The following is a 288,358-nucleotide window of genomic DNA, read 5'->3' on the forward strand; positions in this document are numbered from 1 at the left end:
CATCTGCATTTGACCATTGAAGTGGATATTGATACAGGTTCATGTAGCTGTGGAAAATGAATTGGTTATTGGGTGTGTGATTGTGTTGACAAGTCTGGCCTCAGATGGGGAATAAGGCAATTGATTGGGAAGTCCCAGGTTGCATCCTCCTCCGCTAATATAATCATGTGGTGTAATCATGTAATATCATGCTAATCCTATCTTGGATGAGAAAGTGGACTCCTGCGCAGCCAGCAGCCAACCCAGGAAGTGAACCCATTTCCTGTGGGGGCTGTGTGTGTGTGTCTCTGGCAGTGCATTTTAAACAGCAGTGACTGCAGAAGGAGGAGGAGGAGGGAGCCTGATGGATACAGCACACAGTGATGCTGCTGCAGCACTGAGATTGTCTTCTTCAGCTCGCCATCCTCACCCACCCCTCCTCTGCCTCTCTTCACCAGAATTATCACTGTCTGAAACCCATTCTCCTCGACATACACATGCACGCCAACTTGCACGCAGGCACACACTCACTCATGCAGATGACACGCGTGCAGGCACACACACATGCACATACGCAGGCACACGCACACATGCACACACTATACTCCCCTCATCAAGGCCACTGTGCCCCCCCCCCCACCTCACTCACACATACAATCCCGGCTGCCACAAGTAGAAGAACGAGATCATTTAAAGCAAGGGAAGCATGCACATAGTCCAAGGTGCTGTGAGAACAAAGAACAAACACAAAACATCAAGAGTCCATGAATGTATGTGTTTTATACAGTAAGCTGCCATCCATACAACTTGAGAGGATAATATGATTCCTGAGTTGAGGGGGTTGAACTGCACATTGTCATCGTAACCTACCTTTACAGCTTACATTGTACACATATCCTGTTTCGAGAGCACAGAGGCAGGAAGTACTTTCTCATTCTTCGCCATGCATGGTTTCGCTTTCAATGATAGCCTCATCATATGTAACTGAGGAGAAAGGAAGGATACACTCTCCCCTTTCATCAGTGTATTTTAAGTACAGGGCTGGGCTTTTTATTTTACCTTTATTTAACTAGGCAAGTCAGTTAAGAACAAATTCTTATTTTCAATGACGGCCTAGGAACAGTGGGTCAACTGCCTGTTCAGAGGCAGAACGACAGATTTGTACCTTGTCAGCTCGGGGGTTTGAACTTCCAACCTTCCAGTTGCTAGCCCCAGGCTTGGCTCTAGCAGGGTCATTTTTAGCTGTTTAAATGCATTACAACAACTTTTATTTGTTGACAAATAGTTGAATAGACCATAGACAGCTTGTCGAACATCTCGTTCCAATATCACAGGCATTAATATGGAGTTGGTCACCCCTCTTCTGGGAAGACTCTCCACTTGATGTTGGAATATTGCTGCGGGGACTTGCTTCCATTCAGCCGCAAGAGCATTAGTGAGGTCGGGCACTGATGTTGGGCGATTAGGCCTGGCTCGCAGTCAGTGTTCCAATTCATCTCAAAGGTGTCCGATGGGGTTGAGGTCAGGCCTCTGTGCAGGCCAGTCAAGTTCTTCCAAACTTCTTCTGTATGGACCTCACTTTGTGCACGGGGGCATTGTCATGCTGAAACAGGCAAGGGCCTTCCTCAGCAACAGGTGTGGCTGAAATAGCCGAATCCACTCATTTGAAGGGGTGTCCACATACTTTTGTATATACAGTGTATTTGTGCTATTCATTGTGACTAAATAATGCATAATATGCACTTATGCATTTAGGTGTATAGTAACTTTAAGATGATTGGGATATGAAGCTCAAAGAATGCTAACGTGGGGGATATTGAGTTGTATTGGTTTTGGAATGCTAAGAAGTTAGTTAGCTTTTAAGGATAGTGGCCAGGTAAACAAAGCCAAAGCATGGATTAATGTCTTACCTTGTCCATAGACCTCTTACAGGGCAAGGAAGCCAATGTTTTGTAAATTGGGTGAACTATCCCTTGAATCATGTTGAATACACTGTGTGTATGGGTGTGCCTCTGTGCCTGTGTGAGTGACAGCTCAGCTCGTGAAAATTTCTGATTATCAAGCTCATTTTGCATGGACACACTCCAATAGAAGACGTCTACTATTGTATTATAATGTCACTGAAGCTAGTTGGTTGCACTTGCCGCTGCTTAGGGTGATCAATGACACCAACACCATCCTCATCCCAGACACCCTGGACCCACTCTAATTCGCATTCCACCCAACAGATCCACAGATGACGAAATCTCTATTGTACTTCACACTGCCCTCTCTCACCTGGACAAGAGGAGCAGCCATGTGAGAATGCTGTTCTTTGACTATAGCTCAGCATTCAACACCATACTGCCCTCCAAACTCATCACTAAGCTAAGGACACTGGGACCTAACATCTCCCTCTGCAATTGGAACCTGGACTTCCTGACTAGGCAAGTCAGTCAAGAACAAATTCTTATTTACAATGACGGCCTACACCGGCCAAACCCGGACGACGCTGGGCCAATTGTGCACCGCCTTATGGGGCTCCCAACCTCGTCCGGTTGTGATACAGCCTGGATTCGAAACAGGGTGTCTGTAGTGACACCTCTAGCACTGAGACGCAGTGCCTTAGACCACTGCGCCATGCTGACCCTCAACATGGGGTCCCCTCAGGGGTGCGTGCTTAGTCCCTTCCTGTACTGCGTGGCCACGCCACCCACAACTGCGTGGCACGCAAGACTCCAACACCATCATTAAGTTTTCTGACGACACTACGGTGGTAGACATGATCAGAGCTGATCGGCCTAAAGTATAGGGAGGTCAGAAACCTGGCAGTGTGGTGCCAGGACAACAACCTCTCCCTCAACGTCAGCAAGACAAAAGAGCTGATCGTGGACTACAGGAAACTGAGGGCAGAGTACACCCTCATTCACATCGACAGGGCTGTAGTGGAGCGGGTCGAGAGTTTGAAGTTCCTCTGTGTCCACATCACTAAGGACCTATCATGGTCCACACACACCAACACAGTCATGAAGTAAAGGCAGAACAATGCCTCTTCGCCCTCAGGATGCTGAAAATATTTGGCATGCACCTGTAGACAAAGTTCTACAGGTGCACCGTTGAGAGCATCCTGACTGGCTGCATCACTACTTGGCATCCGACCACAAAGTGCTACAAAGGGTAGTGCGTATGGCACAGTGCATCACTGGGGCTAAGCTCCCCGCCATCCAGTACCTCTATACCAGGCAGTGTCTGAGGAATGCCCTAAAAATTGTCAAAGACTCCAGTCACCCAAGTCATAGACTGTTCTCTCTGTTACCGCACGGCAAGCGGTACCGTTTCACCAAGTCTGTAACCAACAGGACCTTGAACAGCTTCTACCCCCAAGCCATAACTGTTAAATAGTTAGTCCACGTAAATAGCTAGTCACTCTATTCCTAGTTATATGTATTGTACATAACAACCTCAATTACCTCGGACCCCTGCACATCGACTCGGTACTGGTACCCCGTGTATATAGCCAAGTCATCGTTACTCATTGTATTTATTATTGTATGTTATTACTTTTCTATTATTTCTCTATTTTCTTTCTCTCTGCATCGTTGGGAATAAGTAAGCATTTCACTGTAAGTCTACACCTGCTGTTTAAGAAGCGTGTGACAAATAACGTTTGATTTGATTTTTGATTTGATTTGATCACCTTTTCACTCAACCATCTCGGCAGCTCCTTGCCCTGAAGGTCTTGATGCACACCACCGTCTGGCATTAGGTTTCTATTAGCCCTATTGACTGGGCTCAACCAGCCAGCACGTCGCTGGCTGAGATATCCTCAGTAGACACATAACGCAACCTAAGCACTCATTCTTTAACACAAATGTGTCCCAAAATAATGTAAATCCAATGCCTTGCTTGTCGGTGACTATAGAATTGAAGTTTCAAAGTACAATTATATTGCAAGACCAGTATAACACATACTAGGAAATTCATAGGCTCAATGTAGATCTATTGCTTATCTCTTTGTCTCTTCACTCATCTTGATCACACTAATTACGTCTAAGTAAGTACTGTGTGTGTGTGTGTGTGTGTGTGCTTGTGTGCGTGTGTGTGTCAGAGACAGCTGGTGTTTGTGTAGGGATGAGTGCTCAACCCGTCTTGTAATTAGACAAACGCTTCAGTTTAGTGAGTTTGACAAAAAAAAAAAAATAGAGGAACTGGAATCCCCAATCTCCTATTCCTCAACACACTACCCCTCCCCCAAACGGACACATGCACACACAAAAGAACTCACTCACTCCAGACAATAATGGCTAAAGCCAACAGAAGCCCAGCTGACTTTGAGATATATAGTATCATCCGACAGGTGAATGAGAAAATGTTTCTAGCTTTAGGAGTGCGATACGAGCACATTTCAGAATTTAGCGACTTCATCTACAATGTTGTGTGATATGTATTAACGAACAAAATACTATTTTTTTTCACATATTTTTGGGGAACCTGTCGCATTCTTCACATGACTGAGTTTCTTTCACGTTTCAACTCAATTTGTTTGTAGTTGAAGCAGAAATAGCCCAAAGTGCGAGAGGCTCAGACGGAAGTATTTCAGAAAAAGAAAGAGAGAAAGAAAGAAGAAGAAAAAGAAAAGCGCCAACATCAGAAGGTAAAGGAGGAAATCATGGAGCTACTGCTTTTTGTGAGAAGGGGGGGGGGGGGGATGGGTGGTTTTAGATTCTCCCTCCTCCCTCTTCCTCTGTTTTCTCCGCTCATCTTTGTTCGAGTGCTTGATGAAAAACAGTCTCCACACCCTGAAACACAATAAGCAAGTGAAGGACGACACATCTCAGACTTCAACAGGAGAGAAAACAAAGTGAACGCGCTCTGTCAAAAGTACTTGTGGTTATTTGGGCATGGAGTCAATATGCACCTTTGGTTACATTTAGAGGACATTTCAACGCATGGGACGGTGGAATCGATTTATACTCATTTTAAATGAAAGGAAATGCATGTTAACAATAGGATGCAACACAGTTGACAAGTAATGGATATTGGAAATGACACCTTGTTTTAAAAACCTTTGAGGCTTTTACAGTTCACGTCGATCGCCATCGTCATCACCCCCGCCGCCTCCCGTCACCCGGGGTCAGTCCTATGCTTTGAGACGGTCCTTTACAAAGGAACGATCACATCCTCTGGTTTATAATAAGTCCTTATCTAATGAGGAGGGATTGGTCACAGCAGGGTGTCTCATATCCTCCTTCTCTCTGGGCTGGGGACACACAACAATAGCCTTGATCTGGGTCTTGTCTGCTCTGTCTCAAAACCTCCCTCCCGTCTTCCAAGAACTGCCCCGCATTGCCTGTCATCTGTAAATCCCTTTTTAGAATTATGACACGGGCCTCTTCATAGATTCTCAGTGGTTTTCCCAAAGTTTGTGGCAAACGGCATTCATAATAGGAGTCGTATTAAATATTGACGGTAGTCAATCTTTTATTTTATTTAACGAGGCAAGTCAGTTAAGAACCCATTCTTATTTACAATGATGGCTTAACTGCCTTGTTCAGGGGACAGAACGACAGATCTTTACCTTGTCAGCTCGGGGATTCGATCTAGTAACCTTTCGGTTAGGGGCCCAACGCTCTAACCACTTGGCTACCTGTCGATCTAGCCTAATTCAGCGAGAGCGTATTCAAAGTAGATAACATGTGTGCGTGTAGCCTAAACATGTTGTCAATGGTAACCAAACCGATTTTGATCTTAGCTTAGCTAAGTAATTGTGTCTTTTAGGGGGTTACACTTACATTACTATGGCTACCAAAGCTGTGAAATAATTAGAGACCAGAGAGTTTAGTGGATTAAAATCCAAAACAAAGGCGTCTTGTCAACAGAATAATCCCACAGGAATATTTCTGTTGTAGAATTGGAGTTGCTGGAGGCTTTCAGTCATGTGACGGTGTTATCAAACTGGGTTTAAGGCCATGCTTTCACTTAGTGTGTTGAACCATGACATGTTTGGGCTCTGAATACAACCAAGGCCATTGCCAATTGGAGAACAGAGATTTGCAATGTGTCACATTATCATCACAATGATAATATTAATCAATATTCAACATGTTTTACAATTTTGTGTTTGAATTGTAAGAATTCCGACATTTTGTTGTATAACTCCTTATTTGAGTTTTAATGTCTTTGGATACATTGATTTCATCTTCCATCAACACAAACAACAGTCATAAATCAGTCAGAATTGTGCTTTTCCATTGCATACAGGAAGCTGTTTAGCACTTAGTTTATGATAGGAGAGAGAGAGAGAGAGAGAGAGAGAGAGAGAGAGAGAGAGAGAGAGAGAGAGAGAGAGAGAGAGAGAGAGAGAGAGAGAGAGAGAGAGAGAGAGAGAGAGAGAGAGAGAGAGAGAGAGAGAGAGAGAGAGAGAGAGAGAGAGAGAGAGAGAGAGAGAGAGGCAAAAAGACCCCTATATGTATTTACTCGATACCCACACTGCGTCTTGACACTGTTCACACTCCAAGGCACAAACTGAACTGAATCTTCTGTGTAGGAAGAGTGCTGCATCTGCTGCTCCAGATTTGACATTTGAAACTGATACAACTGTCATGCAACAGCCCTGTGCTTTCGTGATTTACCTTAAAATACGGTCTCATGCAATTTTAACGAGGTATACTTTGTCGAAGGATAGATAATTTACTCCCTCCCTACTGCCTGCTTCCGACATCCCCATTAAGCCAGCGCTCACGCTCAAATCCCTTATAGAAAACAGGGCTGCGAGAACCTATGTGAGGAGGGAGTGTTCTCTCTCACTCCACACTACCACCACTCCACTACCGTTCTATTGAAATGATGTATTTCTGTTTCCCCCTTGGCTTCAAAGTTTATTCACTGCTGGTCTCTCACGGCGCAGGCTAGTTTGCTTTTCCCTCTCTTTTTTCTCTCCCCCACCTCTGCTCTCCTGTGTCTTTTGTATGAGGCCATTGCATCATCCCCATTGTCATGTTAATGCCCTGTTTGTTCTCTTTGCAGAGGCCTTTACCATCCATCAAAGCGTCTTCCAGCTTTTCATCTCGCCCAGACTATCTATACCTGTAATTAGGTTTGGGTGAGGGAGAAGATGGATTTGGTTTGCAGCACCATGCAGAGAAAAACAAGACATCAGGAAGTCCTTACCGCTGTTCTGGGACCAGCCCTTAATGGGTGTCTAATTGACCTGGTCTGTCATGTGGCCATGGCTTCATGCAGTTGGGGGGCAGTTATCTATATGTGTCATCCTGAGAGGATTAGCATTAGTAGTGCGTCTGTCTGTCTGTCTGTCTGTCTGTCTGTCTGTCTGTCTGTCTGTCTGTCTGTCTGTCTGTCTGTCTGTCTGTCTGTCTGTCTGTCTGTCTGTCTGTCTGTCTGTCTGTCTGTCTGTCTGTCTGTCTGTCTGTCTGTCTGTCTGTCTGTCTGTCTGTCTGTCTGTCTGTGATGGGTGGCATCATGGGGTTGCTATAATTGCCTTCCAGATGAGATGTGAGTGAATCAGGAAAACATGAATGAATTAACATAGTAGCCTTCTACCTAAAAGTCTGGCATACAACACATTATCTGAAAGAGGACTGATAAAATCTATTATCGAAATGCTCTATAAAATAGGAGTGAATCCAGCATCTCTATTTACTTCCTGTCTCTGGTGCAGCTGTACTGCAGACACGCACATCGCTTCAGTGACCTTCAGGATGATATGAAAACCAAGAATAATGCCTCCGGTGTGTTACTGGTGTGTCTCCTTTCCCAAGATGGACAGCCGAGCATTATTGATCACAAAACACTTCAACAGTGCTATATGCTGTGTTGCCTATGGAAGCACATTTGAGAGAACATGTCGTAGCAATTCACGTTTTTTCTGCTATAAAGCGCGTGATGAAATGGTGTTAATTGGTTGCGTTGGTTTGTTTGTTTGTTCGTTGTTATCTCTCTTCCCCACGGTCTCTCTCCCGACCCCTTCTCGTTTGAAAACCCACAGGGAGGCTGGATGGTAGAACTGCAAGGATAACTCCCTTACCTCTCCTCTCTGTTCTGTTGTTCACAAGGCGACGGTCCCTTCCATAACAACTCCACCTCATCTACATTAAAAAAGAGGGCCATTTCCTTTCTGCTAGCTTGTTTTCCTCTACTGGCCATGTTCGACACTCATTGCAAGCATTTGGAAACATGTTGAAAGTGCCCAAGTAGTTTGTAATACCAGTCTATTTGTCAAATAAATCCACATCCTTCTACAGGGGAGAGCAATGCAATGCCCTTTTCGCATAGTATGAAACCTATTTGCCTATTGACAGATGTGTCTTTTCTTCAAGGCAGGTAGAGCAGACCTTTAATGGCACATACAAATGGACTCTATACACCCTGCTATGCAAGCTGGCAGACACTATTTGATATCAGCCAAATAAGTGTGTGTGTGTGTGTGTGTGTGTGTGTGTGTGTGTGTGTGTGTGTGTGTGTGTGTGTGTGTGTGTGTGTGTGTGTGTGTGTGTGTGTGTGTGAGAGAGATGGAGAGAGAGGGAGAGAGAGAAAGAAAGAAAGAAAGACAGAAAGAGAGAGAGAGAGAAAGTGAGGTCTCTGTTGTCAGACACAGGAAAGGGCTCCCAAGTGTCACGTAGAATAGATATCTCGTGCATTGATACACAAGTTGCTGCATACTAAGTGGAATAACCTAACTTAATATGAATGAAAAAATACAAGACAATGTAGAAATATGAAGATACAATATATATATTTTTAAACAAGCAACATTGATTCTAACAGTGAACACATTGAGTCATTTTGTTTAGTTGACATAATTATCTAATATTTGACCTAATACCCACATTTATCAGCCTACATATATCAATTCAATTTAAATTCAAAATAAATAACTATTTATTGATTGCAATAATATTGGTAATCATACATGCCCTGTGGGACAATGTGATGCGTATTTGGAATGTCCAGTTCACAGTAATGCACTCAAGAATCCCTGAGTTTAATTACTTTATTGTACCATTTCACAGGGGAGGTAGATAGAGACGCTGAGAGGCGCTGAGAGCGCATGGCTGTGCTTCCTTTGTCCCCTGTTGAGGGGCCACAGGGGAGGAATGCCCATAGCGAGAACTGAGCCACCCTGTCAGATGTTATTTCCATGATGCCTAAGAATGATTGAGTTCATAGATCCAATTGCCCCTCTCTGACAGCAGAGATGACACATCACCGTGGTTACCACACCTGGGACATGATGTATGGGCAGGATGGTAAACGTAGTCAGTACAAGGTCATACCAGATGTCGTCGACTCATCCCTATACCTGTCACACATCACTATAATCCATATAATTATGCCAAGTCTCACTAATGGACAAAACGCAAAGTAGGTTTGATAATATATATATATTTTTAAAACTTGTATTACCCCGTTTTCTCCACAATTTTGTGGTATCCAATTGGTAGTTGCAGTCTTGTCTCCTCGCTTCAACTCCCATACGGACTCGGGAGAGGCTAAGGTCGAGAGCCATGCGTCCTCCGAAACACAACCCAACCAAGCCGCACTGCTTCTTGACACAATGCCCCCACAAAACCCGGAAGCAGGCCGCACCAATGTGTCGGCGGACACACCGTGTACCTGGCGACCGTGTCAGCGTGCACTGCGCCCGACCCGCCACAGGAGTCGCTAGTGCGCGATGGGACAAGGACATCCCTGCCGGCCAAACCCTCCCCTAACCTGGACGATGCTGGGCAAATAGTACAAACAATACCCCCTTAGCAAACAAGATTCATTTTGACCAAACTCATCTTTTTGTTTTCTTATTATTAACAAAATTCATGGATATTCAGGTCATCACAACATTATGTCGGCCGAACCACTACTGCTCTTTCTGGTGTGATTTCTGGTGAAATCCACAAAGCATTTTTACATATAACAAACAAGACCTACAGCAAGGTCGAGCAAGGTAATGTTTCTGACATTTTCAGACTTCTAAACAACTCTTGATTGAGAACCACAGAGAGTTACTGCAAGTCACAAAGAAAACAGGAGCTGCCTCCACTATTCCAGCAACACTTACACTTCAACATTTCAACATCATCAAAATCACCTACGCTTAAGTTTAAGACACGGACAAAACTAAAAGATACCAAAAACAATTTAGTCCAATCAACGTAAGCTAAATATGAACTTGCTGTGTGTTTTTTATGTTATTACCTTTATTTAACTAAGCGAGTGTGTGTGTGTCTACTCAAATTTGTCTGTCCAGCCCTCCACCCACCATACCTGTCTTCACCATTGAACACAAAACACTGGCAATTGTCCCGTCTTTCAAATACCTGGGCAGCAGAAATTCTTGCTAAGACCTGCAAGAGTATGAAGGCCATGGTATGAAGGCCATGGTCACCCAACACCAACTGTAAGAGTATGGAGGCCATAGTCACCCAACACCAACTGTAAGAGTATGGAAGCCATAGTCACCCAACACCAACTGTAAGAGTATGGAGGCCATGGTCACCCAACACCAACTGTAAGAGTATGGAGGCCATAGTCACCCAACACCAACTGTAAGAGTATGGAAGCCATAGTCACCCAACACCAACTGTAAGAGTATGGAGGCCATGGTCACCCAACACCAACTGTAAGAGTATGGAAGCCATGGTCACCCAACACCAACTATAAGAGTATGGAAGCCATGGTCACCCAACACCAACTATAAGAGTATGGAAGCCATGGTCACCCAACACCAACTGTAAGAGTATGGAGGCCATAGTCACCCAACACCAACTGTAAGAGTATGAAAGACATGGTCACCCAACAACAACTGTAAGAGTATGGAGGTCATGGTCACCCAACAACAACTGTAAGAGTATGAAAGACATGGTCACCCAACAACAACTGTAAGAGTATGGAGGTCATGGTCACCCAACAACAACTGTAAGAGTATGAAAGACATGGTCACCCAACAACAACTGTAAGAGTATGGAGGTCATGGTCACCCAACAACAATTGTAAGAGTATGGAGGCCATGGTCACCCAACAACAACTGTAAGAGTATGGAGGTCATGGTCACCCAACAACAACTGTAAGAGTATGGAGGCCATGGTCACTTACAGTTATGGAGGCCATGGTCACCCAACACCAACTGTAAGAGTATGGAGGTCATGGTCACCCAACATCAACTGTAAGAGTATGGAGGCCATGGTCACCCAACACCAACTATAAGAGTATGGAAGCCATGGTCACCCAACACCAACTATAAGAGTATGGAAGCCATGGTCACCCAACACCAGCTATAAGAGTATGGAAGCCATGGTCACCCAACACCAACTGTAAGAGTATGAAAGACATGGTCACCCAACACCAACTGTAAGAGTATGGAGGCCATGGTCACCCAACACCAACTATAAGAGTATGGAGGCCATGGTCACCCAACACCAACTATAAGAGTATGGAAGCCATGGTCCCCCAACACCAACTGTAAGAGTATGAAGGTCATGGCCCCCAACACCAACTGCGCTGGCTTGGGCATGTCATTAGAATGTCTCAGGAACCCTTGCAGCAGAAGATCCTGTATGGCCAGCTACATCTTGGCCGGCGGTCTGCAAAGGGGTCCAGCTACATCTTGGCAGGCGGTCTGCAGGGGGGCAGATGAAGCACTACAAGGAACAGCTGAAAACATTGCTGAAGAAGTGCAACATCAAACCCACAGACCTGCAGGATTCTGCTGCTGACCGTTCCACCTGGCGGCAGCTCTGCCAGAGCGATGTTCAGAGGTGGGAAGAGAGGAGCACAAAGAAACAGCAAAAACAGTTCAGGAGACATACAACCACGCCTGCCCCCACCAACACAGACTGCATATGCCTCACCTCACGTGTGTGCTTGCGTGTACTTGCAAGCAGGGGAAAAAACATGTTGACTCACCCTACTTGCAGTGAAATGCCAATTACATCCTCCTCTCTTCCATGTTGCCGAAATGGTCTATGACTCTGTTATACAGTACACGCTTTTAGTTTTTGTTGTCCTACAATACCTGGCTAAAATGCTTGCTCACTAGAACTTACTTTCATGGGCAACGATGAGCCAGGCCAGCCAGTTAACATTGGCCTAATACATCTAGCTGCATATTGAACCTCCATCCTTTCAGGCCAGGGACACAATGTTTGAATTTATGGTTGGATCAGAAACGTTGTTATAATCATTGGCCAGTAGAGAGAATTAAGTAAAACCACAAGTCCAAATCCCTAGTCCATTCATGGTTAATTTAAGAAAGGGACATTTTAGTCAGCTAGCTAGCCACTGGAGGACAACAACTCAACGAGAAGCAACAGTTTTTTTCTGTAAATTACATTCTGCTTTTGATGTGATGTGATTGGTGTGAAGCCAAATCCAAACTGGCTTCCGTTGACAATTTCTTTGGTGTGTCAGGACTATTCACAGTTGAGCTCACTCAGTTTAGCTCAACGCTGATTGGCTATTATTCTATTAAAACATTTTCATCAAGGGAAGCCAAAGGCTCGCTGGCCTCCCTTGCATTCAATGCTATGGGCGGTAACAATGTCATACTCTTTTTGACCAGACAGCATTAGATAGATGGGCTTGGGCTTCACATACTGAGAAAGAGGGGCACTGTTTTGCTCGCTCATATGCTTTCTCCGGTGGAATTCATTCAACCTCTTGCGAATTGAAGTAAAATTTTGAAACACAAAGAGACGAAAGATAAGTTATTTTAAATGTTTAGATTTTTTTAATTATCGGTCAATTTTGGGGGGGGGGAAGCTTGGCTTCCCTTGGCATCCATGAGTACATGCAACTGAGCCTAAATATAGACAATCCAAACTCCAATACATCACACACCACAAGCACATGTCCAGTACAGACAGGACAATGAAGAGTATTAGCTCTCTATTTGCCCTCAGTATCTCTGATGTCAGTGTAAGAGGTGAAACTTGTTAGTGGGGAAGCTTTGGGGTAGGGATGAGGTTATCACAACGTTCTCATCACGTGTCCTCAACGTTCTTGCAGTTTCCCTCTCTAACAGAGAGTTGGGCTTTACAATCGCCCTGCCTTTGGCAATGACAATCTTCATGATTGATCACTCTCCCGTTCACCGTGGAGAGAGAAACAGACTGCTGGATAAGAAAGGAGAGAAAAACAGGGGCGTTGAGGATCCCTCAAGGTCAGTGTGATGTCCCGGCTTTTGTTTTCACCACTCAGATTAGTGGTCCCGGCGAACCACGAGGGGGACAGGCAGAATGAACTCTTAGAAACAAAGGTGCTATCTAGAACCTAAAAGAGTTATCCGGCTGTCCCCATAGAAAAACCCATTTGAGGAACCCTTTCTGGTTCCAAGTAGAACCATTTTGGGTTCCATGACGAACCCTTTCCACAGAGGGTTCTACATGGAACCCAAAAGGGTTCTACCAGGAAACAAAAATATTTTTTTACCTGGAACCAAAAAGGGTTCTATGGGGACAGCCAAATATACATGTGGTTACATTGATAATGTAAGATTATTGCCATGCAAACCCACAGCATCATGTTATCAACAAGCACTCAAAGGCTATGGCATACAAGCAGCGTTTCCTTTTCACTCTCGCTCCCGTGCTTCCTCCTCTCCTTTGTGTTCACATGTCTGTGAGGCTCCTCTAGCTCTCCCTCTGCCAGCTCGGCTATAATGGGCTTGATTCCACAGACAGAGACATTATGCTTGTCACGCTGAATCACAAACATCAATTCTCTCAACTTCCTGTCATTGTCAGTGTATGAAAGCTTCGTTATTAATACCTGTCATGGGTCATTCACTGCCAAGGACAAACATTTAACATTCAGGTGACTCTCCCTTTTGAGCAGGAGTGACAAAGCAGAGGATCTCAATTGGCCTTTTCTAAATTAGATTTGCTCACCTCCTGTGTTAGCAGTCCTTCCTCTCTGGCCTCCTTTAGAAAAAGGTCAAAGGTTATCGGGGAGAGGCGACAAGGAGTGGACGAACATGCGCTTGTATGAAATGAGACTCTCGTCCAACTGCGCGTTATCAGGCACATTTAGTGTACAGGGTGGAATCCCAATGTAAATATGTGAAGTGAAAAAAACAAATGTAGCTAGTCGTGCAAGTATAGATAAAAGGATAAGTAACATTGTTTTTAAATGTTTGCATATTTTCCTCTTTCCAGAGAACAACAGCTGATTCTAAGGGGCTGTGGCAAATTTCAAAAGTCTTCTGCGAAGTACTCAGGTAGGATATACTTGTCCTTCCTCGCCAAAAGGAGGTTATCGAGGAGGTGAGGACGGACAACTCTTCATTTTTGCAAGTTGAGATTGCCTCTCAGGCTGAACAACTGATCTCAATGGACCGTATCTTATTTGAGCAGCAATGGCAGCCTATTGACAATTTGCAGAATATCGCTTCTGTAGCAACTATGGCAAAAATTCACAAGTCACTGCTGTCCTCTACTGGTCGATTTATTTACCTTTTTCACACACCAAAACCAACCCGAGATACTGTGTGTGTGTGTGTGTGTGTGTGTGTGTGTGTGTGTGTGTGTGTGTGTGTGTGTGTGTGTGTGTGTGTGTGTGTGTGTGTGTGTGTGTGTGTGTGTGTGTGTGTGTGTGTGTGTGTGTGTGTGTGTGTGTGTGTTGAGTTGCTGTATGACCTCGGGGTGAGGGAAAGGGTCACATCAAAACAAAGTTTTTTTTAGTGCTCCAGTACAAGCACAGCACGAAACATAGAGACTAATTACTCACAGTGAATTGTACCCCTATTGTAAGTTTAATTAAATAATACGTTACATTATATTTTGAAATGTAGGGTGGTAAATTCAAAATACATTGAAATATATTTGCAATATATTCATGAAATACTCTATATACAGTACCGGTCAAAGGTTTGGAAACACCTACTCATTCCAGGGCTTTTCTTTATTTTTACTAATTACCACATTGTAGAATAACAGTGAAGATATCAAAACTATTAAATAACACAATCATGTAGTAACCAAAAAAGATTCTTCAAAGTAGCCACCCTTTGCCTAGATTACATCTTTACACATTCTTGGCATTATCTCAACCAGCTTCATGAGAAATGCTTTTCCAACAGTCTTGAAGGATTTCCCACATATGCTGAGCAATTTTTGGCTGCTTTTCCTTCACTCTGCCGTCCAACTCTTCCCAAACTCCCTCAATAGGGTTGAGCTTGGGTGGTTGTGGAGGACAGGTCATCTGGTGCAGCACTCCATCACTTGTATTGGTCAAATATCCCTTACACATCCTGGTGGTGTGTTTTGTGTTATTGTTCTGTTGAAAAACAAATGATCGTCCCATTAAGTGCAAATCAGATGGGATGGTGTATTGCTGCAGAATGCTGTGGTAGCCATGCTGGTTAAGTGTGCCTTGAATTCAAAATACATTACAGACAGTGTCACCAGCAAAACACCCCCACACCATCACACCTCCTCATCCATGCTTCATGGTGGGAACCACACATGCAAAAAAAGTATCTGTTCCCCTACATTGAGGATAGAACCGCAAAATATCAAATTTGGACTCACCAGACCAAAGGATAGATTTACACAGGTCTAATGTCCATTGTTCGTGTTTCCAAGCAAGTCTCTTCTTATTATTGGTGTCCTTTAGTAGTGGTTTCTTTGCAGCAATTTGACCATGAAGGCCTGATTCACACAGTCTCTCCTGAACACTTGATATTGAGACTTGAACTCTGTGAAGCATTATTTGGGCTCAAATATCTGAGGCTGGTAACTCTCTAATGAACGTATCATTTACAGCAGAAGGTAACTCTGGGTTTTGCTTTCCTGTAGCAGTCCTCATGAGAGCCAGTTGTATCATAGCACTTGATGGTTTTTGCGACTCCATTTGAAGAAACGTTCAAAGTTTTTGACATTTTACAGATTGACTGACCTTCATATATTAAAGTAATGATGGACTGTCATTTCTCTTTGCTTATTTGAGATCTTCTTGCCGTACTATGGACTTGGTCTTTTACCAAATATGGCTATCTTCTATATACCACCCCTAACTTGTCACAACACAACTGATTGGCTCAAACACATTAAGAAGGAAAGAATTTCCACAAATGAACTTTAACAAGGCACACCTGTTAATTGAAATGCATTCCAGGTGACTACCTCAAGAAGCTGGTTCACAGAATGCCAAGAGTATGGAAAGCTGTCATCAGGGCAAAGGGTGGCTACTTTGAAGAATCTCAAATATAAAATATATTTGGATATGTTTAACACTTTTTTGATTACCACATGATTCCATATGTGTTATTACATAGATTTGATGTCTTCACTATTATTTTACAATGTAGAAAATAGTCAAAAATAAAGAAAAACCCTTGAATGAGTAGGTGTGTCCAAACTTTTGACTGGTACTGTCTGTATTCTAAGCAATGTTATTGACTTTGTCAAAGCTTTTGATACGGTAGACCATTCCATTCTTGTGGGTAAGCTATGGAGTATTGATATCTCTGAGGGGTCATTGGCCTTGTTTGCTAATTACCTCTCTCAAAGAGTGCAGTGTATAAAGTTAAAACATCTTCTGTCTCAGCCACGGCTTGTTACCAAGGGAGTACCCCATGGCTCGATCCTAAGCCCTACACGCTTCTCAATTTACATCAACAACATAGCTCAAGCAGTAGGACGCTTCCTCATCCTCACCCTCATGCAGACGATACAGTCTTATACTCAGCTGGCCTCTCCCCGGATTTTGTGTTAAACGCTCCACAACAAAGCTTTCTTAGTGTCCAACAAGCTTTCTCTGCCCTTTAACCTTCTTCTGAACACATCCAAAACAAAGGAGAAGAATGCCCCACTCCCCACCGGTGTTATTACTAACTCTGAGGGTTTAGAGCTTGAGGTAATCACCTCATACAAGTACTTTGGAGTATGGCGAGACGGAACGCTGTCCTTCGACTCAGCACATATCAAAGCTGCAGGCTAAGGTTAAATCTAGACTTGGTTTCCTCTATTGTAATCGCTCCTCTTTCACCACAGCTGCCAAACTAACCCTGATTCAGATGACCATCCTACCCATGCTAGATTATGGAGACCTAATTTATAAATCGTCAGGTAAGGGTGCTCTCGAGCGGCTAGATGTTCTTTACCATCCGACCATCAGATGTGCAAACAAAGCTCCTTATAGGACACATCACTGCACTCTATACTCCTCTGTAAACTGGTCATCTCTGTTTCCCTGTTGCAAGACCCACCGGTTGATGCTTATTTATAAAACCCTCATAGGCCTCACTCCCCCCTATCTGAGATACCTACTGCAGCACTCATCCTCCACATACAACACCCTTTCTGAGAGTCACATTCTGTTAAAGGTCCCCAAAGCACATACATCCCTAGGTCACTCCTCTTTTTAGTTCGCTGCAGCTAGCGACTGGAACGAACTGGAACAAACACTCGAACTGGACCGTTTCATCTCCGTCTCTACATTCAAGACTCAATCATGGACACTTTTACTGACAGTTGTGGCTGCTTCGCGTGATGTATTGTTGTCTCTACCTTTTTGCCTTTTGTGCTGTTGTCTGTGCCATTAATGTTTGTACCATGTTTTGTGCTGCTACCATGTTGTGCTGCTGCCATGTTGTGTTGATACCATGCTGTGTATTCATGTTTTGCTGTCATGCTATGTTGTTGTCTTAGGTCTCTCTTTGTGTATGTAGTGTTATGGTGTCTCTCTAGCCATGATGTGTGTTTTGTTCTATATTTTCTATTTTATTTTTTGTTTTGAATCCCACCCCCGTCTCCGCAGGAGGCATTTTTCCTTCTGGTAGGCCATCATTGTAAATAAGAATTTGTTCTTAACTGACTTACCTTACCTTAAAGGTTAAAAAATATATAAAAAATGTCAAATCAAATTTCATGGCATCCCAATCTTTAAATATTTATGTTCAAGAAATTTGAGCTCCTGGTTGTGTTCATAAACCAGAATACACACATTGATCTAAAAAGAAAATCCACTGGAGATATGCTTGATCCATTTTCGCTGCAGCTATTTGCCCCCCGATTGCTGAATCATTAACCCATATTTTTAATCTGACGATAATATCTGGTACTATCCTCAAGGTTTGGAAGGCGGCATATGTACTCCCCCTTCACAAATGTGGTGAACCTTGTGACATAAATATTTAAATCGGCCTATTTCTAAACGTTCTTGCCTAGCTAAAACATTACAATCCTTGATTAATTCTTAGCTGAGATCTTTCTTATCTTGAAATGTATTCTAAATGTACATCAGTCAGTTTTAGACCAGGTCATTGCACTACTCATAGCTGCATCCCTGATTATACATGTGGTTGAGTGTATGGATAAAAGGCAACATTGTGCTGCCCTCTTCATTGACCTGTCAAACGATTTTGAAACTGTTGATCATTCACTGCTAATTCAGAGGTTGACAGACAGAACAGCTACTGATGGCATTAAATCAGCTTTCCAGGATATTACAAAAGGTGTCCCTCAGGGGTTGATTCTCGGTCCTGTATTTTAACATTAATATAGACTTGTCTGTAAAAATTGTAATCTGGACTTGTACTGAGTGCAGGTAATACTAAGTATATGTTGTTCTCTAGTGCACCAAAAAACAAGTCTGATGATTTAAGCATATGCACTTTGGATGGTGTCCATATTGATTGTGTCTGTGATTACAAATATCTGGGTATGTGGATAGATGAAAAGCTGTCTTTTAAAAATCATATTGATAAATTAGTTAAACTGAGAATGAAAATGCGATTATTCTACAGAAATAAACCCTGCCTCTCGCTAAATATGAGAAAGTAGATTATTCAGTCGACGTTCCTATCGGTCCTAGACTACGGCGACACCATCTACATGAACGCAACTGCCACTTCATTAAAGCCGTTAGATGCAGTTTATCATAGCACACTGTGCTTTATTACGGGCAACAATTTTAGTACTCATCACTGAATTCTCTACCAGAAAGTTTGTTGGCCCTCTGATGTCACTTAGGTTGAAGCCATTTAACAACATCCCACTGTATCTAACATCATTACTAAACTTTGGACATAGAGTAGGAATTACCACACAAGGTCTCAGGGATGGCTAATTCTGGAAATTCCCTTGGTCTCTACTGAGTTAGGAAAATCAGCTTGTGGTTTTCTTGCACCTTCTTTACGGAACAATCTTGTCACAGGCCGGCTCATAGCCTGCGGCAAAAATGAGGGGATGTGAACAACAGGTATAGGCCAATTTAAAAAAATCTTTATTGTAATCAAAACTATTAACTTTAAACTAAGAAAAATGAATGAGATGTGGAAGTATCATAATGTAAAGTGTATGGATGCGTGAATCTGTGTGTGTGAATGACTGAGTGAAAACTATGCAACACTACAAAAGAACAAACAAAACAGGTTCATTCCTGGAGGAGCGGAGAGAGAGGTGATTAGTGACCGTTTAAATATTCTGATCCCAGGTGACTCCAATCACTAATGACCCTCCTCTGCCTGCAGGAGGAACCTCCCCTGCAATGCAGAGGAGCCAGTCCCGGCTCCTAGTAGAAGCCCCGTGTCCCCCAACTGACTGTCCACACCTCAAACTCGGCAGCCCTGGTACCTGGGGAGCAATTTAAGAGGAAAGAGGTGCAGACAGCCCATAGGAGTCAGCAGAGAGAAGATACAAACTAGGTTAAAGGAGCACGGGACAGAGCATCAGAAATGACATTATCCTTACCACTAACGTGTCTAATATCAAGGTTGAATGGTTGCAAGAACAAAGCCCAACCCATCAGGCGCTGGTTGGGATTTTGCAGGGACCTCAGAAAAATAAGTGGGTTGTGGTCAGTGAACACAGTTAAAGGGGTCAAACCAGAACCAACATAGACCTTGAAGTGCTGTAAAGCCCAAATGAGACCTAAAGCCTCCTTTTCAATTACAGAATAGTTTTTCTGATACTTATTACATTTCCGGGAGAGGAAACTAACTGGACACTCAACATTGTTATCATTCTCCTGGAGAAGCACAGCCCCAGCGCCGATTTGACTGGCGTCTACCTGCAATTTGAACGGTTTCCCAAAATTTGGTGCTGCCAACACAGGTGCCAAACACAAAAGAGCCTTAACTGCATCAAATGCCTCTTGACACTGGGTGGACCAGATAAATTCAGCCTTGGCCTTCAACAGATTGGTCAGGGGGACACTACTACTGAAAAGTTTACGAAGCACGGTAGTACCCCGCCATTCCCAGGAAGTGCATCAGTTCTTTCTTTGTGGACGGCTGTGGGAACTGCTTCACAGCCTGGACCTTGGCTTCCACGGGACAGACAAAACCCTGACCAACAACCTTGCCTAAGTATGTGACTGTAGCTTTGGAAAACTCACATTTTGCCAAATTAATAGTCAAACTGGCCCACACCAGTCTTTCGAACAGGGCTTGCACTCTCCAAATATGCTCCTCCCAGGAGTCTGAGTAGATGACCACGTCGTCCAAATACACGTCACACCCTTCCAGACCTGAGACCACCGGATTCATTAGCCTCTGGAAGGTGGCTGGAGCATTCCGAAAGCCGAGAGGCATCACTGTATAAGAGTACAAACCAGATGGAGTTATAAAGGCAGCAATCTCACAAGCTCTTTTGGTAAGGGGTACTTGACAATATCCCTTTAAAAGATCAAATTTGCTAACATACTTTGCTGACCCAACTTGATCAATACAGTCCTCCATCCTAGGAAGAGGGTAAAGGTCTTGTAACGGCGTTCGTCTGTTGAAGGAAGAGAGTCGGACCGAAATGCAGCGTGTTGGTTACTCATGACTTTAATGAATGAAATGCGGTACGTGAAATAACTGAAAGACGAAAACAACAAACAGAACGTGAAACTATTACAGCCTATCTGGTGAACACTACACAAAGACAGGACCAATCACCCACGAAATACAAAGCGAAACTAAGGCTGCCTAAATACGGTTCCCAATCCAAGACAACGAGAATCACCTGATTCTGATTAGGAATCGCCTCAGGCAGCCAAGCCTATACAACACCCCTAATCAGCCGCGATCCCAAATAATACAAACCCCAATACGAAAACAACATATAAACCCATGTCACACCCTGGCCTACCCAAACATATAACAAAAACACAACATACAATGACCAAGGCGTGACAGGTCTGCTTTAGTAACATTGTTAACTTTTCTATAATCAGTGCAAGGTCTGAAAGTGGAATCAGACTTTTTGACCAAAAGACAGGTTGAAGCCCAATTTGAACAACATGGGTCCTCAATACCATTGTCCAACATATACTGCACCTTTGCTTCCAGTTTCAATCTCTTCTCCTCAGATACACGATAAAATCTGTTTGATAGGCTTAGCATCTCCGATGTCTATATCGTGCTCAATTAAGTGGGTTTGCGATGGTGTCAGAAAACAAAACAGGGTAGTTTCTAATAAGAGCTACCAATTCATCACGTTTCTCAGAGTCTAAATGATCTACCAAAACCCCAAGGTTTTGCAAAGTCTGGGAGTTTTTCAACCGACCTTGTAAGACCTCATGCGAAACCCTAACGTCCTCCTCTTCTCCCCCCTCCACCAAATTAACAACTTTATCAAACAGATTAGCCAAGTTAGTATTGGCCTTTTGCTCAGCCATCAATGAATCTCCAGAACTAGAGACTGCTCTGTCTGGAGCAACTGTTCTGTCTGTTCTATCTGGAGTTTGACTGGCAACTCAATACTTTCTGGCTTACTCTCAATCTCCTTACGAGAGGCCGCACGGGTAACCGTACAAACTGGAAATACCTCAGGAGACATACAGTTTTGATCCGGCGATTCCCTTGCAGGTGACACTGAAGGTTGCTTCCTACAGATGTTTAGTTTGCCATCTGCCCACACCTTACTACCTGCCAAGTCATTCCCCAAAATCATGTGGACTCCCTCTACTGGCAACTGGGGTCTAACCCCAACATCCACATCACCCTCTACCAGACCACATTTTTGACAATCTTCAAAATGTTTTTAAATTTGAAGACCTTATTACTGATGAATGTGTTTTTTTTAATGACCATGTTCTTCTTTTTGCTTGCATTTTGCATTGATAATTTGATGTGTGTATTTTCTGTAATTGATTTAATTCAGGGCTCATCTGTAATAGAGACCTTGTGTCATGTTTGTCATTTATTATCATGTCTTGTCCCTGTGCTCCCCATTCTATTCGTTTCCCTCTGCTGGTCTTATTTGGTTCTTTCCCTCCTTCTATCCCTCTCTCTCCCCCTCCCTCTCTCACTCTCTCGCTCTCTCTTCTCTCTATCGTTCCGTTCCTGCTCCCAGCTGTTCCTATTCCCCTAATCATCATTTAGTCTTCCCACACCTGTTCCCGATCCTTTCCCCTGATTAGAGTCCCTATTTATTCCTTTGTGTTCCGTTCCTGTCCCGTCGGTTCCTTGTTTAGTATTCACCATGCTGTGATTGCGTTTCGCCCTGTCCTGTCGTGTTTTTGCTGTGATTGTGTATCGCCCTGTCCTGTCGTGTTTTTGCCTTCATCAGATGCTGCGTGTGAGCAGGTGTCTCTGTCTACTACGGCCTGCGCCTACCCGGCGACCTGCAGTCTGTGGCCGCTTCTCCAGTTATTCCCCTCTACAGACTAGAGGATTTCTGTTATTCCCTGTTTGGACTTAAATAAACTCTGTTTCTGTTAAGTCGCTTTTAGTCCTCTTTCACCTGCATGACAGAAGGAACCGACCAAGGAATGGACCCAGCGACTTCAGACGCTCGTTACACTGCCGTCGAGATCCAAGGAGCCATGCTCGGCAGACACGAGCAGGAATTGTCTGCTGCTCGCCATGCCGTGGAGAACCTGGCCGCTCAGGTTTCCGACCTCTCTGGACAGTTCCAGAGTCTACGTCTCGTGCCACCTGTTACTTCCTGGCCTGCCGAGCCTCCAGAACCTAGGGTTAATAACCCACCTTGCTACTCCGGGCAGCCCACTGAGTGCCGCTCCTTTCTCACGCAGTGTGAGATTGTGTTCTCTCTCCAACCCAACACATACTCTAGAGAGAGCTCGGGTTGCTTACGTCATTTCACTCCTTACTGGCCGGGCTCGAGAATGGGGCACAGCTATCTGGGAGGCAAGGGCTGATTGCTCTAACAAATTCCAGAACTTTAAAGAGGAGATGATTCGGGTTTTTGACCGTTCAGTTTTTGGTGGGGAGGCTTCTAGGGCCCTGGCTTCCTTATGCCAAGGTGAACGGTCCATAACGGATTATTCTATTGAGTTTCGCACTCTTGCTGCCTCTAGTGAGTGGAACGAGCCGGCGCTGCTCGCTCGTTTTCTGGAGGGACTCCACGCAGTGGTTAAGGATGAGATTCTCTCCCGGGAGGTTCCTTCAGATGTGGACTCTTTGATTGCTCTCGCCATCCGCATAGAACGACGGGTAGATCTTCGTCACCGGGCTCGTGGAAGAGAGCTCGCATCAACGGTGTTTCCCTGCTCCGCATCGCAACCATCTCCCTCCTCTGGCTTTGAGACTGAGCCCATGCAGCTGGGAGGGATTCGCATCTCGAATAAGGAGAGGGAACGGAGGATCACCAACCGCCTGTGCCTCTATTGCGGAGTTGCTGGACATTTTGTTAATTCATGTCCAGTAAAAGCCAGAGCTCATCTGTAAGCGGAGGGCTACAGGTGAGCGCAACTACTCAAGTCTCTCCATCAAAGTCCTGTACTACTTTGTCGGTCCACCTACGCTGGACCGGTTCGGGTGCTACATGTAGTGCCTTGATAGACTCTGGGGCTGAGGGTTGTTTCATGGACGAAGCATGGGTTCGGAAACATGACATTCCTTTCAGAGAGTTAGAGAAGCCTACGCCCATGTTCGCCTTAGATGGTAGTCATCTTCCCAGTATCAGATTTGAGACACTACCTTTAACCCTCACAGTATCTGGTAACCACAGTGAGACTATTTCTTTTTGATTTTCCGTTCACCGTTTACACCTGTTGTTTTGGGTCATCCCTGGCTAGTATGTCATAATCCTTCTATTAATTGGTCTAGTAATTCTATCCTATCCTGGAACGTTTCTTGTCATGTGAAGTGTTTAATGTCTGCCATCCCTCCCGTTTCTTCTGTCCCTACTTCTCAGGAGGAACCTGGCGATTTGACAGGAGTGCCGGAGGAATATCATGATCTGCGCACGGTCTTCAGTCGGTCCCGAGCCAACTCCCTTCCTCCTCACCGGTCGTATGATTGTAGTATTGATCTCCTTCCGGGGACCACTCCTCCTCGAGGTAGACTATACTCTCTGTCGGCTCCCGAACGTAAGGCTCTCGAGGATTATTTGTCTGTGTCTCTTGACGCCGGTACCATAGTGCCTTCTTCCTCTCCGGCCGGGGCGGGGTTCTTTTTGTTAAGAAGAAGGACGGTACTCTGCGCCCCTGCGTGGATTATCGAGGGCTGAATGACATAACGGTTAAGAATCGTTATCCGCTTCCCCTTATGTCATCAGCCTTCGAGATTCTGCAGGGAGCCAGGTGCTTTACTAAGTTGGACCTTCGTAACGCTTACCATCTCGTGCGCATCAGAGAGGGGACGAGTGGAAAACGGCGTTTAACACTCCGTTAGGGCATTTTGAGTACCGGGTTCTGCCGTTCGGTCTCGCCAATGCGCCAGCTGTTTTTCAGGCATTAGTTAATGATGTTCTGAGAGACATGCTGAACATTTTTGTTTTTGTCTATCTTGACGATATCCTGATTTTTTCTCCGTCACTCGAGATTCATGTTCAGCACGTTCGACGTGTTCTACAGCGCCTTTTAGAGAATTGTCTCTACGTAAAGGCTGAGAAGTGCTCTTTTCATGTCTCCTCCGTTACTTTTCTCGGTTCCGTTATTTCCGCTGAAGGCATTCAGATGGATTCCGCTAAGGTCCAAGCTGTCAGTGATTGGCCCGTTCCAAGGTCACGTGTCGAGTTGCAGCGCTTTTTAGGTTTCGCTAATTTCTATCGGCGTTTCATTCGTAATTTCGGTCAAGTTGCTGCCCCTCTCACAGCTCTTACTTCTGTCAAGACGTGTTTTAAGTGGTCCGGTTCCGCCCAGGGAGCTTTTGATCTTCTAAAAGAACGTTTTACGTCCGCTCCTATCCTCGTTACTCCTGACGTCACTAGACAATTCATTGTCGAGGTTGGCGCTTCAGAGGTAGGCGTGGGAGCCATTCTATCCCAGCGCTTCCAGTCTGACGATAAGGTTCATCCTTGCGCTTATTTTTCTCATCGCCTGTCGCCATCTGAGCGCAACTATGATGTGGGTAACCGTGAACTGCTCGCCATCCGCTTAGCCCTAGGCGAATGGCGGCAGTGGTTGGAGGGGGCGACCGTTCCTTTTGTCGTTTGGACAGACCATAAGAACCTTGAGTACATCCGTTCTGCCAAACGACTTAATGCCCGTCAAGCTCGTTGGGCGTTGTTTTTCGCTCGTTTCGAGTTTGTGATTTCTTACCGTCCGGGTAGCAAGAACACCAAGCCTGATGCCTTATCCCGTCTGTTTAGTTCTTCTGTGGCTTCTACTGATCCCGAGGGGATTCTTCCTTATGGGCGTGTTGTCGGGTTAACAGTCTGGGAATTGAAAGACAGGTTAAGCAAGCACTCACGCACACTGCGTCGCGCGCGCTTGTCCTAGTAACCTCCTTTTCGTTCCTGTTTCCACTCGTCTGGCTGTTCTTCAGTGGGCTCACTCTGCCAAGTTAGCTGGTCATCCCGGTGTTCGAGGCACTCTTGCGTCTATTCGCCAGCGCTTTTGGTGGCCGACTCAGGAGCGTGACACGCGCCGTTTCGTGGCTGCTTGTTCGGACTGCGCGCAGACTAAGTCGGGTAACTCTCCTCCTGCCGGTCGTCTCAGACCGCTCCCCATTCCTTCTCGACCATGGTCTCACATTGCCTTAGACTTCATTACCGGTCTGCCTTTATCTGCGGGGAAGACTGTGATTCTGACGGTTGTCGATAGGTTCTCTAAGGCGGCACATTTCATTCCCCTCGCTAAACTTCCTTCCGCTAAGGAGACGGCACAAATCATTATTGAGAATGTATTCAGAATTCATGGCCTCCCGTTAGACGCCGTTTCAGACAGAGGCCCGCAATTCACGTCACAGTTTTGGAGGGAGTTCTGTCGTTTGATTGGTGCGTCCGTCAGTCTCTCTTCCGGGTTTCATCCCCAGTCTAACGGTCAAGCAGAGAGGGCCAATCAGACGATTGGTCGCATACTACGCAGCCTTTCTTTCAGAAACCCTGCGTCTTGGGCAGAACAGCTTCCCTGGGCAGAATACGCTCACAATTCGCTTCCTTCGTCTGCTACCGGGTTATCTCCGTTTCAGAGTAGTCTGGGTTACCAGCCTCCTCTGTTCTCATCCCAGCTTGCCGAGTCCAGCGTTCCCTCCGCTCAAGCGTTTGTCCAACGTTGTGAGCGCACCTGGAGGAGGGTGAGGTCTGCACTTTGCCGTTACAGGGCACAGACGGTGAGAGCCGCCAATAAACGCAGGATTAAGAGTCCAAGGTATTGTTGCGGCCAGAGAGTGTGGCTTTCCACTCGCAACCTTCCTCTTACGACAGCTTCTCGTAAGTTGACTCCGCGGTTCATTGGTCCGTTCCGTGTCTCCCAGGTCGTCAATCCTGTCGCTGTGCGACTGCTTCTTCCGCGACATCTTCGTCGCGTCCATCCTGTCTTCCATGTCTCCTGTGTTAAGCCCTTTCTTCGCACCCCCGTTCGTCTTCCCTCCCCCTCCCGTCCTTGTCGAGAGCGCACCTATTTACAAGGTACATAAGATCATGGACATGCGTTCTCGGGGACGGGGTCACCAATACTTAGTGGATTGGGAGGGTTACGGTCCTGAGGAGAGGAGTTGGGTTCCGTCTCGGGACGTGCTGGACCGTTCACTCATCGATGATTTCCTCCGTTGCCGCCAGGATTCCTCCTCGAGTGCGCCAGGAGGCGCTCGGTGAGTGGGGGGGTACTGTCATGTTTGTCATTTATTATCATGTCTTGTCCCTGTGCTCCCCATTCTATTCGTTTCCCTCTGCTGGTCTTATTTGGTTCTTTCCCTCCTTCTATCCCTCTCTCTCCCCCTCCCTCTCTCACTCTCTCGCTCTCTCTTCTCTCTATCGTTCCGTTCCTGCTCCCAGCTGTTCCTATTCCCCTAATCATCATTTAGTCTTCCCACACCTGTTCCCGATCCTTTCCCCTGATTAGAGTCCCTATTTATTCCTTTGTGTTCCGTTCCTGTCCCGTCGGTTCCTTGTTTAGTATTCACCATGCTGTGATTGCGTTTCGCCCTGTCCTGTCGTGTTTTTGCTGTGATTGTGTATCGCCCTGTCCTGTCGTGTTTTTTGCCTTCATCAGATGCTGCGTGTGAGCAGGTGTCTCTGTCTACTACGGCCTGCGCCTACCCGAAGCGACCTGCAGTCTGTGGCCGCTTCTCCAGTTATTCCCCTCTACAGACTAGAGGATTTCTGTTATTCCCTGTTTGGACTTAAATAAACTCTGTTTCTGTTAAGTCGCTTTTGGGTCCTCTTTCACCTGCATGACACCTTGATCTCAGTATGACTCCCTGATAAAATGAAGGTTAAAAAAAAAATATATATATATATATTTCAATTATTTTTGTGTTTGGAATGCCGTAATTGCTTTGGGAGATAATGCTGTCATGATGAGAATGTTGTAAGCATTTGTAGGCCAATTTTGAATCTGTGGTATTAGTACATAGTCCATAATGCTCATTGACTGGATATTGCAAATTACCATGGCAACTATGCATCACAACAGTAAACCATGGCAGTTAGGCATCCCGATAGTAATTATACTATTGTGTAGGGCAGAGTTCGGCGTTCGACCAGCCACGTGCAACATGGGCATGCACATGGGCATGCACAAGCGGCAGGCGGACGAGCAATATCCACAGTTGTAGTACAGATGAAGCCTGAGCGGGAATGTGAAGCTACACAAAGCTGGCTAGCTTTATAAATGCCTGCGGAAATCTAGCTTCTTTTGTAGTATACCCCTATAGCCAGTTTCTTTTGAAACCTATTTTACTGTGCCAGGTCACATAGAGACCATATGGTCACACAAGGTGTCACCTGTGGATTCAAAATGGGAAGCCTAATATTTGGGGTAGATGTTCCGAAAACTGATCTATATATATATATATTATAAAGTATGAAATAGCTTGGTCTTTCACATGATGATTTTACAATCATATTATCATATCTGTATATGATTTATTATGCTTTCATTATGTACTAGATCATATGGTTGAAAAGTTTGTTTTTCTCAGACATAAATAAATAATTACAGGTGGAAGTCAAAGGCCTAGCTTTCTGGGGGGATACATTTTGCAGTTTCCCAAGGCTCTGACACTCTTATCCAGAGTGATTAGGGTGAAGTGCCTTGTTCTAGGGCACATTGACAGATCTAGTCGGTTCAGGGATTCAAACCAGTGACCTTTCGGTTACTGGCCCAACGCGCTTAACCGCTAGGCTACCTGCTACCACACTACTACACTATTCAAAATATTGCTTCAACATCATAGTACCCTCCAAGCTCATCATTAAGCTCGCGGCCCTGGGTCTCAACCCCGGCCTGTGCAATTGGGTCCTGGACTTCCTGACGGGCCGCCCCCAGGTGGTGAAGATAGGAAAAAACATCTCCACTTTGCTGATCCTCAACCCTCGGGCCCCACAACGGTGCGTGCTCAACCCCCTCCTGTGCTCCCTGTTCAACCATTACTGCATGGCCATGCAGCCCTCCAACTCAATCATTAAGTTTGTGGATGACACAACAGTAGTAGGCTTAAGTACCAAAAACGACAAGACAGCCTACAGGGAGGAGGTGAGGGCACTCGGAGTGTGGTGTAAGCAAAAAACCTCTCACTCAACATCAACAAAACAAAGGAGATGATCGTGGACTTCAGGAAACAGCAGAGGGAGCACCCCCTATCCACATCGATGGGACAGCACTGGAGAAGGTGGAAAGTTTTAAGTTCCTCGGCATACACATCACGGACAAACTGAAATGGTGCACACAGAAAGTGTGGTGAAGAAGGCGCAAAAGCGTCTCTTCAACCTCAGGAGGCTGAAGAAATTTGGCTTGTCACCTAAAACCCTCACAAACCTTTACTGATGCACAATTGAGAGCATCCTGTCGGACTGCATCACCGCCTAGTACGGCAACTGCACCGCCCACAACCGTAAGGCTCTCCAGAGGGTGGTGCAGTCCTCACAACACATCACCGGGGACAAACTACCTGCCCTCCAGGACACCTAAGGCACCCGATGTCACAGAAAGGCCAAAAAGATCAAGGCCAACAACCAGCCGAGCGACTGCCTGTTCATCCCGTTTACCATCCAGAAGGCGAGGTCAGTACAGGTGCATCAAAGCTCGGACCGAGAGACTGAAAAACAGCTTCTATCTCAAGGCCATCAGACTGTTAAACAGCTATCACTAACACAGAGAGGCTGCTGCCTACATACAGACTTAAAATCATTGGCCACTTCAATAAATGGATCACTAGTCACTTTAATAATGGCACTTTATTAATGTCTACGTATATTGCATTACTCATCTCATTTGTATATACTATATTTTATAACATCTTTTGCATCTTGCCTATGCCACTCTGTCATTGCTCATCCATATATTTATATGTATATATTCTTATTACATTCCTTTACTTAGATTTGCAGATATTTCTGCACTGTCGGAACTAGATGCAAAAGCATTTCGCTGCACTAGCAATAACATCTGCTAACCATATGTTTGTGACCAATACAATTTGATTTGAATGCAGCCATAGCAAAACAGTGCAAAATGCCTGTTAGCTCAAGATTAAACTACCTTTTCTCCTGGAATAGAAATCTCCATGTGGAGTATTCATTCCAGCATCACACGTTGGTCATACCATGGTGATGGTTTGGCAGATTTATGATGCCTGTTGAAGGGATCCCCTCCCTCTTCGCAGGGGACGCTGGCTGCTGGGAGGATCCCCTCCCTCTTCGCAGGGTTGATGCACGTTGGGAGGATTCCCTGCCTCTGCAGTGATGCTGTCTATTTGGAGGATCCCCTCCCTCTTCGCAGGGTTGATGCACGTTGAAGGGATCCCCTCCCTCTATGCAGGGGACGCTGGCTGCTGGGAGGATCCCCTCCCTCTTCGCAGGGTTGATGCACGTTGGGAGGATTCCCTGCCTCTGCAGTGATGCTGTCTATTTGGAGGATCCCCTCCCTCGGCACAGGAATACTGGCTGCTGGGAGGATCCTCTCTCTCTGATCAGGGACAATGCCTGTTGGGAGAATCCCCTCCTTAACAGGGAATATGCACAGTGATGCTTGTTGCCTGTCTCCCTCTGTGGAGTGATGCTGTCAGTTGGGATGATCTCCTCCCTCTGAACAGGGATGGTGGCTGTTGGTAGGATCCCAAACATCTGCGTAGTGATGCTGCCTGTTGGGATGATTCCCTCCCTCTGTTCAGTTATAGACTTGCCATACAGATTTTAGAGTAGACCTATGAGACCTATGCCAGGATAAGACAAATAGTTTACGTGCAGGACCATATGTTTATCTGAGACATGCTTGATAAAGTGAATCTGTCAATCTGTTATCAGAGCAGATCGAATTTATAGCCTTATATACATGAAAGGTCACAATTGTAACGGGATTCGTCCTCCTCTGACGAGGAGTATGAGAGATCGGACCAACATGCAGCGTGGTACATGTTCGCCATGTTTTAATGAACAAAATCACTGAACACGAAAATACAAAATAAGAAATTGAAAGACAAACGAAAACCGAAGCCGTTCCGTGTGGAACATACAGACACAGAAAATAATCACCCACAAAACACTGGTGGGAAAAGGCTACCTAAGTATGATTCTCAATCAGAGACAACTAACGACACCTGCCTCTGATTGAGAACCATACCAGGCCGAATGCAAAATACAACATAGACAAACAAACAGACTGCCCACCCCAACTCACGCCCTGACCATTCTAAAACAAAGACAAAACAAAGGAACTAAGGTCAGAATGTGACAACAATCATATTTGGTAAATCTTTGCATCACAAGTTAGAGTACAGTCAGTGATGCATATCAGTGTTTTATATACAGTATATGCAGTGAACAGGGTTTAGGGATATAGGCTATCCCTATAGGCAATGCATTTTAGTTTTAAAGCTCATCACATTCCACATAAAATTTTATTGAGTTTACATGTACTGCATCTATCAAACTATGTAGCCCACAATCCTATGAGGATAACATGTCCAATGCCATAATCATGGCACAGGAACAGGTAAGCCTAGACCACATTAACCTACAGGAAGATAATACATCTTAATACATGTATTAATGCTTGAATATTGCTTTCCCCCCAGCCTATCCTTGCTTTTTCTTGCATGATTTTGAACAGGAATTGTGCCTACTTTATGAAAGTGCCTTAATTATATGCGGTCATTGGACATGAAAAAAAAATAGACTATTCTTTTTTTTTCTTTTAAAAGTATACACCAGTTGAATGTGACAAATACAATTTGATTTGGATTTGAATGGTGTCACGTGATCGACGACTTTCCCCTTTCCTTTTACAGTGTTTAAAAAAAAAGAGTTCGTTCTTCCTCTTCTTCTTTTTTTTTAGAATAGTCTGTATACATGCAAGAAGTACACAAATATACAATGATAACATATGCTAGGGGGTACAACAAATGACAGATTATACAAAGACCTTAAAAGAAACAACCATATTGATTGTCTTTACAGCTTTCTTATTAGAAGAATGTTAAATGGTCTTAATGTACTGCTCGAATTACTTATAGAAAACACAGAAGTGTTTTTTTATTAGTGAATTTACATTTATGAATATGACATTTTTCCATTAGCACAATTAGATTGAGGTAAAATTGTTTTTCTTTATCTTTATTATAGTAAAGGAAACCGAGCAGCACATTCTCCCATAACAAAGCTCATCAAGCATATTAACAATTATAAAACTGTGAATATCTTTCCATAATTGTTTTACATGTAGACAATGCTAAAATAAATGCTAAACTGTTTCTGGATGCTCAACACAAAAAGTACAATCAATGTTAATGTCTTTTTCGGGTTTCTTCAGGTAAATGATTCGCAGGGTAATACTTATGGATCATTCTGAAAGAGACCTCTTTGACCTTGTTAACAAGCAAATATTTGTGTGGCAATAACCCATTTATTCCCCAACATATATTAGTGACCAATGTATTCCAGTAACTTGTGACATAAGGAATGGATACAATATCCCTTTGAAATAAAGCACATATAGATCTGTTCTTCTGAGGGAGCAAAGAGAAACATATGTTCCCTATTGGAGAGTCAACTGGATTAAGCGAGGGTAGGTCAAGAAGAAGAGGTCTGGCTACACCTCTAAACAACATGAGAGTTCCAGATTGAATAGCATCAAAGACTATGGCGAACTCTGTAGGTGTATCCGGGATATTGTAAGGAGATTTTTTAAAAATATACTCATAATTGAGTAACAATCCTTCTGCATTAAAAAGTTGACTCACACGCAGGATATGATTATTGAACCAGTTCTTAAAAAATAAAGAAAAAATAGACTTTATTCCCTATTCTTATTAAGAATTTGATGACACTCCTGCTTCTCCTTGAGACAATGCATATCCATATACGCTAGATGTCTCCCTCCTCCATGCATCGGAGCCTCACAACAAGTAGCCAAGCTAGACGTGCACTACTACCGCACTGAAGAGTTCATGTGTTCGCGAAGTGCTCGTGGTGAGGCAGTTGCCATTTTGAAACCCAAATCGTTCACAGTACACCCGCCCTGAAACCTGGAACTATGCCGCGGGGTCGGCCTCGCAAACTGAGGGATAAAACCAACGACGGAACAGGTAATCAGTCCAAAATATCACGAATAAAAAAAGGCAGCAACCATGCTGTTTACACAAGTTCGTAATGAATGGACAAGCTGCTGCGTAGCTGAGATAAACTCACTTGAGTATAGTGTATATAGTCCCCGGATATAGTATTCCGGGTGTCCATGGCTTTGTACTGTAAAGTAGTGATTGAGGCGGAATGATATTAATAACATTTCGGTGGCTCTACTTATCCAGATTCAGTCTAATTTACACTTCAGTGAGGCAGTAGTTCCCGTAGAGTCCTGTCAAATATAGAGAATTTGGCTAAGTAACGTTAGTTCGATGTGTTTTTCTGACTCGTGTGTTAGCATGTTGGTGCTAGGCAGTTGGGTAACAGGCTAGCCTTTGTTTTTATTTTTTTGTGTGCGAGGAGATGTCACTCGGCTAGCCAAACCATCAAGAAAGTGGAGTGTTTCACCATCCGGTCTCAGTTCGCTGCAGCTCGATAGCCACATCAGCGAGTTATAACTACTACTGTTGACCCTAGTTAACTAACATTAGTTTAGCTAGTTAGCATCCAACTCAGGTTGAGTGATCAGAAGAGAATGGGTTTTATGCATGTGGCTAAGTTAAAGTTAGTTGCCATCCTATTGCTAACTAGCGCGTTGCCAGCGAGATACAGCTGTAATACCAAAAGAAAACGAAGAATATCCCTATGCCAGAATTAAGTCAACTGGTAGTGAGCTAGCTGGTATCGTAAGAGTAGTAACGTTAGTTAGACGAGCTAGCTATAGTATCAGATAATTTTTCCACGTTTAGTTTTATGACAGCCTACTAACTCGTCCAAGGAACTAGCTAGCGTAAAGTATGTTCTAGCAGCTAGGCCATCAGGTGTGTAATCATTAATACTAGAAACTAACGTTTCTATTGGTCAGATTCAGGTAGGTCCATCCCTATTAGCTGATCCGGTCCAATAGAAACGCTAGTTTTGTTCAAATGTTGTGATGATTACACACTAGGAATATTCAGTGGATTTGTTTAGTGCATTTGGTCACCAATCTTTTCTGAGTCAAAATGCAAGGCGAGATCTACCACTGAACATGACTTAAAAAAGCAAGCCTATGCAACATTAGCCTATTAAAAACAGTACTGTAGCAATGAGGTTTGTGCACTAGCCTATAGGCCCAATACATTATCACCGCATTGCTTAAATTGCCCTGCCAATGCATTGTTGTTTGGACCATTAAAAAAATTATATAAGTTAAGCTATAGGATCACACTAGTAAGGGTCAGTTGTTGTATTACTTCTGAGGTACAGCTGAGTGAGCATATATTTAAATAATCTGCTTTCTATTGTACAGGGCTGATGGTGCCTGTATCTGGCCAGTGTCAGTGGAGAGGGCAGACTTAGGGTCTGCCTCTCAATGTCCCTCCACTCCCTTTCCACCCCTGACACTGACCAAAAAGTGACAGTCTTCCAGTTGATGGTGAAACTCGAGTCGCACCGCATTATTTCTGCTTCATGCACAAATTCATGTTACTCCTATGAACAGAGAAAGTGAAATATTACTCGATATAGAAAAATAATTAAAGACCTGAGCTGCTAATAATACTGCAGGCCTATTGATACAATTTCCTACTCATTACAACTCAGTGATGGTTGTAGCGTGAGTGGAAGTAGGAAGAACCTACATTTTATGGCTTATAAAAGTGTTGAATAAAAGTTTTTGACATTGCAGAGTAAAAACAAGGAATCACTCATAAAAACGGCAGCTCTTTGATGTATTCGTTGACAGTCTCTAGTAATGGCTTTAAACTTTTTTGAAATCTCATAGTATTGACTTTTCTGTAGCTTACTTTTATGCCTGCTATGTTACTGCAGACACTGTAATCTTAGCCATCCAATTGGTCAGCGTTGGACCTATAGTGCACTTGATTTGCTCTCCGGGCATGCCAGGAAGGCAGAGTTTGTACCTTCAGACACATGAAATGGTTCAAAAACAATTGTCGACCAAACAAAATATGTTAGACAAGGGAGGGATATTTCTGAGGTCAATTGCGGTGGAAACTCTTCTATGCGCAAACATGTCACAGTTAACTTGGAGTCACGTGATGTTGTAGCCTACTACCACCACGACATATGACCCGCCCATATGACCATTACACACAACCTCCCAATGGATAATTTCAGCGACATATTTCAAAAACAACTTGTGTACCTCTAATTTTCTATCAATGAGCTGGGCACATGTAGTACTTCCAGAAAATATATAGGCCTATACATATACAGTGCCTTGCGAAAGTATTCTGCCCCCTTGAAGTTTGCAAACTTTTGCCACATTTCAGGCTTCAAACATAAAGATATAAAACTGTATTTTTTTGTGAAGAATCAACAACAAGTGGGACACAATCATGAAGTGGAACGACATTTATTGGATATTTCAAACTTTTTTAACAAATCAAAAACTGAAAAATTGGGCGTGCAAAATTATTTAGCCCCTTTATTTTCAGTGCAGCAAACGCCAGAAGTTCAGTGAGGATCTCTGAATGATCCAATGTTGACCTAAATGACTAATGATGATAAATACAATCCACCTGTGTGTAATCAAGTCTCCGTATAAATGCACCTGCACTGTGATAGTCTCAGAGGTCCGTTAAAAGCGCAGAGAGCATCATGAAGAACAAGGAACACACCAGGCAGGTCCGAGAGCTTTAAACATCCCAAGGAGCACTGTGCAAGCGATAATATTGAAATGGAAGGAGTATCAGACCACTGCAAATCTACCAAGGCCGTCCCTCTAAACTTTCAGCTCATACAAGGAGAAGACTGATCAGAGATGCAGCCAAGAGGCCCATGATCACTCTGGATGAACTGCAGAGATCTACAGCTGAGGTGGGAGACTCTGTCCATAGGACAACAATCAGTCGTATATTGCACAAATCTGGCCTTAATGGAAGAGTGGCAAGAAGAAAGCCATTTCTTAAAGATCCATAAAAAGTGTAGTTTAAAGTTTGCCACAAGCCACCTGGGAGACACACCAAACATGTGGAAGAAGGTGCTCTGGTCAGATGAAACTAAAATTGAAATTTTTGGCAACAATGCAAAACGTTATGTTTGGTGTAAAAGCAACACAGCACATCACCCTGAACACACCATCCCCACTGTCAAACATGGTGGTGGCAGCATCATGGTTTGGGCCTGCTTTTCTTCAGCAGGGACAGGGAAGATGGTTAAAATTGATGGGAAGATGGATGGAGCCAAATACAGGACCATTCTGGAAGAAAACCTGATGGAGTCTGCAAAAGACCTGAGACTGGGACGGAGATTTGTATTCCAACAAGACAATGATCCAAAACATAAAGCAAAATCTACAATGGACTGGTTCAAGAATAAACATCCAGGTGTTAGAATGGCCAAGTCAAAGTCCATACCTGAATCCAATCGAGAATCTGTGGAAAGAACTGAACTGCTGTTCACAAATGCTCTCCATCCAACCTCACTGATCTCGAGCTGTTTTGCAAGGAGGAATGGGAAAAAATTTCAGTCTCTCGATGTGCAAAACTGATAGAGACATACCCCAAGCGACTTACAGCTGTAATCGCATCAAAAGGTGGTGCTACAAAGTATTAACTTAAGGGGGCTGAATAATTTTGCATGCCCAATTTTTCCGTTTTTGATTTGTTAAAGTTTAAAATATCAAATAAATGTCGTTCCACTTCATGATTGTGTCCCACTTGTTGTTGATTCTTCACAAAAAAAATACAGTTTTATATCTTTATGTTTGAAGCCTGAAATGTGGAAAAAGGTTGGAAAGTTCAAGGGGGCCGAATACTTTCGCAAGGCACTGTATACAAAATGACCAAGTGAAGTGCAATTATGAGATTGCAACAGTTGTCATAAAAAGTAGGCCCAATCCAGAAAGAACTCATAGTCCCCCTGATATTAAAATTCGGCCCCTGACATTTTATGTGGCCCCTGGTCACTAATTTCATAGACTTAAAGAACAAATCATATTGACCATTGTGCATACTGTTGAAACTGAACTCCTTGTTTGCTCCCTAGCCCATGCCCCTGGTGCTAATCCTTCAATGTTTGCAGATCTGTAAGATCAGCATGACCTGGTCAGGTGTATCAATATGGTGGTAGCATCACCACTGCACTGCGTAGGCTACCTATCCAGACCTTTCGGATTTGCAAACATTGAAAGATTAGGCTAGTACCAAGGGGAAGGGGTTTGTAGTGATTTGGGACAGGCTCGTATCTGTTACCCCATGTAGGCCTGCCCATTACCTGATTTGGATACCAGATAAAGGCTAGCATAATAGGCCAAAACATATTAGTGGATGATCTGTCTCTGTGTCTTAACCCTCTTTTTAGTTTAAATATGAAAATTACAATAAAATGTGATTTATTAGGGCTATTCCATTGCTTGGCTGCTTGCTATTTGGATTTGTTTAGTTCTAAATATCACACATCAATCAGACTGAAAAATGCATACAAACCCAGGGTTTTTCCCAACTAATGTAAGATGTGCTGTGCCACCTTGTGGACTGGCTGCACCACTATTTATATATATATTTTTAAACTGTGTTATCATATAAGGCCATTATTTTCTCTAGATCACATGAAATGGCAGTTGCAGATGTTCCCCCACCATTGCCAGACTTAGCAGCATCACACTGTTAAACAAATCCTGGGGAGAGCCCTGCAAACCCTAAACCTAATATTTTACGGTCTTGAATCTGCTGGGAAATAGGCTGGTGGACCAAAGCATTAGGGAAATTGCAGATACCGTTTAAGTAACCTAATTATGAGCACCATGGTAATATGATGGTAATTATAATGTTTTTGTCTCCCTCTCTCTTTCTGTCAACAGAGGGTATATCTGGAGCCAAGCAGGACTACAGCCATGGAGATTCCAAGGACAACAAGTGCACCGTCTGCTCCCAGAGCTTCACCACTGAGAGCCAGCTACAGAGGCACCAGCGCGACCATGAGGCCAACGACAAGGCAAGCATAGTGCAAAGGGCCAGACGAGGCCGTTTGACACGACATAGGCTGGACAGACCTAGCCTGGGTGCCGGTCTCTTTCTGCTCTTTTGCCAACGCCTTATGGAATTGTCAAGCCAATGTTTAGCTTGACAATGACAATGGAGTAAGCAAAAGCATAAACCCATCTGGGACCAGGCTAGTACAGACCTACCTTAATGATCTCATTTGATATGGATAGAAATGTACTTCATTCCCATGATTGATTTTGTGTATGTATGAATGGTGTGCCGGATGTGAAAACACTAGATATACGTTACATCCATTGTTGATGAAGGTGAAGAACCCCCCCCAAAAAAGTACCAGCATATAGGCCTAATCCTTTTACTGATGTTTCTGCCTGACACACGGATGAGTTGTCCTCAGACAACAGTTGTAGCTTGTCCACAGAGATACAGCACGAGTAGATTTAAGTTTGTGTTTACTATTCATTATTCAGCCATCAAGAGTGAGAGAGCCTCTTTGCAGGCCAGTGAGCAAACAGTCAGACAGACAGAGGTAACATCCTCTTAAGACAAATAACCCCATGTATGAGGGAAATGTAGTGCCACTAGAGAGCAAATGCAACTGACAAGAGTTATTGAATAAATAAATATATTAGAAAACATACCCAGGAAATAAGACCTTCAGCCACGCAGACCAACTGACATTTGCCTGAAAATTATAACAGGAGAGAAAATATACTGTCCGGACTATTTGTTATTGTAGGACTCAGTTACTCAGTCACATTTAAAAAATACTTTAAAGTAATTTAGCAGACAGTCCTATCCAGAGTGACATACAGGATCAATAAAGGTTAAGTGCCTTGCAAAGGCACATTTCCATATTTTTCACTTGCTCTGCTTGGTGATTTGAATCAGCGATCTTTCGGTTACTGGCCCAACACTCTTAACCACTAGGCTACCCGCAGCCCACACAGTCACTCCCTTGTGTACACTCACTCACTTACTCACTGTCTTTTCTCTCTTTCTCCCTTCCAGCCTCACCGGTGCGACCAGTGTGCCCAGACGTTTAACGTGGAGTTCAACCTCACGCTCCACCAGTCCACACACGCCACCTCCAACCCCACCTGCCCGGTGTGCCACAAGAAGTTCTCCCGCGTGGCCAGTCTCAAGTCCCATATCATGCTGCATGAGAAGGAGGAGGTCAGTCAATCAGTGGTGTGGGGCGGCAGGTAGCCTAGTGGTTAGAGCATTGGGCAACTGAAAGGTTGCTGGATCGAATCCCCGAGCTGACAAGGTAAAAATCTGTCGTTCTGCCCCTGAACAAGCTGTTCCTCGGCAGCCCGTCATTGTAAATAAGAATTTGTTCTTAACTGACTTGCCTAGTTAAATAAAGGTAAAATAAAAAAATATGATTGAACTCATTCAAACATGTAATTAAAAAAAATGTGAATGTCTTCTATCTGCTGTGAAATATGGTTTATCGAAGGTTAAAATGTAATTTGTAGCTGGTGGCTACTACTTTTAATTATCTTATTTATTCAATGAATTACTAAATATCTGTGGACTTTTTCACATCAGGTCACAACCATCCTCATAATAATAATAATAATGATAATACATATAATTTATATAGGTGACGGCTTTCTAAAGCACATGCATGTCTTCTGAATTGGGGTCCTTCTCCGTCCTCCTCCTCTTGTCTGTGACCTCATCTTCTCGTCTCTTTCTCCGCCTCTGTTCTTTCCCCCTCTCCTCCTCTAGAATCTGATCTGTACAGAGTGTGGCGACGAGTTCATTCTCCACAGTCAGCTCATGCTGCATCTGGAGGAGCACCGCAAAGAGCTGTCTGGGGCCAAGGTGTACACCTGCAAGACCTGCAGCAAGGAGTTCAAGATGGCGGGCCAGCTCAAGGAACACACCAAGACCCACATCAAGATGAGGTTAGAGAGCGAGGGGACAGTGGCACAGAGGGTCTCAGGTTTATTGATACTGTTGTCTAAAGTGCTTGTTTAGCAACACATTACTAAGTGTACTGGGTGCCTCTTATCTCCCTGTGTCTTTCTGATTCCTATTTTTCGTTTGGAGGACCAGCAGTTAAATTGTGTTTCAAAAGAACAACCTGACCCAAAGACTGTTTCCACATTGCGTTGATTTCTGTTTCTCTGCACTTGTTTTTTTCCGTCAGGCCACTCAGCTCGAATTCCAGAAACTACAAGAAGAATATTGATCGCAGTGGATTTACCAACAGCTGTCAGCATTGTGGCAAGACGTTTAAAAAGCCCAGCCAGCTCGTTCGACACACACGAATACACACAGGTAAGCGAAAGACAGCTGGGTCATGTTCATTATGGTACACATCAGAAAACATTGAAAAACATTTTGCAACTGAAAATGAGTCCTTCCATGTTTGTACGTTTTCTTCCATTTCATGCCTAATGAACACGACCGAAGACTCAGATTTGGAGTTGGTAACGTCAGAAAGCAAATTAATTGGAGAGCATGAGATGAAATAATGGCCTCTTCAGCCCTAGGCCCAGTCAGTATGCTGTATCACTGTTGGACACCAGGGGTCTCCACCATGATTGGGAATAATCCTTGTCTCTTATCAACAAGGACTCCCTTTTCACTGTTGCACCTACTAAGGATTCTGTCACAGGAGGCTGCTGAAGGGAGGACGGTTCATAATAATGGCCGGAACGGAGTGAATGGAATGGCATCAAACACCTGGAGACCCTGTGTTTGATGTATTTTATAGCAATCCGTTCCAGTTGTTATTACGAGCCCGTTCTCCCAAATTAAGGTGCCACCAACCTAGTTAATACACAGGAGGCAAAGGCCACATTTGCCCTGAGAAATACAACAGGGCCATACAGTTGTCCCATACATGTTTCTACATTTTCCCCTTGTAAAATGTGTTGAAATAGATATGGCATATAGCCTTTAAAAAAATATACCAAAACATCCACTAAAATATAATAGTCATACTGAAACAGGAAAGGGCCTTCCCCAAACTGTTGCCACAAAGTTGGAAGTACAGAATCATCTAGACTGTCATTGTATGCTGTAATGTTGAGATTCCCCTTCACTGGAACTAACGGGCTTAGCCTGAATTATGAAAAACAGCCCCAGACCGATATTCCTCCTCCACCAAACTTTACAGTTGGCACTATGCATTGGGGCAGGCAGCGTTCTCCTGGCATCCGCCAAACCCAGATTTGTCTGTCGGATGCCAGATGATGACGCGTGATTCATCACTCCAGAGAACGTGTTTCCACTGCTCCAGAGTCCAATGGCGGCGAGTTTTACACTACTCCAGCCGATGCTTGGCATTGCGCATGGTGATCTCAGGTTTGTGTGCGGCTGCTCGGCCATGGAAACCCATTTCATGAAGCTCCTGACGGACAGTTCTTGTGCTGACATTGCTTCCAGAGGCAGTTTGGAACCCGGTAGTGAGTGTTGTTGAGTTCCACTTCACAATAACAGCACTTCCAGTTGACCGAGGCAGCTGGAAGGTTGCATCCTATGACAGTGATACGTTGAAAGTCACTGAGCTCTTCAGTAAGGCCATGCTGAAACCAATGTTTGTCTTTGGAGATTGCATGGCTGTGTACTCAATTTTATACATCTGTCATCAACGGGTGTGGCTGAAATAGCCAAATCCAATCATTTGAAGGGGTGTCCACATACACTACTGAATATATACAAAAGTATATTGCCAGTGGTGAGGGAGTGACCCTGTTTAAACCCACAGAGTCATACACAGCTACTGACAGCTGTGTTGACACATACACACACATACACGTATGATGCTAAGAAGGTGCCGACAGAGATGGTCGCCTCGCTTCAAGTCCTTAGGAAACTGCAGTATTTTGTTTTTTTTAATGTATTATTCATAACATTGTTAGCCCAGAAAATCTTAAGTGATATTACATACAGCCGGGAAGAACTATTGGATATAAGAACGACATCATCTTACCAACATTACGACCAGGATTACGACTTTCCCGAAGCGGATCCTTAATTCGGACAACCACCCAGGACAGTGGATCTAATCCCAGAAGCTGTCCCAAAACAAGGTGCCACTGAAGAGGCAGACATAGGGGCCTCCTGGACAGACTCTCTAGACGGGCACACCGCCCACCGCTTCCGAGTATACTACTCGCCAATGTCCATTCTCTTGATAACATGTCAGACGAAATTTAAGCATGGGTTGCCTTCCAGACAAACATCAGAGATTGTAACATTCTCTGTTTTACGGAAACATGGTTCTCTCGGGATACGTTGTCGGACTCGGATCAGCCACCGGACTTCTTCATGCCTAGGGCAGACAGCGATAAACACCTCTCTGGGCAGAAGATGGGCGAGGCTGTATTATGGTTCATGATTAACGACTCATGGTGTAATCGTAACAATATACAGGAACTCAAGTCCTTCTGCTCACCCGACCTAGAATTCCTTACAATCAAATGCCGGCTATATTATCTCCCAAGAGAATTCTCGTTAGTTATCGTCACAGCTGTGTATATACCCCCTCAAGCAGACACTACGACAGCCCTCAAGGAACTTGACTCTATGTAAACTGGAAACCATATATCCTGAGGCTGCATTTATTGTAGCTGGGGATTTTAACAAAGCAAATTTGAGAACAAGGCTACCTAAATTCTATTCAGCATATTGATTTCAGCTCTCGCACGGCAGAAACTCAAACAGCTTGTAGCTGTGACTATAACCATTCAATGCTGGTCTGACCAATCGGAATCCACACTTCAAGATTGCTTTGATCACACGGACTGGGAAATGTTCCCGGCAGCCTCAGAGAATAACATTGATCTATACGCTGACTCGATGAGTGAGTTTATAAGGAAGTATATTGGAGATGTTGTACCCCGTGACTATTAAAACCTACCCTAAACAGAAACTGTGGATGGATGGGGGCATCCGCGCAAAACTGAAATCACAAACCACCACACTTAACCATGGAAAGATGACTGGGAATATGTCTGAATATATAACCAGTGTAGTTATTCCCTCCGCAAGTCGATCAAACAAGCGAAATGTCAGTATAGGGACAAAGTGGAGTAGCAGTTCAACGGCTCAGACACGAGATGTATGTGGCAGATTCTACAGGAAATCACGGACTATAAAAAGGAAACCAGCCACATTTCGGACACCAACGTCTCGCTTCCAGACAAACTAAACACCTTCTTTGCCCGCTTTCAGGATAATACAGCGCCACCGTCACAGCCCACTTACATGGACCACACCCCCCCTCTCCTTCTCTGTGGCCGACGTAATATATTTTAAACGTGTTAACCCTCACAGAGCTGTTGGCCCAGACGGCATCCCTAGCCGTGTCCTCAGAGCATGCACAGACCAGCTGGCTGGTGTGTTTACGGACATATTCAATCTCTTCCAATCCCAGTCTGCTGTCCTGCATGCTTCAAGATGGCCACCAATAAGAATGCTGTTCATTGACTAATGCTCAGCATTCAACACCATGGTACCCTCCAAGCTCATCATCAAGCTGGAGGCCCTGGGTCTCAACCATGCCCTGTGCAATTGGGTCCTGGATATTCTGACGGGCCGCCCCCCAGGTGGTGAAGGTAGTAAACAACATCTCCACTTCGCTGACCCTCAACACTGGGGCCCCACCCCACAATGGGGTGCGTGCTCAGCCCCCTCCTTTACTCCCAGTTCACCCATGACTGCGTGGCCATGCATGCCTCGAACTCAATCATTAAGTTTACAGATGACACAACAGTAGTGGGCTTGATTACCAACAACAACAAGACAGCCTGCAGGGAGGAGGTGAGGACACTCAGAGTGTGGTGTCTGGAAAACAACCTTTCACTCAACATCAACAAAACAAAGGAGATGATTGTGGACTTCAGGAAACAGCAGAGGGAGCACCCCCTATCCACATCGAAGGGACAGTAGTGGAGGTGGAAAGTTTTTTTAAGTTTCTCGGCTTACACATCAAACAAACTGAAATGGTCCACCCACGCAGTCAGTGTGACGAAGAAGGCGCAACAGCACCTCTTAAACCTCAGGAGGCTGAAGAAATTTGGCTTGTCATCTAAACCCTAACAAAGTTTTACAGATGCACAATTGATCATCCTGTCGGGCTGTATCACTGCCTGGTACGGAAACTGCACCGCCCTCAACCGCAAGGCTCTCCAGAGGGTGGTGCGGTCTGCACAATGCATCACCGGGGGCAAACTACCAGCCCTCCAAGACACTAACTCAGAGCCGCTGCTGCCTACATAGACTCATATCACTGGTCACTTTAATACATGGTTCACTAGTCACTTTAAACAATGCCACTTTAATAATGTTAACATACAGTGGGGCAAAAAAGTATTTAGTCAGCCACCAATTGTGCAAGTTCTCCCACTTAAAAAGATGAGAGGCCTGTAATTTTCATCATAGGTACACTTCAACTATGACAGACAAAATGAGAATTTAAAAAAATCCAGAAAATCACATTGTAGGATTTTTTATGAATTTATTTGCAAATTATGGTGGAAAATAAGTATTTGGTCAATAACAAAAGTTTCTCAATACTTTTATATACCCTTTGTTGGCAATAAGAGAGGTCAAATGTTTTCTGTAAGTCTTCACAAGGTTTTCACACACTGTTGCTGGTATTTTGTCCCATTCCTCCATGCAGATCTCCTCTATAGCAGTGATGTTCTGGGGCTGTTGCTGGGCAACACAGGCTTTCAACTCCCTCCAAAGATTTTCTATGGGGCTGAGATCTGGAGACTGGCTAGGCCACTCCAGGACCTTAATGCTTCTTACGAAGCCACTCCTTTGTTGCCCGGGCGGTGTGTTTGGGATCATTGTCATGCTGAAAGACCCAGCCACGTTTCATCTTCAATGCCCTTGCTGATGGAAGGAAGTTTTCACTCAAAATCTCACGATAATGGCCCCATTCATTCTTTCCTTTACACAGATCAGTCATCCTGGTCCCTTTGCAGAAAAACAGCCCCAAAGCATGATGTTTCCACCCCATACTTCACAGTAGATATGAAGTCAAAACTGTTCGCTGCTCTGGCTCCCCAATGGTGGAACAAACTCCCTCACGACGCCAGGACAGCGGAGTCAATCACCACCTTCCGGAGACACCTGAAACCCCACCTCTTTAAGGAATACCTAGGATAGGATAAAGTAATCCTCCCCCCCCCCCCCCTAAAATATTTAGATGCACTATTGTAAAGTGGCTGTTCCACTGGATGTCATAAGGTGAATGCACCAATTTGTAAGTCGCTCTGGATAAGAGCGTCTGCTAAATGACTTAAATGTTAAATGTAATGTTCTTTGTATGCAACTCAGCATTATTTGTCCTCCAAACACGACAAGTTGAGTTGATGGTAGGCTTTGTTACTTTGGTCCCAGCTCTCTGCAGGTCATTCACTATGTCCCCCAGTGTGGTTCTGGGATTTTTGCTCACCGTTCTTGTGATCATTTTGACCCCACAGGGTGAGATCTTGCGTGGAGCCCCAGATCGAGGGAGATTATCAGTGGTCTTGTATGTCTTCCATTTCCTAATAATTGCTCCCACAGTTGATTTCTTCAAACCAAGCTGCTTACCTATTGCAGATTCAGTCTTCCCAGCCTGGTGCAGGTCTACAATTGTGTTTCTGGTGTCCTTTGACAGCTCTTTGGTCTTGGCCATAGCAGAGTTTGGAGTGTGACTGTTTGAGGTTGTGGACAGGTGTCTTTTATACTGATAACAAGTTCAAACAGGTGCCATTAATATAGGTAACGAGTGGAGGACAGAGGAGCCTCTTAAAGAAGAAGTTACAGGTCTGTGAGAGCCATAAATCTGGCTTGTTTGTAGGTGACCAAATACTTATTTTCCACCATGATTTGCAAATAAATTCATTAAAAATCCTACAATGTGATTTTCTGGATTTGTTTTCACATTTTGTCTATCATAGTTGAAGTATACCTATGATGAAACTTACAGGCCTCTCATCTTTTTAAGTGGGAGAACTTGCACAATTGGTGGCTGACTAAATACTTTTTTGCTCCACTGTATCTTACATTACTCATCTCATATGTATAGACTGTACCTTATATATATATTGTACCATCCCTATGCCCCTCATCCATATATTTATATGTACATATCCTTATTCCTCCCTTTAGATTTGTGTGTATTAGGTCGTTGTTGGGGAATTGTTAGATTTGATTTGAAATAAATGTAACACTTTCAAAAGTTGCAATTCCTCCAAATACACCTACAGATTTCCTTTCAGACATATCACCTGAGATAAGTGCACATTAAGCCCAGACTCCTCTGAGTTCATTCAGAGTTTCAGCTATCCTTCCTCATAGAGCCCCTCCGTGCCACTTCATCTTAATGTTAATTTGTGGGCTGGATGGATGACTAATGTTGTGCTGGAGATGGTTGGTCTGTGCTCTGAATCTCAAACAGCACATTAAGGGGATGTGCTGAGGGGAGCTATGGTGCTTCAAGCTCAGTCTGCAGGCTTCAGTTAGCTAACTGAAACTAAATCCGGTATCCTCAGCTAAGTATCCACCTCTGCTCTGATTCTGTATCCTCATTGTCTAAAGCAAGACAGGTTAGTCCCTGTGGGCTTCTCAGTTTAGCTAAACTCAGATCTCCCTGAGCAGTCAGGCTTCAAGACGGGTTACTCAACCAAGACTGCTCTTCTATGTGTCACGGAGACTCCCCGCACTGCCAAAGCTGACTCTCTCTCCTCTGTTCTCATCCTCTTAGTTCACGGTGTCAAAGGCAGCAGATAGATCTATCAGATCCTCCTCTCCAACCTCTCAGGGCTGGGCGTCTCATGCTCTGTGCACTCGTGGTTTGCATCATGCCTTGCAGGCCGCTCTTACCAGATGGAGAGGATTTGTGGCTGCACCACGTACTCTCACTACTGGTGTCCTCCAGGGCTCGGTTCTAGGCCCTCTCCTCTTCTCTCTATATACCAAGTCACTCGGCTCCGTCATATCCTCACATGTTCTCTCCTATCATTGCTTTGCGAATGACACTCAACTACTTTTCTCCTTCACCACTTCTGACACCCAGTTGTCAACACACATCCCTGTGTGCCTGGCAGATATCTCAACTTGGATGTCGGTCCACCACCTCAAGCTCAACTTAGACAAGACGAAACTGCTCTTCACACAGGAAGCGGCGCAGGTCCTAATCCAGCCACTCTCCTCTCCCGTCTAGACTACTTCAACTCGCTATTGGTTGGCCTCCACTTGTGCCATTAAATCCCTACAACCTATCCAGAACGCTATAGACCACCTAGTTTTCAACCTTCCAAAGTTCTCTCATGTCTCCCCGCTCCTCCGCACACTCCACTGGCTTCCAGTTGAAGCTCGCATCCACTACTACCATGGTGCTTACCTACGGAACAGCAAGAGGAACTGCCCCTACCTTCAGGCTATGCTCAAGCCCTACACCCCAACCTGAGCACTCCTTTCTGCCACCTCAGATGTCTTGGCCCTCCCACTCTAAGCTGTTCTCTGTCCTGGCACCCCAATGGTGGAACCAGCTTCCCTCTGAAGCTAGGACAGCAGAGTCCCTGCCCATCCTCCGAAAACATCTGAAACCCTACCTCTTCAAACTGTATCTTAAATAATCCTCATCTCGGGACTAAAATGTAAATGTAAGCAATGGTTTTCCTATGGGATATAGACCCCTTTCTGCGTTTGCAAACATTGTCACATGAGGGTGACGCGTGCAAGTTGGTGGCAGAACAAGGGGACTTTCTAATAGAACGGCATCAACAAAAAGCTTACTTATGAGTGCATTTCACAGTACTTTTGGATTATGATTTGATTTTAAGGCTCGTATGAATGTCTTGCTTAACAGTAATGTTTGTGTCATCGCAAATCAACTGCATTATAAACTCATCAAAAGAAGAAATGTCCTCTCACTGTCAACTGCGTTTATTTTCAGCAAACTTAGCACGTGTAAATATTTGTATGAACATTACAAGATTCAACAACTGAGACATAAACTGAACAAGTTCCACGGACGTGAATGAATAGAAATGGAATAATGTGTCCATAAACAAAGGGGGGGTTCGAAATGAAAAGTAACAGTCAGTATCTGGTGTGGCCACCAACAACAAGTACTGCAGTGCATTGCCTCCTCATGGACTGCACCAGATTTGCCAGTTCTTGCTGTGAGATGTTACCCCACTCTTCCACCAAGGCACCTGCAAGTTCCCGGACATTTCTGGGGGGAATGACTCTAGTCCTCACCCTTCGATCCAATAGGTCCCAGACGTGCTCAATGGGATTGAGATCCGGGCTCTTTGCTGGCCATGGCAGAACACTGACATTCTTGTCTTGTGGGAAATCACACACAGAACGAGCAGAATGGCTGGTGGCATTGTCATGCTGGAGGGTCATGTCAGGATGAGTCTTCAGGAAGGGTACCACATGAGGGAGGAGAATGTCTTCCCACAGTGTTGAGATTTCCTGCAATGACAACAAGCTCAGTCCGATGATGCTGTGACACACTGCCCCAGACCATGACGGACCCTCCACCTCCAAATCGATCCCGCTCCAGAGTACAAGCCTCGGTATAACGGCCATTCCTTTGACGATAAACGCAAATTCGATCATCACCCCGGGTGAGACAAAACTGCGACTCATCAGTGAATGCCAGTCCTGTCTGGTCCAGCGATGGTGGGTTTGTGCCCATAGGCGACTTTGTTGCAGGTGATGTCTGGTGAGGACCTGCCTTACAACAGGCTTACAAGTCCTCAGGCCAGCCTCTTTGTCTATTGCGGACAGTCTGAGAGCTAATGGGGGGATTGTGTGTTCCTGGTGTAACTCAGGCAGTTGTTGTTGCCATCCCATTCCTGTCCTGCAGGTGTGATGTACGGATGTACTGATCCTGTCCGGGTGTTGTTACACGTAGTCTGCCACTGCGAGGACGATCAGCTCTCCATACTGTCTCCCTGTAGCGCTGTCTGAGGCATCTCACAGTACGGACATTGCAATTTATTGCCCTGGCCACATCTGTAGTTCTCATGCCTCCTTGCAGCATGCCTAAGGCATGTTCACGCAGATGAGCAGGAATCCTGGACATCTTTCTTTTGGTGTTTTTCCAGAGTCAGTAGAAAGGCCTCTTTAGTGTCCTAAGTTCAACTTCAACCAGTAAAATGTCTCTTTGCTAGCTTTTGCTACAGGCTATATCAATGAGCGTTAGCATTCTAGCTAACAACTGCTGCATCCTAAATAAAACAATTTCCAAAGATCACAACCAAATATAATCTTAGCGACTGTTCAAGCAAGAAGTATTTTGTTTAGAGGTAATAAAAACGTAAATCTAGGCTATGTTCAATGGGCACAGATGGCGATGGATTTTTTACTGCCGCGCGCATCTGTGCTTGAAGTCAGTGTGTCGTGTGCTGGGAATGGGTCTATTTAGTGGTGTGTTCTCCCTCTTCTTCTCTCTCCTTTCCCTTTGTACAACCCAGGTGTATTGAGTAGTGTGTGTTACACCTCACCAACGAGGTATACTTAAGCAATACGGCCCGATGAGGTGTCGTATGTTACAGCTAAGGGCTGTTCTTAAGCACGACTCAACGTGGAGTGCCTGGACACAGCCCTTAGCCGTGGTTTATTGGCCATATATCACAAACCCCTGAGGTGCCTATTGCTTTTATAAACCGGTTACCAATGTAATTAGAGCAGTAAAATGTAATGTTTTGTCATACCCGTGGTATATGGTCCATCAGAATTCAGGGCTCAAACCACCGAGTTTATAATGAGTTTTATACCATGGGATTGTTGAGTACTCGTTTCTGATTGGCTTGAATGGCATTCTAGAGCGTGCATTATTTCCCTATAATGCACAGTATAATTGCACAGTATAATTCAATGGCAATGTAGTTCATTCTTACATGTTCTATTTTTTCTAGCTGCTTTTGAAAGCCAAAGTCGAATTGAAAATATCAATGGCATTGTTGAGTTCGATTTTCATAATAGCAAGCTAGGATATCAGCTAGCAAGTCTATTTGTTTGGTTACCAAGGCAACTACTCTAGCTATCTAGCTATCTAGCTAGCTAGTAAACATGGTAGCTACTTCAGTGAATGTTGTCACATCTCTACGGGCAAATACGTTAAATTATAGCCATGGTATAAAATAGATGATCACCTCAGGACTCTATGCATTCTCAGGAGAATAATGCAACTCCGCGGAAGGTTCGTTTCACACATTCCAAGTCATGCGTTATTTTCCAGAGAACTCACAGCCCCTCATGAGTGACTCGAGCATTACAACAGAATCTATGGGCAAAAACACGTTAGCTGGCTAGTTGAGATTGAAATGTCTTATAAATAGCTCTCTGAAGTATGCAATGACTGACATGACAACAGGAAAACTGATGATGCAATACCCTATTTCGAAATTGCACCTTGTGCGTTCTACTATTACAACGTTCAAAAGTAAGTTGAACACCTGACTGAGTTCCTTTAATAATTCTGCCGACCCACAATTTGGGAACCACTGATCTATACCACCCAGGTGTATTGACTTGTGTCCTCTCTCCCTCCTATTCTCTCTCCTCTCCCACCCAGGCGAACGGCCGTACAAGTGCAGCCACTGTAGCAAGGCCTTCAACCAGAAAGTGGTGCTGCAGACCCATATGGTGAGGCACACGGGAGAGAAGCCCCACCTCTGCACCTTTTGCCCCGCTTCCTTCTCGCAGAAGGGCAACCTGCACTCACACGTCCAGAGAGTGCACTCTGAGGTAAACAACCAACTAACTACATCACCTGGCACATCTCTGTGGCCCTTGTCTTTAATCAGTAGGCTGGGTGGAATTATTATTGGCAAATAACTTTCACCTGTCTGATCCTCAAAGTTGTCTACAAGGTAACGTGTGTGTGTAACGTGTGTGGGTATGTACCATTCAAAACTTTGGACACACCGACTCATTTTAGGGTTTTACATTGTAGAATAATAATGAAGACATCAAAACTATGAAATAACACATATGAAATCATGTAGTAACCAAATTTGAGATTCTTCAAAATAGCCCCCCTTTTCCTCGATGATAGCTTTGCACACTCTTGGCATTCTCTCAACCAGCTTCATGAGGAATATTTTTCCAACAGTCTTGAAGGAGTTCCCACATATGCTGAGCACTTGTTGGCTCCTTTTCCATCACTCTGGTCCAACTCATCTCAATTGAGTTGAGGTTGGGTAATTGTGGAGACCAGGTCATCTGATGCAGCACTCCATCACTCGCATTGGTCAGATAGCCTTTACACAGTCTTGAGGTGTGTTTTGGGTCATTGTCCTGTTGAAAAACAAATGGTAGTCCCACTAAGTGTAAACCAAATGGGATGGCGTATCGCTGCAGAATGCTGTGGTAGCCATGCTGGTCAAGTGTGCCTTGAATTCAAAATAAATCACTGACATTGTCACCAGCAAAGCACCATCACACCTCCATACTTCATGGTGGGAACCACACATGCAGAGATCATCCGTTAACCTACTCTGCTTCACACAAAGACACGGTGGTTGGAACCAAAAATCTAAATTTTATACTCCTCAGACCAAAGGACAGATTTCCTTCGGTCTAATGTCCGTTGCTCGTGTTTCTTGGTCCAAGCAAGTCTCTTCTTATTGGTGTCCTTTCGTAGTGGTTTCTTCGCAGCAATTCAACCATGAACAACTGATTCACGCAGTCTCCTCTGAACAGTTGATGTTGAGATGTGTCTGTTACTTGAACTCTGTGAAGCATTTATTTGGGCTGCAATCTGAGGTGCAGTTAACTCTGCTGAACTTATCCTTTGCAGCAGACTCTGGATCTTCCTTTCCTGTGGCGGTCCTCATGAGAGCCAGTTTCATCATAGCACTTGATGGTTTTTGCGACCTCACTTTCAAAGTTCTTTACATTTTCCAGATTGACTGACCTTCATGTCTTAATGGAATGATGGACTGTCATTTATCTTTGCTTATTTGAGCTGTTCTTGCCATAAAATGGACTTGGTCTTTTATCAAATAGGGCTATCTTCTGTATACCACCCCTACCTTGGCTCAAATGCATTAAGAAGGAAAATTCCAGAAATGAACTTTTATCCTCTTAGAGCTCCCCCTCTATACTGCCCCTGTTGGAGAAAGTGCGTACCCATAGTAAACTGAAAATATTTTTTCCAAAAATTGCTAATATATGCATATAAAAATTATTATTGAATAGAAAACACTCTAAATTATGTCTGTATGTAAAGCAGAACTCTCAGGGCAGCCTTTCTCCCAAACTCTCTCTTGTGAAGAGAAAAGTTGGGTCAACTTTGACGTCATGGCCCCCACCCTTCCCAGAGGCAGCTACCGATCCAGGAACAGTTTCTATGTCTTCAGTGCGATGTCAGCTTTCAAGTGGCACGTTCATTGTGAGAATCCCACGAGCCCTGCACGTTTGGCGGGCGAAATTGCTCGTGTCCCTCTGAAAATCATGCACTCTATTGCGAGCGGCCGATTTGGAGTACGTCTTTTTCCATGATGCAGCATTTGAAGCCGGATTGTCTGTTAGCGTTGCTCTTTGTTCTACATGCTAAAAACATCATAAAGCTTGATTTTGCACATCGTTTGACCAGTTTAATCGACATATAATATGTAAATTGGAAGTTTTGATGCGCAAGAGTGCTGAACCAGAAGTCATTTTTGACGCATTTCAACTGAAGCTGTTAGCATATGCTAATACAGGGACACACAACGTGAAACCAAACGATGTATTGGGTAAGTATGACTCCTTCTACGTCTTCTGATGGAAGAACATCAAAGGTAAGGGAATATTTATGTGGTTATTTGGGGTTTCTGTGGACTCCAAACGTAGAGGAGACATACTGCTAATATCTGAGTGCTGACTCATAGTATAGCCCAGTGAACGATGTCTGTAACGTTAAAAATAAATGTAATACAGCGGTTGCATTAAGAAGAAGTGTATCTTTGTAAATATGTGTAGAACATGTATATTTAGTCATGTTTATTGCTTGTTATCTGACGTTATCTGTCGGAGCTATCATCATTTCTCCGGATATTTGAATAGCATTTTTTGAAATGTCGTCATTGTAAACTGAGATTTATGGATATAAATGGCATATTATTGAATTTTTTTTTTACTGTGTAACATGTATTATTACTGTCATCTGATGAAGATTTCCAAAAGGTTAGTGAATTATTTATTTTTTAATCCTACTTTTACATTTTATTTTTTTCTGGAACAAAATGGCCGCCGCTTGCCTTTTGTGCTATGTTTTCGCCGTAAAACATTTTAGAAATCTGACTTGCTGGGTAGATTAACAAGATGTTTATCTTTCATTTGAGCTATTGGACTTGTTAATGTGTGGAGGTTAAATATTTTTAGGAATATTTTTTCGCATTGTGCGTTATGGTAATGAGCTTGAGCCGTAGTCACGATCCCGGATCCGGGATGGGGAGTCGTAACAGGCACTCCTGTTAATTGAAATGCATTCCAGGTGAGTGTGTAAAGATGTCATCAAGGCAAATGTGGCTTCTTTGAAGAATCTGAAGTATATTTAGATTTGTTTAACACTTTTTTTCGGTTAATACATGATTCCATATGTGTTATTTCATAGTTGTGATGTCTTCGTTATCATTCTACAATGTAGAAAATAGTACAGATAAAGAAAAACCCTGGCATGAGTAGGTGTGTCCAAACTTTTGACTGGTGCTGTATATTTTAGCGATTTACATTTACTTTTGATACTTAAGTGCATTGAAAACCAAATACTTTTAGATTTCTACTCAAGTAGTATTTTACTGGGTGACTTTTACTTGAGTCGTTTTCTATTAAGTTACCTTTTTTACTTTTACTCAAGTATGACAATTGGGTACTTTTTCCACCACTGATCTTTATCAAGGGTGTGCATAATTTTGGACCCCACTGTATATACCGTCTAGGGTAGAGTCTAAAATGCTGAACACACCACTCGCTTTGCAAAATAAATGTACACAATAAATGTACACATACGTGTTATTCAATCATTGCACCCACACTACTCACGTGCACGAACGAGTGTCTGCTTTGCCAAGCGCTAAAATAGAAGTCAGTTCTATTTGTGACGCTGAACGCGGTGCAAGTCCCGCCTCTCCCATCTCAATGATTTATAGAAGCAAATACCCACGTGCCATCTACTCATTGATTATACCCACGTGGGTGATTGAAAGATTAACTGAGGTCGGTCGGTCGGTCGTTGTGGTAATACTAGGAAAGTTAGATGTCAATCGCAATATAGAGTCCAAAGAAGAAAAGGCCTGGAAGGTGGAGAGATGACTAGAAACAATTCGGTTGATTGTTTCACGTGTGGATTAATTGTCAGAATAGCGGACCTTGTGTATTTCAGGTAAAATAACAACTCAACATTTATATTTCAGGACAAATTAGCTAGCAACTGCAAGCTAGCTAAATATGACAAATTACCTAGCAACTGCAAGCTAGCTAGCTAAATTGCCATACATTTGTAATGCTTTTTGACCTGTCCCTAAATTAATATAATTGCTTCAGAGTTTGTTTTGATTTTTCAACCTGCGTGTTGTGATCGCGTTTGGTGTGGGGGGGACAAAATATATTTGTGCGTGTCCTGTCTGGGCATGGTGTAAGGGTCTCTGGACAGGCCCCCCTGTCTCGCTCTCTCTCTCTCTCACTTACTCCCACACACGGTCACCCTCCTCCCGGCTCAATTGCTTCAATAGAGCAAGACTCTGTTGCACGTAAAAAATGTTTCAGTCTCCTAGACAGAGATTGAGCTTAAATTACTGTTTATTGTCCTCGTCACCTATGTGCCTATGTCATTCGAAAATGTATCTTATGAGTCATCTAGCTGAACGCAAGACCTGGCTCTTTCTCTATTATATGCCAGCCAGGTCATTTTAGGCTCCCTCAATATCCTGTACTGTCCATAGAAGAGCATGACTCCTCCGTCGGTTGCAGGCCCATAAAAAATGAAGGCGACTAATGGAGAGGAAGAGAGAGCGAGGATAGCTCCCAGTTCCTGTAGCCTCGATGGAGAGGCAGCTCTGTGGGGTCATGAATAGGTAATGGCACATGAAGAGATGACTCCGTCAGGGATGCAGTGCAGGGCACACAGATCGATGGATGGATCCAGACTAATGCTGCAATAGTTCACGATCTGCTGTCGCATTTTACCACTCAGAAAATAAGGCTTACATTCTATTACACTGTCTGCAACGGAGCTTGTTCATTTAAAAAATGCCTTTTCATGCATTCTGATCACAGACAAAATCATACATTGTCAATGGTAGGAAATGGATCTTGTGGGTCTTGTGTCTTCTGACCTTTGACCCCCCTGCCCCTTTGTCTTCAATCAGTTAGATATACGGAAATAATATAGGACATTCTTATGAAACAGAAGCTTCTATTACTGATGTAGCAACATTGCACACATCTAATGTGATATTTTCACATGTTTGACGGTCCATAATGATCCTAAATGAAAAGCAGTCTCTGGATTATTCAATATGAGGAGTCGAGGAGTTGGTGTTTTATAGGCAGCCGTTTTTGAGTGACTGGCTGTATGCTCTTCTGGATCTGAGTGCTACTTTCATCGAATATGTGTCCAGTAGTCACCATTACTTACATCGATGCAAATGAGGACATGCAAATGTGAGGCTTCGTCCTTTTATATTGAGGGGCCAACTCAATCAGATAGCCTTTCAATTTTCCCCACCCCACCCTTCACAACAAATACATGTGATTGTTTTATCAACCGACCATTTTTAAACGAATGGGGAAGAGATTCTAAAGAGCGCCTGTAGCGTGTTGTTGTCCGTCAGTGCTAATTGGCAATGATGCGGTGAGTTGATTTGAATCTGCCCCGAAAGCCCCAAATCATATTTATTCAACTTATTTTTGAATAATGCATGTGATTCTCACGAGTGTCCTTCAGCCTACTCTGGTAGTCAGGCTTTGTGTACGGGCTTTATGAATATATTAAAGTCGGATGTGAGTGGGAATGCATTTCATGACAGCATCTGGAGTATGGACAAGGAAGTAGGATTGTTTTTAGATTATCTCAAGGTTTTTTGCATGAAATTGTTCTCTATCCTCCTAATTGCTGCCTTATATTAGTTTGCTTTTAAAATAATCAGAAGATAGATATTTGTAATATCTGTCTTGGCTGAAGATAACATATGTATAATGTATACACTAATTGTTCAAAACATTAGGAACACCTGCTCTTTCCATGGCATAGACTGACCAGGTGAAAGCTATGATCCCTTATGGGCAGTTAAATTCACTTCAGTCATTGTAGATGAAGGGGAGGAGACGGGTTAAAGAAGGATTTTTAAGTCTTGAGACATGGATTGTGTATGTTAGCCATTCAGAGGGTGAATGGGCAGGACAAAAGATTTCGGTGTCATTTTGAATGGGGTATGGTAATAGGTGCCAGGCGCATCGGTTTGAGTTTCAAACCCAGCAGCATTCCAGTTCGTTTCACGCTCAACAGTTTCCTGTGTGTATCAAGAACCCACCTAAAGGAAATCCAGCCAACTTGACACAACTGTGGGAAGCATTGGATTCAACATGGGCCAGCATCCCTGTGAAACGCTTTCGACACCTTGTAGAGTCCATGCCCCAACGAATTGTGGCTGTTCTGAAGGCAAAAGGGGTGCAACTCAATGTTAGGAAGGTGTTCCTAATGTTTTGTACACTCAGTGCATATTTGTACTGGTTCATTTACTACGACTTGGAATGAAGCAGATGTAACATAAAACATGGCATTAGGTAGTTTATTTTTACCTAATGTAAAATAATTTAGAGCGCTAAGAACCTTGGCGTGATCCTGGACAACAAACTGTCGTTCTCAACTAACATCAAGGCGGTGGCCCGTTCCTGTAGGTTCATGCTCTACAACATCCGCAGAGTACGACCCTGCCTCACACAGGAAGCGGCGCAGGTCCTAATCCAGGCACTTGTCATCTCCCGTCTGGATTACTGCAACTCGCTGTTGGCTGGGCTCCCTGCCTGTGCCATTAAACCCCTACAACTCATCCAGAACGCCGCAGCCCGTCTAGTGTTCAACCTTCCCAAGTTCTCTCACGTCACCCCGCTCCTCCGCTCTCTCCACTGGCTTCCAGTTGAAGCTCAGCATCCGCTACAAGACCATGGTGCTTGCCTACGGAGCTGTGAGTTGGGGGAACGGCACCTCAGTACCTCCAGGCTCTGATCAGGCCCTACACCCAAATAAGGGCACTGCGTTCATCCACCTCTGGCCTGCTCGCCTCCCTACCACTGAGGAAGTACAGTTCCCGCTCAGCTCAGTCAAAACTGTTCGCTGCTCTGGCTCCCCAATGGTGGAACAAACTCCCTCATGACGCCAGGACAGCGGAGTCAATCACCACCTTCCGGAGACACCTGAAACCCCACCTCTTTAAGGAATACCTAGGATAGGATAAAGTAATCCTTCTCACCCCCCCCCTTAAAATATTTAGATGCACTATTGTAAAGTGGTTGTTCCACTGGATGTCATAAGGTGAATGCACCAATTTGTAAGTCGCTCTGGATAAGAGCGTCTGCTAAATGACATAAATGTAAATGTAAATTATTTATTTTTAATATAAAAATGGACGAAGAATGTAGCTTTCTGCTAATTCCCAACGGCATCATATCCAATGAAAGCATTTAGGCCTTTAACAGCTCATTTAATATAAAGTAATAATCATAGTTGTGTGTGTATACTGACTTTGTTTCCTGTATATGTGTCTCTTCAGCTTACGGGAGTGCCACTGTTCCCATGCATGGACTGTAGCTGTGTGTTCAAAAAGCTGGGCAGTCTCAACGCCCACATCAGCAAGATGCACATCTTGCTCATTGAGGAATCGGCCAACACACAGGTGAGCGAGTGCATGCAGATGATGTGAACTTCTGGAAGTTTCTCCTGATTCAGTTTCTGACCTCTGCATTCAGTTTGTTGCCTCACACTGCAGCTATCCTGATGCTGAGGGATCAGACACACACACACCCACCCACACTGGAACCTCCCTGTAGCTCTACCACTACATGCAGATTCTTATGTGATTATTTCAGAGGGGGCTCAATATAAAAAAGCCTCTCGTTTTCATAATATGTCATTGTGTTTTTGTAAGTAAATGGAACCTTGAAAAGCGGGTGTTCAGGTTCACTAGTAATTAGCTGAACTAGGCTTCCATAAAAAAAATGTTCGCTTATCAATGATGCACTGCAAAAAACGAAAGATAGAAAATGATCTACGCTGCTCAGATACACTAACCTCTTCCATTCTCAGTATTCCCTTTTCTCCTCTCATTCTCTCCACCTTCACACCCTCCCTCGCTGTCCCGTAGGAGGTGGAGGAGTCGGGTCAGGGCGTTGCGGGGTCAGAAGGCAGCGAGGTGGTGACTGACGTGATCCAGCAGCTCCTAGAGCTGTCAGAGCAGGTGACAGGGGAGGGGAACCAGTCACAGCCCCAAGAACAGACCATCACCATGGAGACGGCCATCAACCAGGACATCCTACAGGTGGGAACCATAACACACTCAGGAATGTATGCATACATGTACATACACACGCATGTGCATAAGCGTACATGCACACACACACACACACACACACACACACACACACACACACACACACACACACACACACACACACACACACACACACACACACACACACACACACACACACACACACACACACACACACACACACACACACACACACACACACACACACACACACACACCTGCCCTGCTATACTTGAGAGGACGTTTTGGGGACCAATTCAAAGTCCTATTTTCCCTAAACCTTACCCTAACCTTAACCCCGAAACCTAAAATAGGAGGACCGGCAAACTTCTGGTACCGATTTCTAGAAAACAATAGGCTATATTGATTTAAACTTGTGTTGAGAACAACGTGGCAGAGGTGGGCGGCAGCGGAGTAAGGAGACGGGGAAACAGCCATTGGGCTTAGAAAAAGCTCAGAGAGAGGAACACTCACCTTAAAAACCTCTCTGGGATATGTGGGACGGTAGTGTCCCACCTCGCCAACAGCCAGTGAAAGTGTAGGGCGCCAAATTCAAAACAACAAAAATCTCAGAATTAAAATTCCTCAAGCATACAAGTATTTTACCCCATTTTAAAGATAGAATTCTCGTTAATCCAGCCACAGTGTCTGATTTCAAAAATGCTTTACAGCAAAAGCACCACAAACTATTATGTTAGGTCACCACCAACTCACAGAAAAACACAGCCATTTTTCCAGCCAAAGAGAGGAGTCACAAAAAGCGCAAATAGAGATAAAATTAATCACTAAACCTTTGAGCTTCATCAGATGACACTCATAGGACTTGTTAGGACTTCATAGGACATGTTACACAATACATGTATGTTTTGTTCGATAAAGTGCATATTTATATATAAAAAAATCAAATTTTACATTGGTGCGTTACGTTCAGTAGTTCTAAAACATGCGGTGATTGTGCAGAGAGCCACATGAATTCACAGAAATACTCATTATAAATGTTGATGAAAATTCAAGTGTTATTCATGGAACTTTAGATACACTTCTCCTTAATGCAAACGCTGTGTCAGATTTCAAAAAAACTTTACGGAAAAAGCATGAGCTGAGCACGGCGCTCAGAACCCAAACCAGCCAAAATAAATATCCGCCATGTTGCGCAGTCAACATTAGTCAAAAATAGCATTCTAAATATTCACTTACCTTTGATGATCTTCATCAGAATGCACTCCCAGGAATCGCAGTTCCACAATAAATGTTTGTTTTGTTCGATAATGTCCATCATTTATGTCCAAATAGCTTATTTTGTTAGGGCGTTTGGTAAACAAATCCAAAAGTTTGTTCAGGTCCAGCCGAACGTCGGAGTTCCGTTACAGCCAGTAGAAACTTGTCAAACTAAGTAAAGAATCAATCTTTAGGATGTTTTTGTCATTAATCTTCAATAATGTTCCAACCGGAGAATTCCTGTCTGTAGTAAAGCAATGGAACGAGAGCTAACTCTCTCGTGACCGCTCCTCAGAGCCTGTGGCAATCTGCCAGACACCTGACTCATTCCTCTCTCATTCAGTCCCACTTCAACGTAGAAGCCTGAAACAACGTTTTAAAGACGGTTGACATCTAGTGGAAGCCGTAGGAAGTGTAACATAACCAATAGCTGTATCTACAATAGGGGCCAAGTTAAAAAACTAAAAGCCTTCCTGGTTGGATTTTTCTCAGGTTTTCGCCTGCTATATGAGTTCTGTTATACTCACAGACATATTTCAAACAGGTTTAGAAACTTCAAAGTGTTTTCTATCCAATACTACTAATACTATGCATATATTAGCATCTGGGACAGAATAGCAGGCCGTTTACTCTGGGCACCTTATTCATCCAAGCTACTCAATACTGCCCCCCAAGAAGTTAATTATGATCAACTGAATTATGAAAATATTAGATTAAAGTAGGCTAATGCAATTGAAGGCATGTATCAAATTCTTGCTTGGACTGAAACTCCCAAAGTCATATCCAACCCTTTATGCTCATTTAAAGCAATAGTGTGTGTGTGTGTGTGTGTGTGTGTGTGTGTGTGTGTGTGTGTGTGTGTGTGTGTGTGTGTGTGTGTGTGTGTGTGTGTGTGTGTGTGTGTGTGTGTGTGTGTGTGTGTGTGTGTGTGTGTGTGTGTGTGTGTGTCACCTAGATGATAATTTCAGCACTGTTTTGATTGGGACAGCGCCATCACACTGCTTTGAGGCAAGCGTTGGGGATTTTCTTTCTTACTGGATCTCAATTGAGTTGTGTGCTAATGATCATCTTTATACTAGTTTGCTCATTATATTAGCTGATCAGAACGTTTTGAATGTTATGCAAGTGGATTTTTCTCTTCACTCGCGTAGTAGCCTGTCTTACTCCCTTCAAAAAGCCTGTGACTTGTCTCATAGTCAATCAATGTGATTTCCCCCCCCCCCACTGAATCTGTCTGTATATTTGGTTAATTGATCTCTGGCTGGTAGGTCGTTTATTCGTTCACTGACCAGAAACATGTAGCATGCAATAATGTAGCCTAAATCGACTAATATACTTATCTATTGCCTTTATATAGAGCCAAGGCTATTTTCTTATCGTCACAATCCCGCTGAAACCCAAAATCTTGACTCCTGTCTCGCATGAAAAATCCTACCTATATTCTGTAATCCAGGGATTGGATTATCCAAGCACATCTCATCTATTTTATTTTATTTTTTTACCTTTATTTAACAAGGCAAGTCAGTTAAGAACAAATTCTTATTTTCAATGACTGCCTAGGAACAGTGGGTTAACTGCCTTGTTCAGGGGCAGAATGACAGATTTGTACCGTGTCAGCTCGGGGATTCGAACTCGGTTACTAGTCCAATGCTCTAACCACTAGGCTACCCTGCCGCCCCAATGCATGCCAAAATACCGCTATAACATTTCACGCGCTTCTCTGCGCTGTCTTGTATTGCCGCCCATTATGAGAGCTTCCCTAGAGAATGTGTGATCAACAAATGGTGAGAGTACCCTAATTTCCGGACTATAAGCCGCTACTTTTTTCCCACGCGTTGAACCTCGCGGTTAAAACTGAGCACCGTCACATAATGTGACGTAAATCGAGCGCGCTCAAACTTCCCATCATTCTGATTATGGTAGTCATTTTGTCACCCTCATCATGGAAAAGACACGGAGAAATGCATATGATGCAGCTTTCAAGTTGAAGGCGATCGATCTGGCTGTTGGAAAAGGAAATAGAGCTGCTGACAGCGTGGAGCATTGTCAAAAAATCCACTATCATCAACGGGTTTTTTGTTACAAGCCGTGTTTCGTTAAAGCCTATTTATTTTTGTTACAATCCGTGTTTCGTTAAAGCCTATTTATTTTTGTTACAATCCGTGTTTCGTTATAGCCTATTTATTTTTGTTACAATCCGTGTTTCGTTAAAGCCTATTTATTTTTGTTACAATCCGTGTTTCGTTATAGCCTATTTATTTTTGTTACAATCCGTGTTTCGTTATAGCCTATTTATTTTTGTTACAATCCGTGTTTCGTTAAAGCCTATTTATTTTTGTTACAATCCGTGTTTCGTTAAAGCCTATTTATTTTTGTTACAAGCCGTGTTTCGTTTAAAGGCTGTGTAAAGTTAATTTGTTTCAATGTACCGGTAGGCACCTGCGGCTTATAGACATGTGTGGCTTATTTATGTACAAAATATATATTTTTTTTATAATTCAGTGGGTGCGGTTTATATTCCGGTGCACTTAATAGTCCAGCAATTACGGTAGATATGGATATTTACATTTTTAAACATAGATAAAATATAACACCTTGATATTTAAACAATTTCCTCTCTCCATCTCCCCGTTATTCCTGAGCTGTTCTGCGATCTGTATAATCATCAACTAGATTTAGCCAAATAGAATATCTCCTGTCATTCGTTGGAGGTTATCTAGGAAGCTTAGCAATTTTGCTCAATTTACTTTTGTTTGATGGCGATTACAAAGTTGGTGTTATTCGACAACGCTATAGACGGTTTCGGGGTGCACTCTGTGTGTGCTCTGTGTCCAGATAGCCTAGGCCTACTGCTGAAATGCGCTGAATTAATTGAGGAACATGATTTCGCAATTCACAACAATGTCATTGGCAATCAAAGTTACTGTGTCGTTACTAAATATCAGTTTCACTTGCTGTGAATTCTTTAAATAGTGACACAGCGACAATCTTGTTTTGTGAGAACCCTGGCATAGTGAACATATCTTGGTTTTAAACCTGGTTTTGAATGGGAATCTGTTTCTGGCACACTTTAAATGTCAGACAAGGCTTGGGTTGGACCGGGATCGAATTTTCAGTTTGCTTCTGATGAGAACTTCATTGGGGTCTTGTGTGCAGTCGGGCAGTGAAGTAAATACACTAGGCTTAAGGCTTCTTTGCATTGGATAATGCAAAGGATAATCACATTGGATAATGTGATATTTTATTTCTTGCAAATCTGCTGCGGCGCATGTTGTGTATTCTGTGGAATTGCATTAGTGCGACATTGGGGTAAAACGTTGTAATTTCCCTTTTTTGGAGAAATGTGAAGAGTGGGCCCAGGATAGTCCCGGGATCCTGGTTACCGGTGTTAATCCCTAGCGTCATGTAGCCTAGCTCAAATAATGTGATCGAGGCATACAGCACAGTATTATCCAATAATGTGGATGGGAAAAAAATGTACTAATTCATAGTATTAGTCACAGTTTTTTGTTAAACCCTGTCACCCCTGAACCCACACCCACACAGCAAGCCCTGGAGAACAGTGGGTTGAGCGTGGTTCAGTCCCAGATCAATGGAGCGGCCAGACAGACTCAGAGCCATGCCGCTGAGGGGGCTCTACCTGACAGTAAGAAGTTACCAGGCCAGGACAAAACCGCCAAGAAGGAGAAGAAAAGTATCTTCAAAAAACCTGTACAGATGCCAGGTAGGGCATACCCCAAATAATGTCCATGTGTGCTTGTGTATGTCACCGTCTCTCCGTTCCGTTTCAACTCCCATCATTTTACTAGTGCGTGAAATGTCCATTGACAATAAACAGGTATATTGCATATAGTGCATTCCCTTTTACCACATTTTGTGACGTTACAGCCTTATTCTAAAATGGGTTCAATAAATGTTTTTCCTTGTCAATCTACACACAATAATACCCCATAATGACAAAGCGAAAAAAGGTTTTTAAAAGTCTTTTTAAATGTATTCAGTCCCTTTGCTAGTGGACTCGAAATTGAGCTCGGGTGCATCCTGTTTCCATTGATCTTCCTTGAGATGTTTCTACAACTTGATTGGAGTCCACCTGTGGTAAATTCAATTGATTGGACATGATTTGGAAAGTGACACACCTGTCTATACAAGGTCCCAAGGTTCCACTGTTGACAGTGCAGGTCAGAGCAAAAAAAAAGCCATGAGGCAGAAGGAATTGTCCATAAAGACAGGATTGTGTCGAGGCACAGATCTGGGGAAGGTCTACCAAAAAATGTCTGCAGCATTGAAGGTCCCCAAGAACACAGTGGCCTCCATCATTCTTAAATGGAAGAAGTTTAGAACCACCAAAACTCTTCCTAGAGCTGGACACCTGGCCAAACTGAGCAATCGGTGGAAGAATGGCCTTGTTCAGGGAGGTGACCAAGAACCGTATGGTCACTCTGACAGAGTTCCTCTGTGGAGATGGGAGAACCTTCCAGAAGGACAACCATCTCTGCAGCACTCCACCAATCAGGCCTTTATGGTAGAGTGGCCAGACGGAAGCCATTCCTCATTAAAAGGCAAATGACAGGCCACTTAGTTTGCCAAAAGGCTCCTAAAGGACTCTCAGACCACGATAAACAAGATTCTCTGTTCTGATGAAACCAAGATTAAACTCTTTGGCCTGAATGCCAAGCATCAGGTCTGAAGGAAGCCTGAAACCATCCCTGCGGGATCGAAGGAAAGATGAAAGGTTCTAGTCAGGGCAGAGGGGAAAATGAACGGCGCAAAATACAGAGAGAAATCCTTGATAGAAACCTGCTCCAGAGCGCTCAGGACCTCAGACTGGGGTGAAGGTTCACCTTCCAACAGGACAACGGCCCTAAGCACACAGCCAAGACAAAGCAGGAGTGGCTTCAGGACAATAATCTGAATGTCCTTGAGTGGTCCAGCCGGACTTGAACCCGATCGAACATATCTGGAGAGACCTGAAAATAGATGTGCAGCAACTCTCCCCATCCAACCTGACAGAGCTTGAGAGGATCTGCAGAGAAGAATGGGAGAAGCTCCCCAAATACAGGTGTGCCAAACCTTTAGCGTCATACCCAGGAAGCCTCAAGGCTGTAATTGCTGCCAAAGGTACTTCTACAAAGTACTGGGTAAAGGGTCTGATTACTTAAGTAAATGTGATATTTCAGTTTAAATTTTTTAAATAAATTTGCAAAGAATATATATTTTTTAAAATCTGTTTTTGCTTTGGCATTATAGGGTTCCAACAATTTAAATAATATTTGAATAAGGTAGTAACATAACAAAATGTGGAAAAAGTCCAGGGGTCTGAATACTTTCCAAATGCACTATATATTGGGAGTTTCAATTGATACCCGGAATTGATGGAATTTAAGTGTATTTAGTCTCGGCTCTGTGCCTGCTCGCCTCATGTGGGACCGGTGTCTTATCCATTAGGGCACACTATAACAAAACTTTTTGAAACCTAACACAAAAATGAATGTTATTGGCCAGGTCCAAGGTAGTCTCTCCCTGTTTCAGTTTGTCTTTCTTCCATTTGGTGCTTAATGAACACAACCCATGTCACCTCTTTCCCTCTTCCCCATAGGCTCCATCAGGGAGGAGAATGGCGTGCGGTGGCACAGCTGCCCTTACTGCAGCAAGGAGTTCAAGAAGCCCAGCGACCTGGTGCGCCACGTCCGCATCCACACACACGAGAAGCCCTTCAAGTGCAAGCAGTGCTTCCGCGCCTTTGCCGTCAAGAGCACCCTCACTGCCCACATGAAGACACACACAGGCGTCAAGGCCTTCGAGTGCCAGTGCTGCATGAAGTGCTTCTCCACGTCGGGCAGCAGGAAGGTCCACATGCGCCTACATACAGGTGAGTGATTATTATGGCGTTGTCATTATGTTGTGATATTAGCACCAACTGAGATTTGAACTCAACCATTTTGATTGTATTCATAGATACACATTTGGTTCATTTTCATGCCAGCCAGGTAGGCTATACTCCTGTTGTAAAGATAAGCATTGTGCTTAATATTTGTTAATATTAGGAAAGTTGTGAAAGAAATATAGTAGGCCTAGTCTATATAAAGCTGATGGGATCCTCCTCTATTTAGTAGAGGCCATCACTCTGTTTTTTCACGCAATTGCATAGCCTATAGAAATGTTGATCAACATGGGCTCATGGGCTCTCATGAAGTGTTTGATTAGATTTTCGATTACATTTGCATTGATGTCAGAGTGATTTAGAGGGACAATAGAGTGCTGAGTACCAGTCAGTTAGCAAGTTTGGTAGGTTACTATCAGCAGCATCAGAGCTTGGAGGAGCCTAATTATCGTGACTAAGCGGTTATGTGGAATTTGACTGCCTTCATGACTCGTGACCACCGGTGTGGCGGTAATACGGTCACCGCAACAGCCCTCCTCGTATTCGAGCAGTGGATATCAAAGATTCAACCACAAAGACCAGGGACGTTTTTCAATGCCTTGCAAAGAAGGGCACATATTGGTCAATGGGTAAAAACAAAAAACATTGATTATATAAACCTTTGAGCATGGTGAAGTTATTAATTACATGTTGGATGGTGTATCAATACAACCATTCACTACAAACATTTAAAGATACATGGATCAAATCAAACTTTATTTGTCTCATGTTCCGAATACAACATTACCGTGAAATGCTTACTTACAAGCCCTTAACCAATAGTGCAGTTCAAGAAGTTAAGAAAATATTTACCAAATTAACTAAAGTAAAAAATTATACAAAGTAACACAATAAAATAACAATAACAGGGCTATATACAGGGGGCACCGGTACCGAGTCAGTGTGCGGGGGTACAGGTTAGTTGAGGTTATTTGTACATGTTGGTAGGGGTGAAGTGACTATACATAGATAATGAACAGCGAGTAGCAGAAGTGTACAAAACAAATGGATGGGAAGGAGGGAGGGTGTCAATGTAAATAGTCCGGGTGGCTATTTAATTAATTGTTCAGCAGGCTTATGGTTTGGGGGTAGAAGCTGTTAAGGAGCCTTTTGTTCCTAGACTTACTTAGCGCTCCGGTTCCATTTGCCGTGAAGTAGCAGAGAAAACTTTGACTTAGGTGACTGGAGTCTTTGACAATTTTTTGGGCCTTCCTCTGACACCGCCTAGTTTATAGGTCCTGGATGGCAGGAAGCTTGGCCCCAGTGATGTACTGGGCTGTACGCACTACCCTCTGTAGCGCCTTGCGGTCAGATGCCGAGCAGTTGCCATACCAGGAGGTGATGCAACCGGTCAGGATGCTCTCGATGGTGCAGATGTATAACTTTTTGAGGATCTGGGGACCCATGCCAAATCTGTTCAGTCTGCTGAGGGGGAATAGGTTTAGTCGTGCCCTCTTCACGACTGTCTTGGTGTGTTTGGACCATGATAGTTCGTTGGAGATGTGGACACCAAGGAACTTGAAACTCTCGACCCGCTCCACTACAACCCTGTCGATGTTAATGGGGGCCTGTTCGGCCCGCCTTTTCCTGTAATCCATGATCAGGTCCTTTGACTAGCTCACGTTGAGAGAGACGTTGTTGTCCTGGCACCACACTGCCAGTTCTCTGAACTCCCTATAGGCTGTCCGCAATGTTGTCATCAGCAAATGTAATGATGGTGGTGGAGAGCTTTCCAAGACGCGTGAAAGCTGTGATTGAAAATCAGGCTTATTCCACCAAATATTGATTTCTGAACTCTTCCTAAGTTAAAACGTTAGTATTGTGTTGTATAAAAATGGTTATGAACTTTATTTTCTTTGCATTATTCGAGGTCTGACAACACTGCATTTTTTTTGTTATTTTGACTAGTTGTCATTTTCTGCAAATAATGCTCTAAATGACAATATTTTTATTTGGAATTTGGAGAAATGTTGTCAGTAGTTTATAGAATAAAACAAACATTTCCATTTTACCCAAACACTTACCTACAGTTGAAGTTGGAAGTTTACATACACCTTAGTCAAATACATTTAAAATCAGTTTTTCACAATTCCTGACATTTAATCCTTGTAAAAATCAATCGCTTTATTTTAAGAATGTGAGATGTCAGAATAATAGCAGAGAGAATTATTTATTTCAGCTTTTATTTATTTCATCACATTCCCAGTGGGTCAGAAGTTTACATACACTCAAGTGGTATTTCGCAGCATTGCCTTTAAATTGTTTAACTTGGGTCAAATGTTTTGGGTAGTCTTCCACAAGCTTCCCACAATAAGTTGTGTGTAATTTGGCCCATTCCTCCTGACAGAGCTGGTGTAACTGAGTCAGGTTTGTAGACCTCCTTGCTTGCACACACTTTTTCAGTTCTGCCCACAAATATTCTATAGGATTGAGGTCAGGGCTTTGTGATGGCCACTGCAATACTTTGACTTTGTTGTCCTCAAGCCATTTTGCCACAACTTTGTAAGTATGCTTGGGGTCATTGTCCATTTGGAAGACCCATTTGTGACCAAGCTTTAACTTCCTGACTGATGTCTTGAGATGTTGCTTCAATATATCCACATAATTTTCCATCCTCATGATGCCATGTATTTTGTGAAGTGCACCAGTCCCTCCTGCAGCAAAGCACCCTCACAACATGATGCTGCCACCCCCGTGCTTCACGGTTGGGATGGTGTTCTTCGGCTTGCAACACTCCCCCTTTTTCTTCCAAACATAACGATGGTCATTATCGCCAAACAGTTCTCTTTTTGTTTCATCAGACCAGAGTACATTTCTCCAAAAATTACGATCTTTGTCCCAATGTGCAGTTGCAAACCGTAGTCTGTCTTTTTTTATGGCGGATTTGGAGCAGTGGCTTCTTCCTTGTTGAATGGCCTTTCAGGTTATGTCAATATAGGACTCGTTTTACTGTGGATATAGATACTTTTGTACCTGTTTCCTCCAGCATCTTCACCAGGTCCTTTGCTATTGTTCTGGGATTTGCACTTTTCGCACCAAAGTGTGTTCATCTCTTGGAGACAGAATGCTTCTCCTTCGTGAGCGGTATGACGGCTGCGTGGTCCCATGGTGTTTATTCTTGCGTACTATTGTTTGTACAGATGAACGTGGTACCTTCAGGCGTTTGGAAATTGCTCCCAAGGATGAACCAGACTTGTGGAGGTCTTGGCTGATTTCTTTTGATTTTCCCATGATGTCAAGCGAAGAGGCACTGAGTTTGAAGGTAGGCCTTGAAGTACATCCACAGGTACACCTCCAATTGACTCAAATTATGTTAATTAGCCTATCAGAAGCTTCTAAAGCTATACATCATTTTCTGGAATTTTCCCAGCTGTTTAAAGGCACAGTCAAGTCATTTAAACATTTCTGACCCACTGGAATTGTGATACAGTGAAATACTGTCTGTTAACAATTGTTTGAAAAATGACTTGTGTCATGCGCAAAGTAGATGTCCTAACCGACTTGCCAAAACTATAGTTTAACAAGAAATTTGTGGAGTGGTTGAAAAAACTACCTAAGTGTATGTAAACTTCTGACTTCAACTGTATAAATAATAAAACCAGAGAAACCGATAATTTTGCAGTGGTCTCTTAATTATTTCCAGAGTCGTATTATGACAACATTTTTGGACTTCGGTGAAGTTCTTTTCAGTTGTTCGGGCAGCTGGAGGCACGCGAGTCTACGCCCCTTTGTCTGTGATTGGTCAACAGGTGGGATTCTTCAATAAAGTCTTTGTTGTCATTCAAAGAGATGACTCGTTTTCATGCAACAAAAAAATATTGGAAAATACTGCACCAAACATTCTAGTTAGATGTAAAATTGAGCGATTTAAGATCTCTTCGGCAAAAACTTAAAAATGAAGGACAACTCTAGAAATCTATCTTAGATTAATTCTGACTATTCGGAGGAATCGTATACTGGCTATGGCGTCTCAAAATGGACAAACAGTACTATAGCCGCTTGAAAAAGAAAAGTGAAGGTCTTTAAAGCGAGTATGAGAGTACAGTAGTTCGGCTAGTTGCTGACAACTTTAGGCGTTGGCGTTCCACAGGATTCTTTTGATTTTATGTCATCTCTCAGGAGACATTGGTACGTTAAATCGATTTCGGCCTACTCAGCATGATACTGTGTAAGTATGTATTTTCTCTAGTGTGTCTCTTGATTAAACTGACATGAATACATTTCCATTTCAAAACTGATGCAGTTTGTTCTCGTTATTGTTATTTCATTCTACGTGCTAACTGAGGTTTATGTTCTTGTTGTCAGGTGTGCGTCCGTTCCCGTGCCCTCACTGTGACAAGATCTTCCGTACGTCGGGCCACAGAAAAACGCACATCGCCTCCCACTTCAAGAGCCTGCAGCAGAAGAAGCACAAGTTCCCACGCAAAATCCACAGAACCAAGGTGTCCAAGAGCAACCTACCTCTGCCTGATATCCCCCTGCAAGAGCCCATACTCATCACGGACCTCGGTAACGCATGCATGCTCGCTCGCTCCCTCACATTCACGCATGCACACACATACACACGCACTTTGTTCATATTGTCCCCTCGTCCCTAGGTCTCATCCAGTCCCAGAACCCTCGCCTGGTCTTTCAGACATACCTGGAGATGGTGGACAATGATCGGCCATACAAGTGTCCCTGCTGTAACAAGGCCTATAAGAAATCCAGCCACCTCAAGCAGCATGTTAGGTACAGCTATCCTCTATACACACACACACACACACACACACACACACACACACACACACACACACACACACACACACACACACACACACACACACACACACACACACACACACACACACACACACACACACACACACACACACACACACACAGTTTGAAAGATCATCCTCTCTGAAGCAGCCGACATATACCAGTGAATGTATTTCTGATACAGTGCATGGATATATAGTAGTGAGAGGAAGTTATATATTTCGCCTCAGTTTAGATCCTCTTGTACCTTGTCACTGGGATAAGCCTGCTGTAGCATGTCAGACAGCTGCTGAGCTGCCGTTATCAGTGGAGTTAGAGTCCACCCCTGTGGCTTAGGGGCATTAGCTCCTCATTTGATGCGAGAGGGATGAGCCGGGCTGAGCAGAGCCCGGGGATGGACAAGGAGGCAGGGGGAGGAGGGCTCAGCACATGGCAGAGGGTTTGAGCCACTGGCAGACACATGGGTTCAAGTAGTATTTGTTTTCTTTCAAATACTTTGAGGGTTTTATTGAGCCTGCCTAGAGTGCCAGGCAAACTTGATCAAACGCAGTTAAAGTACAGTATATACATTACCGTTCATAAGTTGCAAAATGAATAGGAAATTTAGTCAAGATGTTGACAAGGTTATAAATAATTATTTTTAATTGAAATAATAATTGTGTCCTTCAAACAGTCCTCCATTTGGAGCAATTACAGCCTTGTAGACCTTTGGCATTCTAGTTGTCAATTTGTTGAGATAATCTGAAGAGATTTCACCCCATGCTTCCTGAAGCACCTCCCACAAGTTGGGTTGGCTCGATGGGCACTTCTACGGTCCATCTGCTCCCACAACAGCTCCATAGGGTTGCGATCCGGTGACTGTGCTGGTCATTCCATTATAGACAGAATACCAGATGACTGCTTCTTCCATAAATAGTTCTTGCATAGTTTTGAGCTGTGCTTTGGTTCATTGCCCAGTTGTAGGAAGAATTTGACTCCAATTAAGCGCCGTCCACAGGGTATGCAAAATGGAGCGATAGCCTTCCTTCTTAAAGATCCATTTTACCCTGTACAAATCTCCCACTTTACCTCAACCAAAGCACCCCCAGACCATCACATTGCCTCCACCATGCTTGACAGATGACATCAAGCACTCCTCTAGCATCTTTTCATTTTTTTATGCGTCTCACTAATGTTGTTATTTGTAATCTGAACACCCCAAACTTAGATTAGTCTGTCCATAACACTTTTTCCCCCAGTCTTCCTCTGTCCGGTTTCTGTGTTCTTAATCTTTATTTTTATTGGCCAGTCTGAGAAATCGCTTTTTCTTTGCAACCCTGCCTAGAACATTTACATTTAAGTCATTTAGCAGACGCTCTTATCCAGAGCGACTTACAAATAGAACGCCAGCATCCTGGAGTCACATCTTCACTGTTGACGTTGTTTTGCGGGTACTATTTAATGAAGCTGCCAGTTGAGGACTTGTAAGGCATCTGTTTCTCAAACTGTGCACCAGGGCTTCCCACTCATTTACATTTACATTTAAGTCATTTAGCAGACGCTCTTATCCAGAGCGACTTACAAATTGGTGCGTTCACTTTATGTCCTCTTTCTATTCTGGTTAGGGCCAGTTTGCTCTTCTGTGAAGGGAGTAGTACACAGCGTTGTATGAGTTTCTTGGCAATTTCTCGCATGGAATAGCCTTCATTTCTCAAAACAAGTTTCAGAATAAAGTTATTTGTTTCTGGCCACAAATGCTGATGCTCCAGATACTCAACTAGTCTAAAGAAGGCCAGTTTTTATTGCTTCTTTAAATCAGCACAACAGTTTTCAGCTGTGCTAACATAATTGCAAAAGGGTTTTCTAATGATTAATGAGCCTTTTTTAAAATTATGAACTTGGATTAGCTAACACAACATGCCAATGGAACACAGGAGTGATGGTTGCTCATAATGGGCCTCTGTACGCGTGTGTAGATATTCCTTAAAGAATCTGCAGTTTCCAGCTACAATAGTCATTTACAAAATTAACAATATCTACACTGTTTTTCTGATCAATTTGACATTATTTGAATGGACAATTTTCTTTGCTTTTCTTTCAAAAACAAGGACATTTCTAAGTGACCCCAAACTTTTGAACGGTACTGTATACAAAAATACTTGGATTCCCCTTCAAATTTGTGTATTCAGCCACACCCATTGCCCATGACTTTCAACGTGGCACCGTCATAGAATGCCACCTTTACAACAAGTCAGTTCGTCAAATTTCTATCCTGCTAGAGCTGCCTCAGTCAACCGTGAGTGAGGTTATTGTGAAGTGGAAATGTATTAGGCGCCGCGAAGTGGTAGGCCATACAAGCTCACAGAACGCGAGTGCGGAGTGCTAAAGCGCATACCGCATCAAAAATGGTCTGTCCTCGGTTGCAACACTCACTACAAAGTTTCAAACTGACTCTAGAAGCAACGTCAGCACAATCATTGTTAGTCGGGAGCTTCATGAAATGGGTTTCCATGGCCGCGCAGTGGCACACAAGCCTAAGATTACTATGCTAAGGCCGAGCATCGACTGGAGTGGTGTAAAGCTTGCCGCCATTGGAGAAGTGAAAACGCGTTCTCTGGAGTGATGATTCACACTTCACACTCTGGCAGTCCGACGGACAAATCTGGGTTGGCGGATGCCAGGCGAACGCCACCTGCCCAATGCATAGTGCCAACTGTAAAGTTTGGTGGAGGAGGAATAATGGTCTGGGCTCCTTAGTTCCGTTGAAGGGAAATCTTAACGCTACAGCATACAATTACATTCTAGACGATTCTGCTCTTCCAACTTTGTGGCAACAGTTTGGGGAAGGCCCGTTCCTGTTTTTGCATGACGATACCCCTGTGCACAAAGCGAGGTCCATACAGATGGTTTGTCGAGATCAGTGTGGAATAACTTGACTGGCCTGCACGGAGCCCTAACCTCAACCCCATCGAACATCTTTGGGATGAATTGGATCACGGACTGCGAGCCAGGCCAACATCACTAATGCTCACTAATGCTCTGGTGGCTTAATGGAAGCAAGTCCCCGCAGCAATGTTCCAACATCTAGTGGAAAGCTTTCCCAGAAGAGTAGAGGCTGTTTTGGCAGCAATAATTTTGCAATTAGATGTTAAACTAGCAGGTGTACACATACTTTTGGTCATGTAGTGTATTTAAAGTATAGAAAACAAATACAATTTGAACCCAGGTCTGGCTAATGTCTACTGTCTATGCCCTGTTGGCCTGGGTTTATGATGGGACAGGCCAGTTAGAGAGGAAAACATGTACAAAGGGAAAAGATTTGAAGGGATTTAGGGACAGAGAGGGGGAGAGAAATATTCAGATGTGGGGTGGCAGGTAGCCTAGTGGATAAGAGCGTTGGGCCAGTAACCACAACAGTAATTGCTCCTGTAAGTCGCTCTGGATAAGAGCGTCTGCTAAATGACTAAAATGTGTGACAGGCCATTTTATTTTGTCTGGTTTAATCTCCAGGTTGTTGTCAGGAATAACGTGTAATGTCACAGTGATGGATAGGTCTTATTTTTGTTTTCAGTAGCCTAAGTCATTACAGGTCCATTAACTAGCAAATGTATCTGGAAAATGTCATCCCGCCATTTACCACAGGAACAAAATCCCTCTACAATGAGTATTGCATTCAGTTTCCGAGTTTTTTTCTTAGGATGAGAAAAATGGGAGATTGAAGTTTGGGGCTCCAAGGAGTAATTGGCGAGCGATATTCATTGATTCTCTCAAGATGTCGTTTTGCCCTTTGGGCTGACACATAGAATCTTCCCCTTTTACTAAAATGTTTCTTCTTTTCACTACTGTGGGGAAAAGAAAAAAGTAACAGCCTATTTAATAAAGGTCACAGTCTCGATAAACAAGGAAACAAAAGTTGACCTTAATGTTAATATAATATAATATAAAACCTTAATAACGACGTTGCCTTCGCTGCTCTGCTCAGCCTATCTGAGATTGATTGTTCTGTATTCCCTCCTGTCTGTTTACTTTAGACCTAGGACCGAGCCCAAGTCAAAACTCTGTCACATTATACTGATAAACGTGTTCCTCAGAGGGAATTTACTGCATACACCAATCATAACGTATAATGCTTACAGTTGTTTTTTTAGGATTTGCAAGTTCGAGTCCCTTGACATGTATCAAAATATTTATTCTCCCTAATTTGAGCCATTGACCATAACACACCCAGTCATAACATCACCTGTCATAACATTACATTCATAACATTCTACTATACCCAGGGTTGATATGCAAAGTGTTTGTGATATGACCAGAGGGAGATTCTTGCGGATCAAAACGTTGTCAGTAAAGGTGGTCTTTGGGAGCATATTCAGTGTGAGGGCCTTTCTGTTCTTGTGATGATGCACTGCATTTAGAAAGTATTCAGACCCCTTGACTTTCTCCACATTTTGTTACTGTCACGTTCTGTCCATCGTTCGTATGTGTTTTCCTTGTTTTAGTGTTGGTCAGGACGTGAGCTGGGTGGGCATTCTATGTTGTGTGTCTGGTTTGTCTATTTCTATTTTTGGCCTGATATGGTTCTCAATCAGAGGCAGGTGTTAGTCATTGTCTCTGATTGGGAACCATATTTAGGTAGCCTGTTTTGTGTTGGGTTTTGTGGGTGATTGTTCCTGTCTCTGTGTTTGCACCAGATAGGACTGTTTAGGTTTTCACTTTTCTTGTTTTGTATAGTCTGTTCATGTATAGTCATCTTTATTTAAAAAATGAATAACCACCACCCGGCATTTTGGTCCGCCTCTCTTTCATCAGAAGAAAACCGTTACAGTTACCTTACAGCCTTATTTTAAAATGGATTTAATTGTTTTTCCCCTCATCAATCTACACACAAAACTTCATAATGACAAAGCAAAATGTATAAAACATTGTCAGTAATTTTTGCAAATGTATTAATAAAAAAATAATATCACACTTTACTCAGTACTTTGTTGAATCCCCTTTGACAGCGATTACAGCCTCGAGTCTTTTTGGGTATGACGCCACAAGCTTGGCACACCTGTATTTGGGGAGTTTCTCCCATTCTTCTCTGCAGATCCTCTCAAGCTCTGTCAGGTTGGATGGAGAGCATCACTGCACAGCTATTTTCAGGTGTCTCCAGAGATGTTCAAGTCCGGGCTCTGGCTGGGCCACTCAAGTACATTGAGACTTGTCCCGAAGCCTCCTGCGTTGTCTTGGTTGTGTGCTTAGGGTCGTTGTCCTGTTGGAAGGCGAACCTTCGCCCCAGTCTGAGGTCCTGAGTGCTCTGGAGCAGGTTTTCATCTCTGTACTTTGCTCTGTTCATCTTTCCCTCGGTCCCGACTAGTCTCCCAGTCCCTGCCGTTGAAAAACATCCCCACAGCATGATGGTGCCACCACCATGCTTCACTGTAGGTATGGTGCCAGGTTTCCTCCAGACGTGATGCTTGGCATTCATTCCAATGAATATAATCTTGGTTTCATCAGACCAGAGAATCTTGTTTCTCGTGGTCTGAGAGTCCTTATTAAGGTGCCTTCTACTGAGGAGTGGCTTCTGTTGGGCCACTCTACTATACAAGTCTGATTGGTGGAGTGCTGCAGAGATGGTTGTCCTTCTGGAAGGTTCCCCCATCTCCACAGAGGAACTCTGGAGTTCTGTCAGAGTGACCATCAAGTTCTTGGTCACCTCCCTGACCAAGGCCCTTTTCAGTTTGGTTGGGCGGCCAGCTCTAGGAAGATCTTAGTGGTTCCAAACTTCTTCCATTTAAGGATGATGGAGGCCACTGTGTTCTTGGGGACCTTCAATGCTGCTGACATTTTTTGGTACCCTTCCCCAGATCTGTGCCACGACGCAATCCTGTCTCGGAGGTCTACTGACAATTCCTTTCGACCTCATGGCTTGGTTTTTGCTCTGACATGCACTGTCAACTGTGGGACCTTATATAGACAGGTGTGTTCCTTTTCAAATTATGTCCAATCATTTAAATGTACTGCAGGTGTACTCCCAGTTGTAGAAACTTCTGAGGATGATCAATGGAAACAGGATGCACCTGAGCTCAATTTCGAGTTTTTTATTTGTAATAACTATGCAAAAATATTTTTTACCTGTCATTATGAGGTATTGTATGTAGATTGAGGATATATACATATATTTTTTGTAATCAATTTTAGAATAAGGCTGTAGCATAATAAAATGTGTATAAAGTCTTGGTCTGAATAGTTTCTGAATGCACGGTCTGTCTCATGATATTAACATTGTTCGGTCTTCTTCCATCAGGTCTCACACGGGAGAGAGGCCGTACAAGTGTGTCCAGTGCAGTAAGGGCTTTGCCTCCTCGGGGGTGCTGAAGGCCCACATCCGGACCCACTCGGGCCTCAAGGCCTACAAGTGCCTGATTTGTGACACCACGTTCACCACCAGCGGCAGCCTGCGCCGCCATATGACCACCCACAGCGACATGCGGCCCTACATGTGCCCTTACTGCCAGAAGACCTTCAAGTCCTCACCCAACTGCAGGAAGCACATGAAGACCCACAGGTTAGTAATGCTCATGCGTTGTCGGGCACAGAGTTGTTTTAGGTCATGTGATCTGACCAGGTGGAAAAAGTAAAAACTGTGATCAATAATACTGGCTAGCTAAGTGGCTAGCACTGCGTCGCTCTCCCAATTTGGTTATTGTCACATTGCTGATATTTGTGTGAAATCTAATCTTTGTCAACTCTAAATCTCTAGATGTCAAATCTTTCCATAAGAAATGGCTGATTTCTGTTTGTTTTGTAGGTCAAAGTAGTAAGCAACCTGAATCTACCTCCTCATTCCCCCTCCCAGGTATGAGTTGGCCCAGCAGCTCCACCAACAGCAGAACCCGGAGCCCTTGCCGTTGGACGATCCCATGGATGGCACCACCGTGACCCACGACCTGCAGGTGGAGCTGGAGGACGGCACTCTACAGCAGGAGGCTCCTCCCACGGTGGGCTCGGAGCAGCAGGGCATGCTGGAACTGGGCCAGACGCAGGTGGTGGACGGCGGCCAACAGGTGTCACTGGAGACCCAGCTGAGTGACCAGCCCCTGGGACAGGAAGAGGGTAAGAGTGTCAGCATGTTAGAAGGCATCAGTTTAGACAAGGCACAGACTCACTGGTCTTGAACACGTAAAACATAGTTATTAGGGACGCATGGTGATTGCCAGATCAGTGATTCTGTGCAGTCTGAACATAGTCTTTTCATGTCGATGACAATCATGTCACAACTTTATAGGCCTGCTGCCACATCAATGGGGTCAATTTCACACCATGTGTATTGAATTCAAAATTAAATAAATCGTGAATATGAAAAATAAAGTTGACAATGTAAACATTATATTTTCGAGAACGGGTGAAGTAATGTATGTTGAAATCAAAAACCAAACAATTGAAAGCAAAATGTATATAATTGTAAACTAATATAAGACATCAAAATGCACAAACTTGTAAGCAAATAATTTATTTAAAAGCGAGAGCAAAACTATGACAAATGCTAAAAGAATATATATTTGAAAACATTTGCAAAAATCCTTTTCGGTGAAACTTTCCCAGCAACCAATCCTATTGAATACATTTTTCCTACACTCTTGCCAGCATGTACTACCTTTTGGTTACGCTACTCATATCTCTGCTTTTGATGTCTGTCCCTTTGCTTTCACTGCCAGTCTTTTTGATTGCGAGTTTTGGCATTATTAGAGGGAGGCGTAGACAATGAGTCTCTATTGGTCCGCTAGTTTTTCCTCATTTGTCATAGAGTCTTGCTCTTGCTTTGAAGTTAGTTGCTTACAAGTTTTTGGATTTTGCTTTTGATGTGTTTATTTTTGTTTACAATTCTATACATTTTGCTTTCAATTGTTTGGCTTTTTGATTTCAACATCAATTATTTCCCCACGTCCTCGAAAATATGTTTACATTCTCAACTTTATTTTTCATGTTCACGAATTTATTTGATTTTGAATTCAAATCATATGGTGTGAAATTGACCCCGTACACATCCCTCTAACTTTCATTGGGGGATCCACGTAGTTCTATGTTGGCTGTACAAAGGATGATGCGAACAAAGTGATCCACCCCTAGAAGGTGTCTGAACCCATCCCAACTTCAACAGACACTTCTACAGAGATACTCTTGCTCTCCACCCGTCTCTCTTGATCTTAGACTGTATTTTTCATTTGGCCAGTCTACACGGCAAGGTGTTTCATGTTCAGGGACAATGGTTCGCTACAACTGTGTTAGCAAATAAAGCAAGGAACTGTTGAATATGGAATCTTATTCATATTTTGAATATCAATATCTTTCTAAACAACACTCTTTTAAGAGGGCAAAGGGCACAAATCTGGGTTTCTGTCCGTCTGTGTAACTCCTCCATCTCTCTTCCTTCCTCCACTCCAAATAGTAAGTCCATTTATTTCACTTTTTATCTGTCCCTTACTCAAACGCTATTTCCATCCCAACGCTGGATCTTCAGAAACCTTCTCTTTTCTTATTGGTGCCTTTCTTGGAATTGTTATTCCAATGGGTTTTTCTATACAATGAGTTTTTGGATTGCGTCTCGTTAGGATTCATGGTATGTGACTGACGGAACCACGTCCTTGACCTTGTAGCTTTTAACATTTTAAAACCGTTCCAACATATGCTATATTTAACCTCAGCAGAGAGAGAGAAGAGCATAGCACAACAAATGAAACTGGGCCAGAGGTCAAGCTTCAATCCTCACGAGTTCACGGTGAGTAAAAGAAAAGAGACCTGAAAGAGGGGAAAAAATAAACTTATCCTAGCTTTACCATTGTACATGATTTAGATTAGTATTTGTCCTCTCAGCCTTCAATCAAGTCCTTTTTAGAGCTATCGCTTAAGACCGTAACATTTGTATAAAAAAAAGGCTTAAATGCATGAGCTAACCCCTGACCCATTCACAGAGAGAACAGATAACCTCTTGATTTGATCCACAAAAAATAATTTTAAAAATTGTGTGTGTGTGTGTGTGTGTGTGTGTGTGTGTGTGTGTGTGTGTGTGTGTGTGTGTGTGTGTGTGTGTGTGTGTGTGTGTGTGTGTGTGTGTGTGTGTGTGTGTGTGTGTGTGTGTGTGTGTGTGTGTGTGTGTGTGTATATATATATACATATACATATACACACACACACTAACGCTCAAAAGTTTGGGGTCACTTAGAAATTTCCTTGTTTTTTAAAGAAAAGCAACAAAAAAATGTCAATTTAAAATAACATCAAATTGATCCGAAATAAAGTGTAGACATTGTTAATGTTGTAAATGACTATTGTAGCTGGAAACGGCAGATTTTTTATGGAATATCTACATAGGCGTACAGAGGCCCATTATCAGCAACCATCACTCCTGTGTTCCAATGGCATGTTATGTTAGCTAATCCAAGTTTATCATTTTAAAAGGCTAATTGATCATTAGAAAACCCTTTTGCAATTATGTTAGCACAGATGAGAACTGTTGTCCTGATTAAAGAAGCAATAAAACTGGCTTTTAGACAAGTTGAGTATCTGGAGCATCAGCATTTGTGGGTTCGATTACAGGCTCACACTAGACAGAAACCAAGACTTTAAAAGATAAAAGATCCCATAATTTTTCAATACGCACGAAAATCTTATTTCTCTCAAATTTTGTCCAATAAAAAGGCTAATAAAAGGCTGCAATGTGCCGTGTTGTCACACGACGCCACAGATGTCTCAAAATGGTTGTGTTTATATTTTTGTTCAGTGTAATATATACAGGTAATTTCCAAAATAAAGGAAACACTTGAGTAAATGAGGTATACAAAGTATATTGAAAGCTTGTGCATCCACACAGATGTGGTTTCTGAGTTAATTAAGCAATTAACATCCCATCATGCTCAGGGTAATGTATAAAAATGCCCAGTTGCCCATTATTTTGGTTACCATGACCAGAAGATGAGATTTCAGTGACTTTGAAAGAGGGGTCTGAAAGGAGCATTGGGGGTTTAAAGGGTGTGTCAGTCTCCAGATCTCAACCCAATTGAACACTTATGGGAGATTCTGGAGTGGCGCCTGAGACTGCATCAACACAACACCAAATGATGGAATTTATTGTGGAAGAATGGTGTCGCATCCCTCCAATAGAGTTCCAGACACTTGTAGAATATAAGCCAAGGTACCCTGATGCTGTTTTTGCGGCTCGTGATTGCCGAACATCCTATTAAGACACTTTATGTTGGTCTTAACTTTTTTCTTTTTTTTGCAGTTACCTGTACAGGTCAACCTTCGAACTACAAAATTGCCTTGTCATATCATGTTTGCCTCAGTTAAACGCCAAACAACAGTCGACATAGAGAGGCTGTTTGAGTCAGGAAAGGAAAGTATTTTTTTCTCCATCTCAGATTGGGTAGGATAATATTCTTGGTCTCTGCAGTCCCACAAAGGGCTCTTGTCAAACGTAGTGCACTATATAGGGAATAGGGAGCCACTTGGAATGCAGTCTGAGTATCACAGTGTGACAGTGATTGGGCCTGGGGAGCTTTAGGCGGATCAAAGGTCAGCAAACTGGAATCAGGTTGGTACTCCAGAGGACAATTCGCCTGTCTGTCTTCAAGAAAGGTCACTATTGTCAGTGGCAGTCTTTTTGCCATTCAAAAAACTAGAGGGCAAACGAAAATGGAGACTTGATTTGTGACCTTTCTCTCTAGACTCTCAATCTCAACTTTCAAAAAATATGTTCATATGACTTTCATTTTGCCAGGATGGAAACCTCTGTTCCGAGGGTAATCCTGATTGCCATCTATAAGGTTTGAATTGAAACACCGTGCACGGTAGAACTGGCCGAATAAAAACCATCTAAGATACATAGTCTATAATTCCTCTCAGTACAAAGTACAAAGAAAAACTGGACTTGCTCTACGTGAAGCATCTCTAGTTCTCCAGTGCTTTGTGCTTGACATTTAGCCTGGGGTCCAAAGGCCGACAGTAAATTAAAGATGAACCCCAATTTGACAACTGAAACCTGAGTTGCTCTCTTGTAGCTGTCTGCGTGCTGTGTTGCTTTAACGGCCTAGAGCAGTCGAAAGCGGGATTTTTTTCCTGTGCTTTATATATATTTCCACATTATGAGGTTGGAATAATAGTGTGAAAATGATGATAATGACCTTCTAGTGTAAGAGCTGTTTGAGAAGAACGCCTGAACTTTCTACCTATTTTGGTGGGAGGGAGTTTTTGCCTTCCATGTTGACATCACCATGCGGTAAATTAGTTACTAGACCAATAAGAAAGAGTTCCATACTTCTCTGCTGATAAGTGCCCATTTTTTTGTTTCCCCCTCCCCACTCAAATCACTCCCCCACAGTCCTAGCAAAATGTTTTTTTTTTGTTTTCTTTCTTGCTGGAGAAATGTTTCTGTGCTAAGAAGCTACAGTATTTTGGGGTTTTGTTTCTTTCTGACCATTTTCATTGAAAAAAAAACCACAGTAATTATTTGATGTTGAGACAAAGGTCCAATGCAGCCGTTTTTAAGTGAATTGTAATACTTTGGTCTTTTATTTACACAGTCTACCCAGACTAACCTGCTTTGTTCCTCTGTCTTCTTATCTTTCCCCCTCTTGACTCCAGACACCTTTGTGACTACCCAGCATGCTCTGCCTCAGAATATTAGCCAGTTTGAGACACAGACACTCCCGCAGCCTGGCTTTGACCAGCAAACACTTACTCAAGGTAACTCATGCACGTACACACACAAACACACACTGCATGGTAGTGCCATACAAACCTTTCTCTCGGTACATTTAACAATGTCTGTGAGTTAACCCGGGGTAAATTATGCACTGGCACACACATACACGCGTTGGCAGCCCGCGGGCTGTCTCAATCCAGTGTAATGGACAAACGCCATGGTTGCCTCTGACCTCTGGCTGAGAAGAGCCCATTTACAGCGAGGACTGTCAGAAAGCATCTGCTTGGCACATCAGATGTAACATTTTCACAATGGGTAGCCTAACCTTTTGTCTCCGTAACGATTGCATCCAGCCTCTATTGCCCACAGCAATATGCTCTCCCCCTCCTACAGAGGTGCATCAAACACTAGAACACGTTCTCTTTCGACAGGTTTCCTGCCACATCCAAGGCCTCCCTATACTCTCTGTATAGTTTTGATAAAGTAAAAAGTTTGATGTCATAAATAAACCCGAGACCGACAGCAGGAAGGATATTGATGTGTGTGTGTGTGTGTGTGTGTGTGTGTGTGTGTGTGTGTGTGTGTGTGTGTGTGTGTGTGTTTCTCGTGAGCATGTGTGTGGCACTCCACCAGGTGGACTTCTACACATTTACTCTCCTCTCTTGTTCTTTTCAAGAAGGAAAGCAAGGAATTATTAGAGGAATCCGGGTACTTCTCTCTGCCGTCTGCCAGCATTTTAACGAACCGTGTCCGTTCATTAATATCAGTGAGTGGAGCTTTAATGAAGGACTGTGTGCTTCAGCGAGTCCCCTAATTTGCACCCGAAGACAATCCGACTGGTGGCACAGGAAGTTTCCTGCACAGTCTTTGTCCCCACGCGCGCACAGACTGGCGGCATGGGCTCTCTGGAAGCATCAGTTTGTTAATGGCGCGTTGTAGGAGGAAGAGCCGTTGCAATCCTTAATTAGCTTTTGAGGAACTTTTCCAATCACACCTTTAGCCATGTTTGCAGTAAGTCATTAATTAATGTCCTCCTCCTAATTTGGCAAAGGCCTCTAGCCAGATATCCAGATGTACAGGGTTAACTCATTTCGTGCTGTGGTGCATCTCCTGTTGGGAAGTGTGAGGCTTTTCAAATCCACTCCTATCTCTGTAATCAATTAATCTATTCTAAGGTTCAAGCTGTGTACCAGTGGAGACTTGTGGTGGGAGAAATCAGAGGACAGGTTCCTGGAATTAAAATGACTGGAACGGTATCAAACACATTCATTCCCTTACAGCCATGACAATGAGCTCGTCCTTCGAATTCAAGCTTCCACATGTGTATACGGTGCATGTGGAAAGTATTCAGACCCTTTGACCCTTTCCACATTTTGTTACATTACAGCCTTATTCGAAAATGGATTAAATATTTGTTTCCCCTCATCAATCTACACACAATACCCCATAATGACAAAGCAAAAACAGGTTTTTAGATATTTTTGCAAATGTATTAACAGTAAAAACTGAAATGTCACTATTACATAAGTATTCAAATCCTCTCTAGCTCTGTCAGGTTGGCTGGGAAGTGGCACCGCTGCACAGCTATTTTCAGTTTTTTTCAGAGATCGGGTTCAAGTCTGGGCTCTTGCTGGGTCACTCAAAGACATTCGGAGACTTGTCCCGAAGCCACTCTTGCGTTGTCTTGGCTGTGTGCTTAGGATTGTTGTCCTGTTCGAAGGTGAACCTTCACCCCAGTCTGAGGTCCTGAGCTCTCTGGAGCAGGATTCTATCAAGGATCTCTCTGTAATTTGCGGAGTTCATTTTTCCCTAGATCCTAACTAGTCTCCCAGTCTTTGCCACTGAAAAACCTCCCCACAGCATGATTCTGCCACCACCATGCTTCACCGTAGGGATGGTGCCAGGTTTCCTCCAGAGGTGATGCTTGGCATTCAGGCCAAAGAGTTCAATCTTGGTTTCATCAGACCAGAGCATCTTGTTTCTCATGGTCTGAGAGTCCTTTAGGAGCATTTTGGCAAACTCCAAGCGGGCTGTCATGTAACTTTTACTGAGGAGTGGCTATCGTGGCCTGATTGGTGGAGTACTGCAAAGATGGTTGTCCTTCTGGAAGGTTCTCCCATCTCCACAGTGGAGATCTGTCAGATTGACCATTGGGTTCTTGTAAGATGTGGATGTCGATTAAGGCAGCCCCACGCACCTCTCTGAGGTCTTGGGTTAATGTGTGGAAGGCACATTTCAGTTGAAGGCATTCAGTTGTACAACTGACTAGGTATCCCCTTTTCTCCTCCGATTGCTCAGTTTTGCCGGGTGGTCAGCTCTGATTTAAAAAATGTGATTTAACCTTTATTTAACTATGCAAGTCAGTTAAGAACAAATTCTTATTTACAATGACAGCCTACCCCGGCCAAACCCTCCCCTAACCCGGACAATGCTGGGGAAATTGTGTGGCACCCTATCCGACTCCTGATCACGGCCGGTTGTGATACGGGATCGAACCCGGGTCTGTTGTGACACCTCTAGCACTGCGATGCACTGCCTTAGACCGCTGCGCCACTCGGTCCCCAAAAGAAGAGTCTTGGTGGTTCTAAACTTCTTCCATTTAAGAATGATGGAGGCCACTGTGTTGCTGGGGACCTTCAATGCTGCAGAACATGTTTGGTACCGTTCCCCAGATCTATGTCTCGACACTGATGTCTGAGCTCTACGGACAATTCCTTCGACGTCATAGCTTGGTTTTTGCTCTGACGTGCACTGTCAACTGTGGGATCTTATATAGATAGGTCCAGTCAATTGAATTTCCCACAGACGGACTCCAATCAAGTTGTAGAAACATCTCAAGGATGATCAATGCAAACGGGAAGCACCTGAGCTCAATTTTAAGTCTCGTAGCAAAGGGTCTGAATAGTTAAGTAAATTAGCAAAAATGTCTAAAAAACAGATTTCGCTTTGTCATTATGAGGTCATTATGAGGTGTAGATTGATGATGGTGTGTAGATTGATGAGTATTTTTTAAATGTATTTTGTTTTTATTAATAGGGGCGGCAGGTAGCCTAGTGGTTAGAGCTAGAATCCCCAAGCTGACAAGGTAAAAATCTGTCGTTCTGCCCCATGAACAAGGCAGTTATCCCTCTGTTCCCCGGTAGGCCGTCATTGTAAATAAGAATTTGTTCTTAACCTTTATTTAACTAGGCAAGTCAGTTTAAGTCAAACATGAATAATAATAATAATAATACATTCGAATAAGGCGTAACAAAATGTGGAAAAAGTCAAGTGGTTTGAAAACTTTCTGAATGCACTGTACACCCTCCTTTAGAGTTGCTAGGGTCCCTTAAGTTCTCATACAGGGTTAACCCTTTGTATGCTGTAGTGCTGACTGTACCCCTTTTGTGTCCTCGTGCAGGTTTCACCATCACCGCGGACGGCTATGCCCAGGCCCAGTTCTCCACGGTGCAGCAGCTACAGGACTCCAGCACCCTGGAGTCTCAGGCCCTCTCCTCCAGCTACCACCCCCAGAACCTGCTCCATGTGCCCAGCCAAGAGGTGGTGAGTCCAGCACCGTCAGCCTCTGACCGCCACACCTTCCACGGGGGGCTTCCATCTCACCATCATAGCGTGGCATTGGCTCTATGTAGAGAGTAGGGTTGTAAAACTTCCCCAAAGTTCTCAGTAAACCCTCCCATAGGGATTTCTGAAAAACACAGGGACTTTGGGAAATGTCCAATTTAAATGTTATTTATCGCACGTGTCGAATACAACTGGCGCCGACTTGACAGTGGAATGGTTGCTTACAAACTTTCCCCAAAGATTTAGAGTTTTACAAAATTATAATACATCTAAAATTAACTAACACAAAATAAATAAAATACACAAGAGGGGAGCTATATACAGGGAGTACCAGATCAATGTGCAGGTGTACTTGAGGTAGATATATACATGAAGGCAGGGTAAAGTGACTAGGCATCAGGATAGATAATAATAAGGTACTTGAGGTAGATATGTACATGAAGGCAGGGTAAAGTGACTAGGCATCAGGATAGATAATAATAAGGTATTTGAGGTAGATATGTACATGAAGGCAGGGTAAAGTGACTAGGCATCAGGATAGATAATAATAAGGTATTTGAGGTAGATATGTACATGAAGGCAGGGTAAAGTGACTAGGCATCAGGATAGATAATAATAAGGTATTTGAGGTAGATATGTACATGAAGGCAGGGTAAAGTGACTAGGCATCAGGATAGATAATAATAAGGTATTTGAGGTAGATATATACATGAAGGCAGGGTAAAGTGACTAGGCATCAGGATAGATAATAATAAGGTATTTGAGGTAGATATGTACATGAAGGCAGGGTAAAGTGACTAGGCATCAGGATAGATAATAATAAGGTATTTGAGGTAGATATGTACATGAAGGCAGGGTAAAGTGACTAGGCATCAGGATAGATAATAATAAGGTATTTGAGGTAGATATGTACATGAAGGCAGGGTAAAGTGACTAGGCATCAGGATAGATAATAATAAGGTATTTGAGGTAGATATATACATGAAGGCAGGGTAAAGTGACTAGGCATCAGGATAGATAATAATAAGGTATTTGAGGTAGATATATACATGAAGGCAGGGTAAAGTGACTAGGCATCAGGATAGATAATAATAAGGTATTTGAGGTAGATATATACATGAAGGCAGGGTAAAGTGACTAGGCATCAGGATAGATAATAATAAGGTATTTGAGGTAGATATATACATGAAGGCAGGGTAAAGTGACTAGGCATCAGGATAGATAATAATAGACGTAAAATAAAGAGCAGAGTAGCAGCAGCAAATGATGTGTCTGAAAGTCTGTGTAATGTGTGTGCGTGTGTGGTGTTTGAGTGAGGGATTTGCGTGGGAGTGACAGTGCAGTGTGTTTGTATTGATTGTATGTATGTATATGGTGTTATTATACAAAGTCTAGTGTGTGTGCGTAGGGTTAGTGCAGACAGTTTGGGTACCATTTAGCAGTCTGGCTATTTAGCAGACATATGGCTTGGGGATAGAAGCTGTCTCAGAGCCTGTTTTGCCACCCTAATTTTAATTTAGCAGGTGTTCTATCAAGCCGTAAACGGCTGAATTGATTGTATCCTTAAGTAGTCCATTCAAATAGACTGTATAGCATATTGTCAAGAATATTTTGCATTCAGTGATTAATCACAATGCAGTTAATTAATGGTTGCTTATATTTCTGTTTAGACGAGTGGCCTGCTCCAGGAGACTAGCCAAGGAGACCTCCAGCTGTCCGACCAGACGCAAGACTACCAAGACCCGGAAGACAGCGAGGACAACAGCAAGAGGGCTTACAGGTGTGTGTGTGTGTGTGTGTGTGTCTGTATGTACACGTGTGTGTGTCTGCATGCGTATGTGTGCGGTGTGGCTCGGTTGGTAGCGCATGGTGATGGCAGTAGTTGTGGGTTCGATTCCCACGGGGACCAGTACTAAAATAAAAGGTTTGAAAAACGTATGCGCTCACTGCGGTGAGTCGTTTTGGATAAGAGCCTCTGATAAATGACTAAAATGTAAATGTGTGTGAGCAAGCGAGACCGAGCCCTATAACTTTCGGCAAGTAATAGATACATTTACTTTCTGTCATTGTTTGAGGTTCCCGGCTCGTCTGCAGATAACACTGTTTAGCACCTTTATCAACAGTTGTGCTCTAGGGCTGTAAACAGCATTAGCAGTCGACACCGAGGAATGCAAAGCTACGATAACACTATCAGAATTGCACCTCCGTTGCTGTCATTGTCCCCTGATACCGTGACCATTTTGAGAGCGACACATAAATCATATTCGGGTCTTTTTAGAATCAAGCTGTTTTTTAATCTACCACCGCACAACACTCCCGCTCATATAGTCAAGTCTTTGTCTCCTTCTTTCTAAAGCCGTTTGTTAAGTTCCTCGAAGCCCCACTACCGCTAGCTTTCAATTTGTTTATTTAGAATTTTGCGCAATGAAATAACTGTGTCCCAAATGGCACCCTATTCCCCATCTAGTGCACTACTGATGACCAGGCCCCATATGTTGCCAGTTGGGAAGCAGACAACGAATTTAACTCTGCTAGCTTCCGGTCTGTAAAGGTGACCGGCGGCAGCTTGTTGCTACACGCTTTTTTGTTTTGTGACGAACTTGTGCGTCAAGATGCCTGCGGAGGTGACGGTGGCGGCTTGTGTTGCTACAAAGCTCTTAGTTTTCCAGCTAACGTGTGCGTCATATGTAGGCCGGAGGACACCAGCCACTGATGTTGTTGCGTTGTGGAAGCAGAGAGTGGGACGGCAAGGGGACTGAGTAATGCGTCATGCTTTGATTCAGCTTTGCCTCTGTTGTTCCCCACGGCACTCAGAACGGATGCAACACAAATAAATAATAAATCACTACCACGTCAGCAGACCATGCATTATTAGTGCCGGTCTAGGCTGAAACTAGGAGCGGTATAGACAAAACAAGAGAAAGGACGACCTAGATAGATATGGGAAGGGAATGTGTATTTGAGATTGTGAACTACTGAACCTTCTCCTTCAGATACGACACGGCTGTAAATCGAGACTATGGTTTTTAGCAGTGAGAAAAGAGTGTAGTGTCTGGAATGGTGTGACTTCAGTTTGGGTGTAAATGCTCTGTATGGAGTCCTGTATATGTATCAAAATTAGACTCCACATTCTGTTTAGATAAGTATACACATACATTCACATATCTATCCAACGCAGACATAGTGGTGGAGCTTCAACACATAACTCACAATTAACTCACACCTTCCAAACAGAATGCGCAAACAGATGCCATCGGGCTGAGTTTAGTGACCTCTCCAAAGAAAAGTTTGGTTTTCAATTATTCCACTCTTCACAAAAAGTCTGATGTACTTTCATAAACCTCAACTTGCTTTGTGAATCGGTGGTGGAACTTTGAAATGATTCCTGTTGTCGGTATCGTTAACTGATGGTTTGTGACTTTTGATAGGAGCTTTATTGATACACATCTCATTGACAGAAACAGACCGTCTCTGTTACATCATGGTCGTGTTCATTAGGGCACGCAACGGAAAATGTTTTGCAACAGACCAAATGTAGTGTTTTCTTTTGGTGGTCAGTTAGTCCCTCCGTGTTTTAGCCTGTTTTCTTCAGTTTGAGTCCTAATGAACACGACCTGTGTGTTTTGATTCCCCCCACCCAGGTGCACCATGTGTAATAAACCTTTTAAGAAGTCCAGCCATCTGAAGCAACACGTGCGCTCCCACACCGGGGAGAAACCTTACTGCTGCAACATTTGTGGCCGATGCTTTGTCTCAGCAGGGGTCCTCAAGTCCCACCTCAACACACACACAGGTAAGAACAGTGTACCTCAACACTGCATGCATAGTTAAAATAGCACGCTATTGATCTCACCAACCCAGACTCACGCCTCTCGTGGGACAAGCATTGTGCTTCATTTGACGAATTCTGTTCGTTCACGTGCGACCGTCAAATATCGATTTCATAATTGTTTCTCTCTCGTGGCTGTGCAGCTGGGTTGTGGAGAGAAATGACATAATACTATAGCCACAAATGCTTTGGGATACCCAGTGGTGTAAAATACTACTTAATTCATTTTTTGGGGTATCTGTATTCTTTTGTTGTTGTATTTTACCCCCCGATCTTGTCTCATCGCTGCAACTCCCTATCAGGCCCAGGTAGCGAAGGTTGAGTCATGCGTCCTCTGAAACATGACCCGCTTTGGATCATACCCCCCTTAAAAAAAAAATTAGCCTAAAATGACGTACCCAAATCTAACTGCCTGCAGCTCAGGATCTGAAGCAAGGATATGCATATTATCGATATCATTTAAAAGGAAACACTTTGACGTTTGTGGAAATGTGAAATTAATGTAGGAGAATATAACACATTAGATCTGGTAAAAGATAATACAAAGAAAAAACATGTTCTTTTGTAAAAATAAAAATGGTTCCATCTTTGAAATGCAAGAGAAAGGACATTATCTGACTTAGGACTCTAGGTGAAATTTAGAGTTTGGCCACTAGATGGCTGCAGTGTGTGTAGACTGATCCAATAAACCATTGCATTTCTGTTCAAAATGTTGTATCAAGTCTGCTCAAATATGCCTAATTGGTCAAGTACATAACTGTGCACTCTCCTCAAACAATAGCATGGTATGTTTTTACTGTAATAGCTACTGTAAATTGGATAGTGCAGTTTGATTAACAAGAATTTAAGCTTTCTGCCCATGTCTTGGAAAATGTTCTTGTTACTTACCTCAACCGTCCCGATGGTTGGACACCGATCCTTTCAGAGGGTTTACTGTCCGCTTAACCCGGAAGATAGCCGCACCAATGTGTCGGAGGAAACACCGTTCAACTGACGACCAGAATCAGCCTGCAGATGCCTGGCCCGCCACAGGGAGTCGCTAATTCGTGATGAGCCAGGTAAAGCTCCCCCGGCCAAACCCTCCCCTAACCCGGACGCTGAGATGCAGTGCCTTAGACCGCTGCGCCACTCGGGAGGTGGGGCATCTGTACTTTACTTTACTATTTCAATTTTTGACTACTTTTACTCCAATACATTCCTAAAGAAAATAACTCCATACATTTTCCCTGACACCCAAAAGTACTCGTCTCATTTTGAATGCTTAGCAAGACAGGGAAATGGTCCAGTTCACACACCTATCAAGATATCATCCCTGGTCATCCCTACTGCCTTTAATCTGGCAGACTCACAAACACAAATGCTTTGTTTGTAAATTAGACCCTTAAATACGTAAAAAAAAAAATGAAATCCCGCCGTCTTGTTTGCTTATTAATATAAGCAATTTGAAATTATTTACGTTTGAAACTTAAGTATATTTAAAACCAAATACTTTTATACTTTTACTCAAGTAGTATTTTACTATGAAGGTATCTTTACTTTTACTCAAGTTTGACAATTGGGTACTTTTTCCACCTCTGTGGAAACCAAAACCTTTATTGGTCAACACTGATGAAACATATGGTTGTTTATATTTTCATCTCCTTTGCTCCCGCTCCTAGGAGTGAAGGCCTATAAGTGTAACATGTGTGACACTTCCTTCACCACCAACGGCAGTCTGAACCGCCACATGGTCGTCCACCTGAAGCCCTACAAGTGTCACATGTGTGAGGACAGCTTCCGCAACAGCGTGCTGTATAGGAAGCACTTGAAGAAGGACCACGCCGAAGTGGACAGAGGTACAGACATAGGGTGCGTCCCAATAATATCTCCTTTCTCCTAAAGTGTGCGTTCGCTCACTACTTCCCACAAATCTAAAAGCATTGGATTGGTGGTGGTATGGGCTAGTAGGAGTTTATATGATATTTCTTATACCAGTCATTTCCTTCCAAATCAGTGAAGGGAAGTGAACAAGTGCACACTTGGGGAGGAAGGAGAGGTATTTGGGACACTGCCATAGAGATATACACTAGACAAGCATTTCGTGACACCCGCAATAACATCTGCTAAATATGTGTATGTGACCATTACATTTGTATTTAGAGTGGCTAGTGTCATATATCTGTTTTAGCTCTAGATTGTCTGATAATGGCAGCCATATTGGTCAGTGTTCTATTTAATTATATGGGTACAGAGATGCAGTATATCCAGAAGTATTTGGACACCCCTTCAAGTTAGTGGATTCGTTGCTGACATGTGTGTAAAATCGAGCACACAGTCATGCAATCTCCATAGACAAACATTAGCAGTAGAATGTCCTTACTGAAGAGTTCAGTGACTTTCAACGTGGCACTGTCAAAGGATGCCACCTTTCCAACAAGCGAGTTTGTAAAATGTCTGCCCTGCTAGAGCTGACATGGTGAACTGGAAGTGCTGTTATTCTGAAGTGGAAACGTCTAGGAGCAACAATGGCTCAGCCGCGAAGTGGTAGGCCACACAAGCTCACCGAACGGAACCGCTGAGTGCTGAAGTCTGTAGGGCTAAAAATCGTCTGTCCTCGGTTGTAACACTCACTTCCGCGTTCCAAACTGCCTCTGGAAGCAACATCAGGACAAGTACTATTCGTCGGGAGCTTCATGAAATGGGTTTCCATGGCTGAGCAGCTGCACAAGACTAAGATTGTCATGTGCAATGCCAAGTGTCGGCTGGAGTGCTGTAAAGCTCGTCGCCATTGGGCTCTTCTGGAGCAGTGGAAATGCATTCTCTGGAGTGATGAATCACGCTTCACCATCTGGCAGTCTGACTGACAAATCTGGGTTTGGCAGATGCCAGGAGAATGCTACCTTCCCCAATGCATAGTGCTAACTGTAACCTTTTGTGGAGAAGGAATAATGGTCTGGGGCTGTTTTTCATGGTTCAGGCTAGGCCCCTTAGTTCCAGTGAAAGGAAATCTTAACGCTACAGCATACAATGACAGTCGAGATGATTCTGTACTTCCAAACTTCGTGGCAACAATTTCTGGAAGGCCCTTTCCTGTTTCAGTTTGACAACTTGACTGGCCTGCACAGAGCCCTGACCTCAACTCCATCGGACACCTTTGCGATGAATTGGAACGCGGACTGCGAGCCAGGCCTAATCGGCCAACATCAGTGCCAGACCTCACTAATGCTAGTGGCTGAATGGAAGCAAGTCCCTGCATCTAGTAGAAAGCCTTCCCAGAAGAGTGGAGGCTGTTATATCAGCAAAGGGGACCAACTCCATATTAATGCCCATGATTTTGGAATGAGATGTTCAACAAGCAGGTGTCCACATACTTTTGGTCATGTAGTGTATACTCTGTAGAGATGTGCTCTTTTTGAAGATGTTGTCTTGCACATTTTGTCAAAAAAGTGAGGATAAAATGAGTATCAGCTTTCGTGAGGTTTTATGCGGATTTTGACACCAAGGCAATATACACCATTTTTATTTTGGCCCTCCAGACCTCTGCCAAGAAAGAATTTGGGAAAGAAAATGAGTTTGACACCCCTGGAAAAAGGCAATCAGCCATGGTTACATAACAGTTCAATCAGATCTTGGTCACATACACTTTCCAAATATTTGAAATACTTGATTTAGCTGGTCTGCTTCCATATAGAGTGAGCACTTTTAGTAATATTATATTTTATTCTATTCTGCCAGACAAGCTTATATTGACAAGCAGCAATTATTTAGAAATGCATCTGAAATGGGACCAGGTCTGAGTTCGAGTCATGGTCCTGATGTTGAGTGACACTTAAGGAGCTGGTGTATCCTTTTCTCCTATAATGCATCTCCTCTCGCAGGGCTGGAGGATGAGGACAGCGAGGAGGAAGAGGAGGGTGAGCAGACCGTGATGAAGAGGAACCGGGCCAACATCATAACCTTCACGGAGGAGCAGGCGGAGGAGCTGGCCAAGAATGACCCTGGTGACGAGGCGTCGGTGTCGGAGAAGGTGCTGGCCCAGTCGGCGGCGGAGCGGGACCGCATCAGCGAGATCAAGGACAAAGCGGTGGAGCTGGAGACTGAGCCCAAGTTCGCCAACTGCTGTAACTTCTGCCCCAAGAGCTTCAAAAAGCCCAGCGACCTCGTCAGGTGAGCTGAGTGTCGGAGAACTGTCTCCCTCTGTCCTGTACTCTGTTATATGCTCTTTCTCACTCTCTCTCTTCAGCTACTTTCTGTCTCTCTTTCTCTTTCCTATTCAGGGCCTGAAACAAACGTTTTTTTCCACCAGCCACTCTGGCAGGTCACGTTAGATTTAAAAATTGACCAGCCACTCAAATTTTTTACTTGCCAAAATGTTTTTTCTCCATAATTACACCCAAACCTCCCCTCCAAAATCTAATGATCATGCTTCTAAAACAAGGAATGTATTACTAATAAGAAGTTATGTGGTATATTACCCAATGCTATTTCATTTTTTTTTGACCTGAGTTTTTAAAATCAAAATACCACAGATGAGACAAAAAATTCAGCTGCCCCTTTAAAGGAAAGAGTCGCCCATTTGGAGCGACGTTCTATCAATTCCCTGTTTCATTTCATGTTTTCATGTGTATCTGAGCTGTTGCTGTTTAAGCAGGCATACATTTGGGTGGTATGAAGCATCTCACTACACTGGAAGTTAATAGGAATATTTTCAGATCACAAAAACATCTACATTATCATACATGTTAGTTTTCAATACTGGCCGATGTCATAATGCGAGAGGTTGTCTTCAAATGAGCCACTGATCATATTTTTGCAATATTCCTACCTGGAGAAATGTGTCATTTAAGAGGTCTAGCACATTTCTCCTATTTGTCTGCCTCTTCACTCCAGGGTGCGTTGCATGGTGGCGTTGCACATGTCAAACCTAAATTGATAGTGCCGTTTGTTTAGGTGATTTTACAGCTAACTAGCTACTTCACATGCTGATGTTAACTTTGGTTTTATTGTGTGTAGCTACGTTTGCTAGCTAGCTAGCCAGCCCTTAGAGAGAGCATTGCATTGTGGGTTTTGTAGTTGACTTGAGCTGCAACAGGTTTCCACATTTCGACATCAATTTTCACATGTTGGTACCAACCGTATTATAAAGATCAAATAAAACATTTGTTCACAAAAATATTGTTATTTAACACTGCACTTTTTATGCCTGTGCACAGCACTTCTTCAGCACAGGCAGTGATGTTGCACGTGATGGGATATTATAGGATTTGTAATTCTTTGTGTGATTATCTACCAGCTATGAAACAAAACGACAGAAACACTTTGAAAACGGCTACTCAGCATTTATTTTGCTATATGTGATCATACTTGGCTTTTAACTCTTATTTTTATTGGCGAATGCGAGTGAAATGCTTGCACTGCGGAGCCCTGACCACACGCCAACGTGGCTGCTGAAATAGACGTGGCAGGTGTTCGTTTAGGCCCTGGTCCTATTCCCCCTCATGCTTTGATTCTGAGCGACTCAGACTCTCTCTGTGTCTCTGGATATCTTGCTCTTGGGGTTGAAGTGTCTCCCACCTCTCTGAGCTCTTTGACAGGGGGCTCTTCTCTGTAGTCATGTTCAGGTGCAGTCCAGCCTGTGTGCCCACCTCTTCTTCCATCTCCACCTCTCTCTGTCTTTTTCTCTCTCTTTTTTCTCTCTCTTTTTTCTCTCTCTTTTCTCTCTCTCTCTCTCTCTCTCTCTCTCTCTCTCTCTCTCTCTCTCTCTCTCTCTCTCTCTCTCTCTCTCTCTCTCTCTCTCTCTCTCTCTCTCTCTCTCTCTCTCTCTCTCTCTCTCTCTCTCTCCTTCTCATTATTCTGTCATGATTGTCTTTCCCAGCGGTTGAAGAGTTACCTTGTCGTTCCAGCCGCCCCCTCTTCCTGGACCTCTCAAAGAGCAATGCCCAGCTCATTGTGTCCCCACCCACGCCCATCCTATATCCCAGAAGAGCCCTCTACCACAGAGAGCCCAATTACAGGGCCCTGAACAGGCTCCAAACTGCGGCCCTGACCCAACCTCTCTCCCAGAATAAGAGCCCTCCTGCCAGTCACTACTACAGTTTCCACTGCAGACCTCTGCTCTGAGAGGGGCTCCACAATAGACCCTATCTGAAGTTATTAACACAGCCCACAGCACTCACAGTCTGGCTTGGCAGGGTTAGTGTTTAGTTGGGTGCTCATCACCTGCCAATACACACACACACATGTTTACTGGGGTGTTAATTTGTGAGATCACCGCCAAACAAGCTGTTAACCAGTCGATTAGATTTAAAAAAAATCTCCTATGTATATATGATTGTCATCATCAGGCGCTGGAGAAATTAGTTGTTTCCCCTCTTTATATTCCTCTTGTTTGACACTAGTGTTCCACCGGTGTGTGACAGGCAACATTTTTCTTAAAACGTCAATCTGCAGTAGCAATAACACAGCGGTCCCTGTTTGGGTAAACAGCTGAGTGATGGGGCTGGAGAAATGTAACCACTTTCAAATTCATAGAAATAGGTATGGATGAAATGAACTTCGGTTTTATTGAACCATAAAAGTTTGGTTGCAATTATTGGTAAGGAATATTATTTTGGGGTATTAAGATATTAAGTAATGATCATTATTGCGTCGTCGAACATCCCCCTTGCGACCAGCCGTGACACAAGACCATATTGAAGTATTTACGGGATAGGCTTAGCTTTTTAATTTCAGAAGTTCTTCAAAAGTAGCCTCATTGGATTATGGAGTCACTAAGCCTGCCAAAAACAAGGGGAAATGACAGCAACAACCCAGGAATGGCTGCAACAAAGATGTATTCATTTCATTTCATGGTGCTCTTTTATCAAAAACAATAAAGCTGACCTGTTTTTGGCAAAGACAAGTTACCCTGACAAGCTACCCATTCTCATAGAAAACTTTCTCCTTTGTCAGCAAAAATGTAATAATATAAAAATAAACGCCCCCCCCCGCTCAGGGAGACCTAATAAAGTTACCTAGTTCACATTACAAACAAAGGCCAAAGTTATGAGAGGGAGTAAACTAACAATTTTGCTGAGTCAGTGGCCTTGTGCCTGAAAACGTTCAGAAAGCGAAGACGTCCACGTGTTGTTATTTAATTTCATGGGAGCCTTGGTAAGCACAAAGCATGCAAAATGAAAATAGGAAAACATCAGAATGGCCACAGGTGATAAATGCATTGTGTGTTGTTATGAAAAGAATGTGAGCCTTCTTCTTCTTAACTTAAAGTGTCCCCTTGACACTCTCTGCATTCTAACAGGAAGGTTAATGAGTAACTTGTTCGCTCGCTCTCGCTCTCTCTCTCTCCCTCCTCTCGCTCACTCTCTCTCCTCTCGCTCGCTCTCTCTCGCTCTCTCTCTCTCTCTCTCTCTCTCCCTCCTCTCGCTCACTCTCTCTCCTCTCGCTCGCTCGCTCTCTCGCTCTCTCGCTCTCTCTCTCTCTCTCTCTCTCTCTCTCTCTCTCTCTCTCTCTCTCTCTCTCTCTCTCTCTCTCTCTCTCTCTCTCTCTCTCTAGACATATACGGATCCACACAGGAGAGCGTCCTTACAAGTGTGACAAGTGTGGGAAGAACTTCACCGTGAAGTCCACCCTGGACTGCCACATAAAGACCCACACAGGTCAGTGTGTACTTCCACTCCATCTGATCAGTAGGAGGGAACAGGAGTTCAAAATGCCGCTGATCTGTCCCTGTTAATTAGTTTTAATGACGTTAGGGTTGTTACTACATTAGCCACAGTATGTTCTCAAAATGGTCCAACTCTGTGGGGGTAGAGTGCACTTTAATGCCGCGATTTAAAAGTTATATTACGTAAATCAATCAGTAAATGCAGTGAAAGAGGGTCTGTACTCAAAAACAAGAGAGTTCATACGCTTCTAGGATGCATAATCCTAATGTATTATAAACAATATTTAAATCGGCCTCATTTGCATGTCTTATCATCTAACGGTGTGTCACGTTCTGACCATAGTTATTTTATTCTTTGTTTTAGTATGGTCAGGGCATGAGTTGGGGTGGGCAGTCTTTGTTTTTCTATGTTGGTTTTTGTGTTCGGCCTAGTATGGTTCTCAATCAGAGGCAGGTGTCGATAGTTGTCTCTGATTGAGAATCATACTTAAGTAGTCTGGGTTTCACTTTTGGTTTGTGGGTGTTTGTTTTCCGTGTGTGTGTTTGTTGCCACACGGTACTGTTTCGGTTTCGTTCATGTTCTCGTTTATTGTTTTGTATTTTCATAGTGTTCTGGTTATATCTTAAAATAAAACGTTATGGACACTTACCACGCTGCGCATTGGTCCTCCGTTCCTTCTCGCTTCTCCTCCTCCTCAGAAGAGGAGGAATGCCGTTACACGGTGCCATGGGGAGTAATTGTGCCCGATGATTTATGGGACGGAGCTGTAGGTTTGATCGCCCGGCGCATGATGGCAGCAGAAACGTTTTGTCAGTCGAGGGATATTAGGAGATGATATCTCCTCACACCTTGTTCTCTTTTGGTAATTACTGCGGTTTGACCCTGGAGCAGACACACTCATTCTCCCTGAATTTAATGAGAAGGCCCAGACATTAGCTAAGTAGGCCTCATACTCCCAAGTTACTGTTGAAGAGCTGTGGGTTAGTGGCCTCTTTAGCGACGTCTGAATTAACTTTTGGAACGGCAGTAATCAGAAAAGTGACTTGTTTTATTGGTACTCTAGGGGGGCGAAATCGAGGAAAAGGCGTCTTGTCAGAACGGAGGTGCGATACATTCGCCAATGGAACAATCACATTCAAACACTCAGTTTCAAGTTCTTTGAGAATCATCTTATCTGGACCAGTCCAGTGACTGCTGTGAAAGGACAGCTGACAACATAGGAAAGCCTGTGTGACAGCTTGGAGAGACAGCTGACCGGAGGGAATAGACCCCACTGGGGCTGTCATGGGTTAGCTACCCATGTTGGCAGTCTCCGACGCTGTTTCAGTATGTTGGAGACACCCGCTAAGTGCTACTGAAAGTCAACAAAGGAACATACCCCTAGAGCCTGCGAGAGCTGGGGCGCAAGATGGCTCAACGACTGATCACACGGTTACGGACCCAGGAACGGAAACGACTACGAGTAGGAACACAGCACATGAGACAACCATAACAGCAGCAGGACACACACTTCAGGTGTGCAGCTGTGGTTGGGAGAGAGTAACATCGGCAAGGGGGTTAAGGATCCATCAAGGGAGGAAAAGGTGCTTGTTAGAGAAGCAGAGACAGGGACCTCGCATTGACCAGTACTTCTTACGAAACAGCCAGTCAAATCAGTCGAATGAAGCACAGCGACGGGACGCAAACCAAAGTTCGCAGAGCATCAGCACCCCTGTAACTGAGGAGGATAACACAAGCACAGAAATGCCGGTGGATGAACTCACCCAACCACAGAGACCTCTAAAAGAGGAAAAGATCAAAGGGCACAGACCGAGTGTGAAGTGGCCCAAAGCCGTTGAAAAGAGAGAGTGGGAAACAATCAACAACGACCTGACAAAAATCTTGGAACAACAGGTAGGAACAGCAGAGAAAAAGCTTGAAAGGATGGGAGACATTATCTACCACTACGGAGAAGAGCGCTTTGGCGTAAACGAAAGGAGAAGTGGCAAGACACCTCCCGCGCCAGCCAAATCTAGGAGACTGCAGGAGATCGAGATACTTGTCAGAGAGAGAAGGCAGCTGAGGAAGCAGTGGAAGAAGGCCTCTGATGCAGAGAGAGAAGGTCTCATGCTACTCCAAGCAGACATTAAATGTCGGCTGGCAACCTTGCGAAGAGCGGAAAACTTAAGGAAAATTCGTAGGAAGAAGGAACACTCAAGAACACGGTTCTATAAAAACCCCTTTAAGTTTGTCAAAGATCTCTTCGCAAAGGAAAAGTGCGGAATCCTAAAAACTACAAAGCCTGAACTGGAAGAACATCTGGAAAAGGTCCACCAGGACATGAAAAGGCATGAGCAGATAATCATCCCACATGACATCCCACCTATTCAAACACCAGAATTCAATCTGGACACTGACCCTCCAAAATGGAGGGAAGTAGAGAACGTTGTCCGAAGAGCAAGAGCGGCCTCGGCTCCTGGGCCTAATGGAGTACCATACAAGCTCTACAAGAACGCCCCGGATGTTCTACGCTTTCTTTGGAGGCTCATGAGGATAGTGTGGCAGAAGGAAATAATACCAAAGGCATGGCGAAGGGCTGGTGGTGTGCTAATCCCGAAAGAGAAGGATGCGACAGACATCAGTCAATTCCAACCAATCTCCCTTCTCAACGTCGAAGGGAAGATCTTTTTCAGTATAATAGCACAGAGGCTGTCCACTTATCTGGAAAGGAACAAGTACATTGATACATCTGTACAGAAAGCAGGCATTCCTGGTTTCTCTGGTTGCCTGGAACATACTAGTATGATTTGGCACCAGATCCAAACAGCTAAGAAGGACAAGAGAGACCTCTATGTCATTTTCCTCGACTTGGCCAATGCCTTTGGCTCAGTTCCCCATGAACTCCTCTGGGAATCCTTCAACTTTTTCCACGTACCAGAACCCATCACTACACTGGTAAAGGCCTATTTCCAAGACCTGCAATTGTGTTTCACAACACCTGACTTCACAACAACATGGCAGCGCTTGGAAGTAGGCATAGTGGCAGGCTGTACAGTTTCTCCTCTGGCCTTCACTATGGCCATGGAAGTCATCATCAGGGCATCGAGATGGGTGGTCGGCGGTGAGAGAACTAAGGAAGGGCTCCGTCTCCCACCTATCCGAGCATACATGGATGACATGACTACACTGACCACCACTGCAGCATGCACCAGGCGGCTACTTGCAAAACTGCAGGATAACATCAAGTGGGCACGGATGAAAATCAAGCCAAGCAAATCTCGAAGCATCTCCATAGTCAAGGGACAGCTTAAAGATGTGAGGTTCTGCATTGGAGATGACCCGATACCAACGGTGTCTGAGCAACCCATCAAGAGCCTGGGTAGATGGTACAACGAAAGCCTCCGGGATAAAGATCAAGTGCAGCAAGTAAGGCAGGACATCGCCGACGGTCTTGAGAACATCAACAAGACCCTACTGCCTGGGAGGCTCAAGCTCTGGTGCCTACAGTTTGGACTTCTCCCCCGGGTAATGTGGCCACTCACCGTCTATGAGGTCCCAATAACAACAGTGGAGAAGATGGAGCGAACCATTACCTCATACGTGAAGAAATGGCTGGGTGTCCCACGATGCCTGAGTAACATCGGCCTCTATGGCAAAGGGGTCCTTGAACTACCTCTTACAAGTCTAACGGAGGAGTACAAGTGCTCTAAAGTAAGACTTTAGATGACATTGAAGGACTCCAAAGACCAGACCATTAGCAAGGCTGCACCTCCCCTACAAACTGGACGGAAATGGACATCATCCAAGGCTGTGCAGCAAGCAACATCAGCCCTGAGACACCAAGACATTGTGGGGAATATCCAGCATGGAAGAGGAGGCTTTGGCCTGGCAGCAAGCAAACCAACGTTCCATAAGGCAACAACATCTGAACGCAGGAAGCTAGTGGTCGAGGAGGTACGCAGACAGGAGGAGACTGCAAGAAGTGCAAAGGCTGTCTCTCTTGCTAAACAAGGGCAATGGACGCGGTGGGAAGGCCTGGAGAGGAGAAAGATCAACTGGAGTGAGCTTTGGCAAATGGAGGCAAGCAACATCAGCTTCATCATAAGAGCTGTTTATGATGTGCTTCCATCACCAAAAAATCTACATCAATGGTATGGCGAGGACTCGACCTGCCCCCTCTGCCCAGCTCCAGCGACTCTCAGGCATATAATGACAGGTTGCAAGACCAGCCTCTCACAAGGCCGCTACACCTGGAGGCACAATCAGGTCCTCATGAGCCTGGCTGCAGCACTTGAGACCAAGAGGAGTGCAACCAATTCATTACCTCCAAAAACAAGCAATCCCGTCAAAACAACAACATTCATCCGGGAGGGACAGAAAAGGCCCAAGTATCCTCCTACAAAGCCAGAAACTGGACACCTAGCCATGGCCCGGGACTGGAAGATGCTTGTCGATATTGGCCAGCAACTCATTTTTCCACCTGAGATTGCTTCTACCAACCTTAGGCCAGACATGGTACTCTGGTCCCCTTCACGAAAGGCTGTGTACATCATAGAGCTCACAGTCCCGTGGGAAAACTCTGTTGAAGAGGCCTACGAGCGTAAGAAACTGCGTTACACAGAGTTGGCAGCAGACGCAACTCAGCGTGGCTGGAATGCAAAAGTCTGGCCAGTTGAAGTGGGATGCAGAGGATTCGTGGCTTCTTCCATCATCAGGTTGCTGAAAGAACTTGGAATCCATGGACAGGCTCTGCGGCAGACCGTCAGAGCAGTTTCTCAAGCAGCTGAAAGAGGCAGCCAGTGGATCTGGATCAAACGGAAGGACCCTTGCTGGGCTATAACTTCATGACCCCTCACCCCCACCTGAGAACTCAATTCAGATCCCTCCAACTTGAGGAGGGCATATGAGGTATGCGGTCAGCTGTATGGCTGGCTCAGGGAAGAGGACGCCCCTGCCTTGCACAGTCCTGTGGGACATCTTAATTGGGCATGGGACACAAGCTAAGGCTTGATCACCCTTTAGCTGGCCACCTTTGATGAGGGTGTTTAGTGATTAAAGGCCGAAACACCCACTGATTCGAAGGCACACTACTGAGGATGTGTCCCAAAAATTGACATCTTACCCCAGTCTAAGAAATAAACCTCCCATGCCACTCTGTCAACATCACGGCAAATCTCATGCGAGTGCATTCCATCTATTGGCACAATGGACAGTTTCGTCCCGTGTTTTATGATTCTTCTTTGTATTGATTCACGTCAATCTAGGGTCACAATAAAACCTTGGCGGCCATCACCCGATCCCAGACCTCAGCCGCATTATTGCAAAACCTACCACTATGTCAAATAATGAGAATCAGTGGTACACTGTAGGGCTACATACTATGCTATCATGATAACAATGCTATCATTCTGTTCTCTCCCCTGCAGGTCAGAAGCTGTTCAGCTGTCACATGTGCAACACGTCCTTTTCCACCAAAGGGAGTCTGAAAGTCCACATGCGTCTCCACACGGGCTCCAAGCCCTTCAAATGCCCCTTCTGCGAGCTCCGCTTCCGCACCTCAGGCCACCGCAAGACCCACATCCAGTGTCACTACCGGCCCAGCTCAGAGGGTCGGAAGGCCAAGCGAGCGGCATTGTCCAGAAGTAACCAGAAGCAGCAGCAGCACCCGGGTAACCCAGAGACCCTGCACCCTGTGGGTCTGCTCCAGGCTACCACCACAGACCATAACATCTACCTCCCAGCCAACCAGGTCCTCGCAGGCCAGTTTGATCAGAACCTGCTGCAGCAAGGCCTGGTGGGCCAGGCTATTCTGCCTACCTCCATGTCAGGTAAGGACTCACTCACATCAGGGTTGGGGCTCCAATTAAATTAATATATTGAGTTGCACATAAAAATGTACACATGCAATTCAATTCCTGACTTGAGTTTAGGTGGAATTCACCCCAAACCTGGCACACCCTCACATTCCCACAACCGTCCATTGCCACAAGCACATCATTGTTTCATTCTTATTGCCAATACTTATTACCCTATGCAAGCCTAGCTCACCCCTTCCACTATTGACATGAAGCATGCACCCAAGTGCTGCTCAGCACAGCAACCATATTTCACCTGAACAGTCAACCCTAGCCGAGTCTACATTCAAACCATAGTTTGAGACGGAGAGGAGAGGTTTGAATCCTGAGTCTTAAGTACAGTCTGTTCTCAGTAGCCACGAGACGGAGGATGAGAGCTGGATATTGCATCCCTTGTGGGACATTACATCAAAATTGCATCATACTGTCATCATTTCAACCCGTTTCTGGTTGTAACAGCGTCATTTCAACTGTTTTGCCTGCTCTGTCTCATTTCCAGGCAGAATTGTCACCGTTGTCATATTCGGGGATTTCTGCGAATTGAGAGTGAGGTCAAATAGTTTAGTCCAGTAAAATATCAAAAGTATTCATATTCATTTTTAAAAATCAGAATACTTGGTAGTAAAGAAGGACATGCTTGTCTTTCACTAAATTATTCCACTGCTCTGTCATTCACTACATACTTTAGTCTGAGACTGAAATTGTTTGAGGTGAAGAGGGGCACGAGGGGTTTTGTACGAAACAAAGTCATCAGCGATTGGATCGTCTCTAACCAATCAGAGTGCAAACGTCCAAACTGCCGCTTTACCCAACTCGTGTGCTGTCCCTGGCCCAACCCATCGGTTTCTGGACCAATAAGTCGGCACCAAATGTGTTTGAATTCGGTGAGGGGTCGAGGAGGCACTCCGGTCATTGTGGAGAAGTAACTAACGTCCGTGGGCATTTGGCTGGAGCAAGGAGTCTGGGTAGCCAGGCATCGTCTTTCACGCCTGGTTCAAAAGCAAGACCGATGTTCTGCAAATATTGAAAAGCATTTTTCCTGTAGTTTGCCTCGTGTGAGCCTCCATGTCAAAGACAAGTTTCCATCTTATGTAGACTTTCGGGAAAATAAGTATTTGTTCCATCCAATTCATTAAGACATTCTAGGCTACAACTATAGTATGATGTATCTGTTAATTAGTTCTACAGACTGGGATGGAATAAGGAATCTGAAACAAGATTTGTGGAGTCTGAAACGCATCAACACTTAAGAGTCGAACTCTTTTGACTGAACTCTGGCTCACTTCACCTCTAATCTGTCGTTTGTTCAAACTGGCGGTGAGGAGGAAGCCATCCAAAAAAAAGCAGCCTGGAAATGAATTTCCCTCAGTGCTGTTTGAAAATCTACGTAGAAGCGCTTCGAAATGGCTTCCACGCACCGTGCTCATTGCTGGCACACAGCTCCGCTTGTAACGCCCCCTAGTTCCCTCTAAGATCCCCCCGTTTGATGATAACTCACTCCGAGCCACTCTCCTCTTATCTGTCCGAGCAGACAGAAGGCACATCGAGCAAACACAGAAAAATCGGACGCAAATCTGCATTAAATTAAGTTATTGGTGTTATTTTTCAAAGTCCCACACCTTAAATGTTGTTTTATGGTGGGTTTAGAGGCTAGACACTTGAACTGGGCACATAATACATTTATAAGTGACATTTCTCCAGAATATATGGGTGTTTGTGATTCATTTAAGTGATAGAAAATGGCTGTAAATATCACAGAATGGGAGTCTTCTTTTTATAACAGCCCGTTTTTGTGTTGTATATAAACTTGATGACATTTTGTGTCTTACTGATGTGATACTTCAAATAAAGATCCAGTTATCTAAGCTTGGGACAATATATGTCTTCTGATCTAATCGTGTGGTTTGTGATTGTATTGTAGCGGGTGGTGACCTGACAGTGTCTCTGTCGGAGGGTCTGGCTACTCTGGAGGGCATCCACCTCCAGCTTACCTCTGCCAACCTAGTGTGTCCCAACGTCCAGATCTCTGGCATCGACACCAGCAACATCAACAACATCACACTGCAGGTAATGCAGTGTGTCCCCGCCAGTGTCACCTACTTCTCGCCCTCTCTCTTTACTCTCTCTCCTTTGCTCCACCTCTCCTCCCTTGGTTCCCTCGTTTTCATCATTTGTCCTACTCTCCTCTGCTCCCCTATCGCTCTCCCTCTCTCTTTTCACCTCCCTCTCTCTCTACCCCTCCCCCCACCCGTGTCCTGTGTTGACTCATTGGGATTCTCCCATCCCCTCCAGATTGACCCAGCTATCCTCCAGCAGGGAGGTCTCCTCTCCCACGCCCTGACAGGAGACGGAGGCCTGACCAGCCACCCTGGTTCCCACCTCATGGCCACGGGAGACCCTTCGGCGCCCGGCTCCAATGTGGTCCTGCACCCGCTCACCAGCCTGTCCCTGCAGCCCTCCGCCATCGGCCCCCGGCCACGTCACCATGGGCAGCCTTGGCGAGCACGACAACACAGGTGCATGGTGGTCCCGTCTTCTCCCCGGAACTTTGCATTTCTGTTCCTATACGAACATGATCACTCAGGAGAATTGAAGGGATAGTTCACTCGGAAGGTTCACTTGTATTATGTTTATTAGTCAACTGTTACTACGATCCCAAAACATTGTGCATGTCAGCAGTCACGTTTTGAAGATGGAGCATTTTCTGTACAAAGCAAACACTGTGATGCCTTTTCGATTAAAAACGTTTTTTTCTCCTCAACTTACCTGTTCCTTCAACAGTTGCATACATTTTCTTTGACAAAACGGGTGCACGGTACCTCTCATATGCGTTCCGATACTACCATTGACCACGTTTACATGCGCACAGTATTCCTGATAGTAGTTCATATCCCGCTTAAGGTCTTATCCGCTCATAACCCGCTCATGAGTATCCCTGTATTCATGAATTTGGAGGCTGACTTTGGCCTATAACCTTTCACATGTAACGTAATAGAACTTTAACTCCTGCAGAATGATGCATTTCTGGCAGTGAAATTTTACAACAAATGTTAATTTTGTCCCGGGAACAAGAGTGGAGAAATATGATTTCTTTCTTTCGGCATCTCTTGAGAAAATGTGACTGCGCGTGTAATGTGTTGTCTTTGACACTGTTATGCAAGCAGACAGTATTTCAACCACATAAAATATGCAACCAAGACGAACAGAAGTCTTTCCAGAAAGTGTTTGGTAATTTTCTCAGCTTTTAATTTCCTCAAAACCACTCAAACTGACTGTTTTTTGGAGTTAATGCGTTTTCTCTCCGGTCCCTAAACGAACCAGACAACTTTACTGGTGTTTACTTGATTACTAATGCATTCATTCTATCGATGTAAGACATTCTGATGAGCCCTATTTTATTTAGTCTTCTAGGGCAACAAGTTATGACAGAAGTGAAGCTGCGTGTATCAAACTTTAGTTGACAAATGGACTACCAAATGTTGTAAATTATAATATGGCCAACCAAATGTCAGATAATTTTTTTTATTACAGTAAATTAATTATAGTAGGCAAAATTATTATGGGATTGTTCATGTGGATTTAACTGCACAGGTAGCCCACTTTTTGAAGTGATTTTTGTTTGACAATCAGGTGAAAACATCATCGCACAACACCCATGATAAGCAAAACTCCGCCTGCGCAGACCGCAAAAACAACAGTAAACCGGATAAGATTTTTACATGCCACATTACCCCGTCTTCGATCAGCATATCCCAGGCTTATCCGGGTTTCTCATAACTAATGTATGCAGCTGACCGTGTCTCTTCTCTTCTACTCCTATCCTTTCCTCTCTTTTGGGCCCCACAGCTTTCTGTTGTTTATGTGAGTGTCTGTGATGTGTGGCCCCACCGAGAGGAAACTGTCACAATGAGTTTGTTCCACAGCCATGCTTTCACACCAGCTGGACCTACTTTGACGGCATAGGGTGTCAGCTTAGGGCATGGGGGAGATAGAGGAGAGAATAGATAGAGGGAGTAAAGGAGGGATATGGAGAGGAGGGATGAAAAGGGGAGAGGATAGGAGAGACAAAAAGAGAGGAAGGAATGGAGGAAGGATAGAAGTGAGGAGAGTCAATTAGTTCATGATGACTTCTGTAACTCCCTGTTTTCTCTCCCTGCCCCCTTTAGGCTCTCATCAGGACCTGAGTCATGTGATGAGTGGTCCAGGCCTGGTGTCCAGTGGGGCTCAGGAGATCACTCTGACCATCAACAACTCCAGCCTCACCCAGGCTCTAGCTCAGGCCCAGGCCAACGCTGCTGCTGGGGGCAACACTGCTGCAGGCAACCACCCCCAGGAGATCACACTCACCATATCAGGTAGACACACACAAATGATCTGTCCCTGTTCTCCATACTTCTCCCAAAGTGTACTCTTGCACGCTCCCCGTCATGGATTTATCAATGAAGGAAACTCTCCTACTAATGCTTTCAATCAATCCAATATACTTTAAAATATGTACTATGCAGACATTTCTCTGCCATTTCCTGGTTGCTTTAAAATGTGAATAGTTCACCTAATTTCAGTTTGTGACAAAAACGAGCAAGTATATATAGTGTAGCAAATCATAGTATCATCTAAACCGCTGTGAAAAATATTTTCAGCTGTTTGAAGCTTGTGTGCAAAACCAAAAGTAAAAGACTCAAAAACGAACCTTAAGAAAGGGAAGCATAGAAAAGGCACACTTGCTTTCAATGAGATTGACAGATCTACAACACACATTTCTACGTGAATTTGGTCGGGTCGTCCAAAAAGTTCCGTATTGTAGCTTAAAATCTGACACAAGTGCACACTTTGGGAAAACACACACACAGCTACAGGCAAACACTCACCACAGGCACTCACTCGCTCATGCCCACACATACGTAGCAGCTAAACAAGCTGGCTCACAGGAGCACAATCAATCTATTTTTCTCTTCACCTTAATTCAACAAACCAAGTTCATTAAAATGTCCGAAAATCAAGAACTGTGTTTTCTACAGTTGCCCTTGAGAGTAACACATATTTTCATGAGACTATAATTGGTATGCTGTCCAGATGCGTCGACAGCGCTTCAAGGATACTTAATCGTGAGATACTCAAAATATGCATGAATAGTTCACAAAGAATTCTCTTCGCCTATTCTTATAAATATGTCGTTGCAGCACTCACATGCCACAAAAATGTCAATTGACATACTGGACACACACACACACACACACACACACACACACACACACACACACACACACACACACACACACACACACACACACACACACACACACACACACACACACACACACACACACACACACACACACACACACACACATACACACATACACACACACACGGAGCCTTCAATGCCCAAAACGTAATCCATCCACTCTGCCCGGAATTCAATTTCAGTCGTAAAATTTAAATTAAAGTGCATCCTCACGGAGGGGCAATTTCACAGTAGCCGAGTGATGCTGAGACTTTACTTTTTTTGAATGCCAAACAAAAGAACAATGTTTCAAAGTTAAACATACAACTCTATGCACAAGGACGACTCTTAAAAATGTCCATGGAAAATATTACAAAAACACATTTACTTGACGAACGGTGCAGATGCAAAGTTTGATAGCAGATTGCTGGTTTGTGCTTCTTGTGCCGTCGTTCTGTTACCAAACATTGCACGAATGTAAACAAAACAAAAACTCAACGGAGAGATGAAGACTGCAGACATAGAAAAAGAGCGAGAGGGGCCGGGAGGAAGATAATTGAATCACGTCACTGTGGGCTGGAGATGAAATGTATTTTCTCTCTTTCTGAAGGTCAAGACCTCCTCCAGCAGCACGGCGCCCCTGGTTGCGGAGAGATGATTGGCGGGATCAGGCTGGCATCCCACCAAACCACAGGTGCCACCCTCACCATGTGCAATGACCACCTCCTACCTCAGAGCAACGCGGGCCTGACTGGTAAGGATTGGCAGCAGCACGGCTGTGTGTGTGTGTATGTATGTTTGCGTCTACTCACCCATTGTGCAGCCCACTGGGAGCACACAGTGAAGAGCCTGTGATGTAAAGTGTGTTGAGTGATTCGTTCAGCGGGAGAGATGAAGAGCTGGGTCAATTAGCAGGCTGATTGCAGTACCTCTCAATGCTCATCACTTGTGCAGTTAAATCAACTTCTCCGAGCCGTCGTCATCACTCTCCTCTCAACTCAAGTGGACAATATTCTGTGACAAACAATGAATAGGCATTGAGAGGTGTTTGGTCATTTTACAAATGTATTCTTATTTAACAACAGTGAGTCATCTAATCAAGAGACGTTATGAAAGAATGAGACGATAGTAAAGCTTTCGGTTGGATGAATGGAGAATTGTGTATTTGTATGCCAAGGCAGAGGCCATTCTTCCAGGCGTCCAAACACATTAAGGCACTTGCATCACACATAAAACAAAAGACAAAACAGTACATCATATAACATTATTAATCCCCATGCGTATCTACAAATCAAAACGTACAATACAACAATATTACAATGTACGTGTGTGTAGAGTTTGTGTGCGCGTGTCTGTTCCCGTGTGTTTGTATCTCTTCACAGTCCCCGCTGTTCCATAAGGTGTATTTTTTGTTTGTTTAAAAAAAATCTGATTCTACTGCTGTCATCAGTTACCTGATGTGGGATAGAGTTCCATGTAGCCATGGCTCTATGCAGGACTGTGTGCCTCACATATTCTGTTCTGGACTTGAGGATTGTGAAGAGACCTCTGGTAGCATGTCTTGTGGGGTATGTACAGTGAGGGAAAAAAACTATTTGATCCCCTGCTGATTTTGTACGTTTGCCCACAAAAATCCAGAAAAATGCATGTCAAAAATGTATAAAATGTATAACATTTTTGACATGCGCTTTTCTGGATTTTTGTTGTTGTTATTCTGTCTCTCACAGTTCAAATAAACCTACCATTAAAATTATAGACTGATCCTTTCTTTGTCAGTGGGCAAACGTACAGAATCAGCAGGGGATCAAATACTTTTCCCCTCACTGTATGGGTGTCTGGGCTGTGTGCTAGTAGTTTAGACAGCTTGGTGCATTCACCATGTCAACATTTCTTATGAAAATAAGTAGTGATGAAGTCAATCTCGCCTCTACTTTGAGCCGTGAGAGATTGACATTCATGTCATTAATGTTAGCTCTCTGTTTACTTTTAAGGGCCAGCCGTGCTGCCCTGTTCTGAGCCAATTGGAGCGGCAGATAGCCTAGTGGTCAGAGTGATGGGCCAGTAACCAAAAGGTTTCGAGATCGAATCTCTGAACAAGGCAGTTAACCCACTGTTCCTAGGCCGTCATTGTAACTAAGAATTTGTTCTTAACTGACTTGCCTAGTTAAATAAAGGATAAAACATTTTTTTTTGTGTGTGTCATTTTCCGAGGTCCCTCTTTGTGGCACCTGACAACACGACTGAACAGTAGTCAAGGTGCGACAAAACTAGGGCCTGTAGGACCTGCATTCTTGATAGTGTTGTTGGACAGACTTCTCCACATCTTAGCTATTGTTGTATCAACAAGTTTTGACCATGATCGTTCAACTTCCTCAATTTAGGCCTTGGGGTTCTTGGTCATTCACATTTGTACGCTGCGGAACATAGTTGGCAAGATTCCTTGTGAGTGTGGGTAAGCTGCTAGGGCCTAATTTCCCTTCACACTGTCACATCTCAATTTTAAATGATGCTTGCAGAGAACAAGTCAACTATCTGGTGACCTCTTATAAAATGTGTTTTTTTCACGCATTTGCTGTTCATGTGGCGTTTTCAGGCATCTTCCCAATCCACTCCGTCAATTTCCACTGGCTTGCTCTCCTTCCGATTACCATATGCCACAGTGCATCATTCTACCCATTTGAAAATGCATTGCCAGTTCAGTTTCAATGGCATGACACCAGCATGGCTTATTAAAATCTTGCAAGTATTTCTGTCGAGCTAAATTCTCACCTACTTCCTGTCTCTCCTGTCAGTCACAAGCCTGCCGCCTAGCACCTCCCTGTCACAGACGGCTGGCTCCCAGAGTCTGGTGATGTCGTCATCGAGCATGGCCAGCGACGGCAGCGTGACTCTCACACTGGAGGACACACAGGGTATGCTGGACGCTCAACCTCAATTCACGCTCAACTTCAACGCACAGGTAACCACTCTGAAACACACACACACAATCATGCAGGTACACAACAGCACATACACAGGTAACCACTCTGAAAAATACACACATGGGCGTGCATACACCCACCCACACACAGATATGTCTTACTATACTTTTTGGGGACCAACAATTGATTCCCCATTCAAAATCATATTTCCCTAAACCTAACCACTGACCTTAATTCTAACCCTAAATCTAAACCTAACCACTAACCTTAATTCTAACCCTAAATCTAAGCCTTTTATTTGTATTTATTTATTTCACTTTTATTTAACCAGGTAGGCTAGTCGAGAACAAGTTCTCATTTGCAACTGCAACCTGGCCAAGATGAAGCATAGCAATTCGACACATACAACAACACAGAGTTACACATGGAATAAACAAAACATACAGTCAATAATACAGTAGAAAAAAGAAAACAAAACGTCTATATACAGTGAGTGCAAATGAAGTAAGATAAGGGAGTTAAGGCAATAAATAAGAACAATGGCTTTGGGGGTGACCAGTGAGATATACCTGCTGGAGCGCGTGCTACGAATGGGTGCTGCTATGGTGACCAGTGAGCTGAGATAAGGCGGGGCTTTACCTAGCAGAGACTTGTAGATAGCCTGTAGCCAGTGGGTTTGGCGACAAGTATGAAGCGAGGGCCAACCAACGAGAGCGTACAGGTCGCAGTGGTGGGTAGTGTATGGGGCTTTTGTGACAAAACGGATGGCACTGTGATAGACTGCATCCAATTTGTTGAGTGTTGGAGGCTATTTTATAGATGACATCGCCGAAGTCGAGGATCAAATCAAATCAAATTGTATTTGTCACATACACATGGTTAGCAGATGTTAATGCGAGCGTAGCGAAATGCGTGTGCTTCTAGTTCCGACAATGCAGTAATAAACAACAAGTAATCTAGCTAACAATTCCAAAACTACTACCTTATAGACACAAGTGTAAGGGGATAAAGAATATGTACATAAAGATATATCAATGAGTGATGGTACAGAGCGGCATAGGCAAGATACAGTAGATGGTATTAAGTACAGTATATACATATGAGATGAATATGTAAACAAAGTGGCATAGTTAAAGTGGCTAGTGATACATGTATTACATAAAGATGCAGTAGATGATATAGCGTAGAGTATATACATATACATATGAGATTAATAATGTAGGGTATGTAAACATTATATTAGGTAGCATTGTTTAAAGTGGCTAGTGATATATTTTACATCATTTCCCATCAATTCCCATTATTAAAGTGGCTGGAGTTGAGTCAGTGTATTGGCAGCAGCCACTCAATGTTAGTGGTGGCTGTTTAACAGTCTGATGGCCTTGAGATAGAAGCTATTTTTCAGTCTCTCGGTCCCAGCTTTGATGCACCTGTACTGACCTCTCCTTCTGGATGATAGCGGGGTGAACAGGCAGTCGCTCGGGTGGTTGCTGTCCTTGATGATCTTTATGGCCTTCCTGTGACATCGGGTGGTGTAGGTGTCCTGGAGGGCAGGTAGTTTGCCCCCGGTGATGCGTTGTGCAGACCTCATTACCCTCTGGCGAGCCTTACGGTTGTGGGCGGAGCAGTTGCCGTACCAGGCGGTGATACAGCCCGACAGGATGCTCTCGGTTGTGCATCTGTAGAAGTTTGTGAGTGCTTTTGGTGACAAGCCGAATTTCTTCAGCCTCCTGAGGTTGAATAGGCGCTGCTGCGCCTTCTTCACGATGCTGTCTGTGTGCATTTACATTTAAGTCATTTAGCAGACGCTCTTATCCAGAGCGACTTACAAATTGGTGCATTCACCTTATGACATCCAGTGGAACAGTCACTTTACAATAGTGCATCTAAATCTTAAAGGGGGGGGTGAGAGGGATTTACTTATCCTATCCTAGGTATTCCTTAAAGAGGTGGGGTTTCAGGTGTCTCCGGAAGGTGGTGATTGACTCCGCTGTCCTGTCGTCGTGAGGGAGTTTGTTCCACCATTGGGGGGCCAGAGCAGCGAACAGTTTTGACTGGGCTGAGCGGGAGCTGTACTTCCTCAGTGGTAGGGAGGCGAGCAGGCCAGAGGTGGATGAACGCAGTGCCCTTGTTTGGGTGTAGGGCCTGATCAGAGCCTGGAGGTACTGAGGTGCCGTTCCCCTCACAGCTCCGTAGGCAAGCACCATGGTCTTGTAGCGGATGCGAGCTTCAACTGGAAGCCAGTGGAGAGAGCGGAGGAGCGGGGTGACGTGAGAGAACTTGGGAAGGTTGAACACCAGACGGGCTGCGGCGTTCTGGATGAGTTGTAGGGGTTTAATGGCACAGGCAGGGAGCCTAGCCAACAGCGAGTTGCAGTAATCCAGACGGGAGATGACAAGTGCCTGGATTAGGACCTGCGCGGCTTCCTGTGTGAGGCAGGGTCGTACTCTGCGGATGTTGTAGAGCATGAACCTACAGGAACGGCCCACCGCCTTGATGTTAGTTGAGAACGACAGGGTGTTGTCCAGGATCACGCCAAGGTTCTTAGCGCTCTGGGAGGAGGACACAATGGAGTTGTCAACCGTGATGGCGAGATCATGGAACGGGCAGTCCTTCCCCGGGAGGAAGAGCAGCTCCGTCTTGCCGAGGTTCAGCTTGAGGTGGTGATCCGTCATCCACACTGATATGTCTGCCAGACATGCAGAGATGCGATTCGCCACCTGGTCATCAGAAGGGGGAAAGGAGAAGATTAATTGTGTGTCGTCTGCATAGCAATGATATGAGAGACCATGTGAGGTTATGACAGAGCCAAGTGACTTGGTGTATAGCGAGAATAGGAGAGGGCCTAGAACAGAGCCCTGGGGGACACCAGTGGTGAGAGCGCGTGGTGAGGAGACAGATTTTCGCCACGCCACCTGGTATGAGCGACCTGTCAGGTAGGACGCAATCCAAGCGTGGGCCGCGCCGGAGATGCCCAACTCTGAGAGGGTGGAGAGGAAGATCTGATGGTTCACAGTATCGAAGGCAGCCGATAGATCTAGAAGGATGAGAGCAGAGGAGAGAGAGTTAGCTTTAGCAGTGCAGAGCGCCTCCGTGATACAGAGGAGAGCAGTCTCAGTTGAATGACTAGTCTTGAAACCTGACTGATTTGGATCAAGAAGGTCATTCAGAGAGAGATAGCGGGAGAGCTGGCCAAGGACGGCACGTTCAAGAGTTTTGGAGAGAAAAGAAAGAAGGGATACTGGTCTGTAATTGTTGACATCGGAGGGATCGAGTGTAGGTTTTTTCAGAAGGGGTGCAACTCTTGCTCTCTTGAAGACGGAAGGGACGTAGCCAGCGGTCAGGGATGAGTTGATGAGCGAGGTGAGGTAAGGGAGAAGGTCTCCGGAAATGGTCTGGAGAAGAGAGGAGGGGATAGGGTCAAGCGGGCAGGTTGTTGGGCGTCCGGCCGTCACCAGACGCGAGATTTCATCTGGAGAGAGAGGGGAGAAAGAGGTCAGAGCACAGGGTAGGGCAGTGTGAGCAGAACCAGCGGTGTCGTTTGACTTAGCAAACGAGGATCGGAAGTCGTCGACCTTCTTTTCAAAATGGTTGACGAAGTCATCTGCACCGAGGGGGGAGGGGGAGGAGGATTCAGGAGGGAGGAGAAGGTGTCAAAGAGCTTCCTAGGGTTAGAGGCAGATGCTTGGAATTTAGAGTGGGAGAAAGTGGCTTTAGCAGCAGAGGCAGAGGAGGAAAATGTAGAGAGGAGGGAGTGAAAGGATGCCAGGTCTGCAGGGAGGCGAGTTTTCCTCCATTTCCGCTCGGCTGCCCGGAGCCCTGTTCTGTGAGCTCGCAATGAGTCATCGAGCCACGGAGCGGGAGGGGAGGACCGAGCCGGCCTGGAGGGATAGGGGACATAGAGAGTCAAAGGATGCAGAGAGGAAGGAGAGGAGGGTTGAGGAGGCAGAATCAGGAGATGGGTTGGAGAAGGTTTGAGCAGAGGGAAGAGATGATAGGATGGAAGAGGAGAGAGTAGCGGGCGAGAGAGAGCGAAGGTTGGGACGGCGCGATACCATCCGAGTAGGGGCAGTGTGGGAGGTGTTGGATGACAGCGAGAGGGAAAAGGATACAAGGTAGTGGTCGGAGACTTGGAGGGGAATTGCAATGAGGTTAGTGGAAGAACAGCATCTAGTAAAGATGAGGTCGAGCGTATTGCCTGCCTTGTGAGTAGGGGGGGAAGGTGAGAGGGTGAGGTCAAAAGAGGAGAGGAGTGGAAAGAAGGAGGCAGAGAGGAATGAGTCAAAGGTAGACGTGGGGAGGTTAAAGTCGCCCAGAACTGTGAGAGGTGAGCCGTCCTCAGGAAAGGAGCTTATCAAGGCATCAAGCTCATTGATGAACTCTCCGAGGGAACCTGGAGGGCGATAAATGATAAGGATGTTAAGCTTGAAAGGGCTGGTAACTGTGACAGCATGGAATTCAAAGGAGGCGATAGACAGATGGGTAAGGGGAGAAAGAGAGAATGACCACTTGGGAGAGATGAGGTTCCCGGTGCCACCACCCCGCTGACCAGAAGCTCTCGGGGTGTGCGAGAACACGTGGGCGGACGAAAAGAGAGCAGTAGGAGTAGCAGTGTTGTCTGTGGTGATCCATGTTTCCGTCAGTGCCAAGAAGTCGAGGGACTGGAGGGAGGCATAGGCTGAGATGAACTCTGCCTTGTTGGCCGCAGATCGGCAGTTCCAGAGGCTACCGGAGACCTGGAACTCCACGTGGGTCGTGCGCGCTGGGACCACCAGATTAGGGTGGCCGCGGCCACGCGGTGTGGAGCGTTTGTATGGTCTGTGCAGAGAGGAGAGAACAGGGATAGACAGACACATAGTTGACAGGCTACAGAAGAGGCTACGCTAATGCAAAGGAGATTGGAATGACAAGTGGACTACACGTCTCGAATGTTCAGAAAGTTAAGCTTACGTAGCAAGAATCTTATTGACTAAAATGATTAAAAAGATACAGTACTGCTGAAGTAGGCTAGCTGGCAGTGGGTGCGTTGTTGACACTACACTACACTCTGCTAAATGACTTAAATGTAAATGTAAATGTAAAGGTTAGCTGATGACAGCTAGCAGTGGTTTGTTGACTGATCGCTGGTAGTTAGTTAGCTGGCTAGCTTCAGTTGAGGGATTCCAGATCTGAAGTAAATAGAAATACTTTAGAAAAAAGCAGATCCACGCCACATTGGGTGAGGCGGGTTGCAGGAGAGTATTTAGAAGTTGAGGTTTAGGAAAATATTTTTAAAAGATCTGCGAAGAAAAATATATAAAAAGATATATATACAAGGGACACGACAGGACAAAGACGTCTGACTGCTACGCCATCTTGGAATCTTAATTCTAACCCTAAATCTAAACCTAACCAATAACCTTAATTCTAACCCTAAATCTAAACCTAACCAATAACCTTAATTCTAACCCTAAATCTAAACCTAAACCTAACCACTAACCCTAAATCTAAACCTAACCACTAACCTTTAATTCTTACCCTAAATCTAAGCCTAAAATATACTTTTAAAATTGAAGACCACTTCTCAGAATTTGAGTTGGTTTACTATTCTTGTGAGGACTTCTGGTACTCACACACACACACACAGTAACAGTGAGTATTTTCTCTCCATAGAGTCAGCAGTACCAAACTATGCTCAGTGACCAGGATCTCTCAGGACAACAGGCCGGCTCCACCCAGCAGGTCATACTGGTCAGTCACCACCCCCAGGCCACTGAGGAACAGCCCAACAATATTTACAGGGTCAGTCAGTGTATGCGTGTACCTGTACGTGTGTTGTGTTGTTAACAGATATCTAAGAAGGATATCTAAGGTGGGTAGGATAACGTGCATGTAATGTGTGTGTTGTGTTGAAACCAGCTGTCAGAGGAGGGCCAGGTGGTGGAGAAGGAGGACCAGGGGGAGAACCAGAAGCAGAACCAGTGTTTCTACTGCAATCAGGTGTGTCAGAGCGCCAACACGCTGCGACGCCACTGCAGGCAGGCCCACGGCAAGGACCGGTGCCACGTCTGCAGAGTGTGTGGCAAGGCCTTCAAAAGAGCTACTCACTTAAAGGTAAGCACGGACAGACACACAGTCGCCCACACACACACTGGAGACTGGACTATAGCATGGAACACTGTCAAGTATGCAGAGTGTGTGGCAAAGAAACACACAGTAGGTCTGGGCAGACACACACACCCACTACAGCATGTTTGTATGTTGTATGTATTCCTTCCATTCCCTGATAGTAGTTGCCCTGTCTTGCCCTCAGAGCAAATTTCAACTGTGGATAATCGTTTCCTGTGGGACCAGCTCTGAGTACTCTTGAGTGTATTCTGGGTGTATTCTGGGCGGTGGGACGGGGCTAAGAGTGGGTTACAGGAGTCAAACGGCCGAGGGTTTCTCTGCATTCAGGGGACTTTAAACACAATCGCCTTAGAGGACTTGAGCACAATGGCTAACACCTTTATTCTGCTGCTCCAGTTTCTTACTGGGTCTCGTAACAACTATAAATCAACTGTCACTCTTCCCTCTCTCTGTGTCCCAAACGCCTACTGCCTCCTGACAGGGTAATAATAGCGCCGGGAGGAGCGAGAGGTAAAAGTTAACAACTGAAGTCCAATTTCAGGCTGATGGTAATTTTCTCGAGTGCAAACTTTTTCTCCTCTGACAATGCTACTCACGAGGATACGGCTGCCCAAGGAAGAGAGGCTCTCCATTTAATATCTCCACCCCAGCACGTAAACAGTGGGAAGCTCTCAGCATTGAGGAGAGGCAGGAGCTTGACCTAATTTCTAGGGTTATAAGCAGAAGCAAGCTGCTCTCATCCAGCCTGGGAGCCACGCTGTTCTGCAACTCCTCAATGTCCTCATCTGTCCTTGGCTGTGTACTGTGTGTGTGTGTGCGAGCGTATGACCGTCTTGACCTGATATGACACGTGTGATCCCCTGATGGGTGTGTCTGTGTCCATGTGTATGAACAAGAGAGCGAGAGAGCACATTAGATGTGCGTTTCATTCAGAGAGAGTTTGTGTGTGTTAAGATCTATGGCTCAGTGACGCCCCCCTCATTCCTTGCTCATCCTGATCCCAAAAGCTTTCCTCATCTCATTTACGGAATTAAACGCTCCTTTGGAAAGGGGGAGCACGGCTGGAACCGTATCAAAGCCTGTTCCGTGCTAATCGGCAGCCCCATGTAACCCCGGAGGGGACATTTGGCGCATAGACTTCCCTGAAACTGGATGATTTTCCATTTAGAGGAGTGGATACTTTGTTAGTACATTAAGCTTATCAAGCATCTGATGCAATTACGCAAACAGATTTTAGTTCTGGGTGTCTGAGATTAGAGAATGTTTAATTCACGTTTTGTTTTATTTCTCCACTTTACAAACTGTTGCTGGGTTCATTAACTTTATGATGTCATTTAGCGATGGAGAGTGACAAACGGCAACAGTTTCATCAATAGTTAAGAGGGAAATACCAGTACTTTTATCAATAATGTTTAGGAGTTGAGTAGTGTTTATTTAAAGGTCAATACTAGGGCTGCTCAAAGTGGGGACCGCAGGCCAAACTTCACCCTGGACAACATTTGGCCCGAAAGTTTGGGCGCATGTTCACACGCACACATTCACACATGTGCGCACACAACCCTCACACATGTTTGTCTGTGTAGTTGGTTTGCTTGATCAGACTTTTTTATGACTCTGGGGACATGCAGAGGAAGTTATTTTACAAACTTTCAGTTTCTGATTTTTCTTGATCTTTAAAAGCAACTCTCATTCATCACACTACCCTGTGACGAGACTGGCCTTCTTGTTTCTTTGTTCATGACTAGACGGGAGTTTTCTTCAGTCTTCTTCATTAGACTTAGGAGTCTCTTGAGGATTCGTTATTAGACTGGAGTTTCTTGATGGGTTGTCATTGGACTTTGAGCTTCATTGATGGTTTGTTAGTAGACTTTGGGGTTTCTGGATGGTTCTGCATTAGAATTTATTTATTTTTTAATTGGGGGGGGTCCATCTTTAGACTTTTGGGTTTCCAATGATCCCAGATGTTTTTTTTTCACGGTTTTAAGTGTACGCTGGCGCAGTTGGCGGGCCAGTTCTCATGCAAATTGCAGATTTAAAAAAAAGATATTTGCTATGTTTTTTTTGTTCTGTGTCCCCGGACCTTTGACCTCTTTCTCCTACAGGACCACGAGCGTGTCCACCAGCGAGGACCCTCACTGGGCTCCCAAAGGCCCAAGTTCTTCAAATGCTCCTCCTGTGACAAAGCCTTCGCCAAGCCCAGCCAACTAGAGAGACACAACCGCACACACACAGGTAATCCCACACACGCACGCACAACGTTGACTCAAATAAATCCCTGACTACTATTCTGTTTAGGTCTATTGTACATCCCAGCCTTGAAGGCGCAAAAGTAAAAATATACCATAGGAATGAAGATGCTATCCTAGTCCTCGACTAGAGTGGCCTTTCATCAGGCATTTGCGAGACACTTTCAAAGACCTTAGGGAAAAGATTTTCATGTATATGCCTCAATGGCAAAATGACCAAATGATCTTCAAAGCAAATCATGGACTCTCCTAAGACTAATTTAACACAACTCCGACACAACAAAGTAGGGATGTGCATTTGCTTCTCTTGAATTGGGACCTTTTTTGTTCTGGAGAGGTAAATATTAAGGTGGAGTGTGACTTGAACGTTTTGACTCGTTGGTACCTACTGCCTACTACTTATGGCCACCCACTCAATGGCTGTGTCAGTGGCAGGCCGGGGTGAGATAACTGTAATGTTGTGTGTTGAAGAGGCAGCTGAACCGGCGGGGGGGGGGGGGGGGTCCTGTCTTACCTCTTATCATCCCCAGCAGGAGAGATTGTAAGAGAGCTCGTACACACGATATGAAATGACATAGCCTAGCTTGCTAGTCACGTCAGTCATGTCAGCAAGCGAGAAGCATCACAATCACAACCGTCGCTCTTAGCACTTCTTTAAGCAAACGGGGGGGAACCGTCGTACTAGAAATGTGTTTTAATCTCCATCTCCACATCAGAAGAGAGGCAGATCCACTGTCTTCAACAAATTGTGTGGCTGTTTTCTCACAGTGCCGTTTTAATGGTTTAGATTGAGGAAGAAGGTACTTAAAATCATGTCCATGGACTTAGTTACAGACATAACAGGTCTTTGCTCAATTTCAGTTAAATAAGTCCATGTATTTTTGACTGTAATGGTAGCGATTATGGCAGGTCATTATGTTCCAAGATTATGCACAGTAGGCTACGGATTTACACTTTGCCGGCGGTTCACATCTTTCAGCCGATAATGTAAGCTGACAAGACCTTTCCATTTTTTATAAAAAATGTTATTAAAATGGATGTAAATTGCTACCGCTTGCAGTAATATAGTGCAACGCATCAATTACTGTACGTGCATTCACTTTTTAGAAGTACTTCTGTTCCATATTTCAAACTTATTTTCGTGCGAGACAACTTTTTTATTGCCTTCACTGCACACGAGATTGAATTAGAATGTGTGTTTTGTATTCATCCAACGAAGTTCACCACCATGTGCGAGTAACCTTTGTACTGAAAGTCTTGAGAAGGTGTCTCTCTGTTTTTCAGGTGAGCGTCCCTTTAAGTGTTCCCAGTGTGACAAGGCCTTCAACCAGAAGAGTGCCCTGCAGGTACACACGGTCAAACACACAGGGGAGAAGCCCTACAAGTGTGAGATCTGCAGCATCAGCTTCACACAGAAGAGCAACATGAAGCTGCACATGAAGAGGTCGCACGGCTACGGTGAGCCACGGACACACAGAGACACAAAACACGCACAACCCCCTCCCCCCCGCAAGAATATCACACTCGAGACGCGGCAGAAAAACTCTAAAGCCTGAGCACCTCTCAAGTGTTTGTGCATGTGTGTGGTTGAGCTGAGATGAAAGGTGACCTTGTGCGAAATTCACAGCCAGACAAAACCTTGCTTGTCAGTCTCCGATACCAGCCATTGAGTGGGGCGGCAGGGTAGCCTAGTGGTTAGAGCGTTGGACTAGTTCAAATCCCCGAGCTTACATGGTACAAATCTGACGTTCTGCCCCTGAACAGGCAGTTAACCCACTGTTCTTAACTGACTTGCCTAGTGTGCCTAGGTAAATTAAAAATGTTTAAAATCCTGAGCGTCCCTACATGCTTTCTCTCTGAGGAGGCCAGTCCATTATTGATGGACGCCACAGCCCAGATGACACCCTTTTCTCTAAATTCTCGCGGACTGGTATATGCTCCGAGTAGCCTCTGAGAATAACATTGACGTGCACGCGAACACGGTGACTGAGTTCAACAGGAAGTGTATAGGGGATGTTGTTCCCACGCCTAAAATGACATACCCTAATCTAACTGCCTGTAGCTCAGGACCGGAAGCAAGGATCAAATCAAATGTTATTTGTCACATCTGCCGAATACAACAGGTGCAGTCCTTACTGTGAAATGCTTACTTACAGTAAAAACAAGGCTATATGCTGGGGGTACCGGTATCGAGTCAATGTGCGGGGGTACATGTTAGTCAAGGTCATTTGTACATGTACGTAGGGGTAAAGTGACTATGCATAGATGATAAACAGCGAGTAGCAGCAGTGTAAAAACAAAGGGTGGGCGTGTCAATGTAAATAGTCCAGGTGGCCATTTGATAAATTTTTCAGCAGTAATGGCTTGGGGGTAGAAGCTGTTAAGGAGCCTTTTGGACCTAGACTTGGCGCTCCAGTACTGCTTGCCATGCAGTAGCAGCAAGAACAGTCTATGACTTGGATGACTGAAGTCTTTCACAATTTTTTGGGCCTTCCTCTGACACCGCCTAGTTTATAGGTCCTGGATGGCAGGAAGCTTGGCCCCAGTGATGGACTGGGCGGTACGCACTAGCCTCTGTAACGCTTTGCGGTCGGAGGCCGAGCAGTTGCCATACCAGGCGGTGATGCAACCGGTCAGGATGCTCTCGGTGGTGCAGCTGTAGAGCCTTTTGAAGCCAAGAAACATGAGCAATGGACATTAGGCCAGTGGAAATCTATCCTTTGGTCAGATGAGTCCAAATTTGCGATCTTTGGTTCCAACCGCCGTGTCTTTGTGTGTCGAAGAGTAGGTGTTCTCTGCATGTGTGGTTCCCACTGTGAAGCATTGAGGAGGTGGTGGGGGGGGTGATTTGCTGGTGACACTGTCTGTGATTTATTTAGAATTCAAGCCACACTTAGCCAGCATGGCTACCACAGCATTCTGCAGCGATACGCCATCCCATCTGGTTTGCACTTAGTGGGACTATCATTGAACAATGACCCAACACACCTCCAGGCTGTATAAGGGCTATTTGACCAAGAAGGAAGGTGATGGAGTGCTGCATCAGATGACCTGGCCTCCGCAATCACCCGACCTCAACCCAATTGAGATGGTTTGGGATGAGTTGGACCGCAGAGTGAAGGAAAAGTAGCCAACAAGAGCTTGATATATGTGGGAACTCCTTCAAGACTGTTGGACATGTGTTCCAGGGGAAGCTCCTTGAGAGAATGCCAAGAGTGTGCAAAGCTGTCATCAAGGCAAAGGGTGGCTATTTACTTTATACTTATATTTTTGTTTTAACACTTTTTTTGGTTACTACATGATTTTCATATGTGTTTATTATATCATTTAGAAAACACAGAAAAATAAATAAAAGTGGTTAGTGGTTAGATGTGTCCAAACTCTCGACTGGGCCTGTATATTTTATTCAGCTTTATTCTTCATATTATAAAATAACGCCACAGAATTATAAACAAATCTTGTCTGCAGAATGACTAGTGAAGCCCACAGCCATATGGCATAGCCACATCAGAACCTAACATACGGTCAACTCTGAGTATGCTATTCTGTTCTTCCGAAATAGACTACATATCATGCTTCTTTAGACCTGTCTAAAATAAAATAAAAAAACATGGATGTATTAGACTTTTTACAATGGCTTGTTGGCTATGTGTGAAAGCCAGGAGATGCTAAATGTTAATTAACAGTCAATAACCTTTAGACCGACAGTTAGTGTTTGACAATCACCGGCTGATGAAATTTCATAACCGCCACCGCCCTAGGCGCAACAGCACCTCTTAAACCTCATGAGGCTGAAGAAATTTGGCTTGACCCTTAAGACCCTCACAAATATTTACAGATGCACAATTGAGAGCATCTTGTCGGGCTGTATCACCGCCTGGTACGGCAACTGCACCGCCCGCAACTGCAGGGTTCTCCAGAGGGTGGTACGGTCTGCCCAATGCATCACTGGGGGCATACTGCCTGCCCTCCAGGACACCTACAGCATCCGATGTCACTGGAAGGCCTAAAAGATCATCAACGACATCAACTACCTGAGCCATGACCTGTTGACCCCACTATCATCCGTTCAGGTGCATAAAAGCTGGGTCCGAGAGACTGAAAACCAGCTTCTATCAAGGCCGTCAGACTGTTAAATAGCCGTCACTAGCCGGCTACCACCCGGTTACTCAACCCTGCACCTTAGAGGTTGCTGCCCTATATACATAGACATGGTATCGCTGGCCACTTTACTAATAATGGAACACTAGTCACTTTAATAATGTTTACATACTGTTTTACATATCTCATATGTACAATTGAAGTCGGACGTTTACATACACCTTAGCCAAATAAATTTATACTCTGTTTTTCACAATTTCCTGACTTTTAATCCTAGTAAAAAATGCCCTGTCTTAGGTCAGACAGGATCACCACTTTATTTTAAGAATGTGAAATGTCAGGATAATAGTCGAGATTGATTAATTTCAGCTTTTATTTCTTTCATCACATTCCCAGTGGGTCAGAAGTTTACATACACTCAATTAGTATTTGGTAGCATTGAATTTAAATAGTTTAACTTAGGTCAAACGTTTCAGGTAGCCTTCCACAAGCTTCCCACAATAGGTTGGGTGAATTTTGGCCCATTCCTCCTGACTGAGCTGGTGTAACTGAGTCAGGTCTGTAGGCCTCCTTGCTTGCACACGCTTTTTCAGTTTTGCCCAAAAATGTTCTATGGGATTGAGGTCAGGGCTTTGTGATGACCACTCCAATACCTTGACTTTGTTGTCCTTAAGCCTTTTTGCCACAACTTGGAAGTATGCTGACAGGGTGATTGATAAAAGGCTAAGCTGTGTTTCACTATATTTCACTTGTGATTTCATGAATATGAATATTTTCTAGTAATATTTTTTGACCGTTGCGCTATGCTAATTAGTGTAGTTGATGACAATTCTCCCGGATCCGGGATGGGTAGTTCTAAGAGTTAATGACTCCAACCTAAGTGAATGTAAACTTCAACTGTTTTTACTGTATTCTATTCTACTGTATTTTAGTCAATGACACTTTGACATTGCTTGTCCTATTATTTATATATTTCTTAATTCCATTCTTTTACTTTTAGATGTGTGTGTGTTGTTGTGAATTGTTAGATACTACTGCACTGTTGGCACTAGGAGCACAAGCATTTCACTACATCCACAATAACATCTGCTAAATATGTGTATGTGACCAATAACGTGATTTGATTTGTGGACTACTTTTGACCATGGCGCATAGGGATAAAGCTCACAAATCAGGCTGATACTCCATCTCTCAATTCTGCTACCTTTCCCTGCCTGAAAGGCCTTTTGACAGAGAAGGTTAGCCAGACTTGTGATGGCAGAACCTGTCCTTTTCATTCTCGTCTGGACGCTCATACGGAAGCTTTCAACAGCTGATTGACTGGAGCTGTAAGTCAGCGCTCTGATTCTCACTTGAAACGGGGAGTCGCCAACTTTTTTGTGACAAATTGCTTATGGCGGTGGCAAATGTTTGAACGGTATTTAGCATTTTCAATTGATTATTATGTTGGATGTTGACGTTGGGACTGTCTGGAATATGCAACTCTGGCAATATACCACGGCTAAAGCCTGTATCCAGGCACTGTGTGTGTGTGTGTGTGGGGGGGGTGGGTGTGAGGGTGAGCATCAGTCCTTGCGCGCTTATAGGGGAAGTCTAGCAACAACAAAAAATGTCTAGGACATTTCTAACAAACATTCACCTGGATGATTCACAATAGCTATTTTATTGAGAGCGTCAGTCAAATTTAAGTGAGTTCATTCAATAGATCTCCCCATAGTGCCTGTTTGGTTCTGTATATCTCCATTTAAACATTTGATGGTTAGTACAAAGGAAATGTCCTCTCCTGAACTGACTCTCGTGTCTATTGCTGGATCCCAAACACAAAGGCTCTGTCTTGACTGCTTACAACATCTGTCCTCACCACCTCTTCATCTGCACTGATTGGGAAAAACAATATGGCTGAAGGCAACTCGTCGTCCTCAGGCTGACTCATCATCACCTTGCCAATTCTTCCAGATCAATGCATCGAAGGAGAGGAGGCGAGGAGAGGATTTGTTTTTAGACAATTGAGAAAGGGCTCTGGTACAATTTCACCTGTCACTCACCCCTTCCTCTAACTTACCTCACAAGTGATAAATGCGTTGTGTGTTGCACTGTATTTTGTTCATTCTTAAACTCTGAAACTGAACCTAAAGACTTCCCTTGACACTCTCCGTTTTAACAGGGACGTTCATGAGTAACTTTCTCCCTCTCACTCTGTCCTTTCTTTCTCTTTCATTCTCTTCTCTACCTCTCTCTCTCTCTCTCTGTGTGTCTTTATCTCTCTCTCTGTCTTTCTTTTTCTTGGACACAGGTCCCGATCGGTCCCAGGAGGTGACTTTGGAGCAGGGGACAGAAACTGGAGTGGATGTCCCTCCCGAGCTGAATGACATGGAAGAGGTTGTCCAGGAGTCTTCTGGAGACTGGCACTGTGGTATTCCCAACGTGTTCCCTTAGCCCCCAACTCAGAATTGAATTGACCTTCCCAGTTTATCCCAGCATAGACTCTTTACTAGGCGTCTGTGCACTGATGATACGAAGCACTGATTTTACCACAAGTAGGTGTGGAAAACCTACCCCTCAGATCAACCCCCTCCTTTCCTCACCTCTTTTTAATTGAGTTGGACATTTCTGCACTTTTTCTAAAATGATGTTGCCACGCACATCCTGAAAATAGAAAGTGTGTGCGGCCGTACCTCTACACGCATTAGGTCCTTAGCAGCAGCTATTTCTGCCCGTTTCTCTTGTCCTCAGATATGCATTAAAGGGACAATCTGTGATTGCTACATCCATTTTTTGTTTTACTTTTAAATTCATGATATATACCCATTGATTATTGACGAACAAAAAGACAAGCAATTGTAAACAAACATTTTATCGCCCCAACATGGTTAAATCTATCCTTTTCATATCATGGTTGTTCAGTCCTTGCATCCATAGCTCTGTCTTGTGAATTTGGTTACATTTCTCCAGCTCCATCCCTCAGCTGTTTACCAAATCTGTGGCGGATTGCCCGCTTTTATTATTGCTTGAACTGCAGATTGTCCCTTTAAAGGCAGAGAACTGGTCCCTCCATTGACTAAATTGCTGAATCAACCTGCGCTCTGATTCTCATTAGTATGAGTCCCTTACGAGACGTTTTAGTCAAAAAGCTGTTTAGTAATCATACGCTGACCTCCCAGTACAGTTCACCAGTCGGGGCTGTAGCTAGCTGAGGTAGACTACCGGCGGTTTTATCCCTAGACTGTTGTTTACTCTGTTTGCCAATAAGAGGAGTGAACGCTAGAGATCTGCATGGCTGCACTGTCAGTCCTGCGGTACTGCTTCACATCACCCTGTAGAGTAGAATAACCACTCACCTGCCCCATCCGGAAACAGCCCTGTAGATCCACGGTCCATAAGTCAGCAGTAGTCAGTCACAAACTGCTCCGTAGGACCTATTACGGACTGGACTAGGTATTAAGCAATAGTGTTAGAACTCCACCTTGCCCTCTGAAAGGCTGGATAGAAAGGTTTGCCTTATTGCGTATTCCTATCCAATCATTTCAGATCTACACAAGTGTATAACGGGCTGGGGCAGGGTCTAGGCATTGTTTCTAGACGGGGACTCGATCTCTCCCGTGCTCCCGGGCAGCTCCACACACTGCGAACAGACCCACACTTAACTGTTTGACAACTGAGCTGTGCTTTAACAGGCACACACATTGGAGTGATCTATGTGCAGTTTACCAGAAAAGTACATTTCTTTTTAAAGTCACATATTTTTGCATATTTATGCTATACACTTTTATAAAAGGCAAGCTAAAGGTTTTGTTTTTGATTCATTCGTTGTAAAGAATATACATATATTTTTGCCATAAAGGTGAAGGTAGCCTTGAATGGTGAGACTATAAAGCGCTAAGAGTCATATGGGTCAGACCTGGGTTCAAATACACTACTATTTGAAATCATTCACTTTAGTCTGCCCGAAGTGCCAGGGTTTGCAGAATGCAATCTTGCAAATGACTACTCTATAGGTTTCATTGCGCCAGGCAAGCTCTATCAAGCCCGGATAAAGTATAATGATTTTGAAAAGTATTTGGTGTGGATTTGATCCTTCTCTTCTGAAATGTTATGCCTGTAAATTTGACAATGATGACGATGACCTGTGATACCACAGTTCTTGGCTGCTGTATAAGGGCTTCAGGGGTTGACTCTCCACGTTCACAAGGTGTTGCATGAAATTGTCATTTAGTTGTAAGCTTATGCACAGCCATTTTGTAATCTGATATTTAATTTTGCAATGTAAATAGTGTATGATTGCGTATATTTTTGGATTCCATATCAAATTGGTTGTGAACGAGAGTTCATTTTTTGTCAATTGCTGAACCAGTTTACAGACTGTAAGCTGTTAAGTGTTTTTTCTTTTTTTGTCAGGAATGTATTTTGTAATGTTGAAAAGTATTTAATTAATAAAACCAGTAATTTATTTACAGATTTAATGTGGACCAATTGTTTTAGAAATAATTTGTGTGAAGTTGATTGCATTTTGTCTGTGTCTCTGCATCAAAACCTTGTCTCTAGAAAAGGCAAGTGTTTAGCGATTGAAAAATCCATTGCCACATAAGAGGTACAAAAATGGGTTTTGACTATCTTTCATTAGTCCCAGAGTTATTAACCTTTCGCAGCATATGGAAAGAGCATGGCCACTTTCAACTTCTATAAAAACAAATGTCTCTTCCCCCACATTGAGGAATTATTCAATTCCTCTCCTTGATTATGCAATTATTGAGCAAACACAATTAGTCTTGGAAGCAGGAGTGAGATGCAGCTCTGGCATGAGTCTGCTTCAAACGACACAATGACCTGACCTAAACAAAGATGGATTCCGCAACAGAGTTGAATATTTCATCACTTCTTGTACCCTACACCGGCAAGTTACTGCATGTGTGTGCACTACTTTTTAAATGTCTATCAAAACAACACAACCAGAGACCCATAACGATTTAATGATTTTTAATTCCTTTATTTTTTCCAAGTTATTAAGTGGCTGGTCGTACATCTTTTTATTACCGATACAACAATGAGGGTCTCGAGAGTTTCATTTACATTCATTCACAGGACCCATACAAAAACATGCGCACATTAAGACATGGGTGAGGGGGGGGGGGGGACAGGCAGAGTACGCTACAGATTACACACAATTTTTATTTACTTACACAAATGGAGGAGAGACTGGTGGGAGGATATTGGACAGTACAGTGGCAGTAATAAGCAGTTTTATGCAACTCATCGCTCGTACCTTGGTCAACAAACTCCACGCCCTCTGTATCCATCTTCATCTTTTTTTTAAAATAACATTTATGCTTTTACACAGTTAAATAAGGAGCACCTTTATGACAGTGTTGGTGTTTTAATATCCACATGGAGTAAACACAGCACATAGTTTTTTGGCAGTCAAATGGTATTGCTTTGCTAGCTGTTTTGTATTCATATTTTGTGCAGTGCTTCGACAGACATATGAAGCAAGAGATACTTAAGACAGAGAAGACCACTCCTAATGGGGGGAAAGGGTCTGAATCTGTCCTGCCATTGGAAATGCCATGTTTGTGGCAGGTCCAGCGTGAGCTTGGTTTCAGAGCAGTCCGTGTCTGCTTTTCAAAGGTCAAAACAGTGCACTTTAGACAAATCTCCGTTATGTCTGGATGGGGAAACTCCCAATCAACACATTAGTGTCCTAATCAATCTACATGTACTGAAAATCGAATGAGAATAATATTAGAAATGATATCATCCATTGATTTCTACAATTCAGTGGATACTACAGGCGAGACTTTTAGTGGGTTAACTTTCAGTCATTTTACCACCGAAGATCACAGCCAGCCATAGACTCTAATGTAAAAACATGGAAGGACAGTAAGACAGGACACTTACACTGATGACACGGGACGGTAAAGACGACACATGGCCAACTGGCCATCGCAACAACCCATGCAAGCTGAGTAAGACGATGCTTAGCTATGAATTCATGTCGGGTTGTACAGGAAATGGGAGAGTGTGTGGGGTTTGGGGGGGGGGCGACAAAGACGAGCATGACAAGACAGATAATCGTTCGTTTCTGAACCAGAACCAGACCTGGTCACACTTTCACAACCACAGGCGGTCAGGGCCAGGTCAATTGGACCTAAGCTACTTCAGCCAGGTCTGGTCCAGATAGCCAGCTTTGTTAGACGACACTATACAGACAGACAGACAGACAGAGAAATAGAAATGAAGACACTGTAGAGCTACGACAGGGGTCCTTTAGGCTGTGAGAGGGGGGTCCGGATGACTTCGGCAACAGTTCACATCCAAGATGGTTGCACAGGAGAGGCGGGAGGGAGGAGCAGGGGCGGGGTGTGGGGGCACAGATTGTGTCGCTATATCTACCAGCCGGGTGCATTTGAGTTATAAAATGAAAGGGTTAGAAAAGCAGGGAAGAGGTGTGTGTGAGTCGACAAAGATCCGTTCTTTTATCTTCTTTGTTTTCCCCCACTCGTGTCCCTTTCCTTGACGTCTGCCTTTGTGCTCTTGAAAGGGACCTCATTTTTTGGGTAGGGACCCAGTCCGGCTTGTGCCCTGCAAGAGAGTGAGAGACAAAATAATAATCAGGAAATGGATTGTTTTTGTCATTCGCTAACGATGCTCACTAAAGGGACCTGCTAATTAGGACACAAATGTCCAGCTGTATATTGACGTACAGTCTACGTGGCATTGTGTACAATTGTTTTGTTAGAGTAGGTGGGTGAGTTCTAGGTATTATCAGAATTGTTTCTTTTGTGAATTCTCGGCTATGCCCTAAAAAGAGACATCTCCCAGTTCTAATTTGCATGTTGTTGCCAAAACTGATCAATGATGTGTTGTGCTGTGTTCACCAAGCTCAATCCCTAAGAATAGATTGTGCATTTTCTCATGGGGATATAAAAGTAGGAGAAAGAGGGGAGGAATTGGAACGGAACAAAGATTATACAAATGAGACAATTCTTTAGGGAGAACTATTGGAATGAATATAATCCACAACGTACAAAGCCTTCAAATCTCCTGAAACAAAAGGAGATCAGAGGAAAAGGGCCAGGCTCTGAGCCATTCTTACAGCAATTTGAGTTTGAAATCATTATCGGTTCGAAAAACAAACTAATTAGAATGCGGTAACAGAACTGGAGAATGGAAAACAAATGAAAAGAAAACGTGAAATAAAAGTCCGTCCCCAGATAATGATTAAAACAAAACGGTAATCGGAAGCGCTAAAGATGGTGGCTTTAGCTTAACGCCAATTAGGCAGAGAGATTGTGGGGAAACAAGCTATAAGCAAGAGAAGATTGGTGTACTATTTACCCACACATTTATAGACTTGATCGTCTTCATCTTTTAGTTTCATAATGCCACATAGTCCAACTAGCAAAGACACCTATGCAGGGAGCATGTGGATATATACAGACTCTCTAAACATTTTTAAAAGTAGGCCCCCTGTATGGTACGAGAGAGATGACTGTGCTTGGTTGCCTTGCTAATCACTGTGAGTGCACTGACTGTACCTACCGGAACATAAGCTCTCAGTGCCTATTCTGCCTAATTAAATAACTGTATCTGAAGCTTGGGCCAGACTGGGTAATTAAAACTGCCAGAGACCTCCAGAGCATGTCCTAGAGATTAGCATTCACCATGCCATGGATGACGCAAGGAGAGACAAACAAACAAACAGCCGCTCAGAATGCAGGAGCTCTCCGAGTCACTGCTCAGAGGAGAAAGTGAGTCGCCGGGGCAGAGTGAGAGGTGTGAAGGATAACCGGGGAGCGTAGGAGAAGGAGAGAGACAGACAAGAGGTGGAGACCAAAAGAGAGAGGTAGAGTAGAGACTGTCGTAAAAAAAAACATCTATAAATGGTATACCCTCTGTTCAAACACCTCCGTCACCCGTTTGAGACGAACACACCGGGGTGCTATGCTGCTCCTCTAAAAGTCATTAAGTATTCGCTCAAGTGTATATAAGTGTGTCTGCCTTACCTTTACGTGTGGCCTACTGCGTCGGAGAAGGACCTCTTGAATAAATCTGTCTGTGTAGTATCCCAGTATGATATACAGTGTGCTTGGTACACACATGCATGAACCAGATGGTCAATCTAATTAAAAGCGCAATGTCCTAGTTGTAGAAATAATGCAAGGCACTGCTTCCATAACAGCTTGGCTTACCTGACGGTGTGTTTACAGTCGCGGAAGCCATCGGCAAAGTGAGCAAAGCTACCACACGCCACAATTGTAATTGCTAAGCATGTCCCATTGCAGTTAGCACACGTCTTAGAACAGCCATTAAGAGTAAGCAAGACTACTATCCCTAAAGCTGCTTTCGAAGTGTAGGCCCACAGGTGCAAGATCACCGCCTGCAAGTAAGCTGCCAATTATGTTAGGTGCTGCATGTCCGTATCAAGCCACAAATAGCGTTACCTTTGACATCAAACTGCACTCTTTAATGCATGAAGCCTGTAGCATCAGCCAGACACTGTAATTATCACTGTCTAGAGGCTGTCTCAAGGTGCAGTTATTCTGCCGGGGGTATGATAGGCAATGGAAGGTGTCATCTTAGCCTATCAACGTTGAATAAATTCACAGCAAGTAAGAGTAAATATATATTGCTGCTCATGACTCATTAGCTACTCACTGAATGGTGGCTATCATCACTGAGGTGAAAGAAGAAGAGAGTGACAGAAGGGAGGAATACAAGAGAAAGAAAGATCCCATCTGTTTAATCAAGTGCACATTCTGGAATTAGTTTCGATAACCTACAAATATATATATATATAAATATATATAATTAGATATTCCCTTTTCATGTTACTGTCAAAGACAGATCAGAGCGTTTTTGTTCCTTTATAAATGGGTTTCGTGTTCGTTTACCATTTTGAAGATCTTGGACAGGGTTCCGCTGTCGCCTGCACCGGCCTTCTTCGCCTTGGCGGATCCTGTTGACTTCTGAGACACCCGGAAGAGAGCAGGGGTGAGGTAAGACACCGGGAGACATTGTTGTTGCCACCTAGCATGGTGGCCCAGTCAGTGTGTGCTTTTGCCAGCTCGTCTCTGTGTTTGTTCCTCTAAATGATTTACTAATGGCTAAAAAGCGGCATCGTGTACATATCTTACGTGGGTATTGCATGGTTGTTTAAAGAATGCTTTCTGATAATATCATGTTGCCTGAAAACAATAGAAGCGACAGCGTCGTCCCCAGGCTCAACTGAAAGCCGGCAGGTGACGAGCTTATAGAAAAGATGGCCTTCGAGTCAGTGACTACAGTTCTGAACTAGTCTCGCCTAGATCAAAAAGTGGCTCATTGGAGCAAATCAATCTGAGTCAAAGTGGAAGTGCTTCCACTTAAACACTTTCTAAATTCAATCTCAGTAACAGCTGAGCTGTGGCTGCTCTGACTCTCACAGGGGGGGGGGGGGGGGGTTTAGACTGGGAACCGTTCACGCAAAACTCCAATAAACGTGCATGAGGATGAATGAAATGTTGGGGAGGAACACTTCAAAGTGTTACTTTAAAGATCCCTTACCTCGGAGAAGAGCTTATAAGGTCTCATCCCTTTATCACTCTGTTATTTCACCCCCCCCACACAATGTTAACTGTTATGTGTGACTCATAACATCTACAAAACACACACACACACACACACACATAGACACCAGCGGAGGCTGTTGAGGGGAGGACGGCTCATAATAATGGCTGGAATGGAGTAAATGGAATGGCATCAAACGTGGTTTCCATGTAGCTGATAGTAATGCCTGGAACGGATTCAATGGAATTGTATCAGCTACATGGAAACCACGTTTGATGCCATTCCATTTACTCCATTCCAGCCATTACTATGAGCCGTCCTCCTCATCAGCTGCCACCACTGACACATACACACACAGAGGCACACACAAAGACACAAACGCATGTGCACACACACACACAAATCACACACACGTGCATGCACGCTCGCACAGTGGCCAACAGGGGCCAAGAGAAGAGGACGAGGCAAATAAGAAAAAGCAGGATTAAGTGGCTGGTTATGATACCAAAAAGGAAAAACGACTTCAGCAAATAAAGAACTGGATATTCAATTGAGCCCGGAGGCGGAGAGCTTGCCAAACAAAACCACTCAAAACATGATTTAATAAAATAGAAAAACCGATGAGGGCGTTATGCATGTATGCTTGGATTACAACAAGCTCTCGAGCCTTAAAATGGTTACAGAATAGACTGTTTTAAAGAGCGGCCGGGGATTTTTCTCTTCGTTTGCTTTAGCTGTAGCGTTTAACCACGTACCTGGCCTAGTTTCGCAGTCATTGCCGTCCACTGGACAAGGACACGTACGAGACAGAGACAGGGAATAGACAGGGGTGAGACACAGGGGTGAGGGGAGGAGAGTTAATCACTCAGGCCTTACGCAGAGCAAAGGCAGTGCAGCATGAAGAGATGAGTCCACATCCAGGGCAGAGCAGAGCAGAGCAAGGCAGACGCTCGCGTCACCAGAGAGAGCACAGACTCAGTGAGATACGCTCAGTGACATCACATGTTATTAACAAAGCCAAATACACAATCCCATCCAAAGACGAAAAACAACCTTCGACTCCTCAATTGGACAATATTGACAAAGAGTAAAAGTAAATGGGGCTCACCCTAGACTTAGGAGGGGCAGGGGACACCTGAGGGGAGAGAGTCACAGAGATCTTTAGAAATACAATAGATGAGGGTATTCCTCATTACGTTTTAGTCATTTAGAAGACACTCTTATCCAGAGCGACTTACAGGATCAAATAGGGTTAAGTGCCTTGCGCAAGGGCACATCAACTGATTTTTCACCTAGTTGGCTCAGGGATTCGAACCAGTGACCTTTCGTTTACTGGCCTAAAGTTATTTCTACTGCTAGGCTACCTGCTCTTAACTGGTAGACTACCTGACGCCCTCATATCAACAAGTCAAACATCAACAGTGGAAAACTATGCAAATGGGGTGACTCACGATCGTTCTGAAGAGGCGCACAACAGCGTTCTCCCCACCCTTAGGGGCTGCCTTGGCAGGTCTGACAGGAGAGGACAGGCCACGGAAAGAACCCTGGAGGAAATGGAGGGAGGGATGGAAGAAGGAAAGGAGGGGATGGAAGAAGAAAAGGAGGACGGGATGGAAGAAAGAAAGGAAAGGGGCGGGATGGAAGAAGGAAAGGAGGGCGGGATGGAAGAAGGAAAGGAGGGCGGGATGGAAGAAGGAACAGAGGGAGGGATGGAACAACATTATAAAGGCACAGCGGGAATACATATAGCCCAACACAACCTAACAATAAAGTGTGTTCCCTGAACCAGACCAGGCTCTACTCTGCCTCCACTCTCCAGCTTCTGAAAGGTGTTACCATTGGAAACAGCTGGTGGCATATTGCCAAACACCAGGGATGCTGGAGCACATTTTCTGTGGCTGTGGAACGACTTCTTCCACTGGATGGACTACCTGGGGAGCTCTTACATCACAGAGGACCTGAGATAAGCTCTATGAGTCATTCACAGCAGACTCACATAGGTGTCCACAGATAACGCCCATCCAAAACTCATTCAAACGGAAAATAAGTGGTTAAAAACTAATTGGATGAAGGAATTATAAATAAATTCATAAAGTCAGTAAGAAAAAGTTTTGGATCTTTTGCAAAGTGTGGTAAATATCAACACTAAATGCTGTTGAAGGGGAAGTTAAGTAGAGATCAATACAATTAAGTTGTACTTCAGACAGATACATCTTTAGAGGATTGGATGGGGATGAATGCAAAATTAGCTCTGTCTCGTTCTCTTGAACTTGAATAAATAGCATCCCCCCTCTCTCTCACAATAGGCTTCAACATGTACCTTCCAGACGCACACAACTGGGACCTTAATTAAAATTGTGTGATTCTGAAAAGATTCATTGTCATTTTCTCAATAATAACCCTGATTATTCCCGGTTGGCTATTTAGGGGTATGTTTGTGAATAACATCCTTTGATATAGCGAAACCCATTTCTTCCTAATGAGTGCCTCTCTCTCTGTGGTATTTTGTGAAGTGAGAGCAAGGGGACCTTTATGCCCCCATTCATGTCAGTAAGTGAAGAGAGTGGAGAGGCTCTCACTGAATCCCTGTGATTATCCCTATGAGAGAACTTTACCCAAATGAGAGGGTAAACTTTCACCCCTGTGCATCATTCACAATATAATACACTCATTAGGGGTTCCAATTGAATCTCATTCACTGTCTTTTATGCCCATATATGGATGGATGGTTGGATTCAGACTCATGCAGACAATGACCTGTGGAAAGAAACACATTGCTATAGAAAATGTGTTGTGTTCTTATGAGCATTATCCCCTCCAATAACTAGGTATCTAACCCGGAGGACCAGAGGTCATTTTGGAATCTATCAAACTAAGCGACGCATTCTATTGGAAGTGGATGATTAATATCCAACACATTTATGAATACAGATGACGCTCAGTAGAATAGCCAATAGGTAGCATGGTTGTTGGTTGGTCGGTTCGTTCCCTATGAGCAAAAGATGTTGAAAATAAGTGGAAAAAAGTTATTTTCAACCAAAAAAGTGCTCGCTGGGTTTGTGCTGGAGCTGGTACAGGTGAATTAACTTCACCGCCTTGTGGTTGTTGTGAAGAACTGATCTGTCTCACAGCCGCGTGAGAAGTTCCAGTTATGTTCCCACTAAATACAGTTCCAGAGATTGAGTGGCCTGAGAGAAAGAGTTGGGAAGAGAAAGTCAGAAAGTGGAGGGAGAGAAGTAGAGCGAGAGAGACATTGAAAGACAGGGGTAAGACAGGCAAGGAGCTAGCAAAAGAGGAATGGACGTGAAGAGAGAGGTGCCCAGTGGGGATTTCAGTGTTTCCTAGGGTTTGTCTGTACCTTAAACCCACGCTTTTGTCTTCAGATAATGTAACTAGACCATCAATTACACAGTATTGTATGTTACATCATGTTGGCAGCTTGAGAAAACCTTCTAAATTGTAGCTGATTCCGAATTTTTGGAATTGCGTGGAATTTTTATGACTCTAGGAGTCACAGGAGGTTGGTGACACTTTAATTGGGGAGAACGGGCTGGTGGTAATGACTGGAGTGGAATCAGTGGAATGGTATGAAATACATCACACACATGGTTTCCAGGTGTTTGATGCCATTCCATTTGCTCTGTTCCGGCCATTATCATGAGCTGTCCTCCCCTCAGCAGCCTCCTGTGGCAGGAGTAAAAGGTCATTCAAAATGCATCAGTGAATCAGACAATAGTTCTGAAAATATATATATTTTTGGTTGATAAAACTTCTTTCTTTTTTAAAACTCCTACTTGACCTTATTTTACAGTGAGTAATCCTAAATTCTGACTTTAGAATCCGTTTGGATATATTAGTAACACAATATTCAGTTATGAACTTCACATGTCCTTTACTGAAACATGTTGCATTGAACGTTGCCAGTATAGTATAGTATTTTCCAACACAAGAAGAGTGTTCAAAGGACAACGGTATTCTGAAGCAAGGGGGGGTCCTTTCAGGATAGAGCAGAGCAGGGGGTTTGTTGCGTAGGGAGGGAGGAAGGGACGGAGGGAATGTTCTCCTCTCTCTGTTTGATGTTTGAAGCGTATGAGAGGTAAGTGTGTGTTCCTGGCACGGCGCTCGTTGTCAGTTGGCCACAATTCAGACGTCACAAAGTAGCTGTTCTCATTCCACAGCGGGAAAAAAAAACAATAAAAATGCATCGCACTGCCATCCAAATTTCATAAAGCTACAAATCCAGTTTCATCCTCAACATACATGATTGGATTTGCATAACAATGGATGTCCATTTATACGTTCCAAACTCGGCGAGCTGCTCTCATGGCAGCCCAGGCGTCGTAGAGAAAGTTTGGTAAACACTTCGCTTGACACTTCACTATCCCATTAACACGTCGGTGTCGTTTCACCTCTGACATAGAGGCTGTTATCCAGAGGTGTTAGGTCAGTACAGTCGTAATGCAAAAACTCTTACCTCTATCGTGACAACAGTCATAAATCAGAACTGCAGTCTTGAATGGATTATAGACCAGATTACACTGTCATGTTAATGTCATAGTAACCAAAAGTTTCCTGCAGTGAAGAACAAGGTCACCTAGACCCAGGTAGAGAGAGTATTCAGGACTCATAGGACACCTCATCCCTGGGGATTTAATTACTGTCAAACCTCTCTCCTCGGAGGTGCTGGAGGTCAAACCTGGAAGCCGGCTCCTTCAGAAATGGATCACGGTCAATCATTTATTCTGGAATAAATGAATTGTAATAATGTATTATTTACTAAGGAGCAGGAGGATATGTGGGCCACATAGTTATCACTACATCCTATCCTATTGAGACAGTGTGTGAGTTATTGTGGACACACACAAATCACAAACTGCCCCCTGTCAAATAAACAGATCTTACCCATGCAGTTGAAGTCGGAAGTTTACATACACTTAGGTTGGAGTCATTAAAACTTGTTTTTCATCTGCATGTTTCTTGTTTACAAACTATAGTTTTGGAAAGTTGGTTAGGACATCTACTTTGTGCATGACACAAGTAATTTGTCCAACAATTGTTTACAGATTATTTCACTTATAATTCACTATATCACAAATCCAGTGGGTCAGAAGTTTACATACACTAATTTGACTGTGACTTTAAACAGCTTGGAAAATTCCAGAAAATTATGTCATGGCTTTAGAAGCTTTTGATAGGCTAATTGACATCATTTGAGTCAATTGGAGGTGTACCTGTGGATGTGCTTCAAGGACTTTCTCCAAACTCAGTGCCTCTTTGCTTGACATCATGGGAAAATCAAAATAAATTAGCCAGACCTCAGAAAACAATTGTAGACCTCCACAAGTCTGGTTCATCCTTGGGAGCAATTTCCAAATGCCTGAAGGTACCATGTTCATTTGCACAAACAATAGTGCTCATGTATAAACACCATGGGACAACGCAACTGTCATACCGCTCAGGAAGGAGATGCATTCTGTCTCCTAGAGATGAACGTACTTTGATGTGAAAAATGCAACTCAATCCCAGAACAGCAGCAAAGGACCTTGTGAAGATGCTGGAGGAAACAGGTACAATAGTACTATATCAACATAACCTGAAAGGACTTTCAGCAAGAAAGAAGCCACTGCTCCAAAACCTCCATAAAAAAAGCCAGACTACATTTGCAACTGCACATGGGGACAAAGATCGTACTTTTTGGAGAAATGTCTTCTTGTCTGATGAAACAAAAATAGAACTGTTTGGCCATAATTACCATTCTTATGTTTGGAGGAAAAAGGGGGAGGCTTGCAAGCTGAAGAACACATTCCAACCGTGAAGCACGGAGGTGGCAGGTGTTGTCGGTGTGCTCTGCTGCAGGAGGGACTGGTGCACTTGGATGGCATCAAAACATTAGGTGGATATATTAAAGCAACATCTCAGGAAAACAGTCAGGAAGTTAAAGCCTGGTCGCAAATCAGTCTTCCAAATGGACAATGACCCCAAGCATACTTCCAAAGTTGTGGCAAAATGGCTTAAGGACAACGAAGTCAAGGTATTGGAGTGGCCATCACAAAGCCCTGACCTCAATCCTATAGACAATTTGTGGGCAGAACTGAAAAGGCGTGTGTGAGCAAGAAGGCCTACAAACCTGACTCAGTTACACCAGCTCTGTCAGGAGGAATGGGCCACAATTCACCCAAATTATTGTGGGAAGCTTGTGGAAGGCAACCCGGAACATTTGACCCAAGTTACAATTTAAAGTCAATGCTACCAAATACTAATTGAGTGTATGTAAATGTATGACCCACTGGGAATGTAATGAAAGAAATAAAAGCTGAAGTAAATAATTCTCTCTACTATTATTCTGACATTTCACATTATTAAAATAAAGTGGTGATCCTAACTGACCTAATAAAGGGAATTGTTACCAGGATTAAATGTCAGGAATTGTGAAAAACCGAGTTTAAATGTATTTGGCTAAAGTGTATGTACACTCCCGATTTCAACTGAATATATAGTGCATGCTCCTCAATCCAGCAGAGCTTTACATTTGACTTAGATTTGATTGCTCACATAGAACAATGTCCGTCAGTGTCATAACTGACAACTCTGCGATTGATTAGTAAGACTCACCGGCTGCAGATCCACTAGCCACTGACTGACTCCTTTGAAGTGACATCTACTGTAACAGTTCGTAGTCTCAGGAGGACAGACTTTTTGAAGCACTTCTACTGCCAGTCGACCTCATCAGTTGTCTCTTTGCTGCAACTTCTCCAACGATTTAAGAGAAGCTAGCAGGAATTGGACAACTACCTCAGGGGGTTGACAGTTTTACAACAAAGTGTCAATGAGAAAGCAGTGGCGCTCCAGGTCATTCCCTAACACTGACAACAATAACAAGACAAAGTTGGGGACTACAATCTGGTGAACCATAATTGAACTGGTTCTTTACCATCCAATCCCAGGGTACTGGACCGGACGTCTAGTGAGGCCTAGCTCTTGACATTTGACCCCGCTTGTCTTACAGTGCCAGGTGAAAGTAGGGTAATAGTAGGTATGCTCTACACTCCTCAGTCCTCATCACCTCTGGATCCTAAAACAAACAAAACACCAACTATACCACAGTCAAATACATGTAGTGCTCAGAGCAAGTTCAGGTTCTGTTTCATGTCCTTGTTTCGCTCTCAAGTATGAATACTTGACTTGACTCTGGCTATCACTATTAGGGTCTTAGATATTGGTAACATGTACACATTTACACATTAAGAACAAGGTAGCATTGATTCCTTGACTCTTTCATTGTTGACCACGAGGAACATCTAATGGGTTCAATGAGAAGTAGCATGACAATACTTCACTGGAGGTCTCCAAAAAGTGGGACAGACAAGTGAGACAGACTTTCTTGTTTTCATTTTGTATTCCGGTTGGTTTTGAAAACAGCTGTTATTTGCCCCTTTGCTCGCCTGAATACAAAATGAAAACAAGAAATAAACCCTGTTGTTTTATCCTGACTTACTTGATAAGCTTTCCAAAATGTTCAATTAAAAAGCAATTCAAAAAATACGTTCAATTAAAAAAGCATAAAATACAAATGTGACTGAAATATAATTTTCAGTTGAATAAAAGTCATAAGGCAGACAGTACTAAGATGCATTTCCAAAAGAACGAATTCAGCATATTAACCTGGTCCCAGATCTGTTAATGCTGTCTTGCCAAATCCTATGGTTATTGTCATGTCAAACATGATTAACTTCTCACTGTGCTCATCAATGACAGCATGATCAGATATGGAGGTTGAGGTGAGGCCAGACTGTTTGGCATGACAACAATTCTAAGAGTTGGCTAAGAAAGAGCGAACAGATCTGGGACCAGGGTATCAGTCAATGTTGGTGTACCTTCTAGTTCTTTCATCCAAAGAACAAGACATTAGCCCCCATTGTACATGGCCTTAAGCTACTTAATCAAAGCTGAGCTAAGAGTAAGCCTCATATTTCCATGAAGTCTACACCACACTTCTCCCAGCCGTCATGCTGTTTACTGAAGAGTGTGGTCTTATCCACTTAAGAAGTGATAAGACAAAACAAATGGGAATAGTTTGATGATGTACGTTCCATTCCCTCCTCAACTGGGCCAGCTTCTCCATTGGCTATTCTTAGCATTGACCACCTCAAGCTAGACCCTGATCGAAACTGAATTGTTAGAAGGACATTCACCGTAGTGTTGCATCAGAGGAAGGGTTATTAAAAGTGTCATGACTGTCCTTTGAGGATCAGAATGGGAAGATCAGACTGGTGGGGGGGGGGGGGGGGGGGGGGGGGGGGGGGGGGGAAGAAACCAGGCCTCTCCCTCTCTCGCCCACAGAGATGAGAGCGGGAGCTGCTGGATGGTCACCTTCACACCCTGCTGTAAATCTCTGGAGGGGGGGAACTTTCTCTCTCTACCCTTTAGTATTGGGAATGAAATGTCTTTTGTCTAAAGAGACTTCTGCATGCCAGAAACTCTAACGTCCAAAAGATGAACTTTGGAACAAACATTTCTAACATCCGAATGTGGGAAATGGTCAATGAGTAGATGTCGAAAACAAATGTCATACTAGTTTTCATTTTGTGATGTTATTAAAAACTGTATGAACCAAACCAAAGCAACGACTGTTCAGAATGAGAACTGATGAGGTAATGATTAATAAGTGACATGGATATATATATATATATATATAACAATCTTCTTGAGTTTAATTCAAGGAGATGGTAACTCGTTAAACAACTTCTTCCGTTGTGCCCCAAATTCCTAATGAGTGAGTTAGGACATGATTAATTTAAATCTGGTAACAATTAAACATAGATAGGGGATTGAATAAATAACAGTCACCAGATGAAGTTCACATCACAACAAAAGTGACATTACATAATAAGAAAACAACAACAATACAAAAGCATAACGAACACTGCTTAGGGTGGGTGTTGTTAAGAGAGTTTAATCAAGCCATTTATCCAAAAGCTCGGAACAGGATCAGGTTAGGAGCAGATGTTGGTCATATTACAATTCACAGGAAATACACAACAAAATGACAAGCATCAGTTGGATATCTCAAAGCAGTACAAAAGGGATCATCGAATTGGGTCCATGGATCCACCCTGGGATCAAACAGACTCCCACACACACACAAACGCAGTTCCTGACAGGGTCAAGGAAGACCTGGGTTCAAATACTATTTGAACTCCTTAAAAATACTTTAGTCTGCTTTGAGGTCCAGTTGGGCAGGGCTTTCACTTTTGAGACTACTCTATTGGCTCCATTGTGCCAGGCAAGCTCAATCAAGCCCAGCTGAAGCATTTGAAATGATTTTAGATAGTATTTGATCCAGGTCTGGGTAAAAAGACACCAGTGAACCTGAGCGGTGCTCCATTAAGCTGGCGGGAGGAGTTCAGCTCTTAGAAGCTTTTGGGTTCTGAATCATAAACAGTTGTTGTACTGTACTTTTAACATTCTTCAGGCGATCGGGTCCTCGTCCTGACAAAGTTACTCAATAGACCCCGTATTTAAGTTGACTTATTTTGCTGTCATGGAGTTCAGTTTCATGGTGCCTGCACATAGACACTCATTTATCCATCAAATTAGTCTAATAAGGTCTTCCCCTTTTTGAATAATACAGATTACCAATCAGCTTTGACAGGTAACAAATTGGCTTCAGTTCCTGAGGTTAAATCAGTTTTGTCTTTGTTTTTTGGTGATATCTTTCTAATTTCTTAAAATATATATGACATCACCATGTAGATTCCCATGAACTAGTTTCAAACCAGAATCAACTAATGAAAGGCCAAAAAATACAGGTGAAACAAAGACAAGAATGTACAACAGAAAGAGATAACTCCAGGTTGTAAAAGGATCCATGGCTCAACAGTGAACATTCATATCAGTCAATAACAGTAGCCCGTTCCTGCAGTCAAATGACTGAGTTGCATCATGGGTGGAATGTTATTCAGATTGTTTTCTTAATTAATAATAAATTAAATAAAAATTTAACGGCAAATCTGGTGTTTCCATGTCAAAAGGTTTTGCTATATTTCAGTCTTCTGTGATGTATATACAAGTGTAATATTGGGATGCAAACTCAAGATTGAATACATTTCAACTCTATATCTGACATGGTACAGGTGTCTTCTTTTTTTAAAGCCCATAACCGTGCGTGTGAGGTGTTTACTTTGGTTTCAAAATAGATTTGTTTAAGACTATCAAGAAACACTGACCCTAATTTAGCCAACTGCAGTAAAAGGTTAAAAGAAGGATTTTTAAGCATTGAGACTATTGAGATGTGGATTGTAGTGCGTGTGCCATTCAGAGGGTGAATGGGCAAGACAAAAGATTGAAATGCCTTTGAACAGGGTATGGTAGTAGGTGCCAGGCGCACCGGTTTGAGTGTGTCAAGAGCTGCAATGCTGCTGGGTTTTTCATGCTCAACAGCTTCCCGTGTGTATCAAGAATAGTCCACCAAAGGACGTTTTCCTAATGTTTTTTACGCCCAGTGTATATTTCCACACTATGAGGCTGGAATAATACTAGAAATAGAAAATTATGACAATTCCCTTTTAGTGGAAGAGCTGTTTGAAAAGACAGGCTGAAATTTAAGCTGTTTTGGTGGGATTACCAGGCAGTCAATTGGTTAAGACCAATAAGAAACAGTTTCAAACTTCTCTGCCAATAACAGCTAGTTTCCCCCTCCCCACTCAGACCACTCCCACTTAGTCCTAGCTAAATTCTTGCTTGAGAAATTACTCTTTGCTAAGAAGCTATTTGTTTCTTTTAACCAAAACAAATCACAGTAAGGTACTTGACTGTCACCCAGAAATTATTTGATGTTAAAAAAAAATAAACGCCTACATTGGACCTTTAAGATAAAAAAAAATGTTGAACCTGTTTATCCTTTTTTTAAACTTTGATCAGTGCAGAAAAAAATACATTCTGCTCGAGGCAACAGAGAGCTAGGGATCATATATTTGAAATACAAAACACTTATCACACATCTGAAGGCAACTCCACAACTCTGATGTAGAAAACAACGTACAATTTCCTGAAAGAACAGAAAGAGGTGACAATTAAATTCAAACAAATAGATAAAAACAAAAAGCTAATACTGGCTCTTTTACAATAATTTTGTTCATTCAATTTTGACAGGCAAAACACTGACATTTTCACTCGTGGCAGATGTTTTAGCAGCACATTCCAATGATGTTTAAAACGTGAAAGAATCTCATCTACGACGCACACAACCAAATCATTCCCGAAATGAAAAAACAAAAACTGCTCAAATTACTTTGATCTGGGATTTAATTCAAATATGCAACGGTCAAAAGATTTTTGTCCTCTCTGACGTTGTTACAAGGCATGGGAGGAATGCATATTGTTGAGACAGTTCAGACCACATTCTGCAACCTATTGGATCACCATGTCAAACTACCATTCTCCTCTCTGAACCAATGAGGAGGTCACTCCCAATCCCCAGAGTGAAGCAGAGCTGGACAGCATAACGGAGTTGGACTTGAACTCTCTCTTCAATACAGTGTACCAACTTCAACGCATAACTGTTGAAATATACAGTACATTTTGTTTTAGATGACAGCTGATAAACAAACAGTGCCAAGCGGACTGAAATGTGCACTGGGTTGTCATATCAATTTACCTACATCCCCCGTCACCAGCTCAAAGGAGAGGCTTTGGGATTTAGCATTTAGCATATCACAGAGAGATCGAGAGAGATCGAGAGAGAGAGAGAGAGAGATCGAGAGAGAGATCGAGAGAGATCGAGAGAGAGAGAGAGAGAGAGAGAGAGAGAGAGAGAGAGAGAGAGAGAGAGAGAGAGAGAGAGAGAGCGAGACAAACAAAGCAATGTGGGCTCAACTATTCTCACTGTACCGCAACAGTTATCCACACACACATCTGGGTCCAGGTGGCGCTTGCTACGCCAGGATAGTGGGTTCAATTCCCGGGACCGCCCATACTTCAAATGTATGCATGACTGTAAATCGCTTTGGGTGAAAGCGTCCGCTAAATGACATATATTGTCTGAACTCCGACGACACAACGCAGCATCTTGAATTCTACATAAACCCATATAGGATAAGGATTAGCCGAGATAAATGGGTTTTCCTACTCTATAGTATATTATTTATGTGGAGAGAATCCTCTCCACACCCAATGGAGGTACATGCAAGTCATTTAGGTTATAGTTCCCCACCATGGACTATCCACAGTTAAAATGGCTAACTACTAAAGACTCAGAAATCAGGAAAATTGGTAGCCTAACAATCATACCAGTCTCTCCCAAAATACATCCAAGTAAGGGTGCTGACATATGACATTTATTCCACTTGTCCCCATGAAATCTCCCGAATCATTACTCTCTCTTAAAAATACCTGATACACAACTTTAAAATGGCTCCAGTTTTAGATATATTTATGAGTTAAACATAGAGTATATTTGGAATGAAAGCACACACACACACGTACATGGATCAATTCAATCATTCACCTGTCCTGTACCACAACTATGGCCATATAAGTAGCACATATGCTTTGAAGCTCTAACTGAAATAAAATGTAAAATAAAAAAATGTAAATGACATTTTATTGTGGTACTAACAATCACAGAACAATTAGTCCAATGACTTTAAGCCAAAGCCTCTTTGCGCTACACCAATCTCAAACCACACCCAAATCAGTTATCCAGTGTAAATGTAGCTTTCAATGCCATTCATTCGCAAAGAAGCAAATATCATAAACTTTCATAAACAAATTTCATAAACTTTGGTACATCACAAGAAAAGAAAAAATGACATCAAATCGAAGCAAATTGAAACAAAAACAAAAACATATCACAACCTGCCAAAACCATAAATCAGACATTAGTCCCTCAAATTAAGACTGAACACAACAATAAAACATGGTACTTTAGAGGCGTAACTTTGAAACAAATCAAACTCTCTGATTTCCTCACCTTGCTCTTCCTCTTCTTGTCCCCTCCAAAGAAGTTCCCAATTTGATCCATAAGGCCAGGGGCCTTCTTTTTCCTTCCCAGGCTAGACAGTCCAGAGGAGCTTGCAGTTGCCATGTCGGTGGTTAGGGTTGGGTAATGCTGCTAGTATCTCTGTAAGTGGGGTTCGGTCTCTCAGGTAAGAGCGAAGGGGGTATTAAAGATCGAGAAAGGGAGGGCAAAGAAACAATCTTAGTCTAGATCCTGATCCTCTGAACCGCACTCTGATCCCGCTCCGCTGTGCTCTTGGATGGTCTGTAGCTCATCCGATTCAGAAGGGCGGTCTTTGAAGGTGTTGTCCTCGCGGCCCGGGGCATCTCGGGAGAAGAGGCGGACCAGGTGGGGGCGTGGCGCGGCGCTATCGTCAGCATCAGCTGTGCTGGCCTCGTTCCAGGAGCTGCTGGGCCCCTCAGTGCCCGTGGAGTCAGTCGCCGCCGACGCCTTCTCAGAGGGGCAGCCATTGTTCGGGTTCACATCTGCCTCACCCAGGCCTGCGCAGAAACAACAAGGGTTATCTATTGGACCATGGGGCCTGCATGGCGCACAAGGGCCCTGCACAATGAGTCCCTTTGACAAGACCCTGCCCTTTCTGCCAGAGAAACTCAACAGAGAAGGGATCCTGAGTGACATGCCCTGTAATAGATCTAGAACACAGATCAAATGCATAGCTAGGAGATTATTGCACCTGGGAAAACCATACATTGTTAGCAAGGGACATTACCTACAGTACTATCAAAACAGTTTCATCGTCTCCTCCCTCAGTCCATGCCAAAAGTTCCTTACAGTTCTAATACTGTATAAAAGTAACATTGCACACACATATCCTTCCCCAAAACCCCACCACAAGCCCAATAACTCTCTTGGAATTATAATGGCATACTTTCCACATTCCTGTACAGGAATACTTTCACCAGGTAAGTGTGAAATGCAGAACGCCAGGGTAGTGGGTTTCTATAGAAATGCACACATGATAATAAAAGCGTCTGCTAAATGGCATATTATTATTATTATTATTATTTTATTATTATATTATTATAGAACACATTCTCATTTACAACAATGACCCGGGAATAGTTTGAATGAGCCAATGTCACATCCCATGTCACTTATCTTAAGAGTAGGGATGTTAACACTCGGTGTCCTGACTAAATTTATACCATCATGGCCACCTAATCATCCCCAGCCTCCAATTGGATCGCCCTTCCTCTCCCCTTACAGTCATTTGCTTTATGTGTTAAAGGATGAAAGGACGGCTGGTCTCAACCGAAGCTCAAAGCCCATTGGGGAACCAGGATGCCACCAGCACATCTTTGCTTATTTCTCTAGGAGTCACTAAGACCTTCCCAGTGAACAAATACGTAGAATGTATGCACACATGACTGTAAGTCGCTTTGGATAAAAGCGTCTGCTAAATGGCATATTATTATTATTATTATTATTATTTTATTATTATATTATTATAGAACACATTCTCATTTACAACAATGACCTCGGGAATAGTTACAGGGGAGAGGAAGGGCGATGAATGAGCCAATTGGAGGCTGGGGATGATTAGGTGGCCATGATGGTATGAGGGCCAGATTGTGAATTTAGTCAGGACACCGAGTGTTAACATCCCTACTCTTAAGATAAGTGACATGGGATCTTTAGTGACCACAGAGTCAGAACACCTGTTTAATGTCGCATTCGAAAGACAGCACCCCTACACAGGGAAATGTCCCCAATCACTGCCCTGGGGCATTAGGAAATATATATATTTTAGACCATAAGGAAAGAGTGCCTCCTACTGGCCCTCAACACCAGATCCAGCAGCATCTGGTCTCGCGTCCAAGAACAACCCTGCTTAGCTTCAGAGCCAGGCCAGCAGATGGATGCAGGGTGGTACTCATATCCAGAGGGCAGTCATTTGTCATTGAATGTCCAACGCTGACACGCTAATTCACACATTTCTCCATTTGTTTTCCACATGTGCGAATGGACACTATGGCCATCAGTGGGACACTGAGATCTACGGCATTACCTGTAACTTATCCCTTCTGACAGAAGCCACCATGCTAGCTCCCAGAGCACAGGGCATGCAGCGCAGCGCTCCCCAAAGAACAATGTAGACACTATACTGGACGAAATGGTGTAGGAAAAAACAACAGTGGAATCCGCATGCTAATATTTCCTCAACAGTGGTCTATTGTCAGAGCCGCATAGTTGTTTATGTGGGACAAGGAGGCCAGTGTCCCTAAAATAACTCCTATAAGTATGGATTTTCAACCCGATGCAGTGACACTTATCTGACGCCTGAGCAACTGCAAGGCAGGCGTTGGTTTGAGAGCAGTTCGAGAAAGACCTCAAAAATAACTCAAAATGGATCAACAAGGCGTTCAGATGGAAGGATATCACAGCATTTAGAATAAAACATTTTAAAAATATATAAAAAAATTGCAATTTGGAGAACCAAACCGAACTTCCAGATCTGGATCTACTGACAAATTTTCAGATTCTATGATCAAAGAGACGCGTACATCTGAGTACAACTAAAGCACGGACGCTGAGACTGTTAGAGTTGTGTGAATGATGTACATGGAGGTAGAGCCATACTGCTCGAGTCAGCTGCAACAACAAATCACAGACACTTGAACTGGCAACACTGAAATGAAATATCTACCATGAAAGCAGGTTTTCTGTAGCGGAAGCTATTTACTTACTAAAACAAATTGCTCTTAGATATGATTGTGTTAAAGGATGAAAGGACGGCTGGTCTCAACCGAAGCTCAAAGCCCATTGGGGAACCAGGATGCCACCAGCACATCTTTGCTTATTTCTCTAGGAGTCACTAAGACCTTCCCAGTGAACAAATCACAGAACCAAACATCCCTTGTCACCTTGGTGAAAGGCAACTGTAATTGCGATCCTACACCTCACAACATGGAATATGAGAGACTAGAAGAGCAGGACAGAGAAAAGAAAGATCAGAGGAGAGAGAGAGAGAAAAGAGAGAGAGAGAAAAAAAGAGAGAGAGAAAAAGAGAGAAAGAGAGAGAGAGAGAGAAAGAGAGAGAAAAAGAGAGAAAGAGAGAGAGAGAGAGAAAAAGAGAGAGAGAGAGAGAGAAAGGGATTCATTGATATAGTATGAAAAGGAAGGAGAGAGAATGAGAGAGAGGATGAGAGAGAGAAGAGAGAGAATGAGAGAGATATTTCCCCAGTAGATGTGGTTGAGGTTTGTGCTGCTGTGACAATGCTATAAAGACATAGTGATTTGATGTTATAAAATGATGATGAAAGCAGTGCCTGTGCACTGGTGTTCCAGCAGCTCCCCAATATGAGCAAACTGTTCAGACGTATTTCCTCCCGGCAGTGGCCCTGTTATGTTACAGAGCCATCTCGCTCCATCACCTCCATCATCAACTACCATCAAACCCACTATCTCAGCAAAACAAAACTACTAGCGTTGCTCTGATAAGCCCTTTCCACTGCACTTACAGTATGATGACAAGTCACCTCGCATCTTGTATGCTTGGCAAACACAACAACAACAAAAAACGCAGAATAATCTGTCTAACCCCTTTTCCCTCGCTCTGTGACTCTGGGAAAGGTAATCCATAGGTGTGGTTATTTATCAACATGCGTTGACATTGAAACACCTCTGCAGATTGAAACTCCAACAAACGTACAGTTTTATAGTTTTGCATTGCCCATCTAATAATAATAATACAGTTATAAATAAAGTTTATAACGATAAATAGTCATTTTGATATTAGACTGCGTTTAAAAGAAATGTCTCAACACATCTGACTTTGATTTTGAGGTGGAATACCCCTTTAGTGCTTTGTCTTTGGTTCCCTGACAGCAATACTGCGACAGAGACCTGAACAGGACACTCGGTCTCCATTAGGCTTGGCCACTAGTTGCAGGTGCAATCAGAATCTGTCTGCACCGGGCCACCGTCTCCACTTCATCCTAATAACACATATCGTCAGTCATTCAATCATGAGGGCGGGAACGCTGATTAAAATAAAGTCTCTCTCACACACTCTCCCTGGCAAGTAAGTTAAGAGCACGGTTCCCACCACAGATAACAGAGCTTAATCTCACTCCGTTTTCTATTGGGAAGCGCTGTGAGTCGCATGCTCAGGACAAGTGTAGCGCATCGCCACGCCGCCGTTCAACAATTGTGAACGATTACATTTCATTAACTACATTGCTGTAAGACACCGGGTTGTGTCACAAACGTCAGCCCCACTTTATACACAATATTCTGTACATCGTAAGGCAATAACGAAGTGGCACTGGAATGTCGAAAGCAGGCCCAAAGCAAAAACCCTACAAATAAACATTTGCGTCATCTTTGGGGAAAACAAGACTCAAAGAGCCTAAAAAAAAGCCAGATGAAAAGTGAGATACAGGGATCGAAAGAGAGAGGGGAAAAAAAGAGGCGGTTTATCCACAGCGTGCCCCTTCATTAGATTAACACAGCCATGCTTACCCCTCTCCCTAAGCAAAGATGCAGTAGCAGAGATAGCGGGGGATGATAAAACACTGGTGCTTGTCAACAACATGAAAGGGAAATGAATGGGCGGGCTGACGCAGAACACTAAAGGGGGGGGGGGGGTAGAAAGGTCTCTACAGAGCTGCACGGGGTTTTGCAATGTAACACGCTGCGCTCACTTTTCTTGATCTTTCGCTCTTCCGATGAGAACATCTAATGAGGCTCTCACGGGCAACGTGTCCGTCACAGGGCAGGCTAAGGCAGGCACAGGGCCTGGCTGGAGACAGATGATAGGCCTTGGTTGAAATGGTTGAAAAGCACACAGCCACTCATCGTGTCACAGTCCATATTCTCTGGGGAGATGGACCACTTCAAAATCAGGCCTGTTACTGATCTACACTCTTAGAAAGAAAAAAGAAATGCGCTATCTAAAACCAAAACGGCTTCTTCGGCTGTCTCCATACCCTTTAAAGTCAGAGAAGCCTTTAAAAGAATCGCATTTGGTTCCATGTGGAACCCTTTCCAAAGAGGGTTCCACCTGGAACCAAAAGTGGTTCTCCTATGGAGATGGCCGCAGAACCCTTTTGGAAGCCTTTTTGGGTACTTTAAATATGTGCTTATTTACCAAGCTATGACTAATCCATAACAAGAAGCTCTGTAGTGTCCGAGTGAGAGGAGAAGAAGGAGAAGCGACAACCCACAGTGACAAACAGACAAGAGAGGAGAGGAAAGAAATGCAGCGAGTGGGCCTTGGATCTTAATCTCTCTCCTCTCCTCTCATGGGCCCCTGTAGTGCAGAGGACGGTTTAGCCTTCTGGTGGACCAGCGTCTGTAACGACAACAAGGAGCCAGCTAGGATCCACCCATAGTGGTGGGACCCAGGCACGGGAAATATTCCTCTAAGAAGCAGCTATGTGGCCCTTGACCAGACCACCCACCCAGGAGTAAAAAACTGCCACCACCCACTCTGTCACAGCATTCATCATGGATCCCGAACCTCCGCCCACAGGCGCCGGGGAGAATGACCCTCTGTCTTCAGACTCGTCAGGCATTCATAGACAGGCTGTCCTCCGGAGATTTCTCAGTGGCAGATAGAGGAGATGCTAAACCCCTTATTTTTCGCCTCGGTCCTTGAACCGCCAAGCCCCTTGCATGACTTCTGTGATCTTCACTTCCTACAACTGCTCATTGGGGGTTCTAGCCCATAACTCTCTCTCTCTCCTCTCCTCCCTCTCTCATGGAGTTTCTAGCCCATAATCTCTCTCCTCTCTCTCTCATGGGGTTTCTAGCCCATAATCTCTCCTCTCTCCTCTCATGGGGTTTCTAGCCCATAATCTCTCTCTCTCTCTCATGGGGTTTCTAGCCCATAATCTCTCTCCTCTCATGGGGTTTCTAGCCCATAATCTCTCTCCTCTCATGGGGTTTCTAGCCCATAATCTCTCTCCTCTCATGGGGTTTCTAGCCCATAATCTCTCTCCTCTCATGGGGTTTCTAGCCCATAATCATGGGGTTTCTCCTCTCTCTCTCTCATGGGGTTTCTAGCCCATAATCTCTCCTCTCTCTCTCTCATGGGGTTTCTAGCCCATAATCTCTCTCCTCTCTCTCTCATGGGGTTTCTAGCCCATAATCTCTCTCCTCTCTCTCTCATGGGGTTTCTAGCCCATAATCTCTCCTCTCTCTCTCTCTCTCTCTCTCTCTCTCTCTCTCTCTCTCTCTCTCTCTCTCTCTCTCTCTCTCTCTCTCTCTCTCTCTCTCTCTCTCTCTCTCTCTCTCTCTCTCTCTCTCTCTCTCTCTCTCTCTCTCTCTCTCTCTCTCTCTCTCTCTCTCTCTCTCTCTCTCTCTCTCTCTCTCTCTCTCTCTCTCTCTCTCTCTCTCTCTCTCTCTCTCTCTCTCTCTCTCTCATGGGGATTCTAGCCCATAATCTCTCCTCTCTCAAGTAAAAGGTGTTAGGTAACAACAGCACAGAACAGGACAGAGCAGGCAGATACAGCATCAACAGGTTGCTATTGATCAATCCACAGTGTGTGTGTGTGTGTGTGTGTGTGTGTGTGTGTGTGTACAGGGACTTTGCCTTGCCATCTCCTAGACAAGACAGCTGTTTGTGTGAATGTGGGCTAACGCAGCCTCCATTTACAGTATGCCCATAGAATACACTAGTTAGTTTCCTCTCTCACCACCATTGTCTTGGATCAATGGCAAACTTAAACGGAAAAGGAGTAAATCCAGTCGGTGACAATGGATTTTGTTACGCCCCGAGCACAATCCACCATTATCCTGCTTTAGATGAACATATAGAACGTGGGCCTTCATCTAATTGCTTAATTTCTTCTTGCTTCATTCCATTTCCTCTTTACGTTATGTTTCATTCTTTAAAGTCTAAGATGTTGGGGGAGGAGGGGGTGCTATAAGCTGACATATGGAGTTCTTTTAAGAAGGTCAAATCACATTTTTAATTTAAGGGACCTCTTTAGGTAATAAAAAGAGTAGAAAAAATGATTTGATTAAAATATAGATGTTGTCCTTGATTACTAAAGCCCATAGAAAATCATTGAATAACATATTCCTAAATGGCAAAGAGGACAGTCAAAAAATGAATCATAAGAAACAAGGTTTTGAAGTTTCTGTCCTAAATCTAGGAGAGTGCTAAGCTGTCAACAAGACAGCTTGAACACTTTTTTTCATGATTCCATATGTGTTATTTCATAGTTTTGATGATTCACTACATTCTACAATGTAGAAAAAGGAAATAATTAAGAAAATACCTGGTGTGAGCAGGTGTGTCCAGACTTTTGAAGTCGGATGTTAACATAAACCTTAGCCAAATACATTTAAACTCAGTTTTTCACTATTCCTGACATTTAATCCTAGTAAACATTCCCTGTCTTAGGTTAGTTAGGATCACCACTTTATTTTAAGAATGTGAAATGTCAGAATAATAGTAGATAAATAATTCTATTTCAGCTTTTATTTCTTTCATCACATTCCCATTGGGTCAGAAGTTTACATACACTCAATGACTATTTGGTAGCATTGCCTTTGAATTGTTTATCTTGGATCAAATGTTCCGGGTAGCCTTCCACAAGCTTCCCACAATAAGTTGGGTGAATTTTGGCCCATTCCTCCTGACAGAGCAGGTGTAACTGAGTCAGGTTTGTAGGCCTCCTTGCTCGCCCACGTTTTTTTTTCCAGTTCTGCCCATGGGATTGAGATCAGGGCTTTGTGATGGCTACTCCAATACCTTGACTTTGTTGTCCTTAAGCCATTTTGCCACAACTTTGGAAGTATGCTTGAGGTCATTGTCCATTTGGAAGACCCATTTGCGACCAAGCTTTAACTTCCTGACTGATGTCTTGAGATGTTGCTTCAATATATCCACATAATTTTCTCTCCTCATGATGCCATCTATTTTGTGAAGTGCACCTGTCCCTCCTGAAGCAAAGCACCCCCACAACATGATGCTGACATCCCCGTGCTTCACGGTTGGGATGGTGTTCTTTGGCTTTCAAGACTCTGTAACGGATGTGAAATGGCTAGCTAGTTAGTGGTGGTGCGCGCTAATAGCGTTTCAATCGGTGACATCACTTGCTCTGAGACCTTGAAGTAGTGGTTCCCCTTGCTCTGCAAGGGCCGCGGCTTTTGTGGAGTGATGGGTAACGAAGCTTCGTGGGTGACTGTTGTTGATGTGTGCAGAGGGTCCCTGGTTCGAGCCCGGTTATGTGCGAGGGGACAGACTAAAGTTATGTTACACCTCCCCCTTTTTCCTCCAAACATAACGATGGTCAATATGGCCAAACAGTTCTATTTTTGTTTCATCAGACCAGAGGATATTTCTCCAAAAAGTACGATCTTTGTCCCCATGTGCAATTGCAAACCGTAGTCTGGCTTTTTTTAATGGTGGTTTTGGAGCAGTGGCTTCTTCCTTGCTGAGTGGCCTTTCGGGTTACGTCGATATACAGTGAGGCAAAAAAAGTATTTAGTAATCCACCAACTGTGCAAGTTCTCCCACTTAAAAAGACGAGAGGCCTGTAATGTTCATAATATGTACACTTCAACTATGACAGACAAAATTAGAAAAAAAATACAGAAAATTACATTGTAGGATTTTTAATGAATTTCTTTGCAAATTATGGTGGAAAATAAGTCTTTTTAAGTGGGAGAATTTGCACAATTGGTGGCTGACTAAATACTTTTTTGCCCCACTGTAGATACTTTTGTACCTGGTTCCTCCAGCATCTTCACATGGTCATTTGCTGTTGATGAACCAGACTTGTGGAGGTCTACAATTTTTTTTCTGAGATCTTTGCTGATTTCTTTTGATTTTCCTATATCAGAATATTCTAAAGCCATGACATAATTTTCTGGAATTTTCCAATCTGTTTAAAGTCAGTCAATTTAGTGTATGTAAACTTCTGACCCACTGGATTTGTGATATAGTGAATTATAAGTAAAATAATCTGTCTGTAAACAATTGTTGGAAAAATTACTTGTGTCACGCACAAAGTAGATGTCCTAACCGACTTGCTAAAACTCTAGTTTGTTAACAAGACATTTTTGGAGTGGTTGAAAAACTTGTTTTAATGACTCCAACCTAAGTGTATGTAAACTTCAAACTTCAACTGTGTTTATATATATAAATCTATATTTTGTATTTTGTATTTTTTTTATACATTCATAGAATATATATACTTCAATTCGTAAAAATAAAATAAAAACGCATCAGACGCATCCCGTGACACTTGTGGGGGTCATAGAGAACACCATTATGTTCGTTAGAATCTCCCTTTTCCAAGGTGGGGTCTCATTCGTTTGTGTTCGGACACAACCAGATAGAAGGATTTTGATGGGGATTTGTTTTATTACATGTACTTTAACTTAGAATGACACACCGGTGCGAATCTAGGGGGTTGGATCCCTGCATTGATTTCGCTAACAGGTTTTACAGATGGGGGTGTTACCAAGTGAGTGTTTTGCTCAAACATACCTTGGGGATATCTCATACTGCAACTTTTCCATGCTAATTCACAAAATGGTGCAAAAAAATTACGTTAAGCTTTTTGTCCATATATCAAATATGGCTTGATTATGACTCTTGTTGTAGATGGAGTCTTTTTTTAAACCCTACTGGCATTACGAAAAAGACATTCCATTGTATGAGCCACAATAGTTTACATCATTTGAATTCATATTCTGCACTACCATGGAAATTGTTGCACCACCATACCAGATAGCCATTACGAATGTAGCCATGAGTTTACTAGTCAAATTGCTACGAAGCTTCATCACGTTGTTCAATACGCTATCTGACCACTCGCATAATTAAATCATCATCCTGAGTGCTTGTGTCAAGTGGAGAGTCAGAAAAACACCATAAAAACAGACCATCTATACACATCTGAATCTACCATCTGCACTAGTACTGACAGGACAGCAAAACACTGCTCGCTCAATTTCCTGAAGACACTTTATCTTATCACACAGGTTCACGGAAAGTTCAGAAAGCAATCGTCAAAAGCTATGTGACTCGCTCTGGCAAGTTTGTAGGGAAGAAGCATCAGAAATCTGTCGACCTTGGGGTGGGGGGGAGAAGAGAAGAGAGGAGAGAGAAGAGAAGAGAAGAGAAGAGAGAGAAAAAAGGAGAAAAAAAGAAAGAGAAAAGTGAGGAGAAAGAAAGAAAAAAGAAAAGAGAAAGAAAGAGAAGAGAAGAGAAAGAAAATACAGAAAGAAGAAAAACAGACAGATAAAGACAGATAAAGACAGAGAGATAAAGACAGAGACAGTGAGAGAATCTGAACAATGGTGTCAAAGCAGAGAACACTGGCCCAGTGATGAATGGTGGCTCTCAACAATCAACGCTTTTGAGTGGCCAGGAGCTCTGCTGTGGCAGTGCCAGGGTCTAGTGCCCGCTGTACCAGCTAGTGGTAGCCCCAGCCACCGAGACAAATGCCTGAGCCACCAGCCTCTTTTATATACGGCCTGACATAAGGCACAGCGAAAGAATGTAGCTAAATAATGGCCTGCCCAGCATTTCTATACATGACCCTAAGCATGATGGGATTTTAATTGATTAATTCACTCAGGAACCGCACCGGTGTGAAAGCACCTGCTTTCAATGTACTGTACATTGTATCCCTCATGTATTCAAGTGTTTCCATTATTTTGTCAGTTACCTGTAGATATAAAGAGAGAGAGGAACAAAGGACGGGAGAGAGAAAGAGAGACAAAACAGAGGAATTCTCTCCCAGTCTATGTTGTTAAAGTGCAAGCAGCAAACAATAAACGAATAAAGTACACAGAGCAGGCCCTGTTTTATCTGGATAAGGTGTCCAACATCCCTCTCAGTCTTGTCTGATAGACAAGAAAACTTTTAACAGGCCCATAAGAAAATCTAATTCCCTGGCATGTTGTGGTTCACTTTTCATTTTTACATCCTGACCCTTGGAGCTTTACAATGGAGTTAGTAACGAACAGACAAACGAGCGATCGACGGATGGAGCGAAGGGAGCCAGGAGCACCCACTCATATCCTCTTCTCCTTCAGCCAGAACAGAAGAGCATAGAGCTCTTAACCCAATCAGCCTGGGACAGACTAATGCAGTCTGCTGCAGCATAGGCAAGGCAGCAGCACGCCCGTTAGAAAAGGCAGAGGACGGGCCAGGTCACAAATGCAATCAGAACCAAGACGCAAACATGAAATAAGTAATAATTGACTTATGGTGAAATCATTCAATTTTCTTGAAAGAGGCAAGACGGTGGAGATATTGAACAGAATTGCTCATTCATAAAAGGTAGAAGACCCATGTCTATTCCTCTATTTTTCCCCTTCTTTTATAGCCAAGACATTCAGCAATTCATTCCAGTTGCTTTTGAATTAAATTCAATATCTGAATCGAGTCATTTTAGCTATTTTGACTTTCCCGGGTTTCAAGGTTGACTACTTGAGCACACAGTTTTGGTTTCATAATGTCGGTCCCACAGACTTTGGCCACACTTTCCTTGAGCTTAAAGAGCAAACGCAGTTCAAGTGGATCGAAAAAGATATATACACCCACGTGGCCTGAAACCTTCTCCAGCATGAGAAAACATTCACCTGCATTGGGATATGCTCAGAGAGCCTCTCACATCCCTGTGACGACCCTTAAAAGAGAAAGAGAACCACAGCGACAGCACCACGAGAGATCTTGATTAGAATCTCCCAGCGGACGGACAGAGGGGGGGGGGGGGGGGGGGTGGAGTGACAGACTGACAGGCAGGGAAGAGGGTCAGCTAAGGAAACCCAGACAGGTCAGGAGGATCTGGAGCCAGGGCGGACACAGACAGACCTGGACTGTGGCTGCAGCCTGAGTGTAGGCCCCGGAGCAGACCTAGGTAATGGAGCCATAATGGCCTTTTAACAGCACACAAATGCTGACTGGGGTGTGTTTGCTCAGGACTGGAAAACGAGTGCAAAGTCTGTCAACAGAAAGTGTGGCGTGGATACGTTAGAGACCTTATCGCTTGAGAGGCCTCAGCGACAGGAGAGGTTTGCTGATGCCAACTCAAACAGAACACACCACTAAACTGGCTCTCACAAACCACTTTAACCATGGCAATTTGGTGGGAAATTCCATATTTTTGACTCTCTCCGTACCAAGCCGTCAAATTGTTTCGGTCAATGTGCTTGAGAGCAATAATGAATGTTCTTTCCTCTCTTGAAGTTGATGAGAGTTCTAGAAGGAGGCATTTGACAAAATAACAGAGTGCTAAACAGCCTTTTAAGAACGGTTTGATATAAACAACACCTGGTAAAAACAGCACACCATAAAAGAGCCTGGACTACAGACTGACACGAGATCAGGATCCATCAAACCTGAATGTTACATACCTGTTGTGTCAGTGCCCTAACAAAGCCCACACTTCTAATATAATAATAACAACAACAACAACAACAATAATAGTAATAATTGGATAATTTGTCTCATTGACATGACATTTTGTTTTGCAAGAGAGAGCTGTCAATTCAACAATGAAAAGATCAAGCCCCAAAATCTCTCTCGCTGTCCTTTGGCCGATGTTGCTTATCTTCATGAATCAAAAAGCCAATCCAGTGATTTTCTCTATACAGGTTGCCACCAGGTGAGTTGCATACGAACAGCTTTGAAGCGCATCCCTATAAAAAGTTGATGAGGGCTGCAGGGATAATAATTGCATTCGATGTGTCAGGGTAAGTGTCTCCTTTCTTAATGAGATCAACGACTTTCACCTGCATCGGAACTCTCTCAAATCCCTTAACACTTTATAGCAGAACCTGAGCCGGGCTAAAGTTCCAGTTAAAGAAAGAGCTTCCTCATTTTCAACTTTGTACGGTATAAACAAAAGGGTATCATCCCACTCCTAGTCCCTTCCGCCACCATCCTGAAATCATAATTTGTCACTCGTTGAACGTCACTGGTGGGTGACCATTTTGTGCCTTCCAAAATATGTTTTCCCTCCGTCTCAGAATCAGCAAGGTAAACCGACAGACAAATGTTTATGTTTAATAATTGACAAGTTGCGTATGATGTTCTAGGATCAGGTGATACTACATCTTACCTCCCCAGGTTAAAACAGGGTTCCCTTTAGGTGGGGGGGTTTGAAACAACCAATTTTTGATTGGAGAGCCTAGACCGACACAGCATTGACCAATGACAAGTGTTTAACTCATGGGACATGAATTGGCTGCAGGTGAATCTCTAGTTACGGCTCAATCTAAATGCTGTGCACTAACATCCCCAGCTGATAACAAGGTGCAATTGTTGAGGATGAAAGGATACCTGCCAATAACAGAACATCTCACTGTCAGGTGCATGAATACAGACTCACCTGCATGCACACGCACACATGTGCACAGGGGCGAATGTAAGCAAGAATGCGCAAGCACCAACTCACACACAAACAAAAACAAAACACACTAGATCAGTCAATAATCCCAGTTACATGCCACATCTCATGCTTCTTGACCTGTAGTTAACCTTGTTCCCCAACCCTGAATCCCTCCCTCCGCTCCTCTCCTCATCTCCACACACACACACACACACACACACACACACACACACACACACACACACACACACACACACACACACACACACACACACACACACACACACACACACACACACACACACACACACACACACACACACACACACACACACAGAGAAAATGGCTTTTCTATTGATCTGGTGCCCATTGTAACCAAGGCACACTGAGCTTTCATCTCTTGTTCTGCTACTTGGGGGCACTCTCTACCTTTCCTCTCCCTCCCTGCTCTCTCTCCCTGCCCTCTCGGTTTCTCTCCTCCCTCAGTCTCCCCGCTTTCTCTCACTTCCTTCCCTCCGCTCATTCCTGGCCTCTTTCTCTGTCTCCCTGCCCAATCTCCCTTCCCTCTCTAACGTACAGCTCTCTATTACCTGGTTCTCTTTGCGTTCTCTACCTTTTCTCACTCTCTTCCCCCTCCGTCTTCCCTCCCCCTCCCTTACTAATCTTCTCCTCCTTCTCTCAATGAGAGACGTGACGAAAGCCCTAAGACCTTCCTTTGCACTGTGCCACACGATAACCACTAGGGTCATCATTACCCTTACAGAATAACAGGAGGTGGCCTTCTCCGCCCCCTGCCTACCTCACACCTCTCCCCATTAATTAGTGTTGTCTTTGTGTCTCCATGTGTATGGTGATCAGAGGCAGTGGTGCGCCACAGGGGTCAGCTTTGAGCTGCTTGTTTGTTGTTCGGCTCCCAGTCGATACGGTGTTCCAGGGGTGTGCTCATGTGCAGGAACACAAAGAACATTTCTCCAACGCCACGGGTGCAACAGCCAGACCTCAGCTCTTTTAATCAGAACTGATAAATGGTGAAAAGGGGGAGAGAATGACCGTTTGCTGTTCAATTCACAGTGTCTGGTGTGTTGTGACTGAGGCTTTTGATTCGGGATTTGATAGAGGATCAGTTAGATGATATTCCATCCGATTGTGTCAGGTTAAACATATGCTGAAATACGTCGAGGCTACCTTACATTCGCATTTTTTCCATTGAACGTTAGGCGAAGCCGTTGTACGAGGGATAAAGGGGGTTCTCAAAAAATATTGTTTTATCTTGGGATAAATATGTACAGTTGAAGTTGGAAGTAGACATACACCTTAGCCAAATACATTTAAACTCAGTTTTTCACAATTCCTGACATTTAATTTTAGGCCATTTAATTTAGGCCAGTTAGGATCACCACTTTAATTAAGAATGTGAAATGTCAGAAAAATAGTAGAGAGAATTGATTTATTTCAGCTTTTATTTCTTTCATCACATTCTCAGTGGGACAGAAGTTTGCATACAATCAATTAGTATTAGTATTTAGTAATTAGTATTTGGTTTTCAGCATTGCCTTTAAATTATAACTTGGGTCAAACATTTTGGGTAGCCTTACACAAGGTTCCCACAATAAGTTTGGCCCATTCCTCTTGACAGAGATGCTGTAACTGAGTCAGGTTTGTAGGCCTCCTTGCACACACACACACTTTTTCAGTTCCGCACACAAATTTTCTATGGGATTGAGGTCAGGGCTTTGTGATGGCCACTCCAATACCTGGACTTTGTTGTCCTTAAGCCATTTTGCCAAAACTTTGGAAGTATGCTTGAGGTCATTGTACATTTCCCCAAAAAGTATGATCTTTGTCCCCATGTGCAGTTGCAATTCGTAGTCTGGCTTTTCTATGGCGGTTTTGAAGCAGTGGCTTCTTCCTTGCTGAGGGGCCTTTCAGGTTGTCGATATAGTCGTTTTACTGTGGATATAGATACTTTTGTACCCGTTTCCTCCAGCATCTTCACAAGGTCCTTTGCTGGTTTTCTGGGATTGATTTGCACTTTGATTTGCACCAAAGTACATTAATCTCTAAGAGACAGAACACATATCCTTCCTGAGCGGTATGACGGCTGTGTGGTCCCATGGTGTTTATACTTGAGTACTATTGTTTGTACAGATGAACATGGTACCTTCAGGCATTTGGAAATTGCTCCCAAGGATGAACCAGACTTGTGGAGGTCTACAATTCTTTTCTGAGGTCTTGGCTGATTTCTTTTGATTTTCCCATGATGTCAAGCAAAGAGGCAGTGAGTTTGAAGGTAGGCCTTGAAATACATCCACAAGTACACCTCCAATTGACTCAAATGATGGCTTGTGTCATGCACAAAGTAGATGTCCTAACCGACTTGCCAAAACTATAGTTTGTTAAACAAGTTGAAAAAACTAGTTTTAATGACTCCCACCTAAGTGTATGTAAACTTCCGACCTCAACTGTATGAGTGAGTGAAGCAGACTTAGATTTTCTAAATTGAAAGATACACTACATCACCAAATGTATGTGGAAACCCCTTGAAATTAGTGGATTCGGGCTATTTCAGCCATGCTCGTTGCTGACAGGTGTATAAAATTGAGCACACAGCCATGCAATCTCCATAGACAAACACTGGCAGTAGAATGGCCCGTACTGAAGAGCTCAGTGACTTTCAACGTGGCACCGTCATAGGATGCCAACTTTCCAAAAAGTCAGTTCATAAAATCTCTGCCCTGCTAGAGCTGCCCCGGTCAACTAAGTGCTGTTGTTGTGAAGTGGAAACGCCTAGGAGCAACAACGGCTCAACCGCGAAGTGGTAGGCCACACAAGCTCACAGAACGCGACCGCCGTATGCTGAAGTGGGTAGCGTGTGAAAAATCATCCGTCCTTGGTTGCAACACTCCCTAAAGAGTTCCAAACGGCCTCTGGAAGCAAAGTCAGCACAAGAACTGTTCGTTGGGAGCTTCATGAAATGGGTTTCCATGGCCGAGCAGCCGCACACAAGCCTAAGATCACCATGCGCAATGCCAAGTGTCAGTTGGAGTGGTGTAAAGCTCGTTGCCATTGGACTCTGGAGCAGTGGAAACGCGTTCTCTGGAGTGATGAATCTGGGTTTGTGTGGATGCCAGGAGAACGGTACCTGCCCCAATGCAGTGCCAACTGTAAAGTTTGGTGGATGAGGAATAATGGTCTGGGGCTGGTTTCATGGGACGGGCTAGGGCCCTTAGTTCCAGTGAAGGGAAATATTCATGCTAAAGCATACAATGACATTGTAGACCATTTTGTGCTTCCAACTTTGTGGCAACAGTTTGGGTAAGGCCCTTTCCTGTTTCAGCATGAAAATGCACCTGTGCAAAGGTCCATACAGAAATGGTTTGTCGAGATCGGTGTGGAAGAACTTGACTGGCCTGCACAGAGCACTGACCTCAACCCCATCGAACACCTTTGTAATTGGAACGCCGACTGCGAGTCAGGCCTAATCGCCCAACATCAATGCCGACCTCACTAATGCTCTTGAAGCTGAATGGAAGCGACGTTACAATATCTAGTGGAAAGCCTTCCCAGAAGAGTGGAGGCTGTTATAGCAGCAAAGGGGGGACCAACTCCATATTAATGCCCATGATTTTGGAACGAGATGTTTGGCCATGTAGTGTAGGTTTCATCCATTACACATGGGATCTAAATGACATATACAAAACAATTCAATTCAAGTAGGCAAAATGCAATTGTAAAAAAAAGAAAGTAGATGACGAGACGTCTTGTTTCTTCTCATTGAATAAAACTTTAATTACAGACTGATGTACAGTATCAGTCAAAAGATTTGTCCAATCTACACATTCCAGGGTTTTTCTTTATGTCAATTAACAGGTGTGCCTTGTTAAAAGTTAATTTGTGAAATTTCCTTCCTTCTTAATGCATTTGAGCCAATCAGTTTTGAAACTGTAGGGGTGGTATACAGAAGATAGCCCTATTTGGTAAAAGACCATGTCCATATTATGGCAAGAACAGCTCAAAAAAGTGAAGAGAAACGACAGTCCATTATTACTTGAAGACATGAAAGTCAGTCAATCCGTAAAATTTCAAGAACTTTGAATGTTTTTCAAGTGCAGTCGCAAAAACCATCAAGCGCTATGATGAAATTGGCTCTCATGAGGACCGCCACAGGAAAAGAAGGCCCAGAGTTACCTCTGCTGCCTCTGGATAATATGTTTTAAATGTTACATTGAACCTTTATTTAACTAGGCAAGTCAGTTAAGGCGTTATGACGGCCTACATCGGCAACATCGGCAAAACCCGGACGACGCTGGGCCAATTGTGTGCCGCCCAATTGTGGAATCAAACCAGGGAGTCTGTAGTGACACCTCTAGCACTGAGATTAAGTGCCTTAGACCGCTGCACCACTCAGGAGCCCAACTAAGGTTAAGTTCATTAGGGTTACCAGCCTCAGAAATTGCAGCCCAAAGAAAAATAAGTTTAAGAAACAGACACATCTCAACATCAACTGTTCAGAAGAGACCGCGTCAATCAAGCCTTCATGGTCGAATTGCTGCAAAGAAACCACTACTAAAGGACACCAATAAGAAGAAGAGACTTGCTTGGACCATTAAACACGATCAATAGACATTAGACCGGTGGAAATCTGTCCTTTGGTCTGATGAGTCCAATTGTGAGATTTTTGGTTCTGTTTCTTTGTGAGATGCAGAGTAGGTGAACGGATGATCTCCACATGTGTTGTTCCCACCGTGAAGCATGGAGGAGGAGGTGTGATGGTGCATTGCTGGTGACACTGTCAGGGATTTATTTAGAATTCAAGACACACTTAAACAGCATGGCTACCATATTATTCTGCAGCGATCCACCATCCCATCTGGTTTGTGCTTAGTGGGACTATCATTTGTTTTTCAACAGGACAATGACCCAACACACCTCCAGGCTGTGTAAGGGCTATTTGACTAAAAGGGAGATTGATAGAATGCTGCATCAGATGACCTGTCTTCCACATCACCTGACCTCAACCCAATTGAGATGGTTTGGGATGAGTTGGACCACATAGTGAAGGAAAAGCAGCCAACAAGTGCTCAGCACTTCAAGACTGTTGGAAAAGTATTCTAGGTGAAGCTGGTTGAGAGAATACCAAACGTGTGTAAAGCTGTCAGAGGCAAAGTGTGGCTACTTTGAAGAATCTAAAATATATTTTGATTTGTTGAAAAATGTACATGATTCCATATGTGTTATTTAATAGTTTTGAGTCTTCACTATTATTCTACAATGTGGAAAATAGTAAAAATAAAGAAAAACCGTTGAATAAGTAGGTGTGTCCAAACTTTTGACTGGTACTGTATGTCCACCTAATTTGATATAACACTTCATGGGAAACCTCATCTGCATGTAGAATGTAAATTAACTCACACCAGCATTTCTAAAGTGCACTGTTTGCCTCCTTACTGGTAGCAATCTCCATCACTGTAGAGAAATCACGAGTAGCCAACCATCTAGGACTCTCAGCCAGCTTTCTGTGGCTCTGCTATAACACAATGGATTCTGCCCTCACCTGTTAAGTTGGAGTACTACATTTAGGGCACAATCATCTTTTTATACATTCCTTGTATTTCGACACTTTTTATTTATCTAGGCCTACCCTGGGATGCACCCGCAATGTATACAAAATGTGCAAAGCTCTCAATTCACTGTTAGAGCAGACAGTCCAAGTAGCCTAGAGGAGTAGAGGTGGATGAAAAACAATCTTCATTTACAGGTTGACAGAGTGTGGAGGGAGGGAACAGGGGATGTAAGCACTCTTTCCATTAGCAGGTTGGGTCACACCCATCACCATTAGCAATGAATCCCTGGGCCACGGATACCTTGTCATCACCCGGGTTCCTTCACTGAAAGATACTCTGCATTGAGAGATGGGCTGCATGTGTGTTATGCTGTTATGAAGCACTGCATTTGTTTCTGCTGTTGAAAATACATTTAAGAGCATTGCTTGAAGTGGACCAGTGCTGACTGGTATAGAGTACCAGCAACTCAAATTGTCTGCTTTAGTACCAGCACCCCTTGCAAAATATTGGCACCCAAGTGTACCGGCAGCCAAAATGAGGACAGTCACCTATTTTTATTCCACGTGAAGCAATGTTTAAGAAAGCTTTTTGGGTGAGGGGCTCTCAGATAAGGCATTTAGGGAAAAAAAAAATTCTACAACCTTTTAAATCATTATGAAGCAACAGCATTGGAGCGTAACCACGACAACCCTTTACATATTTTGTAACTGTATGTATTATGGCTGAATTTGCTTTGTGTCGGCTCGTTCTTTACCAAAAACTGGCATACAACTGAAACGGCTGAGGAGGGAAGCTGCACAATAAAATAAAAACTCCTTACCAAAGACCTCATCTTGTGATTCGGGTTCTGCCATGATCTCACCAATGGGTGCTGGTTCTATGGTCTGTTCTGCTTCTGGTGACGAAGGCTTTTAAAAGAGAGAGAGAGCACAAACAGAAAGAGGTGAGCTGAGATACCATGGCAACAGAGCAGAGAGGCTTTTCATTATCAGCCACATGGAGCCGAATCTGATATTTGTTTAGAGGCTTACCTGAATTATCGCAGCACACAAAAGTCAGACACATTTCCAGTATTTTTGGGACGTCCTTATTATCATAAAAGCATTGCTAAATGCATTAACCCCCCTCTCCTCTAGACACTTACACACACCTACGCCATCACATCACTGAGTGTACAAAATATTAAGGACACCTTCCTAATATTGAGTTGCACTCCCCACTTTCCCCCCTCAGAACAGCCTCAAATCGCTGGGGCATGGACTCTACAAGCTGTCAAAAGCCTTCCACAGAGATGCTGGCCACTGTTGACTCCAATGCTTCCCACAGTTGTGCCAAGTTGGCTGTATATCCTTCGGGTGGTGAACCACTCTTGATACACACGGGAAACTGTTGAGCGTGAAAAAGCCAGCAGCATTGCAGTTCTTGACAGACTCAAACCGGTGTGCCTGGCACCTACCACCATACCCCGTTCAAAGGCACTTAAATATTTTGTCTTGCCAATTCACCCTGTGAATGGCACACATACACAATCAATTGTCTCAAAGCATAAAAATCCTTATTTAACCGGTCTCCTCCTCATCACAGATTGAAGTGGATTTAACAAGGGGCATAAATAAGGGATCATACATAGACTTAACTGGTGAATCCAGGTGAAAGCTATGTCATGGAAAGTACACTCAGTGTAAATGCACACACAAACACCAAAACACACGTGCAAACACACACGCACACATGGATGCACACACATGAACAAAAATATATATATTAGAAAGATAGAAAATTGTCCCTCTGTGTTCAGAATACTATGGTGACTCAGTTGGACTGAGATTGCTTTCTTTTTCAAGCATACCAGGCAAGTCAATAGCGTCTTACGTATCCCGCTCCAACAATTCCAAATAAAATGTACCATTATCTGAGCACTGGGTGGTACATTAACTTTACTTTGAATCTTACAATATACTGTATTATTTCCCATTAGACACCATTCAAAACATTTTGAAATCCCCTTTCCAGTCACATTTCCCATCTCCTTCCAGAAATATAATACACCTCCTCTCTTCTCGGACTGCTTTTGATCACTAACCGTGGGGGACTTTAAAAACGTGGCTATTTCAACAAAGTGGGCCATGCAGCCAGTGGCGGCCTAGCCTGCTTGTCACCGTCCGCAGGTAGGAGCTGACGACGTGACTTCTTTGCACCTGCTTATCATAATAGGAGGGATGATATTTCTATCTTGTTGAGAAGAGCATCCCAGGGGGAGAGGACAGACGGGGGGCATGGAGGGAAGCTGCACAGCTACACAGAACGAGATAAGGCCAGCCACTCGCACCACAATGAAGGGGGAATCAAATGCAACTTTTTGAGGAGGGCCGAGGCAGAGGTTAATGCTAAATCAAGCAGCATAATAGCTACTCTTGCTGCAGAAATAGGTAAGACTGGGGGAATATGCAATCTCAACCAGAATCTGTCTGTTCTCTGTATTCAATGGGGTTCTTCATATAAAGCATGCCTATCTGTTTCTCCAAGGTTATGCATGTCGGTCTGATATTTCTTGAAATGCTACCTTTTGAAAATGTCTGTATCTGATTTCAATTGGATGGGCTTTCAAATGGATGTATATAAAAAGATGAGCTGGTTCCCCTTTTTTCCATGTGTAGTTTCCAACAGCTTTCTAAGCTCTTATAGTCTGGGGGGATTTGGAGTGTAGTGATTGAAGTAGGGTTGCAAAGGGTCGGAAACTTTCCGGAAATCTTCCATGGTTAAGCCCGGGAATTTGGGGAATTTTGCTTAATTTTTTGTGTGGGATACAGATAAGGCAATTCTGGGTCTTGTGGCATATTTTGGTTAAACTATCCCCAATTCAATGGAATTGCAACCCTCTGCATGCACAGTGCATTCTTCCATCACATGTACAGCTCATTCGCAAGATCTTGCACACTAATGAGATGCTATTGAGCCCACACTACTACACTGTCTGAGCCAAGGACTACATGCTTTCTGGTAAGTTTTGATTACAATACTGGGTGGGGGGAAATATATTTTATATGACATACAGGATTTTTTGTTAACTAGTAAATAGTAGCCTACAGCAAAGTGTGTTTAGTTTTTTTTAGTTCGTTTTTGCTACCATGTGGGTTTTAGCTTGATTGAGCCTGCTAACTGAGGATTGTTAATTCACCTGTTCCCATACAGGTTTCATTTTAAAACATGTATCTTACAAAGGAGTTGTTTAATCTAACTGCTGTGTACATTTGCAAATACTGTGCCAAATCATGTGTGAAGAATGCAACAAAGAAGCAGAATCATCTGGCCAAGTGCATAAAGTTCCCTCTGCGCTCACAACAAGCAACCTCTGACAAAAGTCCCTCTACTTATATTCGAGGTGAAAATTATGAATCAGACACCTTATCAATAGCAACAGCTCATGGTCCTCCTGGAATCAGATTTTTTTTTACTCAATGGAGGAACGCAGTCAGAGAAATTATGATGAATGTCTTGCTCGAGTCGTGTACACAACTGGTTCACCTCTGACGCTCACAGGCAATGTGTATTGGAAGAGATTTCTGAATGTTCTTCACTCAGCATACACCACTCCAAGCAGACATGCTTTATCTTCTCATTTGCTGGATGCAGAGTTCAACAGAGTTCATGTGAAGGTAAGGCAAATCAGAGAGAACGCAGACTGTATTGCAATCATCTATGATGGGTGGACGAATGTTCGTTGGCAAGGAGTTAACTACATAATCTCCACCCCTGAACCAGTACTCTACAAGAGCACAGACACAAGGGACAACAGACACACCGGTCTCTATATTGCAGATGAGCTGAAGGCAGTCATCAATGACCTTGGAAGGTATTTGCATTGGTGACAGACAATGCTGCGAACATGAAGGTTGCTTGGTCTAAAGTGGAGGAGTCCTACCCACACATCACACAGATTGGCTGTGTTGCTCATGCATTGAATCTGCTCCTCAAGGACATCATGGCACCGAAAACAATGGATACACTCTACAAGAGAGCCAATGAAAAGGTTAGGTATGTTAAGGGTCATCAAGTTATAGCAACAATCAATCTCACCAAGCAAAGTGAGAAGAATAAGAGCACCACATTGAAGCTGTCCATGTTTGACAGTCTCCTGGAGGGGAAGGAGTCTACAAGAAATGGCCATATCACAGTCTGCCGATGTGGACAGCCCCATCAAGAGGATCCCCCTGGATGATGTATTTTGGGATATAGTGGTAAGCAGCCTGAAATCTACAGTAGTAGAATTTCACGGATTGAGGGAGACAATGCCATCCTGTCTGATGTTCAGACTCTGCTTACAGATGTAAGAGAAGAAATCCATACTGCCCTGCCCACTTCACTGTTGCTCCAAGCAGAGGAAACTGCAGTTCTGAAATATATCAAAAAGCGTGAAGACTTCTGCCGGAAGCCCGTACACACTGCAGCATACATGTTGGACCCCAAGTATGCTGGAAAGAGCATCCTGTCTGGTGCAGAGATCAACAAGGCCTATGGTGTTATCATCACTACTGTGTCTCGCCACCTTGGGCTGGATGAGGGCAAGGTTCTTGGCAGTCTGGCGAAGTACACTTCCAAGCAAGAGCCAACATATCTCTTCATCCACATGGTGGAAGGGACTTTGTTGATCTGAGGCTCTTTCTCCTGTTGCCTCCATCCTCCAAATCCCACAAACATCAGCCACCTCAGAGCGCAACTGGTCCTTGTTTGGGAACAGACACAACAAAGACGCAACAGGCTGACCAATAAAAGGGTTCAGAAATTGGTGGCCATCTTGAGGCTTTTTTTTACCCCCTTTTCTCCCCCATTTCGTAGTATCCAATGGTTAGTAGTTACTGTCCTGTCCCATCGCTACAACTCCCACACGAGCTCCAGAGAGGCGAAGGTTGAGAGCCATGCGTCCCCCGAAACACAACCCAACCAAGCCGCATTGCTTCATAAAACAGCCCGCATCCAACCCGGAAGCCAGCAGCACCAATGTGCCGGAGGAAACACCAAACACCTAGCGACCTGGTCAACGTGCACTGCGCCCGGCCCGCCACAGAAGTGGCTAGTGCGCAATGAGACAAGGATATCCCTCCCAGCCAAGCCCTCCCTAACCCGGACAATGCTAGGCCAATTGTGCGTCGCCCCATGGACCTCCAGGTCACGGCCGACTATGACAGAGCCTGGGCGCGAATCCAGAGTCTCTGGTGGCACAGCTAGCACTGCGATGCAGTGCCTTAGACCACTGCGCCACCAGGGAGGCATTTGAGGCTTTTTCAGCCTGACAATGAGCCAACCTCAACAAGGTTGGAAAGTGACAGTGAAGATGAGGCCTCAGAGTCTGATGTTCAAGAGGTGAACATTGAGGAGGTCCAGGGAGAAGATATGGAAGCCTGAGAGGAAGACAACCAAAGCTTTAGTTTCTAGACTATCATTTTACAGATGTTGAGGTTTTTGGGAGATGCGATGGATCGTTGGCGATCATTCAATATTCCCTTTCTTTTATGTTCAGTGAAATCATCCCATGTGAAGAGTCAACTCATTTAATTAAAGTTCAATTCGTAACAAAATGTTTATAATATTTCTCTATTGGAAGGATTTCATAATTTGCAATTATGTCTACTTATGATAAGGTAAAAGGTTTATGTCTCAATATGAAATGGTAAATATATCCAATGCAAATAAATCTACATTTAAATGGTATTAATATTAATTCCCACATATTACCGTTAATTCCCACACAGTTTCCACCTGAATATTCACCAAAATGTGCAACCATAATTGGAACCTCTCATGACTTGGAGGAATTTCTTAGAGTCAAAGGTCATGGTTTTATCCGTTTCCTCTCTGATAGGTGTGCCCTTAAGCATTTGTGTTCATCCCCAAGAGGAATGGTGAATGGGGACTTAGACTCCATCCCACAGATTTCTTCTCGAACAGCAGGATGCGCTCACACTGCAAATGTTCACAATATCTCACAGACCGGCTCACATGAAGTATGATTGCTCACAAGTCCCCCCCCCGCCTCAGGCTCAAAGCCTCCAACTTGAAAAATAGACTTTTTCAAACCACTCGCAAAAACAAACTAGAGTATAGGGTAATTAGCCAAAAGTCTTAAGCACCCATGACATGGCAAATAATGTGGCCACCTAGCAATTTGACATTGTTTTTTGAACAAGAAAACAATATTATATTCCCAAGGGATACGTAGAGCCTATAGCTCATCGTTACCAAACAGAAAGCCTGGCCTTAACAAAAAGGATGTAATCTTACTGAGGGATTGTACAACTTCTAAATCCACATCCTAAGGAATACATTTCAAACAGAGAGTGAAGCAATATTGCTGGCCACAGATATAAAATCAGTGTCAGGAAATAGACAAAGAAGGATCCCATTGAACTTAAACTGTAACATACAATTACTTGAGATAAGAGAAAATAATAGCGCTCAGGGAATTGTATATATTTTTTTATTGTAATATTAAGAGAGCTGGTAATTTAACAGCATGTATCCCACTTTAATTATGAGTGAAACAAATTAGTGTGCAACAGGATAAAATGTCAGTGGTGCTGTGACATTAATGGTGAAAACAAGTATCAGCATCAAACAATACTCATCTGTACAACTGCAAGCCACACTAGTCACATGAATATTACCTAGTCAAAGTCTTTCTGCTGTGCTTGTCTGCTGTGTTCGACAGGTCCTCATTGCAAATTAGAATCGGTTATTCTCTGCAAAAACAAAGGTTAAATAAAAAATAAATATATCTGCTGTATTTGTCCCTGCGTAGGTCTCCAAATGTGAAATGTATTCGCGTTCTAACAGTAATATCCAGAGGTACCCTCTTTACCCTTAAGGAAATGTTGTGTGGGGAGCTTTACTTCCTTGTTTCTGGGAGCAGTGAACATGAATGTTACTATGGAGCATGATTGCGTAACATAGGGGAGAGCAAGTACAGGAAGGGATCGCTTCTGCTGCTACCCAAGCATGAACAGGTTTGGAACAAATGAGAAGGAGCTATTTACGACCCCCTTAGCTTTAGGGAGAGAAACTGAACGAACCTGGGTTCAATACTATTTGAAACGGCAAACCCCGCCCATTTGGCATTCCCAAGGCAGACGAAAGCAAACGCTCAAAAGTATTTGAAACATTTCAAATAGTATTTCAACCCATATCTGCTTCTGAACACAATTCCAGTCAGGCAGGTACCTGAGCCAGCATGCTGAGCTGAAGATGGGAGCCTGTAAGTTACAGTTCAACACAAAAAGATACTCCTCTCGGGGCAGGAAAGTGTGGACAATAGCCTAACTTCAGGACCACTAACTGGGCCGCAGGCTCCCTCCACTGGAGACTGGATTTACACGCTGCCTCTCGTCTTAATCCGCAATGAATTCACACAATACAACATTGGCTTTTTCTTGAAACTGAGAAAAAGCCAATAAGGTGGCTTTCAAATGGGCAGAACATGATCAACAGGTCTGGAAGTTGGACATGGATTAGGGTCTCCACGACAGTTCACAATGCAGGCTTATCAGACATGAGGTTGGATACTACCACAGGGCTGACAATGCATGAATTCTCCTCAGACACAACCGCTTCGCCCAAATCTGCTTTGTGAGGGTGGATAAATAGTCCTATCCCCGATGTACGTGTGTCTCAGTGTATGCATAAGGCCTTATAGCCAGCACCATAATGGTTGCTTGGAATCAATGTTGTGACACTCTTTAAACTGTAAAATATTTTGTGTGTGTGTGTGTGGGGGGGGGGGGGGGGGGGTATATCAGCTATCAGCTATGATACAAGCAGGCAGATTAGTACATCAAATAACATTACCTGCATCATTTCTGATGCCCCTCCTTTTTTTCTTTGGTCCCTACCACTCCCTCCCCTGGTTGGATCACCAGGTGAAAAATATTACAATTCAATATACACTGTCTCAACACTGGGAGTCTGCCTGGGCTCTCCTGTTTTTCATGGTACCCCAGCAGCCTGGTTGAGTCTGACAGAGCCCCATAGATTCTCATCAACCCCTGGGTAGGTGGCCAGGACAGGCAGGCCCAGCCCGGGTTTCACCGTCACTGTCCGGTAGTCTAGGCAAGCCCATGCCAGGAATATGAAGACCTCGTTCAAAAAGGCAGTCTTCCCTTTCTCTCTTTTTTCTTCTCTCCCTCTGTCTTTTCTAATTCCATTATGCAGTGGGAGGAGGAGAAGGGTCAAAGTTGATTGCGTCCACAGCTGAATTTTAACGGCTCGCCCATTTTCTCTGCTGTAATTTGAAAAAATCGGTGACAAATTGACTCCGGCAAGGCGGAGGTTAATTACCCGATGTCGTTAAAGTACATTACTCGCCATTTAAAAGCCCCCTCTTTCCTCCCCACCCACGCCGTAACAGACAGGAACAATAGGTGGGGTGCAATTTCGGGATTCAGAGGGCGAGACACTGAGAGAAAACAACTCACCTTGTTCTGTTCAATTATGGACAGCATCGCATTCTGCTCTTTTTCAGTAAAGTAGCTGCTCTCAGACCCAACCTGACTGAACACAGTGGTGTGTTATTGTTAAATAAGCCTCTACTTGTCCTTATCGGTGGACCACACATCATTAAGGCAGATGCTGTATATGCAAAACATATACTGTAGATCGAGTAAGAGTTCAACTTAAACCATGTAAACACCACGCGTAAGTCTCCCCATGGGGGATAGATCCAGAATCTCCTCAGTGCAGCCCATCTAAATGAGCCTAAATTTATTTATGTGTATTCAACACTGTTGGAGTACAAGTTGAGGTAGTTGGCTTGTTTGGATGTCAACCTCAGTTTCAAAAGCACCAATTAACTGCATTACAGTAAAACATTACGTCAACTTCCACCACCAATTTGGTTTTGGCAAGCTATGCAACCACCTTATCCAAACAGTAGTTAACCATTAGCAAAAAAAATAATAATAATTTAACCCGAAAAAGGACAACTTCTAAATATTATGCAAATATACGCTACCGGTCAAGAGTTTTAGAACACCTACTCATTTAAGGGTTTTCCTTTCATTTTTTATTTTCTACATTGTAGAATAATAATGAAGACATCAAAACTATGAAATAACGCATATGGAATCGTGTAGTAACAACAACAAAAAAATACATTTTATATTTGAGACTTCAAAGTAGCCACCCTTTCTCTTGACAGTTTTGCACACTCTTGGCATTCTCTCAACCAGCTTCATGAGATAGTCACCTGGAACGCATTTCAATTAACAGTTGTGCCTTCTTAAAAGTGAATTTGTGGAATTTCTTTCCTTCTTAATGCGTTTGAGCCAATCAGTTGTGTTGCGACAAGGTGGGGGGTATACAGAAGATAGCCCAAGTCCATATTATGACAAGAACAGCTCAAATAAGCAAAGATAAATGACAGTCCATCATTATTTTCAGACACGAAGGTCAGTCAATACAGAACATTTCAAGAACATTGAAAGTTTCTTCAAGTGCAGTGGCAAAACCCATCAAGTGCTATGATGAAACTGGCTATCATGAGGACCGCCACAGGAATGGAAGACCCAGAGTTACCTCTGCTGCAGAGGATAAGTTCATTAGAGTTAACAGTCTCAGAAATTGCAGCCCAAATAAATGCTTCAGAGTTCAAGTAACCGACACATCTCAACATCAACTGTTCAGAGGCGACTGCGTGAATCAGACCCTCATGGTCAAATTTCTGCAAAGAAACCACTAATAAAGGACACCAATAAGAAGAAGACTTGCTTGGGTCAAGAAACATGAGAAATGGACGTTAGTCCAGTGGAAATCTGTCCTTTGGTCTAGAGTCTGAATTGGAGATTGTTGGATCCAAACGCTGTGATCTCCGCATGTGTATTTCCCGTTTTTTTAAAAATTTATTTTATTTTACGAGGCAAGTCGGTTAAGAACACATTCTTACGTTCAATGACGGCCTAGGAACAGTGGGTTCAGGGGCAGAACGACAGATTTGTACCTCGTCAGCTCGGGGATTCGAACTTGCAACCTTTCGGTTACTAGTCCAACGCTCTAACCACTAGGCTACCCTGCCACCCCCGTAAAGCATGGAGGAAGAGGTGTTATGGTGTGGGGGTGCTTTGATGGTGACACTGTCAGTGATTTATTAAGAATTCAAGGCACACTTAACCAGCATGGCTACCACAGCATTCTGCGGCGATATGCCACCCCATCTGGTTTGCACTTAGTGGTACTAACATTTGTTTTTCAACAGGACAATGACCCAACACACCTCCAAGATGTGTAAGGGCTATTTGACCAAGAAGGAGAGTAATGGAGTGCTGCATCAGATGACCTGGCCTCCACAATCCCCCAAATCAAACACATTGAGATGGTTTGGGATGAGTCGGTCTGCAGAGTGACGGAAAACCAGCCAACAAGTGCTCAGTATATGTGGGAACTCCTTCAAGGCTGTTGGAAAAGCATTCTAGGTGAAGCTGGTTGACAGAATGCCAAGAGTGTGCAAAGTTGTCATCAAGGTAAAGGGTGGCTACTTGAAGAATCTCAAATATAAAGTGTATTTTTTTGGTTACTACATAATACCATATGTGTAATTTCATAGTTTTGATGTCTTCACTATTATTCTACAATGTAGAAAACAGTAAAAAATTAAGTAAAACCCTTGAATGAGTAGATGAGAATGTTGTTTTTAAATCATACGTGTTGTGTTCACTACCTACAGTAACAGAGCCACCCAAGGACTTACAGACATCAAGCCATAGAAATAGAAGAATAACTATCCTCTATGAGTCAAGCAACCCCACAACCAATCGTATCTGTGCCAGTCCTCCTCTGCACAAAGGCTCTCTAAGGCTTTGGCTTAATCCAGTTTATTCTTCTGAGTGGACAGACCAAACCACAGAGGGCTAACCAGCTTCAGAACGAACACCCAAACAATAGGGCTGGGAATTGCCAGGACCTCACAACGCGATATCATCACGTTACTTAGGTGTCGATATGATACAGTATGTATTGCCATTCTATATGGATCACGATTTTATATGTATTGCGATTCAATACTGCAATTTTATTGCGATTCAATGCCCCAAACATGTTTTTTTTTGCACAGGAACAGCTGACTAGCAGTAGTTTAATTTAACTTCCTTCTTTTAGAGAATTCATAGTTGGCGTCAGAGTCTATATAATATCGTAAAAAATAATATTGCGACACTCAACATGATCGATTTATCACCCCCCATCACTACCAAACACCCCCATTGACTGAAAATACTTGACTTTTAAAAGCTCTTTAATGTAATAATTTGTGTAGGCTAGTTTAACAGAAAAGAATAACAAATGATCTGATGACAGAACTGACTAATCTTCCCCAAAAGGGTAAAAGCATCCGTGTTTGAGACATGATATCAAATGTGTAGGATGGTTGAGATGAGCTCAACGTTACTGGACAGCTGGGCTCTTAGGGTGGGAGTGCTGAATGGGCTCTTGTGGACCATTGGCCCTGAGCTAATGATAGTATGAAATTGAAAATAAGCTGATTTGCACGAAAAAAATATGAAAATGTATGCTCTCACTACTGTAAGTCTCTCTGGATAAGAGCATCTGCTAAATGACTAAAATGTCAAATGTAATTCATAATAATCTTCCCAATAGTCCATTCATCCTTACAGAAGGAAATGGGACACTGACCCTGCGTTCATCTCTGTGTATTGTGTGAGGTGGGTGGGATGAAATGTGCCATTGAATGGCCTAACATAACGCATCAGTTATCGCCATGGCAACATATATGCCCACCAAGAGTGAGAATTTCATTGGTGGGATGTCTAAACAACCATCTGTCAATACATGCATCGTGCAACGGAGATAGTGCTTTCTCCTTCACATTTTGATGAGCTAACACACCAATGTCTCTTCAAGAGTAAGTAACAACACTATATCCTCCACAGCTTTACAGTTTAAAGATCTGTTTTATCATTATGAGCGAGCAGTTTAGCTTTACACAGGGGTCCCAACCCATGGCAATGATAAGCAAGGAAATGTCATCTTTCTGAGGTGTAACAACAGGGTGAAATTCTAAATGAATGTGAGTTGGGAATCAGTCCATCACCAGAAGTGTTCTAATATTCGTCAGTTTGTCATTTGAAAAACCTCGTTCTGATTCTGTGGCCCCCGAACAAGACAGGGCTACGAATCTGCTGGAAATGATGAATCAAAAAGATACTGTACATCACATCCGACATTAACCTGAAACGGCCTAGTTATATAACCAGGCTAGCTCCTGAGACGTGACATGACATAACCTTTCCTCCTCTATAGCAGGCAAACGTTGTCATCACTTACTGAAATCCCAGTGTCCTGACCACCCAGGCACACTCTGATAGTAGCTAATCAACCACTGCCTGGCAACACCGCCCGTCCACCACTCTAAGATCTGGCAAGTCGATAAGAAGACTCAGCGGCTCCGAGTCGCAACACTCCCACTGATAACCCCCCACCCCACCTCTCTCGGGACTGGACTGCCCATAAAGAAAATCATCTCCCCAGAAGCATGGAGAGAGAGAAGGAGTGGGAGAAAAAAAGAGGGAGTGATTTAAAAAAATAGCAAGGGGGGTCAAGCTCATTTTGCCCTGAGCGCCGCATCCGGACCTCACCAAGGTCTGGAGGTCCGCACTTACAATTTATTTTATTTCCTCGCCGTCGAAAGTTATTTAAAAAATATTGTCCTCTTATCCATCGATTTTGGAATTTTCGATGCTCCCTGAATGTCTAGGTTTAGTTTCGATTAATTTTAGCAAGCTTGACAGAGTGAAAAGTTCACAAATACAGGTCCATTATTATTTCCAATTAAATATTATGAAAATGCTCTGTGTAAACAGCTTGGGTTCTGGTCAAAAGTAGTGCACTACATGAGGGAAAAGGGTGCCACTTGGAATGCAACCTTTGTCTGGCATCCATTTGATTGTTACATTATTCAAGTGCCGAGCCAGACTCTTTTTGAAGCCATTTGTATTTTTCAGAGTGCTTCAGATTTAATTGAGAGCTTCATATTTATTTTTTTAAATGGTCATAACTCTGAACTCAGAACTCTGACGAATGACTGCATGACTAAGCTGCAGCAGGGTCCAAAGTTGCCTCACCTCCCTGATGAAGGCTTAAGCTGTGAATGACATAAAAGGCTCTAGAGTCTACAATCACTTTGAACTTTACCATTGTCAGTATTACGCCCACAAAAAAAACTAAAGGATCAAAACGTATCTTACACACTATGCACATCTATTTGCACTAAAAGCGTGTATACTGTGTATGTCCTGTAGTGCTGAGCGATTAATGCTTTTACATGTATTTATTTTTTACATTTTCAATATTTAAAAAAAACAACAATAAATGCATTATGTGGGTTCATTGCTGTGACAACACAGAATAAAACAATTGATTGGTAGTGACTGCCCATTACTATCACTTATCAGGCTCTAACCATCATTTACTCACATTACTTTGGTTGTTTATGTATGATAATGATATTATCTCATTAACACAACCCCAATGACTGTCCATTTCTGCATATCCTCTATTCATAAACCACCAATTCACATGACTTTAATAAAACATTTCAGTTGTTGTATACATATACAAAAATCTACATATATTTGATGATTTATTATTTTATTTCAAGTCATTATCTAATCTCTGCTCAGGCAGTAGCCAGCCATCTACCTCTGTTCCCCAAAGAGTCATCCTTCAGGCTAGTAGGCTAGCCTAGCTGGCTAACTGCCGGCTGTCTGACAAAAATCACTGTTTCAGCAGTTTGTCAAAGTTGATTTTAAGACGGCTAAATGACACCTATGAATCTCTTAGATGCATTGCCAGGTAGAGACAACCTAAGCAACTGCTCTCTATCCCTCTCGTGTCTCTCTATCGCTCTTCCACTGGTTTGGATTCTGGTCATTGTAGTTAATTACCACATTTACTTCATTCAACTATGATGAGTTGGACAACGTGTCCCAGAGAGTAATCTCTCTAGAGAAACGGCACAAACGGCGCGTCGAGCGCACAGAAAACAAATCATTTAACTGATGTTGGTCAATTACTTTAAAAAACACAAAAACTAAAATAAACCAACATTTCGGTTAATCGCTGAGCACTAATGTCCTGTATACTTGCACAAAATCATGCATACATACATACACTTTCAACTGAGACGCTTACCTTGCTCTGTGGCTGTGGCTCGCGTTTTCCTAGATGCTGTCCCATTTTGTCAACAGAGACTGTGGAGAAAAGAGAAGAATGGTATCAGACCCATCTGGAAATACAACACTCCTTTAAATCAGAGACTCTCTGCTGCCACTGAAACCGAGAGAGCGGACATTAAAAAAAAGAGAAACACTACTTCATAAATGACATAAATCCCTCTTCCTCCATTCTCCACCCCACGCCACCATCCCCCAATGCACCAACAACCAACAAAATTAACAAAAGAGGGATTAAAAGAGAAAAACAAAAGGAAAACCAAAACAGATCACGCAAAATAAAAACACATCAAGGAAAACTCCAATCGAAACAGCAAGGCCAACTGTATACGTTTCAGCGCATGTGTGGCACTATTTACCTGTGTGTATGCGTGCGTGCATGTGAGCGTTTGAATGAGAGTTTGTGTATATGCATTTACAAGCACCTGCGCAGCATCAGTCTCAGGTAAACAGGCATAGTGTCATTCAAAACCTATTCTTTTTTTTCTCTTTTTTAAAACTTTATTTTAGACTTTTATCTTTGACCGTCATTCTCTCCCCGGCCCAGCAACTCCACTCCCACTTGTCTACAGTTCCACATCCCAAGTTTCCTTCAGCCCATCCCACCCATCTCTGCTGACCACCCCCTTTGGATTTCTTCATGCCATATATCTTTCAACTACGCTGTGATGTTTAACATACAATTTGAATCTAATCGAATAGAATCCGCAGATTGCGAGTTGAAGATAACTCTTATCAGTGAAAGTATTTTTTGTTTATTAGTAACTGACTGACCAAGTTTTCCAGCTCTTCAAACAATGCGACTTCTTGGGTTAATTTTAGATCAATGTTATGCATTTTCAGCCATTCCTGAACCTGAGACCAGAAACAGGATACCTGAGGGCAATACCAGAACAAATGGTGTAGTCATTATGTATCCTCACATCAAAATCTCCAGAGCTATGATGATTGTATGCCACAAATATTGGCAATATTTTGCACGCCCAATTTTTCAGTTTTTGATTTGTTAAAAAAAGTTTGAAATATCCAATAAATGTCGTTCCACTTCATGATTGTGTCCCACTTGTTGTTGATTCTTCACAAAAAAATATAGTTTTATATCTTTATGTTTGAAGCCTGAAATGTGGCAAAAGGTCGCAAAGTTCAAGGGGGCCGAATACTTTCGCAAGGAACTGTATGTACATATTCTTAATCATTCCTTTACACTTGTGTGTATAAGGTAGTTGTTGTGAAATTGTTAGATTACTTGTTAGATATTACTGCACGGTCGGAACTAGAAGCACAAGCATTTCACTACACTCGCATTATCATCTGCTAACAATGTGTTTGTGACCAATTGATTTGCCACTTGCCTCCTCCATTTTTGGGGTAATGCTTTAATCAGTTGGTTGTAATGGTTGGATTTTTACAGACCTTCCTACATAATTCCGATAACTCCATAAAATACAACTCTACCATTCCAATATAATTTTAAAACAAAATACCCATCATCTTTTCCATAAATACAGGTCTTATCAACCAGCAAATTTGAGTTCAACCATAATATCTGTTCTATCTTTTCCTGGGGGACAAAATTTCAAATTGTAAACAGCTCTGCAATGCTAGTTTGAAAAAGATTAATTAAATCGAAAATCAAACATGGCAATTTGCACAAAGGCCATTTTTAAACAATGGATGAGCTTTTCTTAGTAATCGACTTGAGAACCATTTTGGGTTAAAGTTAAACTTTTGTATAAGTGAAGCTTTCAGAGAGAGGTTTAGTGCTTTTATATTGAATAATCTCAACCCACCCAGTTCATATTCATTATAGAAATAGGCACACTTTATCTTGTCATAATTAGGTTTTAGTCCAGAGGCCAGAAAAAAAAGTAGAATTAAATCAATTGGATATGTCTCCTGTAATAACATCGATCAAATTGACAAGGTAATGAAGAATAAATCCTGCATCAATGCTCCAATCTCATCTTTACCTTCACAAAAAGGTCAAAATCTTAAAGCCCTCATGCCGAAACAAATTACCACATGAAACATTAAGCAGAACAGTCTGGAATTAGAGACAAATCCACGGACTGAGCGGCTGATGAAACCTTTCTCATTGTTCTGGCAGCAAGGGAGCACTGTTTACCGCACATTTCAGATAATACACTTCCGGTATCTCAGAGAGCGAGATGCTGATTAAAAACACACTGAGCGTGGTGCCCACACTATGCTCGATAAAGCATTAGAATATATCCCAGATCTCGGGGCCTGTACGCAAGGGGGTTGGCACAGTCCTAACAACTGAGTGATGCTTTTGGACAATTCAATCATGAGAAATAATGAGCGCGCTGAAACACTTCATTTACTTGTAATGGCATTCATTGAGTGAATCCGAGATGTGATCCGTGTGTGCTGGGAGCTATGATGCATTTTTGTTACATTGTCTTTTGCTGGGACTGAATTGCAGCCCTACTTATGTGTGACAGTAGGCTACACAGGATGAGAAATGAGTTCTCTGTCACATGGGGCTTCAAATGGGTTCGGATATCATCCTGTAATAGGGACCTGTTTCCATTGGCTATAGCATTCACAGTGGGGAGGTAGGGGGCAGACATAAATGCATGGATCTGCTCTAGATATAGGCCTACCTACCCCATCGGAATGCAAAATCTAAGCTTGTTTCACTCCAATGTTTGTTCACAATGTACAGTTGAAGTTGGAAGTTTAAATACACCCTGTTTTAGGTCAGTTGGGATCACCATTTCATGTTAAGAATGTGAAATGTCAGAATAATAGTAGAGGTTATTATTTCAGCTTTTATTTCTTTCATCACATCCCATTGGGTCAATTACACTCAATTAGTATTTGGTATCATTGCCTTTAAATTGTTTAGCTTGGGTCAAATGTTTCAGGTAGCCTTCCACGAGCTTCCCAAAATAAGTTGGGTGAATTTTGGCCCATTCCTCCTGACAGAGCTGGTGTAACCGAGTCAGGTTTGTAGGCCTCTTTGCTTGCACACGCTTTTTCAGTTCTGCCCACAATTTATATAGGATTGAGGTCAGGGCTTTGTGATGGACACTCCAATACCTTGACTTTGTTGACCTTAAGTCATTTTGCCTCAACTTTGAAAGTATGCTTGGGGTCATTGTCTATTTGGAAGACCCATTTGCGACCAAGCTATAACTTCCTGACTGATGTCTTCAGATGTTGCTTCAATATATCTACATAATTTTCTCTCCTCATGCAGCCATCTATTTTGTGAAGTGCACCAGTCCCTACTGCAGCAAAGCACCCCCACAACATGATGCTGCCACCGCCGTGGGATGGTGTAATTTGGCTTGCAGGCCTCGCCCTTTTTCCTTCAAACATAACGATGGTCATTATAACCAAACAGTTCTAATTTTGTTTAATCAGACAGAGGACACTTGCTGAGGGGCCTTGATATAGGACTCGTTTTACTGTGGATATAGATACTTTTGCACCTGTTTCCTCCAGCATCTTCACAAGGTCTTTGCTGCTATTCTGTGATTGATTTGCACTTCTCGCACCAAAGTGAGTTCATCTCTAGGAGTCAGAACGCGTCTAATTCCTGAGCGGTATGACGGCAAGCAAGCAAAGAGGCACCGAGTTTGAAGGTAGGCCTTGAAATACATCCACAGGTACACCTCCAATTGACTCAAATTATGTCAATTAGCCTATCAGAAGCTTCTAAAGCCATGACAATTTTCTGGAATTTTCCAAGCTGTTTAAAAGGCACAGTCAACTTAGTGTATGTAAACTTCTGACCCACTGGAATTGTGATACAGATTATTTCACTTATAATTCAGTGTATGTAAACAATTGTTGGAAAAATTACTTGAGTCATGCACAAAGTAGATTTCCTAACCGACTTGCCAAAACTATAGTTTGTTAACAAGAAATTTGTGGAGTGGTTGAAAAACTAGTTTTAATGACTCCAACCTAAGTGTATGTAAACTTCCAACTTCAACTGTAAATGTAAAGAAACACTGTATGGTCTCAAAACATGGTAAAATTATATATTTTTATGAAATGGATGGGAAGCCCTTGAATCCAGAGCTCTGTCTATGAATTTGAGAGTGGTTACTTTTCTCCAGCCCCATCCCTCAGCTTTTTCCCAAAAAAGTGGTAGAGCGATGCCTTACTATTATTATTATTTGAACTGCAGATTGACCCTTTAATAATCACAATATTGCAGCAGCAACAATCTCATATCTTTTCTTTTTTACGATTCCCGTGTAGCGGTTGTGATTATAAATGTTGAGTTTAAAGTAAATGTGCGGGAACAACCTTTTCTCATGGACATCATAAAAGAAAGTTACAAGATGATTACCTCTGCAATATAGTGAGTATTACCTATGGCATGTACAGTTACAGGATGATTACCTCTGCTATATAGTGAGTATTACATACAGCATATACAGTATAGAGCAGATTAGAGCATTTTTCAGAGGCCAAATGTCACCCTTGATGTCACCTACAGTATACTACCGCATATGGTTCAAGATTAGAAACAGAGTACAAAGCAGCATCTTGATAGCCATTCAAATTCCAATTAAATAGGTATTTCAGATCCAGAGCCCAAAAACTCCAGCTTTGTTGCTACGGGCCTTTTTGGAAGCTCATCCCACCACCAGCGCACCGCCTGTCATCTTGAGAACGTCTCCATTTTCAAACAGACAGGTGAGATTGAAAGCAGCCATGATGCCTGAGTTATGGGTGATAGATTTCAGCAGACTGCTGAAGGCAAAGAGAGGAGGAGTGTATGCGAGTTGCTCTGTGAATTCAACATTTCCCTTCAAAACAAAAATAGGTCTTAGCAGATCAGAGTAGCCTGGTGATGGTTCCACTGTCCCTTTAAAAGGGCGAAAAATATATCATCAAGCTGGTTCATTTACAGTAGGCGCCCAAACACATGAGCATGGTCTTTTCTGAGTCCTAAGAACTACAGTAGTCACGCACAGCCACGACTTCAGTTAACTACAAAACAGAATACACGTTGGCTTCGGAATTAATCTGCTGTTACTAGCAGAAAATGACATACTTTGTACAGCTGCCATATAGCTTGAGCTTTGGCTAGCTCAGCTCTCTTATGGAGCAAGGTCCTGAAACAAGTTTGAATCCTTTCTTAAAACAACACTCTCTGGTGGGAGAGGGCTCAATCACGTAGGCATGGTTACGTAGTTCAATAGCTTATGACCAAGAGAGACAAAAGACAACTAGGCTCGATGAAAATGTAACGCGGAAAACGAATTGACAAAAAACTAGCAAACCAAAGTAAGACGCTGACCCTTCTGTTTGTTTTGCCATCTTTCTCCAGACTAGAAAGATGAAATTACATTCCTGGCTTTGCCTGTGAACAAGACCACCTTTGAAGTGACCACACCGAGAACGTGTTAACATTCTTCCCAAGGTTGGGAGTGTGAAACTCTGTGAACATATCATCTGCAAGGTTCTGGGAAACCAAAATAACACCCGGAGAATATCTACGTCACAATAAAAAGTGGTGAGAGAATACAGTACCTGGCCTTCTGAGATGAGGTTTCCCTGAAAGACAAAATTACACAACCACAACCGGAGCCTGCGAGGACTTGCAAAACATGGCCGTTGCATAACAATAAAATAAAAAATCTATGCTGTAATTAAAACTTTGACACAGCAGCCTCCAAACCAACATAAGATGATCCGGTCCTTGCCTTTTTGCACATAGGCCTCTATAAGAGAGTCTATGACTCAAACACTTAGCAAATCAATGGGAGGTAGACTACATGCAGGGGAAGAGAACATACAGAGACTGAGAGACAGTGGATGAGAATGACCCCCCCCCCTTCCCCCAGGGTCATGAACTTTGCCTATTCTATTTGAAGGTTATATCGGAGATACTGCACCAGGGCGGCATGCTAATTATAGGATGACCCTCCTCACATATAGGCCAGCACTCACAGCACTGGAGCACTCAGCCATCAGTGCATATGAGCAATTATCTATAGTCCTTCTGACTAAGTTCTGCTCGTGTGATTACTCTTCTGCTGTCCGTTACCTAGGGCCATGAGACTCAAGTCTTTTGATTTGGTCTGGCTGAGAGGCTTAATTCATTACAAAATATCTCATACACATTTCCTCATATCAACATACTGCATTCTGACTTGGTTGCCCATCTACAGTCAGTCGGATGTTTGTCTGATAGCTAATAGTTAATGTCTTTTTATTTAATACTAGTCCCATAAGAAACTGGGGGTTTGTTTAAAATGTATGTTCACGGGCCTTCCAGGTGGCGCAGTGATCTAGGGCACTGCATCGCAGCGCTAGCTGTGCCACCAGAGACTCTGGGTTTGCGCCCAGGCTCTGTTGCAGACGGCCGCGACCGGGAGGTCGGTGGGGTGACACACAATTGGCCTAGCATCGTCTGGGTTATGCCGGTAGGGATATCCTTGTCTCATCGCGTACCAGCGACTCCTGTGGCGGACCGGGCGCAGTGCACGCTAACCAAGGTCGCCAGGTGCACAGTGTTTCCTCCGACACATTGGTGCGGGTGGCTTCCGGGTTGGATGCCCGCTGTGTTGAGAAGCAGTGCGGATTGGTTGGGTTGTGTTTCGGAGGACGCATGGCTTTCGACCTTCATCTCTCCCGAGCCCGTACGGGAGTTGTATCGATGAGACAAGATAGTAATTGCTAACAATTGGATACCACGAAATTGGGGAGAAAAGAGGGTATAATTGTTCCCACGGAGGATGTACAGTTGAAGTCAGAAGTTTACACACACTTAAGTTAGAGTCATTAAAATTTGTTTTTCAACCACTCCACAATTGTTTACAGACAGATTATTTCACTGCATCTCAATTCCAGTGGGTCAGAAGTTTACATACACTAAGTTGACTGTGCCTTTAAACAGCTTGGAAAATTCCAGAAAATTATGTAATGGCTTTAGCGTCTTCTGACAGGCTAATTGACATAATTCGAGTCAATTGGAGGTGTACCTGTGGATGTATTTCAAGGCCTACCTTCAAACTCACTGCCTCTTTGCTTGACATCATGGGAAAATCAAAAGAAATCAGCCAAGACCTCAGAAAAAAAACTAGTATAACTAGTCCTATGTGGACAGAACCTGAAAGGCCGCTCTGCAAGGAAGAAACCACTGCTCCAAAAACCGCCATAAAAAAGACAGACTACGGTTTGCAGCTGCACATGGGGACAAATATGGTACTTTCTGGAGAAATGTCCTCTGTCTGATGAAACAAAAATAGAACTGTTTGGTCATAATTGGGGCGGCAGCGTAGCCTAGTGGTTAGAGCGTTGGACTAGTAACCGGAAGGTTGCAAGTTCAAACCCCCGAGCTGACAAGGTACAAATCTGTCGTTCTGCCCCTGGACAGGCAGTTAACCCACTGTTCCCAGGCCGTCATTGAAAATAAGAATGTGTTCTTAACTGACTTGCCTGGTTAAATAAAATTAAAATTAAAAATAATAATGACCATCATTATGTTTGGAGGAAAAAGGGAGAGGCTTGCAAGCCGAAGAATACCATCCCACCGTGAAGCACGGGGGTGGCAGCATCATGTTGTGGGGTGCTTTGCTGCAGGAAGGACTGGTGCACTTCACAAAATAGTTGGCACCATGAGGATTGAAAATGATGTGGATATATTGAAGCAACATCTCAAGACATCAGTCAGAAAGTTAAGGCTTGGACTCAAATGGGTTTTCCAAATGGACAATGACCCCAAGCATACTTCCAAACTTGTGGAAAAATGGCTTAAGGACAACAAAGTCAAGGTATTGGAGGTCATCAAAGCCCTGGCCTCAATCCTATAGAAAATATGTGGGCAGAACTGAAAAATCGTGAACGAGCAAGAAGGCCTACAAACCTGATGTAACCTCAGTTACATCAGCTCTGTCAGGAGGAATGGGCCAAATTTCACCCAACTTATTGTGGGAAGCTTGTGGAAGGCTACCTAAAACACCCAAGCTAAACAATTTAAAGGCAATGCTACCAAATATTAATTGAGTGTATGTAAACTTCTGACCTACTGGGAATGTGATGAAAGAAAGAAATCTGAAATAAATCATTCTCTCTACTATTATTCTGACATTTCACATTCTTAAAATAAAGTGATCCTAACTGACTTAACAGGGAATGTTAACTAGGATTAAATGTCAGGAATTGTGAAAAACTGAGTATAAATGTATCTGGCTGAGGTGTATGTAAACTTCCGACTTCACCTGTAAATGACTGCTCTCCCATAGCGTAAGAGAGGAGAGCTCACCATTTTTAACATGTACCAACTTAGAGATAAAGGCATCACAGCTCAATTCATAAGCCATACCTCCAGATCTCCATCTGAGAGTGATGGTTTTAAGTATCAACAGAAAAAGCAATCTTCCCTCTCTACAGTGAGAAACATAAGTATCCATTTCTTCTGCTTCCCAAACTGCGAGACTGAAACAGATATTACTTTCCTGCAACATAAATCGCCCTTTAGGGATAAAGAGCTATTTATGATTGCTGACAGAAGGAACTATGGATTATCCTGTAATACAAACAGTAGGCACAATAAAATCAAGAGACAATGTGATACACTTCTCAAGTTAGACAGAATGAACACATATTCTTGGTCCCATCACTGGGTGTATACATTTTAACAGGCTCAGAGAACAACAAACCTAAACGTTGCTATAAACATTTGACTTTCCTCCTCTTTGACACGTTATTCTGGTCACTGTACCAAACACAGGGTCAGCGAGCACAATGAGTGAAGTAGACACTCTCTATTCGGAGTCAACCCCAGAGATTGGGAAAGACAAGAAAACAATTCACAGTGCTGCTGAGCAGTTTTCCCATGGGGCTAAGATATCAATCTAAGATATCAGGGTAGAATTGTCCCATGACTCACTCCCTCTAAGTCCTCATATCATCATTGTTAACTGGCCACAATGATAAAGTCCCAGAAGGTTATGCATGTCAGTAGTATCTCCCAGCTGTGTGTGGTCTTAGTAAGGGTGAGAAGCACTGCCCTGTCCATGGTGCTGAATGCAGACCAATACACTCACTCATCATCTCGGCCTCTCTCACACACAGGAACACACAAGCAGACCGATTTCCTGTCATTATGTCAGATAACATGTGGGGCTAGTGTGGGTGTGTGGCTACTCCATGGAAATTAGCTAATGTACAGTTGTCCTTGTGGAAGGTGGACTAGTGCTTCATTTAACCCTCCAGGTGCCCTTGGTTGCCCAAATCAAATCAAATTTATTTATATAGCCATTTACATTACATTTAAGTCATTTAGCAGACGCTCTTATCCAGAGCGACTTACAAATAGCCCTTCGTACATCAGCTGATATCTCAAAGTGCTGTACAGAAACCCAGCCTAAAACCCCAAACAGCAAGCAATGCAGGTGTAGAAGCATGAGGGCTTACGTAACCCACTTGGAGAAACTCAGTGATACTAAGTCCCAGGTAGTGACACTAGAGCCAGGGTCAGAGGTCAACATCTGTCCTTGGAGAGAGCATCTGGTGTACAGCAATCAAGGTTGTGTTCATGAGGGCACACAACTGATTTTTTTTGGTGACAAAAAATAAATTTAAAAAGAATGTTATCCCTTCCTTGTTTCAGTACATTTTTATTACGTTTCGTGTCTAGTGAACATGAACCTGGACACAGAGTTGAATGGGAGAAAACTTTACTAGGAAGAGAGAGGCTCATGTTTCTCTATCTCTGTTTCTTATCTCTTTATGCTCTTTCACTTCTTCCTTTTCCCTCTATACTCATCTCTCTCAATCTCTGGGAAGAGAAAGGCAATTGTTTAAATCTCTCTCTGTCCTGGTTTCTTTCTCTCAATCTTCTCCTCTTTCACTACCACTCCTTCCTCTGAGCTCGACTCGTCGCTCCCTCAAGCTCTGGGAAGAGACACCTGTGAGTGTTTGATTGTCCTGCTTGTGGGCAAGGCACTGTCCCAATCCCCTTTTCACTGGGCTTCAAGACGTTTTTGTCATTTTTAGAAGTTCACAGAAAGGATGACCGTAAACACCATGGTCACACCACGGTCCACTGTCTAAGTGCAACATTTGCCGAAATGCCAGTATAGACCCCATTGCAGAATCACTGTGGTCCTGTTCTACGCAGCAAGCCCAGAAATGAGTGGCAGAACCGAGCTTTGCTTAAGGCACATTCAGTCAGCACTGAATCTATTGATGCGGACAGCTGTGTCTTTTACAGTAGGAAGTTCGGACAGTTGTTCTCCGCTCCATAACATCTCGTCTTGATACACCATATGACCTGTGATGTTTCCAGTTCCAGGCAGCAGCCTGTCCACCACTTAACTCTCATACTGCCACACAGCCTCTCCCAACCCCTGGGAAGAAGAAGCAGACACTGAAGTGATTTCCCTGATATCTTAGAAGGATTTCTGGAGGACCTTCACAGCAGAGAAGTGTGTTTCGGGTTAGTAGTATCCTTGGGTTATGTTCTGTAGAATCCTCCAGAACAAATCTGAGAGTAAAAACAACCCTGATGCATAGGAAGGCATTTAAGAGCACAGCAATATAAATCTCGGCCCTAAGGACCGCTGTCGATGTTTGTTTGTGTGTTCCCAGAGAGCGTGGTTTCTGGAGTGTACGTTGATACTCTTCCCCCACAGCTTACACAATCCACGGGCACCTGGGGTTCACCACTAAAAGCTGGGAATTCTAAACTTGGCACATGAAAATGATCCCTGCCATCTGTTTCTACAGCACGTTGTAGACTCTACACACGGTCCTACCACGCTGGGTGAACTCAACACGTCAGCCAACTATGCTGTCACCATCGTGGCTTTCTGTGTGCACGAACAGTCGAGTTGCAACCTCTCTTGCGTCACATGACGAGGTTCAAGGTGATAGGAATCAAACTGCCTGAAAGCAACACCAACTGGCGCAGGCAGGAGAGGAAGTGAGATAGACATAAGGGAGGAAGTTGGTGAGGGTGTGAGGACGGAAGTTATCTTGGTGATTCACCTGCTTGCACAGGCATGCACATGCAGACACGTACACCTACACACACACACACATTAGACACGTAAACAGGAGACTCTCTAACATACACAGAAAAATACACTTCTGTGTTCTTTCCCACGCATGATAACATACACACAGATGCATTTACACACATTTCAAGTCTTGTATTGCATCCGTAAGCTTCTTCATAACCCGATATATGCATGTCTAATATGGACCAGCTTGAGGAAAGAACGAGAAGACTTTACTGTTGCTCTGGTTTCGTAGAGACCCAGCCATTCCCCTGGGTCTCTACAGCAGCAACAACAACCAAAATATTATGAATAGTCACAAAACGTTCCAACTTCTATAAAGGACAACCTGAGGGTTATAGCCAATAGACACACTCTAAATCGTGTTCACGCAGAGTGTCAGGTGCGAGAAGGTGTGCTTTGTGAAAGGCAAATGAAGGAACGTTACAGCATGTGACTGTTAAACAAACAGCGGAGCAATTTTGACTGACTGAGTTAACACCTCTGCAACATATTATGGAATCTCTTCCAATAACCTGGTTATTCAGTGGAAAATCGAGAACTATCGCTTTCCTGTCAATTCTGTTCAAAACTACAACTGAGAATGCAAAGTTCCACTTAAGCACAATGGTCTCACTTCTCCACCACAAGAGAAGTGCATTGTATTTTTTTGTACATAATACATAGATTTGACAGATCCCCCCCCCCAACCCCCTCCTCTCCATTCAGTTAGTGTTTTGTTCATTTGCTACTACCAGATGTCTTCTTTGAAAACAGCACTTAGAAGAGGACATGTCGATGACGTAAGTCTGCCAGTTTGGACCTGGGCTATAATAGTATTTGACATGTTCTGGAAATAGTCCCAAAAGTACACTGTGCACCCATCTGTGTCCAGTTTGACCCAGGTCTGGTATCATTTCCTTTTCTCCTCTATTGTATGTTACCAGTCCTGAAGAGAATTGTGGCTATAGGCGTTTCATTCACTAAATCATTGGAGTTCAGATAGAGGATGAGAATGTCAAATGGTTTTTTTTTCAGATCCGCATTAGCCTGGTTAGGTGACTAACCTACATGTAAACAAATAATTTCAAAGCAGTAAAAGGGAGTAGGCCTATGCGTTTCTGTTCGCTTGGTTCCTTCTCTGTGTGCAAGCTAACTAATTACATTGAAACATTGTAGATAACGCCAGCTCTCACCAGCTAGAATAAAATAGGCTTAGATTATAACACAGCGGGTCCAGACTGCATCTCATTGTGGACTACAGGTAGGCTATATGATGTTAGTATTGTTTACATCTTCGTCAGCGACCTAACTAGGTTTATAATAGGGTGGGTTTTTTTCACGCAGAGTGGGCTGCTCTCTCCATCCACTCCTTTATGAAATAGTTCTGGCCAAGGTGCCTGTACTAGCATAATATTCAACTGAGAGTTGGCGTGAGCACTACTTGGAGGAAAACGTATTGTGACATTCACTGTGATAGCATGATGTGATCTTCGATCGACAGTGATAGCCTAATTTGTTCTGTAGGCCTAAGTGGGGCTATAGAAACATATACATGTGTCGCTTTGTCAAACATCGAATAGAACTGATGAATAACACGACATTCCTCGCATCGTATGCAGGTCGAAACCCAACAAGCTCTTAGACTAAACAAGACCACGTACATGTTTACTAAATCGGTTGATGCGGCAAGAGGCGCAACAAAACAGCTGTCAACAGAATTACAACGTATCCGTCACATGGTTGCGCGCTGCTACGACCACAATGTACTATTATTTGCGTTTCGTTTTCGACTGTCTTTTACATACCCTTCTCCGTTTAGATTGAATCAAATGCATCCACAATACGAGGCTGTGATTTTGATGTGTAGTTTCTCTTCTCGTGGACAATAACGTTTTTTCTTCCACGGGTTTGACGTTGTTTTCACAGACTGCCTTCGTAAAAAAATGTATGTCTCGTTGCTTCCTGTTTTAGGTACAGTGCTGATTGTTTCTTCGGGGTGGGGCGGAATGTTGGTACTCCGCAAAGAAATGTGGGCAAAAGAGCAGAGCATGCCCGTACACGCACGCACTCGTTATTGTGATATCTGTATTCTGTATCACGAGACACGTTCGTTCAAGGAATGTGATAGAGTGGTTGCTGCACTTGACAGTTAGTGAAGAAACCATATTTTGTTGTAAAACATGGTATGCCGGGCAACACAAACTGCTGCAATGTACTATATTTCTAAGGCAAAGCATGTCATTACTGCAAATGGAATTGGACATTGTGAATTCTGTTTCTTATTCACATCAGTTAGGGCCACTAATTGCACAGTATTAATTGCACAGGAATTAAAATATTGTACTGATCCTCGCTATTTGAGCCACATTACAATTCTCAACAAGTGAGTTAAAAACTCTAAAGGATCCGACCCTTTTTTTTTAAACTGACATTTGTGGAAATGTGAAATTAATGTAGGAGAATATAACACATTAGATCTGGTATAAGATAATACCATCATCTTTGAAACGCAAGAGAAAGGCCATAATGTATTATTCCAGCCCAGGCACAATTTAGATTTTGGCTACAAGATGACAGCAGTGCAAAGTTTTAGACTGATCCAATGAACCCTTGCATAGTTGTTCAAAATGTTGTATCAAGACTGCCCACGTGTCTAATTTGTTTATTAATACATTTTCAAGTTCATAATTGGGGAACGACAACACCGATCCCGTAGAGGTTTTAATCCTATTGGTACGATGTGTAGGCTGTTTGCCTTTTACACCAGCCACCTGGGTTTGCTTTCCTGTCCCGTTGTTCGCTACACTGGGGCCAGAAGTAGGATGATGGCCGTGAGGCCATTGGAACGCACAACCGTACATGTGAGGGGGAAGCAGTCGGTTGAATCACAGGGACATGCCTTCCTGTTTGGAGGGTGCAGTGTAGCTATCTGAAGCATGTAATAATTTGTTAAGAAACTTTTACAATCATATTGGCGCAATGAGTAGGGTGCTTGCCTTTCATGCCAGCAACTTAGGTTCATTTCCCTGCCCAAACGTTGGCTATAATGTTATGTACACTGAACAAATATAAGAACACAACGTGTAAAGTGCCCCCCCCACCAAGTTTCTTAAGCTGAAATAAAAGATCCCAGAAATGTTCAATACGCACTAAATGCTTTTTTAGATAATCCACATGACAGGTGTGACATATCATATCATTACACAGGTGTACCTTGTGCTGGGGACAGTAAAAATCAGAAACTTTCTGTCCAAAAATGATGCAGAAAAATTAAGCCATGCTTTTGTCACTTCTAGGTTAGACTACTGCAATGCTCTACTTTCCGGCTACCCGGATAAAGCACTAAATAAACCAGTTAGTGCTAAATACGGCTGCTAGAATCCTGACTAGAACCAAAAAATTTGATCATATTACTCCAGTGCTAGCCTCCCCACATTGGCTTCCTGTCAAAGCAAGGGCTGATTTCAAGGTTTTACTGCTAACCTACAAAGCATTACATGGGCTTGCTCCTACCTATCTCTCTGATTTGGTCCTGCCGTACATACCTACACGTACGCTACGGTCACAAGACGCAGGCCTCCTAATTGTCCCTAGAATTTCTAAGCAAACAGCTGGAGGCAGGGCTTTCTTCTATACAGCTCCATTTTTATGGAATGGTCTGCCTACTCATGTGAGAGATGCAAACTTGGTCTCAACCTTAAGTCTTTACTGAAGACTTATCTCTTCAGTGGGTCATATGATTGAGTGTAGTCTGGCCCAGGAGTGTGAAAGTGAACGGAAAGGCTCTGGAGCAACGAACCACCCTTGCTGTCTCTGCCTGGCCGGTTCCCCTCTTTCCACTGGGATTCTCTGCCTCTAACCCTACTACAGGGGCTGAGCCACTGGCTTACTAGGGCTCTTTCATAACGTCCCTAGGAGGGGTGCGTCACTTGAGTGGGTTGAGTCACTGATATGATCTTCCTGTCTGAGTTGCCCCCCCACCCACCCCTTGGGTTGTGCCGTGGCGGAGATCTTTGTGGGCTATACTCAGCCTTGTCTCAGGATGGTAAGTTGGTGGTTGAAGATATCACTCTGGTGGTGTGGGGGCTGTGCTTTGGCAAAGTGGGTGGGGTTATATCCTTCCTGTTTGGTCCTGTCCAGGGGTGTCATCGGATGGGGCCACAGTGTCTCCTGACCCCTCCTGTCTCAGCCTCCAGTATTTATGCTGCAGTAGTTTACGTGTCGGGGGGCTAGGGTCAGTTTGTTATATCTGGAGTACTTCTGTCCTATCCGGTGTCCTGTGTGAATTTAAGTATGCTCTCTCTAATTCTCTCTTTCTCTCTTTCTTTCTCTCTCGGAGGACCTGAGCCCTAGGACCATGCCTCAGGACTACCTGACATGATGACTCCAGTCCACCTGGCCGTGCTGCTGCTCCAGTTTCAACTGTTCTGCCTGTGATTATTATAATTTGACCATGCTGGTCATTTATGAACATTTGAACATCTTGGCCATGTTCTGTTATAATCTCCACCCGGCACAGCCAGAAGAGGACTGGCCACCCCACATAGCCTGGTTCCTCTCTAGGTTTCTTCCTAGGTTTTGACCTTTCTAGGGAGTTTTTCCTAGCCATCGTGCTTCTACACCTGCCTTGCCTACCTGGGCCTACCTGGTTAAATAAAGGTGAAATAAAATAAAATAAAAAATTGCTTGCTGTTTGGGGTTTTAGGCTGGGTTTCTGTACAGCACTTTGAGATATCAGCTGATGTACAAAGGGCTATATAAATAAATTTGATTTGATTTGATTTAAAAGGCCACTCTAAAATGTGCAGTTTTATCACACAACACAATGCCACAGATGTCTCAAGTTCTGAGAGAGCATGCAATTGGCATGCTGAGTGCAGGAATGTCTGTCAGAGATGTTGCCAGATAATTGAATGTACATTTATATGCCATAAGCCACCTCCAACCTTGTTTTAGAGAATTTGGCAGTACATCCAACCTGCCTCAAAACCATAGACACGTGTATGATGTCGTATAGGCGGTTTTCTGATGTCAACATTGTGAACAGACTTTCCCATGGTGGCAGTGGAGTTATGGTATGGGCAGGAATAAGCTATGGACAACCAACACAATTGAATATATTTCCTTCTTATTGCGTTTGAGCCAATTAGTTGTGTTGTGATAAGGTAGGGGTGGTATTCCGAAGATAGCCTTATTTGGTTAAAGAACCAGTCCATATTATGGCAAGACCAGATCAAATAAGCAAAGAGAAATGACAGTCCATCTTTACTTTAAGACATGAAGGTCAGTCAATCTGGAAGATTTCAAGAACATTGAAAGTTTCTTCAAGTGCAGTCGCAAAAATCATCAAGCGCCATAATGAAACTGGTTCTCATGAGAACCGCCACAGGAAATGAAGTTACCTCTGCTGCAGAGGATAAGTTCATTAGAGTTACCAGCCTCAGAAATTGCAGCCCAAATAAATGTTTCACACAGTTCAAGTAACAGACACATCTCAACATAAACTATTCAGAGGAGACTGCACGAATCAGGCCTTCAAGTTTGGTTTGCTGCAAAGACACCAATAAGAAGAAGAGACTTGCTTTGGCCAAGAAACACAAGCAATGGACATTAGACTGGTGGAAATCTGTCCTCTGGTCTGATGAGTCGAAATTTGAGATTTTGGGTTCAACCGTGTCTTTGTGAGACAGAGTAGGTGAATGGATGATCTCTGCATGTGTGGTTCCTACCATGAAACGTGGAGGGGGAGGTGTGATGGTGTGGGGATGCTTTGCTGGTGATTTATTTAGGCACACTTAACCAGCATGGCTACAGCATTCTGCAGCGATACACAATCCCATCTAGTGTGCGCTTAGCGGGACTATCAATCAGGCTGTGTAAGGGCTATTTGATCAAAAAGGAGAGAAATGGAGTGCTGCATCAGATGACCTGGCCTCCACAATCACCCGACCTCAACCAAATTGAGATGGTTTGGGATGAGTTGGACCGCAGAGTGAAGGAAAAGCAGCCAACAAGTGCTTAGCATATGTGGGAACTCCTTCAAGACTGTTGGAAAAGCATTCCAGGTGAATCTGGTTGAGAGAATGCCAAGAGTGTTCAAAGCTGTCATCAAGGCAAAGGGTGGCTACCTTGAAGAATCTCAAGTATAAAATAGATTTAGATTTGTTTACATGGAAATTGCCTATATCAATATATATTTGTTGTCAATGTTTTTGCGTCAAACTGGTAGCAGTAGAGAGTTGTCAGAGTTAACTGAAAATGAGTCTTTCTTCATTAATTAGGCTATTTTTTCGTTAACCTTACGGCTTATCTACTAGAAAATCATGGACAATATGAACACAGATAATACAAAATAATACTATATTTGAATTTTTCAAAAATCAAAATTAACAAAGTTACAATAGATTGACATATATTTTCTGTTGAATACCAAAGTTACTGAATATTCTGGTAACGTTGGTAAATTGACGGTAACTTTGCTACTGTCACGGATAGCTCATTCTGTTCACCAGTTCCGGAGGTCTACGTAACCGGCTATCTAGGCTTCACTGAACGGGATTCATTATCATCAACCCAGGACTGTCTTGTCTGATTACACACACCTGGTTCCCATTTCCCGTGATTAGTATGTTATATAAACTCAGCAAAAAAATAAACGTCCTCTCCCTGTCAACTGCGTTTATTTTCAGCAAACTTAACATGTGTAAATATTTGTATAAACATAAGATTTCATCAACTGAGACATAAACTGAACAAGTTCCACAGACGTGACTAACAGAAATGGAATAATGTGTCCCTGAACAAAGGGGGCGGGGGTCAAAATCAAAAGTAACAGTCGGTATCTGGTGTGGTATTTTTTGAGGGTCTTACCAGATGTGTGCAAACTTAACATTTGAAATATTTGCCATAAAATGATCAGGATGGACGATCACATCAGTACAGACAAATGGGAGAGGAATGGCTGGGCATTTTATTTTTGTGTTTTCCAGAAGTTCCAAAATCCTTTATACCAGTGTGACAGCTACCCTAATTGCAATGTTACAAAACACTATACTGCAGGCAGAAGAATAGTAGCCATTCTTCCATGACATTTAACAAGTAGGGTGGGGGTTTCTACTAAGCTATATGGAATCGTTTTAAGAAGGTCATACCAAGAATCATTTAGCTTTTGGATTTTGAATTTGATAACATCCTTGAAGTATAAAAAAAAAACATAAACAATTATTTGCCAACATTTTTTGGAGGGTCTTACTGCTATTAGCCCATAAAATCGCATTCACTACATGGAACAACATATCAAAAGGAAGTTTGTTCTGAAGTGTCTCTAATATATCTGAGAGATACAACAAAGATCAGGATACATTTGTTCCTTTTTTTATTACATGAATTTAACAAGGCCGACAGCTCTCTGGCTGGACAGGAACAGGTGGTCGCACCAGGCCTAGCCACACCTCCAAACAATGGCGAAATAAAGAAATGCTGAAACTGATGTTGGACAATCAAATTCGATATGTAAATAAACAAAAATCTTTAAGGCTGGGTCATTGACATAAATCTTATTTTACACTGCTCCAGCGAAACAAGGCCCGACATGCATTTATGAAAGGACTTGTTTCCAAAGCTCAATGTCACGACTTCCGCTGAAGTTGGCTCCCCTGCCTGTTCGGGCGGTGCTCGGCGGTCGTCGTCCTACTAGCCGCTACCGATCCTGTTTTCGTTTGTCTGTTGGTTTTGTCTTATTAGTTTCACCTGTGTGTATTTTGGTTTCATTAGCTTCCCTATATGTAGTAGTTTGACCCGCCCCTGTTTTGTGCGGGATTGTCTTTTGTTACGTGTGTACATATTAGGTCGTGGTGTATTTTGTTTCTATGCTGGACACCCTGTGGTTTTGGGTTGTCTGGTATAGTGTCCTGCGCCCTGTATTTTAGTGGGCTTATCAGTATGGTGTGCAATAGTAAAGGACTTTACTCCGTTACTCTCTCTCTGCGTCTGATTCCTGCACATACACCTAGTCCCTCGTGACAGAATCCCGCACCAACAACATGGAATCAGCAGGATCAGCCGCATCTCCTCTCCCATCGATGGAGGAAAGGGTCCTCCATCATACCAGCGTTCTCCATAGGATTGGTTCGGCCATGGACCAAATGATGGAGAGGATGGATCGATGGGAGAGGAGTGGCATTCCCACCTCATCTCCAGCACCCCCCTCCTCCAGCAACTCCTGTTCCTGCTATCGCAACTGGCTCCGGGGCTCTTCGGCTGACGCTCCCACGGGAGTATGATGGACGGTGGCTGAGTGCCAGGGTTTCCTTCTACAACTGGAACTGTACCTGGCTACCGTGTCCTGCTCCCTCCGGAGATGAGCGCGTGAGCGCCCTCGTCTCCTGTTTGACTGGGCGAGCTCTCGAGTGGACCAACGCAGTGTGGTATGGTCCGGACTCGGCGAGGGATCATTAACCAGAGTTCACCCGCCGATTCAGAGCTGTGTTTGACCATCCACCAGAGGGTCGTGCGGCGGGTGAACGGCTGTTCCACCTGCGTCAGGAGACGAGGAGTGCGCAGGACTTTGCCCTGGAGTTCAGGACCTTGGCCGCAGGAGCAGGGTGGAACAACAGGGCCCTGATAGATCATTTCCGATGCAGTCTCAGGGAGGACGTCCGCAGGGAGCTAGCATGTCGGGACACCACCCTCACACTGGATGAACTCATTTACATGGCTATCCGTCTCGACAACCTGCTGGCTGCCCGTGGGCGTTCGGATCAGGTCCTGTAGTTTCCACTTCCCAGCCCTCCTGCCCCTATCCCTATGGAGTTAGGAGGGGCAGCTTCGAGGGGGACCGGAGGAGGAGTGTCTTCCTTCTCCAGTTGTGGTCGGCGAGGGCACACGGCTGATCGGTGCTGGAGGAACTCGTCTGGGAGTCGAGAGGGCAGGCGGAGCACTACCTCAGCACAACCCGGTGATTTCCTGGCGACAGGGGGCTCTTAAGGGGTGGTCAGAGGAGTGTTCAGGCAGGTGTATAGGAGTTGCCTTTGGTGCGACTACGGTGGAGAGTCCAGACCAGGTTTCCACCATGCGCATTCCCTCTGAATATGCCGATTTGGCTATCGCCTTCAGTAAAAAGAGGGCGACCCAATTACCACCCCATCATCGAGAGGACTGCGCGATAAACCTTCTGGAGAACGCTGTACTTCCTAGGAGTCACGTGTATCCATTGTCCCAGGAGGAGACAGTAGCAATGGAAACATATGTTGCTGAATCGCTGGGACAGGGGTACATTCGGCCCTCCGCATCACCCATCTCCTCAAGCTCCTTTTTTGTGAAGAAGAAGGATGGGGGTCTGCGTCCGTGCATTGATTATAGAGGTCTAGATTCCATCACAGTGGGGTTTAGTTACCCACTACCTCTCATCGCTACGGCGGTGGAATCATTTCACGGGGCGCGCTTCTTCACAAAACTGGACCCGAGGAGTGCGTATAATCTGGTAAGTATCCGGGGAGGAGATGAGTGGAAAACCGCATTTAGTACTACATCTGGTCATTATGAGTACCGCGTCATGCCATATGGGTTGAAGAATGCTCCAGCCGTCTTCCAATCCTTCGTAGATGAGATTCTCCGAGACCTGCTCGGGCAGGGAGTGGTAGTGTACATCGATGACATCTTAATCTATTCTGCCACACACGCGGCGCATGTGTCTCTGGTGCGTAAGGTACTTGGGCGACTGCTGGAGCATGACCTGTATTGCAAGGCGGAGAAATGTGAGTTTTTCAAACAGGCCGTTTCCTTCCTGGGTTATCGTATTTCCACCTCCGGGGTGGTGATGGAAGATGACCGCGTTACAGCTGTGCGTAATTGGCTGACTCCGACCACGGTGAAAGAAGTGGAGCGGTTTTTAGGGTTTGCCAATTACTCCCGGAGGTTTATCCGGGGTTTTGGTCAGGTGGCTGCTCCCATCACCTCACTGCTGAAGGGAGGACCGGTGCGCTTGCGTTGGTCAGCAGAGGCGGGCAGAGCTTTCAGTCGTTTGAAGGAGCTGTTCACCAATGCGCCCGTGTTGGCGCATCCGGACCCCTCTTTAGCGTTCATAGTGGAGGTGGACGCGTCCGAGGCGGGGAACGGGGCTGTGCTGTCCCAGCGCTCGGGCGTGCCACCCAAGCTCCGCCCTTGTGCCTTATTTTCGAGGAAGCTCGGTCCGGCGGAGCGAAACTATGACGTGGGGGACTGGGAGTTGTTAGCTGTAGTCAAGGCTCTGAAGGTGTGAAGACATTGGCTTGAGGGGGCGAAACACCCTTTTCTCATCTGGACTGACCATCATAATCTCGAGTATATCCGGGCAGCGAGGAGACTAAATCCACGTCAAGCTGGATGGGCCATGTTTTTCACCAGGTTTCAGTTTACCATCTCATACTGGCCAGGCTCCCAAAACACCAAAGCCGACACGCTGTCCCGCCTCTATGATACCGAGGAGCGGTCCGTTGAGCCAACTCCCATCATTCCACCTTCATGTCTCGTGGCACCGGTAGTATGGGAGGTGGACGCGGACATAGAGAGGGACTCACCGTTCGAGCCGGCCCCCTAACTGTTCAGCGGGGGCTCAGTATGTGCCGAGGGGGGTCCGGGATAAGCTGATCCGTTGGGCCCATACATCCTGGCATCGAGAGGACAGTGCGGAGTCTTAGAGAGAGATACTGGTGGCCCACGCTGGCTAAGGACGTTAGATTTTATGTCTCCTCCTGCTCAGTGTGCGCTCAGAGCAAGGCTCCTCTGAACTTGCCTAGAGGGAAATTACAACCCCTCCCCGTTCCACAATGGCCGTGGACACACTTATCAGTGGACTTTCTTACTGACCTTCCCCCGTCCCAGGGAAGTACTACAATCCTGGTCGTTGTGGATCGGTTTTCTAAGTCGTGTCGTCTCATCCCGTTGCCCGGTCTCCCTACGGCCTTGCAGACTGTGGAGGCCTTGTTTACCCATGTCTTCCGGCACTATAGGGTGCCTGAGGACATTGTTTCTGAGCGTTTATGGAGAGACTGGGGGTCTCAGTCAGCTTAACCTCAGGTTTTCACCCTGAGAGTAATGGGCAGGTGGAGCGTGTAAACCAGGATGTGGGCAGGTTTCTGCGGTCCTATTGCCGGGACCGGCCTGGTGAGTGGGCAAGGTATGTTCCTTGGGCTGAGCTTGCTCAGAACTCCCTACACCACTCCTCAACTAACTTGTCCCCTTTTGAGTGTGTGTTAGGTTACCAGCCGGTCCTGGCCCCATGGCATCAGAGCCAGACCGAGGCTCCTGCGGTTGAGGAATGGGTACAGCGCTCCAAGGACACCTGGAAAGCCGCTCAGGACTCGCTAAGGTTAGCGGGAGAACCGCAAAAGAGGAGCGCTGACCAGCACCGCAGTGAGGCCCCCATGTTTGCAACGGGGGACAGGGTCTGGCTCTCGACCCGAAACCTGCCCCTCCGCCTGCCCTGTCGTAAGCTGGGGCCGCAGTGTGTGGGGCCGTTCAAAGTCCTGAGGAGAATAAACGAGGTGTGTTACAGGTTACAACTTCCTAGGTATTACCGTATTAACCCCTCGTTTCATGTGTCTCTCCTCAGGCTGGTGGTGGCTGGTTCCCTGTAAGAAGGTGAGGTGCCTGAGGTCCCTCCGCTGGGTGAGGGGCCTACAGTACCTCGTGGACTGGGAGGGGTACGGACCGGAGGAGAGATGCTGGGTTCCTGGGGGGGGGGGGGGGGGTACTGTCATGACTTCCCCTGCCAGTTCGGGCGGTGCCGTCACCGTCCTACTAGCCGCTACCGATCCCTTTTTCGTTTGTCTGTTGGTTTTGTCTTATTAGTTTCACCTGTGTGTATTTTGGTTTCATTAGCTTCCCTATATGTAATAGTTTGACCCGCCCTTGTTTTGTGCGGGATTGTCTTTTGTTACGTGTGTACATATTAGGTCGTGGTGTATTTTGTTTTCTATACTGGACACCCTGTGGTTTTGGGTTGTCTGGTATAGTGTCCTGCGCCCTGTATTTTATTGGGTTTATCAGTTTGGTGTGCAATAGTAAAGGACTTTACTCCGTTACTCTCTCTCTGCATCTGATTCCTGCACACACACCTCGTCCCGCGTGACAAATGATCTTACTCTGTTTTACAGTTCTATGAGAATATTATATTAGAGTATATGTTAAATATGTCATATAAAAGTGTTATTTTTAAACAATTATGGGGTCGAAACAATTATGGGGTCTTGCCATGTATGATAACAGGTGGGATATTATTAATAATAAACTTGTTCTACTATAGGTAGTAGGTTGCATAGTGATAGCAACAATGTAACTCTCCGGTGCAGGGGTTCAAGTAAAACTCCCTTATGCCTGGTAAGGGACCTTCTATATGTGCACGCCTGCACCCCACAAAATTAATGGGCCTAAATATAGAATTACTCTACATAAATAATTCATCTTCATCTTCCAATAAATAAGTGGTAAGCCTACCTGTTTGACCGACACAATTATCCTATCCATAGATGTTGGTATAGCCAAATACTCCAATACTCTTGCATGCACTGATTAAATACCTCCGTGTCTGGGAAGGGCTTGGTGTGTTTGATCAAAACCAGGGCTCGAATTGAGTGAGGGTATCACATACACTTTGTTAAAGAAAAGGGCAAAAAGGATATCTATTGTTTGATTTATATTTTGAAATACGCATCCAGATCATATCAAGCGTTCTATAACGAAACATAATTTGCCTCCCGAGTTGCGCAGTGATCTAAGGCACTGTATCGCATAGCAGTGCTAGCTGTGCCACTAGAGATTCTGCATTCGGCCACGACTGGGAGACCCATGGGGCGGCGCACAATTGGCCCATGCATGATCAGGGTTAGGGGAGGGTTAGGCCGGTAGAGATGTCCTTGTCACATCGCGCACTAGCGACTTCTGTGACGGTGACACGGTTGCCAGGTGTTCCTGGAGATGACCGTCCGGCCAAACTGAGCAATCGGAGGAGAACGACCTTGGTCAGGGAGATGACCAAGAACCTGAATGTCACTCTGACAAAGCTCTAGAGTTCCTCAATGGAGATGGGAAAACCTTCCAGAAGGACCACAATATCTGCAGCACTCCACCAATTAGGCCTTTATGGTATTGGCCAGACTGAAGCCACTCCTCAGTAAAAGACACATGACAGCCTGCTTGGAGTTTGCCAAAAGGCACCTAAAGACTCTTAGACCATGAGAAACAAGATTCTCTGGTCTGATGAAACCAAGATTGAACTCTTTGGCCTGAGTGCCAAGTGTCACATCTGGAAGAACCCTGACACCAGTGGCAGGGACTGGGAGACTAGTCAGGATCATCGAGACAAAGATGAATGGAGTGAAGTATAAAGAGATCCTTGATGAAAACCTGCTCCAGAGCGCTCAAGTCTTCAGACTGGGGCGAAGGTTCACCTTCCAACAGGACAATGACCATAGGCACACAGCCAAGACAACACTGGAGTGGCTTCGGTACACGTCTCTGAATGTCCTTGAGTGGCCCAGCCAGAGCCCAACCAACCTGACAGAGCTTGAGATGATCTGCAGAGAGGAAGGTGTGATACAGGTGTGCCAAGCTTGTAGCGTCATACCCAAGAAGACTTGAGGCTAATTAATTGCTGCTTCGTCAACGTGCCGAGTAAAGGGATTGAATACCTATGTAAAATGTGATATTTCAGTTTTTACTTTTTATAAATTAGCAGACATTTCTACAAACCTGTTATTGCCTCGTCATTATGAGGTATTGTGTGTAGATTGAGGGGAAAAAAACAATTGAATCAATTTAGAATAAGGCTGTAAACTAACAAAACGTGGAAAAATTCAAGGCGTCTGAATACTTTCCGAAGGCATTGTACATGTTTGTGAGAGTCTCACCTTTGCACAGAGAGGATAGTATTAGTGTGTAGCCCAAACGATTCAGACGTAACAGACAGAAGTTGGCAGAACTGCTCTACCGACTTCAGACGAGTCTCCTGACCTTTGTAGAGGTCATAGAGCAAAATGGACAGATGCTACAGATGGTTTTCTGTGGAGACAGGTTTTCCAGATGTCACATGATTTGACTGCTCTAGCTCTGTCACCTATTCTATGATTTTTTCTGTATTTTCTGGTGGATTAAACTGAAATTGCAACCAATTTTCTATGGCTTGTTTAAAAAATGTGTATTTTGGAGATTATTTTGTTTTCAAATAACCGAAAGTGAATGACAAAAAAGCCATTCTTGAACATGGGGTGAGACATTCTTACTAATTTGTAAATAAAGCCAGTTTGTTATTAAGAATGATTTATTTCTGTTTTTAGAGGGAGAGAAACCAAAGCCCACTGTCGTCTCATGGGACTCCGGTCGCGGCCGGCACAGGTATTGAACCAACATCAGTAGCAACGCAATCTGCACTGTGATGCAGTGTCTTAGACCGCTGCGCCCCTCGGGAGGCCCCATCTAAAAAGTTTCTAATGCTGATCAATTGCCTTGCACAAAGTATCTATTGTCCTGCTAATAGCCCCTAATGGTGCTGTACAACATGACCGGTCGGGAGTAGGCTACAGTACCACAGTAAGAGCAAAATAATCCTATCATTTCCACACCCTAATTGTAGTCTAACCAATACCCAAACGGAGATTCAGTGAAAATAAAAATCTCATTGATTTATCAAGACCAATCCCCATGCTTGCCTCAGAGCAGCACTGCCTTGACCTCTGAATGCTGTCTTTTCCCCCTTCCACTTGCCTCCTTCATTCATTTTGAAAGAGTATTTCCCAGTAAGCAACTATTTGTTTACCTTCATTAGCCAACTTTGTTCCAACATTTCTGTCATTCAGTGATATTTATTCCCATAGTAATTCGTTATGGATCCATATGGAAAATGACATGTAACTTTTAGAGACTATAATACATGGTGTCCAGGTCAGGATAACCAAAACATTTATTTATTAAACAATGTTGATACTTATTTATTTTGACCCAAAGCCATGAATGAGTGAGTCACTTAGCTTTATGTAGGTGCCGAGGCTATATGACTGTGCCATCAACTTGATTATTTAGCAGACATCACTTGCTTACATTCAGTCAAGACATATATATTAAGAATATCATGGAATATAATTGAACATTTTAGTTTCTCTTAGAATAAAAACCTTAGTGTAACAACAGTTTTATTAAGTAATACTGATAAGGAGTAACAATAAAATGTGTCTTTTTCCGGATATGCACGTGCAGGACAGAGGAATAGCTATTCTTACACTATTGTTCTAAGTTCAATCACCTTCTTCATCCTCATCATTCAGTTAATTGAAATTCAAATTTGAAGTTGTGCACAGTTATCAGTTTCTATTTGGTTTATGTCGCCCATTCATTGTCAGTTAGAGACACATTAGCGCCTTGGGACCCAAAAGCATAATCAGTGCTCTAACTCCCCCTTGTGCTGGTCTGGAGCAATGAAGCAGTGACGCAAGGTACCGTACTAAACCACAAATGACCTCTAAATCCTGCAGCATAATCTCAACACTTTTAGTTGAGAAATCACTGTAGGCGGATGCGATGGGATTGAGACGCATCAACAGTATCATTGTCTGTTTTGACACATTCACGAGTAGTGTCCATGGTCGAGCTTCTTCAACTAGCTCAACTTCATACGAACAAAAAGAGCAAGAAAGCCACGCCATATTAGCTAGGTGTTGGCAATAAGTGCACACACCTGTTTTATGTTCTACATGATTTAAAATGAGGTTCACAAAGTAAGGCCGCAACATTGTCAGCTCTGGTGAGTTCTTGCACTACAGAGGGCTAAATCGACAAGTGTCCTTGAAAATATCAGTTTCACTTTTAACAATAATTGTTGCTATATTACATATATTTTCTAAACAATGGGGGGGGGGGCGCAAATTAATATTTCACTGTACATTTATATTATTTGTAAATTATGTCGCCCTGTGACAACCCAGACACCCTTATTGTAAAATAACCAAGTCACATCAAGGTCTTATGAAAGAAATGTACAGGGTATTTATTTGTTCAATTCCTGAAAAGACTATACTTGAATTCTAATCAAGCCCAGAATTGAAATAGCTCATTTTATATCTGTTTGGGGGCATATAACGCATTGAAGCATATAACGCAGTAGACCCACAGGATCAGGTGTTCAGAGACAAATACAAAACAATTAGTCATTCACTTTCTATTTCCTTGAAAGTTTGTGCTTTTCTGCCCCGCTATGACTGTCAGATGGAATCAAATTACACAATAAATGTTTAAAAAAAGAAGTATGGAAGAAATAGGTTGTAATAACTGATATTCTTTCTGAGTTCCAGCTCAGACAAGGAAGCATGTGTCCAAAGATCTCTGATATGATTAATTTGCAATAGACCATACAGCAAAGCCATACAATCTTGGGTCGTATTCATTAGTGCACACAATTGCAAAACATTACAACGGAAAACAAAAGCGAGCGATTCATATTGAACAATTTGAGGTAGTCCCTCTCACTAGTAGTCCCTCTCACTAGTCCCTCTCGATGTCAGTCCGTTTTCTTCCATTTGGTGCCAAGTGAATACGACCCTGAACAACCGCTTTATGGTTATTACAGGAATCTGTGTTTGTCACTCATCAATAATGACCAATTCAATTATGCTGATTGGAGACTTTTGGACACAGGTGATGTGTCTTCTGTTCAGGTAACCTAGGAGCAGGAAATATAGAGATTGCAAACAGAGATTTTCCATCTCACGTTACTCTGTTTTATTTTTATCTTCCTACGTTGATAATCAATCATCATTATTAAGAAGGCCTGGTTTTCTCCTTCGGGAGGCAATCATCTAGAGTGTGTGTGTGTGTGTGTGTGTGGAGGGGGGGGGGGGTGCTAAAACCACCATTAAGACAGGGCTTCACGTTGATTTGTGAATTATCACTGTGTTATTGACGCTACAACCTAACACTGTTATTTTTACCATCTGATTGAGATGGATATGTGTTCAGTTGGCTATTGTCATTGTTCTCACTATTGCACATTTGCATATGGCTAAAGACTCAATAAGTGGGCTTTAAAAGTGAGCTGCTGTTATGTTTCCTCTATGTCTGCCACTTAGGAGACTGTACTGATACCAGAACTGTATGCTGGTAGTCTATAATGCCCGAAACGTTTCCTGCATGCTGCTAGCCAGCTAGCTTCCTTTCCTGGACAACAACAAGCAGGTAATTGCCATATCATTGGAGTCGGAGGCACCTTCACATCAGATGCAGTGATTAAGGTGCTCTGGAAATAGTGAGTCTCCCTCAGAACACTCAGGCAATGTCCACTGCAACAACACTGGAAGACAATTGACAGGCCATTCTGGGGGTTTTCCACCTAGTGCTCAGAAAGCCTGTAATGGGCATTCTAACTGTAGCTAGGTGAGCCAAGGTTGAAATAGCATAAAATAGAGGCACAACAAAGCTCTGATATTTGACAAAATGACAGACCAATCACAGAGGGAAACAGTCTTATTTGTGGTGCGTTGCCAGCAACACGGGTGTTCCCAATTTAGCTTTTAGTGCTCACAGTCTAGTAAACAGTATCTGTTGGTTGTCCAAACCAAATATTTGCATATACATTCTACATACTTATTTGATTGTAAAGGTTGGCTTTTATTCTTATTGCATGTTCGCTTCTGTAAGTACAGCTAATGCTTACATCTACTAAGGATTCAACTAAGTAGTTCAGTTAATCAGCTAATCAATTACCATCACAGCTGCTTTAGACAACCTTATCTCTTCAACATAGAATAGCCCCATCTAGTGGAAGTCAAATTCCATAGTAACCATGTGGTCCATTTTTCTATAACCTATAATCTCAGTTATTTGTTTGGCCATATGAAAAATTCTGAAAAAGGTTGATGCCGATAAGTTGCCAGTGTAAATGGATGTTGTATTCATCAATCTGTTTGAAGTATATTGACGAACATTCTTAAATGTATTGTGTTCTTTTGTTATGTTGGTGCGTGTGTTATTGATGCTGTACGTCGTTCTGTCTCAATGTTGTTGTTTTTTTCTCTTTCTGAACCATGAACATCATCTGGAGTCATAAGGCTTCACATAAACCAGATCTAAAATCAAATAACTATATAAACCTTACTGTTTACTTTCACTTTCAAATATATTTATTTGACAAATAATCTTTGATTGCCGTCATTTGTTTGGCGTCAATCTGTTTACATCATTCCATTTGAATCTCAATCGCATTAATCCCAGCGAATGAAACCTGCATGTTATTGATCATGTCTTGTGAAAATAATAGGGCTGTCTAAAGTACATTTTCCTTGTGTTCTTTGAATGACAGAGTGCAGTAAACAATGACATTCAGCCAAATGAAGAATAAGCTATAGCTTATAAATCTACTCTCTCGTCCACAATGCCTTTGTTGTCTGTGAAGCAAAAAGGTCTTGATGCCAATGGAGTGGTTCTGACTCAAATGGCAGGTTTACTTCATGCTGCCTTTGTTGTTGATGACTCTTTGCTGGTGTGGGTAAACACAGCTGCATGATTGGGGTGATATGGGTGCTGTGTGGAAATGTGTGTTTGGGCATGCACTGATAGCTTGGCGCTAGCTGGGCTGAGAAAAGCCACTCGACCCTGACCCAGGACGATGAGGGAAATACACACTACCTTGCATCGTGGCTCTGTTGCCATAGCTTCTAGGGCAGCGCTTGCTGAACTTCTGGGTCCATTCCATGTCATCTCCCAGCTTAGGCCAGCGCCATAGCATTAACACAGGCATAAAAAAATAACCCCCAGAATGCCTGGAGGTCCTGAGAAGAGATGGTGGTCAGTTCCATCTCAATTCCAGTTATAGCATGATTATTGTTGTTCTTTGATAGCTCCAGGTATATTGGTAAATCATTCCCAAGAGCTCTATGACACCCTAACAATAGGCCACAGCAGGGTTTGTGTCACACTGTCTAATCTTAATCAACATTCACTATCTTGGACAATAGGTCATAACTCAAAGTGTACTATAGAGTCCCATACGCTACCAAGGAACTGTAAAGTCCCACATAGTGTGTTTGTGTGTGCGTGCATGTGTGTTTGTGTGTGCATGTTACGAATCCCTTTTGGCCCGACAGTCAAATTATAATAGTGAAAAAGTAGCTCTCATCTGGTGCTAGGTGCGGGGAATGCAGTTATAGCCAAAGACCTTGGCATCAACAGGGCGCACCCGTCCATGGCCGACCTCCTTGCCGAGATAGGTCACAGTAGCCTTCCCAAACTCGCACTTTGCCAAGTTCAGGGTTAGAGAAGCAGCTGCCAACCGTTCACATACTACCCTTAGAGAGTCAACATGATTTGACCACAGACAAATAAATCACTAGATCATCAAGGTATGCACTACAATTGAGAACTCCAGCTAATACAGAGTTAACCAGTCGTTGGAAAGTGGCTGGTGCATTTCGCATCCCAAAAGCCACGACTTTGTACTGTAGGAAGTTGTCTGGGGTCACAAAGGCAGAAATCTCAGAAGCATGTGAAGTTAACAGAACCTGCCAGTAACCTTTTACAACTTAGTTACATACTTAGCAGCACCAACAGTGTCGATACAGTCTTCCAGTCTGGGTAACAGGAATGAATCTGGCATTGTGACAGAATTTACCTTTCATTAATCTGTACATAACCTGGACGTACCATCAGGTTTAGGAACCAGAATGCAAGGAGAACTCCAAAGGCTTGAACTTGGCGTCGCCAGGTCATTCTCCAACAAATATCTCACCTCATCCCTCATTATCTTCCTCTTGGAAGCTTTGATACAATATGGGTGTTGCTTGATAGGTGTAGCATTTCCAACATTAATGTCATGTTCCAATGTGTTTGTGTGAGTAGGAACGTCATTAAAGAGACATGGAAAACTGTGCAGTAGCCTCCCAATATCGTTGGCCTGTCCGTCCATTAAATGAACCAGACCTGACTGGAGAGAGACAGCAGCATTTCTGAGTTGGGCAATCTAATGCACTGCTGCCGAGTATTGCACAACTCCAATCCATCTCAATATGATAGTCCACTATCATAGCAGTAGAAGCAGAGGAGAATAACCGGACTTGGTTTTCCTGTTATCTGACATGTGTGGCATGTCCGACAGAACTGAGCCACATCTTATTTTAAACCCAGCCAAAAGAAATGTTGAAGGATCCGATCATAAGTTTTTGTGATTCCTAAATGACCAGACCACTGGTGATCATGAGCAAGGGATAACACATTTTGTCGAAAGGCTGTCAGAATCACTATTTGGTAAACAGCATTCCAATCTCCGCCCGCATCAGCATGGGATGTCCATTTACTCATGAGGAGATTACCATCAATTAAATAAGCCACGTTCTTCTTCTTTACCTGTTCCAATGAGACAATACTAGAAAAACATTTAGCAAGCATGTTGTCAACCTTTTGGTTAGCAATCAGCTGCTCACGAGTGACTGGTAACTGTATTGCATCAGCAATAAGTTCAACATTCTTCGATTCTTTCCTGGGTTGTTTGTCAGAGGTGATCATCTTCCCAGATGTAGCACACAACCCATCCTCTTGAGCAACCTCTTTGAACAGAACAGTGTTCGACAAATCTATCACGTCACCCTCTTGTCAGGCAAGAGTGACAGCACAAGCGGGGAACACATGTGGATAACTCTGTGCAAGCTCATTAGAGAGTGGTCACTTTTATCCAATACGGGTACTACCTTTCCTCCGGCAAAATCGTTACCCATTATAAAGGTCACACCTTTTACTGGCAACATAGGACGTACCCCCACTCTGAATATTCCACTGATTAACTCAGTGTACTTTCACAAAGTGCAATGGCACTGGGACAAAACCCATTTCAATACCTTGCACTAACACACTGGAACCACAGTGTGTATCGTCGGATAAGGGCAACACATCAGACAATATAAACGACTGCGCCGCACCAGTATCTCTAAGGATTTTAACCGGACGCCGAGGCGCTTCGTCATTCGTTAGGGACACAATCCCCTCGAAAATGAACGGTTCATAACTACGGTCGGGGACTGGACCTTTCAAACAACAGCTACCCTGTGGCACCTGTTTCGCTTCAGACCGCACAACTGTACGAATTAGACCAACACCTGTTGGTGGCTTGGCACGAAGAGGCATCCCTTGTTTGCATTTTAGCAGGAAGCAATCATTAATCATATGTCCCACCTTATGACAATAGAAACAGGGACGCTCATTTTTCTGGCGTGCTTGATATACTACTGTTGGCCGACTAGGACTAAAAGTAGGCAATTCAGTGGCTCTACTCTCAGTATGAGCCGAAAACATGCTCTTGTGCATCAACACAAACTCGTCTGCCAACACTGACAGGGAGGATACTTTCTGTTCATTTAGGTAAACTGCAATGCGTTCGGGTAAGCAATTTTTAAACTCTTCCAAGATTAACTCCCGGAGAGAGTCGAAATCAATTACCTTGCTAGCAGCATGCCATTTATCAAACAGATTTCCCTTGTCTCTAGCAAATTCCACATACGTCTTACTAGAAGATTTGTGAGACCTAAATCTGTCGGTATGCCTCAGGCACAAGCTCATAGGCGCGAAGAACAGTAGCTTTGACCACTTCATAATTCATACTGTCCTCCAGAGGTAGCGCTGACAAAACCTCTTGGGCTTTACCAGTTAATTGACACGGAAGTAATAGGCACCATATCTCTTCAGGCCATTTCAATGCTACGGCTATACATTCAAATACACAAAAATAGGAGTCAACCTCGGAACAAAGGTACCAATGCAATCTGCCTACTAATGTCAAAAGTGTTGGAAGCTCCAGCTGGTGAGGACGACTCACTAACAGTCACAGCTGGAACGAAGGCTAGCTTCGCTGTCTCTGCCTGCAGTTCCATCTGGCGCATCTGCCTACTAATGTCAAAAGTGTTGGAAGCTCCAGCTGGTGAGGACGACTCACTAACAGTCACAGCTGGAACGAAGGCTAGCTTCGCTGTTTCTGCCTGCAGTTCCATCTGGCGCATCTGCCTACTAATGTCAAAAGTGTTGGAAGCTTCATCTGGTGAGGACGACTCACTAACAGTCACAGCAGGAACGAAGGCTAGCTTCGCTGTCTCTGCCTGCAGTTCCATCTGGCGCATTTTTAACTCCATCTGCCGCTGTTCTCGTTCTTTTTAATAAGCCCTCCTGGCATTACCATATGACAGTGGGGAGAGTGGTTCAAAACGGGGCAATGTGGCTGGAGCTTAGGCTCGCCCTCGTTCTCAGACACCAACAGGCTTACAGGAGCAGCAACCTCCCCTACATGGGTAGTAGGCTCAGGCAGCGGTAACACAAGCACCTGCTCTTCCAACAAAACATTTAACACCAGCTGTTTAACCTCCACTTTAACTAAACTCTGCGGAATCGATAACGAATAATGGTCAGCCACGGTCATTAAATCAACTCCACGACATTTATCAAAAACCTCCCACGAAGGTTTATCCAAAAAGGATTTCAAATCAAATGGAGCCATCTTTTAATACTACACACAAGTCAACAAATAGCAAACACTAATGCTACATCAGCTATGACGCTCAACACTGAACTATGCCACTACAACAATTTGCATGAGCGGCATGGGTGTCAGTAAAGAAATATCCTGGATAAGCCCCCACTTATGTTACGAATCCCTTTTGGGCCCGACAGTCTAGGGGGGATGGTAATGAGACCCGTAACATAACTCATACAAATTATAACAGTGAAAAAGTAAGAGTGAGCACGAAATAACCACAGACAACTAAATTACCGTCAAACACTCATGGTTTATTGTAAAACACACGGTAAATGGGGGAGCAGGAAAAGGGGCTGAGCTGGACCCAAGGAAAGAAATAATAAGTATCCAAAAACACCCATAAGCTAGACTAGCCTACTTCACCAACAGCTAACTAACCAACCAAAAATGCAATGGGTGGTCCACCCAGTTCTAACTAGTGTTTTTATACAAAGTGTTCCTACGGGTAGTGTATGCCCATGTGCGACATCTTGTAGTTGCCAAAACCAAACAAGAGATCTACAGACAGATGGAATTGACAGAGAGATTGAGCTCTAGAGCAAACAACAGACCGGGTTTTTAAACGAAGGGAAAGGGAATGTGATAGGGTAATGGAAACAGGAGGTGTGTCTTCTGAATAGTGACTGATTGATGACTGATTGGGGAATGATGATTGCCACCTGTGAGGAGGAGAGAAAAGAAATGCACACTCAGGATACACACACAGGATACCTGTATCCGTAACAGTGTGTGTGTGTGTGTGTGTGTGTGTGTGTGTGTGTGTGTGTGTGTGTGTGTGTGTGTGTGTGTGTGTGTGTGTGTGTGTGTGTGTGTGTGTGTGTGTGTGTGTGTGTGTGTGTGTGTGTGTGTGTGTGTTTTAAGCCTGATCCACCAGTCATGAATCTTGTCTGTACTGTTTCGTCCTGCACATATGTGAGAATTCCATTAACCAGAGGGCTGTAACATCAATTAGTAAATGATATGGGCGAGTGGAAGCAAATTGAAGGATAGAAGAGATAACTGAAATGATTTGTTCTGGAGAGCACACTTTCCCTTGTCCAGATGGTGTTCAGCAGAGGAATGGCACCAACATTGGGCCATCCACGGGGTAGAACCCAAGGGGGATATACTAATGGACTATTGTGGATTCTGTATATTTTACTGTAAATGCCTCCATCTCATGAAACATCCTGTCCCCAAATACATGCTCTAGGCCCACTGCCAGAACAAGAGCCCGGCACAATCATTTACCATTATCAGAGAGGAGCTAATGCTTGTCATTTAAAAAAAAATATATATAATAATTTGGGATGAAATAATGTTTGTCAAGCCTGGACCACTATCCTTCATTGGCTAACCACATATCCAACCCCTTGTTTCATAAGCCAACAGGCCCATTTCACAGACATGATGAATGCCAACTACACTGAGTGTACACAACATTTTCAAGAGATAATGCTGGACAATTAATCAAATGGCCTGCCAGGCTATTTGCATAGAACTGCATTGTTGGTTAAGGGCCTGTAAGTATAAGCATTTCACCATAAAGTCTTCAGGGCAGGTGACAAATACAATTTGATTTGACATTAGGAATATCTCCTCTTTCCATGATGTAGACTGACCAGGTGAATCCAGTTGAAAGCTATGTGTTAAATCCACATCAACCAGTGTAGATGAAGGGTAGGAGGCAGGTTAAAGACGACTTGAGACATGGATTGTGTATGTGTGCTATTCAGATGGTGAATGGGAAGGACAACATATTGAAGTGCCTTTAACAGGGTATGGTAGTAAGTGCCAGGCGCACCCGTTTGAGTGTGTCACGTACTTCACGCTCAACATTTTCCCGTGTGTATCAATTATGGTCCACCACCCAAAGGACATGCAGCCAATTGTGGGAATCTTTGGAGTCAATATCGGCCAGCATCCCCGTGGAATGCTTTCGACACCGTGAAGAGTCCAAGCCCCGAAAGAACATGTAGGATGTTCTGAGGCTAAAGGGTCTGCAACTCAATATTAGGTCTGTGTTCCGAATATTTCGTACACTCAGTGTATATTAGACTGCTGTTAGCAATTTCAATCACCCCAGATGTTAGCCTACAAGAGAATGATGTCATTCGATATCTTATACATCGTATTGTGCATAATTATGGCCGCGAGAACGTGGACAGGCCAAGATTAATTTTGGAGTGCTTTTTAGTACATCTTGGGCGGTGGTACTGAAAGCTGACGTGAGACGCGCAGCCCAGCCCCTTCTATAATATGTAGTGGGAAATAGGGCGAGGAGGGATTTGAGCGGAGACATCCAGCGACTGAGGACGCACCAGGTGGAGACAGCAACTGCATTACGCACCAAGAATATATAGAACAGTACACTCTAACTTCAGACATATTGACAAAATGTATCGTAAAAAGTATCTTCACTTACATTGTATCGAAAAACAATGAGGAACATTGTAACGAATTGAGATACAATATTGTGTGATGGCTGTATTCAAGAGACTCAAGAGACTTTGAAACAAATTATGCTTTTGTTATCTGAATAGGCAAAAACGTCTGCCAGCTACTGTCAAACGACCCATGAAGACATATGAAGGCATTTGTGCGCCCTATAGTTACATTTGAAAATAGTCCAGCACTAGAAAAAGTGATGAACTCGTCTGGTTTGGACAACCTAACCGAATTTGCATCATGGTATCTCAACAGCACGGATGTCGAGGAGGAAAATCAGAAACTTCTGTTCGGGATTGGCATGGACAACTTCATTACGCTTTTAGTTTTCGGACTCATCTTTACGCTTGGAGTGTTGGGAAACTCCATGGTCATCACGGTGCTGGCACGTAGTAAACCCGGAAAACCACGGAGCACCACAAACATATTCATCCTCAACCTTAGCATCGCCGACCTGTCCTATCTGCTTTTCTGCATCCCTTTTCAGTCAACTATTTACATGATGCCGACATGGGTTCTGGGTGCCTTCATCTGCAAGTTTATTCATTATTTCTTCACCGTTTCCATGCTGGTTAGTATTTTCACCTTGTCCGCAATGTCGGTGGACCGCTACATTGCCATTGTTCACTCCAGAAAGTCGTCCTACATCCGCGTGTCAAAGCACGCTTTGATCGGAGTGGTGGTCATTTGGATACTCTCTTTGGCAATGGCGGCGCCAGTCGCGGTCATACACAACATATACCAGAGAGACGAGAATCACACCTATTGCTGGGAAGTGTGGCCGGATCAAAACCAAAAGAAAGTCTATGTTGTGTGCACGTTTGTTTTTGGTTATGTATTGCCCCTGCTGCTGATTTCGTTCTGTTACGCAAAGGTACGCAGGCAATCCTGATGTATTTATTATTGTATTGATAGATAATTGCCTTTACATTTGCCAATTTGTCAACATATGTCAAAATATGTCAGTTTGTGTAATCTAAGGTGGGGACAACTAAGACATAAATTAGATAGCCTTTGAAAATAAATTATTTCAATACAATGTTATTACACATTTGTTATAGCACAGGCTTTAATTCATCGTTTGATAGGTCATCACACAATTCTTTATGCATTTTCAGGTTTTAAATCACCTGCACAAAAAACTCAGAAACATGTCCAGAAAGTCAGAGGCATCGAAAAAGAAGGTATGTAAAAACCATTCATGACATTTTCATATTGACTGTTGATGGTGATCATTAGTGTATGGCGGACAGCCCCACAAATGCAGTATGTTGGAGTATTACAGTCTCCCACACCAGTTGTCCAGCAGCAATAGTAGGGGAACAAGACCAACATTAGTTACAGTCTGGGATTTAAAGCTACAGTCTGGGATTTAGGAAGCTGTACAATCATCATTTCAATTCTTAGTATTTACTTAATGACTCTTGAAGAATATAACTTATACATGTCTCATGAGCTTAGCACTGTGACCCACTATGGCTTTATCATAAACCAAAATAGAAGGTTGTACTACTTGTTTACGCCAAGAATGTAAAGATACATGGTTTAACGTCAAAATATGGTTAAAACTATATCAAGGAGTTTGACCATCTTGGCATGTCAGTCCTTGAATTTAAAGAGCCGTCTATGAATTTGAAAGGAGTTATGCCTCATCACTCAGCTCAGCCATATGCCAAACAAGAGGCGGGGAACCTGTTTGGTTGTTTTTTGACATTTTTACTTTAATGCTTTTTCTAGACATGTTGTCAAGAGCTCGAGGCAAGTGTTAAAACATTCAATATCATTTAAGATTTAGAAGGCTTCCATCCTTCTAGCCTAAAAACACTATTTGGATAAGATGTTTTCAAAGATATATTCATGTAAAGAAAAAATATTGGTTGTTGTTTCTCGCCACCTAGCAATTTTATGAAGTTGGCTTTAGCAGGCACAGATAGCTTCCCAATCTCCCAACCTCATATCTGGCTACCAAGAAGCCATTTCATGCTATCGATCAAGTTAGAGTAACTAGCTTGTCTAACTATCTTAGCTGACATGTCTTCTGGCAAGGTTTGGTGGACTTCAGAAAAGCAAGCAATAACTACATTGTACTGAACAAAACTCACAAAGCTTTCAATCTTTTACCCAGATTTTGAGCAGAGATGCAGAGAAGCATATTTAGTTGTTTTCTTTAAAAGAAGAACCACAGACAGCTTCGAGAGGTATGTTTAGATATGCAGACAAATAGAAATATTGTTGCCATAGAATTCATCATATTGATTATGACTCTGGATTGTAGGAAAAAGCTGTTTCCGGTGTTTGAAAAATGCAAAAATCTCCAACTTCCGAACTAGCGGCTTAGCCCCCGTCCGGACCACCCCCTAGCCTCCCTCACATACTGGCGCACTTGCATAGAGCTTCAACGTATACTATTGAACAACCAACATCCCATTGCCAGTTTTCTAGGCAAAAACAATAGTCTAGTGAAGAAGAATAACCAATAAACTTAGTCAGTATTGTAAATGTAATATAAGGCACTTGGTATCGGCAGTACATTCCATCTACCATGTCCCTGAAGCACCTGTCAATTACCACACTTGAGTGAAGCAGCAGAGTGGGAAAGTGCAATTAAACTGGACTTTCAGTCATTACTCTTCTTAATGGCCATTTGCCTATCTAAACCAACCCGCTGCTGCTGCTCGCCTGGCTCTTTAGTGTTGGCCGTTAACAATATGCCCAGACACTGGTCCACATGGCTTACGCATAACTAAACAATAAAAAATTCATGTTGGTCTGACCTATGCGTTCATAAAAATGTATTCTCATTTGGTCACATATAGACAGTTCAAATGTCATTCAATGAGTATAAACTCTGACTAATGAAATACTATTTGTCTATAGGAATATCTTCACTATAATCCAACCTTTTTATGCCGGATAAAAAAAAAATGTCACGACAGGCCTGATGGAAACAGTTCATTTGTCGGTAAACTTTCCAAATGTCGACAAAGCTAAATACGCTAGACAAGGTGGGATCTTTATGTCACTCGGAGTCCCTCGATTACACGCTGTGAGGTCCTCCCACTACAACTCAGGCCATCCTTCAGTTTATTAGGCTACAAATGAAATAAATGACGAGCAACTTCACAGGGAGGGAAAGTGAAAGGGGATGGGCTTGATGCTCCTTTCCAATTAATATCGAGGGTCTTAGTCTGGTGAGATGATGATCGATGCTTGGCTGCGATTTGACAATTTAAAATTATTGCGCTATTTTGTAGGCTATATACCCATTGGGGCGGCAGGTAGCCTAGTGGTTAGAGTGTTGGACTAGTAACCGAAAGGTCACAAGACCATATCCCCGAGCTGACAATATAAAAATATGTAATTATCCCCCTGAACAAGGCAGTTAGCCTACTGTTCCTAGGCTGTCATTGAAAATAAGAATTTGTTCTTAACTGACTTGCCTATATAAAAAAAATGGTATCTGAGAGCTGTTGGCTAGAACGCACATGCCAATACCAGATGGGGCACATGCACTATATAATGTAACTTTTTTTAAAGACAAAACCATCAGTAGAGTTGAAAATGTGATGGAAACCGATTTAACTTATATATTTTTTATCCGGTACATGGGAATTTAATAACAAAAGTGATTTTTACGTGGACTATGTCATCGCGCACATCCACAATAAGTCAATTGGATGGAAACACATCTCTGGTGGGAACATGCACATATTGTTTTTATGCAGAGATTTTTTGAATATTCTCATGAAAATATGTTGCCAATTGGATGGAAACCTAGCTGAAGAGATATTGCTGCCTGATTCAAATCGATGCGCATGTTTGAGCCGTCAATCATCTCACCCAACCAGCCCAACTTATTTACACTTAACACTTTCACTGTGAATACAATTAAATGTGTCACATGAGTAAAGAAAACAGAGGCTGTGTCCATAGGCAGATCAAGACACAAGGTGTTCAATTAAAGGTATAATCAATTGTGTGTGTGTGCTTGTGTGTCTGTGTCTACAAAACATTAAGAACATCTTCATAATATTGAATCCACCTGCCACTTTTGCCCTCACAACAACCTCAATTTGTCTGGGTATGGACTCTACAAGGTGTCGAAAGCGTTCCATAGGGATGCTGGCCCATGTTGACTCCAATGCTTCGCACAGTTGTGTCAAGATGGCTGGATGTCATTTGGGTGGTGGTCCATTCTTGATACACACAGAAAACTGTCGAGTGTGAAAAACCCAGTAGCGATGCAGTTCTAGACACAAACCGGTGAGCCTGGCACCTACCACCATACCCTGTTCAAAGGTAATTAAATAATTTGTCTTGCTTATTCACCCTCTGAATGGAACACACACACAATCCATGTCTCAACTGTCTCAAGGCTTAAAATCCTTCTTTAATCTGTCTCCTCCCCTTCATCTACACTGATTGAAGTGGATTTAACACATAAATAAGGGATCATAGCTTTCAACTGGATTCACCTGGTCAGTCTATGTCATGGAAAAAGCTGGTGTTCATAATGTTTTGTACACTCAGTGTATGTATGTATGTATGTATGTATGTATGTATGTATGTATGTATGTATGTATGTATGTATGTATGTATGTATGTATGTATGTATGTATGTATGTATGTATGTATGTATGTATGTATGTATGTATGTATGTATGTATGTATGTATGTATGTATGTATGTATGTATGTATGTATGTGTGCATGTGTGCATGTGTGCATGTGTGTGTGTGTGCTCACATATGTGTGTGCATGTGTGAGGAGTAGGAGGATGCTGGCCTCGACCTCCAGCCATCAGTTCAGTAACTCCTCCAATGCTGTGAAACAACGTTATCAGGAGCAGCTGGGAAAACAATGCTACTATTGCCACTATTATAAAACGTCTCCACCTATCAGCCCTCGGTACACACAGGAGGAGGACAGGGTGTTTATAGACGGTCGTGTGTGGCATCCCAGCACAACAAAAAATGACATGTTTTCAACATCTTGTGCTCATAGGGAAGCTCCTGCAATCCTCTTTGTCCTTTCACTTTGATAAGTCTATTGAGCAAATGTTTTACTTTCTATCCACTCCTCAAAAATAATCTTGACCTTGTGTTTGGATTATTATAAAAGGGAATCGTAACATGGGAGATCAATGGAGGCCAGATAAACATGGATTTCTTGTATCATGCACGTGGTTATAAATGGGATGCGTCATATGAATTCCAGTACTTTCTGACACTTCATAATATACATACTTAAATAAATGAAATGTCAACAGGCGGTTGTTAGCGATTGCAGTCATCTTTAGGCTGTTCAGGAAAAAAAAGGTGTTCCCTGGAGTAGGCAATGGGTTTGTTTTTGATTGACATGCCATTATGTTTTCATGAATTCCCAGTGTAGGAGGTGTGAGGCACAGTTAATTAGCAGATTTAACAGTTTTACTCTGTTATTTAATTCAATTAGGCGTTTAATTTAACAGCACACAGGAATTGTTATGGATGCCAATGCTGGACTTGTTCTTCCAATAGCCTCTAAATGGAGACCTAAAGCCCTTCAATGTGAGGATGGCAGAGGGGAAGTCACAATGTCCTACCTCCACTGTTTCACTTCAGTGATTTAGTCTTTTGGGGGATTTTGAGCCCCTCTGACTGTGTGTGTGTGTGGGCGTGTGTGTTTGGGTATGTGTGTGTGTGTTGGTTGTGTATGTGTGCTGTACTATACAAACAGATTCCGATTCCTCTTCCATACCATATACAGTCGCTTAAGACAGTGATTTATATATTTATATTTCCATATATGAGCCCAAGAACAATTTATAGATTCACAAGTTGTCACCCTCAAATTAGCTGTGTTCGTTCTCCAAGAGAAACGAACACATAGACTCAAACACCTAGACTTAACTAATGATGGTAAAATAAATAACAGAGCAAGGTTATTTCTGTTTTAATTTTGGGATTTGACTGTTGACGGAATAATTGAACACTACACATACCAATTTGACAGCTCTGAATGATTGGGAGTTCAGGGTACAGTCAGTTCTGCTGGTCTTCAAGGGAGACCTGGGAACAGATGAAAGGGAGATTTTTTTTATGCAGCTGTGCCTTTTGCAACAATGTGGTTTATGTTGATTTTGGGCTGGTTGTAGTGCTGAATGGTAGGTATTTGAGCTGCACTTATGTACATTTTCATGATGCCACCAAGCTTACTGAAAACCTCACTTCATTCAATTCATTACTTAGCTACATCTATCCCTCTGTGTCTGATCTCGCTGTCTCTATATTACAGGTCTGTTTTTTTATAGTGAGCGTTCCTATCGGTCTTTGACCATCTATCTTTCTCCCCGCCTCACTCCTCTCTCTGTGTCCTTCATCTCCCTTTCTCCTTCCCTCCCTCCTTTTTTTCTGAGCATCGCCTCCCAGAGTCCTGGAGAAGATCCATGTGCTTCCCTGTTAGCGGGGCTCAGGAACTGCTGTGGCAGGCAGACACTCAAATAGCAGCGGAAAGCAAGCAGACACATTTGTAAACATCTCCAGCCCTGCCCCAATGCCTTCTCTGTATGTTCCCGCTCTTTAATATATCTCCCATGTTGCGTGCTAATTATTGAACACGGCGGTAAATCAATCTGCAAGCCAGGAATGCAGGGGAAAGCCAGAGCAGGCCAGCAAGCATGACATTGGCATTTCATCCGACAGATGCCACCTTTAGCTCTGCTAGTTTTGGCAAAAGACATGAGAACATCCCAGATTCTACTGAAAGACAATCTCATAAAGGGACAAGGTTATACACGTCACATGCTTAGTGGACGCACATAGTGATAACAACTAGACAATGTATTGATTGACATTAGTAGATGCGTTCAGAAGTCTTTTTTTATTAATGAAAGGTAAATTCAAGTCTTCATACTTGAAGACTTTTTACCCTGTGCTCCCCCTCTCCTCTCTTTCTCTCCACTAGACTGCCCAGACGGTTCTTGTAGTGGTGGTGGTGTTCTGCCTGTCATGGCTCCCCCACCATGTGGTCCACCTGTGGGTGGAGTTTGGCAACTTCCCCTTGACCCAGTGGTCCTTCTTGTTCCGGGTGGCGGCCCACTGCCTAGCCTATAGCAACTCCTCCGTCAACCCTGTCATATATGCCTTCCTCTCGGAGAACTTCAGGAAGGCCTACAAGCAGGTGTTCAGGTGTCAGGTTACCAACTCCCCTCTCAACGAACTCAAGGAGTTCCGCAGCAAGGTGGACAACACACCGCCCTCCACCAACTGCACCAACGTCTGATTGGAGGTCACCGAGTGCCAGCTCAACTACGGCCATGACGATTGGCTGTTTTCAAGGGTCCTCCTGAGACATAATGCTATGAGGTTCCATGTTTTGATTTGGAAACGGTATGAAGACAATATGAAGAAAAGTGGATATCGTTCAAGCTACATAGGTCCACATCAGCGCTGTACCATCATCAAAATAATGCCACGCCAGACGATGTGCCATACGGGATGTGTGTAGTGAGCGTCTCTTTCTCTCTCTTTATCTTGCTTCCTCTCTCTCGTTCTCTCTGTCATTATCACAGGAAGATTGCAGTCTGACTCTCGGGAAAGCAGAGAATGTGGACTTTGATATTTCACTGGCCATCTTATTATACATCAAAACTGTGAATGTTTGGTCATTTGCCTTCTTACATGTGCATGTGCATATTGTTGGTCCTTTGTGATGCTGTATTGCTGCTCTCTTCAGTAGCAATTGAAATGAGTGTCTGTAACATAGCTTCACTCTACACATTAAAGCCTGATGTTACTGCTGTATATGTTACATGGTAGCCTATCATGGAGTAGTTTTGAATTGTTAAAACATATTAGCTATTGCTCTATTAGATGTTGCCCAGAATATAAAAAATGTACACAGTGTAATTTTGTCTTTAAAGTTGAATACTGTTTAAAGAGAAAACATTTTTTTGCTTGAATGTAATGGTCAATTCTCTTGTTGTGAGTTGCCAATGTGTATACAAGGGAAATGCTGTCCGTATAACCTAAACCTGTCTTGCCATCTGTAATGGACTTTGCAATGAATATAAAAAACACGAGTTGGGATTTTTAATAACGCTATTGTATAAACAATTTCAAAAATATTCTAATGTGTGCTCAATATAAGCCTACTTTATCTTATTAATTGAATCGGTGTATGATATGGAAAGTCCATGTTTTATGGCGTATTGTTTTGTCATGACATTGGCTTGTACATTAGAGCTTGTACAGGTGCTGTATGTGGTTCAAAGGCATTGTGTGGGATCTCGTTACCCTTTGACTTCCATTTCTGCCCATCATTAGAGAGTAAACTAAAGAAAAATGCCAAGATTTTGTTTGTCTGTGGTAACCACTTACAATCAGAAGTAGACAGAAAAAAAAACACACAATTATTCTCACAGAAGTATATCCTGCTCCTTTTCACAGCTAACACCACATCCATGTTTGGTAGTTCAGTATATGTGAGAGATTTGAAAAAAAGTTACTTCTTCTCATTTTATGTGTCGAAAGCTAGCTAGTACTCTTTAAATATTTTGTTTGGTTAACATAAGCCAATCAGGGATTGCCTACTCTAGATCGAGAACAATAATGAATACAGTAAAAAAACAAAAAATGGAAGAGACAGAACTTTGGTTATTTCTATCCATGGTATAGGAGAAAACTCTCTCATACGGATTTGTATATATTTGAGTATTGCCATGGGAAACTCTTAGTGGTCATTGTACGGTGCGTGGCTATCTCCATAGTGAGGCGCAGTTGCACACTCTTACTTAAGCGTAAACTAATGTCAGTAATGAACATCTAGAATGGGTAAGGTTTAGGCATGCTATGAAGTGGTTAGGGTAAGTGGTAGGCAGGGTAAGGTTAAGTTTAGGTATGCTACTGTAGCAAGTGGCTAAGGTAAGTGTTAGGGTAAGGTTGGAAAACAAGGACATGCATGGAGTGGAAACTGCTGCTACTCGCAGATTACAAATCCTGCAATTTACGTTCGGCCCACAACCCCCAACCAAGCAACATGACTCTTGTCATGTTTTCACTTACCACCACATAAGGGCGTTACAATTACACTCAGCTGCACGTAGAATCGTTGGAACTGCTAATTATTTATTTCACTTTGTATTTACGGATTAATGCAACCCAGAGACTATCAAGTGATAATCATGTTAAGTTATTCCTTTTTTATCCCTCATTACTCGTTATCAGTGTGTTTAATGAAGACTCTCTTGATGAATTAAGACTCTTGAATGATTCTTTCGTTTCTGCTCCAGAACACTGTGAATCAAATATTTGCTTTCTGGAATAGAATAAACGTTCTACACATATCTATCTGTATTTGAATTTCTAAAATGTTTGGGAAAATGTAAAACGCTTATTTTTTTGTTTTTTTTTGTTTTTGTGCCATATTATGCTGACAAAAATCTACACTTTAATATTATGCCAATGCAGTGCTTATACATGTTGATATCACATTAAACTGTTGTGACAAGCAATATGTTTCCTCATGAAAAGACTCACTGATTTCATTTGTTGTATTTCATTCTACTATGCACATACAATCTACAGTATCGTGATGAAGGTAGATGGATTTGACCATCTGTAGTTCACTTCCATTCCCTCAATCAAGTCCTTTCCATTGCGGTAACAGGTAACAACCAGCTGGCCCATGAGAGAAGAACACATTTCCTGAAAGTGGCATTTGGCTAATGTGCTGAATTGGACTGTTTAGCCCAGGCAATGGACCACTGGCATTGCTCAGAATAGATTGGTTTACAAGGCATGAATACAAAATGTGCTTATCTTCTTGCACTAGAAAGCAACCAATCATCAGCCACATCATCCAGCGCCACCCACTTCTGCAGGAATAAATGTCTCACATCAGAATGCGTGAAAAATGCTGTAGTACTTAAAAATAGCTTTTTTAAAGAGCCAAGTCTTAGTAAACACACTTGGAGCACAAAACATACATAATACATTAAACATGAAAACGATCTCATCCCGGAAGCATAGCCGCCCAAGAATGTGGAGATGAAGTTGATTCCAGAACCAATTTTTATTGCAAATTATTTTTTTGGTAACATGCTCCCTTCAGGACAGTAAACACCACTAGCTCCCATCCAAATATCCACTTTATCCTTCCTCATAATCTTCTTGGCTAGCTATTTCACAACCTCATACTTTTACTACTTTATTTTCTGGGTCACCATGCTCACCCATAAGAATAATAAATAACACTGTCCCCTACAGATGTAGGATCTTAATTTGACCAGTATTGTCCCAGCATAATCCTGCAGCAACTGGATTTGAACTTTTAGTCCATAATGTTGCTTGAACCGTGTTTAGGCAATTAGCTGGCTGAAATTGGGCTACATGAAAAGTGCAGTACTGTTAAAATAACCGTGTGCTAGTGCAGGTTTTCAGTGAATTTAGGTAAATCACAAAAACTCATCTCCATTTGCTGTGGCACAGGAAAATTCTCAGCAACAAATTAAGATCCTACACCTGAACCAAAGTTATTAGGCAATAAATAAAACTCTTTAATCATGCAGAGAACATCCACGGTTCTTGCCTACAGTACTATAACAAGGTCACTCTTTTTCTCAAAAGCGCAAACACACTCCAACCACGTATTGTGCAATTGATTTTGGAGGACTGAGATATATTTATTTAATTCCGAAGAGGATGAAAGTAAGGGCTATTATAGACTATTGTTGAGGGCTATACCAGTCAAACCTGGTTTCATCCTGGGTATGCTTTTGGGATACGTTTTTGGGTTCTTTCTACCCACGTTGAGGTACAAATATTCATGTGTAGTTCATGTATATTTAGCACATTTTGTGCTTTGGTGAATGTGCTGGTATTTTGTGAGTTGATAAGATATCTGCTCTATGAATTCTAGTTTATCGACCCAGCAGGTAAATAACATTGGACTAAACAAGGTATCTGCTCCCTCCCTTGCATGTAACATATGCTAGGAGTATGTGAGGGTTTTTATCTTACCTTCCCGCTTATGTTTCCACACAGCTTTCACTGTTTACTTATGATTAAACAGCATATGTACTGTAACATGGCACTGTTTGGTTAGAGGCTGCTGACATTGTTTCGCCAGCACAATTATGATTTATATTTGACTATACACAGGGTGGGGGAGGGTTTGTACACACCATGTTATGAGACTGTAAAAAATTTAGAGAAGCTGCCCTCCAAAGCTAATTAATATGAATAAGATCATTAATCATGCATCTGTCTCCTGTGGAATAGAATATATTGGCTAAGGGATCCTCTGAACATGCAATAAACTTTTTATTTATTTATTGAATATTTGAAACATACAATATACTTGCAGTGAAGCCGCTCAACAACTACGTCATACCAGTCATCCAACAGATTCCCATTCAGAGCGACACACAGAAGCATCCAGGGTCAATGCCCTGCTCAAGGGCACGTTGACCGATCTACCACCAGGCCAAAAAATGTGAACCCGAACCCTCCAACATCCTCCCACAGTTCCCCAATAGCTGTCCCTCAACCATTTGAGACGCCTCCCACAGTACCCCCCCAGGAAGAAAAATGTAAAATACAATTAATTCCATTCCCCACCCCCAAGAACCCTACAATGCACCAACAACCAACAGAATGAACTAAAGAGAAAAAAGGAAAAGACAGAAAATAGCAACCAATGCTATTTTTTTATAAAAAATTAAAAATACATTTAAAACAAAGGACATCAAGGACAACTAAAATCATAACAGCAATGCAAACTGTATATGTTTGTGTGCATGTCTGGCACTATTACATGTATGTGTGTGTTCTTGTATGTGTTTATTTGAACAAGAGTGTGTGTATATGTGTAACAGTATAATTTTAAACCGTCCCCTCGCCCCTATGTGGGCGCGAACCAGGGACCTTCTGCACACATCGACAACAGTCACCCACGAAGCATCGTTACCCATCGCTCCACAAAAGCCGCAGCCCTTGCAGAGCAAGGGGAACTACTACTTCAAGGTCTCAGAGCAAGTGACGTAACCGATTGAAACGCTATTTAGCGCGCACCGCTAACTAAGCTAGCCGTTTCACATCCGTTACATATGTTTGTGTACAAACACCGGCATGGCATCAGCCTCAGGCAAACCGGCATTAGTTGTAAAAACACTGCCACTCAGTGTCATTCAAATGTACTTTTTATTATGTTTTATTTTGACTTAAAAAAAAAAAAAACGTTTTACCTTTGACCATCATTCTATCTCCCACACAGCAACTCCAGTCCCACTTGTCTCCAGTTCCACATACCAACCCTCAGCTTCCCTCAGCCCATCCCATCTATCTCTGCTGGCCACCCACTTCGGGTTTCTATGCAACACATATCTTTAAACTATACGGTGATGTTTAACGTACAATTTCAATCTGTCTAATCGAAAAGAATCCACAGATTGCGAGTTGAAGATAAATATTTTAACTAAGAGTTTTAGTATATCATTAATTGACTGACCCAGTCTCTCCAGATCTCCTAACAGTACTATTTGCAGGGTCAATTTTAGATCAATGCTATGATTTTCAGCCATTCCTGAATCTGAGAACAGAAACAAATAAATGGTGTATTGATTCTGTATCTTCACAACAAAATCTGCAAAGCTTCGATGATTTTATGCCCCATGTATTCAACAGTTTGTTGGTAGAAAGAATCCTATATAATAATTTTAGCTGGAATGCACGAAGTCTTGAATCTTGCGTCGTTTTTATATCAACTCATACACCCTTTACCATGGAATCGGTACATCAAAAATCTCTTCCCAACTATTTTGCAATCCGTATGGCACAGTTGTCATCATCCAGGTCCTTCTGTAGCTCAGTTGGTAGAGCATGGCGCTTGTAACGCCAGGGTAGTGGGTTCGATCCCTGGGACCACCCATACGTAGAATGTATGCACACATGACTGTAAGTCGCTTTGGATAAAAGCGTCTGCTAAATGGCATATATTATTATATATTATGTTATTTTTATTCCTCCGTCAGTTTTGATCCTTTATATTGGGCAGATAGACCAGTTTCCAATCTCTTCCCGCCTCCTCCATTTTTGGGGTAATACTGTAATACTTGGATTGAGCAGACCTTTCTGTACAATTCTGATAACTCCATGAAGGACATAACTCTACCATTCCAATTTACAATATAATTTAAGAACAAAATACCCCTTTCAAACATCTTTCCCATAAATACAGGTATTTTATCAACCAGCACATTTGAGTTCAGCCATAGTATTTGTTCTATCTTTTCAGGGGGGTGAAATTGAAATTGTAGCCAGCTCTGCAATGCTTGTTTGAAAAAGAGAGATACTTTGAAAAAAGTCTAATTTTCAATTAATCGAAAATGAGACATGGCAATCTGCACAAAGGAAAAAAGGCAATTTTTAAACAATAGATGAGCTTTTCTTAGTAATCTACTTGAGAACCATTTAGGGTTCAAATAAAACTTTTGAATAAGTGAAGCTTTTAGAGAGAGGTTTAGTGCTTTTATATTTAATAATTTCAACCCACCCAATTCATATTCATTATATAGATAGGCACGTTTTATTTTGTCTGTTTTAGTGTCCCAGATGAAGCGAAATATTTTTCGCTCTTCTGATTTGAAATAACGAATCATCAGGAGTAGGCAGCACCATAAGTAAGTGAGTAAACTGAGATATGACTAAGGAGTTAATCAGGGCCATTTTTACATAAATAGGTGGTATTTACCTCTCCATGGTTGCAGGGTCTTGTCTGTTTTTACAAGTTTTCTATTGAAATTCATTGTGGAGAGCTTATTTATATCTTTTGTGATATGAATACAGAGTATGTCTACTTCACCATCAGCCGATGTTATAGGTAAATGTAAAATGTGTATTTTTTTAAGGATCCAATACGTAATATTTTACACTTATCGTGATTAGGTTTTAGTCCAGAGAGTACAGAAAAGTTATCTAGCTCTTCAATGAGACATTGCAGGGATATAGCCTATGGACTTAATATAAAACTCGAGTCATCGGCATACATGGACACCTTTGTTTTTAAGCCTTGGATTTCTAATCCTCTAATGTTGTTATTGGATCAGATTTTAATAGCTAGCATTTCAATGGCCATAACGAAAAGATACGGTGACAGCGGACACCCTTGTTTAACTCCTTTTGACAATTCAAAACTCTGAGAAGTAGCTGTTATTTACTATTTTACACCTGGGGTTGCTATACATTATTTATTTACCCATTTTATAAGAGAATTACTAATATTGAAAAAATCCAGGCATTTATAAATAAAATCCAGTCTTACTTTATCAAATGCCTTTTCAAAATCCACTATAAATACCATTCCTGGCTTCTTATATGTTTCATGACCTTTTAAAACCCGTTTCATCCTGAGTGCTATGCATTTTGCTAGTATTTTTGCCTCACACATTGAAGGGTAAGGGGCCTCCAGTTTTTGTTTTTAGATAGACTGGGTCTTTATATTTGCCATCTGGGTCTTGTTTTAAAAATAGAGAAATCAGACCTTCCCGCTGAGTACCTGACAGACTACAATTTCTATAGGAGTCGTTAAAACAATCTAACAATGGAGCTTTAAGTATATTAAAAAATACTTGATATACCTCTACCGGTATGCCATCAAGCCCTGGGGTTTTTCCAGACTGAAAGGATCTAATAGCCTCAAAAAAGTTCTTCCTCTGTAATTTGGCTTTCACACTGATCTTTCTATACATTTTAAATTTTCAATTTGTTATATTATTTGGAAAGAATTCCTTACCATAATCTTCATTCATTGGGAAAGGATGAGATGGATCATCCTGATTTGGACCATATAGATTAATGAGCCAAATCTCTTTTTCTGTTATGCAGGTGACTGAGGACCCAAAAGCGGTTTAACAGAAACAGAGTCTTTTAATGTCCAAACACAGGGAAGACATATATCCTCTTCAGATGTATCGATTGACAAAATATACAACCCGCAGAGAGGGCGACAAATAAATCATAAAGTCCTCTGATCTTTACAGGAGAGTCCCCTTCTAGCAGCAGAGGAGAATAGCAGGGTTAGCGGCAACAGACTGCTGGTCTCTCCGGGTAGGCACGGGTTGTAGAGGACAGAGGTACCTGATCACACGTAGCATCTGATGAAGAGGCAGATTACGACAGGACGGGACAAGGGTGAAGCAAACGAGAATCTGACAAAGACCGAAGCAGAAACAGAGAGAGAAATAGAGACCTAATCAGAGGGAAAAAAGGGAACAGGTGGGAGAGAGTAAACAAGGTAGTTAGAGGAGATGAGGAACAGCTGGGGGAAGGAAAGGAAGAGAAGGTAACCTAATACGACCAGCAGGGGGAAACGAAGTGAAAAGAAAGAACAGGAACAAGACATAACATGACAATACATGACAATACATGACATTTTCATCCACTTTCATATTCAAAAAGATCCACCTTTGTGAATCATTCCTAACTATTTGCACATTCAAATCAACATTTTTGTTAATTAATATCACAGCCTTTGAGTTCCTTTGTCCATGACAAAAAATTATTTCACCACCCAATTTCTTTTTCCACACCACTTCATCTAAGGATGTAAAGTGAGTTTCCTGTAAACAGTGCATGTTATATTCCTTTTCTTTCAGCCATGTAAAGACTGATCTTTTTTATAAATCTGCCAAACCGTTAAAATGATAACTTGCTATACTTATTGCACCCCTACCATAACTGGATACTATTCTCAGTCTAGGGCAATATACTTACCGATGACTGCTTTCTCCTAAGGATAATGGAAAATACGGATTATCTCTGGAAAGTCTGAAATATGTTTGGTCAATATTTACAATACTGGCAAAAAGAAGGGTGAGATGCAGGGTGTATTTCTGTACAAACTCAGTTTAGACCAGGATTTGGGCAGTAGTAATTAGTTAAATTGTTTGTTTTTGGTGTATATAAAGTAATGAACAGTAGGGTGGAAGTATTATTACACATTGCATTGTTAATTGTGTGTGTATGTAAGGCCATAGCCATGGAGTCAACATTGAGCTCTGCACTTGTCCTCTCTCCTCCGGTCCTATATTCTCCTCTCCTCTCCAGTCATCTCTTCTCCTTTCCTCTGCTCTTCTCTCCTATCCTCTCATCTCCAGGCAATGACATGTGTTTTGACTTGCCGTTCTTCAAGCAAAGGATCCAAAGGCCTTTTTGCGCTTATCGTTGACACCGATAATAGACTGGTATATTCCTTCAAGGTGCAATCTGTCCAGTTTCTCCTGGTGCACGTGACACATGGCCACATTATTCACCCTTGTTTGACTCACCGATGATCTAAGCCATGTCTTAAGCCTCCTCAGGGCACTAAAACTCCTCTCAGCCTCTACAGAGGAATCAGGGACGACCAGCAGAAGACTTACTAAAGCTTTCACTTGACTGAAGAGACCTCTCACCTCTGGCACCATTTCCTGAATAATGTTAGCATATATATTGATATGTGTAATTAGCCCCAAACATGCCCAGCAGCACCTGCAGTAGTCTTGAATTCAGGATACTCGTCTACCACCTTGTCCAAGTCTCTGCGTAGCTGCACTTTTTCAAGCTGCTGCAGTTTGATCAAACCTCTCTACAAATTGAGTATTCACTGTGTCCAAGGTGTTGTATAATTTGGCTCTGTACAAAGACTGCACATCTGGATGTATATGGGCTGCAGCCTGACCTGTGTTACGCTTTGTAGGTTTGCAGATATGAGGCATCTGAATAGGTTGTAGGTCCAACTTTGTGGCCATAGCAGTTGCTTTTCCCAAACAAGACATCAAAGTGCTCCTTCGCTTGTCCTGCATGCTTGTTTTGAAATGGTCCACAGCCTCCAACATGCCTGAAACGGTCTGTTTCCTAAGCTGCAGGGAGGTGTTCAGACACTCCAAATCCCCCATCAGGTTTTCAGCCATTACAAGGCCGAGCACAGTGTTCCCTTTTAGAAATGTTCCATCAAGACCATTAGCCTTAGTTGAAGTGCCAGATGAGCTGCATGATGCAATTTCTTCAAGGGCTGTCAGCAATGACTCATACTGGCTGAGATCTGAGTAGATGGCAGGGATGCGAACAGTTCACCTGGTTGGCCAGAGCGGTTTCAACGAGGTGAAACCATGTTTTGATTTTGCGATTTCCTGGAAAATCACATTGAACTTACTAGATTGATTAAAGAAGTTCCCCAATTCATGCACCAGACCCATTGAATCTCTTCCTAGTGGAGAGGCTCCACAGGCAGCCTCATTGACAATACATAGCCAGTGGCTGTTATTTCCTTAAAATGTCTTGCACCCACTGCAATTGTCCAGCCATGCTTGCGGCACCGTCATAAGCTTGTCCTCGAAGTTATATATATATATGCCATTTAGCAGACGCTTTTATCCAAAGCGACTTACAGTCATGTGTGCATACATTCTACATATGGGTGGTCCCGGGGATTGAACCCACTACCCTGGCGTTACAAGCGCCATGCTCTACCAACTGAGCTACAGAAGGACAGAGGAAGGCCTAGACTCATCATCACATCACACGCCATCTTGGCTATATTTTGCCCTGTCGTTGATGACAGTTCGTAGAGTCCCATGAATTCTTCCTTCTGGTTGTAGCACTGCATCTACAAAGAGTCAAACATATTGACTCCTGCTCAACTCCTGATATATCCTGGGTGCCATCAATGATAAGTGTGAACTGGACCACTGGCATTGATGTTATTTCTTACACAATTTATTTGACGATTGTATAGCCCACCCGCTTCAAAATCTAGTTTTGCATTTGGGGACTGGTGAAAACAAAGTGACCTTTAAGCCCTCTGTCTTGTACTGTATTTCAGATAATACAATCAAGCAGGGAGAGTGAGTTTGAGACAGAGAGAGAGCAGACAGGCAGGCAAAGATGAAGGTGCAGGAGAGGGAAGGGAGGAGCCTGGACCTCGCCCAAATCAGCCAAATGTGAATGTCATACCTAGTCAAACCCTATCAAATAGGACACACTACTTTCAGGAGAAATGGTTTAAAGATTATACCGGGCTCCATTACAGTCCCTCCTTAAGTCCTCCGTTTCTATTGTGCTAAATACTTTGCAACACAAAAGTCTAAGCTTGCGTCAAAAGCAGATTCAGATTTTGTCAAGACTGGCTTTCAAAATTGGAAGGCTGGAGAAATTTAGTGCGCATAAAGACAGCCAGTGTCACAAATTAGCTGTGATGACTCAGATTCAGGAGCCAAAGCCTGTTAATGTGCAACTTTCACGTGAGCTGGAGAGACAGCAGCAACAAGCGAGGAGAAATCTTAGATTGTTGGGGTGGGTGAAGTACTTGGCGCGGCAAGGTCAGGCTTTTCGAGACGTTGATAAGAAGAGTGAGAATTTCAGCCAGCTTCTAAAACACACATGAGAAGCCATACTTCTAGGAATATCTCATCTTAAATTAACATTAGGATTAGACTGTTGTGACATTATTCGGTCTTAACCATCAATATTTGCTCCTTTTCTCACTCACCTCCATGTCTCCTTCTCTCAATGTCCTGTCGGCATCCTCGTGCTCCCCCGCTCTCTACTCTGAACGCAGCAGAGTGAACATGAAAGAAATTGTATCATTAAAAGTGGTGTTTCTTGCCATGGTGTTCAGGCTGCCCAAAAAACTGATGAATGTCACTGCCACCCTTCCTCTTGCTCATGATGACACTCACTGTGAATGAAAGCTGACTGTAATAAAACGGCGTGCACTTTAATTAACAAACACTAATAATGCTATTAATCATAAGAAAGTACAGCTATACAGTCTACATAAATTACAAATGCAGCACAACTTACATTTAAAATCCATCTTTCTGACAAATATAAGAATTTCATGTTTTTTGAATACGCCCGTGAGCACCATTGTTGGTCGCTGGGTGAATGTGTGGCGAATTAACTTTTCAGCTAATTTAGCTATGATAGTTAACGTTAGTGATGGTCGATTGATTAGCACTCGCAAATCGGCCCGTTTTCACCAAAAACGTTTGTTTCAACTCCATGTAATTACTGACACTTTCTAGATAAATATAATTTATTTATTTCCAGCGCAAAATTACGTATCGACGTTAAAACTTTAACAATCGACAGTGATATAGCCTACGTAACACTCATATTACATTCAAATTAAATTGAAAGACAGTACAGTGTTTGACATTGATTGTACCTACCCACAGCAGTCGAGCAAAGGCTTCTGCTGGGGTACGGCAAAACCACTTGGACAAACCACACGCATAACTGCAGGACACAGTAATACTTGAACTGGTAGAAATAATAATGGTAATTGGTTACGTTTGGTTATGATTATATTTGCTAATGATTACTTTGGACGGCGGTGCGTGAACCCACAAATGCTCCAGATACTCAACTATTCTAAAGAAGGCCAGTTTTATTTCTTCTTTAATCAGAACAACAGTTTTCAGCTGTGCTAACCTAATGGCAAAAGGGTTTTCTAATGATTAATTAGCCTTTTTAAATCATTCACTTGGATTAGCTAACACAACGTGCCATTGGAACACAGGAGTGATGGTTGCTGATAATGGGCCTCTATACGTCTAGGTATATATTCCATTCAAAATCAGCCGTTTCCAGCTACAATAGTAATTTACAACACTAACAATGTCTATACTGTATTTCTGATCAAGTTGATGTTATTTTAATGGACAAAAAAATGAGCTTTTCTTTCAAAAACAAGGACATTCCTAAGTGACCCCAAACTTTTGAACAGTAGTGTATATTATAATTAGGGCCCTGTGTGTGTGATTTACGCATGGTCACTGCATTGTCAGCTAAATCTGAAGGGACAGATTTCTAGTACTTTGTGGCCAAGTGTACATCTAGATTTCCTGTTATGCTAGCTACTAAATTCCAACTAGGAATATTTGGAGTCAAATGAGGCCAGGGCTGTTTTGTGTCAGCTTCCTGTTACAAAAAAAAGTGAATTGCAGTAAGCCACACACACAAATCAGAGCATTATAAATGGGCAGAGACACAGGTACAAGCCCCACATTAGAGCTGAGATAACACCACAAGTTACTCTATTTCATCATATAAGTTGTAATGCGGACCTTGTTGCAAAGGAAGATGGATTTGAAAACGAGGAATCCTGCACAATGAAGACTACATCTTCAGAGTTGGAAGAGACCCTCCAGAGCTATGTGTCTGGGGCTGCTGCGTGTTCTCCTAATGGTTGGGATCATTGGAATGACTGTTCAATAAAATTGACTTTTTGGTCAGTACTACTATGCAGGGGAAAACCAACAAGCCAGATTAAATACCCTCACGAAAGAGAGAGACCAGTAAATAGGAAAGGTGAACAAACTGGACATGGAGATCATTTGGAGAATCAATCTACTACCTCTCCACTGAGAAGAAATCCTGGGATGAGAGAAGACTGGACTGTCAGAAGAGAGTGTTAGACCTGGTGAACATAACAGCGAAGTGGAACAGGAATTTATATATGGATTCAAAACATTTCTGAAAGTCTGGATTGGCCTGCATGACATCAAAATAGAGGGAGACTGGGAGTGTTTTGACAGCACAACAGCTACAACTACGCATTGGATGAAAAACTAAACCAATAACTATGACTTTGAGGACTGCGGTATGTTCGGTGATATGGAGTTCAATTTGGATATCCATGCAATAAATAGATTTGGTAAACATTTCAGTCATTATATATATTCATTATGCAAAATTTGCACAAGCTTAGTTGAGATAATTAGTCAAATGTTATATTATTGCTGTAGGCTCGAAGTATTATTAAACATTGCAATGTGAATCATTATTTTGTTAGTAGATTAAACACAATTCACTCTGTTGAATTACACTGGGCTAAAACCTCTCTTGCATGTCTTTCGCAAAACATGGCACAGAATACCATAAATATATAGACGCACACTGCATTCAGAAAGTATTCAGACCCCTTGAATTTTTCCACATTGTTATGTTACAGTCTTACTCTAAAATTGATTAAAGTATTTTTTCCCTCATCAATCTACACATAATAACAAAGTGAAATATATTACTTACATAAGTATTCAGACCCTTTGCTATGAGACTCGGAATTGAGCTCAGGTGAATCCTGTTTCCATTGATCATCCTTGAGACGTTCGACATCTTGATTGTCCACCTGTGGTAAATTCAATTGATTGGACATGATTTAGAAAGGCACACACCTGTCTATGTAATGTCCCACAGTTGACAGTGCATGTCAGAGCACAAACCAAGCCATGAGGTTGAAGGACTTGTCCGTAGAGCTCCGAGACAAGATTGCACAGATCTGGGGAAGGGTACCAAAACATTTCTGCAACATTGAAGGTCCCCAAGAACACAGTGGCCTCCATCATTCTTAAATGGAAGAAGTTAGGAACCACTAAGAACCACCTCTTCCTAGAGCTGGCCACCCAGTCAAACTGAGCAATCAGGTGAGAAAGGCCTTGGTCAGGGAGGTGACCAAGAACCCGATTGGTGTCACGCCCTGGCCTTAGTATTCTGTGTTTTCTTTATTATGTCGGTTAGGCCAGGGTGTGACATGGGTGATTTGTGTCTTGTTTTGTCTAGGGGTTTTGAAGTCTCTGGGGTTGTGTTCAGTTGAGTGTTCTAGGTAAGTCTATGGTTGCCTGGAATGGTTCTCAGAGGTAGGTGTTTATCGTTGTCTCTGATTGGGAACCATATTTATGCAGCCATATTCTTTAGGTATTTTGTGGGTGATTGTTCCTGTCTCTGTGTTTTGCACCAGTTAGGACTGTTTTGGGTTTTTCCACGTTTTTCCACGTTATCTTATTTTGTATAGTGTTCACGTTTTCATCTTTCATTAAAGATGTTTATAAATAACCACGCTGGATTTTGGTCCGACTCTCCTTCCCAGGAAGGAAACCGTTACAATTGGAGCTCTGTCAGAGCTCCAGACTTCCTCTGTGGAGATAGGAGAACCTTCCAGAAGGACAACAATCTTTGCAGCACTCCACCAATCAGGCCTTTATGGTAGAGTGGCCACTCCTAAGTAAAAGGCACGACAGCCCGCTTGGAGTTTGCCAAAAGGCACCTAAAGACTCTCAAACCATGAGAAACAAGATTCTCTGGTCTGATGAAACCAAGATTGAACTCTTTGACCTGAATGCCAAGCGTCACGTCTGGAGTCAACCTGGTAGCACCCCTATGGTGAAGCATGGTGGTGGCAGCCTGTGGGGATGTTTTTCAGCGGCAGGGACTGGGAGATTAGTCAGGATTGAGGGAAAGATGAACAGAGCAAAATATAGAGATCCTTGATGAAAACCTGCCCCTAGGACCTCAGACTGAGGTGAATGTTTACCTTCCAACAGAACTACAATGTAGAATGATAGTGACAACATCAAAACTATGAAATAACACATATGGAATCATGTAGTAATCAAAAAAGTGTTAAAAAAAATAAAGTAGGTGAACGGATGATCTCTGCATGTGCGGTTCCCACCGTGGAGGAGGAGGTGTGGGTGTGCATTGCTGGTGACACTGTCAGTGATTTATTTAGAATTCAAGGCACACTTAACCAGCATGGCTACAACAGCATTCTGCAGCGATACGCCATCCCATCTGGTTTGCGCTTAGTGGGACTATCATTTGTTTATCAACAGGACAATGATCCAAAACACACCTCCACACTGTGTAAGGGCTATTTGACCAAGATGGAGAGTGAAGAGTGCTGCAGCAGATGACCTGGCGTCCAGTCACGGGACCTCAACCAAATGAGATGGCTTGGGATGAGTTGGACTGCAGGGAAAGCAGCCAACAAGTGCTCAGCATGTGTGGGAACTCCTTCAAGACTATTGGAAAAGCATTCCTCATGAAGCTGGTTGAGAGAATGCCAAGAATGTGCAAAGCTATCATCAAGGCAAAGGGTGGCTTCTTTGAAAAATCTAAAATACATTTTGATTTTCTTTTGTAACACTTTTTTGGTTACTACATGTGTTATTTCATAGTTTTGATATCACTATTATTCAAAATTTTGAGAATAAAGAAAAACCCTTGAATGAGGAGATGTGTCCAAACGTTTGACTGGTACTGTGTATATATATATATATATATATATATATTAATTTTTGGGGGAAAATGTAGCTAATTTGTCAAAAATTATAAAGGGAAATATCACATTTATAAGTGTTCAGACCCTTTACTCAGTACTTGTTGAAGCACCTTTGGCAGAGATTACAGCATCGTCTTGAGTATGACGCCACAGCTTGGCTCACCTGTATTTGGGGAATTTCTGCCATTCTTCTCTGCAGATCCTCTCAAGCTCTGTCAGGATGGATGGGGAGCATTGTTACACAGCTATTTTCAGGTCTCTCCAGAGATGTTCAATGAGGTTCAAGTCTGGGCTCTGGCTGGACCCCTCAAGGACATTCAGAGACTTGTCTCGAAGCCACTCCTGTCTTGGCTGTGTGCTTAGAGTCAAGTAAAAAATAATGATAATGATAATAGTGATAATGACCGAGAAGCCGGTGTTTGGAGGATATATTGTTACGGTTGTTGTTAGGCCTGAGATGAAGTTGAGGGCCAGCAAACCATGACAATATATCCTCCAAACACCGGCTTTGAGGGCATTATCACTTTTATACAACGGATTACCAACATATTGAAATAATGATTGACATACATTTTTTTTTAAATTAATTAATTTATACTATTTCATCCTTCTACAAGATAGTCCCGCCACAAATATAGGGTTGCTAGAGACGCGACCCAGTCGTTCAGTGTTTTTGTATCTTTGGAAGCGGCCCAGTCGTTCGTTCTAAATGTTCCATTGCCATACTGGCTGGCAACGTTCTTATCCCTGTGCTTGCCAGCCAGCCAACTACAGCTAACTTACAGTCATGTCAAAAAGTGCAACGAGAATAACATCAAAGTAGCTTCATTTGCATTTGTTTAATCTGTTTTCTTGTGACATTTATTTGGATACATCCATAACAATGAGCTAATGAGCTAATGAGCTAATGAGGCGCCTGGCATTGAAAATGTGCTCCCTCGTCAGAACACTGTTGTTCATAGGAGCTAGCCAACAACACAGCTACAGTGACACAATCACTTCAAACTGAAGCTGGAAAGACTATACATTAGCTGTGTTTCGTTTGACCTTTTTTCAATTACATTTTTTTGGTCTATATCCATGTAGTAACTTGACAAGGAATACTCACACGCAATTCAATATTACTTTCCTTGACTTTCAACCTAATATATAAAATGTGTACAGCCATGTACAAAAGCAAAGCGTTACAGCCCACTCAACCTGTGGTAGAGTCACATTGAACAGGTACAACTCTGGGCAAAGACGTTATCAAAGCGGAACGGTCGCGGTCAAGGCCAATGTCAATAACAACCAGAAACACATGAATAGTAAATCATACTATACTGCATGTAAGTACAATAACATATTCAATGTCATTATTTATATAGTGTCCACACTATAACAATCCATAAAAATGATGCCAGCTGATTCATGACTTCGACTGGCTGAGAAATGCTGCCTGCCTGTCTGTCTCCTCCCAACTCGTTCATTAGCAGCCTAGTGGTTAGAGCATTGGACTTGTAACCAAAAGGTTGCAAGATCAAATCCCCAAGCTGACAAGGGAAAATCTGTCATTCTGCCCCTGAACAAGGCAGTTAACCCACTGTTCCTAGGCTGTCATTGAAAATAAGAATTTGTTCTTAATGGATTTGCCTAGTTAAATAAAGGTAAAATAAAAAATACTAATCACTATGGGACAGCATGAGGTTGAATTTGAATATTGAAACAATGTTAGAGAGACAGACAGCAAAGTTTATACAAATCTCTGCCGTTGAAAACAAAATGTGAGTCTTAAAGTAATGTGACATAATGTCTAGATACTTTTTTATAGTGGAGATCAAGTTTATAAGTTGCCTGGCTGGGCTGATGACAGTGGATTGCGCAGTTAGATGGACCAGAGTAAGTAGGTATTTTGACATCAGATTTAGCCGGTGGCAATTTGTGTAATAGACACCAGCTGGAATGTGGTTTTAACCAATCAGCATTAGACCCACCCGTTGTATAACACTGGACACAAACCGGTCTCGCTGTCTTTGGAACTTGTCTATTGCAAAACATGGAACAGACCACTAGAATCTAAAATGTGTGATCCAGGAAGGATTATGCAGGAGGATTATGAGATGCAGGAGGATTATGAGACACATGCTGAGCTCCTTGGGCTGCCCAGAGTACACAGGGAAATTGTTGTCCCTCTCTTTCAGTGGAGAAAAAAAAAACATGTACACAGTTGTATATGTACAGATGTATAGGAACAACAGACGCATGTATATTCTTTCAAATAGATAAGACGGTAGAGTTTCAGGCCTCAAGTCTGATGTCTGAGGTCACAGTGATCGTACAAGATATTGGCTCTGCCAAAACACCCCTGGGCAAAAAACCAATTACTCCAACAATGCCACATTTCCCAGAAAGACATTTGGGAAACAACGTGTGTCCCCAAACCGAATGTGCACTCAGTCGAAACTACCCTTTGCTCATAACATTTTGCTTTTTCAGACCTTCCTTATCCCCTTTCAGAGACCTAAAACAAAAATAAAAGAAAATCAAGGCATAACATTGCGAAGATGTGTTGTGCATATTGATTGTATGGTTCAATTTAAAAATGTGCATTCTGTTTTTAATTAACTCCACCGGTTGTGTACTCTGCATCCTGAGTATGCTGGGTTTGTTCCTTCCAGGTAGCAAGTACATTATCTCTGGTCTTCTCAGAACATCTCAGTCCTCGGGGTTTTTCATTTAGCAAGAATTACAATCAGATGCACTGGAGCAAATCAGATGTTCTATATGCAGGCAGGATGTTGGTGCCCAAGGCCCCCCATTAGCCACCTGCTGCCAGGCAGGAGCATGGACTGATTACTGCTCTGATTCTGTCTCCTTCTAATCATGAGAGAGATATAAAAAATGACTTGTGTCCCAAGGTGGTTTCATCTCTCACAAACTGCCTGTGAATGCAAAATGTTCTGCATACACCTGTACCATTACAGTAAAACATCAGTGTGTCCCTAGGTCCCTAAGTGATCCAGTATCTCCTTATCACTCCAGGCCCCAACGACATGTTGAACGAGAGAATGGCATCAGGTTTGCGACTGTCTGTGAATTTAAATCTGGTACGCTGTAAACGCATACGCACATTTCTGTATCATTCTCTTTGTACATTCAGTACAGTTCTCCATATCCCTATTCCTTTCTTTCTTTCTCTCTATTCTAGCCAATATCACAAGAAATCAAACAAGATCAGCCCAGATGATCAGCTATCAACCCAGGTTCCTATTCAAGGTTTTAAATGTCATAGCCCAGCCTGTCACTGCTGTAACCTGCTGAGTGACACACTGAGCCCTGATTACCATACCATTAGCAACACCAACCTGTCTGAGTCTATTAACACTCTCTCCATTACATTACCTCTGTCATAAGTGTGTGATATGAACAACCATTGCAAAAAGATGATAACACATGGCTTAATGCTTTATAAGCAAGTATACACGTCTGTAATGTGAAATAAAAAGTCTGTTATGTCTTTGTAGGTATACAACTGAGTCAAAATGGCTGGTAGTATTCAGTCAATCAGTATGATACATGATAAGGCATTGTAAGAGGTTCATTAATGCTCGTGCATTAAGTGTCACGCCCTGGTCGAAGTATTTTGTGTTTATCTTTCTTTATTTGGTCAGGCCAGGGTGTGACATGGGTTTTTGTAGTGGGATTGTAGCTTATAGTGGGGTGTTCTAGGTAAGTCTATGGCTGTCTGAAGTGGTTCTCAATCAGATGCAGGTGTTTATCGTTGTCTCTGATTGGGAACCATATTTAGGCAGCCATATTCTTTGGTTGTGTTGTGGGTGATTTTCCTGGGTGTCTTGATGTCCTTGTGCTGTGTTAGTTGACACAAGTATAGGCTGTTTTCGGTTTTCGTTTATTGTTTTGTAGTGTTTTTTTTGTATTGATTCGTGTTATGTTTATTTGATTAAACATGGATCGCTATATACATGCTGCAGTTTGGTCCGACTCTCCTTTACCATTAGAAGACCGTTACATTAAGACTTTAAAGGGGAAGTTCAGTATTTTACAACTTGATGTTAGATAGGCAGGGTACTTGCCTCAACATCAGGCTGTTACCATGGTTTCTCCATAGCTGTAAGTCTGAAAGAAGTCACTGTAAAGAAGATGCTATAATCTCAACAAGCCAGAATGTTGAATACAATTATATGAGGTTACTTTACCAATTGTATATTTTGTTGGTCCTTTTGACGGTAGGAGGTGGCGATAGGTAAACATCCCTTTCCTATGGATACCCTGACTTTTTGCGGCGCCGGTAGCTTCTGTCGCTTGTATTGTCAATCTCATCGCATTGCACAATGGTTAAACAATAGGTGAATGTAAACGAACGTAGTCAACCAAAGCATGTTTCCTTGCAATCAGCTGGAAGTGTTTGGTCTGTGGTTCAGTTAGGGTCAGCCATGTTGTGCAAGTGTTTGTCATATACGAATTGCATCAGTATTGAAAGTCTCGTTAATAACACTAATCTGTGGATATTTTGTCAAACATTTCGAGCAGCCGAAGAACAAATCACACCCGACCGACCAGACAACTGGTAGAGCAAGTTTAAATGTAAGGAACCGTTACACAATTTTGCACACAAATGTCTCAGGCTGTATACAGTAGGTCTAATTAAGAAGGGCTGTCACAAAAGTGAAGCAATAAATTCTTCAACTCATCTAATTAATAAATAGGTCTCTATTGGATTATCACTGCTGTATCTGCATTGCTGTATCCTATGCTATACTTGACAGTGGTTTATGGTGGAGGACAACTGGCATGCATTCCACTGTTTCTATATGCATATTTGGCGGGACTAGCATATAGCTGACATTAGGGTAGTCATTGGGATCCATTTGGAGAAGCTTTTCATAAATCACGATAAAATATTTCGTAAATCATAAACCAAGAACAGGATGGTCACTCAATGCTCTAGAGTTCCTCTGTGGAGATGGGAGAACATGTCAGAAGGACAACCATCTTTGCAGCACCCCACCAATCAGGCCTTTATGGTAGAGTGGCCACACGAAAGCCACTCCTAAGTAAAAGGCACATGACAGCACGCTAGGAGTTTGCCATAAGGCACCTAAAGACTCTCGGCCCATGAGAAACAAGATTCTCTGGTCTGATGAAACCAAGATTGAACTCTTTGGCCTTAATGCCAAATGTCACGTCTGGAGGAACCCTGACACCATCTCTAAGGTGAAGCATGGTGGTGGCAGTATCATGCTGTGGGGAAGTTTTTCAGGGGCAGGGGCTGAGAGACTAGTTAGGATTGTGGGAGTGATGAATAGAGAAAAGTACAGAGAGATTCTTGATGAAAACCTTCTCCAGAGCGCTCAGGACCTCAGACTGGGGTAAAGGCTCACCTTCCAACAGGACAACGACCCTAAGCACACAGCCAAGACAACGCAGGAGTGGCTTCGGAGCAATTCTCTGAAGGTCCTTGAGTGGCCCAGCCAGAGCCCGGACTTGAACCTGATCGAACATCTCTGGAGAGACCTGACAAAGCTGTACAGCAATGCTCCCCATCTATCCTGACAGAGAAGAATGGCAGAAACTCCCCAAATAGAGGTGTGCCAAGCTTGTGGAATCATACCCAATTAGACTCAATGCTGTAATCACTGGCAAAGGCGCTTCAACAAAGTAATGAGTAAAGGGTCTGAAAACTTTAATTAACTCTTTAATTAATTTTAGTGTAACGCTCCGGGTGTCGTGGGTGTGGAGTCAGACGCAGGACACAGAGTGCGATGCTGTGCTATTTAATGCACAAAACGCAACACAGGGTGCTCATAACCAAAATGTACGACCAGGAACATACACGTTCCTCTACTACAAAACAGAAGGTCACAATAATTAATCCCGCACAAAGAACCAGGCGGGCCGGCTGACTAATAAAGCCTCACTAATTATACCCAAATCAAAACAGGTGCACTCAATAAACACATAAGGAGGGGGATGAAAGAATCAGTGGCAGCTAGTAGGCCGGCGACGACGACCGCCAAACGCCACCCGAACAGGAAGGGGAGCCACCTTTGGTCGGAGTCGTGACATTTAGAAGACTAATGTAACAAAATGTAGAAAAAGTCAAGGTGTCTGAATACTTTCAGAATGTACTGTATACAGTGAAAAACTGCAACTAATTCCATGAGATAGAGGGCAATCATTTGAGCTCCACCATTGATGTGCTCGCCTGTACCAACCAAGTTATGACATGAGAGCTATTCCCCAAGTTTCACAGCAGCAAACATACACTTCTCAAAAAAATAAAGGGAACACTAAAATAACACATCCAAGATCTGAATGAATGAAATATTATTATTAAATACTTATTTCTTTACATAGTTGAATGTGCTGACAACGAAATCACACAAAAATTATCAATGGAAATCAAATTTAGAGTCACACTCAAAATTAAAGTGGAAAACCACACTACACTACAAGCTGATCCAACTTTGATGTAATGTCCTTAAATCCAGTCAAAATGAGGCTCAGTAGTGTGTGTGTGGCCTCCACGTGCCTCCCTACAATGCCTGAGCATGCTCCTGATGAGGTGGCGGATGGTCTCCTGAGGGATCTCCTCCCAGACTTGGACTAAAGCATCCGCCAACTCATATTCTCACCATATTCTTATCGGCAGACTCAGTAGCCTCGGTTTTTCTAATGACTGCCTTGCCTGGTTCACCAACTACTTTGCAGACAGAGTTCAGTGTGTCAAATCGGAGGGTATGCTGTCCGGTCCTCTGGCAGTCTCTATGGGGATACCACAGGGTTCAATTCTCGGGCCGACTCTTTTCTCTGTATATATCAATGATGTTGCTCTTGCTGCGGGCGATTCTCTGATCCACCTCTATGCAGACGACACCATTCTGTATACTTCCGGCCCTTCCTTAGACACTGTGCTATCTAACCTCCAAACGAGCTTCAACGCCATATAACACTCCTTCCGTGGCCTCCAACTGCTCTTAAACGCTAGTAAACCAATTGCATGCTTTTCAACCATTCGCTGCCTGGACCCGCACGCCCGACTAGCATCACCACCCTGGATGGTTCCGACCTAGAATATGTGGTCATCTTTAAGTACGTAGGTGTCTGGCTAGACTGTAAACTCTCCTTCCAGACTCATATCAAACATCTCACATCTAAAATCAAATCTAGAGTCGGCTTTCTATTCCGCAACAAAGCCTCCTTCACTCACGCCACCAAACTTACCCTAGTAAAATTGACTATCCTACCGATCCTCGACTTCGGCGATGTCATTTACAAAATAGCTTCCAATACTCTACTCAGCAAACTGGATGCAGTTTATCACAGTGCCATCCGTTTTACTAAAGCACCTTATACCACCCACCACAGCGACCTATATGGTCTAGTCTGCTGGCCCTCGCTACATATTCGTCGCCAGACCCACTGGCTCCAGGTCATCTACAAGTCCATGCTAGGTAAAGCTCCGCCTTATCTCAGTTCACTGGTCACGATGGCAACACCCACCCATAGCACGCGCTCCAGCAGGTGTATCTCACTGATCATCCCTAAAGCCAACACCTCATTTGGCCGCCTTTCGTTCCAGTTCTCTGCTGCCTGTGACTGGAATGAATTGCAAAAATCGCTGAAGTTGGAGACTTATCTCCCTCACCAACTTCAAACATCTGCTATCTGAGCAGCTAACCGATCGCTGCAGCTGTACATAGTCTATCGGTAAATAGCCCACCCAATTTACCTACCTCATCCCCATACTGTTTATATTTATTTACTTTTCTGCTCATTTGCACACCAGTATCTCTACCTGTACATGACCATCTGATCATTTATCACTCCAGTGTTAATCTGCAAAATTTTAATTATTCGCCTACCTCCTCATGCCTATAGACTCTTTTTTTTCTTTTTTTTTCTACTGTGTTATTGACTTGTTAATTGTTTACTCCATGTGTAACTCTGTGTTGTCTGTTCACACTGCTATGCTTTATCTTGGCCAGGTCGCAGTTATAAATGAGAACTTGTTCTCAACTAGCCTACATGGTTAAATAAAGGTGAAAAAAACTCCTGGACAGTCTGTGGTGCAACGTGGCGTTGGTGGATGGAGCGATAAATGATGTCCCAGATGTGCTCAATTGGATTCAGGTCTGGGGAACGGGCGGGCCAGTCCATAGCATCAATGCCTTCCTCTTGCAGGAACTGCTGACACACTCCAGCCACATGAGGTCGAGTATTGTCTTGCATTAGGAGGAACCCAGGGCCAACCGAACCTGCATATGGTCTCACAAGGTGTCTGAGGATCTCATCTCGGTACCTAATGGCAGTCAGGCTACCTCTGGCGAGCACATGGAGGGCTGTGCGGCCCTCCAAAGAAATGCCACCCCACACCATGACTGACCCACCACCAAACCGGTCATGCTGGAGGATGTTGCAGGCAGCAGAACGTTCTCCACGGCATCTCCAGACTGTCACGTCTGTCACATGTGAATGTATAGTTAAAGTGAATATGCATATAAGATAAACAGAGAGTAGCAGCAACGTAAAAAGAGGGGTTGGTGGGGGAGGGGCACACAATGCAAATAGTCCGGGTAGCCATTTGGTTACTTGTTCAGTAGTCTTATGGCTTGAGGGTAAAAACTGTTGAGAAGCCTTTTTGTCCTAGACTTGGCACTCCAGTACCGCTTGCCATGCAGTAGTAGAGAGAACAGTGTACAACTGGGGTGGCTGGAGTCTTTGACAATTTTTAGGTCCTTCCTCTGACACTACCTGGTGTAGAGGTCCTGGATGGCAGGCAGCTTAGCACCAGCGATGTACTGGGCCATACGCACTACCCTCTGTAGTGCCTTGCGGTCAGAGGCCGAGCAATTGCCGTACCAGGCAGTGATGCAACCAGGATGCTTTCGATGTTGCAGCTGTAGAACCTTTTGAGGATCTCAGGACCCATGCCAAATCTTTTTAGTTTCCTGAGGGGGAATAGGCTTTGTCGTGCCCTCTTCACGACTGTCTTGGTGTGTTTGCACCATTCTAGTTTGTTGTTGATGTGGACACCAAGGAACTTGAAGCTCTCAACCGGCTCCACTACAGCCCTGTCGATGAGAATGGGGGCGTGCTTGGTCCTCCCTTTCCTGTAGTCCACAATCATCTCCTTAGTCTTGGTTACATTGAGAGATAGGTTGTTATTCTGGTACCGCCAGGTCTCTGACCTCCTCCCTATAGTCTCGTCGTTGTCTTTGATCAGGCCTACCACTTGTGTCGTCTGCAAACTTAATGATGGTGTTGTAGTCATGGGTGAACAGGGAATACAGGAGGGGACTGAGCATGCACCCCTGTGGAGCTCCAGTGTTGGGGATCAGAGTGAGGATCATGCCTCAGTGTTGCCTGCCTAGAAGTGAACATAGAAGTGATTTGTTGTTTTTGTATTTATTAGTTATTTCATGAGATTTAGTGACTTATCTCTCCCAAGTGGTCATTCTCTCTTTCTCCCCTTACCCATCTGTCTATCGCCTCCTTTGAATTTCATGCTGTCACAGTTACCAGCCCTTTCAAGCTTAACATCCTTATCATTTATCGCCCTCCCGGTCCCCTCGGAGAGTTCATCAATGAGCTTGATGCATTGATAAGCTCCTTTCCTGAGGACGGCTCACCTCTCACAGTTCTGGGCGACTTTAACCTCCCCACGTCTACCTTTGACTCATTCCTCTCTGCCTCCTTCTTTCCACTCCTCTCCTCTTTTGACCTCACCCTCTCACCTTCCCCCCCCTACTCCCCCCTACCCCCTATTCCCCCCCTACTCACAAGGCAGGCAATACGCTCGACCTCATCTTTACTAGATGCTGTTCTTCCACTAACCTCATTGCAACTCCCCTCCAAGTCTCCGACCACTACCTTGTATCCTTTTCCCTCTCGCTCTCATCCAACACTTCCCACACTGCCCCTACTCGGATGGTATCGCGCCGTCCCAACCTTCGCTCTCTCTCCCCCGCTACTCTCTCCTCTTCCATCCTATCATCTCTTCCCTCTGCTCAAACCTTCTCCAACCTATCTCCTGATTCTGCCTCCTCAACGCTCCTCTCCTCCCTTTCTGCATCCTTTGACTCTCTATGTCCCCTATCTTCCAGGCCGGCTCGGTCCTCCCTCCCGCTCCATGGCTTGACGACTCATTGCGAGCTCACAGAACAGGGCTCCGGGCAGCCGAGCGGAAATGGAGGAAAACTCGCCTCCCTGCGGACCTGGCATCCTTTCGCTCCCTCCTCTCTACATTTTCCTCCTCTGTCTCTGCTGCTAAAACCACTTTCTACCACTCTAAATTTCAAGCATCTGCCTCTAACCCTAGGAAGCTCTTTGCCACCTTCTCCTCCCTCCTGAATCCTCCTCCCCCTCCCCCTCCTCCTCCCTCTCTGCAGATGACTTCGTCAACCATTTTGAAAAGAAGGTCGACGACATCCGATCCTCGTTTGCTAAGTCAAACGACACTGCTGGTTCTGCTCACACTGCCCTACCCTGTGCTCTGACCTCTTTCTCCCCTCTCTCTCCAGATGAAATCTCGCGTCTTGTGACGGCCGGCCGCCCAACAACCTGCCCGCTCGACCCTATCCCCTCCTCTCTTCTCCAGACCATTTCCGGAGACCTTCTCCCTTACCTCACCTCGCTCATCAACTTATCCCTGACCGCTGGCTACGTCCCTTCCGTCTTCAAGAGAGCGAGAGTTGCACCCCTTCTGAAAAAACCTACACTCGATCCCTCCGATGTTAACAACTACAGACCAGTATCCCTTCTTTCTTTTCTCTCCAAAACTCTTGAACGTGCCGTCCTTGGTCAGCTCTCCCGCTATCTCTCTCAGAATGACCTGCTTGATCCAAATCAGTCAGGTTTCAAGACTAGTCATTCAACTGAGACTGCTCTTCTCTGTATCACGGAGGCGCTCCGCACCGCTAAAGCTAACTCTCTCTCCTCTGCTCTCATCCTTCTAGACCTATCGGCTGCCTTCGATACTGTGAACCATCAGATCCTCCTCTCCACCCTCTCCGAGTTGGGCATCTCTGGCGCGGCCCACGCTTGGATTGCGTCCTACCTGACAGGTCGCTCCTACCAGGTGGCGTGGCGAGAATCTGTCTCCTCACCACGCGCTCTCACCACTGGTGTCCCCCAGGGCTCTGTTCTAGGCCCTCTCCTATTCTCGCTATACACCAAGTCACTTGGCTCTGTCATAACCTCACATGGTCTCTCCTATCATTGCTATGCAGACGACACACAATTAATCTTCTCCTTTCCCCTTCTGATGACCAGGTGGCGAATCGCATCTCTGCATGTCTGGCAGACATATCAGTGTGGATGACGGATCACCACCTCAAGCTGAACTTCGGCAAGACGGAGCTGCTCTTCCTCCCGGGGAAGGACTGCCCGTTCCATGATCTCGCCATCACGGTTGACAACTCCATTGTGTCCTCCTCCCAGAGCGCTAAGAACCTTGGTGTGATCCTGGACAACACCCTGTCGTTCTCAACTAACATCAAGACGGTGGCACGTTCCTGTAGGTTCATGCTCTACAACATCCGCAGAGTACGACCCTGCCTCACACAGGAAGCGGCGCAGGTCCTAATCCAGGCACTTGTCATCTCCCGTCTGGATTACTGCAACTCGCTGTTGGCTGGGCTCCCTGCCTGTGCCATTAAACCCCTACAACTCATCCAGAACGCCGCAGCCCGTCTAGTGTTCAACCTTCCCAAGTTCTCTCACGTCACCCCGCTCCTCCGCTCTCTCCACTGGCTTCCAGTTGAAGCTCGCATCCGCTACAAGACCATGGTGCTTGCCTACGGAGCTGTGAGGGGAACGGCACCTCAGTACCTCCAGGCTCTGATCAGGCCCTACACCCAAATAAGGGCACTGCGTTCATCCACCTCTGGCCTGCTCGTCTCCCTACCACTGAGGAAGTACAGTTCCCGCTCAGCCCAGTCAAAACTGTTCGCTGCTCTGGCTCCCCAATGGTGGAACAAACTCCCTCACGACGCCAGGACAGCGGAGTCAATCACCACCTTCCGGAGACACCTGAAACCCCACCTCTTTAAGGAATACTTAGGATAGGATAAAGTAATCCTTCTCACCCCCCTCCCCCCTTAAAATATTTAGATGCACTATTGTAAAGTGGCTGTTCCACTGGATGTCATAAGGTGAATGCACCAATTTGTAAGTCGCTCTGGATAAGAGCGTCTGCTAAATGACTTAAATGTAATGTAATGTAAAATTTAGCTCATCTGGTAGGCTTGTGTCACTGGGCAGCTCGCGGCTGTGCTTCCCTTTTTAGTCTGTAATAGTTTGCAAGCCTTGCCCCATCTGACGAGCGTCGGTGCCAGTGGAGTATGATTCAATCTTAGCCCTGTATTGACGCTTTGCCTGTTTGATAGTTCGTCGCAGGGCATAGCAGGATTTCTTGTCCCACACCTTTAAAGCGGCAGCTCTACCCTTTAGCTCAGTGCGAATGTTGCCTGTAATCCATGGCTTCTGGTTGGGGAATGCACGTACAGTCACTGTGGGGATGACGTCCTCCATGCACTTATTGATAAAGCCAGTGACTGATGTGGTGTATTCCTCAATGTCAACGGAAGAATCCCGGAACATGTTCCATTCTGTGATAGCAAAACAGTCCTGTAGTTTAGCATCTGCTTCATCTGACCACTTTTTTATAGACCGAGTCACTGGTGCTTCCTGCATTAATTTTGGCTTGTAAGCAAGAATCAGGAGCACAGAGTTGTGGTCGGATTTACCAAATGGAGGGCGAGGGAGAGCTTTGTACGCGTCTCTATGTGTGGAGTACAGGTGATCTATATTTTTTTGCTCTGGTAGCACATTTAACATGTTGATAGAACTGATTTAAGTTTTCCTGCATTAAAGTCTCTGGCCACTAGGAGCGCCACCTCTGGGTGAGTGGTTTCCTGTTTGCTTATTTCCTTATACAGCTGACTGAGTGCAGTCTTAGTGCCAGCATCTGTCTGTGGTGGTAAATAAACAGCCACGAAAAGTATAGCTGAAAACTCTAGTCGAGTAGTGTGCCCTGCAATTTATCACAATATACTCTACTTCAGGCGAGCAAAATCTAGAGACTCCCTTAGATTTCATGCAAGGGCTGTTGTTAACAAATATGCACAGACACCCCCCCCCGGTTCTATCTTGCCGGTGCGCGTATATCCCGCTAGCTGAATATCAATGTCATCATTCATCCACGATTCCCGTGAAACATAAGATATTACAGAGTTTGATGTCCTGTTGGTAGGATATTCATGATCGTACCTCGTCTAATTTATTGTCCAATGATTGCACGTTGGCGAGTAGTATTAACGGTAACGGCAGCTTTCCCAGTCACCTTCTCCAGGTCCTGACCAGGCATCCGGCTCTTTGTCCTCGATACCTGCGTCACTTCCTCTTGCAAATAACGGGGATGTCGGCCATGTGGGGTGTTTGGAGAATGTCTTGTGCGTCGTCCTTGTTGAAGAAAAAGTCTTTGTCTAATCCGAGGTGAGTGATCGCCGTCCTGAAATCCAGAAGCTATTTTTTGCCGTAAGATACGGTTGCAGAAACATTATGTACAAAATAAGTTACAAATAAAAACTCACAAGGCTGCTCAAAGACACTCAAATTGGTTTTGTCTGGCAGTCTGAACAGCTAAAAAGCACATGGAATATGATAAATTCAAGCCACATTTCAAACTGCTTTCAGACCACTGATTTCACAGTTTGAAATCAAATGCAACTTGTCTGAACAGTCAACTCAGATTTGTTTTCCCTGAAGTGCTTTTAGACTGTTATTTGGCATACGTTTCTTGCGAGCTACTCTGTTGACAGTTTGACAAGAATATGTGGTAGCTAAACTAGCTTGTTAATTGTTTACAAACAAAATGACTGAATGTGCTAGAAAGATAAACAGCAACTGTACCTAGCTAGATAGTTGACTGTTGTGGTTAGCCAAAAAAATACTTGTTTTGAAAGTTGGATTATTTTATCTTTTGAGTCTTTACAAGTGTTTTTACACTATGATTTTGAACACTCAAAGCAACTGGGAAACATCTATGGCAGGTATTGTCATCACCTTAGCTTGCTACATAACTTCTGAGTGATAGGAAGCACGAGCACCACCAATCGTCATACACCATTACACATACACTCGTCTATGACAACTAGCATATACAGGTCAGCAAAAAACTGCTGTCTGAACACAAACAAATTCGATTTGGTCACTTGTAACTTGCTGTTTGGACAGTCAGTGATTTGAGTATTAGGGTTGCAGTTTGCATAAGGCTTTATGCAGATTTCAGTGAGTTAGGTCAAGGTTAGAACATTGCCTCCCACTGACAGGAGGACACATCCTATCAAATTTGAAGGTAAGACCCAGGTGCAGACAGTGTCGAATTAACAAAAGTTTATTAACTCGAACACGGGAAGGGAAAGGTACAGGACGGCAGGCAGGCAGAGGTTGGTAATCCAGAGTAGCGGGGCAAAGGTACAGGATGGCAGGCAGGCTGAGGTCAGGCAGAAAGGACAAAACAAGAACATAGACAAGGCAGGAGCAAGGGGAAAACCGCTGGTAGGTTTGAAGAACAAAATGAAATCGCACAAACAGACGGAAACAGGTATAAGTACCCAGGGGATAATGGGGAAGATGGGTGATACCTGGAGGTGGGTGGAGACAAGCACAAGTGAAACAGATCAGGGTGTGACAGTACCCCACTAGGGGCGCCACCTGGCGTCCTACCTGGTCACATACCTGGTTGAGCGGGATGCCAGCGCTGGAACTCAGAGATGAGGCCTGGGTCCAGGATGTCCCTAGAGGAGACCCAGCACCTCTCCGGGCCATAACCCTCCCAGTCAGCCAGGTACTGGAATCCCCTGCCCAGAGGTTGAACCTTCAGGTGACGTCTCACCATGTACGGCGGTCGGCCGTCGATGAGACTGGGGAGAGGGGTGGGCCTGGAAACAGAAGACACGGGGCATTCAGACATGTTTTAACTAGACACAGAAAAGGTAGGATAAATATGGAGGGTACAGGGCAACAGAGGACAAAGAGCAGAGGGGGAAATTGTCTTGGAGCGGGGGGAAAGGTCTCGGATTCCGGGGGATGTAGCTGTAGCACCATAGCAGCGTGCCAGCACCTCAGGCTTGACCTTCTTGGATACCCGGTGGTGCTGTGGAGGCTAAGCGGCCCAGGCCTTCCTGAACCCCTCCCGGAGGTCCTGGTACTCTGCAGAGCTGGCGGAGAGGTCCGGGGCAATTTGCAAGACTCCTGGAAGATGTCCCGGGGAAGGCAGAGCTGACTTCAGGCAAGGAGTGTGGCAGGACAGGCTCCAGCTCACGATGGCACCAGTAGCCCAGTCAATGGAGGGATTGTGTCGCTGGAGCCAAGAGAATCCCAATACCACGGGAACCTGTGGAGAATCAACCATCAGGAATTGGATCGTCTTGCTGTGGTTCTCCGACACTCAAAGATTGACGGGGGTGGTCTGGTGGGTGACCCGGCCTATAGAGCACCTGTCCAGCGCTCTAACACCCATGGGAATGGAGAGGGGTTGAGTGGGGATTCCCAGTTTGGACACCAGGGCAATATCCATGAGACTCACATTGGTCCCTGAGTCGATGAGTACCTGGATAGCCTCGGACTGGTCGCCCCACTGCAGGATGGCACAGAGAGGGGGGCGAGCCAGAGGAGACAAATGTTTCTTTAAGGCCCACCAGAGTACTCACTCCAATGAATGAGCTAGGTCTTTTGAAGGGACAGGTAGACACATAATGACCGGCAGTACCGCAATACAGACAACTCTGGGCCTCAAGTCTGCGTATGCATTCGGCTGGAGACAGTCGAACTCGCACAGACAGACAGAAAACACAGGTATAAGGGGATAGTGGGGAAGATGGGCAACACCTGGAGGGGGGTGGAGACAAGCACAAGGACAGGTGAAAAAGATCAGGGCGTGACACATCCTGTGTCTATTCAAGCCTTCCACACAGCACAAACAGGAAGCTGTTTATTTATTCATAGTTCATATGAATACGGACAGATGTGAAAATATTGACACATGATCACTGACACTGCATCATCAACGTTTCTGAGAATCATAGTTTGCAATCACCAAAACATAATAAATACATGGTGCTGCAGATGAGTTCATTTTCAGTTCATTTTGAATGTATGAGATACCCTAAGGGTTACAGCTGGAAGTCAAATTCTTAAGCTGTGTTCCATAAAGTGCATTAGTGTTTGTCGTGGAAATTCAGTACTGAGAGAGACTCTGTAAGTTCTTCAAACAATCATCTTTATTTAATATCACTGAATTATTGCAATAATAAGGCTGTCAACTCAACAGTCTCGACCCTTTACAGACCATGCTGTTTCTTACATAGCTGATACCAATAATGCTTAGTCACCACTCCCATATAGATTGGGAGGCACCATAAGCCACTTTGGGTTTATCCTGTGGTCATCTGCCTCTGGTGATGTTTGCCAGATGCAAGGATGACTAGACACAGTAAGGATTATGTTCCCCCAGGCTCTCTTTGTCTTGTTTACACCCACCTCATCTTACCTATGGAATGCAAGCTGTAGGTTTTCACCTTAGCCATCACTTAATCAGTTGCCAGCCCCAGCTTCAAAAGACTCCTCTCAGTTCATTCAGAATGAAGGAAAGAAATGTGTTACTACAGTAGTAGTTAAGTAAGCTTGATGAGATCTCTTGGGAGTCATTATCAAATAACTATCTCAAATATTTTGGGAATATAATAGGTCAAGTAAGTATGCGTTACCTTCTCCACACAGAGTCATGTAAACATTTGATTGAACTTCTTTTTGAAAATCAAATGTTTGGTCTTTGAGTGTTTGATAACCATGAGATGAAAATCTACAATAACAAACTTGATATCAAATCATTTGGTCTTTGCACATCAAATGGAATTGGTGCCCAGCACGCTGAGTTGATTTCACACAGTGTTGTAAAGTAATTATGTAAAAGTACTTTAAAGTCAACTATTTATATTATTGACAACTTTTACTTTTAATAATGTACTTTTTACTCCATACATTTTCCCTGACACCCAAAAGTACTCATTACTTTTTGAATGCTTAGCAGGACAGCAAAATGGTCCAATTCACACACTTATCAAAAGAACATCCCTAGTCATCCCAACTGCCTCTGATCTGGGGGACTCACTAAACACAAATGCTTCATTTGTAAATGATGTCTGAGTGTTTGAGTGTGCCCCTGGCTGTCAGTAAATAATAAAAAATAAAAAATAAAATTGTGTTGTCTGGTTTGCTTAATATACGGAATTTTAAATGATTTATACTTTCAATACTTAATTATATTTTAACAATTACATTTACTTTTGATACTTAACTATATTTAAACGGAATACTTTTGGACTTATAGTCAAGTAATGTTTTACTTGGTGACTTACAATTATACTTGAGTCATTTTCTATTTACTTCTTCAGGATGGGTGGGGCCCCTGCGGGACGGTTGAGCTAACGTAGGCTAATGCAATTAGCATGAGGTTGTAAGTAACAAGAACATTTCCCAGGACATAGACATATCTGATATTGCCAGAAAGCTTAAATTTGTGTTAATCTAACTGCACTGTCCAATTTACAGTAGCTATTACACTGAGAGTGCACTTTTTTGAACGTGAAAAGTTATTAACAAATTAGGCACATTTGAGCACTATTGATACAACATTTTGAACAGAAATGCAATGGTTCATTGGATCAATCTAAAACTTTGCACATCTAGTGGCCTAAAACCTGGGATGGGGCCTTTCTTGTAAGTCCTGTTGTTTGGACAGAGGGGCAGCTCCGGGACAGACTGAGGGTGCAGCCCTGGGACAAAGACAGGAAGCCCGGCACTCACTGACGGGGACAACGAGAAAGCTGACCCGGTACTGAGGGAAGCCCGGTACTGAGGGGAAGCCCGGTACTGAGAGGAAGCCCGGTAGAGGGGCAGCCGGGACAGAGGGCAGCCCGGGACAGAGGGGCAGCCCAGGAGCCCGGTAGAGGGCCGGTACTGAGAGGAAGCCCGGGAGTTCTGAGAGGAAGCCCGGTACTGAGAGGGAGCCCAGTACAGAGAGGGAGCCTAGTACTGAGAGGAAGCTCAGTACTGAGAGGAAGCTCAGGCAGGTAGTAGGCTCCGGTAAATCCTGGCTGGCTGGTGGACCTGGATGATTAAGGTTGTCTGGCCGATCTAGAAGATCTTGGTAGACTGGCACTTCTGGCGGATCCTGGCAGACTGGCACTTCTGGCGGATCCTGGCAGACTGGTGACGCTGGGCCGACTGGTGGCGCTGGGCAGACAGGAGACTCCGGCAGCACAGGAGAGGAGAAAGGCTCTGGCTGAGCTGAACAGGCGGGAGACTCCAACAGTGCAGGAGAGGAGAAAAGCTCTGGCTGCGCTGAACAGGCGAGGCGCACTGGACGCGCTGGGCCGACTGGTAGCACTGGTGGCGCTGGACAGACAGGAGACTCCGGCAGCGCCGGAGAGGAGAAAAGCACTGGCTGCGCTGAACAGGCGAGGCGCACTGGAGGCCTGGTGCGTGGTGCTGGAACTGGTGGTACTGGCGCGAGGACACGCACAGGAAGCCTGGTGCGGGGAGCTGCTACCGGAGGACTGGTGTGTAGTGGTGGTTCTGGATAGACCGGACCGTGCAGGCGCACTGGAGCTCTTGAGCACCGAGCCTGCCCAAGCTTACCTGGCTCGATGCCCACTCTAGCCCGGCCAATAGGAAGGGCTGGTATGAGTCGCAGCTGGCTCTGTACCCGCACTGGAAACACCGTGCGCTCCATAGCATAACACGGTGCCTGCCCGGTCTCTCTAGCCCAACGGTGAGCACAGGGAGTATGCACAGGTTTCCTACCTGGCATAACAATTCTCCCTTTTAGCCCCCCCCAATATTTTTTTTGGGGTGACTTTCCGGTTTCCAACCGCGTCGCCGTGCTGCCTCCTCATACATACGCCTCTCCGCTTTAGCTGACTCTATTTCCTCCTTGGGACGGCGATATTCTCCCGGCTGCTCCCAGGGTCCTTGACCGTCTAATTCCTCCTCCCATGTCCAAATCTCCAAATGATGCATTCTCTCCCATTGCAACTGCTCTTCACGATTAACAGGGAGAGTAGGCTCAGGTCTGTTTCCTGACTCAGCCACTCTCTCTCTGCGCTTTCCCCTGTTACCTTCAGTTTTCGCTCTGTATAGCAATGCTTTCCTTCTCGATTCCATACGTGTATAGCCCTCTTCGCATTGCTGTAGGGAATCCCAGGCGGGCTCCTGCACTCGCCCTGGGTCGGCCACCCACCTGTCGATTTCTTCCCACTTCGTATAATCCCTGTTTCTGCCGTCCATAGCGTCCTCCTTTAGATCCTGCCAGTTCACACGCTGCTCGGTCTGTGAATCGTGGTGGGTGATTCTGTAATGTCGGTAGTCTGTTGTTTGAAGAGAGTCAGACCGAAATGCAGCGTGTAGGTTACTCATGACATTTAATGAAGAAAATGCTGTACATGAAATAACTGAGAATACAAAACAACAAACGAGTGAAACTAATACAGCCTATCTGGTGACTAACACAAAGACAGGTACAATCGCCCACGAAATACAACGCGCACTCAGGCTGCCTAAATACGGTTCCCAATCCGAGACAATGAGAATCAGCTGACTCCAATTAGGAATCGCCTCAGGCAGCCAAGCCTAACTAGACACACCCCTACTAATACACACTCCTAATTAATACAAACCCCAATACGAAATACAACATATAAACCCATGTCACACCCTGGCCTACCCAAACATATAACAAAAACACAAGATACAATGACCAAGGCGTGACATTTCTCTTGCATTTCAAAGATGATGGTACGAAAATATACAAAAGAACAGTTGGTTTTTACTTCATATGATCTTTTACCAGATCTAATGTGTTATATTCTCCTATATTCCTTTCACATTTCCACAAACTTCAAAGTGTTTCCTTTCAAATGGGGTGCGTCACTTGAGTGGATTGAGTCACTGATGTGATCTTCCTGTCCGGGTTGGCGCCTCCCCCCTTGGGTTGTGCCGTGGGGGAGATCTTCGTGGGCTATACTCGGCCTTGTCTCAGGATGGTAAGTTGGTGGTTGGAGATATCTCTTTAGTGGTGTGAGGGCTGTGCTTTGGCAAAGTGGGTGGGGTTATATCTTGTCTATTTGGCCCTGTCTGGGGTTTGGAATGGGCCACAGTGTCTCCCGACCCCTCCTGTCTCAGCCTCCAGTATTTATGCTGCAATAGTTTGTGTCGGGGGGCTAGGGTCAGTCTGTTATATCTGGAGTATTTCTCCTGTCTTATCCGGTGTCCTGTGTGAATTTAAATATCTTTCTTTCCTTCTTGCTTTCTTTCTCTCTCGGAGGACCTGTGCCATAGGACCATGCCTCAGGACTCCCTGGCCTGATGACTCCTTGCTGTCCCCAGTCCACCTGGTCGTGCTGCTGCTCCAGTTTGAACTGTTCTGCCTGCGGCTATGGAACCCTGACCTGTTCACCGGAAGTGCTACCTGTCCCAGACCTGCTGTTTTCAACTCTCTAGAGACAGCAGGAGCGGTAGAGATACTCTGAATGATCAGCTATGAAAAGCCAACTGACATTTACTCCTGAGGTGCTGACCTGTTACAACCACTGTGATTATTATTATTTGACCCTGCTGGTAATTTCTGAACATTTGAACGTCTTGGCCACGTTCTGTAATAATCTCCACCCGGCACAGCCAGAAGAGGACTGGCCACCCCTCATAGCCTGGTTCCTCTCTAGGTTTCTTCCTAGGTTCTGGCCTTTCTAGAGAGTTTTTCCTAACCACCGTGCTTCTCCACCTGCATTGCTTGCTGTTTGGGGTTTCAGGCTGGGTTTCTGTACATCAGCTGATGTACGAAGGGCTTTCTAAATAAATTTGGTACCAAGAATGTGCATATCCTTTCTTCGGGGCCTGAGCTAGTGGCAGTTAGATTTGGGCATGCCATTTTAGGCGAAAATGGGAAAAAAAAGAGTACAATCTTTAAGAGTTAAGCATCTTTACTTTTACTCAAGTATGACAATTTAATAATTTTTCCACCACTAATTTCAGGACCCTGACTGTTTATGCTTGTTTGTGGAGGGTGCCTGTAATAACAGTACTGTTTTTCATAGCAGTCCCTCATGCTAGCCTGTACACCATAAGGAGTCAAAGTCATAATGTCCTATGGAGGACATGAAATTACATGTTTATCTGTAATGGACATGAGGGGAATCATGGCTTCACTTCTGAAGTCAATTTGATGTCCACCAGAAAAACTAGTGTATCTGATGTCTGAGATTAAGTGGTTCATCAGTAATATGCTCAAACTCTTAATTGTCATAATAGATCAAATCAATTCCCTTAGCTCTTAATTGGCAATCAAAAATGAAAACACATGGAGTACCAGTAGTGTTACAGTTTTCTTCTATCTCCTCCTCTGAAGAGGAGGTGTAGCAAGGATCAGACCAAAATGCAGCGTGGTAATTTTTGATACATGTGGTGCAAACTAACACAGACAGGAACAATCACCCACAAAACACTCAAAGAATATGGCTGCCTAAATATGGTTCCCAATCAGAGACAACGATAAACACCTGCCTCTGATTGAGAACCACTTCAGGCAACCATAGACTTTTCTAGAAAACCCCACTATACCACAATCCCAATACCTACAAAAACCCCAAGACTAAACACACCACAATAATAAACCCAAGTCACACCCTGGCCTGACCAAAATAATAAAGAAAACACAAAATACTAAGACCAGGGCGTGACAGGTAGATACATTCTGCATTTAGGGAGGACAGGTGTTAGTACATGCTCCAACTCCTGATAAAATGTCCTTAGCTAATGAAAGTCAATTGGCATATTACAGGTATTTCAGATTGGATAAACCCTCTGGAGACTGCACAGATGGAGGACATAAAGCTTCATTTTCTGAACACACACGTCACTGAGTCACTTCCAAACCCGTCTGTTTTTCATTTTCAGTTCCTGCGTGTGTCTCAGAGGTGTTCTTTTACTTTCATATGAAGTCCTGGCTATTCTGCAATATTCCAAATACTGTAGGAGCAGCAAAGGTTCTCCTCCCTCGGCATACTGTTCTCTTGAAGATACCATTCGTCTGACAGGTTCTGGAAAGATCAGTCTCTTCCCACAAGGCAACATGGTTCAAAGAGGAGAGCACGTTTGAAACTAGACACGAAGCAGTACTGTCAATGGATAGTCTGCATTATTTGATTTAGGCTAAGTGAAGACGGGGACACGCAGTATTCTTTTGAGCTTTTCAAGGAATGGAAGAAACCGAATGAATTAACACAACGCATTTTGATTTTAAAAAACAAGTGTTTACATTCAAATGCCGCTCTTGTATGATTGCTTTGCGACATCCATTAAAAGTTTGGCCTATTTCACATTCAGTACATTTTGAATATAACTCTGTTTATTGTGAACTTGACAGGGTTGAGCGGCTTCTGTCTTGGGTTTATTGTTTTTGGTAATATTTACAGTACTTGGTATTTACGTAGTGTAGGTTCACATTATTCCATAGTTATTACAACTTTGATACCTTTGCATTATAAACCTTTTCTGCAGTCTTAGAACATTTCAACATAGAATTCACCATTCTAGTCATGTTCACTGCTTGTGCTAGCTTGGAAACCATCAAGCTAGCACAAGCAATACATGAGAACAATATCTTACTTTGAAGTGTATTGTACACATAACAACCTTCTTATGGCTGCAGGGGCAGTATTGAGTAGCGTGGATGAAAGGTGCCCAGAGGTGCCCAGAGTAAACGGCCTGCTCCTCAGTCTCAGTTGCTAATATATGCATATTATTATTAGTATTGGATGGAAAACACTCTGAAGTTTCTAAAACTGTTTGAATGATGTCTGTGAGTATAACATAACTCATATCGCAGGTCCTTCTGTAGCTCAGTTGGTAGAGCATGGCGCTTGTAACGCCAGGGTAGTGGGTTCGATTCCCGGGACCACCCATACGTAGACTGTAAGTCGCTTTGGATAAAAGTGTCTGCTAAATGGCATATATTATATATATTAGGCAAAAACCTGAGAAGAAATCCAAACAGGAAGTAAGAAATCTGAGGTTTGTCGATTTTCAACCCAGGCCCTATTGAATTCATAGTGGGATACGGATGAAGTTGCACTTCCTAGGGCTTCCACTAGATGTCAACCGTCTTTAGAAACTTTAATGAGGCTTCTACTGTGTTGTGGGCCTGAATAAGAGCTGAATGAGTCAGGTTACTGGCAGAGAGCCATTTCCTGGTCATGCGCATTCCACATGATATCGACCTGCGTTCCATTGCTTCTCTAGACACAAAGGAATTCTCTGGTAGGAACTTTATTGAAGATTTATGATAACAACACCCTAAAGATTGATTCTATACTTAGTTTGAAATGTTTCCTCGACCTGTAATATAACTTTTTGAAGTTTTTGTCTGAAGTTATACGGGACCTGCACGAGCGTTTGGATATGTGTACCTAACGCGCTAACAAAAGTAGCTACTTGGACATAAATAATGGACATTATCGAACATAATCAAGCATTTATTGTGGAACTAGGATTCATGGGAGTGCATTCTAATGAAGATCAACAAAGGTAGGGGAATATTTGGCAGAAAATGTTATTTATTTATTGAGCGCCTTTTTTTTCTTCCAAAAAACGTTGTTTTTTTAAAATCTGACACAGCGATTGTATTAAGGAGAGGTATATCCATAATTCCATGTGTATAACTTGTATTATCATCTACATTTATGATGAGTATTTCTGTTGAATCGATGTGGCTATGTAAAATCACTGGATGTTTTTGGAACTAGTGAATGTAACGCGCCAATGTAAACTCAGATTTTTTAATATAAATATGAACTTTATCAAACAAAATATACATGTATTGTGTAACATGAAGTGTTTTCTGATGAAGATCATCAAAGGTTAGTGATTACATTTTTATCTCTATTTGTGCTTTTGTTACTCCTCTCTTTGGCTGGAAAAATGTCTGTGTTTTTCTTTGGCTTGGTGGTGACCTAACATAATCGTTTGTGGTGCTTTCGCTGTAAAGCCTATTTGAAATCGGACACTGTAGTGGGATTAACAACAAGATTACCTTTAAAACGGTATAAGATACATGTATGTTTAAGGAATTTTAATTATGAGATTTCTGTTGTTTTGAATTTGGCACCCTGCACTTTCCCTGGCTGTTGTCATATCATCCTGGTCTGCCCATCTGAAAAGCCACAGAGGCTTGTGTCCGGAGCCTTGTGTAGCCAGCAGTGCTGTGAGGGCTTGATGGTCTGTGCAGAGTTTGAATGGTCTGCAGTACAATTACAAGTTTCAGTGCTGGCACGCCCACATGCAAGCCAGGGCCTCCCGCTCTCTCACAGAGTACTTCTGTTCAGTCAGAGACAAGGCCCATGAGGTAAAATCCACTGGCTGTTCAACTTCTCCATGCAGTTGAGACAAAACAGCTTTAAGGACGAGTGCCAAGGTTTCACAGGTGACAATTGTTTGTGCGATTGGGTCGAAGTGAGCAAGTGTTGGGATCGATGTGAGCTGCACCTTGAGCTCTTGCACAGCATACCGACAGTCGTGAGTCCATGGTGTGTCTTTTTTCAGAAGCCGTCGAAGAGGAGCGGTTGTCTCAGCGTAGTTTGGAAGAAACTGTTGCCATGCCGATGAATGACGCCAGCTGTGCTGCGGACTGTGGCTCAGGCAAGGTGAGAATGGCATACACATTGGGCAGAATGGGCGTGATGCCCTGGCTAGAGAGTCTGTATCCAAGGAACTCAACGTCTGACACCCCGAACACACACTTTTCAGTGTTGAGTCTGGCCCCATTCTCGAAGAGCTGATGAAATATCTGCTGCAATTGAGAATCTTTCTCTATCCGTGATGCACTGTGCACCACAATGTCATCCAGATTGATTGACACTTCAGGGATGCCTTCCAGGAGAAAGTCATAATCTTCTGGAAACATCTGGGTGCGGAGCTGAGTCCGAATGGCATGTGTTTGTACCTGAACAGCCCCTGTGTGTATTAAACACATTGAGATCTTGACTCTCATGTGCCAGGGGAACATGGAGGTATCCCTGCCTCAGATCTAGTTTGCTAAATACCGTGGACCAATAAAAATGGGTTGTGAGCTCATCAGCCGTTGGTACCTGGTACTAATAATAGCTTTGTTTACAGCCCTGAGGTCCATACAGATCCGAAGATCGCCATTTTTCTTGGGCGCAACGACCAGGTTTGAGACCCATGGCGAGGCGTCAATGGGCTCGATGATGTCATCCTCCAGGAGGTTGTCAAGTCCCTTGCCAATGTGCTCCCGAAGGGTCAGCGGAACCCTCTGCAATGGCTGGATTACTGGCTTGACCTCTTTGTAGGCCAATGAACGAATCCTCTGACGTGACCTAGCCCCTCAAACAGTTGTGAGTACTCCATAGGCACTGATGTAGGCAAGTGCTGCACATGTGCACCAGTTGAATCTGACAGCTTGAACACTAGGGCATGAAATAAGTCCAGTCCCTGCGCCATCTGTTGCAACATAGAACTGGGTCTCCGGTGTGTTGTTGTATCAGACTGGTAGTGATTGAGATCTGTGTGGGGTTGTAGCTGTAGAGGGATACTGCTGGTCTCTGCGGGGCACGTGACAAAAAGGAGTTATAAGTGGCCTTGTTCAAAAGTGACAACTTCGACCTGCATCTGCTCGATACTGTCCTGCCGCTGCTGAACGACCACAATGGGCAATGTAGATGCTCTTGTTGCATGCCCATTGGAGCCACAATTTCAACAACGTCACCCCCCCCCAGTGGTTTCATGCACATTTTGCACTGGCGCCTCAGCCAGTGTGTGAAGCCCACCTGAGATGTGATCTGTAGTTTATGTAGGCCAGAGACAGCAACTTCCATTTGTTTTCCAATATTCAGTGCTTTCGCCAGTGCCAGATCATCGGTCTCTAACAACAATTTCTCCCTCAGTGGAGCACATTATGTTTTTTCAATGAACTGATCACGTACAAATTTGTTTTCATGTGATCCGAATCTGCATGGTCCCACTAGCTCTCTCAAGGGGGAGACAAACTGTGCTATGGACTCACCCGGCAGTTGAGCACGTTGTCTGAATAGAAAACGATGCAGGAACACGCTGCGTGAGTCACTGTAATGTTCCTCGAGAGCTTAAACTGCAGATTGCCACACGCCTAAAATGGTTGCAAGATATTTGGTCACTGCATCTCCAAAGTGTTCTTGTGGACGTCGCTTTATCTCTTGACCAGAGTTCAGATTATAATACTGTTAAAGCTGCTATCCTTCTGGTTTACGAGTTGATTCCAGAGGCATACAGACAACAGTTCCGTCAATTACGAAAGACAGAATCTCAAAGTCATGTTGAGTATGCAAGGGAACAAGCACGTCTTTTTGGTTCTCAAGAAGTTGAGGACAGACACGTAGAATTCGCGGGCAGTTAAAAATTGCCTTCACGAAAGGGTTGCTACCCTTTAGATTTATGAGCACGAGGATGAGTTTGTGTTGACACGTTAAACTACTTTCACAAAAAAGCACCCAGTAGTTATCCCTACGCAAAAAGCAATCCAGAGAAGTTTCCTCCTACTGCAAGATTTCAGTCCTTTAAGTTCGTCAGATCGTCAGTTTTTTCATATACGCCAGTTGTCATTACTGCTGTGAGAAAGTTGTTGAAGGAATTGAATTTTTATTCCCAGTTAAAATGAAACACTCTGTCAATTCATAAGAATTTGTAAGACCCTTATTTTATAGGAATGGACAGAGCCCGGTCTTAAAAGTAAAGTACCAGCCTTTATTCAAGAGAGTACTGCCACAATACAGGTTACCACAGGTTATAAACTGAAAATGGCGTAATTAGTTCTAACACTACCCCGTGCCATCTCCGTTCCAGTACCAAGGCTGTGTCTCAAGCCTTCCCACATCCTTCTCCCTACCACTTTAATATCATTTACGAGTCAAGGTTTTCTTGTGTAGATAAGCATTCTATCCAGTCTGATTCATTTGTACCAAGGAACAGACCGTCATTGTTACTAAACTCTTGACCACATACACACACATTATTTTCAGTACTGGGATCAGATAAGAAAATTCATACATATACAGTAACATTTAGTATTCTGATTAGTACATCCTGATTGAAATGTATACATAATTAGTCATTATATATAAAAATTCCCTTAACAAAAGGACACATTGTCTTTCAGTGTCCTAAGTTGAAACTGAGAAATGAGAGAGTTAAAAAGCAGTTTCTTCTTGTGAGAGCACTCCAGATCAGATGTATATGAACCCTTTGTTTCAGATGGGTTCACGTCGCCGCAGAGTGGCGATGCAGTTAAGCAGCCGGTGAAGATACTGCAACACTGGGGCAGCCCAGTCTTTCATTTTGCCTTTGTCTGACACTTCAGCAAATGGTTACAGTATGTTAGTGCAAGGCGTGGAGATTGGTTGCATGGAAGATCCTTTGTATAATGTAGACGTCGAGTCTGATCTTATTCCTGGTTCCGTTGTAGTTGAAATGAGTACTATAGGACCGGTGTAGGGGTCTCATTCATTTTGGGAAACAATTTGGCTAGAGGGAAGGCACAGAATCATTGTGCCAACAGTAAAGTTTGGTGGAGGAGGAATAACGGTCTGGGGTTGTTTCTCATGGTCCGGGCTGTTTCTCTAGTTCCCTTAGTTCCAGTGAAGGGAATTCTTAATGCTACAGAATACAATTACATTCTAGATGATTCTGTGCCTTCCAACTTTGTGGCAACAGTTTTGAGAAGGCCCTTTCCTGTTTCAGCATGACAATGCTGAAACATTGTGCACGGGGGTGCACAAAGCAAGGTCCATACAAAAATGGTTTGTCGAAATCGGAAGTGGAAAACTTCAACTCCATTGAACACATTCGGGTGCCCAACCTCACTAATGCTAACGTGGCTGAATGGAAGCAAGTCTTCACAGCTGCCAACCTGACACTTGAGCTGTTAAAGAGCAAAATTGCCAGAGCAAAGGTGAAATGTCTTGGGAAGGTGATGGGGCAAGGGAAATTATGACCAGTCCTTGCAAAAGTGGAGGCCATCAATAACCTTCTAGTACCAGCCTCTCCCCAGGAACTGCTTAGATTCTTGGGAATGCCTGGTTACTACCATGCTTTTGACAAGAACTTTGCCCAGGTGGTTGTGCCACTCACTGATTTGATCCGTCCGGAAGTTGTTTTCCGTTGGTGCCTCGACTGTCATCAGGCTTTTGAGAAGACAAAGACCTGTTTGGTCTCTGCATCGGTGCTCGCTGCTCCGGATTTCCGTTGTCCGTTTGCTCTGTACACCAATGTCAGTGACGGAGGCACAGGGGCTGTGCTCAGACGGAAATATGATAAGCGTTGAGCACCGTGTAGGTTACCTTTAAAATAAATTGGCCTCATGTCAAAAACACTACTATACTATCGAGAAGTATACACTCGCTTTGGTAATGGCTCCTCAGAACCTTGAGGCTTATGTAATGGTCTCTACACTTCTGGTTGTCTATACTGACCAAAACTATCTTGTGTAGATCTACGGTATACAAATGCCAAATCACTGTGTCTTGTTTGCTATGAAACTGTCCCTGTTTGCGAATAATTACATCTGACACGTCATTAGGAATCCGAGCATTGTATTTTCAAAAGTTAGGTCTACCTTTCCACTCCAGACAGAGTAGGCCTAGTGACGCAGAAAAATGTAAGCTTTAACTGCTGGCTACTCTTCATCCGTGAACCATCAGATCCTCCTCTCCACCCTCTCCGAGTTGGGCATCTCCGGCGCGGCCCACGCTTGGATTGCGTCCTACCTGACAGGTCGCTCCTACCAGGTGGCGTGGCGAGAATCTGTCTCCTCACCACGCGCTCTCACCACTGGTGTCCCCCAGGGCTCTGTTCTAGGCCCTCTCCTATTCTCGCTATACACCAAGTCACTTGGCTCTGTCATAACCTCACATGGTCTCTCCTATCATTGCTATGCAGACGACACACAATTAATCTTCTCCTTTCCCCCTTCTGATGACCAGGTGGCGAATCGCATCTCTGCATGTCTGGCAGACATATCAGTGTGGATGACGGATCACCACCTCAAGCTGAACTTCGGCAAGACGGAGCTGCTCTTCCTCCCGGGGAAGGACTGCCCGTTCCATGATCTCGCCATCACGGTTGACAACTCCATTGTGTCCTCCTCCCAGAGCGCTAAGAACCTTGGCGTGATCCTGGACAACACCCTGTCGTTCTCAACTAACATCAAGGCGGTGGGCCGTTCCTGTAGGTTCATGCTCTACAACATCCGCAGAGTACGACCCTGCCTCACACAGGAAGCGGCGCAGGTCCTAATCCAGGCACTTGTCATCTCCCGTCTGGATTACTGCAACTCGCTGTTGGCTGGGCTCCCTGCCTGTGCCATTAAACCCCTACAACTCATCCAGAACGCCGCAGCCCGTCTAGTGTTCAACCTTCCCAAGTTCTCTCACGTCACCCCGCTCCTCCGCTCTCTCCACTGGCTTCCAGTTGAAGCTCGCATCCGCTACAAGACCATGGTGCTTGCCTACGGAGCTGTGAGGGGAACGGCACCTCAGTACCTCCAGGCTCTGATCAGGCCCTACACCCAAATAAGGGCACTGCGTTCATCCACCTCTGGCCTGCTCGCCTCCCTACCACTGAGGAAGTACAGTTCCCGCTCAGCCCAGTCAAAACTGTTCGCTGCTCTGGCTCCCCAATGGTGGAACAAACTCCCTCACGACGCCAGGACAGCGGAGTCAATCACCACCTTCCGGAGACACCTGAAACCCCACCTCTTTAAGGAATACCTAGGATAGGATAAAGTAATCCTTCTCACCCCCCTTAAAATATTTAGATGCACTATTGTAAAGTGGCTGTTCCACTGGATGTCATAAGGTGAATGCACCAATTTGTAAGTCGCTCTGGATAAGAGCGTCTGTTAAATGACTTAAATGTAAAAAATGTAATCCGTGGCTTAACCCAGTGAGAGAAGGTCACAAGTGTTTCCCTAAAAGCTGTCTGGGTTTAAACATCTTCTATTGTACAGAAAGTGAATTGATTAATCAATTGATACTTCCCAGGAAAAGGCTTTTTGTCTCCTCGGCTATAGAAGTTTGTAGCTCAGCCTCTAAATGTCAAAGAGACTAAACAACGATATCCCCATATGCATGAGTCACATCTTTCCTGGGTATTTTAAAGCATTGTGGACCAAAGCCCTGTTACAGATCACTTTTTAGGAACTGGGTGGTTCGAGCCCTGAATATCTATCGGCCATATGCCGTACTCCCTCGTGCCTTATTGCTTAATTATAATCGGATTTGTTTTATTTTCTTCAAAATCTTAAGCTTACAAGGGGTAGGTTGTGCCTTTTGCCATTTTCTTTAATAAAAGGTAGGCCTATGGCGTACCCTTTCATACTCCCTCAATTTGAGTCTTGGTTTTAACTTAACAGACCTTCAATGACACAGAGGTAGGCCATATAAAGAGTGCATGTGTGTGGAGGAATTGACCAACTAATCTACAGATATAGCAGCCTATAGCCTAATTTCGTATGTCAAACAGTTTTAAATAGAAAAATAATTGGCTCCAACACAAAGCCCTCTTGTTGTTAGTAAAGTGTAATTCAAATCAATATGGCTGAAATGAATTATGCCTATTCGAATTTGCCTACTTTCAGCACCATGAGCTGTCCATTTCCGATCGATTGTGCCGTGGCTGCTGCTTCAAGATCCAGCACCACAATGTAAGTTAATCCAAATAACTGATCAATACAAGAAACATATTGTTTTTAATCAAATCCATTATAGTAGTAGCAAGCTATCAACGTTGACTGAACAGGCTATAGGCTAGTCTGCATGCATAATCAAAAAACCGTTGATTCTCCTCCTGAAATGCCAACGTAGGCCTACACGGTACAGCCATTAGTAAGCAGCACACAAAACACGTTTTTGATCAGCAAGGGCAGAGCAGGGCTCAGGGTTGGAAAATCCATTGCAGTGTGTATTGCAGCCTAGTTGTATTTACACCATTCCAGCAGCTATCTTAGAAATACAACTTTGCTCTGTGCTTCTCCGAGCATGCACTTCGTAGCTGACAGCCTATAAGCTATGGATCATTTGCTTGAGACCACACTAAATAGCCTTGCACTAAATAGGCCCCCTTGCTATTGTCTGCCCAGTGGAGAATCAGAGATGAGGGGCGGCATCGGGCACACATTGATATATAGCCTAGTAAGCAACTAATTTTAAAACACTGAGAAAATTTGAAATGTCATCAAATACATGACCCTCCCCTGAACTAGATTAAAAAAACACTAAACCCTCCCTGAAATTTAAATAGCATGACCCTCTCTCACTTTCCTCCAGGTAACCATTCTGTACATTTTGATCCATCCCTAACAGGGCTGGGGGCTGCAGAAGATCCAAAAGGCAGTCTGTGGACTTTCAGCTCATACCAATGCTTTTGTGATTTGTCTCTCTCCTTGCCTTCGGGATGAATTTCTCTCCTGGAGGCAGACATTGATTCTGGTTACTTTGGATCGTTCTCACTCCATTAGCTAAGTAATCTCACATGGCAATAGAGATCACTCCAGGCCTTCCTCTCCTCTCAGCCAGATACCGACCAATACAGAAGGACAATTGCAATTCAGATCACAGATTTTTTCAACTTCTGTTCCATTTCCAGAAAAACTCAGCAGAAAATAGTTGATTAATTCTGGAACCCACCAGACCCACCAGTTCACCTATGAGGCTGATGTATGACTCTGTTAAAGACATAATTTAATTAGCTGGAGCATTTCCATGTGAGCCCCCCCCCTCCCTTTAATTTAGGTGAGCAACAAAATAACAGTTCAACCCTCAAGGTTACTCCCGGGCCACACAGCCATAAGACAAAATTACTTCACTACATTAACTGGCCAATTCAACGGTAATTCGATTGCAGAGATGGTAGACATCCGCATATGAAATGTAATAGTTTTTTGGGGGGGAGGGGGGGGTGGATGATTTGTTTAACAAAACATTATCAAGTCGTTAATTCTTTGGTAATAGGGGGCTCAGAGCTGCATAACATGCAACATGACTTTCAGCTCATACCAATGCTTTAGTGATTTGTCTCTCTCCTTGCCTTTGCTATTAGTGTCTCTCCTGGAGGCATACATTGATTCTGGTTATCAACACAAGCTTTGTGTGTCCTCTAATCTTTTTCGCTCCAGTATCTAAGTAATCTTGCACGCCAATAGAGATCACTCCAGGCCTTCCTCTCCACTGTCTGATATGGTATCCCGACATGCACGCACGCACCACACACACACACACACACACACACACACACACACACACACACACACACACACACACACACACACACACACACACACACACACACACACACACACACACACACACACACACACACACACACACACACACACACACACACACACACACACACACACACACACACACACACACACACACACACACAGGGAAAGTAAAAGACTCCACTGCTGTGCACTTGCTCTCACTCTCTCAACTTGCTCTCACTCTCTCAAGCCTCAATTAAAGTGCGTGAATGTTTGTCTTGATCAATACAGCAGTATGCAGGGCTGCAGTAATTCCATCACATTCATGACAAGAGGAGAGGCTTCCTCTACCCCATTGCTTCTTCTAACCCATTGCTTTCTACTATACAGTATACACTAATATGGTTTTACAATAAAAATAATAATAATAAATGCCATTTAGCAGACGCTTTTATCCAAAGATACTTACAGTCATGTGTGCATACATTCTACGTACAGGTGGTCCCGGGGATTGAACTCACTACCCTGGCGTTACAAGCGCCATGCTCTACCAACTGAGCTACACCAGTCTGTCAGATTTCCAGTCACTCCAATTAATTGAATATCCCTCGATCTTCAAGAATAGGACATGGAAATGTAGATTAGCCAAATTGTTTTACCTGAGCATAACCCCAAAACAAAGGACTTATTAGCCAGCCCTACTCTGTTGTTTATGGTTCTGTTGTCATGTAGGACTGATTGGGCTCATTGCTTCAAGTAAAGAAAGTGCTATTTGCAGGTGAAAAATGTATGCCATATGCTGCATTTGCTATAAGCCTAATGTTTCTGTTCTTGTTGGTGACACTTTGATATCACGACAATCTGCTGCTACTGTAGCCCTTTCCTGCTGCCAAGTGGCCTCATGGGCGGAATGTTATTGGTATTTTCCATAATTTCATAATAAACATTTTGTTTTGGTGGGGGGGGTAAAACATCCAGCGTCTCTATGTCAAACATTGTTATATTTCAGTTTTCAGTGATGTACATAAAGTGTAATATTGGGATGAAAACTCAAAATTGAATACTTTTGTACTCTATATCTGACATGGTTTCATGGTTTCTTATTTTTCGTAAGCCCATAACCATGTGTGTCAGGTGTATACTTTTGTTTTGAAGTAGATTTGTTATAAACTACCAAGAAACACTCTGTGTCCCTCTGATTTGGCCCGCTGCAGTAAAAGGTTAAGTCTGTCAAAGTGTGCGAGTTTGAGCATTTGTCCGTGAGACGTTTTTTTTCTTTTATCAGCACAAATTGCATTGAGTAATGAAAGCCCCACCAGTGCAAGAACACGTGGAATCATGTAGGAACCCAAAAAGTGTTCAACAAATCAAAATATCATTGCTCTTGATAGTTTTTGCAGCTGCACTTGAAGAAACTTTCAAAGTTCTCAATTTTCCAGATTGACTGACTTTCATGTCTTAAAGTATTGATGGACTGTCGTTTCTCTTTGCTTATTTGAGCTGTTCTTGCCATAATGTGGATTTGGTCTTTCACCAAATAGGGCTATCTTCTGTATACCACACCTACCTTGCCACAACACAAATGATTGGCTCAAATGCATTAAGGAAAGGAATTCCACAAATGATCTTTTGACAAGGCAAACCTGTTAATTGAAATGCATTCCAGGTGACTACCTCATGAAGCTGGTTGAGAGAATGCCAAGAGTGTTCAAAGCTGTCATTAAGGCAAATGGCGGCTACTTTGAAGAATGTTTAACACTTTTTTGTTTACAACATTGATTCTATATGTGTTATTTCATAGTTTTGATGTCTTCACTAATATTCTACAATGTCAAAAATAGTAAAAATAAATAAAAACCCTACAACTAGTAGGTGTGTCCAAACTTTTGACTGGTACTTTATACATTTGTGAAAAGCCATCAACAACATCCACAATCTGTAAGGCGCAAATAGCTGAATGAGAGAGCAGCAGTATGATTTACATCAATGCGTTACATAGATATCAATAATCTGCCTGGCCTCATAGACTAGACGTAATGTAATACATGTAAATTTGGGACACAAAAATTTGTACGATATGGTTTAGATACCGACAGCGGTCGCACCATTGGAAGACATAGCCTTGACTGTAGCCTACAAAAGCCTATTCCCCCTATTTCCCCGTGATCCATCAAACTCATTTGGTGTGTCATAGTGGTCTCTGAGTTGTGGTCAGACTTGCTCAGGCTGACCAAACTTATTAAACTTGTGCCTTTTTCAATGCTGGTTTTGTAAAACATCCGTTCTGAATTTAAAAGTAATCCTAGAAGTAATCATCTAGTTTTTCAAAAGTATCTATAATTTGATTACGATATTGTTGCTGGTAATGCAACAAATTTTGGTTAAAAAAAATGTTTTGGGGAGTAACGGATTTAAAATTGTACACTTTTGATAGACTTAAACAGCTGTAAATTATCGAGATATCAAAGTGTCACCAATGAAAACGTAAACAATAGGCCTTTAGCAAATGCAGCATATGGTATACATTTTTCACATGCAAATAGCCCTTTTAGGTAGCATTCAAAGCATGCTGTTCCATGAAAGCAGCATTTATTTTTCAACTCCAAGCAATGAGCCCAATCAGTCCTCTATGACAACACAATCAGTTCTCCCCAGTTCTACAGCTGCACCGTTGACATTATTTTGACTGGCTGCATCACCGCTTGGTATGGCAACTGCTCTGCATCCGACATCAAGGCGCTACAGAGTTACATCAATGGGGCCAAACTCCCTGCCATCCAGGATCTCTATACCAGGCGGTGTCAGAGGAAGGCCCTAAAAAAATGTCAAAGCCTCCAAGCACCCACATAGGCTGTTCTCTCTGCTACCACACAGAAATTGGTACAGAATCACCAAGTCCGTGACCAAAAGACACCAGAACAGCTTCTACCCCCAAACCATAAGACTGTTGAACAGTTAATAAAATGGCTACCTGGACAATGTACATTGACCCTCTCTATTATTTATCTTCATTGTCTTGCACTGACCCCCTTGCACCGGCTTTGATTTGATCTGTCATTCATATTCCATTCACCCAGCTAATTTTAACGGCGATAGGTTTAGGCTACTACATGATACTAGAATGCCTGTACCCATCACGAGGTTACTACGACCTAGCCTATGAATGAAGGTTTACAACTTAAGTGTACAGGTCAAGATCATTTTTTGTCATCACGGTGACACAGTGGCCACTCTTGCCTGCATCTAGCTGATCTAGGGTGTAATCGTTAGACCTCTGATAGGTTGGAGGACGTCATAATTACTGTGAAAGTCTATGGAAGGGGGTGAGAACCATGAGCCTCCTAGGTTTTGTATTGAAGTCAATACACCCACTCCAACACAGGGGCTATCTTATGGCAACATCGATCAAGCATGACGTTTTCCCTCAAATGCACAAACAGTGTATGTGCCATTCTTGGCAGAATTTCTAACTGCTCCCCAACGCAGATCCCATTAGCTTACATTACCACCTGGTAACATCCCAGTCACACAGTAGACACACACACACACACACACACAGACAGACAGACAGACAGACAGACAGACAGACAGACAGACAGACAGACAGACAGACAGACAGACAGACAGACAGACAGACAGACAGACAGACAGACAGACAGACAGACAGACAGACAGACAGACAGACAGACAGACGTTACATACGCTGCTGCTACTTAATTTGTCAACGTATTGTGACATGGAATCTACATAGAAAATGTAATGGATTTGAAAAAAGTTGTTGTTTTGAGGGTGAAATTTCAACCGCAGGATTATGACATCATGTAATCCAAATTTCCACACAGACAAACATCGTATAAAATATGTTGAATGTGTACCTTTTAAAACAATGTCATATTTTCAACTTTATATCTACTATCAGGAGAAAGAAAACAATGCCCTTGGCAGTACCTCCTATTGGAGAATGTATCCATATACCCTTTAGTCTCCCATTCAAGATTTTAACCACACCAAGCCCTGCTTAGCTATGATATTTGTCATTGACTATTATCAATGTGCTCCATTGAGAATGAATGTTGAGAGAGCTCCACTTAAATACTAAATAGATTGACTGTTGCAATCAAAGTCATTCCAAAGGGTAAGTTTAATAACAGAGCAAATTAAATGTGACCATACATTATCATTTACATTTAAGTCATTTAGCAGACGCTCTTATCCAGAGTGACTTACAAATTGGTGCATTCACCTTATGACATCCAGTGGAACAACCACTTTACAATAGTGCATCTAAATATTTTAAGGGGGGTGAGAAGGATTACTTTATCCTATCCTAGTTATTCCTTAAAGAGGTGGGGTTTCAGGTGTCTCCGGAAGGTGGTGATTGACTCCGCTGTCCTGGCGTCGTGAGGGAGTTTGTTCCACCATTGGGGAGCCAGAGCAGCGAACAGTTTTGACTGGGCTGAGCGGGAACTGTACTTCCTCAGTGGTAGGGAGGCGAGCAGGCCAGAGGTGGATGAACGCAGTGCCCTTATTTGGGTGTAGGGCCTGATCAGAGCCTGGAGGTACTGAGGTGCCGTTCCCCTCACAGCTCCGTAGGCAAGCACCATGGTCTTGTAGCGGATGCGAGCTTCAACTGGAAGCCAGTGGAGAGAGCGGCTTCAATTTATCAATCATCAATGCTATTATTTAGGCCTATATAGCATTTGCAAAGTCAATCACAGCAATTGTTTGAATTCAAACCCAGAATTCAACATAAAATGGACTTGCTCTGGTTAGCTCTGATTGATTTCAAATGTAATAATATTTAGCGTCATTGAATTGTATTTGGTTGTCAAAGCAACCAAATAACAACATTAGAAGGAGATGTACAGTATCTTCTGCTTGGATAGGTACATCTGCGCCACTGTCTTAATCTGGTTTTAATTCCAGTTTGTCTACAAATTAAGAATGTATACGTTGGATTCACGTCTCCAACTCAACTAAAAAAAATAAAGTTATAGAATAGGACTAAATCAAATCAACAATAATGCACTTTAAATAAAGTTTCATTTGATTTAGTCCTATTATTTAACTTTTATTTTTTTGTTGATTTTGAGACGTGAATCCAGCATATACATTTTCCATTTGTAGTTAAGTCAGTGGCACAGGTGTGCCTATATCCAAGCAGAAGATAATGTTGATATTTGGTTGTGTTGACAACCAAACACAATTCAATGTCACTTTTGAAATACAATAAATAGCCTATTAACTTGACCACAGGTTAACAAATTTGATTCATGTCTCCAATTCAACCAAAAAGAAAAGTTTAAGAATGTGATTAATTAATTGGCCCAAATGGAACTATACAAGCAGTAGATACAGTGCATCTACTTTGAAATATTTGGTTGCGTTGTCAACCAAACACAATTCAATATTACTTTTGTTTTACAGCAAATAGCCTAAAATGAAGCCTATTTTACAAACTAATGTAACATTCAACCTTAAAAAACAATTAACACATTCATGGCCATTTTGAGGTTACTGTAACTATACATGTCTTCATATGTAATCATATAAAGTGTGCATCAAGATAGCATGAATAGGTCATCGCAGGTCTGTGGAGATCTTCACAATTGCTGTAATAATCTGCTCAGAATATCAAATTCTATTGACCACGTGCATCATTATTTTTGTATGTAATCTCAACTGCAGTCCAGGTCATTTCATTTTGATATTAGATGAAGCACAGTGATATCACATTGTCTTTTATAAATAAATAAATACATTTTTCTGTCATTTTAAATGGTTTAAAGTGCAGTGATAAACATTTGGGTGACAACTAAACCAAAAACCCATTATTGTTTTTCCATTGGATTTTCATTGTGCTTGAAGATGGTTAATAGCATAGTGATAAAGCATAGTGATAAGATATAGGCTGTAATCTCATTGCTCAACGTCTCAACCAAACATTACCCAATCATCCAAATTGAAATTACGTAGCGTGCCAAGTGGGATATCAGTTTAGTAGATATCGCCATCTAGAGCCATAGACTCTTAGGGGCAGTCTGTGATTGCTACATACATTTATTTTTGGAGTTGTAAATTCATGACATATAGTAATTTACTCTTGAACAATATAACTATTCCATTAGAAAAAGTGCCTTGCTCAAGAGCACTGTCCCCTCAGAAGTGCCTCCATCTGCCGACCCTCACGTCCGCCTCTTGTGATAAAGCAGGGAATGGCTCATCACTGCAAACGTCCATGCACCGCTGCTCTTCATTCAGCTGTGGCATTGAGATTCAGACAATATCAGCCCCCACCATTTGCATAGCTGGTTGTAATGTAATGACAGTAACACCACTGTGCCGAATAATCATGTTTTTGCAGGCATGGCTGTCGAACTCTAAGCCATTCAGAAACGTCAAATATTGCACAATATTACAAAGAGAGTTATTATCTAGAGCTAACCACACAACCTCAAACCTCCTCAATTCTACAGCGGTTTAAAGACAGGGCAGGTGGATTTTAATAGGGTACAATAGTCTAGCTATACTGAGCACTTCTCACAAGCTTCCTAATGAGAGACTCATTTTCATATATTTCACTAGTGCAAGTGCACTGTTGGGTTTGAGGTGTCTGAAATGCATCTGGGAAATATAGAAAAGCATCAGGGACAACAAACCCAGGTCCCAAAAAAGGCTATTCAAGTCTATTTATTTTCATTCAAGTTTTACCTCACAGTAACCTTCCCATGAGTCTTGCAAAACGGACTACACGTTAGTATTTGTCAGAGTCTCAGCTTTCCATAGTAGGGTCATACTTGTTCGTCGTCTACAACCATTCAGACTATACAGATGTTTTTGTGAGAATACCAATTTTCGGGATTACTCCTGGTCTGACAAACAGCGCTGTACCTTCGCCTCAGCTGCATCAGCGCATGCGGGGGATGGAGATGCAGCCCATGCAAAAACCTAGGTTGAAGATGACAATACGTTAACTTCCTGGATATAGGGGGCGCTCTTTTAATTTATGGATAAAAAAAGTTCCCATTTAAAACAAGATATTTTGTCACGAAAAGATGCTCGACTATGCATATAATTGACAGCGTTGGAAAGAAAATACTCTGACGTTTCCAAAACTGCAAAGATATTGTCTGTGTGTGCCACAGAACTAATGCTACAGGCGAAACCAAGATGAAACTTCAAACAGGAAGTGAGCCAGATTTTTGAGGTGCTGTGTTCCAATGTCTCCTTATATGGCTGTAAATGCGCCAGGAACGAGCCTACACTTTCTGTCGTATCCCCAAGGTGTTTGCAGCATTGTGACGTATTTGTAGGCATATCATTGGAAGATTGACCATAAGAGACTACATTTACCAGGTGTCCGCTGCATGTATTTTCCCATGTGATTCAGAGGAGAAACCAAACTGCCACGAATGACTTATCATCGAATAGATATGTGAAAAACACCTTGAGGATTGATTCTAAACAACGTTTGCCATGTTTCTGTCGATATTATGGAGTTAATTTGGAAAAAAGTTTGGCGTTTTGATGACTGAATTTTCGTTTTTTTTTCTCAGCCAAACGTAATGAACCAAACGGAGCGATTACTCCTACACAAATAATATTTTTGGAAAAACTGAACATTTGCTATCTGACTGAGAGTCTCCTCATTGAAAACATCCAAAGTTTTTCAAAGGTAAATTATTTTATTTGAATGCTTTTCTTATTTTTGTGAAAATGTTGCCTGCTCAATGCTAGGCTTAATGCTATGCTAGCTATCAATACTCTTACACAAATTCTTGTTTTGCTATGGTGGAAAAGCATATTTTGAAAATCTGAGATGACAGCGTTGTTAACAAAAGGCTAAGCTTGAGAGCCATTATATTTATTTCATTTAATTTGCGATTTTCATGAATAGTTAACGTTGTGTTATGGTAATGAGCTTGAGGCTATAATTACGATCCCGGATACGGGATTGCTCTTCGCAACAGGTTAAGACAGCGGGATTCTAACATCCCATATCTCTTTGCAACAATGAGACTAGCTATGCTAGTTAGCAAAGGCGCTAGCCCAATGAATTTGTTTATTTTCTAGCACTGCCGCATGGAATTATTATGTTGCCCTAACCTGTATATTTTTGACCGTTTTAAACAGTGATAAGAAAGGCAATTTAAATGAGAATAAAATGCAGATTCCGTGCGGGGGAGGACAATGACTTTACATATCTACATAAGGCATGTTTATGGACGGTTGTTGAAACAAAATTGCTCAGCGTGCAGTCTCAGTTGGTCACTGATGGATATAGTTAGTTGTAGTTGGTCCTGATTCAATATGAATTAGCCACAGACAGTTGGTCTGAGTTGGAAAAAACAACTACCCGACATATAGTTAGTTGACTGTATAACCAGGATCCAACCAATTGGTCTCTATTATGCCCAGGTGCAGTAAATTCATCTTTTTCAAAGAGAATGGTAAATATGTCATATACTGCTTGTTATCTGGTCAGATAAACAGATTACAACCGGAGTATGGCACCTGTCACTATCGTCGTATTGAGGAGACCAAAGCGCAGCGTGATGTGAATACATCTTTTTTAATTAAAGAAGAAAAAACACGAAGTACACTAACCAAACAAACAAAATAACAAGACGAACGTGACCGCTATCAAAACTGAGTGCTAACATGCAACATCACATAGACAATAACCCAACAACCACAATACAAAACAGGCTACCTAAATATGGTTCCCAATCAGAGACAAACACCAGCCACTGATTGAGAACCATATCAGGCCATACATAGAAACGGACAAACTAGACACACAACATAGAATGCCCACCCAGCTCACATCATAACCAACACTAAAACAAGGAAAACACAAAATAACTATGGTCAGAACGTGACAGTACCCCCCCCCCCCCCAGGGTGCGGACTCCGACACAACCTAAACCTATAGGGGAGGATCTAGGTGGGCATCTTTCCGTGGTGGCGGCTCTGGCGCTGGACGTGGACCCCACACCATCATTGTCTTTGTCTACCTCCTTAGCGTCCTGACTGAGGAGCATCTCGGGACTGAGGTAGCTCAGGACTGAGGGGAAGCTCAGGACTGAGGGGTAGCCCAGGACTGAGGGGTAGCTCAGGATTGAGAGATAGCTCAGGCTGGTGACGGTTCTGGCAGCTTCTGGCTGACTGACTGCTCTGGCAGCTCTTGGCTGACTGCCGGCCCTGGCAGATCCTGGAAGAATGGCGGCTCTGGCAGATCCTGGCAGAATGGCGGCTCTGGCAGATCCTGGCAGATTGGCGGCTCTGGCAGATCCTGGCAGAATGGCGGCTCTGGCAGATCCTGGTAGAATGGCGGCTCTGGCAGATCCTGGCAGAATGGCGGCTCTGGCAGATCCTGGCAGAATGGCGGCTCTGGCAGATCCTGGCTGAATGGCGGCTCTGGAAGATCCTGGCTGACTGGCGGCTCTGGAAGATCCTAGCTGACTGGCGGCTCTGGCGGCTCCATGCAGACTGGCGGCTCTGGCGGCTCCTTGCAGACTGGTGGCTCTGGCGGCTCCTTGCAGACTGGCGGCTCTGGCGGCTCATGACAGGCGGGAGACTCTAGCAGCTCTGGACAGGCAGGAGACTCTGGCAGCTCTGGACAGGCGGGAGACTCTGGCAGCTCTGGACAGGCGGGAGACTCTGGCAGCTCTGGACAGGCGGGAGACTCTGGCAGCTCTGGACAGGCGGGAGACTCTGGCAGCTCTGGACAGGCGGGAGACTCTGGCAGCTCTGGACAGGCAGGAGACTCTGGCAGCTCTGGACAGGCGGGAGACTCTGGCAGCTCTGGACAGGCGGGAGACTGGCAGCTCTGGACAGGCGGGAGACTCTGGCAGCTCTGGAGAGACGGGAGGCTCTGGCAGCTCTGGACAGGCGGGAGGCTCTGGCAGCGCTGGAGAGGAGGAAGGCTCTGGCAGCACTGGACAGGCGGGAGCACCTGTAGGGCTGAAACGGAGAGACAGCCTGGTGCGGGGGCTGCCACCAGAGGGCTGGTGCATGTAGGTGGTACTGGATAGACCGGACCGTGCAGGTGCACTGGAGCTCTTGAGCACGGAGCCTGCCCAACCTTACCTGGTTGAATGCTTCCGGTCGCCCTGCCAGTGCGGCAAGGTGGAATAGCCCGCACTGGGCTGTGCTGGCGAACTGGGGACACCATGCGTAAGGCTGGTGCCATGTACGTCGGTCCAAGGAGACGCACTGAAGACCAGATGCTTAGAGCCGGCTTCATGGCACCTAGCTCGATGCCCATTCTAGCCCGGCCGATATGAGGAGCTGGTATGTTCTGCACCGCACTGCCTGTGTGCCTCCCCCCAAGAAATGTTTGGGGCTGACTCTCGGGCTTCCATCCGCGCCGCTGTGCTGCCTCCTCATACCAGCGCCTCTCCGCCTTAGCTGCATCCAGCTCTTCTTTGGGGCGGCGATATTCTCCTGGCTGTGCCCAGGGTCCTTTACTGTTCAACTCGTCCTCCCATGTCCATTCCTCCTTGCGCTGCTCCTGCTGCCGCTGCCTGTCACCACGCCGCTTGGTCCTGTTGTGGTGGGTGGTTCTGTAACGGATTTCTTCCGTCGAACAAAAACAACAAACGTGGCAATACCCAAAACAGTCCTATCTGGTGCAGAGAAGACAAAGACAGGAAACAACCACCCACAAACCCCAACACAAAACAAGCTACCTAAATATGGTTCCCAATCAGAGACAATGATAACACCTGCCTCTGATTGAGAACCATATCAGGCCATCATGTGTCTCGACAGCTGTCATTTCTATTTTCTCTCATGAATATTCAGGCAGCTTTTATCAAAAATGGTGAGAAGGACACATCCTTTTAGTTTATTTGCTTCTGTCAATAAATAAATAAATAAAAAACACTGGAGAGAAGAGACACTTCAGTTCTCCTCAAAATAATAATAACTGTCATCAAATCAGATGTTTTCATTTCATTAGTGGTACACAGACTTGCATGGATGTGTACTTGTATTCATCCACACTCACTATGATAGTCAGAGTGGATATGCAGCAACAGAAGAAATATACTTTCATTATTTACTGGAACAGCTGTCATAGCCCTTTTACATCACCCACTCCAGCCAATGCTTATTGGTCTGGTAGAAGCTAAGCAAACAGAACACACTGTACAATGTCCAAAACAGAAAGTTAAGCTTTGAGGAAATTTTGACTTCTCAACTACAGTCTGCATCGAGAACACTACCAGTGAGTTCATGTACTTTTTTGTGAAAAGGGAGCTTAGCATCCTGTGTGGATGAATACAAAAAGTTGAGAGAGAGAGACTGAACACATCCACATGAATAGCAGCATTTCATGCGGTTCACCCCTGGTGGATGGTGTGGTTATAATTTGTGGAACGTTCCAAATGGAGTCTGTTCTAAAAAACTTCGTAAATAACAAGGTTGCCAATAAACAACACATACAAAGTTGTATAGTGGCAGAATAAGAGTAAGATAGATAGATCAATAAGAGTAAGATCACTCACCACGTTTAATCCCGAAAAATGTCTGTCCTCACTATGGACAAACATTAAGAATAAGCTACGTAGTGAGTTGATGTCTATTCGGCAGCCAGTTTGCTTGTTTGATATAAATACTATGCATGCCAGTCTCTCTTAGCTAAGAGTTTTGGAGAGACTGGCTGCATCACTTCTTTTTATAAGAAACATTGTGTTGAAAATCCCAAATACCCTCCGAACTTATCCCACCAGACATGCCACCAGGGGTCTTTTCACAGTCCCCAAAATCAGAACAAATTCAAGAAAGTGTACAGTATTATATGGAGCCCTTATTCTTATTGCATGGAACTTCCTTCCATTTCATATTGCTCAAATAAACAGCAAACCTGGTTTCAAAAAACCAGGTTTTAAAGCAACACCTCGCGGCACAACGCCTCTCCCCTATTTGACCTAGATAGTTTGTGTGTATGTGTGACAGGTTAAATGAAATATTCATAGCCTGTTATACATTAAAAAGTATTAGTAAATTCAAGGTATGTGAGGATCTTAAAACATCTAAGGTTAAAAAGATGCATTCAGTATTAGTTGATAGAGATTGATAACATTCATATAATTGTGTGAAAGTTAAAATCTGTCAAAGGGTACGAATTATGAGAGTAATGTGTAAACGTTATATTGATTACTTTATTTTGTAATGCCTAAAAGTGTTGGAAAGTTAGTGGTTAAGTACGTGTCAACTGAGGCCATTGATCGACCATCAGAGACAGTAAAGACCATCTAATTCAGAGTCAACTCCTGCACAGTAAAAGTTCCTCCTGTTCTGTCAACATGACAAGCGCCTTGGAAGAACTACAGGAAGAGGTAGTAGGAGAATTGCACACCCTGACTAAAGACAAATTACTAGAGATATGTGATTTCCTTGAAATATCAGGCGAACAGAGAAGAGATGTTAAAAACAAATTCCGCATATCATTGATGACTCACATTATGATGTTCCTTGAAAGAGAGGAAGTTGCAGAGTGCAGAAGATGGTGGCATGTCAGAATTGTTGCTACTTAAATACGAAATGACAGAGATGATCAGTGGCATAGATAACAAAACAGGGCAAATTGACCATGATATTGAACCAGTCGGAACACATCACAGAATAGAGGAACTGAGAACTGTAACCCCACAACAAGGGGTGGGAACTGAGCAGATTACTGCAGCCAAAGCCAGTGATTCTCTGCGTCAGCCCCAACACCATGCCAATCTTCAGGGGAGCGTGCTGCTCTCACCCAATGCACAGCCCAGCTCATACTGGCGCAAAGAGTTAAAAAATGATGTTCAGATAGGTGAACCGGGCCAGAAAGAAAAACTGATTTTTTCCAGCCTTGCCCATCAGATTGAAAATGGACTTAACAGAGGCTATCCTGAGGTAGAAATAGTAGACGCAGTAGTCATGGCTATTTCTCCAGGCTCACAGCTACACAGCTACTTGGAAGGTAAACCCCAGCTAACTCTTCTCACACTTAGATGTATCCTGCGTTCCCACTTCCAAGAGAAGAGTGCAACAGAGCTTTACAAACAGCTAGCTTCAGAAGCACAGCATAGCAAGGAGACCCCTAAAAGCTTCCTGATGTGTGTTTTAGATTTGAGGCAAAAAGTACTGTTTGCATCCCAGGAGTCAGAATCAGGGCTTAAGTATGACCCTGCTCTAGTCCAGAGCATGTGTTTTCACACAGTTCTTACGGGTCTCCAGAGTGACAGTATCAGGATAGACATGCAGCCTCTCCTGCTAGAGAGCAAAACATCAGATGAGGTTTTGCTAGAGAAGCTTAATATTGCTTGTGCTAATGAGATAGAAAGACGAAACAAAAAGCGGTTTAATGCCCCACAGCCTGCTACAACTGTAAGTGTAGTCCAGTTAGAAGATACGCCATCTGCAAAGTGTCCTGTGAAGGAAGCCAAAACTACGATACCCGCAGAACTGTTAACAGAGTTAGCTGAACTTAAGACAGGTGTAGCTTCTCTAAAAGGTCTCAGTGCAGAGATTGCTCAGATTAAGGAGACATTACAGCAGCCTATGTTTCAGTCACCGCCTTGTGCCTATGCCCCACCCCTAGTTAGGAGGCCAGATAGGGACCCCCAGCCACCTGTTTCCCAGCAGCAGTATTACAGCACCTGACCCTGCGCAGCATCAATATGCACCTAACCGGTATACCAACCACTCTGCTCAAGCTCCAAGGAGGTGTTTTGTCTGCCAGCAGGCCAGAACAGATGCACGCTGCACACACTGCTTCTGATGTGGGAGTGGAGAACATTTTCAAGCTGGATGTAAAATCCGGGGAGCCAGACCATCAAGGGAGGCCCCTTTAAACAGAAACGGGTTACCGCTGAGGGACGAGTGTTAACCTCTTGAAGCTATGGGGGCGCTATTTCATTATTGGATAAAAAAACGTGCCCATTTTAAGCGCAATATTTTGTCACGAAAAGATGCTCGACTATGCATATAATTGCCAGCGTTGGAAAGAAAACTCTAACGTTTTCAAAACTGCAAAGATATTATCTGTGAGTGCCCCAGAACTGATCTTACAGGCGAAACCAAGATGAAACTTCAAACAGGAAATGATCAGGATTTTTGACACTCTGTTCTACTAACGTCTCCTTATATGGCTGTGAATATGCTATGAATGAGCTTATGCGCTCTGCCGTTCGTCCAAGATGTCTGCAGCATTGTGACGTATTTGTAGGCATATCATTGGAAGATTGGCCATAAGAGACTACATTTGCCAGGTGTCCTTTGTCTAAGTTGGTGCGTAATTCCCACTGGCAATCCTTGTACCATGCGATACAGAAGGAGACTCATACTTCCAGGAACGATACATCATTGAAGAGATATGTGAAAAACACCTTGAGGATTGGTTCTAAACAACATTTGCCATGTTTCAGTCGATATTATGGAGTTAATTTGGAAAAAAGTTTGGCGTTTGGATAACTGAATTTCGGGGTTTTTGGTAGCCAAACGTGACACACCAAACGGACCGATTTCTCCTGCACAAAAAATCTTTCAGAAAAAACTGAACATTTGCTATCTGACTGAGAGTCTCCTCATTGAAAACATCCGAAGTTCTTCAAAGGTAAATTATTTATTGAATGTTTTTGCTGGTTTTTGTGAAAATGTTGCCTGCTAAAGCTAACGCTAAATGCTAATGCTAATGCTAAATGCTAAATGCTGGTTTGCTATGGTAGAGAAGCATATTTTTGAAAATCTGAGATGACAGTGTTGTTAACAAAAGGCTAAGCTTGAGAGCTAGCATATTAATTTCATTTTATTTGTGATTTTCATGAATAGTTAACGTTGCGTTATGGTATTGAGCTTGAGGCTATGATTACGCTACCGGATCCGGCATGGCTCGACGCAAGAAGTTAACCGTAGCTACCAAAAAGTCCCAGAAATGTGCAAATTGTGCCAGAGAAGGTTCATTTGAGAACCTGAAACGATGTTCATCATGTAAAGAGACACTGTACTGTTCCAAAGTATGTCAAAACCAACATTGGACTAAACATAAGGAAAAATGCACTCACCTGAAAATTGACTCTACCAGTGAAAGGTTTTCCTGCACAGAGGAAAATGCCCACTCCTTACCATCCCGAGCTCAAGGTTGCCACCCCTGTAAGGTCACCTCGCTAGTCAGCAGACAGTGCCTTATTGAGTGTCACCTGAATCGCCGCCACCTCCAAGCTCTATGGGACACAGGCTCTCAGGTATCGGTCATTGATGAATGATGGAAAGAGGAATCTCTCCCAAACGCAAGGCTGAGAGATGTTTCAGAAATCCTGGACTCACCTGATGATCTAAGGTTGACTGCAGCAAATGGGACTGAAATGCCGTACCTGGGATGGATTGAAACAACTTTTCGGTTAGCCTCTGAAACTGACCAAACAAAGGAACTGATCATCCCAGTGCTGGTAATGAAAGGCTGTCACCTATCTCATCCCATCATAGGTTTCAATGTTATCGAGCACATCCTGACAATGACCGAAAAGACTAAACGATACAGTACAGTAAAAACAGCTTTCCCAAGCCTCAAAAGAAACAAGGTGAGAGCTTTTATACAGGCTGTTAGCGCAGAACAGACAGATGAATACGCAGTGAAAACCAAGAAAGAGAAGGTTGCTGTACCAAAACACAGTAGCATTCAGATTGAGTGCCGTGTAGCTTCCCAGCCTTTCAAAGATGACATGACAATGCTTTTCCAGCCAGACCTGAACCCGCAGTGGCCAGACGACCTTGAGTTCTTTGACACACTAGTCGGAGTCAGGAAAGGTGTTTTTCCAGTAATCCTGCTTGATGTCTCTAACCCCACTGACCACGACATTGCCCTGCTAGGACGCACAATAATCGGTACAGTGCAAACCATCATGACTGTGTTACCTGCCCAAGTCTTTGAAAAAACTGTCACCTCAGCCACAGTGAATCATACCAGCGTTCGAACCCCATGTACTGCTACTAAACAGTGGGATCCACCAGTAGGTTTAACTCACCTAACCGAAGAGCAGAGAGAGGTTGTTAGGCAAAGCTTAGAGAAGAGTGTCACTCCTTCTCCAGATCAGACAATGACATTGGCTGCATTGAACGATTGAAAATGACTATTTCTCTAAAGGACTCTGAACCAGTAAAGTGCACATACATGTCAGTGCCCAGGCCACTGTATCAGGAGATGAAGGGTTACATTTATGACCTCATAGTCCAGGGCTGGGTTAGGAAGTCAAACTCTTCATATTCTTCACCTGTTCTGTGCGTCCGTAAGAAGGACGGGACCCTCCGGTTGTGTATAGATTACAGAGACCTGAACAGAAAGACACATCCTGACCGCCAGCCCATCCCTCGGGTCCAAGACATCATGGACAGTTTAGGTGGTAATTCCTGGTTCTCCCTCTTAGATCAGGGGAAAGCGTATCACCAGGGGTTCATCTCTGAAGAAAGCAGACCACTGACAGCATTTGTGACACCGTGGGGACTCTATGAGTGGATACGGATGCCATTCTGCCTCATGAACACTCCTGCAGCTTTTCAGCGGTGTATGGAGGAGTGTTTGGAAGGGCTCCGGGATAACATCCTCATTCCTTATCTGGACGACACGCTAGTTTTCAGTAAAACATTCAACAGCAATGCGAATGATGTGCGAAAAGTTTTGCAGCGTCTCAGAGAGTATGGCATTAAACTCAAACCAAGTATGTGTGATCTCTTTAAACCCCAGGTCCGTTATTTGGGCAGAATAGTGTCTGCAGAGGGCAGCCGAGTTGACCCAGCCGATTTTGAAACAGTAAGAGCATTGAAAGAAATCAGACCAGCGACTCTGGGCCAGCTCAGAAAAATGCTTGGTTTACTCACTTACTACAGACAGTACATCAAAGACTTTTCTAGGAGTGCCAGCTGCCTGTATGACCTCCTGAAAGCAGATTCAGAGAAATTACCTGACCACCCACGGAAAACAAAAACAAAGAAAGTAAGTCATGTGGTGCCCTCAAACAAGCCAATCATGTGGACTGACCAGCATCAACAGGCACTTGAACAGCTGATTGAGTGTTTGCTTCACCCACCAGTTTTAGGTTTCCCTGATTTCACTCAGCCATTTGTTGTACACACTGATGCGTCACACCAAGGCTTGGGAGCAGTTTTTCATCAAAAGCAAGAGGGGAAGCTTAGGGTCATTGCTTATGGCTCTCGAACCTTAACAGCAGCTGAGAAGAACTATCACTACCACTCGAGCAAGCTAAAATTTCTAGCTCTAAAATGGGCAATCACTGATAAGTTCCATGACTATTTGTACTATGCTCCGACCTTCACTGTATACAGCGATAACAACCCGCTCTGCTACATTCTGTCTACTGCAAAACTGAATGCAACCACTTCCAGGTGGGTTGCAGACTTGGCTGATTTCCACTTTACAATAAAGTACAGGCCAGGCAGAGAGAACGGTGATGCAGATGCTTTGTCAAGGATGCCACTGGATGTAGAGTCACTGATGAGAGAATGTTCTGAGGAGCTTCCACCAGACACCATCGCCGCCGCAATACAAGCAGTTGAGGTACAGAAAGAGGCTGTTGTACCTTGGTCATTTTCAGCTGCATCTATGTCAGTAACAGCTGAAGGTGAGACAACCACTGCAACAACCAGCTCGATCCCAAAACATGGGATAAGAGAAGCACAAGAATCTGATCCGGTCATCCGTCCTATGCTCAATTTCAAACTGTCGGGTTCCAAACCGCCAGTTAAAGAGCAAAAGAAATTCAGTCCAAAGACAAAATGCCTATTCAGAGAATGGGACAAATTGACAATAGACAGTGATGGCATTTTGTACAGAATCACTACAGCCCGCAAGCAGTTAGTTCTACCAGAGCAGTGCAAAGGTAAAGTGATGGAAGAGTTGCACAATAACAT

General features: G+C 43.5%; 4 protein-coding genes across 7 annotated transcripts; 2 read left to right on the top strand and 2 right to left on the bottom strand.

Moving 5' to 3' along the window:
• Window positions 1–32,700: 32,700 nt before the first annotated feature.
• LOC124004869 (zinc finger protein 236-like) lies at window positions 32,701–127,829 on the top strand. Its single transcript, XM_046313696.1, is given in 33 exon segments — window positions 32,701–32,833; window positions 37,678–37,811; window positions 38,831–38,995; window positions 39,557–39,735; window positions 39,981–40,111; window positions 50,376–50,548; window positions 57,559–57,681; window positions 58,150–58,323; window positions 63,100–63,277; window positions 65,153–65,425; window positions 69,782–69,985; window positions 70,075–70,207; window positions 76,506–76,766; window positions 77,058–77,314; window positions 81,839–81,940; window positions 85,300–85,442; window positions 87,134–87,243; window positions 89,105–89,256; window positions 90,951–91,127; window positions 93,150–93,438; window positions 96,823–96,926; window positions 102,341–102,742; window positions 104,691–104,836; window positions 105,062–105,232; window positions 105,234–105,285; window positions 106,936–107,124; window positions 108,604–108,747; window positions 110,786–110,952; window positions 116,567–116,695; window positions 116,813–117,007; window positions 119,125–119,254; window positions 120,553–120,726; window positions 125,663–127,829. Coding segments are annotated over 33 exon segments (5,556 nt in total). The 5' UTR covers window positions 32,701–32,781; the 3' UTR covers window positions 125,806–127,829.
• Window positions 127,830–128,337: 508 nt separating this feature from the next.
• On the bottom strand, window positions 128,338–146,015 carry LOC124005004 (myelin basic protein-like). Of its 4 annotated transcripts, XM_046313827.1 has the most exons (7): window positions 145,883–146,015; window positions 134,364–134,456; window positions 134,021–134,047; window positions 133,668–133,697; window positions 132,258–132,332; window positions 132,022–132,040; window positions 128,338–129,945 (listed from the first exon to the last, which is right to left on the bottom strand). In XM_046313827.1, the coding sequence occupies exons 1-6, from the start codon at window positions 145,994–145,996 to the stop codon at window positions 132,038–132,040; spliced, it is 342 nt and encodes a 113-aa protein (XP_046169783.1). In that variant the 5' UTR covers window positions 145,997–146,015; the 3' UTR covers window positions 128,338–129,945; window positions 132,022–132,037. The 4 variants fall into 4 exon arrangements, with proteins under 4 accessions (XP_046169783.1, XP_046169784.1, XP_046169781.1 ...); XM_046313828.1 differs by lacking the exon at window positions 133,668–133,697; XM_046313825.1 differs by lacking the exon at window positions 132,022–132,040.
• Window positions 146,005–192,028, bottom strand: LOC124005003 (myelin basic protein-like). The gene is made up of 4 exons (XM_046313824.1): window positions 191,835–192,028; window positions 178,989–179,047; window positions 165,619–165,706; window positions 146,005–146,409 (listed from the first exon to the last, which is right to left on the bottom strand). The coding sequence occupies exons 2-4, from the start codon at window positions 179,031–179,033 to the stop codon at window positions 146,111–146,113; spliced, it is 432 nt and encodes a 143-aa protein (XP_046169780.1). The 5' UTR covers window positions 179,034–179,047; window positions 191,835–192,028; the 3' UTR covers window positions 146,005–146,110.
• Window positions 192,029–214,847: 22,819 nt separating this feature from the next.
• LOC124004762 (galanin receptor type 1-like) lies at window positions 214,848–223,096 on the top strand. Its single transcript, XM_046313531.1, has 3 exons — window positions 214,848–215,864; window positions 216,109–216,174; window positions 221,935–223,096. The coding sequence occupies exons 1-3, from the start codon at window positions 215,130–215,132 to the stop codon at window positions 222,250–222,252; spliced, it is 1,119 nt and encodes a 372-aa protein (XP_046169487.1). The 5' UTR covers window positions 214,848–215,129; the 3' UTR covers window positions 222,253–223,096.
• The last annotated feature ends 65,262 nt before the right edge of the window (window positions 223,097–288,358 follow it).

This window comes from Oncorhynchus gorbuscha, linkage group LG19, assembly GCF_021184085.1.
Source record: "Oncorhynchus gorbuscha isolate QuinsamMale2020 ecotype Even-year linkage group LG19, OgorEven_v1.0, whole genome shotgun sequence".
NCBI classification, from domain to species: domain Eukaryota; kingdom Metazoa; phylum Chordata; class Actinopteri; order Salmoniformes; family Salmonidae; genus Oncorhynchus; species Oncorhynchus gorbuscha.

Coding starts and splice junctions, on each gene's coding strand:
- LOC124005004 (XM_046313825.1), bottom strand. CDS start 145,996: ATGGCAACTGCAAGCTCCTCTGGACTGTCTAGCCTGGGAAGGAAAAAG. Junction 134,457..145,882: donor ACAAGAAGAGGAAGAGCAAG/GTGAGGAAATCA, acceptor CATTTCCTCCAG/GGTTCTTTCCGTGGCCTGTC. Junction 133,698..134,020: donor CTGCCCCTCCTAAGTCTAGG/GTGAGCCCCATT, acceptor GTCCTTGTCCAG/TGGACGGCAATGACTGCGAA.
- LOC124005003 (XM_046313824.1), bottom strand. CDS start 179,033: ATGGGACAGCATCTAGGAAAACGCGAGCCACAGCCACAGAGCAAG. Junction 165,707..178,988: donor AGCCACAGCCACAGAGCAAG/GTAAGCGTCTCA, acceptor CTCTTTTAAAAG/CCTTCGTCACCAGAAGCAGA. Junction 146,410..165,618: donor ATCACAAGATGAGGTCTTTG/GTAAGGAGTTTT, acceptor GTTTCTGCGCAG/GCCTGGGTGAGGCAGATGTG.
- LOC124004762 (XM_046313531.1), top strand. CDS start 215,130: ATGAAGGCATTTGTGCGCCCTATAGTTACATTTGAAAATAGTCCAGCA. Junction 215,865..216,108: donor TTTCGTTCTGTTACGCAAAG/GTACGCAGGCAA, acceptor ATGCATTTTCAG/GTTTTAAATCACCTGCACAA. Junction 216,175..221,934: donor CAGAGGCATCGAAAAAGAAG/GTATGTAAAAAC, acceptor TCTCTCCACTAG/ACTGCCCAGACGGTTCTTGT.